At 46.7% G+C, this 288,358-nt stretch overlaps 1 protein-coding gene across 2 annotated transcripts; it reads left to right on the top strand.

Annotated features, from left to right (window-relative positions):
* Positions 1 to 51,327: 51,327 nt before the first annotated feature.
* Positions 51,328 to 275,192, top strand: PTP4A2 (protein tyrosine phosphatase 4A2). Of its 2 annotated transcripts, XM_069223319.1 has the most exons (7): positions 51,367 to 51,773; positions 102,853 to 103,097; positions 121,817 to 122,423; positions 168,771 to 168,863; positions 199,292 to 199,422; positions 252,510 to 252,584; positions 271,949 to 275,192. In XM_069223319.1, exons 3-7 carry the CDS (start codon positions 122,328 to 122,330, stop codon positions 272,055 to 272,057), a joined length of 504 nt encoding a protein of 167 aa, XP_069079420.1. In that variant the 5' UTR covers positions 51,367 to 51,773; positions 102,853 to 103,097; positions 121,817 to 122,327; the 3' UTR covers positions 272,058 to 275,192. The 2 variants fall into 2 exon arrangements, with proteins under 2 accessions (XP_069079418.1, XP_069079420.1); XM_069223317.1 differs by lacking the exon at positions 102,853 to 103,097 and having other exon boundaries at positions 51,328 to 51,773.
* The last annotated feature ends 13,166 nt before the right edge of the window (positions 275,193 to 288,358 follow it).

The following is a 288,358-nucleotide window of genomic DNA, read 5'->3' as shown; positions in this document are numbered from 1 at the left end:
TTGTTGTTGGGGTGGTGGGTTACCCTGGGTGTCCTGTAGTGGTGGACACAGCGCTGATTGACCTGTCCTGGGTAGGGAGGTTTGGGCCCGCTGGGTGGGTGCTGTGCTGGTGTTACCAGAGGGTGGCATCTCAGTGTTGGGCTGTGGCTGGGCAAGGGGAACCGACTGTCCTGAGGCCCACGATGGTCCGGGCTGGTCATCAAGATCCAGTGGGGCAGAGCTGCTGTCGTCACTGTGGGCCTCTTTTGGGAGTGGAGTGGTGTTGTCTGGACCCTCTGGTGTGGTGACATTCCTTCGGGTGCCTGCAGGGGTATAAGAACATGATTATTGCAGGTGTGTGTTTCATGGTGTGCAATGGTTGGGTGTGCGTGAACCCCAGTGCAGGCATTCCTGTGTGGGGGCTTGTGTGATGATGGTTTGGGGGGTGTTCTGGGTATGTGCAGTGAGCATGCTTTGGTGAGGGGTGACCATGCTTAGTTGTGTCATGCAGGGCTTGGTGTTGGGATGGGTGGTTGGTGTCATGGGTAGATTAGTGAGGATTTGGGGTGATAGGGGAGAGTGTGATGGTGGGGGTGTGTGATAGCATGCAGGTAGGGTGGGGGATGTGATAGTTAAGATTTGACTTACCAGTGTCCCATCCTCCACCGACTCCTCCAAGGCCCTCAGGATGCATAATGGTCAAGACTTGGTCCTCCCATGTTGTTAGTTGTGGGGGAGGAGGTGGGGGTCCGCTGCCAGTCCGTTGCACCGCGATGTTGTGCCTGGAGACCGTGGAACGCACCTTCCCTCATAGGTCGTTCCACCTCTTCCAGATGTCCTCCCTATTTCTTGGGTGCTGTCCCACGGCGTTCACCCTGTCGACTATTCTGCGCCATAACTCCATCTTCCTGGCTATTGATGTGTGCTGTACCTGTGAGCCAGATAGCTGTGGCTCTACCCGTAGGATTTCCTCCACCATGAACCTGAGCTCCTCCTCGGAGAAGCGGGGGTGTCTTTGGTGTGACATGGGGTGGTGTCTATGTTGTGTGGGGTGGTGTATGTGTGGATGAGTGTGGTGAGTGTAGTGGTGTGTGGTGTTTTGTGCGTGGATGTTGTGTGGGTGATGGTGTTGTGTGCCTCTGTGTGATGGGGTTGTCAATAGCTGTGCTCTCTCTCTCGCCTTCTCTCAGAATTTGTGGTTGTAGGGGTTTGTGGGTGCTGTGGGTGTGTATTTTATATTGTGTTGGGTGTGTGGGAGTGGTGTGTGTATCAGGTGTGTGTAATTCGAATTGTCCAATGTGGCGGTGTTTTGGAGATGTGTGTGTATTTTGAGCGCGGCGGTGTGTACCGCCAATGGAATACCGCGGTTGAAAGACCGCGGCATGGATTTGTGGGTCGTAATAGCTTGGGCGTGTTTCTGTTGGCGTGGAGGTGGAGGATTTGTTTCCGAATGTTTATCGCTGACCTTTGTTGTGGCGGAGTTGTGTGGGTGTCTGAATATCGGCGGATTCCGTGATGTGTGTCATAATAGCTGTGGCGGTCTACCGCGGCCGCGGCAGTGTATTGGCGGTCTTCTGCACGGCGGTAAGCGCCTTATACCGCCAATGTTGTAATGACCCCCATTGACTGGAGTGGAAGCTGCAACAATATTCTTACCTGACAAGCCGGATGATGAGGACATTGCAGGACAAACCAATCAACGACATGTAAATGGATTAATGGTAGAATTTATAGATTTGAAGTTTTAGTTTTCTTGGACAAAGTGTGAACATGTGATTAACTGACCAATAGGGATTTGGCATGTAGTTTAAGTAGTTTTGATTTAACAACACTGCACTGAGAGAAGACAGATTCATTGCCCATTTCTTGCTGGCCGACAGGTCAATATTTCCTTATGCATCTGGACAAGAGACGTGCTTAACTTTAATGCTTAAAGACTTTGCATTTGCTGAACTTTGATGCTGAATCCTGATGCCTTGCTGACCGACTGATGTCCTGAGGACGAAGACTGATTCTGCTTGCTGATCCACAGTGAGGATAGGTATTATGAATTAGACTGTTGACTATGATGCATATTTGCTTTGCTTTTCTAGGTACCAACTGCACTGTTAGATGTTAGATGTTTTTCCAAATTCCTGTTACTAAATTGTTTTGCATGAAGCCCAACATGCTGATGCTAATCTGATGATAAGGATCCTCTCGAATGAAATTAGGCTAAGAGGGAGTACTGCCTGATGAATTTTTTTCTGAACTTAAATGTATGTAATTACTTTGACGCAGTTGACTTTGTTATTAATGTGCACTGTAACCTTAGAATGTGTTGTAGTTCAAGCTTTGGTTAGATTACGTATAGTCCGCCGCTTTGGGCAGCCAGTATTGTTTCTGTATGTGTTTCATTTGATTTTTAGATTAATCTACATGACCTTAGCATTGTTAATATAGGGAAATACATATTCAAATGTTTACTAAATGGTGTGGTTATTCATGACTGAAAGGTTATGGTGCTTGGTAATTACTGACTCTATTGATTATTACTGGTATTGATTGTTGTTGATTATTGATATTGTGTATTGGTTATTGGTTATGTACTGAAGCTATAGTAAGAACATCTTAATTGCGAGTCAAAAGGTTCATAGACCTATTTGCGTCCCCTTGTAAGTTCACTTATTAAGGTCAGACGCGCTAGCAGATGCATGAGCGCATGCACCCAAGATGGTAGGTGAGTAGTGAACTCCATCTTTACCTGCTCATACACTGATTTTTAGATGCCGAATTAAGAAATTTTGGCCATTTCAGAGCAGGATTCTTTAAAGGCAAAGATCCCCACTGCAGTCTGTTGTTTCCTTCGGTTTCCTTGGCTGAGAAGGGAGTTTCCTCTAGACTGCACATTCTGTCAGATGGCAGTACTGTTGCAGGGATAGCTTGAAGAGAGGAGGCAGGCTTTATAACATTTTGCTTTTTTTTAAGATGTTGCTTTTCATACACTTTGCAGTTCTTAAAGGCATACTGTGTCTTTTATTACACTGCAGATAATGTAATATATGTTTTCTCCATTAAAGGCTCAGTCAGTTGAATATTGTTCTAATAAGTACTACCACTGCTGTATTTTACATCCAATTTAGCAATTGACTTTCCTGACACTGTTTAAATATTTCCAATTCAGACATGAAAGGCAAATTGTATATTTCTCACAAAAGGAAGCAAGCTACTTCACCACCCCCTGCTAAATCTAAACAAATTGAGTCACAAGAGGAGTCAATAGCAAAAATTATGGAAGGAGTTCAGGTGATTCATATTAACAGTGACATTATTTGCTCTAATATTAAACACATTCAAAGAGACTTGTAAGGCCTTTCAGTGCAAGTTTCTGATAATGAGATTAAAATATGTGATAAGCTACAATTGCTCATTTGCACCTCAAGTTATGCACACTACATTTATGAAAAAGATGCCGGTGGATTTGGAAAAAAGAACTGCGGTATATCTTGTTAATCTTTAATTCACCTGAGAATACTAAGGGTCAGCATTGCAGAGCCTTTTGGAAAATTTATTACCAATCCGAATGAAATTAAAACTATCAGAGAAGTTCGAAATAGTTAAAGGATAAAGCTCATTGCATACCCTCCCATCGTAAACCTAACCTAGCTAAACCACAGCAAGTCATTTTTAAAGTGTTACGTCATTATTACCTCACAATCATATGTAAAGCTGTCTGGGACATTCCAGCCTTAATGGTGGGAGGCAATAATAATCAGATTATAGTGAAGTTACCCATAATAACGTTACATATATATATATGTATATATATATATAAAGACTTTGCTATGCATTACATAAGCAATTTTCTAATCTATGCCCTCAGCTTCATGAAGCAGGTTATAAATATGGGCTGTTTGAACCATCAGTCATGACAATATGGAAAAACAATGGCCCTCATTACAACCCTGGCGGACGGAGTTAAAGCGGCGGTAAGACCGCCAACAGGCCGGCGGTAAAAAATTAGCAATTATGACCGTGGCGGAAACCGCCAACAAAGACAGCCACTTTAACACTCAGACCGCCACAGCGGTACAAACAAACAGCACTGCGGTCACCGCCAACAGACAGGCGGGAGACAATGTACAACCCACACTATTATGACAGGCCAATGCGCCACCTTTTCCGGGGCGGATTCACTGCGGATAAAAACACGGCAGAAACAGGAATTTAGAAGGGAAAACGCTCACCTCATCACACTCCACGAAGAACGAGGACACCATGGACCCGGAACTCCAAATTCTACCTGCGATAGTCTTCCTGCTCCTGTACCAGGAGCACGAATGCCGGTTTCGAAGACCACAGTGAGTACTGCACCTACGACACAGGGGAGGGAAAAAACAGGGACACACAAACGCAACACCCCCACCCTCACCCACTACAACGCATACACTAATACATGTTGATACATAACAGTTACACCCCTCAAGCCCCCCGGAAGAATGCAAAGACAAAAGGAAATGATTGTAACCATTGTAATCTATTAAAATACAGTACTCCAAAATATATATACACTATAAACAAATATATACACCAATAATACAAGTCCAGGTAATGCACCATTTATAGTCCGTGGACCACTGGGCCCAAAATTCATGGGCGAGTGGGTGGTTTGCCTACTGTTCAATCCTGGGGAGTGCAAAGCCACAGTCTCTCAAGTCTCTACAGTGGGTGGGTTGCCCACTGTTCAATCCTGGGGAGTGCAAAGCCACAGTCTCTCAAGTCTCTACAGTGGGTGGGTTGCCCACTGTTCAAACCTGGGGAGTGCAAAGCCACAGTCTCTCAGGTCTCTACAGTGGGTGGGTTGCCCACTGTTCAATCCTGGGGAGTGCAAAGCCACAGTCTCTCAAGTCTCTCCAGTGGGTGGTTTGCCCACTGTTCAATCCTGGGGAGTGCAAAGCCACAGTCTCTCAAGTGGATAACAGTCTCCACTGGTTCTGGAGGGGGACTGGTGCCCAGAGTGCTTCATCCTGTGAAGGACAGAGGTAGTGGATGGATCTCTCACTGGTTCCGGAGGGGAACTGGTGCCCAGAGTGCTTCATCCTGTGAAGGACAGAGGTAGTGGATGGATCTCTCCACTGGTTCTGGAGGGGGACTGGTGCCCAGAGTGCATCATTCACCCTGTGACGGACCCAGTTACGTCAGTGCCCCTGCCGCTCATGGGCTAGCGGTGCTTGAGTTGGCGGTGCCCTATTCAGCGGTGCTTGATTTGGTGGTGCCCTGTTCAGCGGTGCTTGATTTGGCGGTGCCCTGTTCAGCGGTGCTTGGGTTGGCACTGCCCTGTTTAGCGGTGCTTGTGCTGGCGGTCCTTCATGGCCCAGCGGGGCTTGAGTTGGCAGTGCCCTGTTCAGCGGTGCTTGATTTGGCAATGCCCTGTTCAGCGGGGCTTGTGCTGGCGGTCCTTCATGGCCCAGCTGGGCTTGTGCTGGCGGGGCCCTCCTGGGCAGCTGTGCTGGGGCTGGCGGGGCCCTCCTGGGCAGCTGGGCTGGGGCTGGCGGGGACCTCCTGGGCAGCTGGGCTTGTGCTGGTGGGGCCCTCTTTGGCAGCTGGGCTTGTGCTGGCGGGCCCTCCTGGCCAGCTGGGCTGGGGCTGACGGGGCCCTCCTGGGCAGCTGGGCTGGGGCTGGCGGGGCCCTCCTGGCAGCAGGGCTGGGGCTGGCGGGGCCCTCCTGGGCAGCTGGGCTGGGGCTGGCGGATGATGGCGGTCTTCTCCGCCGTGCTGCTCTTCCCAGACTTGCCGGGTTTCTTGTGGCCCTTCCCCACCTTAGGAGGTGTAACAGCAGACTACACACTCCCAACGGGACCCCTGGGAGCGGCTTTGGTGGCTGGAGTCTTCCCCCTCTCCCGCCGGGCACTGGCCAACTTCTGATGCTTCACAGGGGGGGGAAAGGCTGTGCTGTGGCTCCGTGCCACACTGGCTGTCCTGGTGGCTGGTGCACTCCACATACCTATGACTACAGGCACCACTGGTCCCGGAGATGTTGTGGCTGAGGTGCTACTTCGGGACCTATGAGATGGACGGGGTGGGGGTGGTGGGGGAAAAAGGTCTAGGCTGGACAGGAAAATTCTTTTGGAGACACTGGGACGGGTAGCTGGAGGGGGTTTGGGAGTGGAGGAAGAGGTGGTGGTAGTAGGAGGTGTACGTTTGGTGACTTTGGGTGCAGGTGCATGCGCTGGAGGCTGTCGTGAGGTGGATGGCTGTTGGGTGGGTGTGTGCCTACGTTTGTGTATCTTCAGGGGGGGCGTCACAGACACACTGGGAGAGGACACAGGGGACGTGTGAATGGTAGTGGGGTGGTGACTGCATGTGAGCAGGGTGTGCTGGTGGGTGTGCTGGTGAGGGACATAGTGGCTGTAGAGGTAGTGCATGCAGGTGTGTGTGTAGACGAGACTGGGAGGGAGGAGGGAGATGAGGAAGGGGACACAGTGGAGGCAGTGGATGTTGGTGTGTCTGCTTGTGTGTGATGCTTGCGTGAGTGCCTGTGGGATGTGTGGTGCTTATGTTTGCCTGAGCTTCCCTTGTGTGGTGAGGTGTGTGCAGGCTGGTCTGATGGTGTGCTTGGGATAGGCAGAGGTACAGGGGATTGGGTCTGGGTGGAGGAAGTTGGAGGGGGGAGGCTAGACACAGGGACTATGGCTGCCATCAGTGCTGAGGCCAGAGTTTGAAAAGCTTGGTGAAGGGCCGCCTCACCAGAATGAATGCCCTCCAGGAATGCATTAGTTTGTTGCAACTGCCTTTCTACACCCTGGATGGCATTCAAAATGGTAGACTGCCCAACAGTGAGTGACCTGAGGAGGTCAATGGCCTCCTCACTGAGGGCAGCAGGGGTGACTGGGGCAGGGCCTGAGGTGCCTGGGGCGAAGGTGATGGCCACCCTCCTGGGTGAGCGGGCACGGGGATAAGGCTGAGGGGCTGCTGGGAGGGTGGTGCTGGTGGGGGGGTGGCGGCTGTACCTGTAGATGCGGGGGGCACAGATGTTGTCACTACCACAAGGGAGCTCCCATCAGAGGACGAGTCTGTGTCGCTGGTCTCAGCTCCTGTCTCCACCGTGGACCTCCCCTCGCCCTCCGCCCCACTGGTGAATTCAGAGTCCGTAGTGTGGCCCTCCATGGCCATGTGGGATGCAGTTCCCTCGTGCTCCGGTGCCACTGCTCCTCCGCCTGATGATGCTTATGCACACAAGAACAGGTAGACCACAAAAGGGGGGGGGGAGACAGAATAAAGACATGTTGAGTGCATGGATTACCGCTACCGTTGGCGGACAAGACAGACACAGAAGCCCCCTGCACTACGCCGCGCTCTTGAGCTCTACAGTGCAATTCCTGGGAAATGGCCCACAAGGCTATGTACGACATCTGCACACATAGATGACACAGGGGCATGAATAGCTGTACTCCGGCCTCCTGAAGGCCAGGTTCAGGTGCCTGCATATGACAGATGGATCCCTATTCTACTCACCAAAGAAGGTGTGCCAGATCATTGTGGCCTGCTGTATGCTTCACAACTTGGCTTTGCGACGACAGGTGCCTTTTCTGCAGGAGGATGGTCCATATGGCGGTGTTGTGGCAGCTGTGGAGGCTGTGGACAGTGATGAGGATGAAGCAGAGGAAGAAGGCATGCAGAACAGGGACTCAGTGATCCAGCAATATTTCCAGTGAAACACAGGTGAGAATACATTCCTGCCTACTACATGTACTTTTACACTACTACCTCTATCCTGTCTGCCGTTTTCACCCAGTGTATGGTCACTGAGTTGTCACTTTCCCTTACGGTTTCACAGATGTGGGTCCCAACGTGTGTCATCTGCTAACATTCCTCATGGACTAGAGCTGTGTGACATAGGTATGTTGACATTACTATTTCAAGAACATTTTATCACTGTAATTGCAAATACACTATTTCGAAATCACAGACAGACTCCAGATAATTTTGTGCTTTAGGTGTGTTTATTTAAATGCAAATTATTGGAGGGGGAAGTTAAATGGTGAGGGGTGATGGCGGAGGAGTGTCCATGGCAGAGTCCAGTCTATTAGTCTCACAGGTGCATTGCCCATCTGGACATAGGAAGTGGAGCTGGGGCAGTTTAATTATGGACAGGGTGACATAGTGGGACAGTGGGATGACAATCAGGGTGGTCTCATTTCTTGGTGGGGGTTGTGGCATCGTGCTCTGTCTTGTTCCTGGATCTCAGGGACCGTTTGTGGGGTGGTTCTCCCTCTGCAGGGTGTGGGGTGCTGGTGTGGTGGTCCTGTGGCGGGGCGTCCTGTCCCCTAGCGGAGGTGGTGGGCAGTTCATCGTCCATGCTAATGTCAGGGGCCCCTTGTAGAGCCACAGTGTCCCTCCTGGTGGTGAGTACTTCCTTCAGCACCCCTACGATGGTGCCCAGGGTGGAGCTGATGGTTCTGAATTCCTCCCTGAAGCCCATATACTGTTCCTCCTGCATGCGCTGGGTCTCCTGAAACTTGGCCAGTACCGTTGCCATTGTCTCCTGGGAGTGGTGGTATGCTCCCATGATGGAGGAGAGGGCCTCGTGGAGAGTGGGTTCCCTTGGCTTGTCTGCCCCCTGTCGCACGACAGCCCTCCCAGTTCCCCTGTGTTCCTGGGCCTCTGTCCCCTGGACCGTGTGCCCACTGCCACTGCCCCCGGGTCCCTGTTGTTGTTGGGGTGGTAGGTTATCCTGGGTTCCCTGTAGTGGTGGACACACAGCTGATTGACGTGTCCTGGGGACGGAGGTATGGGCCTGCTGGGTGGGTGCTGTGCTGGTGTTTCCAGAGGGGGGAAGGTCTGTGGTGGCCTGTGCCTGTGTGAGGGGAACCGACTGTCCCGAGACCCCCGATGGGACGGGCTGGTCATCTAGATCCAGTTGGACAGAGGTGCCGTCATCACTGTGGGCCTCTTCTGTGGGTGGAGTGGACATGTCTGGACCCTCCTGTCTGGTGACATTGGGTAGGGGACCTGCAGGGGTGGAAAGGCATGATTATTGCATCTGTGTGTGCCATAGTGTGCAATGGGTGGGTGAACGTGTACCCCAGTGCTGGCATTCCTGTGTGGGACCTTGTGTGATGATGGTTTAGGGGGGTGTATGGCTATGTGCAGTGTGCATGCTTTGGTGATGGGTGTCCATGCTTTGTTGTTGCATGCAGGGCTTGGTGTTGGGATGGCTGGTTTGTGATATTGGTACATTTGTGAGGAGTTGGAGTGATAGGGGTGAAGGCGAGGGTGGGGGTATGTGATAGCGTGCAGGTAGGGTGGGGGATGTAATAGTTAAGATTTGACTTACCAGAGTCCATTCCTCCACCTACTCCTGCGAGGCCCTCAGGATGCAGAATCGCCAAGACCTGCTCCTCCCATGTTGTTAGTTGTGGGTGAGGAGGTGGGGGTCCGCCGCAGGTCCACTGAACCGACAGGTGGTGTCTTGAGACCACGGAACGCACCTTCCCCCGTAGGTCGTTCCACCTTTTTCTGATGTCCACCCGATTTCTTGGGTGCTGTCCCACTGCGTTGACCCTGTCCACTATTCTTCACCATAGCTCCATCTTCCTTGCAATTGAGGTGTGCTGCACCTGTGATCCAAATAGCTGTGGCTCTACCCGGACGATTTCCTCCACCATGACCCTGAGCTCCTCCTCCGAGAACCTGGGGTGTCTTTGCCGTGCCATGGGGTGGTGTAGGTGATGTGTGGGGTGGTGTGTGTGGTGATAAGTGCGGTGATATGTAGTGGTGTGGTGTGTGAGGTGCGTGGAAGTTGTGTGGGTGATGGTGTTATGTGCCTGTGGATGCTGTTGTACTTGCTGGTGGTGTCTCTCTCTGTGCTTCGTTCTCAATTTTTGTCGTAGGGGTTTGTGGGTGATGTGAGTGTGTGTTTTATATTGTATTGGGTGTGTGGGAGTGGTGTGTGTATGTGTCTCAGGTGTATGTATTTCGAATTGTCCAATGTGGTTGTGTTTTGTAAATGTGTGTGTATTTTGAGCGCGGCGGTGTGTACCACCAATGGAATACCGCGGTTGAAAGACTGCCGCGTGGATTCGTGTGTCGTGATAGTGTGGGCGTATTTCTGTTGCTGTGGCGGTGGAGGTTTTGTTTTCGCCAGTTTATCACTGACCTTTGGTGTGGTGGACTTGTGTGGGTGTCTGAATTTTGGCGGGTTCCGAGATGTGGGTCATAATAGCTGTGGTGGAATTCCGCAGCCGCGGCGGTGTGTTGGCGGTCTTCTGCACGGCGGTAAGCGGCTTTTACCGCCAATGTTGTAATGACCCCCAATATGTCTTAGGGCCTCATTACGAGTCTGGTGGTTAACAGACCACCAGACTTGCAGTGGCAGTCATGTCCGCTGCTTGTTTGGCGGTCCAACTGCCAAATTAAGAGACTGGCAGTCATAGCGCCAAATGACCGCAATCTCTGCCGGGAACAATGTTCCTGACAAGCTGACATTGGTGCAGATTGTAATCAGCCAGGACGGAGCTGAAGTCAGTGCCGCCCTGCTGATAACGACCTGGTTCTCCGCCAGCCCTTTCATGGCGGTTTCACCACCAAGGGGTCACAGGGGGCCCATGGCGTGGGCAGTGCAGGGGTCCCTCTGCCCAGCACCCTCGTAATGCGCACTGTCTGCTGAGCAGGTAGTGCACATTACAAGGGTACTGGTGCCCCCTGCGGGCAGCAGCATTGCCGCTGACTCAATTGTAATGTATTGTATTGTAGAAGGGATTTATCGAGCGTCTTTCGACCAGTGGTATCAAATCGCTAATGTGGTAATCATGAACTGCTGCTCCACCTGCCGATTAAAGTGAGAATAACCAAGTTTTGACTTGCTTGCGAAAAGGCAGTATTAGAGGAATATCTCTGATTTTAAATGGGAGAGAATTCTATAATCTTGAGGCGGCTGTAGAAAAGGCTCTATCCCCCCACTTCGCTTTTTTTATCCTGTAGGGACGTGCCAGCTTAAGGTCAGCTGATCTTACACGCCGACTTGGAGTATACTACTTAATTGCTGATTGTAAGTATCAAGAGCCTTGTAAGTGGAAGGCCTTATGAGCCATACATAGCGTCTTGAAAATGATACGCTTCCTAATCGGTAACTAGTGTAACTCCTTCAAGCACTCTTTGGCCGAAGAAAACTTGGCTAGCCCAAGTACCAACTAAGCGCTCTGATTCTGAGTGAGTTGTAACTTATCCAGAGATGCTTACTTAATATTGGGGTAGAGGGCGTTACAATAGACCAACCTGCACCCAGTCAGGGCTAATACTACTGCTACTCTGAGTTCCTGCGGGTATGAAGGGGAAAACTTTCTTTAGCGTCTTAATAATCCAGACACACGTATTGGTGACTTTACTAACCTGGCTGTTGAAAGTTAAGGAGGAATCGCAGGCAATCCTGAGGTTTATTACCACTGATGAGGGAGCTGTTAGGGTCCCACATGACTCAGGCCACCAGTTTGTGAATTCCAGATGGAGGGGTTCGCAACGAAGATAATGACCTCGGTTTTGTCCCTGTTAATTTTTTGCCAGTTTTGGTCCATCCAGATTTTGACTTCTCTCATGCAAGATTGGAATCTATTAGCTGTGATAGGAATCTTATCCTGGAAGGAAACTATAATTTGGGTGTTGTCGGCATAGGAGGACACCCAGAATTTAAAAGAATGGACCAAATCTGCCAGAGACGTGACATACAGATTGAAAAGGGTCAGGCTTAACGAAGACCCCTAGGCAAGCTGGAGACAATGCAGCCGCCACTTTCCTGCCGGGCTGACGGCGGAACCCCTGGCGGGAGGTAGCCAGTAAGGCAGCAACCACCCCGCTCAAAGTTCGGTGAACGGGTCATCCTGTACATTAAACACATATTCAGGCCCCAGCAGGAAAGTGGCGGCAGCATTGCTACCCGCTCGTAATCGAGCGGGGGCAATGCTGCTGCCTGCAGGGGGCACCTGCACCCTCATAATGCTCACTGTCTGCACAGCAGACATTGCGCATTATGAAGGTGCTGGGCAAGGGGACCCCCTGCACTGCCCATGCCATGTGCAAGGACAGTGCCGGGCACCCCTGTGGCCCCCTGCACCTGTTCTCTGCCAGCCTTTTTTATGGCAGTAAAATCACCATAAAAAGACTGGCACAGAACCAAGTCGTAATCTGCAGGGGGGTGCTGACTTCAGCACCGCTCGGGCTAATTATGATATGCACCACCGTCAGCCCGTCAGGAACATTGTTCCCTGTGGAGACGGTGGTCGTTTTGCACTCTGACCACCAAACTCTTAATTTGATGGTCTCTTGACCACCAGACTCGTATTGAGGCCCTACGTCTTTTTCTTCACCTGCAGATTTGATTGCCTATTTGGTTCTTCATGCTCTAGTCACGATGGATTCTTAAACTTCTACACTTGGCACATTATATTCAGACATTTCTCTTTTGTAATAATCTTCTTTTCTTTAGAAGGTACCATGACCCTCGCTCTCCAACTTGGATTGTACCTTTGGTGTCTCAATGATTAATTTCTTACCTTGGGATTATAATTCTCATGCCTGTCTTGTTTTGGTTGTCATTTCAATTGGCTACTTTAGCTATGTACTCAGTATAATTAGTTCCAGTCTTCTATTTCCTTTCATTTTCTTTCGTATTTCTTTTTCATGGCTAATAGGTACATGTTGAAAATTGCCTCTTTAAATGCTAATGGTCTCCACCATCCAATAAAGAGGAGGAAAATACTAGATTATTTACTAAAATGTAAAGTGGATATATGTTTTCTATTTCTTTCTCTCATAAGCTACCAGGTACCATTTTAAATTGTAAACATGATTCTGATGGTCAATATGTCTATGCTCAAACACAAACTCACAAAAACTCTATTCATTTTTTTTAAACGTATCTGCTCCTACACAGGATGACCCTAATTTTTGTAAATCCATTTCTTTAGAAATTTTAACTGTAAAATGTACCTCTTATTTTAGGAGGAGACTTTAAGATAATTTTGAATCTACTTTTAGATAGAATTTCAACAGTTAAGTGTTGTCCTCCATGGTCTTATGCCATGTTTAAGGCATTCCTGGCTAATACTAAGTTAATTGATCATTGGAGACTCACTTATGCCCCTGATAAGGATTTTGCATTCTACTCAAATGTTCATTCTACATATTCTCGTATTGACTACCTACTCTCCTCCACAAATTTATGCTATGCAATTCCCAGTCCTAAAATAAAACCTATAACTATTTCAGCCCAGGCTTTAATTTCATTCTCATTAACGCTTGAGGATATTCCCAAACATAAGCCTAGATGGAGAATAAATATTGATATTGTACTGTCCTATGTAAACCAAAACAAAGCATTATCTGCTATTTCTGAATACTTATGCAATAATTATTCAGAGGATACTTCAAACAAATTGTTATTGGGATGCTTTTAAGGGTTTTGGGGCCACATGTAGCTTTTTTGTTGTCACAAACGGCCGGATTCATAGAATCGGTCCATTTGCAACAATAAAAAAGCATTTTGGTACGTACAAACCCTATTTTGCGATACGGTAATCTATTAAACAAATCACAAAATAGGTTTGTGAGTCGCAATTAGGAAGAGGCGTTCCCTTCTGAATTGCGAGTCTCAATGCAATGTATGAATGTTTTGTGACTGTGAATGCGGTCACAAAACAATCGAGGTTAGCACCAATTTCAAATTGGAGCTAACCCATTTGCAAACGGGAAGGTTTCCCCTTGGGATCCCTTTCCCTTTGTGAATGTAGTGAAAATATTTTTCGGCGCAAGCAGTGGTCCCATGGAACTTTTCATTTTTGTTTTTGAAATGCATTTTAAAAAACTGCTTTATTTAAAAGCAGTCACAGACATGGTATTCTGCTGTCCCCAGCAGGTCACCATCCCTGTGAGTGCAGCCATTCCAATGGGGTCGCAAACTGTGACCTACATCATGAATTTTAATGAGGTAGGCCATTTGCGACCCCATTCGGAATCACAAACAGTGTGAAGTACACTGTTGTACATATGGTTTTGCGACTTGCAAATGAGTCGCAAATTAAGAGTCGCATAACTCTGGGTCGTACATCTGGCCCATAATTTCCTACTCAACTGCAATTCACTGTCCTTATCCCACTCTGACAAATGTATTCTTGACGCTCCATCTACGATGGAAGAGTTTTATAATGCAATCAGAGCTTTAAACACAAAAAAATCTCCATGTCATGATGGTAGCAGAATTTGATAAAATGTTTACAAAGCAACTTTCTCCTCTTCTGCTATCTTTGTTTCAGGTGCCCGCAACTAAAGCTTCTGCGGAAGGATCTTTTAAAGAAGCTATGATTATTGTTATTCTTAAACCAGATGAAGAGCCTACCTTTATCACTAATTAGGAATCACCAAAGGATTTGTTTCTTGAAAGCACAGTAAGTCAGCGTCCGTTATAAGCTGGCTGACTTAAGCAGCTATAGAAGCCTAGACAGCCCAGCGTAGATCCATGACAATATTTTTAGTTGTTGATTCCTTTTCTGGTACTCGATTACTGATGCGAGGAGCAATTCTGCAAATTGCTGGATAAGGTAGGTGGTAGCCATGCCTAGTCTATTCCGCTATTTGCCTAGGTTTTAAAGCGACAGTCCTGATTGGGGCCTTGGCGCTTAAATACATTTGAGAAATAAGCATTTTACTGTGAGAAAGATTTAATTGAGAGTACAGTGCCCCCGTGAGGGTGGTGTGAGTGCAAGCTTGGTGGATTGAGGATTCACTTTGTACTTTTAATGGAAAAGGGAATTTGGGAGTCCTTATTTTTGAGATCTCAATGCCCCATTCCTCAAGAACCGGCTTGCTAGCAAAGATTTGTTCAGCCAGTGTGTGGTTTTTTAATGTCAATACTGTTGATTCTCTGCTTGTGTTCTGTTTTGGTAGTGTTTTAAATGCTAGTAATTAGTTGCTGCCTGGTTTTTGCTGGAATATGGAGATCTAGTTTCCATTTTGAGATCATTGAAATCAATACGTCTGGCGAGGTGGAAAGTTTATCAACAATTGGATGGCGAGCGCATGCTATGCTGGCGCTGTGCCCTTTGTTACAGAGCAATGAGTTTGGTCTCCACCTTAGTAATGAATGTAGCTAAGGATTGTATCAAGTCCAATTGTACCTCTAACTTGTCCGACTGCCAGGTAAGAGTGTTTATCGTGGCAAACAAGATTGCGTTGGTCAAAGCCAATAAATTGCCCTGGTCGTGGTCAGGTTGGGGGAAGGGCAAGACTGTCCTCTGTTGGTTACTTGAGCAGCCCATGTGGCTAAGGTCCTGGGGTGAGTTCAGCTGGGCATGTTCATGGTGTTTATGTCACTAGAGTCAGCCTTGCTGCAATAAGCAGCAGTGTGTTTGGCCTGAGTGAAAGCTTGAGGTCTGTCTTGGTCACCCACGGACGCAAATGGTTCAACTGGTTCCATCGGTGCTAGATTTCCTGCATTAGGGCCTTCCAAAAGGGTGCTGCGCCCTTGTTCTCCCAGTTTGTAAAACTGAGCGAGTGAAGCAATTTAGGTGATTGGGGCAGCAACAGGTGCCCATTTCTCCTGTAACTGGAAGTCAGCATGAGAAGAGAAAAAATTAGGAGTGCCAGTTATACTGGTAATACCCATGCCCTTTTGTTTCTGTTCCTCTGCATTTGGTACAGTGTTGAATGCTAGCTCTGCTGCCATGCTGTCTGTGAAGCTTTCTGATGCTATTTTGATAATTGTGTTGTTCCCTGCCGTATGGCACCATTGTATTGGAGAGGCTCACAGCGGTGAATGGAATTCATTTTATTTTTTCCTGAAAAAGTCTAATATTGATGCTGGCTGTAGGAGGCTGGCCTGGTTTGTAGTGTGTACCTTGGGTACTTACACCTTACACCAGGTCCAGTTATCCCTTATTAGAGAAGTAGAAGTGTTCTAGCAGCTTAGACTGATAGAGGTTGCTATAGCAGAGCAGCTTAGCTGAACTAGGAGACATGCAAGGCTCATGCAATACCACTTATAGTTACACAGTACTTATACACAAGTAAAGACAATACTCGGTGTTACCAAAAATAAAGTTATTTATTTGTGTGACACAGTACCAAAAATATCTTAGAGACAATACTCCTTCTGGGGGTAAGTGTTATACACAATATATACACTAGACACCAAAATTAGACAAGTAAATAGTCATAGGATAGTTCAAACAATAGGAAATGCTATAGAATGCAATGGGAGAAAATAGGTCTAGGTACAACACAAACCATATACTAGGAAAGTGGAATGCGAATTACGAATTTCCCCCTAGACAAGTGTAGTGTGTACAGAATCGCTAGGAGAGTAAGGATACAGTGAAGGTAAGTAAATTACCCCACCCTAGAGCCCAGAAAAGCAGGAATAAAGTACTGCAAGTTTCCTTATGACACACTACACCTTGTGATATGGATTATTGCAGCAACCAACCAAGTCTGCAAACAACTACTGCTGCATTCCTGGGCCTGAAGACCTGCAAAAGAAGGGGACCAAGTCCAGAAGTCGAAAGAAGTTCCAGGAAGGACAGGAGCCCCAGCCAACCCAGAAGAGGGTGCATAAGAAGAGTACCTGGTTAGTTGAAGACTGCAGGAATGCACCCTAGGAAGATGCCAATGAGTTCCTGCATGATGCAAAAGATGTCCCATGACGTGAAGATGGATGTACGCCAAATATGTGTTTTGTGACAAAATGGTGCTGGCTGGTCCCAGGAGGGACCTGGGAACCTCAACTCTGTGTGAGGAGGAAGAGGGGGCACTCAGCACTTTAGAGAGCCCTCAAGATGGCAGATAACACCCACAGGAGTCCCAGGCCACGGGTACAAACGAGGTGCAAAATGCAGTTGGTGCAGCACAACAAAGGAAGGTCCCACTCCGCCGGAGAACAACTCAGCAAGTTGAGCTTCACAGGATGGAGTGCTGGGGACCTGGGCCAGGCTGTGCAGGAAGGAATTTTGCAAATAGTGCACAGAGACCTCATGAGGTGAAGAAATCACAGTACACAGGGGTACCGTCGCTCTCAGAGAAGGCAAGGTCTTACCTCCTCCAAATTGCGTCAGCAGGACCTCAGGACAGTCTATATAAGTGGGGTCCACCTTCTGTGTCCTTAGGAGCACGCTCGTCGCTGTGAGAGGAGTCCAAGGGTACCGGTCGTCGTCTTAGAAGGAGCCTGCATAAGCAGGGGAGTGACTCCGTCACCCCATGGGAAATTTCTTCGGTCCTTCTGGTGCAGGATGAAGAAAGGGAGTCCTCAGCGCGTGCACACCGTGAAAACTGTTGCAGTTGCTGGCTGGAGCTGAAGTTGCAGAGGGAAAGTATCCCTTGTGGATACTTTGTTGCAGTTACAGCGGTTCCTGGAGCAGGCTGCGGTTGATCCGAGGTCAGAGGATAAAGTAGTAGATGCAGAGGATTCCTGAAGCAAACTTGCAAGCAGAATCTGAAGAGAACCCACAGGAAAGACCCTAAATAGCCCTGAGAGGGGGATTGGCTACCTTATCAGGTATGGACCTATCAGGAGGGGCCTCTAACGTCAACTGCTGGCACTGGCCACTCAAAGCCCTCCAGAGTGCCCCCACACCTTGCAAAGCAAGATGGCTGAAGTCTGAAGTCTGGGACACACTGGAGGAGCTCTGGGCACCACCCCTAGGGTGGTGATGGACAGGGGAGTAGTCACACCCCTTTCCTTCGTCCAGTTTCGCACCAGAGCAGGGGACAAGGGGTCCCTGAACCGGTGTAGACTGGCTTATGCAAGAAGGGCACCATCTATGCCCTTCAAAGCATTTCCAGAGGCTGGGGGAGGCTACCCCTCCCCAGCCTGTAACACCTATTTCCAAAGGGAGATGGTGTAACACCCTGCTCTCAGAGGAAATGCTTTGTTCTGCCTTCCCAGGACTGCGCTGCTCAGACCCCAGGAGGGCAGAACCCTATTTGTGAGGTGGCAGCAGCTGTAGCTGCAGTGCAAGCCTCAGAGGGCTGGTTTGGCAGACATGTTACATGCCAATATTCGGAGTTACCATTGTGAAGCTACATATAGGTATTGACCTATATGTAGTGCACACGTGTAATGGCGTCCCCGCACTCACAATGTCCTGGGAAATGGCCCTGAACTATGTGGGGGCACCTTTGCTAGTGCAAGGGTGCCCTCATACTTAGTAACTTTGCACCTAACCTTCAGCAAGTGAAGGTAAGACATATAGGTGACTTATAAGTTACTTAAGTGCAGTGAAAATGGCTATGAAATAGTGTGTGCACTATTTCACGCAGGCTACAGTGGCAGTCCTGTGAAAGGGTTTGTCTGAGCTCCTTATGGATGGCAAAAGAAATGCTGCAACCCATAAAGATCTCCTGGAACCCCAAAGCCCTGGGTACCTAGGTACCATATACTAGGGACATATAAGGGGGTCCAACATGCCAAATGACATTGGTAAATGAAGTCGCAAGCCTAAAGTGACAAATTTAAAAGCAGAGAGAGCATAAGCACTGAAGTTCTGATTAGCAGAGCCTCAGTGACACAGTCAAGCATTACTGACAACACACACATTAGGCCACAAACTATGAGCACTGGGGTCCTGGCTAGCAGGCTCCCAGGGAGACAGGCACAACACACTGACATATAGGTTTTTATCTATGAACACTGGGGTCCTGGCTAGCGGGATCACAGTGACACAGTAAGAACACACTGACACACACTCACAAACAGGCCAAAAGTGGGGGTAACCATGCTAGAAAGAGGCTACTTTCTCACACTTGCGAGGGATTTGTTGATTTGCCATGCCTTCAGATATCGCTGATCTTGCCATGCCAGATTGTCCTCAGCTGCGCAAATGGTACCATTAGGCTGCCCGTGGACCTTACGTGCCGCCATCGGAGTGCTTGCAGTAGTTGCAGCCCTCAAACTTTGAGCAGGTTGAGGCATTAAGGACTCGGCTGGTGTGCCACCCTGATTTGCCTTTGTGGTGTTCATGAGCCGCATATTAGTGTGGGGTCCCCTCCTTCTCACCATTGTGCTGAATCACCAGTAGCACTATATATGTTTTCATTTTTTATAATTTATGGTTTTAATATAAAACTGATTTAGATAATCACCTTTTCTTCCTATTGTATTATCTGTTCTTGGTTAGATTACACATTTTTGCTGTTATTTTTGCCTGCATACGTTGCTATTATATTATTATGAAAATCAATAAAATATTTGTGAACTTGAGAACTCCATTCTGCCTCCAACTGTAATTATCTCTCAGCTTCCACATGGCATGTTTATGCCAACATTCCTTATATCATTCACTCTTAGAATTCCAGACACCACTTCAGACATACCGGACTGAAGGCACACAGAATACTATAAACGCCATACTTTACTATTGAGTAGGCTTGATGAATGAGTTGGAGTGGCTGGAATTATGTTTCATTTTTAGGTAGCGCAACTTACCAGACAGCTCAGCAGTCTGGTTTGCTAAAGACATCTTGGGGACTTTCAGGAAGTTGACCAGCCAGTTGATTACCATTGGCTTTGAGGTTTGTAACTCACCTTTTTTGGCTTTCTATTTGCTGGCTTTATTTGCTTTAGGCTCTCCAGGTTCAGGTTGTCCCTCCCGTTGCCTAAACTGCATTTAATGTACTCTTCCACTAACTCTCTTTTTGTAAACAAGCCTTTAAATCTCTTTAAGTAGCACTTTGGGCCACTCCACTCTATGGTACTGCACACCACTCTTAACCACTGCACTCTACACCAGTGCACTCCACACAACTGCACTCTATGTCACTTCAAACTATGCCACTGCACTCCACCCTGCTTGACTGTACTCTACGCCCCTATTCTCTATGGTACTCTACTCCACTCTACACCACCACATTCTACTCTGCAACACTGCACTTTCTGCCTCTGACCTCAACGCCACTCTACTTTGCACTGCTCCACTCTACGCTACTGCACTCTCTGCTACTGCACTCTACACCACTTTACTCCACTCTATACCGCTGTACTCTACTCTGCATCACTGTACTCTACGCCCCAGCTCTCTACGCCACTCTATGCCACTGCACTCTGTCACTCTCCTCTGCAAAACACTGCACTCTTGTTCATTGAACTTTATGCCACTCTACTCTGCCCTATTCAACTCTATGCCACTGCGCTCTATGGTGCTATACTCTACTCAATGCCACTCTATACTACTCTGCACCTCTCTAAATCACTGCATTCTATGCCACTCGACTCTACTCTGCAGTCTATGTCACTCAATTCTACTCTGCGCCACACTACTCTATGCCACTGCACTCTTTGCCACTCTACTCTGCGTCAGTGTACGCTGCACCACTCCACTCTGCACCATCGTAATCTATGCCTCTGCATTCTACAATGCTGCATTTTGTGCAGCTGAATTCCATGCCACTGCACTTTATGCCACTATACTCTGCAACACTCTATGCCAATGCACTTTACACCAGTCCACTCTACTCTATGCCACTCCAGTGTATGCCAGCCTATGCAACTCTACCCTATGCCACTACAATACACAAATCTCTCTTCAATTCCACTCTACAACACACTACTCCACTCCTCACCATTCCACTTTACAATACTCCCCACGACTCTCCTCTGCGCCACTTTTAGCCATGCTGAACAGCAGCCACACTAGTATACAACATGGCTAAAACTCATTGGCAAAGACAACAGCTCTTAAACAGGCAAGACCTATTTGCTTTGCCAATGCTTGTTTTACTTTCTCACCTCTCACTTACACTTCCAGATTGAGACCGACCCCAACTCCTCCCTCTGTGGCACACTCATCTACAGGCTGCCCAAATCCCGACCTCAATTCTGCAAAGATATCGCCGCCCTCGCGCCCCCCCAAGCGCTCACCTCCTCCGACTACATCCTACTTGGCAACCTCAACTTCCACCTTGATATTCATGATGACCCCAACACCACAAACGTCTTGGACAACCTCAAAACATTCGACCTCAGACAACTTGTCAACGTCCCCACCCACAGAGCCAGACACATCCTCGACCCCGTCTTCTCAGCAGGGAACATCACCACCATCTCTCACACCTCTGAACACCATTGCACTGACCACAAGTGTGTCCACTTTACCTTCTGCATGCCACTATGCCCTCCCCTGGCAGATGCTGGAGCAAAGTTACAGAAGCACAACTCACCAATGCTCTCAGACACTCCCCCCACTGAATGTAGCGGATGCTAATGAAGCCACATGCATTCTACACCGCTGGGTATCATAATGCGCCAACAACGTAGCCCCCTTCAGGAAACCAGCAGGAAACAGACATAGCAAAACACCTAAATTGTTTGCGGCAGCCATACAAGACTCCAAACACTCCCGTAGATGACTGGAATGAAAAGGGAGGAACAGCAAATCAACTGAAGACCTCATAGCCTACAAGAACACAGTCACCACGCACCACCAGAACATCAGAGCTGCCAAAAAGCTGCAATTCAAGAACGTCTCAGCACCAGTGCTCACAACAGCCAAGAGCTCTTTGCCATCGTCAAAGAGTTCACGAACACCGGGACAGACACCTCATACATCCCTTCCTCCCAAGACCTCTGCGACGACCTTGCCACCATTTTCCACCAAAACATCCAGGACATTTACGAAGGCTTCAAGAACAAAAACCCACTTGCACCGCCCACAAATACCACCATGGATCCAGCACCTTACCAGATCCTGAACTCCTGGACCCCAATCACCAAAGAGGACACCCAAAGACTCATGAACTCCATCCATCCGTGAGCACCATTGGATCAGTGCCCTAATTACATCTTCAACCTGGCCAGCTTCACCATAGCACCTGAGCTCTGCCAAACTATCAACCGATCCTTTGAGACTCCCACCTGCTGCTCAAGAGACCCACCGCCGACCGAAGGAAGCAGAAGAACTCAAGACCCATCTGCACCGGAAGAACACAGAGTGTCAGACTACCGACGGTCACCTCAGAACCCAAAGATACATGCTGCAGAGTGCCCCAGAGATCATCACTCAGCCCGATGGTTTTCAACATCTACATGGCCTTGCTAGCCAAGATCATCAAACAGCACAGGCTAAACATAGTCTCCTACGCCGACGATACCCAACTGACCCTCTCCCTGCCCGACGACCCTGTAAAGGCCAATAGAAATGTCCACAATGGGATGAGAGCAGTCGCAGCCTGGATGGAAGCCATCTACCTCAAACTCAACTTGGACAAGACAGAGAGCCTCGTAATCGGCTCCACCCCTTCCAGCTGGAATGACTCCAGGTTGCCAACCGCACTGGGAAACACCCTCCCTCTCACAAACCACGCATGCAATCTGGGCATCATCCTGGACTCCTCTCGATCTATGTCCCGCCAAGTCAACGACGTCTCGTTGTTATGCTTCTACACCCTCCGACTCTGTCAAAAGATCTTCAAGTGGATCACCTCCAACATGAGGAAGACAGTAACCCACACACTCGTCACTAGCAAAATGGACTACGGCAACGCACTGGATGCCAGCATCCACAAGAAACTACAATCAAGACTAAAAAGAATCCATAATGCAGCAGCCAGAATCATCGTGGACATCCCCCGACATAGCCACATCTCCAACCACCTCAGAGACCTACTCTGGTTCCCAGTCAACAAGCACATCACATACAAACTCCTGATCCACACCTACAAAGCACTACACATCACAAGACTGGCATGCCTCAACCACCGCCTCGCCATCTACGAACCCAAAAGACAACTCCGTTCTTCACAGCTCTCCCTCGCAGCTGTTCCCACGATCTGGAAAAGCACAGCAGGAGGAAGATCCTTCGTCTACCTCGCAGCCCGGACATGGAACTCTCTACCTCTCAAACTCAGGGAGACTGCATCACTGAAGCAGTTCAGGAAGGACCTCAAGACCTGGCTCTTTAACTGAACAGCACACCTACAAACAGTGCCTTGAGACCCTACTGGTGATTAGCCGCACTTCAGAAATCACTGATTGATTGATTGGTTCTCACAATGACACATACCCTCACACCAATGCAAGAAAACCAGCAAACACAATGCGCCACATTTTTGGTCCCTGTGAAAATTCAGTGCTATATATGTAAGACCCCGATCAAGCCAATATTTTACTTACAAGATTGATTTGTCAATATTCTAACGTAACAGTCAAAAAGATTAAATATAAACTTAAAAAAGAAAATACATTAAGGGATAAGTTAAAATGTACTCGTCCACTATCAGAATACATCTATAATTCTATGTCAGGACCAGAGGCGAGGATTATGCATTTCTTTCTTCACTTTATTAAAACAGCATTTTCAAAGAATGTATAAAAATAATAAATATACAACATAACAACTACATATCCCATGAAGCCTTGGGAGTTAGAGTCCATAGTAAGCACAGTCTGTTGTATATATGTGTGTGACATTCCTTCCTGTTCCTCTTTCATCACTGCTCGTCAGTTAAGTCATTGTGTTTCTTAACTTCTCCTCACTTCAATGTTACTTCTTATTGCTCTTGTTTAAATATATAAAATTGTGGTATTTATACCCTTGTTTTCACACATGCGGTAGGCGTTCTGCCTGAACGCGTTTTCTCTTTATTCCTCACGATTCCTGAGGGGGAGCTGATGGGCACCAACAACGGCCTGTCAGGTGCGTCACTACCTCGTAGAGCAGCTTCTCTTTAGCTCTCTAACAAGGCTTGCACGTGTTAGGGTTTTTTTGTAGAGGAATTCCTTTGGTTTTTCTAAAAAAGTTTATCCAAGGCCAACCCTTGCTTAGACACTGTTACAATGGTTGTATTTCCCCCCATATAGTTTTTCTCATTGAATAAGCTTATAACTCTACCTATTGGCAACATTTATTTTTTATCAACTATTTACTCATTTGTAAGCACGTGTACGTTTTGGGCGTGTTGTTATTAATATTTTGCTGCATTCACCCTCATTATAATGGATCACTTTAGTGATCATGAATATTCATCCCTCCAAGATGCAGAAGAAGAGTGGCCTGCCCAAGGGTTCCCTGCTGGGGTGGAACAAGTGCTTTCCTTAGCTATTTCTAAAGCGTCGGCCTCCCTTCAACAACAAGTGGATAAATTAGCCAAAAGCATTCCGGGAGTTTTTAATGACCCTTCATCTCAAGAACCAGTCCCTATTACTAGTAGTAAAGGGGGGAAAAGGCCTCTATGCGTGCCGCTTGGCACCTGGAGGTTTTCGATAATTATAAACATTCACCCTACTGGGAGGGACATCAATCCAGAGAAATTTGTGACACAGTCGCCCATAATTCAGCCACCGAATGTGGTTTTCCCTTTAGAGGGGAAGGTGACTCATATGGTGACATTTCATCAGAGGATAAACAAGGATCAAGCAGAACATGGTGTCCGGGGTCTCATATTTCTGATTCTCCTACTGGAGACACAAACCAATCTGACATGTTCAATCCCTCTGATATATACCACCCCTGTTTGTCCGAATAGACACCTGACGCACAAGTAACTGACTATGTGGCTAATAAGATTTGCCAGACTCTAGAAAATGAGGTCAGAGAGAGACTAAAGGCACAATGTCCCAGACCCTCTTTGCAAGGAAAAGTAGTGGCCACTCCGAATATTGATGCAAAGCTATGTACATTCTTCAGTAAATATATGAAGGGCCCTAAAAGGGGCATTTATAGATCCAAGAGGAATTGCCAGGATAAACTCCTGGACATGGTAGGCCTTCTCACCCAGATTTTCTAGGTGGCGGAACAGGCAAAGCAATCTGGTGTTCCTATGTCCACCAAATTGTAGCTGGTTGGGCGCAGAAAGCTTTATGTTTACTGGGAAATGCCAGCTGTGCACTTGCTGCAGAATGCAGGAGATCCCTTCTAATTAAAATCGACCTCAAGCTCGGGGAATTAGCAACCTCTCAGGCAGGGGTGACTGTTCAGGGTAATCTCTTTGGGAAGCCTTTTGTTAAATAGCTAGGAAAATGTGCTGCAACCTTTTCTTCCCTTGACAAAGCACAATCTTCAGTTAAAAAGATCTTGCCAAGGAAGGTTTTTTCAGGGGCCGGATGAAGCAGCAGCCGCTCCTCTGGCTGCTCTTTCCAACAAGGTCGCTTTAGAACCCAGCTCAAAGGGAACAACGGTTGGAATGGTAGAAGACAGGGAACTTTCTATCCCAGCAGAGGTTCAGGCAGAGGAAGAAACCATTCAACCGGCAGAGGAGGTGCTAACGCACCAGGTGGAAGCACTGGTAAGCAGTATTTTTTCTTCCCCTCAAAACCTAGGGGGAGGCTCCTAAAGTATGCTCACAATTGGGGGAAGATTACAGCAGACCCTTGGGTCTTTCAAACTGTCAGAGTTTTTCACATCGAATTTCACGGATCCTTAATTCAAAGGAATCAATAGAGACCTCTGTTTTTTGTAACCGAAGTGATGATTCTCATTGATTCTGAGATGACTGAATTGCTTTACAAGGGTGCTATTTACAGGTCAGTATTTCATCCTCAGGGGGTTTTAAGCAACTTATTTTTGGTCCAAAAGAAGGACTAAGGATTCAGACCAGTAATAACTCTGAGAGAATTCAATGTGTGGTTGGATTACTGCCACTTCAGGGTATTTTCTAAAAGACACCCTTTTAATGAACGATTGGACGGTCAGGTTGGATCTCCAGGATGCCTAGGGGCATGATCCCCATTTTCCCTCCTCATTGGAGATTTCTCCACTTTTTTTTAAGGGATCAAGTGCACAAGTTCCGCGCTCTCACCTTCGGTCTACCCTCGGCCCCATGGTGCTTCACAAAGCTCTTACAGCCAGGAGTGGAGATCCTTCACATGAAAGGAGTACGAATGATCATCCATTTGGACAACATCTTGCTGATGGACCAATCTCAAACACAACTCAAATTCAATTTGAACATGACTCTTGCTCTCCTCCAGGATCTGAGGCTCATCAAATGGAAATTGGAATTGATCCCATCCCAACAGATAACATTCTTAGAATTCCTCCTCAACTCAGTGACTGCTTCATTGAGTCTCCCCTCTTCAAAGATCAAAAAAATATGGAAGGAACTCCATACTGTCTAGAATATCTCTGTGCCAACTGGCCAGAATAGTGGGACTTCTCTCATCATCCATCCAGTCCATATTTCTGAGACCTCTGCATTATCGAGCCCTCCAGAGACTGGAGGCTACCTTTGAAAGGGGCTAACATACTCAAAACTAATTGCCTTGTCTCAAGAAGCCAGGATGGAACTACAGTGGTGGATAAACCACATGGAAGCCTGTAATGGAAAGGGGATATTTATGACTACACCGACATGATTATAGAGTCAGATGCCAGCTCTCTGAGTTGGGGAGTCAGATGCGGAAGCATATTGATGGGGGTAGATAGTCAAAGGAGGAATTGTAATTACACATAAATTGCCTGGAACGTCTGGCGGGATCCTTTGCGAAAAAATCTCTCATAAGGAACAGGCTTTCCTGCTGTATTATTCTACGGCTGGACAACATCCCAAAGGTCCAATATATCAACAGCCTGGGAGGAACACGGTCAAGGATGATGTTGGACTTGGCAGAGGATTTCTTGCATTACTGCATACAGAAACAAATCTCAGTGACAGCGGAATACCTGCCGGGCATTCAGAACACAATGGCAGACTGGAACTCCAAGAACTTCAGGGACAGCAGTGATTTGAATTGGAGCGAAGTCTTTTTAGCCCTGATGGACAGATGGGATCCATGCAATCTTGAACGTTTTGCTTTTCGATTGAACCGTCAATTAGCCTGATATATGAGTTAGAGACCGGATCCAGAGGTAGTAGCAGTGGATGCTTTCCTGAAGGACTGGTCAAAGGATCAACCGCATGCATTTGCACCTTTTCTCATGATTCCCTGGGTGACAGCTCAAGTCAGATGGAAAAAAGCATCGCTGATGCAAGTAAAGCGATTTCGAAATCACAAGCTTGGTTTCCACCGCTGATGGAACTCTCCTGGCATAAAACTGCCCTTGTTCCTTTCGATCCTAAAGGACTATCAGAGTTGCTTGCATTGGTGGGTCATCTATACTTTTGGTATGAAGATGATGGAAAGCTGCAAACTTCATCCAACAAGCATGGGCTTCGGGCACCAGCAAGAGATATCCCTTGGCTTGGAGACTATGGCATCATTGGTGTGTGGAGAAACATCTGGATCCCTTGGGTGCAGCAATGACTCATATAATATTTTTTTGGGCAGAACTAGCCTAATCAGGTCTAGCATACAGTACAATCAACAGGTCAGCTATATCTTCAGGTCATAAAACCATTGATAATAAACTCATTGGTGAACATTCATTGATGTGCAACTTGATGAGAGGTATTCACCTCTCTAGACCTCTGGAACCCAGATATATATATCTCTGGGACGTTAATGTCGTTTTGAGTTTTTTTCTGGTTTGATAACACAATCAATATTTGTCTAGAAAGAAGCTTTCAGACAAATTAGCCATCCTACGTTGTCTCATAGCATGCAAAAGGGTCTTGAACGTCCAAGCTTTGAATATTTCAGCCTGAGTTTCCACCCCAGAAGGGGTCGTATTTACTATATCCAGGACAACCAGGACTAATACAAGTTGATTATCCTATCCTGCTTTTTATGAACAACCTACATTATGTGTGGTTAGATGCATTAAAGCATATGAGAACATGACAGCTGAGGTCAGACCACCAGAGAAAAGACAGCTTCTCATTTGCTGTGTGTAGGAGGCTGGCCTGGCTTGTAGTGGGTACCAGAGGTACTTACACCTTGTGCCAGGTCCAGTTATCCCTTATTAGTGTAGAAGAGGTGTTTTTGGCAGCTTAGGCTGATAGAAGGTAGCTATGGCAAAGCAGCTTAGGCTGAACTAGGAGACATGTAAAGCTCCTACTATACCACTGGTGTCATATGCACAATATCATAAGAAAACACAATACACAGAGTTACTAAAAATAAAGGTACTTTATTTTTATGACAATATGCCAAAAGTATCTCAGTGAGTACCCTCAATATGATGATAAGTTATATACACAAGATATATGTACTCAAACCAAAATTAGGTAAGTAATAGCAAGAAAAGTAATGCAAACAGTGTAGAATTACAATAGATTGCAATAGGAGCACATAGGTGTAGGGGCAACACAAACCATATACTCCAAAAGTAGAATGCGAACCACGAATGGACCCCAAACCTATGTGAGCTTGTAGAGGGTCGCTGGGACTGTAAGAAAACAGTGAGGGTTAGAAAAATAGCCCACCCCAAGACCCTGAAAGGTAGGTGTAAAGTGCACCTACTACCCCCAGAGAGCACAGAAGTCGTGATAGGGGGATTCTGCAGGAAGAACAAACACCAGCAATGCAACAACCGTGGATTTCCGGACCTGAGTACCTGTAAGACAAGGGGACCAAGTGCAATAGTCGCGACAGTGTCGAGAGTGGGCAGGAGCCCAGGAAATGCCAGCTGAGGGTGCAAGGAAGCTGCCACCGGTTGGAAGAAGCTTGGAGTTCTGCAAGAAAGAAGATGACTAGGAACTTCTCCTTTGGAGGATGGATGTCCCACGTCGCGATGAAGCTTGCAGAGGTGTTCCCACGCAGAAAGACCGCAAACAAGCCTTGCTAGCTGCAAGGGTCACAGTAGAGGTTTTTGGGTGCTGCTGTGGCCCAGCAGGGACCAGGATGTCGCCACTTGGAGGAGGAGACAGAGGGAGCACCCAGCAACTCAGGGAGCCCTCACAGAAGCAGGCAGCACCCGCAAAAGTACCTGAACAGGCCCTTGGAAGGAAAGTGAACCGGAGTCCACGTGAAGTCACAAAAGGGAGTTCCACAACGCGAGAAGACAACTCAGAAGGTTGTGCAGTGCAGGAAGGAGTGCCGGGGACCCAGGCTTGGCTGTGCATGAAGGAAATCCTGGAAGAGTGCACAGGAGCCAGAGAAGCTGCAAATCATGCGGTACCCAGCAACGCAGTCTAGCGTGGGGAGGCAAGGACTTACCTCCACCAAACTTGGACTGAAGAGTCACTGGACTGTGGGAGTCACTTGGTCAGAGTTGCTGAGTTCCAGGGACCACGCTCGTCAGGATGATAGGGGACCCAGAGGACCAGTGATGCAGTCTTTTGGTGCCTGCGTTAGCAGGGGGAAGATTCAGTCAACCCACAGGAGATTTCTTCTGAGCTTCTGGTGCAGGGTGAAAGGCAGGCTACCCCCGGAGCATGCACCACCTGGAAACAGTCAAGAAAGCCGGCAGGATGAGGCGCTACAATGTTGCTAGTAGTCATCTGGCTACTTTGTGCCGGTTTTGCAGGCGTCCTGAGCAGTCAGCGGTCGATCCTTTGGTAGAAGGTGAAGAGGGAGATGCAGAGGAACTCTGATGAGCTCTTGCATTCGTTATCTGAAGAATTCCCCAAAGCAGAGACCCTAAATAGCCAGAAAAGGAGGTATGGCTACCAGGTTAGGATGATTGGCTACCAAGAGAGGTAAGAGCCTATCAGAGGGGGTCTCTGACGTCACCTGCTGGCACTGGCCACTCAGAGCAGTCCAGTGTGCCCCCAACACCTCTGTTTCCAAGATGGCAGAGGTTTGGGACACACTGGAGGAGCTCTGGGCACCTCCCCTTGGAGGTGCAGGTCAAGGGAGTGGTCACTCCCCTTTCCTTTGTTCAGTGTCGCGCCAGAGCAGGGCTGGGGATCCCTGAACCGGTGTAGACTGGCTTATGCAGAGATGGGCACCATCTGTGCCCATCAAAGCATTTCCAGAGGTTGGGGGAGGCTACTCCTCCCCAGCCTTCACACCTATTTCCAAAGGGAGAGGGTGTAACACCCTTTCTCAGACGAAATCCTTTGTTCTGCCTTCCTCGGCCAGGGCTGCCTGGACCCCAGGAGGGCAGAAACCTGTCTGAGGGGTTGGCAGCAGCAGTAGCTGCAGTGGAGACCCCGGAAAGGCAGTTTGGCAGTACCCAGGTACTGTATTAGAGACCCGGGGGATCATGGAATTGTCACCCCCAATACCAGAATGGTATTGGGGGTGACAATTCCATGATCTTAGACATGTTACATGGCCATGTTCGGAGTTACCATTGTGACGCTATACATAGGTAGTGGCCTATGTATAGTGCACACGTGTAATGGTGTCCCCGCTCTCACAAAGTCTGGGGAATTTGCCCTGAACGATGTGGGGGCACCTTGGCTAGTGCCCGGGTGCCCACACACTAAGTAACTTTGCACCCAACCATCACCAGGTGAAGGTTAGACATATAGGTGACTTATAAGTTACTTAAGTGCAGTGGTAAATGGCTGTGAAATAACGTGGACGTTATTTCACGCAGGCTCCACTGGCAGGCCTGTGTAAGAATTGTCAGAGCTCCCTATGGGTGGCAAAAGAAATGCTGCAGCCCATAGGGATCTCCTGGAACCCCAATACCCTGGGTACCCTTAGTACCATATACTAGGGAATTATATGGGTGTACCAGTAGGCCAATGTGAATTGGTAAATTTAGTCACTAGCCTGTTAGTGACAAATTTGGAAAGCAGAGAGAGCATAACCACTGAGGTTCTGGTTAGCAGTGCCTCAGTGAGACATTTATGCATCACACAGGGAACACATACAGGGCACACACCTATGAGCAGGGGGGCCTGCCTGGCAGGGTCCCAGTGACACATAGACTAAAACAACATATGTACAGTGAAATATGGGGGTAACATGCCAGGCAAGACAGTACTTTCCTACACTGTGCAGAAACCTTTCAAAGCAGTATCTTCTCTACCAATTTCCAGGTGGGTATGATGGATCAACGGGGAATCGTGAGTGGATATAGGTACGTTTGGTGCTCACTCAACAAGGGGAGTCATGGCATCTAAAGGAGTTGAAGTGGGAGGCAGACTTGAAGACATGAACGCAGCGAATTGGTCATCGACTCAACTTTTAAAAAGTTCTATTTTGAACTAATCTCACAGGCTGCATCACTGGTGGTAGGTAACCTTTGCAACATGCAGAATCCTTGCCTCCGGTCCGGACATAGAATCAAAAATTTCCTAGCTAACAAAAAGGAAAGTTTTAATTCTATTAAGGACAAGGAGGGGAGGATTATCCCACCCAGAGACATCAAACAATGATCTTCTAACCCTCCCTATATAACTTTGTTCTCAGTAAGTAGAGTCAATCATTGATATTAACATATAAAGTATATCTTTCTAACATGGGTTCTGTTATATTTTTGCAACTGAACGAATAATGTGACACCTTCGTTGGTATGACAATATTTGGTATTTTTATGTTATGAGTTTGTGACATGTTATTTTTCATTGCTTAGGTAACCGGCAAAAGTTCCAATAGGATAATAACTAAAGGTTAACTTCCTCCATTGAAGAAGACGAACAGGAATAGAGGTCACTCATACATATATAAAAAGGACTGTGTTATGATTGGACTGTGGTTATGTGAGAGTGTGAATTTTCTAATATGTTTTATTAATAATTTTAATGTATTAACATTATAGCAAATTAACATGCAAAAACGGGTGACTTTTGAAAATGGTTGCCATAATTAATTTCTGTTCTTTGACTGAGCAAAACTCTAACTAAAGTTGTGGTTATTCTTTGAGGTTCAATGCTTACATAAAAGTGTGTTAAATGGCTTAAAAGATGTGTACACAGCTACCTCTAGTGGGTTGCTGCATTATGTCTTACAAGGTCAAGTTTGATTATGTTCTTGCATAAGTTGAATGTTCTATTGTTTGAAATTGTCACTAATACGTGGTTTCTTCCTCGAGGATGGAAGTAGATGTTGCATTGCGAGAAGTTTCTTCCTGAGAAGGGAAGTTTAGACGAGATGGAACAATGGAGTCACAGACGAGATGGAAGAGGAAAAGTTACTGTTCTGAATGTGCTCTGGGTATTGTTGACGTCATAACAATTTAGGTTATCAATTAAAGCTACCATTGGTTGAATCATAACCACCTCTTGTACTGACCAATCATAAACTTTTTGAAGATTGGTATAACAACCGTAGTAGGATTTTCTTTAGGTAGATTCCATGATCGAGAGTTCCTGCTAATGGTTCGAGTCATGCTAGCAGTGCGGGTTTAGCTGTCAATAGGCCCGATTTTCCAAAGACTTACCTGATGGTGTCCCTTTGCTGAAGTAGACTGCATGTTGTTGTTTTATGGGTAATGTATGAAATTGCATTGTTATATGTGTCTCTTTTGCTTTGCAGGTACCAGCTGCAACATATAGTTTATGCTTCAAATTAATAATAATGTTTTTTTATAATAACCCGAACTAGGATGTTTTCCTAAATTTGTGTTTCTAAATACTTTTACATGAGTCCAACATGTTAATGCTACTTTGTGGTTAGTGAGGGTATTAAGTTCCAAATGCTCAAGATTCATATTGACACTCTTTGATTGCTTGTAGTAATGTATACATTACCACTATTACCCATTTTTGTGTTATTAATCAGCGGTATGATTTTTGAGATTATTTGCTTGATTGTTTTGATTAAACTCAGATATATATGACGTTCTAATCAGCCACTTTTGATTCTATATGCTTATTACTTATGTTTGAGAGTTCTTTTCGAGACATTAGCATTGTTAATCTAGGGAAATAAATTAATAATTATTCTCAATAAACTGGTGTGGTTATTGTTTGAGGTTCAGAATTCTAAATATATTGTTTACTGTTGTTAATCACATTGCCCATTGATAACATCCCCTCATTCCTTTGTCGCTTCGATCCATTGACCTTTTGCGTAAAATTCACTATTTAGTTTAAGGTAATAGCTAGGATTTTGTGCCGCTACAGCAGTTTTTGGTTGCAGATTATGGTTAGGCCATTGAATGATGATGGGACTCATGTAATTTGCGGAGATTTTTTTGTTTTCAAGAAAATAGATATACTGTTTTTTCTGAAATGTTATACGGATTTGACAAGATGAGTAGCTAGTTGCCTTAAGTGACTTTCCCCAGTTCTTGGAGACCCTCTAGCTTGAAGGGTGTGTTTCTAGTGGTGTTTGGTTGAATTGACTGAGATGATTTGCGCTTGTTCAGCTTAAGCTAATTCGCAGATGATTGAGGTGTATACGAGTTTAAAGGAGTGGAGGTACTTGTGACGGGCTGGACTCTGCTCGCCCACACTCCGTTACTGCTTGTGCTGACTCTGCCCCTGGTGCTCTGAGGCTCCTTGATCGTGATTGGTGTAAGGATCGGCAGTGGTGATGTGCTGACACTTCAAAACAGCCGTGGCAAACTTTCATGGCGTTCAAAGCCTTGGAGGAACTCCCAGGAGATGAGGGGAGCGCTGTGAACCCTTTCGTGGAAGAAGAAAACCCAGCAACCGAGACGAGAAAGTGAAGGACCAGGAGCGGACGTCGCCAAAGAGTAGGAGACGGCGGTCTCCTACAAGCACTGAAGCTTCAGACGGAAGACGAGTTTCCGGAGAACCTGATCCAGGCAACCAGGGAGACGAGTGGCTGCATCCCGCCACGCTTCAGGAGAAGCGTGGCCGTTCAGTTGCGTGGGACTACGTCCTTGAACGAGTGTGCGAGTGAGAGATAGAGGGTATAAGGAGGGAGGTCGGAAAGTGTGAAACGGCGGGAGGGGAAGGAAAACAAAACGAGGAATCGTAACAAATACGAAAACGGAGGAAAGAAGGGAGGGCTGGAACAGAGTAAACAGACAAATAACAGAGGCAAGGTGAGGAAGGAACCAATCATAATACGTACCGAGTCCGGGTAGCAATTTCCGAAACGAAGGCCAGCAAATCCATGTGTGGGTCCGCAAACTAGGAAAATAGAAAGGATAGAAGTAAAGACACTGAAGAAAGACAACATCTATCATCTGATACCAAACGAATGTAATAAGAAGAATAGAGAGTCAAGGGGGGGGGAAGAAAAGGATATAAAGACTAAACCGAGTTGGGTGGCATGTACACTTACCGCTATCTCCTCTTCTCTCCACATGCACTTCCCGGGAATGACCTGTGAACCAAGGAGACAGAAACGAAGAGTGAAGATAGAATCTCAAGACGATCCAAATACTCTCCTGGTTTCTCCTACATCTTCAACTTTCAATAAACATAAACCTTTCTTCAGATTACTGCGGTCTAGAGTGCTTTATACCCTACCACCCGCTCACAAGTGGTGTTAGAAGTGGGATTTCCAAACATAGAAAAGAATCCACAATTATGGAAGAGAAGGCAACTATGGCAGATGTCATAGCCCAATTGGCTGAGGGGCAAAGACATCTTCAGTTGATATGGGAGCAGCAAATGAAAGAAGCCAAAGAGGAACGGGAGGCATTGCAAACAGCGCTAAAAAGCCAGCCGACGATTATGGCTAATAACCAACTGGTTCATGAAGCAGCATTGGGTAAACTTACCAACACCATCGCCCATACAAACGTACACCCCACAGTTCCAAGTAGTGTGTTACAATGGTACCAGGACTCGGAAGACCCCGAATCTTTCTTCACGAACTTTGAAAGAGTGGCCAGAACTGCTAATTGGCCTGAGGACAAATGGGGTCAATATATCGCTCCCCTACTCACTGGCCACTTGCAAACAACGTATCAGGCTATCAATCCGAGTGGGAACTTGCCATATAAAGACATAAAGAAAACTATCCTAGAAAGAGTGGGTTTGGACAGTGAGAGTTATCGCACGAAGTTTAGGCAACTAAAATGGCAACACCAGGAAAATCCCTGTACCTTGTACTATAGAGTCCAACATTCAGCCGGTAGATGGTTGCAACCTACAGAGAGGACCAGAGAGGAAATGTTTGATATAATAGTATTAGAACAGTACTTGGATGCTTTACCTCCTACCACTCGGAACTGGGTACACCAACATCCTGGACTCACAAATGAAACAGCAGTAGATCTTGCCTGTGCTTACCATAGAGGTTCTGACTTCTGGGCTACAGTGAGCCGGGCTCCTCCTCCTACGATCCGACCAGTCCTTCCTAGACTACAACAACCTTGGCCAGCCGGAGCCCATGGACCGGAAAGAACACAACCAGGGGGCCCGGGACCCTCTGGATATACAGGCTCTGGTCCTCAATGCTACCATTGCTCAGAATGGGGACATATAGCCCGATATTGCCCACATAAAAAAGATGTTGAGGAACCCATGGAGATAGGGCTGACAAAGGGGAGAGTATTCTGGACTGGAGGAGAAAAACCAAAATATACCCTCCCTATCTTTGTCAATGACATAGAAAGATGGGCCCTCATTGACTCCGGATGTAGTCAGAGCGTGATCCGTAAGTATTTAGTGTTGCCAGGGCAGGAAGAACCCGAGTCCCAGGTTCTCATCACCTGTGTACATGGGGACCAACTGTATTATCCCCTTGCCACGGTAAAGATAAAATGGAGAGACCAAATCGAGACTCTTCGGGTCGGGGTACTCTCCACCCTAGACGAAGACATAATCATCAGGACTGATTATGAGGATTTCCCTTCATTGTTAGAGAAAGCCGGGCAAGAACACCTTCTGAGGGGTTGGTGGGCGAAGGAGCCTAGCGATATCATAACTGAAGAAGCCACACGGGAAAGGAATATCCTCAGCAGGAGACAAAAAAGAGAGCAACTGCGGGCGTATATACAGCACTATACATCACTAGACGACTGTGTTAAAAGGGGAAAGATTTACACGATCACTGGGGATTTTCAACAGAATCAGAATGAGGACCCCACTTTAAAACATGCGGAGGCTGGGGCAGCAACAGGGGTAGGTCCCAGGTTTTTGATTCGTAATAACCTGTTATATAGAAATCCTACACCCACTAGAGGGAACGCCCTGCAGTTAGTAGTGCCTAAAAGTCACCGCCAACAAGTCTTACAATTAGCCCATGGGGATAACGGAGAAGGGCATTTAGGGAGAGAGAAAACTGAGGAAGCAATCCTTAGATGATTTTATTGGCCAGGGGTTTATGGTGAAATAAGGAAGCATTGTTCGGAGTGTCCCAAATGCCAGTTATATAACCCCTCTCCACAAAAACCTGCACCCCTACAACCTCTTCCGATTATTGACATTCCCTTTACCAGGGTTGGAATGGACCTTATCGGGCCCCTCACCCCTTCCACTCGAGGTAGACAATATGTTCTAGTCCTAGTAGACTATGCCACCATACCCCGAGGCCATACCCCTTTCCAGTATACACACTAAAGCTATCTCCCAGGCAATGATAGAGTTCTTTTCACGGGTGGGTTTTCCAAAAGAAATATTGACGGACCAAGGGACTCCTTTTATGTCTAGGCTAATGGCTGAAGTATGTTGTTTGCTCGGAGTAAAACAAATCCGTACGTCAGTGTATCATCCTCAGACAGATGGGTTAGTGGAACGATTCAACAAAACCATTAAATCCTTGCTACGAAAGAGTATATCTGAGGCTGGTAAGGATTGGGAAAAAAAACTACCTCTGGTTCTGTATGCTATCCGTACCCATGTACAAGCCTCTTTAGGTCATAGCCCTTTTGAAATGCTGTTCGGTCACCAACCACGCACGCTGTTAGATATGTTAGCCGAACAGTGGGAGGACACGGAGGAAGAGGTAAAAGACCTCTTGACCTATACACGGGAATTAAGAGAGAACCTTCATACAGTATGGGAGGAGGCTCATGTTACCTTACAGGAAGCTAAAAAAAAACAGAAGCAAAGCTATGATACCCGAAGCGCAGTGCGCACCTTAGCCGTAGGAGACAAAGCTGTAGTCCTACTCCCTAGCACTGAGAATAAATTACTGGCCAAATGGCAAGGACCATTTGAAGTAATAGCACAGATCAATCCCACCACCTATAAGTTGGCCATTCCCCAAGGAAATGGAAGGGAACAGATCTATCACATAAATCTACTAAAAAAATGGTTAGAACCCACAGGAGGCACTTCCATTCACTTTATTAATGCGGAGATTACTGAGGACATCCCCTATCCCATGTTACCTCACCGGGGCCTGTCTGGTCAGGCACAACCATGGATCAATTCCACTCTTGAAAGAGGGTATCACAAACAACTAGGCCGCATAGTACAGCACAACCAAGATGTCTTCTCTAAATATCCAGGCAGAACCACCCTAGTCCAACATCCCATTCGTCTGAAAATGAATACTGTCTCACGACAGCGTCCCTACCATATTCCTGAAGCCAAACAAAAGGTCATTGAAGAGGAAGTCCACGCCATGTTGGCAGCCGGAATAATAGAACCATCCGCCAGCCCATGGTGCTCGCCAGTCGTATTGGTACCCAAGCCAGACGGTAGCACACGATTTTGTGTAGATTACAGGGCAGTTAACAACTTGACCTATTTCGATGCCTATCCTATGCCTAGGATAGACGAGCTTATTGAGAGATTAGGACAGGCCAAATTCCTCTCCACTCTGGATCTCACCAAAGGGTATTGGCAAATACCCTTGAGAAGGGACGATAAAGAAAAAACAGCATTTGCCACCCCCTCGGGCTTATATCAGTTTACTGTACTCCCTTTTGGACTACATGGGGCCCCTGCCACCTTCCAAAGACTCATGGACGAAATCCTACGGCCCTTTCAGCAGTATGCTGCTGCTTACCTCAATGACATTGTTATTTATAGTAACACTTGGGAGGAACACTTGACACACCTAGACACTATATTACAAGCACTTCATAAAGCCCAGTTAACCGCCAATCCTGAGAAATGTAGGCTTGGACTGACTAGTATCAAATACTTGGGGTATATTGTGGGGAATGGTCGACTTAGACCTCAAGTGGAAAAAATGGAAGCCATCTCAAGAATGTCCTTCCCCAAGAGAAAGAAAGATATCAGAGCATTCCTGGGTTTGATTGGGTATTATAGACGTTTTATTCCCCATTTCTCTACAGTAGCGGAACCCCTTACTGAGCTGCTCAAAAACTCATATCCCAATACCGTTGGTCCTCCCTCGGCATCTGCCTTGCAGAGCTTTGATAAGCTGAAAACAGCCCTCATATCTGAACCTGTCCTTTGCTGTCCTGATTTCTGTAAACCCTTTGTTTTAATGACTGATGCCTCTGATGTGGGTTTTGGAGCTGTGTTGACCCAACCTCAGGATGATGATACCCTCCACCCCATTTTGTTTATCAGCAGGAAACTTCTACCGCGGGAAGTGCATTATCCGACTATAGAGAAGGAATGTTTGGCGATTAAGTGGGCCATTGAATCCCTCCGCTATTATCTGTCGGGCAGGACATTTACTTTGATTACTGATCACGCTCCTCTGACTTGGCTTGCCCATCATAAGGACTCTAATTCTCGTGTTCTCCGCTGGTTCCTTTCCCTACAGCCTTTTTCCTTTCGGATACAGCATCTTCCGGGGAAACAGATGGTGGCCGCTGATTTTCTTTCCCGATATCCGGTCTCTGAGCGTCTCGACAGGCCGCTCTCTAGGGGGAGTGTATGTGACGGGCTGGACTCTGCTCGCCCACACTCCGCTCCTGCTTGTGCTGACTCTGCCCCTGGTGCTCTGAGGCTCCTTGATCGTGATTGGTGGAAGGATCGGCAGTGGCGATGCGCTGACACTTCAAAACAGCCGCGGCAAACTTTCATGGCGTTCAAAGCCTTGGAGGAACTCCCAGGAGATGAGGGGAGCGCTGTGAACCCTTTCGTGGAAGAAGAAAACCCCAGCAACCGAGACGTGAAGGTGAAGGACCAGGAGCGGACGTCGCCAAAGAGTAGGAGACGGCGGTCTCCTACAAGCACTGAAGCTGCAGACGGAAGACGAGCGTCCGGAGAACCTGATCCAGGCAACCGGGGAGACGAGTGGCTGCATCCCGCCACGCTTCAGGAGAAGCGTGGCCTTTCAGGTGTGTGGGACTACGTCCCTGAACGAGTGTGCGAGTGAGAGATAGAGGGTATAAGGAGGGAGGTCGGAAAGTGTGGAACGGCGGGAGGGGAAGGAAAACAAAACGAGGAATCGTAACAAATATGAAAACGGAGGAAAGAAGGGAGGGCTGGAACAGAGTAAACAGACAAATAACAGAGGCAAGGTGAGGAAGGAACCAATCATAATACGTACCGAGTCCGGGTAGCAATTCCCGAAACGAAGGCCAGCAAATCCATGTGTGGGTCCGCAAACTAGGAAAATAGAAAGGATAGAAGTAAAGACACTGAAGAAAGACAACATCTATTATCTGATACCAAACGAATGTAATAAGAAGAATAGAGAGTCAGGGGGGGGGGAAGAAAAGGATATAAAGACTAAACCGAGTTGGGTGGCATGTACACTTACCGCTATCTCCTCTTCTCTCCACATGCACTTCCCGGGAATGACCTGTGAACAAAGGAGACAGAAACGAAGAGTGAAGATAGAATCTCAAGACGATCCTCATCCTCAACTCATACAACCAAATACTCACCTGGTTTTTCCTACATCTTCAACTTTCAATAAACATAAACCTTTCTTCAGATTACTGCGGTCTAGAGTGCTTTATACCCTACCACCCGCTCACAGTACTCCAGTAGATTTTTGAAGGAGTGGGCATACTCCAATAGGTATGAGAGCAGGGAAGCGGCGCTCTTCATTTGAGTGTGGCGCTTAATGCAGGAAAAATTATCCACGTGGCTGTTGATGGCAAACCTAAGGAGAGAGGTCTGGGACTCCGGAGTATATTGACAGGTGTAGTGAGACACATGCTATATGTTGTAATTTATCCATTTAGTAGACCGATCCGGCATGATTGCTAAATAGAGTTTGTGAGATAAACGGTGTGATTGGAATTATACTGAGATTTGGTGAGTACTAAGTGCACTAGAACGACAGTCCAATGATCAGTTGAGATGTGAAATTTGCAGGTCTAATTTTACTTGCGAATGAGGGGAATGGTGAAAAAGAGTAGGTGAAAGCTGAAGGTTACTTTGGAAAGTTCCTGAAGCGATTGTATTCCCCACATGTAGTAAATGGGCACATGTTTTTGCTTATTTTGGTTTTAAGTTTGCTCGCGAATTAATATTTCATTGATTTAATGTGTGAGTTGTAAAAGAAATCGGAACAATAGACTTTGTCAGCGTCTCAGCGATTGCGCTGAGAAGGGGTGTGTGTGTAAGTGTGAAGTAAGTGGTGCCGTGCTGGGATTGGTTGATTAGTGAGAAGGGTCGTGCACAGATTTGTCAATCAGTCTGATAATAAAGTAACGTGACTGGAAGGTGAGAGGGTCGAAGAGAATTGTGGAATTGTAGTCACTTTTCCTGATTGGTTGTTTTTCAACAGATTTCATTATTTGTTTTGCTTAGTTTAACTTAGTTCGTAATTAATAATTTTTGTTGTGGACATCAGGTTTGAATAAAAATCAGTTTGAAAATGAAGTTTTTCAAGGCTTTGAGAAGTGCATTGAGAGATGATGAATATATTCCGGCTCTCGAAGGTGACATTTGCCCACCAGAAAATACTCTGGCATATATTGTATTTGAGGAGAAAGGTGCAGGAGAGTGTCTTTAGTTGAAACATTGGGTTAAGATTACAAGGAACGAAGGTTGCTTGGCTTTTCCAGCAAATGGAATGAGGATTTTGGAGAATCTGAGACTGAAAATGTACAGTTTAAAACCTCCCCAGAGGCCAGCACAGTACGATTCCTTAGCGATTTGGGAGCTAGTAGCTAGACAGCAACAAGCATTGAAATTTTAAAAGAAAATGAGGAGAGTAGAAAAAACGCTAGCAGAGGCTAGATGGGATGAAGAGCAGAAAAGGTCGAGAGTAGAAACACTACAGGGAATCAGATTATTTCCTGCAAGAACAAAGGGGGATGAGGATCAATCAAAAGATGGAAAGAAAAAGGAAAAGAGTTCTTCAGTGACTAAAGAGCCAAAATTGAAAGACTTAAAAAGGGTCATGTTTAATGATTATAATGAGATAAGTGAAAATGAAATCATTTCTGAGATTTTAGAGACTTATCCTCCACCAAACACGAGTCAGAGAGATCAGAGGTCAAGAGAGAGTGGATCAAATGGGAGTGGAATTAATAAAACAATTCCTACTGCACCATCCACATCAGAGATATCACGGGATACCCTGAACAATAAAAGAGTTCAGATGATGAGTAGTTTCAATGATACACTGAACAATACACAGCAGTTGGAAATAAATATTCCTGAAACATAGCCAGTCATCAGGACTACTACTAATTTAGTGTTGTTGCCTGGTCAACAAGGGTTGGCTATGATTCAAAGAGAGCCAGTTCAAATACAGATTCCACAAATCCAGAGCATAGGCGCAGGACAGATACAGAGGGTTAGATCTTTAGCTAGCCCAGATGCAATTTCTGTACCTAATACGATTGGTCCGGTAACTCCATTATATGTACGCATAAACAATAGTGGAATTAATTCTCTGATCCAAGTTCAGAATGGGGTTTTGAAAGAATCAACGCCTAGACAAGAACAAACACTGAATGAGACTAATTCTTTTATAGATTTGTCTCCTGTTGAACATATTGTGATCAGAGGGGAGAAATTAATGATTCCATAACAATGTGCGAGCACAGCACAAGAGTGAGATTTGGGTGCACAATCTAATGAAGTTTCTTTGAAAGGTTTATCTGCACAAGAAATAATTAAGTGGTTGGAAATTTTAAGTAATTCAAAGGCACAAGAAAAGAAAGACAGGGAAGAAGACATGATAAACAGAGTGAGGTTATCAATGGAAGGAAATTAACTTCTGGAAGGGACTATCGGTGTGAACAGACTTGAATCCTAAACTTAAGCCTACTTGAGATATCTGTGTAAAATAATTACCAGAGGAGCAGATAAGGTACACCAGCAGTTAGAAAAAATAGCAGATGTGTATGATATTGATTTATCAAAGATGAAAGTCTGAAAAGAAGCTACAGTTTGAACATGGAGGAGGAAGATTTTATATACATGCGATCTGCAGGGATGAAAACACATCTTAGAGAATTACTTGAGAGAGTGCAGGTTTGGAGAGCATTAGATCAGTGGGAAGGCAGATGGGTCCAGAAAACAGAAAGAAGGATGATGCAATACAGGCATGAGATTTGGTGAAAATGTTACCAGTGAGGGAAACGCCTGGAGGGAACTTTGTACATGTACCTTGGAGTAGGGGTGATATCTTGAGCTTTACAAATGATTACCCCAAGGTTGAGAGAAAAAACAAAAACCAGTGGAATGGTAACAGCAGACAGATAGGTTTGAGAAACTAGCAATATGTCTGTGGGAAGACCTGAATACACTTTTTGATATTGTTGTTCCGGCAGATTTGTGGATTGAATGCAAAAGGAGTGTGGATTTGCCAACAAGTGAGCCACAAAGGGATTTGAAAACAGGTGTACCGTCTCCAGAAGTAATGAAATATTACTATAAAGTGATTGAGTTTCTGAAAACGAGAGTTTTGCTGAAAAATGTTGATTGGCAGCACATAGACAGGTCAGCACAGGAAGGGAAGGGATCGGTTCATGCATATTATGAAAGGTTGTCGAAGGCGTTCAAACAATTTAGTGGTATGGAGACAATTGAAAAGGAGAGCATGAATCATTTGGCTTTTAGGTTTGTTGAGGGGTTAAAACCAGAAATAAGTCAGATGATTAAGAATCATCTAATCTGCTGGTAAGCAAAACCGATTGATGAAGTATTGCAGTATGCCAAATACTGTAGTGATGAGATTGAGTTGAAGCAAAAAAGGTTGAAAGAAAAAGCAATGGTGATACAGATTAAGGCTTCACAGACCGGATTACAGGGACATTTTCAGAAACTGCCACAAGGGAATGGTTTGTTTCAGAATCAAGGTAGAGGCAGAGGTCAAGGTGGAATGATTCTTCCAGTGGTCAATAGAAATGTGGATTTGAGTTCAGTGGTGATGCAAGATGAGCAACAAAGGCGAAAGGTGTTACTTTGTCATAATTGTGGAATAATTGGACATTGGAAAAGACAGTGCCCGATGTTAAATCAAGGTGGTGTTGTACAACAGGCAAACTGTGTCAATTCATATCAGAGCATGAGAGGACCTAGCATGGGGGGGGTCAAAATCAGAATTTCCAGAATAATATGAATAATATGCAAGGTTATCAGCCTTTACAACCAATACAACAGGTACAGAATACACAACAACAGGTACATCAAATACAAATGCCACAAATACAACAAATGCAGCCATAGGTGCAGATGGTGCCTGTACAGCAAATACACATGCCGAGACAGGTTCAAATGATACAGAATCCCATGGATCAACAACAGATAATGCTTTCGCAAGTGGTCACGAATCAGAAAAAAAACAAAACTGGAAAAACAGTTGAACGGTTTCTTTTACACAGTGAGGATGAAATAAAAGATGAATGGCCGTTGGATAGTTCAGATGAAGAGTAGTATGTGATGGCAGCATCATTAGAAGTGGATCAGAGGGGTCCTTATGTGAAGGGTGAAGTACATGGTCATGAAGTAAATTTTTGGGTTGATACGGGAGCAACGCGTTCAACAGTGAGAACTGTAGAAGTTCCAGACATACCGATTTCAGAAAGGACAGTTCAGATAGGAGGAGTTGCGAACAAACATGTGACTAACACTTACAGAACCAGTTCTTGTGAAGGTTGGCAATTTTTGAGATTTTCACAGTTTTGTCATTTGTGATTCTAGTCCGGTGCTGTTACTGAGCAGACAAACGAAGACAACAATTCAGTAGACTTGATTAATTTCTTTCCAGTTTTTGAAATAAAAGATCTCCCAGTTGACTTACAAGAGAGAGTCAAGTCAAAGGTTTGGGATTTATCAGGAAAGGACATTGGTTTGATTAAAGGAGTTAGCAGTGGCAGTGAAAGACAATGCAGTGTTTCCACAAACTGCACAATATCCAATGACAAATGAGGCAATTGAAAGGATAAGACCTTTAATAGAACAATTTTTGGAGCAGGGAGTTTTGAAGGAAGTGATAAGTAGCCCGTGCAACTCACCAAAAATGGGTTTGAAAAAGCCAAGCAGGAAAATTCATCTTGTATAGGATTTGAGGAAAATAAATGATATTGTGGTGAAATGTTGTCCAGTTGTGCCAAATCCAGCCGTGATAATGTTTCAAATTCCATGTGATGCAGAATGGTTCACAGTGATTGATTTGTGTCAAGCATTCTTTTCTGTGCCGCTACATGAGGACAGTAGATATCTCTTTGGTTTCAAATTCCTGACCAGAGTTTATTGTTGGTGTAGAATTCATCAAGGGTTTTCGGAGTCACCATCAATTTTCAATCAGATTCTGAAAAAGAACCTGGAGTCATTGGTAATGCCTTACCAATCAACATTGGTGCAATACATTGATGATTTGTTAATTGCATCGAAGACAAAGGAAGGTTGTAAGGAGGATACAATTGCATTGTTAAACTTTTTGGGAGACAATGGACATAAGGTATCTCCTACAACCTTGCAGTATTGTCAGAGAGAAGTGAAATACTTGGGTCATTTGATTGAAAAAGGATCTAGGAGAATTTCAAGAGAAAGAGTAGCGACAATCATGAAAATTAAAATACCAAGTTCGAGAAAGAGTTGAGAATGTTTCTGGGAATGGTAGGATATTGTCGTCTGTGGATTCCAAATTTTTCAGCCATTTCTAAACCTTTGCAGAGACTAACGCAAAAGGATCTTTTAGATCCCATAATGATGGATGAAGAATGCATGGGAGCATTTACTGAGTTGAGGGAAAATTTGTGCCAAGCTCCAGCTTTAGGTATGCCTGATTACACAAAACCTTTTCTGTTGTTTTGTCATGAGCGTGATGGATGTTCTTTGTCCGTCTTGACACAGACACATGGTGGTGTCAATCGTCCAGTAGCATATTTTTCACCTACTTTGGATCACGTTGCAGCAGCCTGACCAGGCTGCTTACGAGCAGTTGCAGCAGTTGAGCAGAGTATAACTCAAAGTGAACATGTTGTGATGGGTTATCCTCTTACAGTAATGGTGCCTCACTGAATAGAAATTCTACTGACCAGATCAAAGACACACTATCTAACCCATGCAAGATTGACATGTTATGAGACAGTATTCTTGTAGCACCAAATGTGGCAATAAAAAGGTGTACAGTACTTAACCCTGCAACATTGTTACCGGATGAGAGAGATGATCCAGACGAAATAGATGATATTGAGCATGATTGTCTAGAAGTAACAGAATTATGCACAAAACCAAGAGAGGATATTAAAGACACATGTCTGGAAGACAATGATCAAATTATCTTTGTTGATGGTTCCTGTCTGAGAGGTGCATTTAGAGCAGGCTACGTGGTATGCACAGTTACTGGCATATTAGAACCTTTGTGGCTTAAAGGAGTGATTTCTGCTCAAGTTGCAGAATTGGTGGCTTTTATTAGAGCATGCCAACTATCAGGCCAGATGAAAGTAACAATCTACACAGATAGCCAGTATGGATTTGGTATCTTACACGATTTTGGGCAAATTTGGTCACAGAGGGGTTTTCTTACATCATCGGGCTCACCTGTAAGGACTAGTGAAAGGATACACGATTTACTACAGGCTGTACCGTAACATGAGAAAACTGCTGTGGTTAAATGCAGTGCACACCAGAGAGGACAAGATTATGTAACTTTGGAAAATGCTTTTGCAGACCAAGTTGCAGAATTTTGTGCCTTGAATGGTATTTAATTCAAAGGAAATTGGGAATTAATGTCTGAAAATGATGAAATGTATACAAATTTCACGATGCTAATTGTTGAGACCTTAGAAGAGTTGAAAGCTAAACTGAACAATGTTCCAGAAGAAGAGCGTAGGGGTTGGCTAAAACATCATTGCATTCAAAGAAAAGATTAGATTTGGGTGACAATAGAAGGGAAAGTGGTTTTACCAAACAGTCTGTTGACACAAATGGCTAGATATTATCATGGCCACACACACATGGGGAGAGATGTGATGATCAGGTGTTTTAAACAGTTTTGATATAATCCAAAATTTAGACAAGTTGCTGAACTGGTTTGCCATAGGTGAATAGTCTGCCAACGGATGAATGTATGCAAAGGAACAGTCGTCAACATGGGACACATAGGCATGGCAGACGGTCCATTCAGCAGAATTCAAATGGATTTTATTGAAATGCCTGCGTGTGCTGGTTTGAAATATATGCTGGTGATTGTGAGCAAATTTAATCACTGGATTGAGGCATATCCAACAAGGAGAAATGATAGTCTTACAGAAGCTAAATTACTTCTAAGAGAGCTAATTCCACGTTTTGGTTTCCCGGTCTCTTTAGAATCAGATAGAGGAAGCCACTTCAATAACAAAGTGATAAAATTGCTTTTTTTTAGCATTAAACATTCAGCAGAAACTACATTGTAGTTATCGCCCAGAAGCCTCAGGACTTGTAGAGCAGATGAATGGAACTTTAAAGTCATGATTGGCAAAAGTGTGGGCATCAACGCATTTTAAGTGGCCAGATGCTTTACCATGTCAATGTGAAGCACTCCTGATAAGAAGATTGGGTTGTCTCCTCATGAGATATTGATGGGGAGAGCAATGAGATTGCCAGTGATACCTGCAAATGTACTTGTGAATATTACAGATGACATGGTGCTAGATTATTGTGAATGCGTGGCTGATGTGGTTTGGTCTTTTTCTCATCAGGTGGAAGCAACAACAGTACAACAAATGCAAGGTCATGGCCACAACTTGAGAGCTGGGGATTGGGTGATTATATGGAAGCATGTGAGAAAGTCTTCTCTGGAGCCATGGTGGAAGGCGCCTTACCAGGTCATTCCCACAACAACGACAGCTGTGAAGTGTGCAGGTTTGCCAAACTGGGTGCACGCCAGCCACATGAGAAAAGTGAATAACCCAACAGAACAAGAAGAGGAGCTGTTGAGGTTACCAACAGCTGACAATATTACGAGTAAAGAGCAGGAAAGTGAAGAGCCTAACAATTAGAATGATCGAGGTGTACCTACTCCTATAACAGGTGAGAAAGAACAAGGCCCAGAAGAGACTGAAGAACCTACAGATGGAATAGAAGATGAGTCTGTTCATGAAGAAAGAGAAATATCGGTTGAAAGAAATTCTGATCAGAGGAGGGTGTCCTCAGATGAGAGTGATCTGTAACAGTTGGCTGAAAGAAGATCTGCTCAGAGGAGGGTGTCCTCAGAAACAGGTGGTTTGACGTACCGAACTGAACAAAGGACTGACCCCATTGGGAGAGGAATTGAGGGCGGTCACGCCCAAGTGGATTATACTCTTCCTGAACCAGTTGCAGGAACGTCAGAAGAAAAAGGTGCAAAGTCAAGTGAAGACTCAATCCTGAGAAAGTTGTCAACAAAAAAGATATTGAAAGGAGTCAATTGGCAAGAAAGAAATTCAAAAAGTTGAAGAATTATTGTAGTACCACCAATTCAGGAGGAAAAAGAGTTGAATGAAGGAGAAAACAGGAGTGGAGAGGAAGACAAAAGCAGCAAAAGACCAAAAAGGAAAAGAGTTGCAAGCAAACGATATTCTGGTCCAGAATGGGCATACATAACTGCAAATGAATGGCAAGAAGAATGTTTGAGTTATTGTTTTGATAGAGACACTGAAAATGTTTATTCTGGCACGTGAAGATTATGAGAAAGATCTTGAGGGAAAAGTTGAAAATGATCTGAAAGTCGTACTTAAAAGAGACATTAATAACTGAACTTGACAAAAATAACAGAACTTGACAAGCTGCTATACTGAAATTGAAAAAAGAGACTGTCCTGACTGAATGAATCATTGAGAAACAAAAATGTAGGAGGAATTTTGATTTTGAATTTTTTTTACTGTGTTTACTTAATTTTAAAAAAAATTCAATTTTTGTTTTTTTCAAATTTTTTGAGACTATGGAGACCATGAGAAACTTTTATAACCAAAACAGTAAAATTAGTTGTGGTAAAATTTTAGGTATTGAATTGGCAGTAGTGAGTGTGTTAATGTGTTTATTGTTATTTGTAGGAGTGAATGTTTATGAGACGAATGGAGCCAACCATACTGCAAAGATTGATAATTCTTTGGATGCATCACTAACTAAACAGAAGTTTAGTATAGATGTTAAATACTTACATGAAGAGAAAGAGCTTTCCTGCAATGTCCAATGCTTATTGCGTGAGTATGTTGAGGTAATGGACACAAAAGATTGGTATGCATGTACACAGATTCCGACTTCAGTGGAAGAAGGAACTACGTACCATAGTTTGCCTGTCACCATAAGCTGTAGTCTTTTACTAATGCGCTTCTATAACCAAGAATATATACAGTATTTCTATTGAAATAATGACATGGTATTTTCCTTTGTACCTGTCATTGGTTATTTGAATAGAATAGCCAAAGATAATAACATAGGGCCAGATGTAGCAAAGGTTTTCACCCATTCTGTGTCTATGGGAAAAAAAATTCGTACATATGGCCCATAGTTATTATGAGAGATTTCTTTGAGCCTGCTTTAACTTTTGGCACTGCATTCGCACACCGGAATAATTTAACCTGCTTACTAACACCTGTAGAGAAGAAATTTTTGGATAACACAGAAATTAGAAGGAGAGAAATAAAGGCAAGGATTGATAAGGGAATGATTAGTTGGAGGCCTGGGATTGTTTATGCTTATACTGACATTACTAAACAGGGAAATCTAACATTGGATGCTGAACATGTGGGAAAACTTTGTGTATATATAGGCCATGGAGTAAGAATGATAGAGTGTTTGTGGGAACGAGCGAGTGTAGGGAACGAGCAAGTGTAGACATGTGTTTATGTTCCAGAGTAAATGGGATTTTATGATGAATGGACAGGATCCACCAGTGCCTGGTGTTTACTATATTTGTGGAAGAAATGCATATTACCATCTTCCTAGAGAACGGTATGGAACATGTTATTTGGGAATAGTCTTTCTAAAAATCTATCAGTTGAAAGACTTGAGTAAATTTCCTGAAACGATGAAAATTCAAACGAGACACAAGCGAGAATCAATATCTAGCATTCTGGGAGACATTTTTGGAGCTATAATTCCTTTAGTGGGAGTAGTTCTGAATTCTATCAAGATACAGAAGTTGTCTACAACAGAGGATAACATGTTGGTGAGTTATTCTGGAGCTATAATTCTTCTACATACTGAGTTGGCTGCTACAATAGCTATGGCACTTCAGAACCGCCTTGCGTTAGATATTCTCTTGGCAAACGAGGGCTGATTTTGCAAATTACTTGATTTAAGTCATTGTTGTGCCTATATTCCTGATAAATCAGGAGAAGTTAGAGAGTTGATTAAAAATGTAACAACTAACAAAGAAGATTTAAAAGAACTAACTGAAACTACAGTTTGGGAGAAAGCAGGCAAGGGAATTGCAGCCGTGGGAAATTGGTTTGGCAATGAGGGAAAAAGTATTATCTTAACAATAACAAAAGGGGTGTTAATAATTGTGTTTTGCTTAATTGGAATGTGGGGAATCTATAAATTGATGAAATGTTTGAAAAGGAGAAAACTAGAAAAGAATCGGAGAAGATTTGATATATAAATGACTAAATTATATAGGGAAAATAAAGGGAAAAAGAAAAATAATGTGTAAGTAAATGAGACCAGATTTTTAAATATTGGATGATAATAAATACATTTACTGTGGATTGATGTGATTACATAAATAGTCATCAGGGGAGGGATTGTGAGGGTGTGAATTTTCTAATATGTTTTATTAATAATTTTAATGTATTAACTGTATAGCGAATTAACATGCAAAAACGGGTGACTTTTGAAAATGGTTGCCATAATTCATTTCTGTTCTTTGACTGAGCAAAACTCTAATTAAAGTTGCGGTTATTCTTTGTGGTTCAATGCTTGAATAAAAGTGTGTTACATGGCTTAATAGATGTGTATACAGCTACCCCTAGTGGGTTGCTGCATTATGTCTTACAAGGTCAAGTTTGATAAAGTTCTTGCATAAGTTGAATGTTCTATTGTTTGAAATTGTCACTAATGCGTGGTTTCTTCCTCGAAGATGGAAGTAGATGCTACATTGAGAGAAGTTTTTTCCTGAGAAGAGAAGTTTAGACGAAATGGAACAATAGAGTCACAGATAAGACAGAAGAGGAAAGGTTACTGTCCTGAATGTGCCCTGGTTATTGTTGACATCATAACAATTTAGGTTATCAATTAAAGCTACCATTGGTTGAATCGTAACCACCTTATGTACTGACCAATCATAAACTTTTTGAAGATTAGTAGAGCAACCGGAGTAGGATTTTCTTTAGGTAGACTCCACATTAGATTCTGTGTTTGAGAGTTCCTGCTAATGGTTCAAGTCATACTAGCAGTGTGGGTTTAGCTGTCGATAGACCCGATTTTCCGAAGTCTTACGTGATGGTGTCCCTTTGCTGAAGTAGACTGCATGTTGTTGTTTTATGGGTAATGTATGAAATTGCAAAGTTACATGTGTCTCTTTTGCTTTGTTTAAATGCTGCATATTAATAATAATGTTCTTTATAATAACCCGACCTAGTATGTTTTCCTAAATTTGTGTTTCTAAATTATTTTTTCATGAAGTCCAACAAGTTAATGCTAATTTGTGGTTAGTGAGGGTATTAACTTCCAAACGCTCAAGATTCATATTGACACTCTTTGACTGCTTGTACTAATGTATACATTACCATTATTACCGATTTTGGTGTTATTAATAAGTGTTATGATTTTGGAGACTATTTACTTGATTGTTTTGATTAAACTCAGATACATAAGACGTTCTAATTAGCCACTATTGATTCTATATGCTTAGAACTTATGTTTGAGAGTTATTTTCGTGACAGCATTGCTACTCTAGGGAAATAAATTCATAATTCTTCTTAATAAACTGGTGTGGTTATTGTTTGAGATTCAGAATTCTAAATATATTGTTTACTATAATCACATTGCCCATTGATGACATCCCCTCATTCCTTTGTCGCTTTGATCCATTGACCTCTTGCGCAAAATCCACTATTCAGTATAAAGTAATAGCTAGGATTTCGTGGATAGGTCGTTGTTAGGTTTATATTTTGGCTTTTTATACTTCTTTAAAAAAGCTGTTTTAATAAAGTGAAGAAACAATTGCATAATACTCGCCTCATTGTCCTTAATGGAATTGAAACGTTCCTTCGCGTTAGCTAGGACATTTTTTATTTATTAAGAGGCATCAGGTTCGGAATTGCTAAATTTTAAAATTAAACTTGTACACAATTTGGTATTATAGTACCGGCTCAGAAACAATTACCTACTTAAGCCCACGAACGATATCATTTAATGGTTTACAACTCCAACTACAATTCTGGACACTTGGAGGCATAAGCGCTGCCGATTGGTCGATAGTGGGATGGGCCTCTCGTTGATTGGCTGGGATCAGCTGCCTGGTTGGCTCGTGCAGACACTCGTGACGCAGTCCCAAGGCGCAAACGTGCTTCTCCACATAGCCTGTAACCTGTGCCAACCAGTCAGACAAGGCAAAAGGGCACGCCCGGGCCTCGCGCTTGGCGGCTTTTGTGTCGTCAGCAAGCGCGCGCGGCCCTGGCAAAGTGGAACAGATAGCACTGCGTGAAGTGCGCGCTCGCAAAGACGTGTGACGTCAGATGGGTGGGAAGGAGTCGTGTCTGGACTCTGCGCTGGAGGTTGACGGGGACGAGCTTGCGGGCTGATGCACAGGGGGAGCGCTCGTGGCCCAGGCGGGAAATATATCAACCGTCAGCTGTGTTTGAGAGCGCGAGGGATCGAACCCCAGTGAAACCACAGACCCTGGTCGACCAGTGTTCACGCGGTGTCGTCGCCCCTGTCGCAGTCCCTATTTTTAGGGCCCGGCCCCTTACCAGCACTGGAAGTCAATGAACAGCCCGCTTTGCACGGTGAGCACACACCCGGTGGAAGGAGGTGGTGTCCCTGTGTGGACCCCTGGGAGTTTGGTTGGGGCAGTGTGACTTATTTGTGAGGGTGGTGCTTTTCTGGATATCTGTGGGGCGAAAAGTATAAGTCCTCGTGGCGTGGGGAAATGTAAGCACCCGTGGACGTGGTCAGTGTGACGTTCTTTAGGGAATGACTGTGTCCGCTCTGCGGAGAGATTTCGTTTATTGACACGTGTAGAATGCTGAAATGACCTTAGTGGCACCAGTGCTGTAATAGGGCGAGCGACCGTGGTTGGAAGGACTTATGATGACTGGGGGTGATTTAAGTACCTTGCTTCTCGTCAGGACAGTTTGATGGCCCATTGAGATCTATGGTGATACAGTGAGTGAGGGTGTGCGGCCTCTTGCGTGGGAAGCGCAGTGGTGAAGGTTTGTTGGCCAAGTGCGGTGTGCTTTCCTCATAAGAACATTAAAATGAAGGACAGCTTTGGGAGTTGTGCGTGCAAATGCAGGGATAGAACATGTGTGGACAGTGCTTCGAGAGAGACTATAATGGTAGATGAGAATATGTTGTGGTGGGCTTACTGTGGCTTACCACCGAGAAAAGTCAGCATGAATTTCTGTGATTGGGTAGTGTGGACTGTGGGAAAGTCAGAATGGTGTGTGGGAGTAGTGTTTTCATGGTGTTGAGGTCAGTGCAGGATGGGGCCCTATGAGGGTTCGGTTCTGCGTAACCACCTGTGATCGTGAGGGTTCGGTTCTGCGTAACCACCTGTGATCTTGATGGGCTGTGCAATGTTCAGTGTTCCGGAGTGAATCATAGCTTGACCTGAGTTGGAGTCGGGTTCAGCCTGAGGCCGTCTGGATAGATGAGGACGTGTGGGGTTTTCGAGAAGTCCAGGGTGGGAGTCATTATCCTGGCTTGTGGGGTAGTATAGTGGCCCCTCGGCGCGCAATTCACAAACGTCACATTCTTCTCTGTAGTTATATTTGTTCCAGATAATTATAAATTTAGTCATAGCATTTGAGATTTTCGGGAACTGCCCATTCGAAAGAAACATTTAAAATGTCAGTTTCTAAACATGTTTTCTAAAATGAGGACTAAACCTGTCATGTTATTTTTCTGAACACAAGATATTTTGACAAAGTGTTAATGTTACTTAAAATAAAAAGCATTCCCTTCGGTCTTGTATATGGGAAGGCATGGTCGACTTGTAGATTTCTGGTTGCAACTTCCTCTTAATCGCGGTACCGCCTCCGTCCGGTTCTTGGCCCTTGGTGATCTGAGCTGTGTATCTTATTGGTCCTTTCTGCCATTTTGCTGACCCACGTGCGTCCCTTCATGCTCGTGGGCGTATGTGTTCTTTTGGGACCTTTGCCTTGTTTGCTGCTGGCTCTAGTCGTGTCGTTGACCTGAAAGAGAACGTACGAGTCACCGTCATAGTTTGCGAATAGATCACCTGCCATTTTACCGCATATGTGTGACGTCCAGCAAGTATTTACCCACTGCCCCATATTCTCTCAGGTAGATCATAGATTCAATAGTTTCATTTAGACCGACTCTGTTGTTCCTTGTAGGGCTTCTGGCCTATAAAGTCCCACCTTCGGCTCTTTTCAAGGAAATTATGCGTGTTCCCACGTTGTAGACGGCCGGCTCTACATATTGGGCACATTGTGATTATTAAAGTTATAATTTTTTCTGCCATGCTTTTCTTTCGGTGTGCATAAATGGACGTTATGGAATTCGCTACTCGTGGTTCCTAACTGGAATTCGCTTCCAGTGGTGGTGTGTGTGTTTATTTTTTTATTTTTTATAGCTCTCTTTAGTCGTGACCATGTAAAATCATCAACAACTTGTCTAGCAGCTCTAGACCTTGCTTGGATCTTACTTCCTAACGTTAGTAAACTACGCCGCGGTAAAATGTCAACGAGTGATACCATCCCGTATGTGTCCTTGTACGTTTAAACACCTTACTTGCTTAACTTCTTTTTGGTTTATCTTCTGACGACACGCTGTCGTTGACACAACTGCGACGAACGGTGTATTTTGTTTATCTTTTGTAACATGATTTGTCACCTTGTTCCTGGGGTCTTCACCTGGTGGCTGCTGTATGCACGAAGATCTTGGCAGCGGAAGTGCAACCCACTGATGCATATTAACCGCTCTTACTAACGTGTAGCCCTTCTATGCCACCACTCGTTAGTCCAGTTTTAAGCCCTTACCAGTAACTTGATCAACACGTTCCATGTGTACAAATTCCAGTGGTTTCTAGTGTCAGACACACGTGGCGTTAGTCCCGAAAGAAGGAAGTTTCTCCTGGCGGCGGTACTTTAAATAGGTGAACAGCTGCTTCTTTGCTGGGTTCTTCCTGTTTTTTTTATTTTACAGTTATTGTTCATTTACATGGTTTGTTTTAGGCCTAAATATTGAAAACGAATGAAGGCGGCTACGTACTGCACACGCGCACTTTAATTTGAGGTGTTGTTAATTGTTTCTAGCGCAGCCGTATCACAGAAGCGAGGAAGGCACTAATCCGTAGTTTTAAGGGAATTTGCCTAGGTCTAATGCGCCTTTGAGTGAGGTGCTGCTCGAGCTCAACCGCTTGATTTTTTTTTTTTTTTTTTTTTTTAAGAGAGTTGGATGGGACTATTGATAGGCATAACCTAAGGATCCAACCCAATTACCAGACATGGTGTTTTCTAGTGATCAAACACAAGATGTGCTTGAGTAGAGGCCCGGTTAGTTGGAGGACGTGAGCAACACAAAAGGATAATGTGCGGAGTTCTGAACAATGCAAACACTCACCCCCAATCACTGATCTGGGTTTAATCCATTGTTCTTTTGCTCACCATGACACCCCAGTTTGGACCCAGCCATATACAAATCGGTCCTGACCCTGTTCCTCATGGGAACATTCCAGCCCGAGCTGCCAAGCCAGGTCCTCCCTGGACCGGAAACAAGAATCCTGGGACCGGTTTCAGGGTACCACCCTTCATCAGCCAGGCTAGCTTGAATCCAGTGGCACAGTAAGCAAGGGACCCACGTCTGGGCATACCCTTCCCACTTAGGGCAATTTAGCAACACAAAAGGATGTCCAAAATAGAAAGGCATGGGTGGCATAAAAACAATGGATTTAGGCCCAGATCTCTGTACTGGGGGTGAATGTTTGACATTGTTCAGCATTCCGTCCATCACTTGTTCTTTTTGCATTTGCTGCCCCAAGTGGGAAGGGTATGCACAGGTGTGGGCCCCTTGCTCCCCATGCCACTGGAGTCAAGCTAGCCTGGCTGATGAAGGGTGATACCCTGAAACCGGTCCTAGGATGCTTGTTTCCAGTCTAGGGAGGACCTGGCTTGGCAGTTCGGGCTGGACTGTACCCATGGGGAACAGGGTCAAGACTGATTCCCATATGGCTGGGTCCAAACTGGAAAGGCATGGGTGGCATAAAAACAATGGATTTAGGCCCAGATCTCTGTACTGGGGGTGAATGTTTGACATTGTTCAGCATTCCGTCCATCACTTGTTCTTTTTGCAGTTGGAGGACGTGAGTCTGCACTGCAGATTGAATGCAGATGACTATATAGGACAGTGTAATAGCTTATAGTGACATACTCACTTCAACAGAATTGCAGTGCTTAAGACCGGGTACTGTTCTTGGGGAGCACCACTGGTTAATCTATTTCCCACCCTACCTCCCACAATGTGCACAGCAGTGCACTCGTGTGTTCCTTTTGCAGTCTCTCCACATATCTGTAATTGAATCAAATCTTTTATTTACTATGTAACAAAGCAAGCATCTCACAAAAAGTCACTTGTTCACATTTGTGTTCTTGGCCACGCTTTCGCCATTTTTCACTCCGCATCTCTTTAAAATAAAATTATGTAACTGCCTTTTAGGTTATAACACAGTAAAACATGTATTAAAGCATAGGTCTTCTGGAATGTGATGTTCTTATTGCTACAGATTCTTTCAGAGCCATTTCTGCTTCCTTTGCTAGTAACTCTTTTCTTGTATCTCCACTATGTGAGATGAATGTCAGTCACATTGAATTTGTGGTGAGTTTTGTTGAATCTACGACTAATCTATTAGATTTGACATACTTTATCATTTAATTCTTCCAGCAAACCATTTTGAGTGTAATTTTCAATAATGGCACCACAGTATCTTTCACTTTGGGCATAAATAACATTTTCTGGCATTCACCGGGGAAGGGTTTGCTTAAAATGTTTGCATTATTACAAGGAGCGACTATTGAATTGTCTTGGGCAATAAGTACTCCTTTTACCTTTTTGCTAAAAAAATGTAAATTCAGTGTTCCCTTGGAAGAAATTTTAGTTGGGAGGGACTAGTGTTATTTTCACCTACTTTGATGAACCCAGAGTGTGGTATATCCATAACTGTCAGTGTAGAAATTTTGTACTGTTGTGTTAAATCATGTTGTCTTGGGTATATGCACATGCGTCTCCAATGATACATTTTCGCTACTTGATTTTTTTCAAGTGTGCATACCTAGTACCTATACATAAGTCAATTTACACCGCTTATGAAAAATGGTTGCATGCGTTAGCAGTAGTCAGACCTTGTAAATGTTATTATAATCCATATAATCTGATGCAATACTATCTCAACAATTTTTAGGGCAGCATTGGCATTTGAAAGTTAAAAAAATAGATCTGTAAATTGATTATTAATGCATACTTGGTTCCCTGCAAACGTTTTGCCACGCCAACTTGCACGTTGGTGCTACTGCCAGCCATCACGCAGTTAACCTGCTTCATATACTCCTTGATGACCTTATAACCGGCGTGCTACGGATCCTGTGGCCACAGTGGCTTTAGTTATTTTTTGCCACCTCCATATCGGTTTGTTTATTTAAGAATTGCATGCAGGGAACTTTGTTGTTGAGGACCTGTTTCGGACAATCTGAATAATGAAAGGATTTGGGCCAGTTCATTGATTGACTTTCTTGTCAGTCTAGTGTGCTTCTTATTTAATGCCTTTCCTTTCACTTGTGTTGGCCCCTTCCCTGGACCACAACTTCTTTACTGCCTTTTTGCAGGGATAACTTGTATCTTTCCACTGCCCACATTCGGTGAAGTACTTTTTAGGTCTCCCTTGTTAGCACAAGCGCAGTCACTTGCAATATGTTTTGTTAGCTTAGCCTACAGGGTGCTTAGGTCCACTACTTACCCTTCGTTTCATTTCCTTGCTTCTCTTGGAGTGCATGGCGACTTCACTCCCTCTTCATCTGTTTGCCTCCCCTTGAGCTTGCCCCATGTAATGCTTCCTTTCAATGCCCAGTGTTCTTCCACTGCTTGCACACTTTTGAAGGTGCACTTTTTAGGTCCAGAGTGCAAACTCTTTGACTTATTTTAAGTATTGTGGGCTTTTAACCACACCCATCATTTTCATTCATTCCTGGGCTTGCCTTTCAAAAATCACAATGTTGGTAAATGCTTTACGTTTGTCCTGCGTTGAGGTTGTTCTTGTCACGCCTTGTAGACTGCGCCTGTTACATGGATTATTGCATAGTTTTTTTCGATTATACTTCAGCGTGGGCAAACTACCACACATTTGTGAGCTTGCCCATCATAAATTCTTTGACCTTTGTAAATGGTTTACGTTTGTCCCTCGTTGGGGAGGTTTCGTTACCGCCTTGGCCATCACCCCTGTTACATTGCTGTTTGCACTTTTGCCGATAAGTTTGACTGCGAGCAAACTTAATTTTCCTTTTGTGTGTCTCTTCACGCTAGTGCTAATAGTGACCGTAGTGCTGTGAATCGGCGTGCTTATGTGAAACATTTTTACTTTTATTTTTCAATTTGTGTGGCAAAAAATAGTCCAGTTGGGAATTACAAAACTACCAGCTGTAACACAAGCAAATGCAAGACCGATTGCATTGCAAATGCTTGTTTTCTTTTATCTCTCCCCTTTGGGCTGTATGATGGCCATGGTGCTCACAGAGCACGAACAGACACAGCAACGTGAACTCAATCGGCGGTATTGGGAAGCTGGTGACATTGTTCAGTTACCTAATCGGTCATTTCTTGGGATCTCCCCTTAAAATACTTGAGCATGGTAAATGTTTTATGTAAAACAGAAATGCTCAAAGCGAAACGGATCTTCCGCCAGAGCGGGAGAGCCGATACTACAATATTCACTGCACATGGGAAACTTGCCTCCTAATACTCTGCAGAGCATTACTTTTACAAAACATTTTTGCTCATAACTCAGCCTGTGGTGGTCCCCACATTACGTTAAAAGGGGGAACCTCAAAATAATAACCCTTTCCCACCATCCAGTGTGTTTTTAAGCACTCATGTTTGGAACTTTTGTTTTACAGCTGGAATAGCTTGTGTTTTAAGGCCCTTGTTTGCAATATCATTGCTATAGGCCTGCTATCCCTGAAAATGGGTGATGTACTACACCCTTAAGGGACTAAATATATGGTTGCACTATATTATTTATTGCCATTTTCTTTGTGTGGTTATGCCTTCCAGGGCCTAACTATAAAGTTACATGACCATGTTGTGTTGTTTTTTTATTTATTTTTTACACAAATGCTATTTCCATTGTGGTGTGTCCTAGGGGCATTAGTCATATCAACACACTAAAATATTAGTGGCATGGAAAGTTGCCCCATAATGCTTTGCAGGGCATTACTTTTAAAAATATTTTTTGGCATAACTCAGCCAGTGGTGGCCCTATGACAATGGGACCACCCTTAAAACATTCTCCTCAACGTGCTCTTTCTGTCTACATCATCTCTGGGTCCCCACTCTTAGTGGGCACTCCAAAATAATAACCTGTACCAACATTCATTATCTTTATGTAAGCTCTCTCGTGGCAGGAACTTTTGTTTTACAGCTGAGCGAAGTTATGTTTTATTATCCTTGTTGGTAATATAATTGCAATAGGCCTGCTATCCTTGAAAGCATGTAATGCACTGTCCCCTGTAGGGGCGACATTTATGGTTACGCTGCATTACTTTTCCCTATTATTTTTTTTCTTGTGGTTTTGCTCTCCAAGGGCTGACTATATGGTTACATGCTCAACAATAAAGTACACTGTTCCAAGTGAAAACAGCAGGGTAATTTGTAGGAACACTGCCGCAGGGTAGTTCTCAAATTAGGGACCTGGCTGCTTGCTTTTTTTGCACCAGTCTCCTGGCTTGTGTTTACCTAAGGAGCCGTTTCCAAAATTTGAGATGGGCGACCTTTTTCTAAACTGATGCACAGATTATTTAAGTAAGTGACTGATTTTTAGTTGACTGACAATTTAGACCTAGTATCATCCTAGTGTTTAACAAAGGAGGAGTTTTGGTCCTGATGAAGCGTTGTTGGATCCTTGGGGACCGCGGAGAAGCGAAACATGTTGATCCACAACTAGAGGGTATATGATATTTTCTTGTCCTCTATCTATCTGGTTTTTGTTGTGAGAGTGAATGACCATGGTTACTCATTAAGCACTCCCCACTTGTGTTTTTTTAATCTTGCCCAAAATCTTGTGCGGATAATATATTTAGAATCATAGTCCTAGGTTTTTGAGCCAATTTTTTATTTCTTTAATTTTTTTTTCTCTCCTGCTTATATGGTGTTATATGGCAGTCACAGTATAAGATCTTCGCAAAGAGCCCCCATTTTTGGGCAGCCCGCCAGACATTGCAGTGCCAGTCTGACGGGGAGCATCCCCCATGATGCGTGACATCCAAATGGGATGTGTGAGGGCTCTTGCTCCTATTGTTTAGGTTTCCCTGCTGTTTTCACTTGGAACAGTGTACTTTATTGTTTCGATTGATAACTTGGGAGGCTGTACACTGCACCATTAATCTCTCTGTCCCTCCCCTTGTAGTCTATATGGTTACATGACCATGTTTCTTACAAATTATATTTTTGAAATGGTGCCCTCTAAGTGCTGTTTTGAGCATTGCAGTCTAATGTAAAAAGTTTATTTCTAACAAAGGTATATGATAATTGTATATGTTTTAATAATATCTCCTTATTACAATTATGATGACCATGATTCGGACAAAATTAACTTCCTTATTACACTATGACTGTTTGAGTACTCTTTATATTTTTGGGTGACCCTTCTAGTTTATTTCTTCTCTGTGGCAGTCATGTCCCCCTTTTTTTTTTTTAAAGGGAATTTGTTAGCCAGCCAGCAATTCTGATGGTGGGGTGGTTAGAATTAGCATGACCAATTTAAAATTAGGATGCATTTTCATTTTTTGCTGCAGATAGGAGAAGAAGATAAATGGAAGTGCTTTAGTTATATTTTGGGCCACTGGAATTAAATAGCAGGAAAAGACGGACTATGAGGCAGGGTTTGCCAATTTGTGTCGAGAAAAGTCCTGTTATGAATGTACGATGCCAGTAGCTTTAACTTGCGCAAATGCGAGAGCTATTGCATTGCAAATGCTTGTTTTATGTTGTTGCACTCCCTAAGAGTGTATATTATGTTTGCCTCTGTTTGTTGTTGCTTGCCCTTTCGTTGTTGCTTGTCATGTCTCCTCCTCACGTTGTTACATGCACTGTTGTGTTTGCACCACCCTGTGTTCTTGCTTGCTGCACCCCATACAGCTTTGTTGCTTACAACATCCCCTCCTGCCAGCAGAAACGAGCATAGTCGAGCTATTTGGCTATTTCAGTTTTTTTTTCTCTTGCGAAATGATTGGGGGGGGGGGGGGAAAGCCCTACGACGCAGCTAGTGTTGACGGCGCCTTAACACTGTTTTCATACTTTCCTGCATGATTCAGTAGCTGAGTTGCTGTAGAACATGGCTAAAAAACACTGCCTGAGCCAGCAGATCTTGTATGGGCGAGACCTGTTGGCTTTGTTGATACTTAATTTTTTTTTTCTTTCTTTCAGCACTCCATAGGAGTATCTATTTTCCTGCTTGCTTACTTCTTCTAATATAGTCTATTGTCCATCTTGTCCTTTGCTTTTCCAGTCCCTTTCTGCTTCTTTTCATGTGCTGCAACCCCATAATCCCCTGCTTCTCTAGATATTTTTTGATAACTATTTGCTGTTGATCCACTTTTTTTTTTTAAATAAAATGCGCTTTTGCACATGTTTTATTTTTGAAAACTGTCCAACATTGGCATCTGCCATCTTGGAACAGTATTTAAAGAAAATACTGGCCATAACATACTTGCTGCACATGTGTGATGACTGATACGTGTATGCATGTCAGCACACTTTCTTTTATGCTGCACAACAGTGACAAAATATTTTATTTTCTGGTGATGGTGAAAAGCAATAACAAAAATTAGCATCAAAGGCAGTAGGTCTGCATTGTCAGCCAAAATATGAGACTTATCGGCTTTGCCACTTGCTAATTTTAGGTCGAGTGTGCAATCGCTCTGGTCTGTTGTAATCCGTCTACGGGCTTTTAACCACACCCACCATAAGCCCATCTCTATTACTCGTTCGTGCGCTTGTCTTTCAAAAATCCTTTATCATCATTGGTAAGTGCTTTACGTTTTTCCCTCCCTGGGACAGTTTTGTTAGCGCCTTGGCATCGACCCTGTTACATGGATAATTGCACAGTTGCAGATATGTTTGACTGCAAGTGAATTTCCTTTGGTGTTTCTCCTTTGCGCTCATAACAGCCGGGGGGCTTTGAATCGGCTCGCTTATATCAACTGTTTTACTTTCCATTTTCAATTTATGTGGCAAGAAAGTCCAGCTAGGAAGTTACAAAGCTAATAGCTTTAACTCGCGCAGACATGAGACCTATTGATTTGCAAATGCTTGTTTTTTCCTGCGGACGCCATGTAGTCTGCGATTGCGGGCTATTCTTTTGTGCTTTTCTGCCTTTCTTTAGCTTTTGTGTACCACAAAGCATAGGTTGCTCTGCCACTTAAAACGTTAGCCACAGTGTTGTCATGGGTAGGTTTTCCCTCTCTGCGCCCTTCTATGACGACTCCTCCAACCCACACCCTCAGCCTACCGAGTCTTTATACTTTCATTCTCACTACAACTGCCATGCTATCAGCAATTGCATATTTTTAATTTCTTCCTTCTGATTCTCCATGTGTTTTCCTCTGCCAGTCCAAAGCCCTTATATAGGTTTCTACTTCCTCTTACAGCACTGTTGGACCTTGGGTTTGGGGACAGAGGCTCCTTTTTGTTCTCAACTCCCCTTGTTGTTACCTACTGCCACTTCTTAGTCTGCCATTTCTGTGGTGACAAGGACTTTTCACCATTGTGCTGGGAACTTGCAAAATAAATTACTTTTGCAAGAAAACACATTTCTGAGTGTATTGCTTCAAATAGGAGCGTCTTTTGATATTCAAATGTACATACAAATATTTAAAGTCAATGGAGTCCAGTGGTGTCCAAGATTACTGTTCTAATTTAAATTTAGGCATGTTCATAACAGTGGTCCAGTTTTACATAACTGTATCTTGTTTTCCTGTACTCTTTTTACTGATTATGAACGGAAATGTAGCTTTGTCTAAAATATTTCACTAATGTAGCCTATAGTGCACACGACTTATTAGTATTTGCTTGTGTTATATATATTTTTTTCTTCTTTTATGTAATTCTGTGAATAATCCCCTCTCAGGGCATCAAGAATGAGATTGGAACACGATCAGGGAGACTGTAGTCTGTGGTGTAGCACTAACAGCTAGCGACGTGGACCAATGTATACAATTCACTCCCAATGAGAGATGCTATGTTTAAAGTTGTAAAACTAGCACTAATGAGGTCCAAATGTTTGACAGCTCTCAAGGAGTGAGACTGCGTTTAGTCCCCCTTTGCTGTCTCTTACCCCAGTACATCATCCACTTCCCCGCCCCTCCCTAGCAGCCTTGCTCTGGTAGACCTCTGTTTCTGAGAAAGGCCTCAGAAGACCAGTAACAGGACACTGTCAAACAATAGGATTATATAGATTTAAAGTTCTAATTTTGTATGCACAAGTGTGCCCTTCCTTCATTTAGATAGTCTGTCTTTTCCATAAATTGTTACGTCCTGTATAGCAACATTATTTTATTTACTACTTGCCTTTCATCTGCTTGAGCTGTGTGTCCTTCGTACCTTCCAGGGTCTGGTCTTAGTTTGCACTGCTTTTGAAAACACCCCAATGATGGTGTTCTTTGGCACCTCAGTGGCATTTTCATTTCCCATGCTCGCCCAGTATTTTTTGTCATGGGGCAGTTTTTGCATGCCCCATGTTAGTTGGTTTGGAACACAAGTGCCCCAGGACCAGTTTCACCCGAGTTGGGGTTCATTAGCCAGATATAACCTGGTTCCAGTGATGGTGTGCAAAACTAGGTCGAAACCAGTTCTGGGTTGCTACTGTTCCCCTTCTAGGAGTGGATAGACTGTTCATATTAGAACATGGTCAAGACTGATTTGCATATGTGTGGGCCCAAACTGAGGTGGACTGAAAAGTGGCCCTGAATTATTAAAAGTGGCTCAGATTAATACAAGCATTCCAGCAATCACTTTTTGTATACTTTAGGCTGTCCTATCCTGACTTTTTTTAGTCTTATTTTGATAATTCTCAAGACTTCACTTTAAGTCATGAACTTGTTTTGATTTCCTTACTCCCCATTGCTTTTACAGGCACAGCAATGTTTTGCATTATGATAAAAAAATAATTTGAAGAATTTTATAATTTCTTCTGTGCACTTGTAACCGTTTTTTTCCCTTTTGTGCTCTTGTCTATCATAAAATCTGTATTGTCTGTCTGAATGATTTGTGCTTTCAGTCTTTTGGTTTGTTGCGACGTTTTACCCTGGAAAAGTAAACTCTGGTAAGACCCTGCTTTATACTTTTGGGTGTTTATGTAATTATTTTCAGATGGTACTATTCTTTTATTGTGGACACGTGCTTAGTTGCTATCCTGTTTTCCACCGACTTCAAATTTATGTTTTAGAGGCTTGTCCACCTGCATGAAATTAGCTAGAAATGCCTTCTAGTACATAGTCCTTAAGAAAAATCCACCTATCTACCTCTGGCATCTTTTGTTTACCAGCATTTGTTTTAAACAGCTGATTGAATCTGTCTGGTGTGTCCATGAGGACTATTTTTAGAAGCCATATATCCTGGCCTACTGCCTTGTATAGTTACATATACCAAACTGAATCTTTGACTCTTGTGTAGTCTGAAATGACAGACTTGCGTTAAAATCTATTTCCATGTGAAATATGGTCATGTTATTGATGCCTGGTATCAAAGTGGCCCCTGCACTTAAGATCATTTGTAGTTTAACAAAAGAGAGTTTGCCTAAAAGGCTTACAGTTAACTATTGCTCCAGCCACATTATGACAGTGATGGCCCAAAGGAAAGTGATTCATCTTCCACCGTATACTAATCTTGAGGAATATAGTGCATTCCACAAAGAAACCAAAACAGGACTGTGATCAAGGAAAGGCAGGCTTTGCTATCGAATCTTTCATGCACGTGTCTGACTATAACATGCTAACAGTCTTTCCCCGAGCTAGAACATTAAATGTAGGCTGGTTGGCTTTCCCAGTGCTTATCTTTTTGTAGTGGCGCTTTCCTGATAATGGTAATTTGAACTAGACTATTATACTAACTACATGGTGAGATTGTGCCACATAATTTAATTTTAGTTGCATATGCCTCATGATTGGCTTTAGTTTGCTGCATAATTAAGTCAAATATGGATGCTCCTGCCTACTTCCAGTGGGAACAAACCGCCCCTAGCAGCTTTAAACTTTTATGTTTCCTGTACAGATCAGCACAAACGTTTGCATGCCAAAACGGTATGCAACTGCCATGTTTTCTGAGGGATCCATCAATGAGGGGCAAAGTAATAGGCAAAACAAAGTCTTTAAAATTGTATTGTATTCCGACCATAACTAGAGCCTCCGTTATCAATTGCATTTAATATATATTGCACTTGTTCTGTCATTTGCACATGCTTGCAAATCTTTCTCAATGTACTTCAGGGGCACAGAAGTAGTTTCTGCATAACAGTTTCGGGACATCTGTTTGCGGAGATGCTAGTGAAGGAGCTTGGTGTGCACTCTACATTCTATATTTGTAAGTCTAATGACCGTGGTAGGGCATTGAGCTCGGAGCAGCACTTGTTTCACAATTAGTCTTAAAAGGGCGGCAGTGTAATTGTTAAGGAAAATGCTTAAGCCCATGAATAATGAGCAGGCACTGGAAATGCCAATATTTATGACTTTAGAGTAAAGTTTTATGATAATGTGAAGCATTACAGGTTGATAGCATGGGAATGTATATGCAAAGAACTGTGGAACAATAATGGTTTGAGTTAAAATTTGAGGCGACAAGTGCACTATCTGCTAGACTTCTAGCTGCAGATTCCTTACCTTAGAATTTCCTGGTGTCAGCGTGGGATCCGGAATTGTTTGCTGAGCAGTACCCTGCACACGCCATTGGGTGGCATCGTTTGGATCCACGTGGTGTTTTGGAGCTGTGTGTGACATCACTGTCTATAAAGATGCCACCCCTGTGAGTGTACGTCATTTATTTTTCCTTCACGCCGGTTAAGCGCAGGTCTGGATTCAAGCAACCCCCTGCCTTTTAAATGTTTTTTTTTTTTACCTTTTTGAAGTCTCTGCGAGGATGACATCGAGGAAGACAGGGTTCAAGCCGTGTGGTACGTGCCATGTCAGTGACGGACCCCCATCAGGTCTGTCTCTGGTGCCTCGACAGAGACCAAGATTTGAAGCCATGTTCCGACTGGCCCGAAAGCTTTGAGAGAGCGGCTCTGAAGCTCATGGCAGCCCAGCGGTCAACTTCAGTTGACGCGACGCCAAGGATGTCACGATCAAGGAGGAGGGTGCTGGACCTCTCCAGGACCCCTAAGTCATCTGGGCACTCGGGGAAGAGGCACAAAAAGAATAAGTCCAATCAGACTTTGACTTTGCCATGCCCGTTGATTTCAACCTAGGAGCCCTCCAATGGCAGTTATATATCTCAGAATAGTTTGTAGATCGTGGATGCTACATAGCCACCCGATCAGATACTGTAGGAAAATGGCTCCCTGTTGCAGTTACCCCCCACTTTTTGCCTGATACTGACTTGACTGAGGAGTGTGCTGGGACCCTGCTAACCAGGCCACAGCACCAGTGTTTTTTCACTAAAAATGTACCATTGTTTCCACAACTGGCACACAGATAAGTCCCTTGTAAAAGGTACCAGTGGCACCAAGGGCCCTGTGACCAGGGAAGGTCCCTAAGGGCTGCAGCCTATATTGTGCCACCCTAAGGGACCCCTCACCTAACACATGCACACTGCCATTGTAGATTGTGTGTTGGTGGGGAGAAAAAGGCAAAGTCAACATGGCATCCCCCTCAGGATGCCATGCCTACAAAATACTGCCTGTGGCATAGGTAAGTCATCGCTCTAGCAGGCCTTACAGCCTTAAGGCAGGGTGCACTATACCACAGGTGAGGGCATAGCTGCATGAGCAATATGCCCCTACAGTGTCTAAGTCTAATCTTAGACATTGTAAGTACAGTGTGGCCATATTAAGGATATGGTCTGGGAGTTTGTCAAAAACAAACTCCACAGCTCCATAATGGCTACACTGAATACTGGGAAGTTTGGTATCAAACTTCTCAGAATAATAAACCCACACTGATGCCAGTATTGGATTTATTAAAAAATGCACACAGAGGGCATTTTAGAGATGCCCCCTGTATTTTACCCAATCCTTCAGTGCAGGACTGACTGGTCTGTGCCAGCCTGCTGCTGAGAGACGAGTTTCTGACCCCCTGGGGTGAGAGCCTTTGTGCTCTCTGAGGCCAGAAACAAAGCCTGCACTGGGTGGAGATGCTTAACACCTCCCCCATGCAGGAACTGTAACACCTAGCAGTGAGCCTCAAAGGCTCAAGCTTTGTGTTACAATGCCCCAGGGCACTCCAGCTAATGGAGATGCCCGCCCCCTGGACACAGCCCCCACTTTTGGTGGCAAGTCCAGGGGAGACAATGAGAAAAACAAGGAGGAGTCACCCACCAGTCAGTACAGCCCCTAAAGTGTCCTGAGTGAGGTGACCCCTGCCTTTAGAAATCCTCCATCTTGAGTTTGGAGGATTCCCCCAATAGGATTAGGGATGTGTCCCCTCCCCACAGGGAGGAGGCACAAAGAGGGTGTAGCCACCCTCACGGACAGTAGCCATTGGCTACTGCCCCCCCAGACCTAAACACACTCCTAAATTCAGTATTTAGGGGCGACCCTGAACTCAGGAAATCAGATTCTTGCAACCTGAAGAAACAAGGACTGCTGACCTACAAGCCTGCAGAGAAGGAGGAAGACGACAACTGCTTTGGCCCCAGCTTTATCGGCCTGTCTCCAACGTCAAAAACCTGCCCCAGCGACGCATCCGACAGGGACCACCGACCTCTGAAGCGTCGGAGGACTGCCCTGGACTACAGGACCAAGAAACTCCTGTGAACAGCAGGCCTGTTCAAAACCAGCGACTTCTTTGCAACAAAGAAGCAACTTCCAAAGACTTCACGTTTCCCACCGGATGCGTGGGACTCTACACTCTGCACCCGACGCCCCTGGTTCGACCTGCAAAAAACCAACAGCTCAGGGAGGACTCCCTGGCAACTGTGAGCCCGTGAGTAACCAGAGATGACCCCCCACCCCCGAGCCCCCACAGCGACGCCTGCAGAGAGAATCCAGAAGCTCCCCCTGACAGCGACTGCCTGTAACAAGTGACCCGACGCCTGGAACCAACACTGCACCCGCAGCCCCCAGGACCTGAAGGAACCGAACTTCAACGCAGGAGTGACCCCCATGCGACCCTCTGCCTTGCCCGGGTGGTGGCAGTCCCGAGAAGCCCCCCTGTGCCTGCCTGCATCGCTAGAGTGACCCCCGGGTCCCGCCAGTGAAACTTATAGAAAACCCGACGCCTGTTTTGCACACTGCACTCGGCCGCCCGGTGCCGCTGAGGGTGTGTTTTGTGTGCCTACTTGTGTCTCCCCCAGTGCTCTATAAAACCCCCCGGTCTGCCCCCCAAGGACGCAGGTACTTACCTGCTGGCAGACTGGAACCGGAGCACACCTGTTCTCCATAGGCGCCTATGTGTTTTGGGCACCTCTTTGACCTCTGCACCTGACTGGCCCTGAGCTGCTGGTGTGGTAACTTTGGGGTTGCCTAGAACCCCCAATGGTGGGCTGCCTATGCCCTAGGACTGAGACTTTTAAGTGTTTTACTTACCTCCTGATCTAACCTTTACTTACCTCCCCCAGGAACTGTTTATTTTTGCAGTGTCCATTTTGACAATAGCTAATTGCCTTTTTTACAAAGACTATACATGATATTGTTTTTATTCAAAGTTCCTAAAGTATCTAAGTGAAGCACCTTACATTTAAAGTGTTTAATGTAAATCTTGAACCAGTGGTCCTTAAAATAAACTAAGAAAAAATATATTTTTCAGTATAAAAACCTATTGGCCTGGAGTAAGTCTTTGAGTGTGTGTTCCTCATTTATTGCCTATGTATGTACAACAAGTGCTTAACACTACCCTCTGATAAGCCTACTGCTCGACCACACTACCACAAAATAGAGCATTAGAATTATCTATTTTTGCCGCTATCTTACCTCTAAGGGGAACCCTTGGACTCTGTGCATACTATTTCTTACTTTGAAATAGTATACACAGAGCCAACTTCCAACAGATACGTTTCAGGAAAGAGAAAAAAGTTGTATGTGCTAGAGGGCTTAGTTTAGAGAGCCTCATTTTTATTTTTGAGAAGCCATAGAACTCTTAAGTTGGAAAAGGTATTCTTTTCTGGGAGTGACACAGCTGATAAGGTTTCTTTACCTGCAAACAGATTTGAGAGTTTTGTAATACCTTTACAGGCCACATTTGGCCTCCTTATAGGGGATATAGGAGATTGAAGTTTGTTTCATAGAGGGATGGAGTAGGATTTATTGATGTTGGAGGCTACATATTTGTCCACTAGAAGCAGAGGACTTAATGGTATCAGTGAAAATAGTATTGGAATGGGTAAAAGTATGATGAGGCATAGTTTTTTATTTTTTTTTATTTTTTTATTTTTAAATTATATTTTTATTAACATTTTACATTTGCATGTCTCTTCAAGGTTAACTCTTGCATCTGTTATACATGGTCATTAAACAAACCGCTTTTGTGGTATACAATATTTGTGCTTCATTATGTTTCGTTGATGAACCTATTAATATTTATGCTTTCGTCAAATCCTGACTTACATAATCTAATCTTAATGACATCCAGTGCAGCGTTCACCACTGTTCCATAGTACTGTTTTGTGTCATTCCTATAAATAACAAGCTTAAATCCATTCCATGCTATAATTTGGAGGAGAAGTCATGAGGTAAAGAACAGAAGGAGAAAAAAGGAGGAGTAGGAGAAAGAAGGAAAGGGGGGGAAAAAAAAGAAAAAGAGGGGGTAGGGGTGAATGGGTGTATAAACTAACCAAAAGGTCAACATTACAGCATTGTGTGGGTAGGACTTGAGGTTGATGACATTTAAGGAACTAAGTCATAACAACATAAATGTAAAGGCTGTACCCGGGGCGCACCAGTGTATGGAGGGGGCAGCTGTCCACTCGCTCCGCCCCCATCTCCTATGGGGTTGTGACAGATGGCGACCCTTTCGTCTCTTTGTAGTGTTCCATTATGCAGACCATGTGTCATTTCGGACAGCTTACTGCACCGGCTGGGGAGCTTCCTCCTCAGTACCCCCTCCTAGAGTGTGCCTACTCTCTCCCACTCCTACTACGTTGATTGCTGCTCTCTTGGATAGCCCATCCCAATTCGACACTAGGTCTTCCCAGGCCGGGGCAATAGGAACCTGTCGAATGCCCTTGGCTTCCTCAGCCTTCAGAACCTGCAGTTCAGTCCTAGACCATTTCCTAACATCCCTTTTCCAGTCAGCCAGCGAGGGTTGGGCTGAGGCCCCCCAGCCCCTTGAGATCAGTCTTTTATAAAGGCCCAGAGTTAAGTCCAGGAAACGCCCTCTAACTTTCCCCTTTAACACATGCGGCCTGAGGCCCAACAAGCACAGGTCAGGGGTGGGCTGCAACTCCACTCCGAGTAACTGAGATAGGGCGGCCAGTGCCTCCCTCCAACCAACCTGGAGCACTGGGCACCCCCACACCATATGATCAAAGTCCGCATCTCCCCCGTCATCTTGGGCTTGTCCTGGGGGCCCCGTATATTCGGAAGAGTCAGTGTGGAGTGAGGTACGTCCTGTGTAAGTAATTATATTGGATGTATCTTAACCGCGTGTTACGAGATATCACCCGGGGGTAAGCCAGTGCCTTGTTCCATTCGGAGTCTGACAGTTCCCGCCCGACCGTGCCTCCCCACCGCTCTCTCAAGGATTGCAAAGGGTCTAATACGGCTTGGACCTGGGCCTGGTAAATTTGGGCTATCAGGTGAGGTTCCTCCCCCAATGTCAGTAGGAGGTGCAGTACCCCGTGGACTGTGGGCTCCGCATTTATCGTGCTCCAGTGGTCCTTCAGAGTGTGAACCAGCTTCCCGAATAGCAGGAACTGACCCGAGGTACACCCACTTCCAAGAGGTCTGAGGATCCCTTCAGTACTCCCCCTTCAAACAGCCCACCCACCGTCTCAATCCCTGCTCTTGTCCATGAGCCAAGCCCCAGATTCCCCAGTCCGCCCCCGCCCCCAGATTCCAGAGCCAGTGCCGAAAGCGGTAATGCCGGAGAATATGGGGGGCCCACTCCTACTCTTTCCGTACACCTCTTCCAGCATGCTAATGCGACACTCCTCATTATGTTGTTTCCAGGTAGTGCAATCTTCCTGCCTGTCATACGTGCCACAATCCATGCCACTTCCATTAATCCCTCATCTGTACAAAGGTCCAGGAGTCCGCTGCCCGTCAGCCAGCTGGGCACCCACTGCAATTGGGATGCCAATTAATAAGCCTCAAAATCGGGGGCACCCAGTCCTCCCATATGGGTCGGTCTGCAGAGGGTCGCAAGTGCAGTACGCCTATGACCATCATCCCAAATTAGTTCTCTTAGCAGCATGTTCAGTTCACGAAACCATGCTGGGGGGATCAGCAGTGGTAAGTTGACAAAATAGTAGAGGAGTCTGGGAAGCATTATCATTTTGGACAGCGCCACTCTGGCCATCACTGATAACTTCAGAGAGCGCCAGAACCCAACCGAGGACCTCTGGGATCGAAGCGCCCTGCCCAGATTGCCCTTCCTGAGATCTCCCAACTCGTGGAATATCTGAATCCCCAGGTACTTGAAGGTCCATGGAGCCCAGTTCACGTCTAGTGGGCATGTCGCTGGGTGCGCGCAGCCAGGGGTCAAGGGAAACACATACGTTTTGCCACGGTTTAGGTGCAGTCCGGAGACTTCACCGAAGTCCTCCAAGACCTTTAGGGCCAAGGGGAGGCCACTAGTACCGTCTTTAAGGTAAATTAGTATGTCAGCGCACAGGGAGACAATGTGCTCAGTTTGGTCCCCACACCACCCCCCCTACCCGCCCCCTCCTCCCGCAACCGGGCCTCAATGGGCTCAATCGCCAGGGCAAACAGCAGCAGGGAGAGGGGGCACCTCTGTCTAGTTCAGCGGAACAGCGGGTACGCACTGGAAACTGTTCTGCCCGTCTTCACTCTTGCCAGTGGGGACGAGTATAGTAGGTCCACCCATCTAACCCAGTTCTCCCCCAGGCCCATTTTTAACATCACCGACCTCAGGTAGTCCCACCTAATCGGGTCAAATGCCTTCTCAAAGTCCACCGCCAGCAGGAGCCCCGTCGGAGGTATCAACTCTTTGGGCATGTGCAAGATGGAGAAGATACGTCTAAGATTCAAGGAGGTGCTGCGACCAGGAATTAAGCCATTTTGGTCATCATGTATCAGCGTGGGCATATGGGGAAGCAGTCGGATGGCTAGGATCCTGCTGAGGATCTTAGTCGCTGTTCCGCATTGAGAGCGGGTGGAAGTCAGCCACTGAGACTTCCTTGTTGGTAGTCTTAGGGAGTGGCACTACAAGTGCCTGGCAGCACTCCACACTGTACTGCTTCCGTGTACATCCCCGCCAAGCCGGGAACCAGCAATGATTTGTATTTTTTGTAAAAATCCATAGGGAAGACCGTCTGTACCAGGGGTCTTCCCTGGGGCCAGCTGCGCTATGGCATCATTGATCTCTTCCGCAGTCACCCACCCCCCGCCCCCTAGGCTGTCCCTGTCCTCCAGACTCCGCCCCCAGAGCGGGGTCTGCCGCAAATAATTGTCAAATGTTGCCGGATCTAGGTTGCTAGGTCTCCTATATAGGTGCGTATAATAATCTCTGAATGCGTCATTAATGAGGCCTGGGTTATGTCTGCAATTTCCCTCTCTGTCTAATACGCTTGTGATGGGTTTGCTGTCCCCACCCGGGCGCACCAGCCATGCCAGGAGTTTACCCGATCTCCCCTCCTCTGATTGTAGGGATGCCAGGTATTTTTGCGTATTATGACATCTGAGCTTTTCTTCTGTCTGGGAGAACGGCTGCGGGTGCGGCTATATTCTTCGTCCCCTTGTGCTGCAAGGCCCTGTCTTAGCTCCCCCTCGTGTATGACCTTCTCTAGGGCAGTAAGCTCCCTTTCTAGCGTTTTCCTCACCCCCGCTGACTGCCCGAGGCAGAAGCCCCTCGTTACCACCTTGAGTGTCTCCCACTCCACTGCTCTAGAGGGGGTGGACCCCTTGTTAATTTCGATGTGTTCTAACAGGTGGCTACGCAGCGCCTCTCTGTACGCCTGATCCTCAAGCGCTGCGGGGGCCATCCTCCCTCTGGTATGGGGGGGGTCTGTCCTGTGTCACCCTCAGGGTCAACAGCAGTGGGTTGTGATCTGAAATTGTACGGGCAAGGTATTCAGAGTGTGTGACACCCCGAGCCAGACCCGGGGTGCAGGCCACCCTGTCAATTCTGGTGTGCACCTGGTGGAGGCCCGAGTAATATGAGTAGTCCTGGCGGTCGGGTGCTGTACCCGTCAAACATCCACTAATCCCCATGCGTTCAGCCACTCGGCCAGGCTCAGTGCTATCTTTTTTAAATTTTTTTTAATTGAATTTTGCACTTAGTAACATACAATAACATAAACATAGACGGGTCCCCTTGTCTTAACAATAACAGGATAACATAATGATCCTTCTCATCTCGTCTCTGCCCCAAGTAGCAAGAAATAAATTGCAGTAACATATCCCACAGTAAGCGTCAATATCTGGGGGCACACCTACTATTCTGCCCATCAGTCACCAGATAACAAGGTCATCAACGTCAGCCTTAAAAAGGTTCATAAGCGAAGGAGAATCTGAGCGTAATATAGCAGAGGGGGGAAAACAACAAGGAAAACACTACTCTAATAGGCAGGTGGAGCACAAATCAGATCACTCAGATCTGTCTCAACAACACAAGAGCATACCTAATCCATGGGAAGGCTCTGTGCTATCTTAATTGATATTGCTCCCAGTAGTGGCGGGGTGGACCTATCCATGTCTATATCTAGTACTGCATTAAAATCCCCTCCTAATAGAACCTCCCCCGTGTGTTGGCGAGTAAGGAGTCGTGATAGGCCCGTCATAAATGAAACCTGGTCTTGATTAGGGGCATAGATGCAACTCATGACTAATGGAGTCCCGTGTAGTTTCCCTTAAAGTATCACAAACCCGCCCTCCTTATCTATGCTCGAGGTTTCTATAGTCAGGGGGACTCCCGCTCTAATCCATATCAGTGCGCCCCTTGCGTAAGCTGAATACTCCGTAGCAAACACTTGCCCCCTCCACCTCCGCCTTAGTTTCTCTCCTTCCCCCGGAGCCAGGTGGGTTTCCTGTTGCATTGCTATTTGCACCCCCCTTCTCTTTAGGAATGATAGTGTTCTGTGTCTTTTGGCCGGAGTGCCCATCCCCCTGACATTCCAGGTTATGAAATTGTAGTTCCGCCATCCTGTTCTTAGAGACTGAGAATTGGGGGCCTGGTGCGCCCGGGACACTAATTGACCCCCTCCTGTGCTCGTTCCTGTATTGTGATCTGTGCTCGCTACCCCTGCTGCTGATTTAACTCGTAACTGCAAACCCCAGCCCCAGGGCACCTCCGGAACTATAGGAAGCCTAAGAAACTATGCAATATTGCAACTTTTCCAAACACATAACTGCAGTGCTCGCCAGCCTAGCCAGATTTGCGAGAGATAGTCAGGGGGAAGCGGCCAGGTCTGGAGGGGCCTCTTGTTCGTTCGGTGTGCCAAGTCTCGGCGACGCTGCGTGGCGGAGCTATCCGAGCTCGTCAGCTGTTTGTAGGGTCACCTTCGGTGCACCAGACGGGCTTCCCGAGTCCCCGGCAGAAGACACCATCGTGTCGTCGGATTCAGCTTCAGAGCCCCCGCGAGGGGACACCTCACCCCCCACTCGGGCCGCCGCCTCCAGGGCCGCCCTTCTGCTCGTTTCTCTCTGCGTTTTCGTTGGTGCCAACCGTGTACGATCTCTGGACCCCTTTCCCCTCGCGACGCGGCGGGACCCACCCGCTCCAGGGCTCCCCTGCACAGGTCGCACCGTTTGGGTTCCGCGCCTCTCGAGCCAATCCCAAGCCTTATCCGGGGACTGGAACAATGTGGTCTTTCCCTCCACAATCACTCTCAGCCTTGCAGGGTATAGGAGTGAGTACTGGATCCCCTCATCTCATAATGCTCTTTTAACCTCTAGGAATGAGGCTCGCCTGTTCTGGACCTCCAGGGTGAAGTCCGGGAATAGTGTCACTTCCCCATTTCCTACTTTAAACAGGCCCATCTCTCTGGCTTTCTGTAGGAGAATATCTCTGTCCTTGTAGTGCAAGAGTTTAGCGATCACAGCACGGGGAGGTCTGCCAGTAACAAGAGGTCTCGACGGTATGCGGTGGGCTCGTTCCAGCGTGAAGTAGGGAGTCAGGCATCCAGGTGCGACCACCGTGCTCATCCAGTTCTCCAGGAATTCCACCATGTTCGCCCCTTCGGTCCCCTTGGGGAGGCCCACTATGCGTACATTGCTCCTCCTATTTCTCCCCTCCGCGTCTTCGGCACGCTGTTCAAGTCTTGCAACTCTGCCAGTCAGGGAGGTTACTTCCGCCGCCATGTCCTTCTGCCTCGGTGCAATGTCCGCCAGCGTGGTTTCCGTTTCCTTGACTCTGTCAGCCAGTTTATGGTGTTAAGCTCTCAAGAGTCCCACCTCAATCGCGACTTGGTTGATGTCTCTTTGCAATGTTGATTTTGTGTCCTCTATGGCCCCCAGTATCTTGTCTAGAGTGTCTTGAACTTTGGTCTGTGATTGGTGCATTGAGTCCGCTTCGCCATCCCCGGGCAGGGTCAGGGGGTCCATGGCTCTGCTCTTGTGTCGGCCTTTGGGGGGCATCAGTCCAACAAGGGGGCGTACCCCGGGGGCTAGACAATCGGACCGTGTGGTACCGTATAATTCTCAGTTGAAAATGCTCCCTCGTTTCGTTTTCCACAGCTTTGACTTCCGTTCAGAATCTGCAAGCCAAGCTCCAGGCGCTCCACCGACCGCGCCCGGCGTTCAGATCCAGGGGGAGGGGGCTCCACTGTGGCCGGTCGCTGCCAATCTCCGCCTGCGGTCGTACCGGCACCTCCATCAACTCCCGCTAACGGTGCTTGCCCCACCAGCCGGATTCAAGCACACGCCTCAGCCAGGGCCCAGCCGCCCCCTCGCACGGGGCACCCACCTCCTCGCCAAGGGTTCCTCCGCACCCGTGGTCGCTCTTGCGCGCTTGCACGATGTCCACATTTGATGGCTGGTGGTGCCCCAGGATGATCGGGAGGTCCGTGGTCCCCCCGTTGTCCAACTGTTAGGGACTCCGAAGTGGCTGCGCCTCTCCTGAGGCGTGGACTAGGGGGTCTCGTACCCCCCCCCCCCCCCATGGCTCCCCAGGTGGTCCCTTCCGGAGGGCACGCCGGCCGCTCCACCACCGCAGTACTCTGAAGGCTCTCCTGAGCCCAAGTTGATGTCCTCGGGCAGCCCCCTGTGAAGAGAGGGCCGCGCCCGATGCTCCAATTTTAATTGATGGCGACGCCCGCCGGGGAGAGGTCCCAGCAGGACTCCCAGTGCCCCACCGGCACACTGGGTCCCGCAGTCTACTCGTCGGGGTCGGCCGCCAGTGCCGCCCATCCCGTTCCAGCTGCGGCCTTGAGAGAGAGGAGGGGCCGCAGGCCTCCTCTCAGTCCGGGCAGCACCAGGTGGCTCTCGCACTTGAGGGGCCCGCCGCGGGGGCTCAGTCGCACCGGTTAGCCGAACGGCACTCGAGCTCCGCTCTCGGGTAGCCCGGGCTGGCGCTCTTACGAGGAGTTTTGTTGCCGGCCCCTCCGGAGCTGAAACATTAGGCCGCCGCCATGTTCCAGATCTCGGCCACGCCCCCTGATGAGGCATAGTTGAGTTAATCACTGGGGGAATGGATTGGTAACATGATGTTCAATCGCTAGCCATGCTGTCCTATCTGTAGGGGTTGCGTCTATCCACAGGGAACCCTGTGCCACCAAAAACAGTGTTTGGTAGTTGAACCAGTTTGACAGGTTACATCCGCCTTCTCCTATCGGTGACTTAAACTTTTGAAAACTACTCCTGAGGAAATCTGATGCCATCTTATCTAATGTTAACAAGAAATGTGGATGAGTATGGAGCATGCTTGGTAGGAAATGGACCATGGGAGTCCCCATTCTATTTAAAGTTTCTAGTCTGCCCCACTATTAAATATATTTGGGAGACCAGGCTGTTAAGTCTTTATCAAGTGTTTTGTGTTTATTCTGGGATAATAGATTCTGCCAAGTTATTACAGAACCAAATTCCTAAGAATTTGATGAATTTAGCTTGCAAGTGGAAAATTGAGTTCCCTACACAGGAAGGGTTACAAATGTACATTGAGAGTTAGCACTTATCTTTTATCCTTGTTCAGGTGCTAGCCAGAAAAGGATGAGAATGTATTCATAATGTTTACAATTGCATGTTTAGCTACTTCAGGGTTTTCTTTTAACATTGGGCTATAGTCTGCGTAAACTGTTGTTTTTAAAAATCAAATGCCCAAATTTCCGATTGTCATTAGAATAATTTTATCAATAGTAATAAGGGATCGATGGGCAGAAGAAAGAGAAGCTGTGAGAGTGAACAGCCATGATGAGTCCCTTGTAGTATAACTGAAGCCAATAACTCGCCTTTGACTGATTTTTCGCCAAAGGTTTAGCATAAGGTACATGACCATTGTTATATAAGGCTCACCCAGATTGTAGCTACATAATGCAGGTTCCCAATATGGCCAGGATACTTTGTCGAAGGCTCATTCCACATTCAATGCTATTGTTCTGGTGGTGGAATGTAGGAGACATGCCTTTTTGATGATACAACACAACATTCAAATATTATTTGCAACCTTGCCCTTGAGGAAATCTCTTTGCGTTGAGATGGACTCATTGGGGCCAGGTGAATGGCAATAATGTTAGCATAGATTTTTGTTTCCATGCTCATTAAGGAGATTGGCCTGAAATTCTTAGGAACAGTGTTAGTCGTCCCCTTTTTTGATATGACCTCAATCGTGGCTTCCTCATCTGCAGCCGAAACCTCCCCAGTGGAGGCAAAGTGGTTTAGAACAGCTTCAGAGGGGTCCGTTACCACGGAATGGAAGGTCTTAAGCAGGCCATCTAGGACTGGGGCTTTACCTGCTGGTATGCGCTTAAATACATTTGGAATCTCCCTACATTCAGTGGGCTTGTTTAGCTTCAGAGAATCCAAAACTGAAACTGTCTTAATTGGCTGGAGAAAATCTAGACAACTTTTTATTTCGGATTAGAAACCGAAAAAGTATATAACTCTGAAGAATTTGTGGAAGGCTTTGAGGATGTCTGTTTTAGTTTTAATTGTACCTTGATGGTCTTTAATATGGGGGATAACAGAAGATTTGTTTTTCTTCTTTTAAAAAAAAAAAAAATTAAGCTAGGCTGCTAATAATTTATCCACTTGATTTAGTAAAATAGTTTTTTACTCTTCTGTGCCTGGAGCAATAGGTGGGCACGTTTACAATAAAATAATCAGTAATCTTATCTGAGCTTTTTAAGTGTTGAGGATGAAACATCTTTGGAGTGCCTGAATGTCTGTTCTAGCTGTTTTATTTCAGCAGCTAACTTATCTAGAGAAGATTTGATCCTTTTTATTTTTATTTAGCTGTTCTCGTAATCTGCTGGCCTCTATAGAAGCATTTCAGAGTGTCTCAAAGTTACTGGAGCAAAGACAGATTAGCTGTTATCTTGTAGAAACCAGGTTAGTTCCTTACGTAGTTCTTGCATGTCTGTCTCATTCTCTAGTATCTCCATTTTCTTGCGCCTCATGATTTTTGGGTTGAGGAGGAAGACTGTAGAGAAATGGAGATGGAAGCATGGTCTGAGATTGTGATGGGCTCAGTGGACCAGGATGGTGTCCTGTAGGAGCGATTGCCTACTAGAAGGCACTCAATAAGTGTTTTGAGGGGAGAGAAAAGAAAGTAAAGTTGTTACCCATGGGGTTATGAAATTTCCAGACAGCGGGGCCATGGGAGGTGCAAAGCAAACACATTACTTTTATGTGCATTAGGGACTCTGTACTTTAAGGCAGAATTCCTGTCTAGGATAATATCAGTTAAGTTAAACTCCCCTTCTAATAAGAGGCGAGCTCTTGGTCGGTGTAGGGGCAATTTGGCAGATAGAGTAGACCAAAACAAGGTGTCAATGGCATTGGGAGCATAGATGTTAACTGAAAGCAACTCTATATTGTTTGAATGAACTTGAGTGATGAACAATCTGCCAGCATCATCCTGCTCCGAGGCAATGATCAATAATCCAGAATTCCTTGAAATTAAAATAATCACCCAATTTTTCATTGAGGTAGCAGCGGAGTATGCAGGATCCTTCACCCAGCCTTTGCGCATAGATACAGCTTCTTTGTAAGTATCCTAGTTTTTTGGAGGGACACATGATCCCCCTCTGTCAAAGTGGCAGTAATCTTTCCACACTTTACAGGAAAGTTGAGCCTTTTAGTATTAAGGAAAATTACTTTCAATGTGGACATATGACTGTTGCGAAGAGTTGTGAGGGACTATTTAAAGAAGGATGTAGTCTGCACCTAGGTGAGTGGAAACATTGTGCCAGCTATTACACTAAGAAAATGAAAAGGTGGGGGGGGGGGGCTAAGAAGCAAAGAATGTGCGTTGAAATGGGTATGAAAACAACACAGAATAACCAATACATATTCTTCCTTCAAGTATGGGTCCATGCCATGGAAGTGCAAGGCCTTCATACCTAGCCAAAGCAAATATCCTTAAGAAAATGGCTCTGCAACTATAGGAAACAAGTGTTTGGATGAACATCGTTTGGACTGTCATTTGGTAAATGAGTGCGCCCAAGGGTAAAAAACTGTGATGTTAAAGTGAACCACGCTCAGGCCTGTTGATCAGGACAGCAAGAGAACATACAACATAAACAGCATATATCCTGTATTGAGCATGCGAAGCCTCTTTCACTTAAATTGTCTTACCATAACCTGAGGTAAGGTGCAAAAGTTGTAGGACTTTATCAGCGCAAGTTTACTTAAGCGACTGTCAAAAACCACACAGGGTGAGTGGGTTGAGATTATCTGGGAATCAGCAGGGAGGGTGTACTGGAGGGAGGAAGAGGCATAGCTGAGCGAGATAGTATGAACAGAGACGTGATTCCCCAATAATAATGATGATGATCCTAATACTACCAGAGAGTCAACAATGTCGGATGCAGCAATCTTCCGCCACGCAATAAACACTAACATAAGGGTCAACAAGTGTTTATACAAGATGGCCTCCCCCAGTTAAAGGACTACACCTGCTCCGATCACATGAACCTGCAAGGCATGAGAAACAGATTAGTAACTATGGTATATGTAGAGCAGTCTTGTCTTTCAGTTATTTTCCTTGTGTTGACCCATCAACAAATTGGGCCTCTAGATCTTAGGTGTTGACGGACAGCCACAGACTAACTTCTTGGATGAGAGATTCCACAAAGCTAATTGTCAAAAATCAACCAGAGTTCTTGTTGCGATCCTCCATGTGTGATTCAAAACTGTTGTCCAGAAAAGTCTCTCAGCAGTTTGAGAAGACGTGGGATTGACCTTTTTGTATACAACCTTAAATTTTGAGGGTCCAATGACGGAGGGCTTTTCTTAAGCACCTGGAAGCTTTTCCCCAGTATCTCTGCCAAAACCTTTGGAGATATAAACCATGGATCCAAGCCATAAGAATGACTTTTCTCGTGGGCTAGGATGAATTCTGTATGTTGACGTTGAAGTGGTTTGAAGGTCCGTACATGAGATTTCAAATTTTTTTTGGTTTATAGGCAGTAATCTGATACAATTGTTTAAAATCTTTAAGTGAGATTGCCATGCCTGTTATCTTCCAACTCAATAATTTCACATTTGATCAAGGATACTACAGTATCTGTTTTAGTTTGATGTTTAGACTGCAGTACGGCACTATCTTCCACAGGATGAATTTTGCCTTCAATGTTTGACATCCTAAGGTTGAGATATTTCAGGTCCTCCCTGATACCCAAAACCTCCACTTGCAATGGGTTAGTATTTGTTTTCGCAACCTGAGCGATATTGTGCACATTGTCCTTCTTTTTTTTTTTTTTTTTTTTTTTTTTTAAAGCATAGTTTTCAAGGGTGGTGGAGTTGGCCTTCTTTTCTTTTACATGGGTCTCCGGAGTCAGGAATGGTGAACAGACACACTTTTTGCCTGATATTGGGGCTGAATTGACTGAAAGTGTGCTAGGATCCTGGCAACCAGGCCCCAGCACCAGTGTTTTCCCTAACCTGTATAATTTTTTCCACAGTTGCACACCCTTGCCAAAAAGCTAAGTCCCTTGTAAAAAGGTACCAGTGGTACCAAGGGCTCTGTGGTCAGGGAGGGTCCCTAAGTACTGCAGCATGTACTGTGCCACCCTAAGGGAAGTCCTCACCAAACACATGCACCACTGCCATTGCAGATTGTGTGTGTTGGTGGGGAGAGAAAGATAGTCACATGGCATCCCTCACAGGGTGCCATGACCATAAACTATTGTGTGTGGCATAGGTAGGCTACCCTTCTAGCTGTCCTTAGAGCCCTAAGGCAGGGTGCACTATATCCAATATTTCATGGCGACAGTTTGGTCAGGGGGCTGGGTTGGATTAGTTATTTAAAATTCATGTTCTAATAGGCAATTATTAATGCTGGAGGCACTCTAACCCATAACTAGTTAAATTGGCATAACCTAAAGCAGTCCTACTCTGCTTCAGTTTTAACAAATGGATAATGTCATGGGTGTTAATTGCATTTCAAATCTGCACCACGACTGTAACATTAAGCATTTTATACAGTTAGATTATAGTAAAAAAAGTACTCCTGCACTGTTCTTGGATCTCTCCTACTAGCTTTCCTTCCACTTCTTTCTTTGTCCCACCATGGAACATTTCATCTACGCTCTGCTCTGTTTGGATGACGTGTGTCCTTCTACTGCTTGCATTTCCTTGTTTGTAGCACTCAATGGTATTGCATATTTTCATTCTCTTTCACTGTTGTGCTGTTTCACCCTCCCACAGCGATTCTGTTATTTCATAAACTGTGCCTCCTCAATTGTATTCAGTGTCTTTTTGCAAGTATACTATGCAGTGCTAAGAAATTACTTTTTCTCTTCGAACTTAGAATGGCATTTGAGTCATCGTATAGAGCATGTGCTTACATGTTGCTGCTCTTTAAATGGAGACTTAAGGTTGCCAATGATTTCCAGGTGTAATATTTGAAGTATATAGCTGACAAAATAGTTTATGAATGTTTGTCTTTTTGTAATAATACAAGTGGTCTTTTTATTGAGGTATTTCACCAGTATGATGGGATAATGACAACATAACATGTTTATCAAAATTATCGTACGGTAGCATGAACACTTTAGTCTGAAGGTAAGTGCTGTGTAGCTCGGGGTGGAGATGAATTGGGTGCTAGAACGTATGAGGGCTACTACTGGAAAACGAAAGAGCATGGGCAGTGTGGTCCGAGCCAAACGTTGGAGGGGTTGAGTTGGTCCATGTGGGAAAACAGGGCTGATTGCAGAGGCCCCCTAACTTTTTGCCCCCATTTTCCACTTTATGCTGGTGTTTTCCTGACTCTGATGGTGCCCTGGGTACTGCTAACCAGTCCCAGGGCCTGTGCTCTGTATAAAATGGATATGCAAATTAGGCTAATTATAATTGGCTAAGTTAACCTACCTATAATTCCCTAGTATATGGTAGGGGATGTAGGTTTAGGGACCACAGCATAGGTGGTGCACACATAGGTGCACTGCTGAGGTGCCCAGTGTCATTTTAAAGGCAGGCCTGCCTTGCTGGCTGCTTGTAAATTAAAGTTTTTTATGCAAATTCGACTTTGGAATTAAAAGTAGTTCCAAAGTCTTAAACTACCTTATTTTTACATATAAGTCACCCCTAAGGTGTGCCCTATGTGCCCCTAGGGCTGGGTGCCATGTAACTATAAGCAGGGACTTTATAAAAATAGTTTTATAAGCCCTGGTGAGGTAAAAACAGCCAAATTCGTTTTTCCCTCATTGTAGTAAATGGCCTTCATAGGCTACAATGGGGAGACTTTATTTTAATTTTTAAAGTCTCCTTAAATGATGCATACCAAGAGTTTGGTATTCAATTAATCGTTGTAATAAATCCCACAACTTCCAGTTGTTGGATTTAATATAACTTGTTCAGGTAAAGAGTTTTAAACTTTACCTGAAAAGTTGCCCATTTCAGCCCTGTATTGTTTTTGCTGCTGTGCTCTGATTGGCCAGCTCTAGTAGCTTGGCCAAGCTGCCTTGATGAGGTGTGAAGTGGCCTGGCTTCACACAAAGGAATGTGCCTGTGGGAGGGAATCTCCCCTCAGCAGATGGTGAGGCAGGAAGGGGGAGGGCTGCCAAACTGGTCTTCAAAGGCAGAGAAGGACATTTGGAGCAACCAGCAACACCCCCACATCCTGCAACCCCAGACAAATAGGTGCCCCCTTGATTAGATTAGGAGAGGGCAGGAGAGGGGTGTGTTTATGATTTTTAGACCCACCAGTGGGTGGGCTCAGCCAGATGTAACCTCCAAAAATCAGATTCAGCCATGATGGATTTTTAGCGAATGTTTCCTCCTGGGATTGATTTATGCCACACTTCCCAGGAAGTGGTCATCACAGGGGGAAGGACCCTGCACCTGATTGGAGAACCAGGAACCCCCTGCTTTTCACCCAGGAGCAAGGATAAAACTGGCAGGCCTGCACCCACACCTCAGTTCCCTACCACATCCAATAAGGAAGAACAACAGAAGAAGGACTGCCCTGCTGGACCCCTGGCCTGCACCTGGAACCTGCACTCAGAAGGACTGCACCAGCTGCACACTTGGGCTTCACCACAAGAAGGACTTTGTCTGGCTTCAACTGGTTCAAGGAGGCACTCCCTGTTTGCTACAGGTGAAAAATTGCTATCCGGAGTCCCCTGCACCAACTCCTGAAGAAAGCGACCAGCTGACCACTGTCCAGTGGCCAAAAAGGAGTTTGCGTCAGGTGCATTCTGGGAGTTGTAGCCCGCACCCCCCCAAGGACCATCTCAGAACTTCTGGACCCTTGGGGTGAGCTGTGGACCCCAAAAGAACCTTAAAAGGACATCTGGGAGAAGCCCCAGAAGTTTGGGCAACTTTTGTAAAAAAAAAAAAAAAAAAAAAAAGCTCCATAGAGGGACCGACCCGCCGCGGTAACTCTAGCCGGCTTGCCTCAACCGCGACCCGGCCTGATTTTGCTGGTTCGTCCCGGTAAAGAAAATCTCAGAAAAAGAGACTAAGTCCGAAGGTAAAAAGTTGATCGGGACTTACCAGGCAGCGTATCCGAGAAGGGCTCCATGGATGTCGGATCAAGATCCAGGTTTACCCCGGTCAAAGGATTTTCACCTCGAAAAAACGACTAAATCCGAAGGTAAAAATCTCCACTGAGGATTCCAGCATCGCGTATCCGGAGAAGGGCTCCAGGAGGTCGGATTGGACTGGCAGGTTCGTCCCACTGAAGAAAATCTTCTAAAAAAAAAAGACTAAGTGTGAAGGTAAACTTTTAACCGAGGCCTCCCGCGGCCTGTAGCCGAGCAGGGCTCCATCGCGGTCGGCCTGAAACTTTGACTTTGCCCCGGTCGAGGTGCAACCAGATGACCCGATTGGCGCTTTTTGTTTCTAGGCGCTAAAAAATATGAATTCTTTAAAAATTCATATCTCCGGTTCCCCTTATCCGATTTTATTAGTTTTGGTGTCATTTTAAAGATAAAAATATAATCTATTTTTATAAATTGGTTTTGGATTTTTAAACTGTTTCCTGTGTTTTATTTAATTACTGTTTTGTGATATTTGAATGCTTTACACTCTGTCTCCTAAGTTAAGCCTTGACACTCGTTGCCAAGCTACCAAGGGTTGAGCTGGGTTTAATTTACTGAGACCTAACTGGACCTTAGTGGAGGTTAGTGGCCTATTGCTAAGTGTAGGTACCTACCTGCCCTTACCAATAACCCATTTTCCAACAGTCCATTATGTCTTTAAGTACAGGCACCTCTGTAATTAGTTAACTTGAAATGGGTATGAAGTTTTATGGCAGCGCTAGACTAATATTATAATATCTGTTGGGTGGGGATTATGACATGACAGTTTTCTAAAGGGTGTGTTATAGCAGGGAAACAGGACTTGCGATGAAGTGGGGTGTAAGGTGGCAACTGGGCCTTTGTGCTTGCTGTCCTGAGGGGGTCTTTACTAGGCATATTGTGAAGGTCTTTAAGCATATGTAATGTGTAGGTTATGGTGTGGAGTTTGGGAGACAGTTACAGGAAGCGGGTAGGGAATCTGTGGTTTGATTGCTCAGTGATCTTGGTGGTTCACGCTATTGGCTTCTCATCTCCTCAGAAAATAGATTACGGACATGCAGGTCTCCTTGTAATACAGATTTGTGCTTGCATCATCTCCCCACCGAAGAAGGGCATTTTCCATTTAGTTGGGAGTGGTGGCTGGGGCAGACTCTAGTGTAGGGTGATAACTCTCTAGGCAAGCAGTAGCATTACCTTAGTAAACCACAATATGTTTTGGCTCCCTCTTATAGACCTCTAGAGCCATTGATGTTTACATATTGGGGTAAGCAAGTTCCGTAACAGATGGCAGCATGTTGTGGTCAGTCCACCAATAGGTGGTGAGCGTGGGGGCACTCCCACAGCATATTACGGAGGTCTGTGCTATGAGTGAGATCTGGGGCAGTAGGAAATATGCAGTTGGGATTTGCCCGGGTTAGATGGGTGTGGAGTAAAGTGATGGACTGGATGCACTTAAATTGGACGTTTCTGGAGATACGTTGAGTATTTGTGCCCATTCTGAATAAGGTCACTATCATATACATTGCTGTTTGATTTTCTTTTTGGATTTGCCCTTCATAATCAAACTGGCTATCCTCTGGTGTACCAAAATGTTCAGGTCCTAAAGTGTGACCATTTCATAATTGCTATTTAATGAGTTTTACTATCTGATAGACTTCTCGTTGCAGGTTCTTTACCTAAGAATTTATCTCAGGTGTTATACTAGATCCAGCGATTTTTCTTCAAGCAGTACTCTAGCGCACTGTTGGGTGGTGTCTGTCGACTTGGTTTCCATTGTTGGAGTCATGGTTACCGCAATGATGTGGTCATATGTAGGTAGCACCCCAGTGGCAATTCTGTTTTTTCTTTTCACACGAGCCTACTCGCAGATCTGGAGAACAACATGTCGTCCTAGGAGGCCAGATTCAAACCATGTGAAGCCTGTCAGCACATGATGTCTGACAGATCCGCACATCCTGTGCTTGTGGTGTCTGGAATGCGGCCATGACCCCGTGCCAGGCTCTGTCTAGCTCCTGGCCTTGCTCAAGAGGAAGGTCACAAGACAGCTTGCAGAGCCATCACCACTTATCCTAGTTCCACTCCAAGTCCTTTGCACATTCAGGTCACAAGAAAAAAGTAAAAGAACAAACATTCTTTGACTTGACCCTGTTGCTCGGACCACATGACACAGGAGGAGCCACCTCTACCCAACTGCCCCCCCCCCCCCCCCCCCCCCTCCAACTCCAAAAAAGATTCCTGACTCTGACACAGAGCCGGAACAAAGTTGCCTGACGCCAATTTTTGACGGAGATCTCATTTCCCCAGGTTGAATCCTGACCCTTATGCCTATGGGTACAGTGAGAGTATGAAGGGTCGCTGAACCCTTTAAAATGCCCGTTAGAAGACCCTGATGTAGACTGGGACCAGTGGTCTAGACACCTCCCCTGACTCTGGCATGGTTTTTTCCACCTACCGTGGCTACGGATGAGGCAGCCTCAAATTCAGTGGTGGTGAAAAGAGCGGCTGAGGTCCTCCGCCTCGAGTTGCCTTCCGTGGCTGTTGGGAGTAACCTTCTGACTGAGGTGCTTCAGCCTGGGGCTTCTACGTTTGAACCCCTTTTGCCCTTCAGTGAAGCCCTCACTGATGTTGTGCTGGTGACGTTTTATAAACCCAGTACAGGGGCTTTTGTCAACGGTGCAATCAACTGCCGCTATAGGCCTGGGCCCGACGACCCTACATCCTACGCCTGAGAGTTTGGTTATTCAGGCTTCTTCCTCTTCTAGCGCATTCCCTTCTGCCTCCCCAGACAGGGAATCAAAAAGGCTGGACAATCATGAGGAGAAAATGTTCTCTGCCTCAAGTATGGCGTTGCTGTCCATGAACACTGCATGCCTTCTGTGCTGTTACTCCCATTTGTTATGGGATACAGTTGTGCAGGTGCTGACAGGAGGGATGCAGGCAAGTTCATGATTCGTTGTCGGCTTAACACAACTGACTCACTAGGCAGATCAGTTGCGTTGACAATGGAGGCGCTATAGTGCCACACTTGGTTGAGGATGTCTGGCTTTTCAGGTGTTGTCCAACAATCCCTTATAGACATGCCCTTCGATGGCAGCTGTAGGAGACTAGCTCAGTTTATGGTGTGCTACCCTACAGGGAGTGCAGAATTATTAGGCAAATGAGTGTTTTGACCACATCATCCTCTTTATGCATGTTGTCTTACTCCAAGCTGTATAGGCTCGAAAGCCTACTACCAATTAAGCATATTAGGTGATGTGCATCTCTGTAATGAGAAGGGGTGTGGTCTAATGACATCAACACCCTATATCAGGTGTGCATAATTATTAGGCAACTTCCTTTCCTTTGGCAAAATGGGTCAAAAGAACGACTTGACAGGCTCAGAAAAGTCAAAAATAGTGAGATATCTTGCAGAGGGATGCAGCACTCTTAAAATTGCAAAGCTTCTGAAGCGTGATCATCGAACAATCAAGCGTTTCATTCAAAATAGTCAACAGGGTCGCAAGAAGCGTGTGGAAAAACCAAGGCGCAAAATAACTGCCCATGAACTGAGAAAAGTCAAGCGTGCAGCTGCCACGATGCCACTTGCCACCAGTTTGGCCATATTTCAGAGCTGCAACATCACTGGAGTGCCCAAAAGCACAAGGTGTGCAATACTCAGAGACATGGCCAAGGTAAGAAAGGCTGAAAGACGACCACCACTGAACAAGACACACAAGCTGAAACGTCAAGACTGGGCCAAGAAATATCTCAAGACTGATTTTTCTAAGGTTTTATGGACTGATGAAATGAGAGTGAGTCTTGATGGGCCAGGTGGATGGGCCCGTGGCTGGATTGGTAAAGGGCAGAGAGCTCCAGTCCGACTCAGACGCCAGCAAGGTGGAGGTGGAGTACTGGTTTGGGCTGGTATCATCAAAGATGAGCTTGTGGGGCCTTTTCGGGTTGAGGATGGAGTCAAGCTCAACTCCCAGTCCTACTGCCAGTTCCTGGAAGACACCTTCTTCAAGCAGTGGTACAGGAAGAAGTCTGCATCCTTCAAGAAAAACATGATTTTCATGCAGGACAATGCTCCATCACACGCGTCCAAGTACTCCACAGCGTGGCTGGCAAGAAAGGGTATAAAAGAAGGAAGTCTAATGACATGGCCTCCTTGTTCACCTGATCTGAACCCCATTGAGAACCTGTGGTCCCTCATCAAATGTGAGATTTACAAGGAGGGAAAACAGTACACCTCTCTGAACAGTGTCTGGGAGGCTGTGGTTGCTGCTGCACGCAATGTTGATGGTGAACAGATCAAAACACTGACAGAATCCATGGATGGCAGGCTTTTGAGTGTCCTTGCAAAGAAAGGTGGCTATATTGGTCACTGATTTGTTTTTGTTTTGTTTTTGAATGTCAGAAATGTATATTTGTGAATGTTGAGATGTTATATTGGTTTCACTGGTAATAATAAATAATTGAAATGGGTATATATTTTTTTTTGTTAAGTTGCCTAATAATTATGCACAGTAATAGTCACCTGCACACACAGATATCCCCCTAACATAGCTAAAACTAAAAACAAACTAAAAACTACTTCCAAAAATATTCAGCTTTGATATTAATGAGTTTTTTGGGTTCATTGAGAACATGGTGGTTGTTCAATAATAAAATTAATCCTCAAAAATACAACTTGCCTAATAATTCTGCACTCCCTGTATAGTTAGTCCAGGCAACCCTTAGTGATAGTGTTTAGGTATCCAGATAGCCAGAGCTCTCTAGTAACCTCTCACAAGAAATAACCACACTAGGTGTTGCAAAAATAAAGGTTTCTTTATTACAACACTAAGTTACTCTGACGTTGGTAGATCTCCACCTAGAGAAATCAACAAACAAAAATATACACTTAGTGTAGGAAGTTGGCTCTGTATGCACTATTTCAAAGTAAGGAATAGTATGCACAGAGTCCAAGGGTTCCCCTTAGAGGTAAGATAGTGGCAAAAAGAGATAATTCTAATGCTCTATTTTGTGGTAGTGTGGTCGAGCAGTAGGCTTATCAGAGGAGTAGTGTTAAGCATTTGTTGTACACACAAAGGCAATAAATGAGGAACACACACTCAGAGACAATTCCAGGCCAATAGGTTTTTGTATAGAAAAAATATATTTTCTTAGTTTATTTTAAGAACCACAGGTTCAAATTTTACATGTAATACTTCAAATGAAAGGTATTGCAGGTAAGTACTTTAGGAACTTTGAATAATCACAATAGCATGTATACTTTTCAAATAAATCACATATAGCTATTTTAAAACTAGACACCGTGCAATTTTCACAGTTCCTAGGGGGAGTAAGGGTTTGTTAGTTCTTGCAGGTAAGTAAACCACCTACAGGGTTCAAAGTTGGGTCCAAAGTAGCCCACCGTTGGGGGTTCAGAGCAACCACAAAGTTACCACACCAGCAGCTCCGGGCCGGTCAGGTGCAGAGGTCAAAGTGGTGCCCAAAACGCATAGGCTTCAATGGAGAAGGGGGTGCCCTGGTTCCAGTCTGCCAGCAGGTAAGTACCCGCGTCTTCGGAGGGCAGACCAGGGGGGTTTTGTAGGGCACCGGGGGGGGACACAAGTTAGCACAGGAAGTACACCCTCAGCAGCACGGGGCGGCCGGGTGCAGTGTGCAAACACGTCGGGTTTCCAATGTAAATCAATGGGAGACCAAGGTGTCTCTTCAGCGATGGAGGCAAGGGGGGGGGGGGGGCTCCTCGGGGTAGCCACCACCTGGGCAAGGGAGAGGGCCTCCAGGGGGTCACTCCTGCACTGGAGTTCCGATCTTTAAGGTCCTGGGGGCTGCGGGTGCAGAGTCTTTACCAGGCGTCGGGATCTGGGAGTCAGGCAGACGTGGTCAGGGGGAGCCTCGGGATTCCCTCTGCAGGTGTCGCTGTGGGGGCTCAGGGGGGGGCAACTCTGGCTACTCACGGTCTCGCAGTCGCCGGGGAGTCCTCCCTGAAGTGTTTGTTCTCCACAAGTCAAGCCGGGGGCATCGGGTGCAGAGTAGCAAGTCTCACGCTTCCGGCGGGAAACGCAGTTGTTTTAAAGTTGCTCCTTTGGAAACAAAGTTGCAGTCTTGGGTGAACAGAGCCGCTGTCCTCGGGAGTTCTTGGTCCTTCTAGAGCAGGGCAGTCCTCTGAGGATTCAGAGGTCGCTGGTCCCTGGGGAAAGCGTCGCTGGAGCAGTGTCTTTAGAAGGGAGGGAGACAGGCCGGTAGAGCTGGGGCCAAAGCAGTTGGTGTCTCCGTCTTCTCTGCAGGATTTTTCAGCTTAGCAGTCCTCTTCTTAGGTTGCAGGAATCTATCTTGCTGTGTTCAGGGAGCGCCTAACTACTCAATTTGGTGGGTTTAGGTCTGGGAGGGCAGTAGCCAATGGCTACTAGCCCAGAGGGTGGCTGCACCCTCTTTGTGCCTCCTCCCTGAGGGGAGGAGGCACAAAGAGGGTGCAGCCACCTATTGGGCGAATCCTCCATCTGCAAGATGGAGGATTTCTAAAAGTCAGAGTCAGCTCAGGGCTCCTTAGGGGCTGTCCTGACTGGCCAGTGACTCCTCCTTGTTTTTCTCATTATCTCCTCTGGACTTGCCACCAAAAGTGGGGGCTGTGTCCAGGGGGGGCGGGCATCTCCACTAGCTGGAGTGCCCTGGGGCATTGTAACACGAAGCCTGAGCCTTTGAAGCTCACTGCTAGGTGTTACAGTTCCTGCAGGGGGGAGGTGTGAAGCACCTCCACCCAGAGCAGGCTTTTGTTTCTGTCCTCAGAGAGCACAAAGGCCCTCACCACATGGGGTCAGAAACTAGTCTGTCAGCAGCAGGCTGGCACAGACCAGTCAGTCCTGCACTGAACAATTGGGTAAGATACAGGGGGCATCTAAGATGCCATCTGTGTGCATGTTTTTAATAAATCCAACACTGGAATCAGTGTGGGTTTATTATTCTGAGAAGTTTGATACTAAACTTCCCAGTATTCAGTGTAGCCATTATGGAGCTGTGGAGTTCGTTTTTGACAGACTCCCAGACCATATACTCTTATGGCTACCCTGCACTTACAATGTCTAAGGTTTTGCTTAGACACTGTAGGGGCATAGTGCTCATGCACCTATGCCCTCACCTGTGGTATAGTGCACCCTGCCTTAGGGCTGTAAGGCCTGCCAGAGGGGTGACTTACCTATGCCACAGGCAGTGTGAGGTTGGCATGGCACCCTGAGGGGAGTGCCATGTCGACTTAGTCATTTTCTCCCCACCAGCACACACAAGCTGACAAGCAGTGTGTCTGTGCTGAGTGAGGAGTCCCTAGGGTGGCATAAGACATGCTGCAGCCCTAAGAGACCTTCCCTGGGATCAGGGCCCTTGGTACCAGGGGTACCAGTTACAAGGGACTTACCTGGGTGCCAGGGTTGTGCCATTTGTGGAGACAATGGTACATTTTAGGTGAAAGAACACTGGTGCTGGGGCCTGGTTAGCAGGGTCCCAGCACACTTCTCAGTCAAGTCAGCATCAGTATCAGGCAAAAAGTGGGGGGTAACTGCAACAGGGAGCCATTTCTTTACACTTAGCAATAATCGCGAAAAGCATAATAATACGTGGGATCTTATGGGGGGCAAACCATACACTAAGAGTGGTACAAGAATGGAATTGCCCAATAAATATAAAAGTGTTAGGATCCCAGCGGCTGGGCAAGTAGGAACTTACCAAAGGTAAGTACTAGAAATCTGACAGGCTTGAGTGCAGAGTTGTTACAGAGCTGGCTGTCCCATAGGCTGATACAGGACCATCACGGTTGGATTTTTATGGATACAGGACCCCCCAGTGGACCCATAGGAAACCAGTTGGCACAAAGTAGGTTGGAGACTGCCCCCCACCTGTGGATACCCATAAGACCATAGTACCTACATCAGGGAGCCCATTTGCAAAAGGGTGAAGTGGCATTATAAACCCTCGTTGGAGTCAATGGAAACCAAATTGGTGGAACCCAAAGGTGGATTCCAGCGGAGAGGAACCTGAAAAAGGGGGCAGTGTCCAGGCCACTAGGAGATGTCCAGGTGGTGCAGGTAGGCAATGCCCACCATCTTGGAGGTGATGTTCCTGCAGGACAGTGAAAGAAGTTCAGCTGCAGAGTCCAGGGGAGTGCAGGAGAACCTTGGAGTCGCCCACAAGCTGTCCAGCGTCAGTTGCCGGGTTGCAGGGGGGTCCGTGGCCAGCAGAACCACCAACAAGCCTTAGCAAATGCAAATCACGGTTGAAAGGAAGTTTACAGATTTTAGAGGACCAGCACTGTCCCAGTGACTCAACCCTTAATAGGGAGTCAGGGTAGGCCTTTAGCAGTAAGGAAAGTCAGCTGGAGTTGGATGAGTGACCCACTGACAGCAGACACAAGGAGGCCTCAGTAGCACAACAAACGGGAGACCCACGTCACAGGAGCTGCGGAGGGAGGAGCTGAATCTGGGGTTGCAAAGTGCTGGAGTCTGGGGCAAGAGCAACAGTTGCCACGCACAGGGGTTCCATTCCAGTGGCTGCAGCAAGGGTCCACCTTCTCCCAAATTGGACCTGGCGACGACCACAGAACACCACCTGTGAGCAGAGCATTTACGCTGTCTGTGTAATATCAGGATCCACCAGCCTGTCGTCGTTGTCTTGAGGTGCTTGAAAATGCAGAGGCGTGACTTCTTCACTCCAATGGAGATACCTTCTTGCTTCCTTGATGCAGTCAGAGTCCTTGTAACCCTGGAGTATCCACAGCTGTGGATGTTGCAGAAATCTTGCAGTATCTGGCGAAACAATGTTGCAGTGGTTGCCCTCCCAACTGGATAAGGTCTTGTTTAAGTTCCAAAAGACCACCAGCCAAGTTCCTTGAAGAGTCTTGTGCGATGAATCTGAGGACCCACTCTCAGGGTAGCTGTTAAGTAACCTATAAAGTTCATGAGTAGGAGGGCAGAACAGTGTCTGGGGGTCGGCAGCAGCGAGGGCTGGCAGCTAGACCTGGTAACGCTACAGAAGCAGAACTGGGGGAATTCTTTAAGCACCCCCCCATATGGTGATCATGCAACTAGCACTGGAATCTGTGTAGTTTCATGATTCCAATATGTTTGATACCAAACATGCCTAGGTCTGGGGAAACCACTATGTAGTTGGACCACTTTTGTTGACCAGTGTCCACTAAGTGCCTTAAGATGGCTTTCCCGCACTTACAAAGCCCAGATAATGGAGACTGGGGTTTGTAGAGGCAATCTGCTCATGCAGGAGTACCCTCAAACTTGGGTACATGCACCCTGCCCTTGGCTGTGAAGGACCTACCAAAAGGGTGACTTGAAGTGCTTAAGTGAGTGACTGGAATATCCTGGCGATTGGATGGTAGCTCTGGACTTGCAGGGTGCCCACTTTCATATTCCCGTCCTGCCTGCCCACATGCGTTACTTGTGGTTGGTGTTAGGTCCTGAGCACTTTCAGTTCACAATAATCTCCTTTGACCTTACCAGCGCACCTCAGGTGTTCACAAAGGGATGGCTGTGGGTTCTGCTCATCTGCACTGGTTAGGGGTTTCAGTCTTCCCCTACATCGACAACTGGCTGTTAAAGGCGGGCTCGCTCCATGCCATTGTCTACTGCCTCCAGACTATGGCGAACCTTTGCATTGGCTATGCCTCACTATAAATGTGCTGAAGTCACAACCAACGCCCTCTGACACCCCCTTTATATGAGCCATTCTGGACACAGTGCAGTTTTGACCTGTTTACATTCCCCCCCCCCCCCCCCCGACCACAAGCGACAAGTCAAGGATATTCAGGCTATGATAATGATGTTTCAGCCTCTGTCTTGGGTTTCTCGGAGAATGCCTCAGACTGCTGGACCTCATGGCCTCCTGCTGGTTGCAGATGGTGCATGCGGGCTCTGCAGTGGGACCTGAAGTTCCAGTGGTCAGCATCAGGGGGAATCTCTCAGACATAGTCCAGATCTCGGAGGGAATGGCGCAAGTGCTGCAATGGTGGGTAACGAACCACAGTTGAGTCGGAGGCAGATCCCTCTCCCTTCCCCAACCAGATCTGACAGTAGTGACGGATGCGTCACTCCTGGAATGGGGCGGCCACAAGGGGAGAAGGAGATCAAAGGCATCTGGTCTCTGGCGGAGTCCAGCCTCCACACCAGCCTTCTGGTCTCAGGGCGATCAGGCTTGCATTGAAAGCATTTCTTTCCTATCAAAGTAAAAGTGGTGCAGGTGTTCACAGGCAACACCACTGCCATGTGGGATTGCAACAAGCGGGGTGGGGTCATGGACCATTTATCAAGAGGCCCGTGCCTCTGTACGTGGCTGGAAAGTCTGGGCATATCCCTGGTGGTTCAACATCTGGCGGGCTCTCTGAACGTCAGATCAAACTAACTTAGCAGTCAGTGTAGGATCGATCATGAATGGCATCTCTGTCTGTAGGTGGCACAAGGTCTCCTTCAGCAGTGGGGAGAGCCTTGGTTGGATCTGTTAGTCTCCACAGAAAATGGGGAACGCCAGCTGTTTTGTGGTGTTGGAGTTTCCAGGGCGGCACTCTCACTGTGCTGCTTTTTGCTCGAGTGGGACTCTGGCCTTCCATACTCCTTCACTCCAATACCACTCCTACCCAGAGTTCTCAAGAAGATAAAGAATAACTGGGCCCAAGTCATTCTTGTGGCTCCGGACTGGGCACGAAGAGTATGGTATTCCAAGCTTCAGAGCATGGCCATCGATCCTCCACTCAGACTACCTCTTTGGGATGAGACGGTTCTCCACCCGAACCTGTCCATTCCCCGCCTTCTCGCATGGAGGTTGAGCGACTAGTTCACAGCTTTCGACCTTCTGCCTGAAGTATGTAATGCTATCTTGGCAGCCAGGTGTTCCTCCACCGAAACGGTATGTGTCTGTCGTTGAATAAATCTGTAGCATGCTGTACCAACAAGTCTGATTCCCCTGTCTGCACTTCTGTCTGAGGTTCTTTTGTTTACCCTCTCTCTTGCCCAGCAGAGCTCTGCTTTGGGCACTCTTAAAGATTATCTCTGCCATCTCTGCTTTCGTCAGGCAACCTGATCAACCCTCCTTGTTTAAATCTCCCATTGTTGGGGAGATTCCTCAAAGGTCTTACTCCCATGTTTCCACCTATCTCCGCTCATAATGCCCCAGTAGGATTTGAACTTGGTGCTCTCTTTCCTCATGTGTGCTCTTTTTGAGCCTCTTTATAATTATCCTCTTTGGCTTCCCACTTTGAAAACAGCCTTCCTTGTAGCCATCACCTCCATGTGTATGTAGAGTGAATTAGCTGCAAGCTTTCTTCAAAGCCACCCTTCCTCTCTGTCCATCCTGACAAAGTTGTGTTTCGTACTAGGGCCAATTTCCTACCTAAAGTAGTCATACCCCAACATGTAGGTGAATCCATCACCTTTCCTACTTTTTACGCACCCCCACATCCTTCTCGTAAAGAGGAGAGACTCCACCGCCTGGATGCAAAGCTAAAAATAAATACCTTGATCGTACCAAAGACGTCTGGTGGATGATTAACTCTTTGTTGGTTATGTTGGTGCAAAGAAAGGACAGAAGATGGAGAAAAGGACCACCTCTAGATGGGTTGTTCTCTGCTTCTTAGCCAAAGCGTAGCACGTTTTGATGCAACCACCTGGTTTGCGTGCTCATTCTAGAAGGGCAACTGATTCATCTGCCAGACCGCACCGTGGGTGTCCCTTCATATGTTCCCTAAACACTACTGCTGTGACAGTCCGGTCCGCAGGGATGGCTACTTTGGTCATTTGTCCTGCAGAACGTTCAAATATGTTATTTTGTTGACCCTCCTGTAGTGGTATTGCTTGGGTATCTATTCTAAGGAATCTGTAACTAGAATTCTCTACCAGATGAATAAGTTACTTACCTTCGTAACAAATTATCTGGTAGAGACCTATTCTAGTTGCAGATTCCTTACCGACCGATCCATCCTTCCTTCTCTGCAAACTAATTTCTAGGGACCAGGGCTCCTTCTTTTTTTTAAGGTCCTAGTTCGGGCGCACCAGGATCAGTCTTCATTGGTCAGTCCTTCTGGTAAGGAAAGGTGTGAAAAGAAACTGACATAAGCATGCCGGGGTGGTGCCTTTATATGATGGGGACATCATGGCGACCATGGCTGCGGAGTCAATGCCACCTGACAGCGCGCAAGGGAACTGCTAGAAGAAAAATCCGGTTCCAGTCTGACCTGGGGTAAATTCTGAGGTAAAGAATCTGCAACTAGAATATGTCTTTAGCAGATAATTTGTTACCAAAGGTAACTTGTTTGTTAAGTTGCTAACTGCAGCTCTGAGGAGTTTCCTCTTTAGGATGCACAGACCATCATCCACCGTGGTAGCATAACTCATTGTCTTACTACACGTTGAATGGCGTGTGGCATACCCGATTGTGCCCTCTTGTGGATTTTATTACAGGAATCTTTACCAGAGAACTTTAAAGTTAAGGTACCTGCACACCATTTTTCTTTCTTTTAGTTTTTCCCTATTATGTAATTCACAGTAACGTTAACATTTACAGAAATTAGTAATCTCAAAAGTCAACAAATTGAAGTTGGACAACCTGTTTCTGCCTTCATGGTCAATTGCTTCCTTCAAGCCCTATGGGCATTGTAACAACTGTGTATGTGCCTGTAAATGCATGTGTGTGTTCTATCACAGAAAAACAAAAATGGCTGCCAGAGCAAACATCTGGATTCAGAAGGATACTGTGACTTTTGCAGAAACAAAATACCCAAGAAAAAACTGATCCAAACAGATGGACTCGCTAAAGAACAAACAACATATTTCCACTACAGTGCTTTGACTTCTTCTTTCCTCAGGTAGTACAAGATTGTTGCATCCCATATTCAAAGAACACTGCTGGTCCTCAATATTGTCCATATCCTCCCCCCATATCTTATTGATATATGGTTCTAAGGTCTCCAGTATTCCCAATAGAGAGGTCTTAGAAATGTTAGCGGTGTGCGCTGTGTCCACAATTTCTTCCTCCAAAACATTATGTAATTTTGCCTAATTTCAGTTTATGGGTAAAGAGCAAAGAGGCAATCCTTTTTAAAAAAAAAAAAAAAAAAAAAAAAAAAAAAAGCTTAGTTTGGGCAGGTGACAGGACAAAAAGTCGGACCTTGTTCCAATACAGATTACTCAGTGTCTGTTAACATACGGTCTGATAAATTAATGACAGTGGTATTGCTCTCACCGTTCATGCTATTCGTGTCCTTCCTCCGCTCCATCATGTTCCCATGTGGCATAGTGTCCCTGCAGCCGACGTACACCACCCCCACGCCTCACCCTTTTCTTCCTTTTCCTCTTGGTCTTCTATGGCCTCTTCTCGCCCCCAACACATTGTCCTGTTTTAGGAGGTAACATTTTACCAAAAAAGTTCCAGTTCAGTGAAGGAGCCAGTGTAGCGGGAAAAACTTGGAGTCTGAATGTGAACTGACTTCAGTGCTAGATTATGTGGTCAAGCTCTTCCTATATCTGGATCGTAGTAACCCTTGCTTCCTTCCTAACCTTATTGCAAAAGTGAGCATATGTTCCAGAGCGTAATCCCTTCCCTTTTATCGTGGTCAAGCTTTACTTTTTTTTATTTTATTTTATTTGTAAACACCTCATTCTGTTCTCGTACTTTTACAAAGTGGTCTTCAGGTCACCTAAGGCTTTACACACCACTTCCTTATATTTGATCCTCTGTTTTTTTTCTTCAATGCCTCGGTGTCCTTGCTTATTTGTTCCAACATCAATTCTGCATATGTATTCAGTAATTCCTTTCTTTTTTGTTTTTTTGTTTTTTTGTTGTTGTTGTTGTTGTTGTTACTTGTGGTCACAGTGAGATAGACCACTTCTCAAATTATTTAGGATTTGGGCTTTGAATAGTGGGTACCAAAACGTCGTTAGGCCTCTAGGGAAATGTTCTACCTGCATATAGTTCTTCAGTGAGGAGATTTCCCACCACTTACTTCTGCATGGGTTTTTCCAGTTTCAAACGTTGTCTAAATAAATGTTTGAGCTTTCCAAAACCATTCCATTCACATCTTGGAGTAGTCTTCCCCCGCACTCCCTAAATATCATCATTTAATAGTTGCTTAACTTATTGCTTCCGTCAAGTTATACGATGTCGTACAGCCATATTTTAGTCATCTTGTGACATAAAAAAACACAAGTCCCAAATAGACACAAGAACCTTCCTCTGACACTCACCCCACTGTGTTGTAATGATGTACGCAAAGCACTAGTCCTGTTTGCTATGAGGTGATGTACTCTCATATACGGGCTGGAGCCAGGGTCTTCATGCATATATATATATATATATATATATATATATATATATATATATATATATAGTAGATTTAGATATAGATGTAGAGATAAGTATGGTTGCACTGTACTAGATACTTGGGATTCTTCTTTGGACCGTTAAAATATAAATTGTGATCATAGTTAAAATGTCTCAGGCATTGACCCCAGCCAGGATGCTTTTGTAGTTGTGTTCCCACCCCCTCAAGTGGGCATAGCAAATTTATGCTTGAGTACACTTATGAAAATTAGTCAGGTTTTGTGAACAGACAAACATAAAGGAATAATAGAACATAAAGGTATCAATCTTCTAAGAATATACTGCAGTGTATAATCGCTCCTTCTGTCAGTCTCGCACTGATACTCACTGTATTAAATTGATGCTGTTTGCTCTTGTCGCTGAACTTGCTTGTGTCAGTGTTTCCTTCTCTTCAAAAGGGGTAAGCCTGCTACTAACTAGAACGATCTGGGTGTATTCATCTATTCTCCTTTCAATGCAACGCACAGCATGCGTGTGACCTCGTGACGCACTGCCCAGTGTATGTGACTGCACTTCATAGTGCAGTATGAATGTCTTAAGCCAGTTATCTGTAAATCGGGGAGCCATGTTGGGTGTGTCTCACAACTCTAATGCAACACAGTCAACCAACATTAAGCTGAATTGTCATTTCAAGAATTGCTACACCTTGTCGTTCGAAAAAATATAAACCAATTCAGTCAATTGAAGATGTTGCAATTTGCATTTGTTTTTTCAAATTCTTTTGCAGCCCTAGATCCAATTGTCTAATTGGGACATTTAAGATGCACACATTGCATTGCCAATGTAGAAAATGGCCAACAACTGGCCTTGTTATTAATTCTCTCTAATTGAAGTATTTTTAGAGCGAGTGAGGACCAAAATAACGTAGATTGAGACCTATTCTTGAATAGTGGAGTGTAATAGGAAACCTCTAGTATTTTTTAGTATATATTGGTTCTTTCTAATCTATTTTTACACCATTCAAAATGTGAATAGGATGTGCTTATACAAGCAATTCTCTCGATTCTAGGTTTAGCATTGATCTCTAGTAATGCCTCACTGGTTGTTTTCTAGTGCATTTTTACCTCTATTGATTTATGTTGGGTAATTTTTATTTTTTGTCTTTTAATTCTATGGGAGTTCCGTTTGAAGATCATAATCTGCTCTGAAGCCTGGAAATCTCATACTTTCGTGGAATCATTCTTCCCTTCTGATGGATACACCTACCTGTAGATTCCTCACCCAAAGAATTCTCCCCTCGCGCCAGCTTCAACGGAAATTTCTTCTAGCTCTGCATGTCGACGATGACGTCACAATAGCCCGACTCAACGCGACGCCGTATGATGTCATCTTAGGCAATAAGAAGCCCTTGTCGACGTGCAGACGTCAGTTCCCTTTCTTCTGTGCCTTCTAAGAACGTTTTTTCTTTGAGGCTAACGGGTAGCTACAGTTGCGCATCTGTAGTTACAAGTCGCAGCCAAGAAAATCTGGTTTTAAGCCTTGTAACCAGTGTGGGGGTCGGATGTCGGTCACTGATCCCCCCCACCCCCCCATGAAAATTTGTATCTGGTGCCTTAGTTCCGACCATGAGGTCGAGTCATGCGGTTCTTGCCAGCGCATGAACCCTAAGGCGCTTAAGGAAAGAGAGGCTAAATTGTTCCTGGCCCAGTCCAAGAAGAGGAAGGAAAGGCTGCATCGGAGAGAGTCCTCTTCAAAATCTTCGATGACTCATCGTCGTCATGGAGACTCTCCGCGTCGTCACAACTCCCGACGTGTGAGATTAGCCCGACTGTCACTCCTCTGCCTCCTACGACTCCGACTTCACCTTTGTCGGTGTTTGTAGTCGAGCCTATTCAAGAGCTGGTGGCTTCTCCGGAGCAGGAGTTGCCTGGCCTATCATCGGCTTCTATGCCGGTGCCGGGTACGGATCCTGCAGCATTTTTAAATGCCATGTTCAATATCTTTTCCACCATGGCGCCTGGTGGAGGGCATGCGGGTCCGTCGGGCCCTTTAGCTTTTTAATTTGGGTGCTCCGGCTCCTTACAAGCTGACGCCCTTCATGCCATTTTTGCCGTCTGGAGCCGCTGCGGCACCGATGCCCTTGGCGTCGCCAAGGAGACCAGTGACGCCTACAACATCTGCGGCGCCAGTGGATTCGCCACGGATCCAGTCTACTGTCAAGGTGCCTGTGGCGCCGGAGGGTCCGGCGTCTGATGGATCAGAAGAACGGCGCTGGCGAAGATCTTCGGAGTCTGCCGACGCCCTATCGACGCCGGGTCTCGAGTCCAGACGTCTAGCTTTGCACCTCCTGGAGGAAGAGGAATATAGCAGGCAACGTCTGGAGGAAGGCGAAATCTTTGAGCCTTCGGGTGATTTTCAGGGTCTGGACACTGCAAGCGTTATTGATACTTCCCCTGAATGGGATTTGACTTCCCCTGGCGATTATATCCCGAAGAGGCAGCACCTTTTCATGCAGTAATAAGGAAGGCTGCAGACTTTTTAGATCTTCCTCTTCCGGCTGCTGAGGTGAAGAGGAACCTTTTGACGGAAGTGCTGCATCCGGCCTCGGTGGTGGCGGAGCCTCTCTTGCCCTTCAATGAGGCTCTCCTGGACCCCATCAAGGACATTTGGAGGAAACCTGTGACTTCTACAGCTGTCAACAGGGCGGTAGCAAGGCGACCCGCACTTCCTCTCCAAACATCCAACTCCGGAGAGTTTGGATGTTCAGGCTTCCTGCTCTTCCCGATCATCCCCTGGTTCGTTCCCCGGGACCCCTGCGGACAGGAAGTCAAAGAAAATGGACCACGCTGCAAAGAAGGCCTTTTCGTCATGCAGTATGGCCTTGAAGTCGACCAATGCAACCTGCATTTTATGACGTTATATTCATGCCCTTATGGAGGAAGCAAAAGGTCACCCAAGCTTGCCACAAGAGGTGTTGCATTTGCTAGCGGACGCTCAGGCGGCAGCAACCCAGGTGATCCAGTCTGGGTTGGACACCTCTGACTCTGTGGCAAGGGCTATGGGCACATCCATAGTATTGAGGCTTCTGGCTTGGCTGCGCTCATCAGGCTTTTCTACGGATGTGTAGGCGACTCTCCTGGATCTGCCTTTTGGTTGGGAAAAACTCATTGGGACAAAGGCAGATTCTGCTCTTGAACGTTTCAAAGAGAGCAGAGCCACAGCGAGGTCGTTCGGACTTCAGGCAGCTACTTTCTCTTCCTTTAGGTCGTATAGGAAGTTTAGGGGTTTTGGACGTGGCTCCTCCTTTCGTGGCAGATTCCAGGCACCACACCAATCTGCAAGCTCCCTGCCTTTCAGATCCTTTAGAGGCAGGGGCAGAGTATGTACAAGAGGAGCAACCCAGCAGCACTCTGCCTCTTCCTCGGGAGGGGTGCAGCAGGGAAAGCAGCCTTAGTCCTCCACCACTCCCTGTTCACTTGTCTCCGGTAGGGGGAGACTTGCCCAATTTCTTCCAATGTGGGAGTTTATAACATCAGACTCTTGGGTCATCGACATTGTGAAGAGAGGGTATGCTCTTCCCTTTCGGGAGTCCCCTCCTCTCTTCCTTCCCCGCCCATCCTTCTGTTCGGAAGACCATCTTCTGTTACTACAACAGGAGGCGTTATCCCTATTGGCAAAAGGCGCAGTAGAGTTGGTTCCCGAGCAGCAGAGAGGTCAGGGCTGTTTTTCAAGATACTTCCTGATCCCCAAAAAGGATGGTCTGTTGAGACCAATTCTGGACTTGAGGATTTTGAATTGGTTCCTCTGGCAGGAAAAGTTCAAAATGATGACCCTTTCACAGGTCCTTTTGGCGTTGAACGAAGGGGATTGGATGGTGTCTGTCGATTTGCAGGATGGGTACTTCCATATTCCGATCCTCAAATCGCACAGGAAGTATTTCCGGTTTGTGGTGGGATCGCAGCATTATCAGTTTGCGGTCCTCGAGTCTTCACAAAGGTGATGGCGGTGGTAGCGGCGGAGCTCAGAAGAAGAGGGATAGCGGTGTTTCCCTGCCTGGACGATTGGTTGATCAAAGCCAAGACTCCGGAGCTTGTGCGGCGTCACCTGCAGTCGACAACTCAGTTGTTGTACGACCTGGGTTTTTCAATCAATGTGCCCAAATCTCACCTGGAGCCCTCTCACTGCCTCCTGTTCATAGGGGCAGTACTGGACACGACATTGAATCAGGCCTTTCCTCCACCCCAGCGGGTTCAGGACATTCAGGCGTTGATTCCGATGTTTCGAAATGGAGCAGTAGTTCCGGTCCTCAAGGTCCTTCGTCTGCTCGGTCTGTTTGCTTCTTGCATACTGCTGGTCACTCATGCACGCTGGCACATGAGGGCTCTTCAGTGGTGCGTCCGCAGGCAGTGGTTTCAGCACAAAGGGGATCTCGAAGATTCGATCACCAGAGACACTGCGGTGGATCTTCAGTGGTGGGCAGCGATCAGCAGCCTGTCGCAAGGAAGGCCGTTCTCGCTGCCTCCGCCGGTGGCCACAGTTGTAACGGATGCTTCCACTCTAGGGTGGGAAGCTCATCTGGGGGACCTGTAGGTCAAACATTGTTTGGATTCTGAAGTTAGGAGGGATGGCCATTTTGCTCGCTCGGTGCTGCAGGATTTCTTGGTTTGACCATTCGGGCATCCACCTCCGGAGGTAGTACTGCTTTGGGACTCTATTCTTTAGGTGAGGAATCCACAGGTAGGTGTATCCATCAGAAGGATAAGTTACTTACCTTTCTGGTCTTGATAATGCAAGTACTCATGATTGATTTTGACTGGCATATTTAATTTCTTGTTATTTTTAGTGTAATAAATGTTGCGTTTTCACTTCTTTGGATGTGATTATGTTCGCTTCAAGGTCTTTTCACCTGTTTGCCTCTAAGGCAAGACAAAAAAATGGTGGTAACTGACGTCTGCACATGGAGGGCTTCTTATTGCCTAAGATGACATCATACGGCGTCTCGTGGAGTCGGGCTATTGTGACGTCATCGTCGACGTGCAGAGCTAGAAGAAATGTCCGTCGAAGCTGGTGTGAGGGGAGAATTCTTTAGGTGAGGAATCCACAGGTAGTTAATATATCCACCAGAAAAAGCGCTACCAAAGGTAAGTAACTTTTATTCTTCGCTGCTTTGCTGATTTGGTTATGTAGGCTTAATGACTTTGGCTCAGTCTGTTTGTTTTTTTTTTCTTTTTTTCTCTCACCTATGGCTTGTTTCCCATATGCAAGACGAATTCAAAATGTTCTGCGCTATTACTATGTATTTCAGAATGATATTGTAATAGGTACAGCTTCCCCGTGTGAACATCCCAGCACCTATGGTAGATCTGGATTATTTTTTTTTATATCTACAATACTTTCCAGTTGGCGCCATGTGGTTTGTGATTGCTTTGTGTAGCCGCAAGCCTCCATGTTTGACATCTTAGATAGTAAGTGATGAGCTGTAGGGAGGCAATCGCATTTTTTTTTCTGTGCCTCATCTGACACGGTCAATGTTACTTGTGCCCAAGTGCTTTTTAAAAAAAAAAAAAATTGTTGTCAATTTTCAAGCCTCTACCATTCTCCACCCACAGTGTTTTAGGTATTAGTTTTTGTGCTGTGCATTGTCTTCAGTTCCGGAGAAGTTCCAGCTGACTAGGTGAGCTTTCCTTTATGCTAGTGACTATTTGGAGCAGGTTGTGAAACATGTTTAATTCATGGAAACTATTATGGTAATGTAATGCTGTGTGATGGCGCAACATGTACATGGTAGTATTTAACCTCTGACAGTCTCCGTTTTACCCACTATTTTCAAAGTTCCTGATGCAGGTTGATGGGTTCTGCAGTTTTAAGACTAGTGTTAAGTTCCAGACAGCTTTCACCAGATTGCTATCCCAGTTGATGGTCATTCATTTTGGTGGTGGTCATTTCATTTGGAAAAAGGCTGACCAGTCGCTGGAGAGATTCAGACTGAGCTTGACTACTGCTAGGGCACTAGGATAGAGTTCCTAACCCAGGGTTTCCACAACAATACAAAAGGCTCTGAGGCTGAAAGCATCTGTTTAAGTGTATCCTAAAGCCTTAGCAGGTGACTCTACCAATTTTCCAGTAAAGTGGTTGTTTCTCTGGTAGAGGCAAGCAGCATACCTCATCTTCCGCCTCAGCTACACCAACAACTTCAAAATGTTTATATGGTCTTGGTGGTGGTTTAGCACCATCGGTCTCCATTTGCTGATAAGTTACACAGTGCTACTTTTTTTTTATTTTTACATTTGTTTTTTAGGAGCTCACCTCAGACTAATGGCCCTAAAGAGGGATTTTCCTGTCCTGTTTCTGACAAAGTGCCCGTTGCTTCGGCCTTCTTTTTCTCCCTCACTTATCTGCATCTTCTACCCTTTATCTCCTCCATTTGATGGAATAAATTCAAGCTGTTCTGCATTTTGCTGTTCTGTCCCTTTTCAGCAAATGTTTCTCGAACAGTTAGGAGACCTCTTGCTGATTTTCATTTTCCTGTGAGATAAAGTAAAATGTTAATTGAGTTTGTTGGTTTGCTGTTAATTCTTTTGGCCTTAGTTCAGCTCCTTGAATGTGGCTCACGGTGTTGGCAGGAGTGGTAGCACATCTATTTCAAGATGGTATTCACCTGTATGCTTATCTGGATAGATGACTGGTGAAAGTGAAATCTCACTCTCCGTTACTGATTAGCTTTGAAAAGTGTTACGCTTCTGCAGGTTTAGAGTTTTTTGGGAAAAGAAAAAAAATGGGTCCTGATCACTACTTTTGTGATGATTTATGTGCTCTCCGCAACCTCACTTTATATGCCAAGGAACAGAGTGCAAAGCATAGGGAGATTCGGTTCTGAATGTGTCAATAACAAGTTTAGGCACTGAGGTCAGTTCTCTGTCTGTCTGAATCTGTCTTTCTGTACACCTCTGGTTCTGTACACTTAATCTGGGGATGCGTTTTCTGCAATATGCCTTAATGTTTAATTTAATCTGTTGGATGGTCATCTAAAGCATATGGTTTCTGTACATCAGTCGTTGAAGAGCAGCCTAGATTGGAGGTTTTGCACCTGCCCTCAGTGGATGGGAGTGAAAGCTGTCACAAATGCATCCAAGTTAAGTTAGTAAGCTCAACTAGAAGATGTACACAAGTAAGAAATGGTCGAGTCAAGAAGCTAGTTGTCACAACAACTTGAGTTGAGCAGTAAGGTTGACACGGTTTGCTTTTCTACTGAGGATTTAGGAGAAGCAAGTTCTAGTATCAACTTTTATACCCACAAAGAAGACAAGTAGGTTTTTATCTGGTCTACAAGGAAGGGATAGGCTTTCGGTTTTCGGCTGTTGATGACAAAACTACTTTAACGTTACTTCATCTTCAGAAGTACCTAAAGACGAGGGAAGCAGGGTGTTCTCAGTAGGCTGTTTTTTGTTTAGTATGAATGGGAGACTCAGATGGAAATACGTACTGTTTCCCCTGCCCCCCCGAATGATGGTCACTGGTATAACACCTTGCTGATAAGGAATGGCTACTGTCTCCATTTGTTTCGTAGATCATCCATGATCAAAGGATTCTCTGGAGGGAGTGCTGCAGTGGTTTCTTGGGTTTGCAAGTGCTCTTATGTATTTCCTTAGGCTCCTTTCATGTAGAGAGCAATAAAGGTTTGTCCGCACAAGGTTAGTCTGATTTTTGACTGTGCTCAGTTGGATACTTTGTGTGCAATAGTTGAATCTGTTGAATTTACGTTACAGAGAGCAATTACCTCTTCCATTGAGAAAACATTTGGTATCCCAAAAGGAATGCTAGGTTAGTTGTGGTTGGTTGCAAAGTATTAATTCCTGGAACTTCGTCCTCTTGTGTTGCATTTTCTGATGTGACAGTGAAAATGTTCTTGCCGTTGAGTAGGCCATCCACTCGAGTGATGTATTCCGCTGTTTGTTGTCTGTTTGCTGAGTGCCTTTCTTCAACTACCAAGAAGCAGTTATTATTGGCCAAAAAAGGCCTTAGTTTACTTACTGATAAGACTTCTTTGCCAGCAGTTTGTGCTTGTTTTTATCCCTATCGGGGATCTTTGTTCAAGTTACCGCTAGCAGTCCCAGTCCCAGTACCTTTTGTGGTCCCTGAATAAAATTTGGTTCTTATTTTCCAGATGAGGCAGCCATTTGAGCCCCTCATTCCTGTGATTTTAAGTTTCTAGTAAAGGCTGTGATTCGTTTTGCTTTGATGTCAGCTGAAAAGGTTAGTGCTGTTCATATGTTGTCTTTATTGGCTTTGTTTTACAGTATTTTGTAAGAACAAGGTGACTCTTGTGTGTTAAGCTAGTTCTTCTAAATGTTTTATAATTTCACCTGGTCCAGGTTGTATCTTTACTTTCTTTTTCATCGGTCTATTTTGTCAAAGGAGAAAGGCTTCATAGACTGAATCTGAAGAGAGCAGTAAGTCCTATTTCTGAATCCCTAAAGACAGAGTGAAAAATAAGAATTATGTAGGTTTTGTTTTTGAAGGGAGTGGCACTATATGATAATCCTACAAAACAGACTATTTTGAGGTAGATTTCATCTGTAGTGAAAAACTGTCTAAAGAACCCTATTATAGTGTGAACTCCTTTTGCCTAAAGGAAAGGCAATACTATCTGCACTGGAGACTAAGGCTGCCACCTAGTTCTCCTTGCATTGTTTCATCAAGCATTATTGCTTGTATGCTCACTTGAAAGAGCTTACCAATTCAGAACGACAGTGCTCCAAAATCTCTTGGTGTACATGTGCCTCTGATGGCCATAGTCATGCTTTTTTTAAATGTGTTTTTAATATGCTTAGTGCACATTAAAAAAAAAAAAAAAAAAAAAAAAGTTGGATCAGTTCGCCAATTGCCTTCTAATTTTCAGGTGAGTGCAGTGTGTGCTCTTGTGAAGTTTTGTTTAACGGTGGCGATGCAGTTTTTTGTTTTGGTCCATGATGACCAGTTAGGTGGAAACGCATTGCTGAATTAAAGTTTTGCTTTGAGACCCATCCTGGAGAACTAGCTTGTGTTGCAGAGGGCACAATAGTTTCCTTTTGCTGTTAAGCGTGATCTGCACATGCTGCTCTGCATTGACCCCCAATTGGTGTATGACACTGGAATTTGCGGCTTTGGCGTTTTGTTTGGCGTAATCGGGTTCCTGACGCTATCGCTGTTAAACACCAAAGACTGAGTCAGTTGCTGGGTGAGTGAGTGGCTGGTTGTGCACCAGCTTCTGCGTACTGCGAGGAGCTTGGAGGCCGACTAACTCCCGTCCTAGTGTGACTTTTTCTGGCATCTAATAGAGCGCATTGAAAGTGGCAGGGGTTCTGCTGTGGATTTATTTACAGCCAGGCAGCAGGGTATTTGTATAGGATGTCCTTGTGAGACTCGCCACAAAGGATAACCTGAATGAAGCAATTCGAAAGAGACTGGAAGTGGCATGAAATCTGTTTGCTGAAAATGAGGAAGGTGTACAATGTAGCTTGGGCAATACCTCTTGTTGATAACATGGAAACAGCAAAGTAATTGAAACAGAATTTCCTGCAGTGTGGGAAGCTATGTAAGAAGGAAATCAATTGGTGTTAGGAAGTTATTTCTCTAAATAATTACATAGAAGCAGGCAAGTTACCATGAGGCTTACGAATTCTGATTACACCAACTTATCACATCCTCACTCCAAACTTTAGGAAGAATGGTCTCGATGGCGGCGCCATATAAGACCATGATGGGGTTGTTATCTTAGTATGCTTACCTGGAATTGGATCAGATGGTGAAGAAATAAAAAAGCTCATAGATTTCCTCGATAATCACTTATCACAGGAGGAAATTAAATCATTTTTTCAATAAATGGAACAGATTAGTCAAAAATGAAGTAGAAATTAAACTTAAAGAGCATACATTTCTACAGGATGAGTTGGATTATGTGAAAGGCTGAATTCTGACTTTTGGGGAAAAAAGTATGTCGCCGCATGCAAGTAATATAGGCAACTGGTGACAGTGGGGCAGCAGGAGTTGGCAACGTTCCCCAGAGGAAGAAAAAAATCCAGAGGGTCAGATATAGCAAGAAAATACTTTGCCACAGGGGATAAACACACAGCAAACCAGGAGAAACAAGTTATTGGTTAGAACAGTGTTATAGTTATTAACTTATCCCATGAATTGAACCCTGTTGAACAGCCTTTTTTGGAACTTGGCATAGCCTTCTGCTCGGTTGTCTATTTTGACTATTCAAAAACACGGACTGACTTGTTTCTATTTATTTGAAAATTGAAAGTATTCACACAAGAAAACAAGCGTAAAGTCATAGTAAAACCAGCAGACGTTATTATACATGATCACACCTTTGATATTTGATTATGCTATCAACTTAACCAGTGGGCAGAGGTAGGCACTGGATTCCATATGTAGGAACCCATCTTTTGTTATCAAGCCTGCTGATAAGGGGAGGCATGTAGTACTGTGGGATGTTAATAAATGCATACTGAAATGAAATAGACAACTTGAGTTATCTGGGAGTTTTGAGAGATCCACCCTAGACACATACAGACAGACCATCAGAAGGTATCATACCTTGTTGAGTGAGTGGCATGAAAAAGAGGCTTGTTGAGTTGAAAAAATATCAATTCATTCACGGTGATAAACCTACGGCACCATGTGTTTACGTGCTGCTGAAAATTCACAAGAATTGAGAGCATCTCCCTGGAAGGCCTATTAATTTGGCAAACAACCTTTTAGAAAATACATCCATAAATCTACATTACTACCTGTTACCATATATACTCAATTTCCCATCATACTGCAGGGGTAGTACAGCCTTCATTACAAAAATAGAACGTATTCCATGGAGGCCTAGTTACATTTTGACAACAATACATATGTAGTATCTTTGTACACTTCTTTTTATTGATCATGATTTAGGTATTCAAGCATGTAGATACTTTTTGTATTTTTGTTTTTAGGGATAAACCATTCTATATGTATAATCACTCCACGATGTTACTGGGAATTCTACTCTCTTGTCTTAATAACAGTATTTTTCTTTTGAAGAACCATTGGTATAAGCAGCTCACTGGGACAGCGATGAGCAGTTGCTTTGCGTCCAGCTACCCTGTTATTTTTATGGGTTGGTGGGAGGCGAAACGTCTGGACGGAAATTAACATGGATTGGATGAAACACTTAGTGTGTTAGAACAGATTTATAGATCTTTTTGTCATCTGGGGTGGCCTGCAAAGAAAGTTAATAGATTTCCTTGCATACATTTCAGAGAATGATCGTTAACCTCAAGTTTACATATAAAATGCATAAAACTGAATTGTTTTTTTTTTCCCAATGTTCTCAGTCACCACCACCCAAATAATCTTAAATGGAATATTCCGATTAGAGAGATGTTGCAGGCCAAACGGAACTACAGCACCCCACAGACCTTTGTAAAAGAACAAAATAGGAAAATCAGCAGATTCAAGGCCAAGGGCTACCTTGCTAAAGTTGTTAGGCCTGGCAGCTTTTTGGCATGTCTCCCCTGTCTTTTTGCCTTGTGCCCCCCCCTGGTTTTGGATTCTTTTTTTTGCTGGTTTATTGTCTACTGCTAATCAGTGCTAAAGTGCAAGTGCTCCCCATATAAATTGTACTGTGAATTGGTTTATCCATAATTGGCATATTAGTAAATCAAATAAGTCCCTAGTAACATGCTGTAAAGAAATGGCTCCCTGTTGCAGTTACCCCCCCACTTTTTGCCTGATACTGACTTGACTGAGAAGTGTGCTGGGACCCTGCTAACCAGGCCCCAGCACCAGTGTTCTTTCACCTAAAATGTACCTTTGTTTCCCCAATTGGCACACCCTGGCATCCAGATAAGTCCCTTGTAACTGGTACCTCTGGTACCAAGGGCCCTGATGCCAGGGAAGGTCTCTAAGGGCTGCAGAATGTCTTATGCCACCCTAGAGACCCCTCACTCAGCACAGACACACTGCTTACAAGCCTGTGTGTGCTAGTGAGAACAAAATGAGTAAGTCGACATGGCACTCCCCTCAGGGTGCCATGCCAGCCTCTCACTGCCTATGCAGTATAGGTAAGACACCCCTCTAGCAGGCCTTACAGCCCCAAGGCAGGGTGCACTATACCATAGGTGAGGGTACCAGTGCATGAGCACTGTACCCCTACAGTGTCTAAGCAAAACCTTAGACATTGTAAGTGCAGGGTAGCCATAAGAGTATATGGTCTGGGAGTCTGTTTTACACGAACTCCACAGCACCATAATGGCTACACTGAAAACTGGGAAGTTTGGTATCAAACTTCTCAGCACAATAAATGCACACTGATGCCAGTGTACATTTTATTGCAAAATACACCCCAGAGGGCACCTTAGAGGTGCCCCCTGAAACTTAACCGACTGTCTGTGTAGGCTGACTAGTTCCAGCAGCCTGCCACACTAGAGACATGTTGCTGGCCCCATGGGGAAGAGTGCCTTTGTCACTCTGAGGCCAGTAACAAAGCCTGCACTGGGTGGAGATGCTAACACCTCCCCCAGGCAGGAGCTGTAACACCTGGCGGTGAGCCTCAAAGGCTCACCCCTTTGTCACAGCCCAGCAGGGCACTCCAGCTTAGTGGAGTTGCCCGCCCCCTCCGGCCACGGCCCCCACTTTTGGCGGCAAGGCTGGTGGGAACAAAGAAAGCAACAAGGAGGAGTCACTGGCCAGTCAGGACAGCCCCTAAGGCGTCCTGAGCTGAGGTGACTCTAACTTTTAGAAATCCTCCATCTTGCAGATGGAGGATTCCCCCAATAGGGTTAGGATTGTGACCCCCTCCCCTTGGGAGGAGGCACAAAGAGGGTGTACCCACCCTCAGGGCTAGTAGCCATTGGCTACTAACCCCCCAGACCTAAACACGCCCTTAAATTTAGTATTTAAGGGCTACCCTGAACCCTAGAAAATTAGATTCCTGCAACTACAAGAAGGACTGCCTAGCTGAAAACCCCTGCAGAGGAAGACCAGAAGACAACAACTGCCTTGGCTCCAGAAACTCACCGGCCTGTCTCCTGCCTTCCATAGAACTCTGCTCCAGCGACGCCTTCCAAAGGGACCAGCGACCTCTGAATCCTCTGAGGACTGCCCTGCTTCGACGACGACAAGAAACTCCAGAGGACAGCGGACCTGCTCCAAAAAGACTGCAACTTTGTTTCAAGAAGCAGCTTTAAAGAACCCTGCAACTCCCCGCAAGAAGCGTGAGACTTGCAACACTGCACCCGGCGACCCCGACTCGGCTGGTGGAGAACCAACACCTCAGGGAGGACCCCCCGACTACTCTACGACTGTGAGTACCAAAACCTGTCCCCCCTGAGCCCCCACAGCGCCGCCTGCAGAGGGAATCCCGAGGCTTCCCCTGACCGCGACTCTCTGAAACCTAAGTCCCGACGCCTGGAAAAGACCCTGCACCCGCAGCCCCCAGGACCTGAAGGACCGGACTTTCACTGCAGAAGTGACCCCCAGGAGTCCCTCTCCCTTGCCCAAGTGGAGGTTTCCCCGAGGAAGCCCCCCCTTGCCTGCCTGCAGCGCTGAAGAGATCCCTTGATCTCTCTGACTAACATTGCGAACCCGACGCTTGTTCTAACACTGCACCCGGCCGCCCCCGCGCCGCTGAGGGTGAAATTTCTGTGTGGGCTTGTGTCCCCCCCGGTGCCCTACAAAACCCCCCTGGTCTGCCCTCCGAAGACGCGGGTACTTACCTGCAAGCAGACCGGAACCGGGGCACCCCCTTCTCTCCATTCTAGCCTATGCGTTTTGGGCACCACTTTGAACTCTGCACCTGACCGGCCCTGAGCTGCTGGTGTGGTGACTTTGGGGTTGCTCTGAACCCCCAACGGTGGGCTACCTTGGACCAAGAACTGAACCCTGTAAGTGTCTTACTTACCTGGTAAAACTAACAAAAACTTACCTCCCCCCAGGAACTGTGAAAATTGCACTAAGTGTCCACTTTTGAAATAGCTATTTGTGAATAACTTGAAAAGTATACATGCAATTGAAATGATTCAAAGTTCCTAATGTACTTACCTGCAATACCTTTCAAACAAGATATTACATGTTAAATTTGAACCTGTGGTTCTTAAAATAAACTAAGAAAAGATATTTTTCTATAACAAAACCTATTGGCTGGATTTGTCTCTGAGTGTGTGTACCTCATTTATTGTCTGTGTATGTACAACAAATGCTTAACACTACTCCTTGGATAAGCCTACTGCTCGACCACACTACCACAAAATAGAGCATTAGTATTATCTATTTTTACCACTATTTTACCTCTAAGGGGAACCCTTGGACTCTGTGCATGCTATTCCTTACTTTGAAATAGCACATACAGAGCCAACTTCCTACACATGCCTTAGAGGTGCCCAGGGCCTGTGAATCAAATGCTACTAGTGGGCCTGCAGCACTGGTTGTGCCACCCACATTAGTAGCCCTGTAAACATGACTCAGACCTGCCATTGCAGTGTCTGTGTGTGCAGTTTTAAACTGTTAATTGGACTTGGCAAGTGTACCCTCTTGCCAGGCCTCAACCTTTCCTTTTACAATATGTAAGGCACCCCTAAGTTTGGCCCCAGGTAGCCCCAGGGACAGGGTGCAATGTATATTTAAGGTAGGACATATACTAGTGTGTTTTATATTTCCGAACAGTGAAATACTGCCAAATTCGGTTTTCACTTTGCAAGGCCTATCTCTCTCATAGGTAAACATGGGGGCTGCCTTTAAATATCCTTAAAGCGTAGATTCCCTTTGAGAGTAGATACAAGTTTGGAGTTCAGGGTCTCCGAACTCACAATTTAAATATACATCTTTTACTGAAGTTGGTTTTTTAATTGTCTGTTTGAAAATACCACTTTTAGAAAGTAGGCATTTCCTTGCTTATACCATTCTGTGACTCTGCCTGTTTGTGGATTGTCTGTCTGGGTCAGTTTGACAGTTGGGCTGAAAAGACCGTGCCTGCCCTCACACAATGCAGTCTCCGACCCCCTGGTTTGCATCTGGGGCCTGGCCTGGACAAGGAAGGATCTTGCAAGCACTTGAGTCTTTGCTTTGAAGTTTGCCAACTTCAAAGGTAGAACTGAGTGTAAGAAGAAGACCCAAAACCCCAGACTTTTAGAATCTCTCTGGAATCAAAAGGAACCTCTGCCCAGAAGAGCTGAAGGAGGAGTACTGTCCCTTTGCTGTGTTGCTTTGCTGGACTGGCCTGCAGTTGCTGCTTCTGCCTGAAAAGAGTGCAAAGGGTGAACATTGCTGTGTGTCCTGCTGGAGAAAATTCTTCAAGGGCTTGGAGTAGAGCTTGTCTCCTTTTGGAAGTCTCAGGGACATCAAAGACTTCAGTTTCCTCGACCTGCAGCCCTAGGAACTGTGTGTTTTTGTGCTGTTCAAGAGGGGAACCCACCGCGACGACGCTGATGGCCTGCACCGTGACCTGCAGACACCGCAAGGAGTCGCATTGCCCCACTTCGCACTGTGACCCTGGTCTCACCGACGCAGTCATCGGACGACTTCACAGAGCCACTGCTCGCACCGCAACCTGTGGGCCCGCACTCCGGCATCGCCTGCTCACACCGTAGCCTGGGCATCCACCGATGACTCTTCTCCTGCTGACTCCGGCGCTGCTGCCTGCACCGTGGCCTGTGGACACCGTTCGTGGGGTATACGAAGCACCGTCTCATCCCGCACTGCAGCCCCGGTCCACTGACGCCAGCACCATCGACTCCTGTGTAGTCACCAGGCATCCTGTCTGCACCGTGGCTTGTGGACACTGCTCGTGAGGGTCATGAAGCACCATCCCGTCCTGCACCGCTAGCTTGGGCCTACCAACGACAGCGCTTCAGCAATGACGACGCTGGTGCCTGCACCGTGACCTGTGGACACCGCACTGCCCCGCTTCACACCACAGCCCTGGTCTTACCGACGCCACTGGACGCTGTCACCGAGCCGTTGTGCACCGCGACCTGTGGATACCGCACGTCGCCTTGAGCCGCTTCGCACCGCAGCCCCAACGCCATCCATGCCAGTGCACCTGACGTCATCAGACTGGAGTTTGATCTGCAACGCGTGTGACATCAAGGGCCCGACGACTCCTGCACCGACTCTGGAACCAACACTGCAACATCAGTGACGTCGCTCTCTGGAGCTCACCGCGAGGATCATGACGCCCTGCAAATCCAAGGTATTGTTTGTGGGTCTTCCTGGCACCATAGCTGGCCCGCAATGCCACGACCGGCCTGAACTGTTGGTTTTGTTGATCACGACGCCGTCATAGCCCCGGGTAGAGCTATCGACTTCAAGGAACTTTGAGTAAATCTTGCAGAATTCATATTTTTCTTATTGTATGTTGGATTTTTATTATATTTGGTCTTGTTTTATATAGATAAATATTGGCTATTTTTCTAAAACTGGTGTGGTGTCCTTTTGTAGTGTTTGCACTTATTACTGTGTGTTATCTGCAAATGCTTTACACATTGCTTCTGAGATAAGCCTAACTGCTCGTGCCAAGCTACCAAGGGGTGAGAAGGGGTTATCTGAGCAAGTATCTCCCTTATCCTGACTAGAGTGAGGGTCCCTACTTGGATAGGTTGCAAACCGACTGCCAATGAGACCCTAGTTCTCTCAAAAGGCATGAGAACTGCTAGTGAGAAGGCAAATAACCAATCCAGGGAAAGCTTACTAGAGAAATGAAGAAAAATGAAAAATTCCAGTGTAGTGAGGCTAATCTCCACTTAACACTTAGGCCCTCATTACTATCCTGGTGGTCCTGTGACCACCAGGGTCGCAGTGGCTGTCCATCTGCCACATTACGAGCACGGTGGTAGCACTGCGGTCAAACCGCCAGCTTACGACTGAACATTGGTCTGGCGGTCCTAATCCGCCAGGACAGCACTGCCCTGGGGAGTAAGACTCCCTTCTCTCCAGCGGTTTCATGGTGGTAACACCACCATGAAACGCCTGGAGGAGACGGTGTGACCCATGGTGGTCCCTGCACTGTACATGCTCATGGCATGGGCAGTGCAGGGGCCCCCTTGGCTAGCTCCATCGCAATGTTGACTATCTGCTTTGCAGACAGTGAACATTGTGATGGGTGCTGCTGCACCCTACGCACTGCAGCATTGCTACCTGCTCTATTATGAGCAGAAGACAATGCTGTAGGCAGTAGGCTGTTTCCCGCTTGGTCAGCGGGTGGAAACTGTGACCCAGCAGGAAACTCTTATTGGGCCCAGTTGGAAAGCTGCCACATTGGCGATAACCTACCCGTCTAGACTTAAGTGGATGGTCTTTTCCATCTGCTGAAGTCCTAATTAGCCCCTTAGTCACTGAGGATCAAAAAATTACTGGCGAAACATTGGCACTTGGTTAAGTCCGGTAATAGGCAAGTTAGTGTCCCTGCATCATATGGTCACTTACAAGAGGAGTAAGCCAGTAAAAGACTGAATTATGCATGGTTCACTTGCTGACCGAGATGACAGAATCCTGGCATATGGAACAACGGGGCTTTTACAATTGTGGAAGATGTAAAGCTTGTAAGAGTAGTATAAACAAAAAAATACATTTTACCAGGAGTCAAAACTGCTAAAATAAAGAGATTCATCACATGCAGCAGTGTTTACATGTTGTGTATATGTTTAACAACGTCTCTTTGGTCCCCAATAGAACATTGTTTTGGGTCAAGAGCAACAAGTATTCATGTTTATTTTGTCCTTGAGAACACAAAAGTATGATGGACGGAGTGCTAACAATGCAGACACTCACCCCAGTCACAGATCTGGGTTTAATCCATCGTTCTTTTGCTCACCATGCCACCCCAGTTTGGACCCAGCCATATGCAAATCAGTGTTGACCCTGGTCCTCATGGGAACAGTCCAGCCCAAACTGCCAAGCCAGGTCCTCCCTGGACCGGAAACAAGCATCCTGGGACCGGTTCCAGGGTATCTCCCTTCATCAGCCAGGCTAGCTTGAATCCAGTGGCACAGTGAGCATGGGACCCACGTCTGGGCATAGCCATTCCCACTTAGGGCAACTTCAGCAACACAAAAGGATGATGGACGGAGTGCTCAACAATGCAGACACTCACCCCCACAGGTAGGCCCAACCCCCTGCAGCACAAACCCTCTGCCTGCCTGTAAGGAAATGCCTCCTTGGCATGGTTACCCCCTGACTTTTTGCCTTTGCTGATGCCAAGTTATGATTTGAAAGTGTGCTGAGGCCTGCTAACCAGGCCCCAGCACCAGTGTTCTTTCCCTAACCTGTACCTTTGTTTCCACAATTGGCACACCCTGGCATCCAGGTAAGTCCCTTGTAACTGGTACCCCTGGTACCAAGGGCCCTGATGCCAGGGAAGGTCTCTAAGGGCTGCAGCATGTCTTATGCCACCCTGGAGACCCCTCACTCAGTACAGACACACTGCTTACCAGCTTGTGTGCGCTAGTGGGGATAAAATGACTAAGTCGACATGGCACTCCCCTCAGGTTGCCATGCCAACCTCACACTGCCTATATGTATAGATAAGTCACCCCTCTAGCAGGCCTTACAGCCCTAAGGCAGGGTGCACTATACCATAGGTGAGGGCATAGGTGCATGAGCACTATGCCCCTACAGTGTCTAAGCAAAACCTTAGACATTGTAAGTGCAGGGTAGCCATAAGAGTATATGGTCTGGGAGTCTGTCATGCACGAACTCCACAGCACCATAATGGCTACACTGAAAACTGGGAAGTTTGGTATCAAACTTCTCAGCACAATAAATGCACACTGATGCCAGTGTACATTTTATTGTGAAATACACCCCAGGGGGCATCTTGAGATGCCCCCTGAAACCATACCTGACTTCCAGTGTGGGCTGACTAGTTTTAGCAGCCTGCCACGCACCAGACATGTTGCTGGCTACTAACCCCCCAGACCTAAACACACCCCTAAATCGAGTATTTAAGGGCTCCCAGAACCTAGGTAACTAGATTCCTGCAACCTAAGAGTAAGAAGGACTGCTGACCTGAAAGCCCTGCAGAGAAGACTGAGACACCAATTGCTTTGGCCCCACCTCTACCGGCCTGTCTCCCCACTTCAAGAAAAACTGCAACAGCGTTGCGTTCCACAGGGTCCAGTGACCTCTGAAGCCTCAGAGGACTACCCTGCATCTAAAAGGACCAAGAACTCCCAAGGACAGCGGCTTTGCTCCAAAGAAGAAACATCTTTGCAACAAAGAAGAAACTTTTAAAGAACACACGTTTCCCTCCGGAAGCGTGAGACTTTGCGCTCTGCAACAGACGCCCCCGGCTCGACTTGTGGAGAACCAACACTACAGGGAGGACTCCCCGTGAGTAGCCAGAGTTGACCCCCCTGACCCCTCACAGCGACGCCTGCAGAGGGAATCCAGAGGCTCCCCCTGACCGCGACTGCCTGCTTCTAAGAACCCGACGCCTGGTAAGGACACTGCATCCGCAGCCCCCAGGACCTGAAGGATCCGACCTCCAGTGCAGAAGCGACCCCCAGGTGGCCCTCTCCCTTGCCCAGGTGGTGGCTTCACCGAGGAGACCCCCACCCCCTTGCCTGCCTGCTTCGCTGAAGAGACCTCTGGGTCTCCCATTGAACTCCATTGCAAACCTGATGCCTGTTTGCACACTGCACCCGGCCGCCCCCGTGCCGCTGAGGGTATACTTTTTGTGCTGACTTGTGTCCCCCCCCGGTGCCCTACAAAACCCAACTGGTCTGCCCTCCGATGACGCGGGTACTTACCTGCTGGCAGACTGGAACCGGGGCACCCCCTTCTCCATTGAAGCCTATGTGTTTTGGGCACCACTTTGACCTCTGCACCTGACCGGCCCTGAGCTGCTGGTGTGGTAACTTTGGGGTTGCTCTGAACCCCCCAACGGTGGGCTACCTTGGACCCAACTTTGAACCCTGTAGGTGGTTTACTTACCTGCAAAACTATCAAACACTCACCTCCCTCAGGAACTGTTGAAAATTGCACTGTCTAGTTTTAAAATAGTTTATTGCCATTTGTGTGAAAACTGTATATGCTATTTTGCTAATTCAAAGTTCCTAAGTGAAGTACCTTTCATTTAAAGTATTGTTTGTAAATCTTGAACCTGTGGTTCTTAAAATAAACTAAGAAAATATATTTTTCTATATAAAAACCTATTGGCCTGGAATTGTCTTGAGTGTGTGTTCCTCATTTATTGCCTGTGTGTGTACAACAAATGCTTAACACTACCCTCTGATCAGCCTACTGCTCGACCACACTACCATAAAATAGAGCATTAGAATTATCTCTCTTTGCCACTATCTTACCTCTAAGGGGAACCCTTGGACTCTGTGCATGCTATTTCTTACTTTGAAATAGTGCATACATAGCCAACTTCCTACACTGCCCATTTACAAGGAAGGGAACTGTCTGCAGTTGAGGTAATATTTGTGTTTCTATGTTAATACTGTTCAAAGTTGTATTTATGATTCATTAATGCACAGCCTTTATTATTAGGGTGAGCGCTCTAAATAAACGTTGTAAGGTCACTCTGTACTACTGACAGTGGTTCCAGTTTGCACACTTTTGAAAAATTTAATATGAGGCTATGTATAACTCCCAGAATGCTCTTATTAGATGCAAATATTGCCGAAGCTTGTAAGCAAGAATCATGATTCTTAGCGTTAAAAATTTCAATGTGCACTGAACAAAACTATTTTGTGGCCAATATTCTCCTTGTGTGAGAGCAGCATGCTATCACTCACAGTAAAACAAGCCAATAGATAGAAAAATGTAACTTTAATAAAAACAAAATATCTTGGTTAATGCAAGACCTAATTAGGAGCCCAATTCTTATAGAAAGTCACAAATGTGCACATATGGTATATCTTTAAATTAGTGGCTTTCATGAATTCACAAAACTTTACAGAAGTAGACCAGGACATCGTACTACTAGAACACATTTGTCAACTGTATTTTGCACAGGCAAAGATGCATGTGTAGATTTGCTCATACGAATTTTTATTGAGCGTTTGCAAGGACATTTTCTTTCCAACCACTTTTTTCTCCCATCCCCGGAAAAACGTCTAGTTCTGCTCTTGTCAGCACTAAATTTTCAACCTTTTTCAGTATGGGAAAAGATTAGAGAAGAGCTGGTAAAAATCCTTTAAAACATGCTAGTTAGTAGGTTTGCACAGATTCAAAGGCATTGGCCTGGAACTACTGCTTACTGCTTCCTCCAGCCCCAACATGTAGACCTTACCGAAAGGTGGTAAAATAAGGAAATTGCTATAGTAGAGCTTAAAATTTCTAGTATTCAAGGCCTACTATAGTATTAGCCCTGGCATAATCAGGGAGGCTAATATCGTAGCTCTTACATAATGAGATTGCAGCCATAATTTGTCTCCGCTTTACGTGGAATCAAAGGGGCAAGTAGATTGTGTTCTTTTTATTTTATTTTATTTTTTATAATTATAACTGGACAAATAGATTTAAGAAGCAACCTGTCCCTTGGACAAGTAGATGTTTCATTAAATTCCACACTCCTATGTAGGTATCTCCATCTTCCCTGTGGGGGTAAAAAAAAAATTTGGAGCACTTACGTGCTATAAAAAACTGATCAAAACTATTCTGTAGCACGACATTGCCCTCAAATACACAGAGATATGATACTCTTTCATTGACAAGATTCCAGTGAGCACAAGAGGTGGGGATAGAGAGAAGAGTTTGAGGAAATGAGTCAAAATTAATCATTATTCTCTCAACAGCTAATTTCGTTGCAGCTTGAACCAAGATGAAGAGCTTTTGGTGCATATTGTTTAGACCTTTATAGTGTTAGGTTATTAGTGTTATTTTCTACACACCTCCAAGAACTCTTGAAAGCGTTTTTTCCAACAAGATTTCCCAAGGAAAACGGAGATAAATCTTTGTGCGCATAGTATAAAATTGGTATTTATTTTGATTACATGTATTGCATTGAACATTTGTGTTTTTTTTAAGAACCCATGAACATTGATTGGGCTACTTGGGTGGTAGAATTGTATGTAGGACACAATATATTGTAATAACTTCTGGCTGATTTGTTTGCATTCATGGGCCACTTGGCATATTAAGTGTATTTTGCATAAGAACAAATATGATGATATGCAAATTGATTTATTTCGCAACATGCACAAGCGCAATGCCTAATATTTTTCTTTTGTTTGGACACAATCAAATCAGTTAGTTTCCTTGACCCTTTTAGCAACATTGTATGGAAAAGAAGACCTAACTAGGATGTTTGCTATCTCTATGCTCTGTTATTGAAATTTGGCTGATTTGCATGCAGTCATGGGCCACTTGGTGTAGTGTTTCGTGTATGAAGTATGATTGTATGCAAATGAATTTATTCTGTTAAGTGCATAACTTAGTATTTACTTTATGGACATTTTCAAATTAATTACAATGTTCTCTGCCTGGTTACAACTTAGCAACATTGTATCCAGAAAAGCCAACGTATTGTGTGTTTGCTATGTCTGTTCTCTGGTGAAGGTTTTTTTAATGGTGATAGTGCAGTGTTTTGTTTTGGGCCATGATGAAGACTAGTTAGATCATGCTCTGATATACATCCTGGAGTGCGACCTTCTGTGTTGCAGAGGGATCTATCTATATCTATCTATATCTCTCTCTCGATCTCTCTCTCGATCTCTCTCTCGATCTCTCTCTCGATCTCTCTCTCGATCTCTCTCTCTCGATCTCTCTCTCTCGATCTCTCTCTCTCGATCTCTCTCTCTCGATCTCTCTCTCGATTTCTCTTTTTCTTTCTCTCTTTCTTTCTCTCTTTCTCTCTCTCTCTTTCTCTCTCTCTCTTTCTCTCTCTCTTTCTCTCTCTTTCTTCTCTTTTTTCTCTTTTTTTCTTTCTTTCTTTCTCTCTTTCTTTCTCTCTCTTTCTCTCTCTCTCTCTTTCTCTCTCTTTCTCTCTCTTTCTCTCTCTTTCTCTCTCTTTCTCTCTCTTTCTCTCTTTCTCTCTCTTTCTCTCTCTTTCTCTCTCTTTCTCTCTCTTTCTCTCTCTCTCTTTCTCTCTCTCTCTTTCTCTCTCTCTCTTTCTCTCTCTCCTCTTTCTCTCTCTCTCTCTTTCTCTCTCTCTCTCTTTCTCTCTCTCTTTCTCTCTCTCTTTCTCTCTCTCTTTCTCTCTCTTTCTCTCTCTTTCTCTCTCTTTCTCTCTCTTTCTCTCTCTTTCTCTCTCTTTCTCTCTCTTTCTCTCTCTTTTTCTCTCTTTCTCTCTCTCTCTCTTTTTTTAAATATTTTTTTTATAGCAAGACTAGTTGTCTTAGCAATCGCCTTAAAACTCCACCCTACTCCGACTAGTTTTACGATTTTGAAACTGGGAATATACAAGGGGAAATGCGCTGATAGCAGTGTTTGAAAGATAGGATTTGTAGTGCTGTGGGAATGGTTTTGGATTGTAAGAGTAGTGTAGGTTTGAAAGGTGTGGTTCTAAAGCGGACTCGTGCAGATGAGCAAGCATGTGGGGCATACGAGCACGTGTGATGGTGTGGTATCTGGCTTTAGAGGGGTAAGTTATCCAGTGGATCATGACAGTTGACAAGGTGTGCAAGAGAATGTTGTCTGAGAGTTGGCATTCAACACTTGGGCGTGTGTGGAGAAAACTACGTAGCATGTGGCAAAGGATGAGTGTATATTTTTTTTGTAGTTAAGAAATGCAAGCAGTATTTGATTGTTTTGATCCCTTTTCCATCACTTGTTAGTGACAACTGCCTTAGTGAGTAACTAGTCAAATTAGGTTGAATGTATATCATGACTACAATGTCTAACATTTGCTTGTTCTAATTATATATATTTATATATATTTTTCTTTCCCCCACTTTAGGATTCCTTTTGGAACATACGTCTCACATTTATGGCGATAGTCGGTGTTAGGGCAGATTTCTGCCAAGCGCAGCACTGCGCTTGTGCTGGCAAATAAGCTTTGGGATTGAACGTGACAGACATACTCTTTGCCTTGAAGCCTCCCAGAACATCGTAACCAGCATCAAATTGTTAGGGGTGATTTATTTATTTTTGTGTTATTTTTCGGGGGCATTGGGTTGCATACTTAAAACAGTTTGGCAAATATAAAGATCAAGAACAGCGGAGAGAGATCATCGCTATTTGTAATTTGCCTGACCAGTGCCTACCTGCAGTACGTGCTGCTGCCCAGCTTGGAATACAGTGGATATCTCGTTTGGAGCTATGCTATTACCTGCTTCCACATGCCAGAGAAGTTGCTGAAAGAGAACCAAGAAGTCGTCCTTCGAAAGTTCTTTTGAATGTTTTCTGCCACTCCTTTTTCCAGGGACATTTTTCCCCACCCTCCCTTCTACTTTTTTTAATTTGCCATCATGAACCGTCCGGCACCAGTGGAGATCACCTACGAGTGTATGCGCTTTCTAATAACCCACAACCCAACGAACGCAACTCTCAACAAGTTCACAGAGGTAATTCATGCTAAACTTATCTGAGTGTTAGAATAGAAACAGCAACATTCTATGTATTTTCACTTTTAAATGAGTTCTAAACTTTGAGTATACCCAATTAACCTACCTCAAGGGATCATTAATAATTGTACAACTGGGCTATTTTTGTAGGTTAAAGCATGTGGGGGGGACTGGTTGTACTTTTGTATGTCAATGTGAAATCAATTTAATTTCCTCAAACTACCAACACAGTTGTTACTAACTTCTGTTGCCTGGGTTAGTATGATACATATGTTCATTGTATATTTGCATTGTCTATGCATAGCTGTATAAACGTGTTGGACAAAACCTATGATGTATTAAGTCTCTCACAAAATGGCCAGGAAACCCCCATCTGAAAGTGCATTGCACATTAAGCAGTAGTTCACAGTTTCACACAGTGATCAAAAGAGCAGCTAATAATTGGTCCTGGCCATGATGACAGAGCAACGTGCAAAAACCTGAGAGTCCATCAAATCCAACCCAATTCTTGATTGTCTGGCATTAATGACTTGAACTGATACAAAAAAAATGCCTGACTTTGTATTAGCTAAATGACTGTCCTTTCGACTCTGCCATCCCTATCGCAGGTCACCCAAGCTCAGATTCAGTCATTGTTGTGGCAGCTCAACGATAAATGCACAATCCAGTCACACCTACCTCTACTCCATCTTATCAGTGGAAAACGTATGGATGCTTTGACCAAAAGAATGAGTTCCCTGGCAGCGAGGTCTACTAAAGTAGCAAATGCTCTAGTCACTCTAGGCTGATATGATAGGCTAATGTAGAGCGTCATTGACCATTGCCTGGAATCCGTACGAGGAGGCAGCAAAGTAGATCATGTGAGGGAACCAACGCATCAGATGCTGTGACCAGTGCAACTGTGCATCCCTTTATTGTGGACTTTCACCATTTAGCAGCAGTGGCCCTCCATTGCATAATGGAATGGCAGCTAAAGAGCACATCCTTTCAGACCAAGCTACAAGGAAAAGTGTATGATACGCCTTTTGGCGACCAGATACAGTTTAAGCAATCATGTGGAGAAGGCTCTTACAAGGCATAAAAATGGAAACTGACATAGCACTGTCTTGGAGCACTGCAATTTCGAAAGTCCTCTATATTTTGTAGACTTTGGTACTTAAAACTCTCTGTTGTAGCCATATGCTGGAATTTATTAAAACCACCTTGCCACATAACAATTAGAATATGGTCATAATTTGTAAAAGCTACAACACAAAATATTAGTTTTTACTGAGAAAGTACTAAATAATTTACAGATTGTGGGGTTTTACTCCAGGTTATTCTCAGTCAAGATGATCGGTTATTCTCAGTCAAGATGACAGGAGGCTGGAGAGATCCTCGACTTCTGGTATTTCAACAAGTTCAGGGAGAAACAGTCCTTCAAAATGGTCCTGTTTTAGTGCTTCAGGAATGGGGATTCCTAGTCTTCAAGACTCATCCTTCGATGTTCCCATTCTTCAAAATCATATGATTTATCTTAGATTTTCCACGGGCAGAGAGCATTCTCAATTCAGAGCCCTCCCCTTTATGCTCCTGCCAGTCCCATGATTCTTTGCAAATTGCGTATCACCTGTGACGGCACATCTGAAGAAGGAAAATTGCCAGGTGTTTTTGTACTTTGACTGGGTACAACAATATTCCAGAGTGAAGAAAACTGAAAACCTAACATGTCTGGGTCTCATCCATTGAGTTCCGCTCTGAGCCTGCCTCTCCTATAAGTCACCAGGTTTTACCCTAACTTTCTTCTGGCCTTACCTCAACAACGCTTAGAGAAAAACATACCCTTCACCCAGGAGAGCTGTGAAAATTAATGACTAAAGCCACAGCAGTTTACAGTGGCAATTCAGTTTCAGCCTGGCAATGCAGATAGTTCCTAGGTCAAATGTCATAATGCATTCAGTCGATCCCTCCTTGCAGGCTTTGCGTGCGGTTCACAAAGTAAATCTTGCTGACCACTTGAACCTGGCATGGTTTTGGTGGGGAATTAAACAGAAACCTTAGTAGGACCATCCCAAAATGCACAACATATGAAGATAATAACAACCGTTGTCTAAATGGATGGATGAGCACCCCACCTTTATGACCTGATGGAGAAAGGCAAGCAATCTGAAACAGACGAGGGTCTCCAATGTCCTGCAGCTCTGTGCCATCAATGTGGGCCTACAAGCTTTCCTTCCATGCAAAATGCACCTGTCCTGATTGACCAATAATAGAACATCAATACATTTAATCAACAAACATATTGGAACAAGATCACTAATTCTGTGAGTAGAAACTCTGCAACTGTGGGGCTAACTAATTCCATTGATTTGACAGCAAAGAATTGACTGGGTCTTTACAACACCCCCCCGCCTGTATGTGAAGTCTTGCAGAATACCATAAGTGAGAACTTTATAACAAAGTTCAGCAGCTCTTTCGGAGGTGGGTTCAGCCTCTTCTCAATCTGTTCGTTACTTGGGAAAGCAGAAAGTATAATATCTTTGCCAGTTGGCATTACCAGCAAGAACCTCAGGAGAATCACATTTACGTACTCTTTTGCTCCATTTACCCGGGTCTTGAGAATCACCCAGAAGACTAAATAAGCATGCAACTGCTACAGCTGGTGAGTGCTTCAGCATTCTCCCTCTAGTCCTGAACCTCTGCCTATGTGGAAAAGGCACCCATGTAACTGTGAGCCACGAGTCGTGAACTGCATGGCGTGGCTCTTGATTACTTCGAATTTGGACATCCGGATTTTCCAGAAGACCTTAGGGATTTAATGGAGCAGGCACTTGCACTCTTGTTGCAGAACATTCAAGGCTAACTGAAAACAATTCTGTGTTTGGTATAGGACCAAGGCCTTGCATCTTCTGTGTGTATGGCCTCATCAGATCTCGCCATACCTTCTAGGAATGGCCTCTAACACCTTTCCTTAAAAGTGCCTTTGGTTGTCATTTCAAGAAAAAAACTCATCTCAAGAACAGACCTTCTCACAGCGAGTGGTCAAGCAGTTTTTCCGTCCTTTTCCTCCAGTGAGTCGACTGCCTGTTTCTTGAACTAAACAGTCCTCACCAGTCTTATGGCTCCTTCATTTGAGCCTATTCACAGAGCTGAGTTTCAAATTGTCTACTGGAAAACTGCTTTGCTTCAAGCATTGACATCTTCCAGATAAATAGATTAATTGAAAGCATTGTTAAAAAAAACAATTTCACATGTCTGAGCCCAACACTAGATGATAGGAGTATATGCACAGCATGTGAATCTCCAACTCTACATTGCACATAGATATTTACAGGGTAAGTAACATTTTCCGTTCGGTGGCATGTGTAGCTGCAGATACACATGCTGTGCATAGTCCGCCATCTGGTGTTGGGTCGGAGTGTTACAAGTTGTTTTTCTTCGAAGAAGTCTTTTCGAGTCACGAGACCGAGGGACTCCTCCCACTTCGGTTCCATTGCGCATGGGCGTCGACTCCATCTTAGATTGTTTTTTTTTTCCGCCATCGGGTTCGGAAGTGTTCCTTTTTGCTCCGTGTTTCGGGTCGGAAAGTTAGTCAGAATCAACGGAAAATTCGTCGGTATTGTTTCGTTCGGTATCGGGATAGTTAGGGCAAATCGACACCGAGCCTTAAAGAGCTCCGGTAACCCTTCGGGGTATTTTCGATCCCCCGTCGGGGCCTGGTCGGCCCGACCGCGTGCAACATCGAGACTGCAAAAGCGGATCTTTATCCAAAGGGGTACAGGGAAAATCAGCACTCTTCCCCCAATCAGAAGGAAAAGGAAACTTGACTTCCAACAACAAGACAAGCCACCACAAGCAAAGGTGGTAAAGAGGGTAACTCCACCACCCTCTCCACCACTGTCAACTCATGTATCACCGGCACAGACTCCACCACAATCACCAGCTCATACCACCATGAGCCAGGAGGATCAGGAAGCATGGGACCTCTATGATGCTCCAGTATCGGACAATAGTCCAGAGTCGTACCCAACTAAACCCTCACCACCTGAGGACAGTACAGCATATGCACAGGTGGTAGCTAGGGCAGCCGAATTTCATAATGTATCTCTACATTCGGAGCCCTATTGAGGATGACTTCCTCTTTAACACCCTGTCCTCCACCCACAGCCATTATCAAAGCCTTCCCATGCTCCCGGGAATGCTAAGGCACGCTAAACAGATTTTCAAGGAGCCTGTTAAAAGCAGAGCAATAACTCAAAGGGTGGAGAAAAAATACAAGGCACCGCCCACAGACCCTGCTTTTATTACATCACAACTGACACCAGATTCAGTAGTCGTAGGAGCAGCTCGTAAAAGAGCCAACTCGCATACATCAGGCGACGCACCACCTCCGGACAAGGAGAGCCGCAAGTTTGATGCAGCTGGGAAAAGGGTTGCAGCACAAGCTATCTGTGGCGCATCGCCAATTCGCAATCACTCCTAGCGCGATACGACAGGGCCCATTGGGACGAGATGCAGCATCTCATCGAGCACCTCCCCAAAGAATTCCAGAAACGAGCGTAACAAGTGGTTGAAGAGGGGCAAAATATCGCCAACAACCAAATACGTTCTTCTATGGATGCAGCAGATACAGCTGCAAGAACAATAAATACTGCTGTAACAATAAGAAGGCACGCATGGCTGCGCACATCTGGCTTCAAACCTGAGATACAACAGGCAGTGCTCAATATGCCGTTCAATGAACAGCAATTGTTTGGCTCAGAAGTGGACACTGCAATTGAAAAATTAAAGAAGGACACTGACACAGCCAAAGCCATGGGCGCACTCTATTCCCCGCAGGGCAGAGGCACATTTGGCACATTTTGCAAAACAACTTTCAGAGGAGGGTTTCGAGGTCAAGCCACAGAAGCCAGCACCTCACAAACAAGACCACCTACCTACCAGGGACAATATCAAAGGGGTGGCTTTCGAGGCCAATACAGAGGGGGCCAATTCCCAAGAAACCAGGGAAAGTTTCAAGGTCCCAAAACCCCTCAAAATAAACAGTGACTCACAGGTCACACAACCCCTTCACACAACACCAGTGGGGGGGAAGACTAAGCCAGTTCCACAGATCATGGGAAGAAATAACAACAGACACTTGGTTCTTAGCAATTATCCAACATGGTTATTGCATAGAATTTCTCCAACTCCCTCCAAACGTCCCACCGAAAACACACAATATGTCAAAACAGCATATAGACCTTCTAGGACTAGAAGTTCAAGCATTACTGCAAAAAGACGCAATAGAATTAGTACCAAAAACACAAAAGAACACAGGAGTTTACTCACTGTACTTTCTAATACCGAAAAAGGACAAAAGTCTGAGACCAATATTAGATCTCAGAACACTAAACACCTACATCAAATCAGACCACTTTCACATGGTCACGTTACAAGACGTAATACCACTACTGAAACAGCAAGACTACATGACAACGTTAGATCTAAAAGACGCGTATTTCCATATACCGATACATCCCTCGCACAGGAAATACCTAAGGTTCGTATTCAAAGGAATACATTACCAATTCAAAGTGTTGCCATTCGGAATAACAACAGCACTAAGAGTCTTTACAAATTGTCTAGCAGTAGTAGCTGCACATATCAGGAGGCAGCAAATACACGTGTTCCCGTACCTAGACGATTGGTTAATCAAAACCAACTCGCTAACAAAGTGTTCACACCACACAGATTGTTATACAAACCCTTTACAAACTGGGTTTCTCCATCAACTATGCAAAGTCACACCTTTTGCCGTGTCAAACACAGCAATACTTAGGAGCGACAATCAACACAACAAAAGGGATAGCCACTCCAAGTCCACAAAGGGTTCAAAATTTTCACAAGGTGATACAAGCTATGTATCCAACACAAAAGATACACGCAAAGATGGTCTTAAAACTCCTAGGCATGATGTCCTCATGCATAGCCATTGTCCCAAACGCAAGATTGCACATGCAGCCCTTACAACAGTACCTAGCATCACAATGGTCACATGCACAGGGTCAACTTCTAGATCTGGTGTTGATAGACCGCCAAACATACATCTCGCTTCTATGGTGGAACAGTACAAATTTAAACAAAGGGCGGCCTTTCCAAGACCCAGTGCCACAATACGTGATAACAACAGATGCTTCCATGACAGGGTGGGGAGCACACCTCAATCAACACAGCATCCAAGGACAATGGGACGTACATCAAAGAAAGTTTCATATAAATCACCTAGAATTGTTAGCAGTATTTCTAGCGTTGAAAGCATTCCAACCAATGATAACCCACAAATACATTCTTGTCAAAACAGACAACATGACGACAGTGTATTATTTAAACAAACCGGGGGGAACACACTCGACACAGTTGTGTCTCCTAACACAAAAAATATGGCATTGGGCAATTCACAACCACATTCGCCTAATAGCGCAGTTTATTCCAGGGATCCAGAACCAGCTAGCAGACAATCTCTCTCGGGATCACCAACAGGTCCACGAGTGGGAAATTCACCCCCAAATCCTGAACACTTACTTCCAAATTTGGGGAACACCTCAAATAGATCTATTTGCAACAAAAAACGCAAAATGCCAAATCTTCGCATCCAGGTACCCACACCGGCAATCTCAAGGCAATGCTCTATGGATTAATTGGTTAGGGATATTTGCGTACGCTTTTCCCCCTCTCCCTCTCCTTCCATATCTAGTAAACAAATTGAGTCAAAACAAACTCAAACTCATACTAATAGCACCAACATGGGCAAGACAACCTTGGTATACCACACTACCAGACCTGTCAGTAGTACCTCATGTCAAACTACTCAACAGGCCAGATCTGTTAACACAACACAAACAACAGATCAGGCATCCAAACCCAGCATCGCTGAATCTAGCAATTTGGCTCCTGAAATCCTAGAATTTGGACACTTAAACCTCACACAAGAGTGTATGGAGGTCATAAAACAAGCTAGAAGACCATCCACTAGACACTGCTATGCAAGTAAATGGAAAAGATTTGTTTGTTACTGCCATAATAATCAAGTCCAACCATTGCATGCATCTCCAAAAGATGTAGTAGGATATTTACTACATTTACAAAAATCAAATCTAGCTTTCTCTTCCATAAAAATACATCTCGCTGCAATATCTGCTTACCTGCAGATTACTCATTCAACTTCCCTATTTAGAATTCCTGTCATTAAAGCGTTTATGGAGGGCCTAAAGAGAATTATACCACCAAGGACACCACCTGTTCCTTCATGGAACCTCAACATTGTCTTGACAAGGCTCATGGGTCCACCTTTCGAACCCATGCATTCTTGTGAAATGCAATACTTAACGTGGAAAGTTGCATTTCTCATTGCCATCCCATCTCTAAGAAGAGTAAGTGAAATACAGGCGTTTACCATACAAGAACCATTTATTCAAATACACAAAAATAAGGTCGTTCTAAGAACAAATCCGAAATTCTTACCAAAGGTTATTTCACCGTTCCACTTAAACCAAATAGTGGAATTACTAGTGTTCTTCACACAGCCAGATTCAATAGCTGAAAGAGCACTACATACATTAGACATCAAAAGAGCACTAATGTACTACATTGACAGGACAAAAGACATTAGGAAGACAAAACAACTATTTATTGCCTTCCAAAAACCTCATACAGGAAATCCAATTTCAAAACAAGGTATCGCCAGATGGATAGTACAGTGCATCCAAACCTGCTATCTTAAAGCAAAGAGAGTACTGCCTATTACACCAAAGGCACACTCAACCAGAAAGAAAGGTGCTACTATGGCCTTTCTAGGAAATATTCCAGTGACCGAAATATGTAAGGCAGCAACATGGTCTACGCCTCATACATTTACTAGACACTACTGTGTAGATGTGTTATCTGCACAACAGGCCACAGTAGGTCAAGCCGTACTAAGAACTTTATTTCAAACTACTTCCACTCCTACAGGCTGAACCACCGCTTTTGGGGAGATAACTGCTTACTAGTCTATGCACAGCATGTGTATCTGCAGCTACACATGCCACCGAACGGAAAATGTCACTTACCCAGTGTACATCTGTTCGTGGCATTAGTCGCTGTAGATTCACATGCGCCCAACCTCCTCCCCGGGAGCCTGTAGCCGTTTAGAAGTAGATCTTGAACATTTGTACATTTGTAAATATATTACATTAAACATTCATTTTGTACATACGTATTTATTCCATTGCATGGGCACTATTATTAGCATACACAACTCCTACCTCACCCTCTGCGGGGAAAACAATCTAAGATGGAGTCGACGCCCATGCGCAATGGAACCGAAGTGGGAGGAGTCCCTCGGTCTCGTGACTCAAAGACTTCTTCGAAGAAAAACAACTTGTAACACTCCGACCCAACACCAGACGGTGGACTATGCACAGCATGTGAATCTGCAGCGACTAATGCCACGAACAGATGTACACTGGGTAAGTGACATTTTCCTTCTCCAGCATTAGCAGCTTTTATAGATTCACATGCGATCGGAGGCTCGCTGATTTTTCCCTTCCACTCACGTGGTACTCTAGAGATCAACATTGCTCACATTTTTGTGACAGTGGGTGCATTCACCTGATTAGCTGAAGTTTGGATACTTTTCAATTAAATTAATGTTACTGAAATGCAGTTTAGGCCTATGGCCTTTTTAACATTGTTTATTCCCAGCATGACTGGGGCTAACTCAAGCATGTTTATATATGAAAGATGGCACTGTTTGAGGACTTCAATTACGGATATGGATCTTGTTTCTTCTGTGCCATGGATTTGTGCAGTTGCAGTTTCTTTTTAATTTGTTTTTAATAGTTCTCATGTCATGACTGGCATGGTGAGACACAAATGTCTGAAGTGTCTCACTGTGATGTTGCATTCTCTAAGCCATCCTAGGGTTGCTGGAGTCTGCACCGGGTGTAGTAACTATACTATCTCCCTCATAAGTTATCTCAAGCCCACTTAATGAATTTCCTCCTGGCTCCTCTATATCTCACTATCCTCCCCAACCACATTTGTTTTCCTCCTGCTGAACCCCCTCCCAATCCCCCAAGCCTCATTTAAATTCCATTGTTCCAATTAACAATACGAGGCAGGTATGCATATCGTGTTGGGGATGGGTTCCCAGCCAAATGTGATCTACTACTACTCCCCTCCCCCCCACACGCCTACACATAAACAAAGTCAGGCCATTAAGTAACTGTTTTAAATGCATTTATTAAGGACACTTGTGAAGGACGTTTTTTAGGGTTGAGCGCAAAGCGTTCTGTCCCTATTGTTCTCTCTACGGGCTTGTAACCACACCCATGTCAAGCCCATGAGTGTGGTTGGTTTGTGGGCTTCCTTTTACAATTCGCTTAATTTCATTAGTAGAAGGTATGCATACATCATGCCTTTTCTGATGGATACAAAGTGGATTCCTCACCTTATGAATTCACCCTTGCGCCAGCATCCGACGGAAAATCTTCTTCAGCTCTCCACGTCGATAAGGACGTCACAATTGCACAGCTCCACGCGACTCCGTCTGACGTCATAGTGCCAAAAAAGGGTCCTGGCGTCAGTTCCCTTTTTTCTGTCCCTTCGACGCTAATGGTTTTCTCCTAGCTCTGGCTTCTGTTGGAGGTTTCATCTTGTTGCTCTTTGTAGTTACAATGTCTCCCCCTAGGAAGTCCGGTTTCAAGCCATGCAGAGAGTGTGGGGGTCACATGTCGGTCACTGACCCTCATGATGATTGTCTTTGGTGTCTTAGCTATGAGCATGACGTTGAGGAGTGTGCGTCTAGCCAGGGCATGAATCCTAGGGCTTTAAAGGAAAGGGAGGCTGTAAGGAAATGCCTCCTTGGCATGGTTACCCCCTGACTTTTTGCCTTTGCTGATGCTAAGTTATGATTTGAAAGTGTGCTGAGGCCTGCTAACCAGGCCCCAGCATAGTGTTCTTTCCCTAACCTGTACCTTTGTTTCCACAATTGGCACACCCTGGCATCCAGGTAAGTCCCTTGTAACTGGTACCAAGGGCCCTGATGCCAGGGAAAGACTCTAAGGGCTGCAGCATATCTTATGCTACCCTGGGGACCCCTCACTCAGCACAGACGCACTGCTTGCCAGCTTGTGTGTGCTAGTGGGGATAAAAAGACTAAGTCGACATGGCACTCCCCTCAGGGTGCCATGCCAACCTCGCACTGCCTACAGGTATAGATAAGTCACCCCTCTAGCAGGCCTTACAGCCCTAAGGCAGGGTGCACTATACCATAGGTGAGGGCATAGGTGCATGAGCACTATGCCCCTACAGTGTCTAAGCAAAACCTTAGACATTGTAAGTGCAGGGTAGCCATAAGAGTATATGGTCTGGGAGTCTCATACACAAACTCCACAGCACCATAATGGCTACACTGAAAACTGAAGTTTGGTATCCAACTTCTCAGCACAATAAATGCACACTGATGCCAGTGTACAATTTATTGTAACATACACCCCTGAGGGCACCTTAGAGGTGCCCCCTGAAACCTTAACCGACAACCTGTGTAGGCTGACTGGTTTTAGCAGCCTGCCACACTCCAGACATGTTGCTGGCCACATGGGGAGAGTGCCTTTGTCACTCTGTGGCTAGTAACAAAGCCTGTACTGGGTGAAGGTGCTTCTCACCTCCCTCTGCAGGCACTGTAACACCTGGCGGTGAGCCTCAAAGGCTCACCCCCTTAGTTACAGCACCCCAGGTCACCCCAGCTAGTGGAGTTGCCCGCCCCCCTCCTGCCACGGCCCCACTTTTGGCGGCAAGGCCGGGGGAGATAATGAGAAAAACAAGGAGGAGTTACTGGCCAGTCAGGACCGCCCCTAAGGCGTCCTGAGCTGACTCTGACTTTTAGAAATCCTCCATCTTGCAGATGGAGGATTCCCCCAATAGGGATAGGAATGTGCCCCCTCTCCTCAGGGAGGAGGCACAAAGAGGGTGTAGCCACCCTCAGGGCTAGTAGCCATTGGCTACTAACCCCCCAGACCTAAACACACCCCTAAATTCAGTATTTAGGGGCTCCCAGAACACAGCAAGAGAGATTCCTGCAACCTAAGAAGAGGACTGCTGAACTGAAAAACCTGCAGAGAAGACGGAGACACCAACTGCTTTGGCCCCAGCTCTACCGGCCTGTCTCCCCACTTCTAAAGACACTGCTCCAGCGACGCATCCCCAGGGTCAAGCAACCTCTGAAGCCTCAGAGGACTACCCTGCATCTAGAAGGACCAAGAACTCCTGAGGACAGCGGCTCTGTTCCACAAAGACTGGAACTTTGCAACAAAGAAGCAACTTTGAAACAACACACGTTTCCTGCCGGAAGCGCGAGACTTTGCACTCTGCACCCGATGCCCCCGGCTCGACTTGTGGAGAACAAACACCACAGGGAGGACTCCCCAGCGACTAAGAGACCGTGAGTAGCCAGAGTTGATCCCCCCCCCCCCCCTGAGCCCCCACAGCGACGCCTGCAGAGGGAATGCCGAGGCTCCCCCTGACCTGCTTCAAAGACCCGACGCCTGGTAAAGACACTGCACCCGCAGCCCCCAGGAACTTAAGGATCCGACCTCCAGTGCAGGAGCGACCCCCAGGTGGCCCTCTCCCTTGCCCAGGTGGTGGCTACCCTGAGGAGCCCCCCCACCCCCCTTGCCTGCCTGCATCGCTGAAGAGACCCCTTGGTCTCCCATTGATTTCTATTGCAAACCCGACGCTTGTTTGCACACTACACCCGGCTGCCCCTGTGCCGCTGAGGGTGTACTTTCTGTGCTGACTTGTGTCCCCCCCCCCCCCCCCCTACCAGTGCCATACAAAACCCCCCTGGTCTGTCCTCCGAAGACGCGGGTACTTACCTGCTGGCAGACTGGAACCAGGGCACCCCCTTCTCCATTGAAGCCTATATGGTTTGGGCACCACTTTGACCTCTGCACCTGAGCTGCTGGTGTGGTAACTTTTGGGGTTGCTCTGAACCCCCAACTGTGGGCTACCTTGGACCCAAACTTGAACCCCGTAGGTGGTTTACATACCTGCAAAAACAAACGCTTACCTCCTCCAGTAACTGTTGAAAATTGCACGGTGTCCAGTTTTAAAATAGCTATTTGCCATTTGTGTGAAAACTGTATATGATATTTTGCTAATTCAAAGTTCCTAAAGTTCCTACATGAAATACCTTTCATTTGAAGTATTACTTGTAAATCTTGAACCTGTGGTTCTTAAAATAAACTAAGAAAATATATTTTTCTATACAAAAACCTATTGGCCTGGAATTGTCGGAGTGTGTGTTCCTCATTTATTGCCTGTGTGTGTACAACAAATGCTTCACACTACTCCTGATAAGCCTACTGCTCGACCACACTACCACAAAATAGAGCATTAGAATTATCTCTTTTTGCCACTATCTTACCTCTACGGGGAACCCTTGGACTCTGCGCATACTATTTCTTACTTTGAAATAGTACATACAGAGCCAACTTCGTACAGAGGCCAAATAATTTTTGGCCAAGGCGAAGAAGGGTCATAGGAGCCATCGAAGATCCTCTTCCAATGCTTCTTCAAAGAAGCATAAGAAACGGCTCCGTCATGACTCTCGGCGCCGTTTGGCTTGGAGCCAATCAAGATTGAGGTCTCCATCTCGTCGGCGACGTGGGAGGTGAGTCCGGTGACTCCTCAACCCCAGAATCCTGAGGCTTTTCTGGCGCTGTGTGTCTGTGGTTGTGGCACCTCAGGACAGTCCTCAATTTTTTCACCTGCTGCTCAGGAGTCCGATGTTCAGCAAAGCACAGGTGCAACAGGGAGACCAGCGGTATCCTGCCTTCTCAGGTCCGGGAGCGGATCCGGCGGCATTTTTGAATGCCATGTTTTCTAAGTTCAGTTCCATGGCACCTGCTGGTGCTCTGGCTGGTCCCACGGGTCTATTGGCATTTTCGTTGGGCTCCCCGGCGCCATACAAGACGGCACAGTTTATGCCATTCTATCCGGCTGAGGGTACCGGACCTGCGTCAATGACATAGCCTTCAGGTCCTGTGAATCCCATGACGTCGCCTTCTAGATCTATGGTGCCGATATCATCACCCCGTCAGCCCGTGCCGATGGTGGAGCCACAAGAATCTTCGGCCTCATTAGGATCTGTGCCAGCACCGGATCCGAGTGATGGATTCAAATGGAGTCAACCTTCCTCTCCTGTCCCACGTCAGGTGTTGAAGTCATTCTTTGGCAAATTTCATGTCCACGCCGATGTTGGAGGCTCGATTGAGGTCATGCAGGAAGGCCTTGCGTCTCTTGGAGGCGGAAGAGTATCAAAGGCAGTTGTGGGAGGAAGGAGAGATTGTCGAGCCTTTGGGAGAGTATCAGGGCCTGGAGTCGGCCAGTGGGCTGGCTACTTCCCCAGAATGGGACCTGTCTTCACCGGGGTAATTTACGGAGGAGGTAGCTTCTTTTCACACCGTGATCAGGAAGGCAGTGGACTTTTTAGAACTTCCATTGCCTGCTGCAGAAGTTGAGACTAACATTTTAACAGAGGTGTTGCATCCTTCTTCGGCTTCTGCAGACCCCTTGCTTCCTTTCAACGAGGCTCTTACGGAACCCATATTAGAACTTTGGAGGAAGCCTGTATCATCGCCTGCGGTGAATAGAGCTGTGGGAAGGAGATTGTGGCGCCTGTTAATCTGGGGGTTTTAACATGACATCCTACCCCAGAGAGTTTGGTGGCCCAGGCCTCTTGCTCTACACAGTCTACGCCGGGCTCCTTCCCTGTGATTACATCTGACAGGGAATCCAAGCGGATGGAGCAATCTGCAAAGATGACTTTTTCGTCATGCTCTCAAGGCTGCAAACGCTACCTGTGTGCTGGGTAGATATGTCCACGCCCTCATGGACTCCGCGAAGGCCATGGTTCCTGATCTGCTGCAAGATGTATAGAGACCATTTGGGGAACTCCTGTCTGATGCGCAGGCTGCTGCGAAACAAATATTTCAGTCTGGCCTGGACTCTATAGACTCGGTGGTCAGGGCAATGGGTACGTCTATTGCTACCAGGAGACACGCTTGGTTGAGGTCCTCTGGGTTTTCTTCAGATGTACAGACCACCTTGTTGGATTTGCCATTTGATGGGGAAAAATTGTTTGGAGATAAAGCGGACTCTGCCCAAGAGCGCTTTAAAGATAGCTGGGCCTTGGCGAAGTCTTTAGGATTGCAAGCCTCCTCTGCTACCCCTTTTAGGTCCTTTCGTTGGTTCAGGGGGTTTGGACGTGGGGCAGTTGGAGGGAGACCCCAGTCCTCGGTCCAGCAACCTACCAGCCTCCCATATCCATCCTTTAGTGGGCAGGGGAAGGTTAGAACAAGAGGGGCCACCCAGCAGCACCCTACGTCATTCTCTTCCTCTGGAGGAAAACAGCTAGGGAAGCAGCCCTAGTTTTCTCCCCTTTACCAACCATACTTATGTAGGGGTAAGATTACGTCTTTTTCTCCACGAGTGGGAATTGGTTACATCGGACTCATGGGTTCTAAATATTGTGAGAAAAGGATATGTTTTCCCTTTTCAGGAGTTTCACAGCGTGAAGTTCAGACCCTATTGTCAAAAGGTGTGGTGGAGTTGGTTCCAGAGTAGGAAAGGGGTCAGGGTTATTATTGAAGATTCTTCCTGGTCCCCAAGAAGGACGGTAGTTTGAGACCGATCCTAGACCTGAGGATTTTTAATTGGTTCCTCCAACAGGAGAAATTCAAAATGCGGACTCTATGGCAGGTACTTCTGGCGTTGAACGGAGAGGATTGAATGGTGTCTTTGGACTTGCAGGATGTGTATTTTAATATCCCTATACTCCAGTCGCACAGGAATTATCTCCGGTTTGTGGTGGGGTCGCAACACTACCAGTTTGCGGTCCTTCCATTTGGTCTTAACTTCAGCACCTCAAGTCTTCACAAAGGTGATGGCAGTGGTGGCAGCAAGTCTCGGAAGGGATATCGGTATTCCCTTACCTGGACGATTGGTTGATCAAAGCCAAGTCTCCAGAGCTTGTGTTGCGTCACTTGCGGATGACAACTCAACTCAGTTGTTCAGGCTGGGTTTTTTCGATCAGTGTACCCAAATCTCACCTGGAGCCCTCAACGCCTCTTGTTCATAGGGGAAGTACTGGACACAACATTGAATCAGGCCTATCCTTCGCCTCAGATGATCCAGGATATTCAGGCGTTGATTCCATTGTTTCAAAATGGAGCGGTTGTTCTAGTCCTCAAGGTCTTATGCCTGCTCGGTCTGTTCGCTTCTTCCATTCTGTTTGCACGTTGGCACATTAGGGCTCTCCAATGGTGCCTCCGCAGGCAGTGGCTTCAACACAAAGGGTATCTCGGAGTCGCCCACGATCTCCAGAGATGCTGCAGTAGATTTACAATGGTGGGCTGTGAATGGCAACCTTTCGCAAGGAAGGCCGTTTTCACTGCTGCCGCCGGTGACCACAGTCATGAGGGATGCTTCCACTCTAGGGTGGGGCGCTCATCTGGGGGACCTGGAGATCAAGGGTCGTTGGTCTCCAGTGGAACAGACTTTTCAGTCTGTTGGAATTGCGGGCGATACGCTTGGCTCTCGAGGCCTTCCTCGCAGTCAGTCAGTTCAGGTCCTGACACAGAACACTACCGCGATGTTGTATATAAACAAGCAGGGAGGAGTAGGGTCATATCTTCTCTGCTTCTCTGGTCCTGGCTTCAGGATCATCGGATTTGCTTGATAGTAAATCATCTGGCTGGGGTGCTCAACGTGCGTGCGGACTCTGTCGGCTTCCTTCGGTCGATCACAAGTGGTGTCTCCATCCAGATCGGGTCCTGCACATCTTTCAGATGTGGGGTTTTCCGGTGATAGATCTGTTTGCCACTCGGGAGAACGTGCACTGCCCGCCATTCTGCAGCCTCCAGTATCCGGTGCAAGGAGCTTTGGGGGGCGCTTTCAGATCTTTTGGGGCAACTAGTCCCTTAATGCGTTTCACCCCTATACACTTGATTCCTCGGGTTCCCGAGGAAGATTCGCCAAGATCGGGCTCAGGTTATTTGAATAGCCCCGGATTGGTCAAGAAGGGTGTGGTACACGGACCTTCTCCAACTATCGCTGTGCCCTCCACTCAGTCTGCCTCTCAGGGCAGACCTCCTCTTGCAGTCGCATGGGCAGAATCTACACCCCCACCTCCAGAGCCTGCACCTTCATGCCTGGTGATTGAATGGGGCAACCTCAGTTTCTTTTCCCTCCCACCAGATGTAGTGGATGTTATTTTATCGGCCAGAGAGAAAGGCAAATTGACCCTTTGAAGGCCCACCTTTCTGATATTTTATTATTTGCTTTGGACTTAGCGAAGAAGGGTTGTGCAGTGGCTACGGTAAAGGGCTAGTTAGCTGCTCAGTCAGCCTTTCTTTGCCCCCGGATCAGCCCTCCTTGTTTAAATCACCTATTGTAGTTAAGTTTCTTAAGGGTTTACTTAATAAGTTTCCTCTCGCTACTTTTTCATGTGCCTCAGTGGGACCTAAATCTTGTTTTAACCTTTTTAATGGGGTCACCTTTTGAGCCCATGCACTCTTGCCCATTAAGGTTTTAAGTGCTTAAGACAGTTTATCCTGTTGCCATAACCTCGGCTAGGCGGGTTAGTGAGCGCCAAGCTCTTTCCTGCCAAAAGTTGTCACTCCTTTTCATATAGGGCCGACCATTACCCTTCCATCTTTCTATCCTCCTCCTCACCCTTCGAAGGAGGAAGAGGAGAGGCTTCACCGCTTGGACCCTAAAAGGGCGAAGGACTTTCACCTGGAAGATCAGCTGTTCGTGGGGTACGTTGAATAGAGTAAGGGCAGAGCAGTCCATAAAAGAACTATCTCCAGGTGGGTTATCCTTTGTATCAAGATCTGCTACTCGTTGATGAAAAAGGTTCCCCCTGAGGGTATCGGAGCCCACTCCACCAGGGCTAAGTCTGCTAATTCAGCCCTGGCAAGGTGGGTTCTGGTGGTCGATATTTGCAAGGCAGCAACTTCGGCGTCCCTCCATACCTTTGCAAAGCATTACTGCTTGGACTCTGAGGTTCGGCCATTTTGCACAATCTGTTTTGCAGGATTTCTTGGTGTAATCAGACAGACACCCAACTCCGAGTGCAGTACTGCTTTGGGACTCTACTCATAAGGTGAGGAATCCACAGGTAGTTGTATCCATCAGAAGAACAAGTTACTTACCTTCGGTAACGCTTTTTCTGGTGGATACAGTAGCTACCTGTGGATACCTCACAGTCCCACCTGCCTCCCCGTTGCCAGTCTGATTGCACTAGGATATGTGGTTGCATAGATGTATGTATATTTTGATATTTTTCCTGTATATATAAATGATGGTTTTGATTATGTTGCATCATTGTGGTTTTATGTATATATGTATTCATTGGAGTTATTGTTCGCCTCAAAGGCACGTAAAAAATGGGTGAAACTGACGTCAGCATGCCGGCGAGGACCTCTTATTGGCACGGTGACGTCAGGCGGAGTCTCGTGGAGCCGTGCAATTGTGACGTCCTCGTCGACGTGGAGAGCTGGGAAGAAGATTTTCTGTTGGATGCTGGAGCAAGGGTGAATTCGTAAGGTGAGGAATTCACAGGTAGCTATTGTATCCACCAGAAAAAGCGTTACCGAAGGTAAGTAACTTGTTCTTCTGGTGTTTAGCCCTCCTCGAGCACCGGGCAACTACTGAAAACATACGAGGTTCCATGTTTTCCGTATGGTGTCTGGACTACTTTTTCTCTTTATTTCGCAGGCAGCACGATCTCGATGGGCAATAGTAAAGTGCTTTGCATCACATCGACCCTATTATATGGCTCATTGCACTTCTGTCAGTAACCTGGATAATTGCACTTTTGCCCATTTGTTTCACTGCGAGCAAACTTCTGTTCCCTTTTTGTTTTACTTTTCAGTTCGTGACAAAAGTCTGGTTAAAAGTTTAAAACGCGAATAGCTCTAACTCGAACAAACGCAAGACCCATTACATTGCAAATGCTTGTTTCCTTTTACATCTAGTTAGCCAAAATGTACAAAATGCTACACTTCATTTAAGATGCAGCTCATTATGTTTTTGTGTTTTTGGTTTGTTTATTTAAACTGGGTTATCAAAGAAATTTAAGACCTAGACTGTGATACAAATAACCTTTCTTGCCACTATAACAACCTTGAAAGCTATCCTAGCCCATCTGGTAAACTTTGGGGATGTTTGTGTTTTTCTGTTCATTGAGTAAGCATTCCGAATTCTACCCAAATTTGCAGTTCTTTCATTATTCGAGTTTACAATGCATCTGAAAGAAGTCTGTTAGATTTTTCAACTTGTGTTTTACAGTTGTTAGTGGTAGGCACGTACTTATCCTTTAGTTCTACAGAGTATGATTGTTTTTTTTTTTTGTACCAGTGGTTATCCAGTACTAACAGTGTCTTGCAGTGGGACCCACGGTGTAGGTCTGCCTTCTTGTGCCACATGACTAAGAGCATATGTCTTGTAAGAGGCAGAGGACTGAGTAACGAGTTTGCCTTGAAGCAAAAATAGTTTGATCTTCCCAAGTAATTCCTACTGCTTCCTTTTCAACTACACTGTCAAAACACCAGTTTCCTCCTCCAAACAAGTGACCCATGCTGTACTCTCTGGAGATGAACTCTCAATCTCAGTTGCTGCTGCTCTGATTGGCACTAGTCATACTATTCCCATGATTGTGTAGAGAGGGTCAGCAAACCGAGGTGGAGGACTTGTTTCATGTCCGGTTTCAGATTTACTTAGTATCTCCTCTTTGCTAAAGTTTTAAGGTCACGCTGCTCACTGTTATTAAACTGCATGTCCTGGGCGAGAACAAGGATCCTATCTATCTCCTGAACCTCCTAAGGCTTCCTTCATGAAGGAGAAGATTCCAGAGTGCCTACCCACCACCAGATGCCACTCCAGAGACAGCATGTTATCTAGATCTGTGGCTTGGATCATAATCCGCTGCAACCAGGGAATAGATTGCTGTGACCCTGAAGTGTTCTAACAAGCCCTTTGAAGTATTCTTGCTAAAGGTAGGATTATGCAGTGGCAGAGTATCACCCTCACAAAGAGTTGCCTTTGGGATCATGGAACTTCCTCTGCCCACCTCCCCCCAGGGTCATTGTGAAGAGACGCAAGAGTGTAGCAGCATCCAATTTTAAATTCATGAAGAAAAACCCACCTCTAAAAACCCACCTCTAAATTCCTTGATGGTGACTGCAACAAAATCATGCTTTTTGCTTAAAATGTTTCATCGTCTTCAGAAAGAGAAGAATGCCAAATATCCGCTACCATTCTGAGGGCCTGCAGCAGTTCTTCACACTGCATTGTTTCACGGTTAAGTGACTAAAATCTTGCAAAAACAACACGTTTAAGAAGTTATGAAGTAAGATCATTGATACTGAAATACACCACTGTTTTAGCTTCATTAGACTATTGACATTAACTTTACAATAAGGCTTCTTTGCTTTTTCTCATCACCTCTATACTTTCAGCAAAAGAACCAGCACTGTTCTTTCTCTGCTGCTTCCGTTTTTGCTCCACATGTGGGACAGTGACATTCAGAAAATCTGCAGCTTAATCCAAGTTTGCAGCCATGAACAAATGATTTGCTCCAGGCTATGTTCTGGCAAACAGTTGCTCTTCCATCCTGTCTACATGTCCATCACTCTGGTTATTAGGACTCTTTAACAATTTGACATGGTACATGAATACAAATAACCAATGCATGGCTAGATCTTGTGCATAATGAATTTTTAAAAAATCACTTGGAAGAAATATTACTTCCTCCTACGTTAGAGTATAAAAAAAAAAACACAAAGAAGGGCTATTATCCTAGACTTTAAGAAAGCAGGAAAAATAGTTTCTAACATGCATGATTAAATCATTCAGAGTCTGAAAACTTGACAGGCACTCTAGGTCAGTTGGATGTATACTTTTATATGGCAACCTTCCTCAAAGACCGAAGTTTGACCATATGGGTGCACATTATCAAAAAAGCAAAAACTGCACAATTTCAGCTTTCTCTAAAAGGTTTATTCATAGCAGTTCAGTCATTGCACCTGCTCTGTGTACCTGGTTAAAACAGCCTGGCTGACCAGGCTTCCCAAATGTGATTTGCTTCCACGAGCTCTGCTGCTGTGCAATTCAGGGGAATCAGTACAATCATACAACATCCTCCCTAGGATAGTATTGGCTGCCAACGGAGGCTTACATCCAACAGCAGCACCCCAGCTTCCCCCCTTCCCCATGTTTTGCCATTTATTTCTAGCTTTCCTTGTTGTACTTCTCTATAGTACATTTAAATTCACCTTCTTCTGTGGCTTCTAAAAATATATTTTCATAATTTGACATTACTCTTTTATTTGACTTCCATAGTGAGTTTTGTTCAACACTCACTCTGCCATTGGCAAGGTTTGCAATGTTAAACAAAACAAACAGTCCCAGCATTTTCTCACTCTGAAGATGACCAATCTTCCACAAATGGATGTTCATGCTTCCTAATTCCCGAGAACTTAGGTCACTGGGATTTGTGTTTTTACTAACTGGCTGAAAACCTTTTAACGCTTTTCTTTTGAATACATAACCTCTGATCTCCATGCTCCTGAACAATAAGGCAAAGAAGATAATTACTCTACGGTGGTCATGTCAATGGTGGTACCCATATTGTTTGCAATTGTCCATCTGTAAACCTTGCTTCTGTGCCAACCCAAACTTCTCCTTAGGATATTGAGCAAGATTATCTACCTTGGCTTCTCATTATTCAGCTGAACAGCCTGATTTATGAATTTGGGGAAATGATAACATGGCCTTCTTGAGAGGAGCATGGTGCCCTTTCATAAGATTTTCTTTGGCTTCAAGTGGAAGAAGTCCTGTGTTTGGTGTCTGTAGGAAGATGGCTCTGTATGTACTATTTCAAAGTAAGAAATAGCATGCACAGAGTCCAAGGGTTCCCCTTAGAGGTAAGATAGTGGAAAAAAGAGAGAATTCGAATGCTCTATTTTGTGGTAGTGTGGTCGAGCAGTAGGCTTATCAGAGGGTAGTGTTAAGCATTTGTTGTACACACACAGGCAATAAATGAGGAACACATGCTCAAAGACAATTCCAGGCCAATAGGTTTTTGTATAGAAAAATATATTTTCTTACTTTATTTTAAGAACCACAGGTTCAAGATTTACAAACAATACTTTAAATGAAAGGTACTTCACTTAGGAACTTTAGGAACGTTGAATTAGCAAAATAGCATATACAGTTTTCACACAAATGACATATAGCTATTTTAAAACTAGACACTTAGTGCAAATTTCAACAGTTCCTGGGGGAGGTGAGTGTTTGTTAGATTTGCAGGTAAGTAAACCACCTGCGGGGTTCAAAGTTGGGTCCAAGGTAGCCCACGTTGGGGGTTCAGAGCAACGCCAAAGTTACCACACCAGCACCTCAGGGCCGGTCAGGTGCAGAGGTCAAAGTGGTGCCCAAAACGCATAGGCTTCAATGGAGAAGGGGGTGCCCCGGTTCCAGTCTGCCAGCAGGTAAGTACCCGCATCTTCGGAGGGCAGACCAGGGGGGTTTTGTAGGGCACCGGGGGGGGGACACAGGTCAGCACAAAAAGTAAACCCTCAGCGGCACGGGGGTTGCCGGGTGCAGTGTGCAAACAGGCGTCTGGTTTGGAATAGGTTTCAATGGGAGACCAAGGGGTTTCTTCTGTGATGCAGGCAAGGGGGGGGCTCCTCGGGGTAGCCACCACCTGGGCAAGGGAGAGGGCCACCTGGTGGGGGTCGCTCCTGCACTGGAGGTCGGATCCTTCAGGTCCTGGGGGCTGCGGGTGCAGTGTCTTTACCAGGTGTCGGGTCTTTGAAGCTGGCAGTCGCGGTCAGGGGGAGCCTCTGGATTCCCTCTGCAGGAGTCGCTGTGGGGGCCCAGGGGGGTCAACTCTGGCTACTCACGGTCTCGTAGTCGCCGGGGAATCCTCCCTGCGGTGTGTGTTCTCAACAAGTCGAGCCGGGGGCGTCGGGTGCAGAGTGCAAAGTCTCACGCTTCCGGCAGGAAACGTGTGTTGTTTCAAAGTTGCTTCTTTGTTGCAAAGTTGCAGTCTTTGTGGAACAGAGCCGCTGTCCTCTGGAGTTCTTGGTCCTTCTAGATGCAGGGTAGTCCTCTGAAGCTTCAGAGGTCGCTGGACCCTGTGGAACACGTCGCTGGAGCAGTGTCTTTAGAAGTGGGGAGACAGGCCGGTAGAGCTGGGGCCAAAGCATTCAGTGTCTCCGTCTTCTCTGCAGGTTTTTCAGCTCAGCAGTCCTTCTTCGTCTTAGATTACGGGAATCTATTTTGCTGTGTTCTGGGAGCCCCTAAATACTCGATTTAGGGGTGTGTTTAGGTTGGGGGGGGGGGGTTAGTAGCCAATGGCTACTAGCCCTGAGGGTGGCTACACCCTCTTTGTGCCTCCTCCCTGAAGGGAGGGGGGCACATCCCTAAACCTATTGGGGGAATCCTCCATCTGCAAGATAGAGGATTTCTAAAAGTCAGTCACCTCAGCTCAGGACACCTTAGGGGCTGTGCTGTCTGGCCAGTGACTCCTTTTTTTTCTCATTATCTCCTCCGGCCTTGCCGCCAAAAGTGGGGCCATGGCCGGAGGGGGCGGGCAACTGCACTAGCTGGAGTGCCCTGGGGTGCTGTAACAAAGGGGGTGAGCCTTTAAGGCTCACTGCCAGATGTTACAGTTCCTGCAGGGGGATGTGAGAAGCACCTCCACCCAGTACAGGCTTTGTTACTAGCCACAGAGTGACAAAGGCACTCTCCCCATGTGGTGAGCGACATGTCTGGTGTGTGGCAGGCTGCTAAAACTAGTCGGCCTACATGGGTAGTAGGTTAAGGTTTCAGGGGGCACCTCTAAGGTGCCTTCTGGGGTGTATGTTTCAACAAAATGTACACTGGCATCAGTGTGCATTTATTGTGCTGAGAAGTTTGATACCAAACTTCACAGTTTGTAGCCATTATGGTGCTGTGGAGTTCGTGCATGACAGACTCCCAGACCATATACTCTTATGGCTACCCTGCACTTACAATGTCTAAGGTTTTGCTTAGACACTGTAGGGGCATAGTGCTCATGCACTTATGCCCTCACCTATGGTATAGTGCACCCTGCCTTAGGGCTGTAAGGCCTGCTAGAGGGGTGACATATCTATACCTATAGGCAGAGTGAGGTTGGCATGGCACCCTGAGGGGAGTGCCATGTCGACTTAGCTTGTGTGTGCTAGTGGGGATAAAAAGACTATCAAGCAGTGTGTCTGTGCTGAGTGAGGGGTCCCCAGGGTGGCTTAAGACATGCTGCAGCCCTTAGAGACCTTCCCTGGCATCAGGGCTCTTGGTACCAGAGGTACCAGTTACAAGGGACTTACCTGGATGCCGGGGTGTGGCAATTGTGGAAACAAAGGTACAGGTTAGGGAAAGAACACTGGTGCTGGGGCCTGGTTAGCAGGCCTCAGCACACTTTCAAATCATAACTTGGCATAAGCAAAGGCAAAAAGTCAGGGGGTAACCATGCCAAGGAGGCATTTCCTTACAGTGTCTGAGAAGCAGATGTTCCTCAAAATGTGGCAGGTACAACAGTATTGCTCTGACATTGTTATCCATGTACACATGGCATGCAGTTTTGAGAAGTTAATGTTCGGTTTGACTGCTTTTACACACACACACTCACTCTCTCGTCGTTCCCTGGATCTGTACCCGCCCCCTAGCACATCTTGAGTTTGTGTATTTTGTGGGATTGGTGAGGACCTGATTGATTTTATTCAGCCTCTGGTAGGTGTTGGCCTCATGCTGGCATTTCAAGAGCCATGTGACCAGGCAGTCAGTATGTCTGATCACACAGCTCTGTATTGGTTTAGCAGACAGTCTTTAATTTTGACAGTGGGAAATCCCATTTTTCACTAGAAAAATGAACCCAAAAAGGTTCCCTGCTGATGCATGCCAAAATATCTCCAGGATCTGTAAATAAGAACTCAAACTTGGTATGTGCTGTTTCTTGAATATATGTAGCATGCTGTATCATGGCTATACGCATTTCCAGAAATCTTCAGTTTGCACCCCAGTCCTTGAAGGGGAGCATGTGAACATGCCCAAGAAGTCTACAGATAGCCGTGTTCCAAATGGCTTACGTCCTTGTTCTTGCAGTTTAGACTAGGCCAGAAGTTCACAAGTTATTATTCAGCCATAGACTGAAAATATTTGAGAGACCTCTGTATTAGCTTCCTCCAAAAAAATACCTTTCTACAGTTCTTTGATGAAAGAGAGTGTTGGGTTGGGCGTGTTGGAAAGTTTTTCTTGCTTGACTACGTATGCTGTTGATTGGTTTCAAAGTCATCTTCATAGATTTGGGTCCCCTCACTGATGCACAAGAGAGCTACTCCAGTCTGTGTGCTCAGGGGTTCAGCCCCATATTAACGATTTTAAGGCCACAATTTAACACTTTTACATCATTGTGTGCAGTATCATATTTGCCTAGTCATAAAGTCGGTCATCAGTGATGATTTATTTTTGAAAATCTTATTCATAGGCATCAGCGGTGGTTCAATACATAGTAGATAGTTTGATAGGCCCCACAACTGTGTTTAATTGACATTGTAGCCATTAGGAAAACATGCAAGGGCTTCAAGAAGTTGATACCCGTTTCATTCTCCCATCAAAGTTTGCTGCCTTCATTCATGTGGTTTCTGTCAAAGATGTCCATCATCGGGGCCCCTATGTGTCTTGTAAACGCAGACAAGCTGTATATTAATCTCTAGAATTTGTAGCAGCTTTATATTCAATGGAATGTGTGGCTGTAGATACACGCTGTGCATAAGCTCGCCATCTACTGTTGGGTTCGGAGTGGTACAACTTTTGTTTCCCTTTTAAACCCAGCACCCCCACCCCCCTGAGGAATGTTTTTGATTCACAGGAGCGAGTGAGTCCTCTCAGGGGTGGTGCACATGGGCATGGAGTCCTTTGTTAGGTTGTTTTCTCTCAGTCTAGTTTGGACGTGAGTGCCTCTTGCGCCAAGTTCTCGGCTCAATACACTCCCAAACAAGTTTCTCTTAGTCTTCCTTTTAATGACTGTTTTGTTTCAATTGCGTTTTCTTTTCTTTAGTCCTGCCTTGGTTGGCATTCTAATCCCAAAATAGACTCCCCTGCCCTTTGGGCCATCCACGCCCCTGTTCGGGCCTACATCCTCCATGTGCTATACGGCGATGCAGACCTGGTGGACCAGACTCCATTTTGTTATTGTCCTCTTCCATTCCAAATTTCCCCACACCGATCAACTCCAGGTGTGTTTTTTGTCTCTCTCTCCCAACCACAACGAACAAACTTGTGATTTGTATCGATCCTTTTTGTCAAAAACTCTTAGACTGAGGTGCTCGTCGACTGGATATGGCATTTCAGACTCCACATGACACACCAGACATCTTTGGGGAGGAGCACGCACAAGAGGAGCTGGAGCAAGAAGATGCCTTCTCGATCTAAGACTCAGACTCTGATGTGCAGTCAGGTATCGAGAGCCAGCCATTGCAGTCTTCGCAGAACGTGAGTACAAACACCCCGGTAGCCCCGACAAAGACTGTTAAAACAACATCCAAAGAGATCACCGGTCCCCCACTACCTTCTGCCCATGGTCTGAGCAGAGAAACCATTTCAGATGACCCGCCCTTAGGCTCGGCACCGAACAAAAGCAAAAGTATAGACTTCTGCATTGACCTTGGGCTCTAGTAGCTCCATCTCAGCATCAACTCTACCTAGTGCACAGGATGCTTCTGTACAAACCAAAAGACTGCCATTCTCTGTTTCAGTGCCGACACCACCACGCTGATTTAAAAACTTCGGAGCCTACAACTTCAAAAAAGACTTCTTCAACTCCTGTGGATTCAAGACAGTCTTCAACCACCCCATCACCGGTGGAACCAATTTTTAATCATGGGCGCCCACAGTGCCAACTTAATATTCAAGAGGGAACAGACTGTATTACAACAACATCCCCAGTTACTTTAAAGAAGCCCACAAAAGATAAGGTTTCATCATTTACACAGCCTTCTCCTCAATCCTCTCTACCTTCTTCTCCAACTTCTCCCCCCCTCGGGATTTACACCAGCAAACTCAACCGCACACTGGGCTCATATTTTAGGAAACACATTAGATGACCCAGATCCTTGGGACGTATATGATTTGGATTCTATTACATCCAATGATCTGGATCTCTACCCAGCTACACCATCACCGCCGGAGGACCCCCACTCATATCACCAAGTCATAGCTAGGACAGCAACCTTTCATAATGTACAGATGCACAGTGACCCTACTGAGGAAGACTTACTATTTGACACCGTTGCCGCAACACTTAAAGATTCAATTCCTTCCCATGCTCCTAGGCATGCTCCAGCATGCTGATGAGATCTTTAAGGAGCCAGTAAGAGCAAGCTTTTACTGCCCGAGTGAATAAAAGAATATAAGGCTGCGCCCGCAGACCTTCTGTTTGTAAAGGCTCAGGTTCCTCACAACTCTATTACATCAGCTACACACAAAAGGGCCAATAGTCAAACCAAAGGAGGCACTTCCCTACCTGAGAAGGAAAGCAAACATTAGATGCAGTAGGTAAAAGGATTACAGCTCAGGTAGCACAGGCTTTGCTAGGACGATATGACAGGGCGCATTGGGATGCAATGGAGAAGCTCCTTCAGTATCTCTCTGAGGAGCATCACAAAAGGGGTTGCGAAATTATGGCACAAGGACAGACTATCACAAACAATCTGATTTGTTGTGCGCTCGTTGCTGCTGATACGGATGCACATAGCATTAATACCTGCGTCATTATAAGACAACATGCTTGGCTGCAGTGCCCTGATTTCCCAAGACGCTTTAGGTCATCCTATACAGACCAGTGTTCCACACAAACCAAGGCTGCCTCTCAGTCATATCCAAGGGGTTTTTATAGAGGAAACAGAGGCCGGGGTAAGTCATTCACTTCTAGAGGCTCCACCGCCAAACAATAACTGCCTTAATCTTTCACCGCCTGCACACAACTCCTGTAGGGGAAGACTTCAAAATTTTTACCCACAGTGGTCAGATGCCACCATCGACCAGTGGTTTCTTTCAATTATCCAAAATAGTTACTGTCTGGAACTCATTTCCACTCCACCAAACATACCCCCTCACACTCAGACTTCCACAAGAACATCTCACCCTTCTCAAGGAGGAAGTGCAATCTCTTCTCCTCAAAGGAGCCATAGAGCTACTTCCATTAAAACATCTAGGTTCAGGAGTGTACTTTCTTATACCCAAAAAAGATGGTTCTCTCTGAGCCTATTCTAGATCTCAGACCATTAAACTACTACAGTCTGTCGGAGCATTTCCATATGGTCACTCTACAGGATGTCATTCCTCTTCTCCAAACTTTTCTCTAATGGATTTCTCGGTTGACAGAAAACCGTTCGTACACAGTGAGGACTTTAATGCGCCTACTTGGGATTATTGTGTCCTGTATTGCCATCGTACCTCATGCCAGACGTCACATGTGTCCCCTTCAACAATGTGTTTCTTGTTAATGGTCTCAGGCACAGGGTCATCTGGAAGATCTAGTGCTGTTGGACCGCCAAGCTCATCACTCTCTGCAATGGTGGCATACCACAAACCTTATGAAAGTGCGGCCCTTTTTGGACCCTGTGCCTTAGATCACTCTCACTACAGACCCTTCACAGACCGGTTGGGGAGCTCATCTCCACACCCTTACAGTGCAAGGCCTATGGAACATCATTCAACCGTCCTTACCCATCAACTACCTGAATTGCATGCAGACTGCCTAGCAATGGAGGCGCACCTTCCACACTTGCCACACAAAGTAGTGCTAGTATGCATATACAACATGACTGCCATGTACTATCTTCAAAAACGGGGGTGGGAGATATGTTCATCTCAGCTGTCCCATCTTGCAGAAATAATATTGAAATGGGCAATTCATCACCACATTCACATAGTGGCACAGGATCTTCCAGGAATGGACAATCAGTTTGCAGACCTACTCGGCAGGATGTAACAACAAGTCCACTCTGCCTGCAAGTCCTCCAACAGTACTTTCTAAAGTGGGGAACACCTCAGATAGATCTATTCACCACTGTGAAACCTTCGAATTCCAAAACGTTGCATCCAGGTAGCCTCACCCTGAGTCCAACGACAATGCTCTGAGTGAGTTGGTTAGGGATATTTGCTTGCGTCTTGCTGCCTCTCCCACTCATTCCTTTTCTAGTTCAAGAATTCAGACAATCTTCCCTCACCATGATACTCTTAACTCCCACATGGGCATGTAAGCCATGGATTATAACACTTCTGGATTTCTCATTAATTCCGTCCTCCCCCATCCACACACAACACACACACACAACACAACACACACACACCACACACAACACAACACACACACACACACACACACCACGCACAACCCACACACCACGCACAACCCACACACACGCACAACACACACACACGCACAACACACACACGCACCACACGCACCACACACACACGCACCACACGCACAACACACAACACACACACGCACAACACACACACGCACAACACACACACGCACAACACACACACGCACAACACACACACGCACAACACACACACGCACAACACACACACGCACAACACACACACGCACAACACACACACGCACAACACACACACGCACAACACACACACGCACAACACACACACGCACAACACACACACGCACAACACACACACGCACAACACACACACGCACAACACACACACGCACAGCACACACACGCACAGCACACACACGCACAGCACACACACGCACAGCACACACACGCACAGCACACACACGCACAGCACACACACGCACAGCACACACACGCACGCACAACACGCGAACACGCACGCGCGCACACACGCACGCGCGCGCACACACGCACGCGCGCACACACGCACGCGCGCACGCGCGCACACACGCGCGCACACGCGCACGCACACGCACACGCACACGCACACGCACACACACACCAACCCCACACACCAACCCCACACACCAACCCCACACACCAACCCCACACACCAACCCCACACACCAACCCCACACACCAACCCCACACACCAACCCCACACACCAACCCCACACACACACACCACACCAACCCCACACACACACACCACACCAACCCCACACACACACACCACACCAACCCCACACACACACCACACCAACCCCCCACACACACACCACACCAACCCCACACACACACACACCACACCAACCCCACACACACACACACCACACCAACCCCACACACACACACACCACACCAACCCCACACACACACACACCACACCAACCCCACACACACACACACCACACCAACCCCACACACACACACACCACACCAACCCCACACACACACACACCACACCAACCCCACACACACACACACCACACCAACCCCACACACACACACACCACACCAACCCCACACACACACACACCACACCAACCCCACACACACACACACCACACCAACCCCACACACACACACCACACCAACCCCACACACACACCCCACACCAACCCCACACACACCACACACCCCACACACACACCCCACACACACACACCCCACACACACACCCCACACACACACCCCACACACACACCCCACACACACACCCCACACACACACACCCCACACACACACACACCCCACACACACACCCCACACACACACCCCCCACACACACCCCCCACACACACCCCCCACACACACCCCCCACACACACCCCCCACACACACCCCCCACACACACCCCCCACACACACACCCCCCACACACACCCCCCACACACACACCCCCCACACACACCCCCCACACACACCCCCCACACACAACACACACCACACACACAACACACACGTCACTCAACCTAGCAATATTGTTCCTGAGGTCATAGATTTTGGATATTCACAACTACTGCAAGAATGTAAGAAATTTTTAAAGTGCGTAGACCCACAACTGGACAATGGTATGCAGCAGCTTCTGAAAAACATTGACATCCACCCCCACCCCAAAAGCCAACTGTTAAAGAGATTGTTACTTACTGCATTTATTAAAAGCTGATTTAGCTTACACATCCATTCGACTTCATTCGGCAGCTATAGCTGCATATCTTCAAAACCGACAGCATGCTTCTTTTATTTAGGATCCCAATCTTTAAAGCATTTATGGAAGGTCTGAAGTCATTCCACCAAGTGTTCCCTCTGGCACCATCCTGGAACCATAATACTGTTATCACGAGGCTTATGGGTCCCCCTTTTGAGCCACTACATTTGTTTCCCATGTAATTCCTATCATTGAAGGTAGCTTTTCTAGTGGCTATCACTTCCCGTAGATGTGAGTGAGCTCCAGGCTTTAACCCTGAAAGAACTATTCTTCCAGATTCACAAATCTAAAGTAGTTCTCCGAACTAATCCTAAATTCCTACCAAAGGTAGTTTCCCAATTCCAATATCAGTCAATAAAACTACCTGTGGCGGAAAGGGCTGTACACACTCTTGATGTTTATATAAAAATTAAAAAAATCTCATGTTTTTATATAGATAGAACCAAAGAGTTCAGGAAAACAACTTTTTAGGACCTTTTCAATGCCACACAGAGAAAACCCTATTTCAAAAACTGGTATATCTAGGTGGATAGTCTAGTGTAATCAAACTTGCGATGCTAAAGCAACACAAAACGTACCTCACATGTAGAGCACACTCTACTAGGAAAAAGGGTGCTTCAGTGGCTTTCATAGGGAACAGACCTATAGCCGATACTTGTAAAGCAGCTGCATGGTCTACACCACATACCTTTTATAAAACACTGTTGTGTGGATGTACTAGCAAGGCAACAAGCTAATACTGGCCAAGCAGTACTTAACAAAACTTTTCCAAATTATTGCAGCTCCCACACGCTAGCCACCGCTTTATGGAAGGACTGCTTGTCAGTCTATGCACAGCATGCGTTCCTACAGCCACACATGCCTTTGAACGGTAAATGTTACTTACTAGCAGACATCTGTGGGTGGCATGTAGTGCTGTAGATTCACATGCGCCCTCTTTCCTCCCCGAACGCCTGAGGCTGTTACATTAATGTTACTATGTAAATATTGTGTATACGTAGATAAAACGCATGGACATTTTCTCGTTTACTCTTCCCACACTACTTCACTCTCCTACCTGCAGAGAAAACAATCTAACAAAGGACTCTATGTCCATGTGTACTGTCAGTGAGAGGAAGAGTCACTCGATCATGTGACTTAACATTCTTTAAAGAAAAACAAGCTGTACCACTCCGAACCCAACACTAGATGTTGAGCTTATGCACAGCATGTGAATCTTCAGCACTACATGCCACAAACAGATGTCTGCTGGTAAGTAACGTTTTTCTTTTGGGGCACAGACTAAGAACAGTGCTCTATGCATAGCGCAAGTGTTTTATTTTTTCAAGTGATCGGTGCTACTGTTTCAACATTGCAGCGAGGAGCAAAGCTAAACACCTAGTGTCAGACGTCGAGCATCTAATCTAGCACAACTGCACACTTCTACTTTCTACACAACTGTTTACATATCATTCCTTCTACCACTTAAGGTTTTTTGCTGGCTTGCTTCCTTATAGATTTGTTCTAAGGCCACATCTTTTCTCTCCTTCTGGAGGTATTTTAGCACCATTGCTTGGTAATACGAGTTACATGCTAATCATTGTCAGAGTAAAACTGTGTAGTGGGTCATTGGTGTAACTTTTTGACCTAGTGACATCAAAAAGTAGCTATATATTTTTTCACTGTCCAGTAGAAAGATGTTCATAGCTGCAAATTTGGCACTGGCTCTTTTGTTCCTGAACATTCCAAAAGAGGAGCCTTGCTCACCTCCCCCTGCAGGAACTGTAACCCCTGGCGGTGAGCCTCATAGATTCACCCCTTTGTTACAGCACCCCAGGGCACTCCAGCTAGTGGAGTTGGCCGCCGCCCCCTCCGGCCACGGCCCCACTTTTGGCAGCAAGGCCGGATGAGATAATGAGAAAAACAAGGAGGAGTCACTGGCCAGTCAGGACAGCCCCTAAGGTGTCCTGAGCGGAGGTGACTCTGACTTTTAGAAATCCTCCATCTTGAAGATGGAGGATTTCCCCAATAGGATGAGGGGAGGAGGCACAAAGAGGGTTTAGCCACCCTCCGGGCTAGTAGCCATTGGCTATTAACCCCACAGACCTAAACACACCCCTAAATCGAGTTTTTAGGGCCCCCCAGAACCTAGCAAGACAGACTCCTGAAGACGAAGAAGGACTGCTGAGCTGAAAACCCTGCAGAGAAGATGGAGACACCAACTGCTTTGGCCCCAGCTCTACCGGCCTGTCTCCCCACTTCAAAAGAACTGCTACAGCGACACGTTCCACAGGGTCCAGCGACCTCTGAAGCCTCAGAGGACTACCCTGCATCTAAAAGGACCAAGAACTCCCGAGGACAGCGGCTCTGCTCCAAGAAAGAAGCATCTTTGCAACAAAGAAGCAACTTTGAAAGAACACACGTTTCCCGCCGGAAGCGTGAGACTTTGCACTCTGCAACCAACGCCCCGGCTCGACTTGTGGAGAACCAACACTACAGGGAGGACTCCCCGGCAACTGCGAGCCCGTGAGTAGCCAGAGTTGACCCCTCCCTCAGCCCCCACAGCGACGCCTGCAGAGGGAATCCAGAGGCTCCCCCTGACCGCGACTGCCTGCTTCAAAGACCCGACGCCTTGTAAGGACACTGCACCCGCAGCCCCCAGGACCTGAAGGATCCGACCTCCAGTGCAGGAGCAACCCCCAGGTGGCCCTCTCCCTTGCCCAGGTGGTGGCTACCCCAAGGAGCACCCCCTTGCCTGCCTGCATCGCTGAAGAGACCCCTTGGTCTCCCATTGAACTCCATTGCAAACCTGACGCCTGTTGGCACACTGCACCCGGCCGCCCCCGTGCCACTGAGGGTGTACTTTTTGTGCTGACTTGTGTCCCCCCCTCCACCCCCCCCCCCCCGGTGCCCTACAAAACCCCCCTGGTCTGCCCTCCGATGACGCGGGTACTTACCTGCTGGCAGACTGGAACCGAGGCACCCCCTTCTCCATTGAAGCTTATGTGTTTTGGGCACCACTTTGACCTCTGCACCTGACCGGCCCTGAGCTGCTGGTGTGGTAACTTTGGGTTTGCCCTGAACCCCCAACGGTGGGCTACCTTGGACCCAACTTTGAACCCGGTAGGTGGTTTACTTACCTGCAAAAATAACATACACTTAGCTTCCCCAGGAACTGTTGAAAATTGCACTGTGTCCAGTTTTAAAATAGCTTATTGCCATTTGTGTGAAAACTGTATATGCTATTTTGCTCATTCAAAGTTCCTGAGTGAAATACCTTTCATTTAAAGTATTGTTTGTAAATCTTGAATCTGTGGTTCTTAAAATAAACTAAGAAAATATTTTTCTATACAAAAACCTATTGGCCTGGAATTGTCTGAGTGTGTGTTCCTCATTTATTGCCTGTGTGTGTACAACAATTGCTTAACACTACCCTCTGATAAGCCTACTGCTCGACCACACTACCACAAACTAGAGCATTAGAATTATCTCTTTTTGCCACTATCTTACCTCTAAGGGGAACCCTTGGACTCTGTGCATGCTATTTCTTACTTTGAAATAGTACATACAGAGCCAACTTCCTACACAGCTTCTCTAATCTTTTGCATGATGGTATCTCCAAGGCTATAGCAAAGAACATGCACTGAGGTTGGCATTGGTGATCTCTCTGGGTCTGGCTGGGGTTGAAATAATTTGCGTGCTTCTGCGGTTTTCAGAGGCTTGCTACTGTTGATCTGACGTTTTTCCCAGAAGAAAATATCTGAAATTAATTAATTTTTTGTTCCTGTCTCTCCTGCACAGCTGGAAGTTTTATCGCTTGATTCATAATCGTCAAGTTGGCAACCATTGCAAATACTTTTTTAAGCTGATGGGTAGAGAGGTGGATATTCTCAATTATCTTCCTATTTGGAGAATTGCTACTTTGCTGTAGCTAGACTTTATGGTTCTTGTCTTATTTGACCTTCTGCACATCTGACTAAATAAGGGAAGATGTCTGCTGCATCCTCTGCATAAGATCTAACATTTTATGGGGTGGGGAGGTGGGGGTTTACAGCCTTGTCTGTCTTAACTGTATTCCCAAGTGTGTTTGGAAATCTGTCAGCCCTTTCTATGGCTCGTGAGTTAATAACGATTGTTCTTGGGTCTTACCTCCAATTGAAACACTTACCAGAATTTATCATTAAGGCTCCATTTGGCCCAAAGGGGAAAATGCACAAAGTGGATGGAGTCCCAGTCAAGCATTGTCAGTACCACACCTCAGCCCACTCCATCATGGCTGCAGCAGTACTCCAATGGGTTTTTGATTTCCTCTCACATATGCCAAAAGCAGCAGCTCTTTTTTTTTTCTCCATTTTATTTGCATTCCAGAAATAGTATGGTTGTGTCCAGTGCAGAAATTAAGTGCACACCAAACCAATCCGTCAATCAGTGTTGGTACAGAGCAGCAGTCTAGTGCATCATTATATAGTCCTAAATATGGATTTTGGGCAGCTTTCAGCAATATGACCTGCCCTTTTTTCTCTTAATGAGTGTTTTTTAGGAAAGTGCCACTGTTAACATGCCGCCCCCACACACACACACACACACACACACACACACACACACACTTTTTGCCTTTTGTTGATGCGAACTTTGATTTTAAAGTGTGCTGGGATCCTGCTAACCAGGCCCCAGCACTTGTGTTCTTTCCCAAAATCTGTACCTTTATTCTCACAATTGGCACACAGTTAAGTCCCTTGTGAAAGGCACCCATGGTACCAAGGGCCATGTGGCCCTGAGAAGGTCCCCAAGGGTTGCAGCATGTATTATGGCACCCTGGGGGTCCCCTCACCAAGTAAATGCACACTTCCTTTGCAGCTTGGGTGTGGTGTTGGGGAGAAAAAGGCAAAGTCGATATAGCACCCCTTTCAGGGTGCCATTCCCACAAACCACTGCCTGTGGCATAGGTAATTCACCCCTCTAGCAGGCCTTACAGCCCTAAGGCAGGGGGCACTATACCACAGATGAGGGCATAGCTGCATGAGCAATATGCCCCTACAGGGTCTAAGTCCATTCTTAGACATTCTAATTGCAGTGTAGCAATATTGAGGATATGGTCTGGGAGTTTATGGTTAGAAACTCCACCGCTCCGTAATGGCTTCACTGAATACTGGAAAGTTTTGTATCAAACTTCTCAGCACAATAAACCCACACTGATGCCAGTGTGGGATTTATTGAAAATGCACCCATAGGTCATCTTAGAGATGCCCCCTGTTAGCCAAGCTGCAGTGCAAGACTGACCAGTCTGTGCCAGCCTGCCACTTTAAGACAAGTTTCTGACCACATGGGGAGAGAGCCTTTGGGCTCTCTGTGGTAAAAAAAACAAGGGCTGTCCTCGGAGGCGCTTCACACCTTCCCCCCTACGGGAACTGTAACACCTGGTGGTGAGCCTCAAAGGTCCAAGCCTCTGGTTACAGTGCCCCAGGGTCCTCCAGCTAGTGGAGTTGCCCACCCTTCTGGATGAAGCCCCACTTTTGGCGACAAGTCCGAGGGGAAAATTTATGGAAAACAGAGGAGTGACCGCCCCAGCGAGGACCACCCTTAAGGTATCCAGAGCTGAGGTGGCCGCCTCCCTGCAGAATCTTCCATCTTGGTTTGGAGGACAGGGACCAGTAGGGTTAGGTTTGTGTCCCCCTCACCAAAGGGAGTGGACACAAGGGTGTAGTCTCCCTCAAGGACAGTAGCCATTTGCTACACCCCTCTAGCCACTGAAATGCCCCAAAATCCAGGATTTAAGGGCCTCTCTTAACCCAGCTCATCAGATTCCTGTCGACCTGACAAGGAGGACTGCATAGCTGAAAACCCCCAGCAGAGAAGAAAGAAGACAACTGACTTGGCCCCAATCCTACCGGCCAGTCTCCTGCATCAAAGAACCTGCACAAGAACAGCAACTCATCCAGCGGGACCACCGACCTCTGCCAAGCTCCAGAGAACTCTGGAAAGTAGCCCTGTCTAAGAAGAAACCGCAACAAAGGACTCCAGCCTGACTCCAAATGCATGAGTCCTGACCACTCTGCACCCTACGCCAACCAGCTAGAGCGGATCACCAGGCGATTCTGAGCAAGTGCCCATCCTGGGTTGACCTCTCCACCCTTTCACGACAATGCCTGCAGAGGGAATCCTGGGGACCCAAACCACCCCTCCCCCTACTGTTAAAGCCCTGGACGAAGATATGACACCTAAAGACACACTGCACCCGCAGTCCCCAGGCATTGGAGAACCCGACCTGCGGTGCAGCTTTGTTCAGCAGGCAGCCTTCCTCCCTGTCCAGCCTGTGTTGTACCCAAGTAGACCCCCTGGACCTCGCCTGCAACATCTGAATAACCCCCGGGGTCCCCCCATACAGAATCATTGGAAACCCAGCACCTTGTTTGCACCCTGCATCCAGCTGCCCAAGTGCTGCTGAGGGTGTATGTTTGGAGCCTACAATATGGCTTCCTGTAGTCACACTGCTGATCAGGGCAGTGGAAATTGAGACTTGGGAGGCTCGAAGCTGGCATATTGGTCCTTTACATTTACAACCAAAGGAGCGTGGTTCCTGCAATTATTGCCGCAAGTCTGCTGCAAGCTGTCACTTATCTCTGCATAGAGGAATACACAACGCGAGACCCCCTCGCTGCACCTCTGAAGATTCCACAATGTAGAAGATCTCTTTAGAACCATTCACACCCAAATTGGGGATGAAAAAGGGCTTCACTTCAGTAAGCTGCTCTTGCTCATCGTTATATGGGCAGGCTTTTTTTTTTTTTTTTTTTTTTTTCACGTTTCCAATAATTCAACATTTTCTGTTTCCTCTGGTTAGAAAATCTTCCCGGTGGCACTGTTTCAGAAGATAACTGGTCCTCCTGTTGAGCCTCTATATAAGACAGATGCGCAATACCTAACCTGGAAACTTGTTTTTTTTCTGGCCTTAACTTCTGTCAGGAAAGGGACTGGGCTTCAAGCTCTTTTTTGAAGAATCTTGCAGTCTTCGTCTTCCTATAGTCGAACAGTTGCAGTGTAACATGGATAGCCTTTCGCGTCATAAAGTCCCTCCAGTAGCTTATGAGTTCTATCGGGTAGACACCTAGACAACTCATGGTGAAAAAGCAGCAGCTGCTGCCGCCGCTACTGCTGCTCTAAATACATGTTCGATGGCATCTGTCGCTGTAGATACGCATGTTCTGCAATAGCTCGCCATCTGGTGTTGGGCCGGAGTGTTACAAGTTGTTTTTCTTCGAAGAAGTCTTTCGAGTCACGGGACCGAGTGACTCCTCCTTTTGTCTCCATTGCGCATGGGCGTCGACTCCATCTTCGATTGTTTTTTTTCCGCCATCGGGTTCGGACGTGTTCCTGTCGCTCCGAGTTTCGGAACAGAAAAAATAGTTAATTTCGGAAGATTTTCGTCGGTATTGTTGCGTTCGGGATCGGCGTACTTAGATTCAACACCGCATCGAAGATCGAAGAGCTCCGGTGCCCTTCGGGGTAGTTTTTCGATCCTCCGTCGGGGCCTGGTCGGCCCGACCGCGTGCTGAGGAACGCCGATGGAACCGACCCCGTTCCGTTTCTGCCCCAAATGCCACAATAAATACCCCTACACAGACCAACACTTGGTCTGCAACCTGTGCCTGTCACCTGAGCACAGCGAAGACACCTGCGAGGCCTGTCGTGCGTTCCGGTCCCGAAAAACACTCCGAGACCGTCGAGCCAGAAGACTTCAAATGGCGTCCGCACCGACAGCCCGACGGGAGTTCGAGGAACAGGAAGAGGAAGGTACCTTCTCGATCCAAGACTCAGACTCCGAAGGATTCGACGATACACAAACCGTGAGTAAGACGTCGAAAACCACACAAAGAAACATTTACAAGGCCCAGGGGACGCCACTGCCCCCAGGCCATGGCTCAACCCATAAAATCGGTGACCGAACGTCGGCACCGAAAAAGGCCCAAACAGTGCCGAGATCGTCCGACTCCGGTCGAGACACCGGCACGCAGCCTTCTCGGGACCGAGAAAGTGCTGGAGACAAGCCTCGACACCGAGATGCTGGTGTGGACACGGCTCGACGCCGAGACAGCGGCACCGAAACAGATCGACGCCGAGAGGTTTCGGCCCCGAAAAGGAAAAAAGTCACCTCGGAGCCGAAAAAACACGCAGACAAAGTTTCGATGCCGAAACAAACTGCAAGCAACCCAGCTTCAGGCTCTTATACAGAAGAGCACTCGCTAACCTCCCAAATGCAGAAGCATAGGTTTGAGGAAGAGCTACAAGCAACTGATGCGGACCATACGCAAAAGCGTATCTTCATTCAGCAGGGGACAGGAAAAATAAGCACCCTTCCCCCCATTAGGAGAAAGAGAAGGTTGGAGTTCCAGACGGAACAAGCACCACAACCAAAAGTGGTGAAAAGAGTTACACCACCACCCTCTCCTCCGCCCGTGATTAACGTTTCACCAGCACAAACGCCATCACACTCCCCAGCTCACACCACCATGAGCCAGGGTGACCAAGACCAGGACGCATGGGACCTATACGACGCCCCAGTGTCAGATAACAGCCCAGAGGCATACCCTACAAAACCATCTCCACCAGAAGACAGCACCGCGTACTCTCAGGTGGTGGCTAGAGCAGCACAATTTCACAACGTAAGCCTCCACTCAGAACAGGTCGAGGATGATTTCTTGTTCAACACACTCTCCTCCACCCACAGCTCCTACCAAAGCCTGCCTATGCTCCCTGGTATGCTCCGGCACGCAAAAGACATATTTAAGGACCCGGTCAAAAGTAGGGCAATCACACCAAGGGTGGAAAAAAAGTATAAGCCGCCTCCTACGGACCCGGCTTTCATCACAACACAGCTGCCACCAGACTCTGTTGTTGTAGGAGCAGCTAGGAAAAGGGCCAACTCTCACACATCTGGAGATGCACCACCCCCAGATAAAGAAAGCCGCAAGTTTGATGCAGCTGGTAAGAGAGTCGCAGCACAAGCTGCAAACCAGTGGCGCATCGCGAACTCCCAGGCACTACTTGCGCGCTATGACAGAGCCCACTGGGACGAGATGCAACATCTCATTGAACATCTGCCCAAAGACTTCCAAAATAGGGCAAAACAAGTGGTTGAGGAGGGACAGGCCATCTCCAACAACCAGATCCGCTCCTCCATGGACGCTGCAGATACAGCTGCACGGACAATTAATACATCTGTAACTATCAGAAGGCATGCATGGCTCCGAACGTCTGGATTTAAACCAGAGATTCAACAAGCAGTTCTCAATATGCCTTTTAATGAAAAAGAACTGTTCGGTCCAGAAGTGGACACAGCGATTGAGAAACTCAAAAAAGATACGGACACTGCCAAAGCCATGGGCGCACTCTACTCCCCGCAGAGCAGAGGGAATTACAGCTCATTCCGTAAAACGCCCTTTCGAGGGGGGTTTCGGGGTCAAAGCACACAAGCCAGCACCTCACAAGCCACACCGTCCAGTTACCAAGGACAGTATAGAGGAGGTTTTCGGGGACAATATAGAGGAGGGCAATTCCCTAGAAATAGAGGAAGATTCCAAAGCCCCAAAACCCCTACTACTAAACAGTGACTCACATGTCACTCACCCCCTTCACACAACACCAGTGGGGGGACGAATAGGTCATTATTACAGAGCATGGGAGAAAATCACTACAGACACTTGGGTTCTAGCAATTATCCAACATGGTTACTGCATAGAATTTCTACAGTTCCCTCCAAACATACCACCAAAAGCACAAAATTTAACAACACACCATTCCAATCTCCTAGAGATAGAAGTGCAGGCACTATTGCAAAAGAATGCAATCGAATTAGTGCCAAACACACAAACACAGGAGTTTACTCACTGTACTTTCTGATACCAAAGAAGGACAAAACACTGAGACCAATCCTAGACCTCAGAGTAGTCAACACTTTCATCAAATCAGACCACTTCCACATGGTCACACTACAAGAAGTATTGCCATTGCTAAAGCTGCACGACTACATGGCAACTTTAGACCTCAAGGATGCTTATTTCCATATACCAATACACCCATCGCACAGGAAATACCTAAGGTTTGTATTCAAAGGAATACATTACCAATTCAAGGTACTGCCTTTCGGATTAACAACCGCACCAAGAGTCTTTACCAAATGTCTAGCGGTAGTCGCTGCACACATCAGAAGGCAGCAAATACATGTGTTCCCATATCTAGACGACTGGCTAATCAAGGCCCATTCGTTAATAGAGTGCTCAAATCACACAAATCATATCATACAAACCCTCTTCAAACTAGGGTTCACCGTCAATTTCACAAAATCCAAAATTCTGCCACGCAAGGTACAACAATACCTGGGAGCCATAATAGACACATCAAAAGGAGTAGCCACTCCAAGTCCACAAAGAATTCAAAATTTCAACACCATCATACAACGCATGTATCCAACACAAAAGATACAAGCAAAGATGGTATTACAACTCCTAGGCATGATGTCATCATGCATAGCCATTGTCCCAAACGCAAGACTGCACATGAGGCCCTTACAACAATGCCTAGCATCACAGTGGTCTCAAGCACAGGGTCACCTTCTAGATCTGGTGTTAATAGACCGCCAAACTTACCTCTCGCTTCTGTGGTGGAACAACATAAATTTAAACAAGGGGCGGCCTTTCCAAGACCCAGTGCCACAATACGTAATAACAACAGATGCTTCCATGACAGGGTGGGGAGCACACCTCGATCAACACAGCATACAAGGACAATGGAACGTACATCAAACAAAACTGCATATCAATCACCTAGAACTTCTTGCAGTTTTTCAAGCACTAAAAGCTTTCCAACCAATAATAGTTCACAAATACATTCTCGTCAAAACAGACAACATGACAACAATGTATTATCTAAACAAGCAGGGAGGGACGCACTCCACGCAGTTAAGCCTGTTAGCACAAAAAATTTGGCATTGGGCAATTCACAACCAAATTCGCCTAATTGCACAGTTTATACCAGGGATACAAAATCAACTCGCAGACAATCTCTCTCGAGATCACCAACAGGTCCACGAATGGGAAATTCACCCCCAAATACTGAACACTTATTTCAAACTCTGGGGAACACCTCAGATAGACTTGTTTGCGACAAGGGAGAACGCAAAATGCCAAAACTTCGCATCCAGATACCCACACAAACAATCCCAAGGCAATGCCCTATGGATGAACTGGTCAGGGATATTTGCTTACGCTTTTCCTCCTCTCCCTCTCCTTCCTTACCTGGTAAACAAACTCAGTCAAAGCAAACTCAAACTCATATTGATAGCACCAACTTGGGCAAGGCAACCCTGGTACACAACGCTGCTAGACCTATCAGTGGTACCCTGCATCAAATTGCCCAACAGGCCAGATCTGTTGACACAGCACAACCAAAAGATCAGACACCCAGATCCAGCATCGCTGAATCTAGCAATCTGGCTCCTGAAATCCTAGAATTCGGGCACTTACAACTTACCCAAGAATGTATGGAAGTCATAAAACAAGCAAGAAGGCCATCCACCAGGCACTGCTATGCAAGTAAATGGAAGAGGTTCGTTTGCTACTGCCATATTAATCAAATACAACCATTACACACAACTCCAGAACATATAGTGGGTTACTTGCTTCACTTACAAAAATCTAACCTAGCTTTCTCTTCCATTAAGATTCACCTTGCAGCAATATCTGCATACCTGCAGACTACCTATTCAACTTCCCTATATAAAATACCAGTCATTAAAGCATTCATGGAGGGCCTTAGGAGAATTATACCACCAAGAACACTACCTGTTCCTTCATGGAACCTAAATGTTGTCCTAACTAGACTTATGGGTCCACCTTTTGAACCCATGCACTCCTGCGACATACAGTTCCTAACCTGGAAGGTGGCATTTCTCATCGCCATTACTTCCCTGAGAAGAGTAAGCGAGATTCAGGCGTTTACTATACAGGAACCTTTTATACAACTACACAAAAATAAAGTCGTCCTAAGGACCAATCCTAAATTTTTGCCAAAGGTTATTTCACCGTTCCATCTAAATCAAACAGTGGAACTTCCGGTGTTCTTTCCACAGCCAGATACCGTGGCTGAAAGGGCACTACATACATTAGATGTCAAAAGAGCATTAATGTATTACATTGACAGAACAAAGAACATCAGAAAGACTAAACAACTCTTTATTGCATTTCAAAAACCTCATGCAGGAAACCCAATTTCAAAACAAGGTATAGCCAGATGGATAGTTAAATGCATCCAAATCTGCTACCTTAAAGCTAAACAACAGCTGCCCATTACACCAAGGGCACACTCAACCAGAAAGAAAGGTGCTACCATGGCCTTTCTAGGAAACATCCCAATGCAAGAAATATGTAAGGCAGCCACATGGTCTACGCCTCACACATTCACCAAGCACTACTGTGTAGACGTGTTATCCGCACAACAAGCCACAGTAGGTCAAGCTGTATTAAGGACATTATTTCAGACTACTTCCACTCCTACAGGCTGATCCACCGCTTTTGGGGAAATAACTGCTTACTAGTCTATTGCAGAACATGCGTATCTACAGCGACAGATGCCATCGAACTGAAAATGTCACTTACCCAGTGTACATCTGTTCGTGGCATCAGTCGCAGTAGATTCGCATGTGCCCACCCGCCTCCCCGGGAGCCTGTAGCAGTTTGGAAGTTACCTTCAATTATTTATATATGTATCATCTCAACCTTAAATAAGTGCATACTTAGTCACTCCATTGCATGGGCACTATTACTACAATTCAACTCCTACCTCACCCTCTGCGGGGAAAAACAATCGAAGATGGAGTCGACGCCCATGCGCAATGGAGACAAAAGGAGGAGTCACTCGGTCCCGTGACTCGAAAGACTTCTTCGAAGAAAAACAACTTGTAACACTCCGGCCCAACACCAGATGGCGAGCTATTGCAGAACATGCGAATCTACTGCGACTGATGCCACGAACAGATGTACACTGGGTAAGTGACATTTTCATTCTGTGGGACGCTTGAAGGGCCCACTGTCTGTGGATTAGCCCACACTTTTAATAAGGGTAGAGTCAGTCATCTTGAGTAACTAATTTTCATAGTGTGCCTTTCAAAGCCTCTGGTTCTGTGCTTCTGCAGCAGGGTTAAGATCTCTTATCTTTAATGAATATCGGTAATTCACACGAGGGATGAAACAAAGAAATGTATCTTATTCTTTATGATGGTCTTCTCTCTGACTTCATGAATTCCACTCACCTTTGTAGCCCATGATCAGGAATATTTAAAATAGGTTTTCTAGGTGTTTTAAAAACAGTCCTTTTTTGGGATGGTGGATAGAGCTGCATAATTTTGCAAAGCTTCACTATTTGCAAATCCATGTATTTGTTGTTTTTCCATTTTTGTGCAGCGTCAAGTTAAACTATGTAGTACATAAGATGGGATCTTGCGCTGTAGTGGTGAAAATGCCATGCAGACTCACATTTGCACTGCCTTACAGCTGCAGTCTCGCTTTAACAAGCTTCATCATTCCCATTCTCAACCTAGTGCTCCTCCCACCCCTAGGTGTCATAATTTCCATGATAGGGTGTAAGGAAATGCCTCCTTGGCATCGTTACCCCTTGACTTTTTGCCTTTGCTGATGCTAAGTTATGATGTGAAAGTGTGCTGGGACCCTGCTAATCAGGCCCCAGCACCAGTGTTCTTTCCCTAAACTGTCTCCACAATTGGCACAACCCTGGCACCCAGGTAAGTCCCTTGTAGCTGGTACCCCTTGTACCAAGGGCCCTGATGCCAGGGAAGGTTTCTAAGGGCTGCAGCATGTCTTATGCCACCCTAGGGACCCCTCACTCAGCACATGCACACTGCCGCTCAGCTTGTGTGTGCTGGTGGGGAGAAAATTACTAAGTCGACATGGCACTCCCCTCAGAGTGCCATGACAACCTCACACTGCCTGTGGCATAGGTACGTCACCCCTCTAGCAGGCCTTACAGCCCTAAGGCAGGGTGCACTATACCACAGGTGAGGGAATATGTGCATGAGCACTATGCCCCTACAGTATCTAAGCAAAACCTTAGATATTGTAAGTGCAGGGTAGCCATAAGAGTATATGGTCTGGGAGTTTGTCAAACATGAACTCCACAGTACCATAATGGCTACACTGAAAACTGGGAAGTTTGGTATCAAACTTCCCAGCACAATAAATGCACACTGATGCCAGTGTGCAATTTATTGTAAAAAATACACTCATAGGGCATCTTAGGGATGCCCCCTAAAAACATAACTGACTTGCAGTGTAGGCAGACCAGTTCCTGCCAGCCTGCCACACACCAGACATGTTGCTGGCCACATGGTGAGACTGCCTTTGTCACTCTGGTCAAGAACAAAGCCTATACTGGGTGGAGGTGCTTCTCCCCTCCCCCTGCAGGAACTGTAACACCTGGCGGTGAGCCTCAATGGTTCACCCCTTTTTGTTACAGCGCCCCAGGTCATCCCAGCTAGTGGAGATGCCTGCCCCTCCGGCCACTGCCCCCACTTTTGGCAGCAAGGCTGAAGGAGATAATGAGAAAAACAGAGGAGTCACCCCCTAGTCAGGACAGCCCCTAGTCAGGACAGCCCCTATGGTATCCAGAGCTGAGGTTACCCCTGCCTTGAGAAATCCTCCATCTTGAGTTTGGAGGATTCCCCCAATAGGATTAGGGATGTGCCCCCCTCCCCACAGGGAGGAGGCACAAAGAGGGTGTAGCCACCTTCAAGGACAGTAGCTATTGGCTACTGCCCTCCTAGACCTAAACACACCCCTAAATTCAGTATTTAGGGGCTCACCAGAACCTAGGAAACTAGATTCCTGCAACCTTAACCAGGACTGCTGACCTGAAGCCCTGCAGAGAAGACTGAGACAACAACTGCTTTGGCCCCAGCCCTACCGGCCTGTCTCCCAACTTCGAAGAAAACAGCGACGCATCCAACAGGGACCAGCGACCTCTGAAGCCTCAGAGGACTGCCCTGCACCCAAGGACCAAGAAACTACAGTGAACAGCGGCTCTGTTCAAAAACCTGCAACTTCTTTGCAACAAAGAAGCAACTTTAAAGACTTCACGTTTCCCGTGTCTGTCTTACCTTCAAACCTAACCTTTACTTAACTCCCCCAGGAACTGTTGATTTTTGCACTATGTCCACTTTGAAAATAGCTTATTGCCATTTTTACAAAGACTGTATATTATATTGCTTTTATTCAAAGTTCCTAAAGTATCTAAGTGAAGTACCTTACATTTAAAGTATTACTTGTAAAACATGAACCTGTAGTTCTCAAAATAAACTAAGAAAATATATTTTTCAATATAAAAACCTATTGTCCTGGACTAAGTCTTTGAGTGTGTGTTCCTCATTTATTGCCTGGGTGTGTACAACAAATGCTTAACACTACCCTCTGATAAGCCTACTGCTCGACCGCACTACCACAAAATAGAGCATAAGAATTATCTATTTTTCCACTATCTTACCTCTAAGGGGAACCCTTGGACTCTGTGCACACTATTTCTTACTTTGAAATATATACAGAGCCAACTTCCTACATAGGGCTACTGGCAGCAGGGATGGATCCTACTTATCGGGGAGCTACAGTAGTTTTGTCCTTCTGTCAAAGACTAGAGGCCCTATGAAAAAGATGGATAACCTACTGGATGTTTTGGCTGAAAAGTACTCTTGAAAAATCCGAAACGTAGCCACCGGACCATTCTATGTGTTTTTGTGGGTTTTTTGTCCCCCACCACCAGACTAAGCTGTTAACATCAGGCAAAGGTCTAATAAGGACATAATGTGGCTTCCAGAATTCTAGGTCACTGAAATTTTATCCTCTTTGCATGGTCTACTCCTTACAATGTTTTCATTTGCATAGACCGTGACTAAAGGGGTTATGTGTATTATCAAAAATGTGTATGTATGTTTTTTTCTTGGTTGACTTTGCTCTCAGTTTGAAAACGTGGCCATTTGTTTGCTCAGGTATCCCACACATGCAACAGTATTCTGCCTCTTGTTATTTCTTTCTTTTTTTAATAATTGTACATTATCATTTTTTTTTTCCTTTGTCAAGGAGCTGAAAAAGTATGGTGTGACAACTTTGGTCCGGGTATGTGACTCCACCTATGATAAAGCACCTGTTGAAAAGGAAGGCATTCAGGTTCTTGTAAGTTGATTTTTAAATTTCTAAATCTGATTGCCTGCTTTCCTGCTTTTTCAGAATGGGGCAAGTGAAACTGACGAAAGATGCATCACCAGAACTTCAACTGATGATGCAAAAAAAGGTCAGGTTAAAGATACAGGACTTTGGTGGTGAGGCTGTTTCCTCCAACTAGCAAGTGAAATTGAATGTTGGCAAAGAGTACCATTTGTGCAATGTTGGTCTTCAAGGAAGAGAAGATGCATCCAGTGGGTATGCCTTTACGGTTGGCTTGATTTATCTGATATAGACTTTTAGTTGCAGATTCCTTACCATAGAATTTTCCCCCAGGCGTCAGACTGGATCCGGAGACTTTTTCTTCGAGTAATACCCTTGCGCGTCAGTAGGTGGCATCGGTCGACTCCGCAGGTGTCGTGGTTGCCGTGATGACATCAGGAGTAGTACATAGACGCCGCCCTCGCACAGTGACGTCGGTTCTTTTTTTTTCTGCGCCACCGATGATCCAAAAGAGAGCTACCCTTTGCTATTTTTTGGGCCAAATTCGACCGTTTTGTCGACTTGGTGCGTCAAGGATGTCCCTGAAGACTGGGTTCAAGCCCTGCAAGGACTGTCACCACATGATGTCGGTGACGGACCCTCATCATGTCTGTGGTGCCTCGAGCGTGACCACGACCCGAAGTCGTGCTCAGAGTGCCGGGTCATGCATCCGAAGGCTTTGAGGGAGCGGTCACTAAAGCTGATGGCAGCCCGGCACTCGACTCCTCGTAAGTCCCGATCTCGCTCGAGAGGAAGGCCTAGAGATCGGTCGCAGAGCCACCACCACTCATCGTCATCGAAATCGTCTCCAACTTTACCCCGTTGCTTGGCAGACGCGACGCAGAAAGAGCATCAACGAAGTAAGCCTCTGTCCTCGGAGCCTATGCCTGGGTCTGCTCAGCGCTTCCCCGCGTATCCCAGAGCCTTTCCTGGCCACGTAAGGGGCGCCCTGTCGCGTCCTCAACCCAGCCACCGGGCCATGCATGCTGGACAGCCTGTGTGTGGCCGGGGGCGTGGAATCCCACGAGGTCGTGGGACAGGGAACCAGAGGTCTGTCCAGTCCGCCCCTGCAGCAGCCTCCAAACCTTCCTAGTCCGTCCCCTCACTCCCGCCCAGTAGGAGGCAGAATCCGCCATCATCTGCCCCACTGGGAACATTGACGGGTGGGTTTTGCAAATAATTCGGAAGGGCTACTCCCTCCCTCCCTTTCGAATCCGCATCACCACACATGCCACCATCCTTCCATCCCCTTACGGAGGATCATTTGGTGCTTCTCCGCCAGATCTCGAAGGGGACTGCGAAGGACCTGCATTGGTGGCTTTCGAATCCCAATTGGGTCAATGGCAGATCGCTCTCCCTTCCCCAACCAGATCTCTCAATATTGATAGATGTCACTTCTGGGTTGGGGCGGCCACATGGAGAGGCTGAGATCAGAGGCCTCTCGTCTCCGGCGGAGTCGGGACTCCACATAAACATGCTGGCGCTCCGAGCGATCAGACTTGCGTTGAAAGCATTCCTTCCCTCTCTCAAATGGAAAGTGTTGCAGGTGTTCACGGACAACACTACCGCCATGTGGTACTCGAACAAACAAGGCGGGGTAGGGTCCTGGACCCTATGTCAGGAGGCACTACACCTCTGGACATGGCTGGAACATCAGGGCATTAACCTGATGGTTCAACATCTGGCAGGCTCAACGCCAGAGCAGACGAATTCAGCCGCCGACGCACTGTCGATCACGAATGGAGTCTCCAGGTCTCTTTCTCATGTGGGGAGAGCCTTGGTTAGATCTGTTCGCCTCCGCAGAGAACGCGAAATGTCCGCTATTTTGCGCGTTGTAGTTTCCAAGAGTGACCGGGCCCAAGTTATCTTGGTGGCTCCGGACTGGGCTCGAAGAGTGTGGTATCCCGAGCTACTGAGTATGTCCATCGATCTTCTACTCAGACTGCCTCTTCGGGCGGATCTTCTGTCGCAGCAGCAGGGGACGGTCCTGCACCTGAACCTCTCCAACCTCGGCCTTCATGCGTGGAGATTGAGCGGCACCAGTTGACTGCATTTTCCCTACCACCTGAAGTCTGCAATGTTATCTTGGCAGCCAGGCGTCCCTCGACTAAAACATTTGTGGCATGGTGCACCAACAAATCTTTTGACCCCCTATCTGCCCCTCTTTCAGAGGTTCTTCTAATCATTCTTTCCTTAGCCCAGCAGGGCTCTGCATTGGGCACCCTTAAGGGGTATCTGTCTGCCATTTCCGCCTTTTTTAGGCTTCCTGATCAGCCCTCACTCTATAAATCTCCTCTTGTGAGTAGGTTCTTAAAGGGGCTCACCCACTTATTTCCTCCCACTCCCTTCATCATGCCTCATTTGGATCTTAATCTTGTGCTTACTTTCTTGATGTGTACTCCCTTTGAGCCTATGCATAATTGTCCCTTACGGCTTCTCACATTCAAAACTGTCTTTCTTATCGCCATCACCTCTGCTCGCAGGGTGAGTGAGCTTCAGGCCCTTTCTTCAAAGCCTCTGTACTTGTCCGTACACCCGACAAAGTGGTGTTAGGCACTAGAGCTTCCTTCCTTCCTAAGGTGGTTACACAGTTTCACGTAGGCCAGTCCATCACTTTGCCTACCTTCTACGCACCCCCACATACTTCCCATGAGGAGGAGACTCCACCGTCTGGACCCAAAAAGAGCTTTGGGGTTCGGTCTCAATCGTACTAAAGACTTCCGGGTGGGCGATCAACTGTTTGTTGGCTATGTGGGTGCGAAGAAAGGGAAGGCGGTGCAGAAACGTACCATCTCTCGATGGGTGCTTCTTTGCATCAAAATGTGCTACGCTGTGGTGGAAAAGCAACCTCCTGAAGGCTTGCGGGCTCATTCTTCCAGCCCACTGATGCATCCTCTGTGTTCGCACGTGCAGTTCCTGTCCTGGATATCTGTCAGGCAGTTACGTGGACATCCCTGCACACGTTTGCTAAACATTACTACCTGGACAGTCAGGTGCGTTGAGATGGCTACTTTGGTCGTGTGGTCCTGCAGGACTTTCTAGTATGATCTTAGTTGGCAGCCCACCACCGAGGATGGCATTGCTTGGGTATCTATTCTAAGATGAGGAATCTGCAACTAGAAGTCTCTATCAGATGTACAAATTACTTACCTTCGGTAACAAAATATCTGGTAGAGATATATTCTAGTTGCAGATTCCTTATCGCCCACCCATCCTCTCCGCTTGCGAACTGATTTCTAGGGACAGGGATCCCCCCTTTCAGGTCCTTAGCTTTGGCTTACCGATATCAGTGTACTTAGCGGCTCTGGCGTGGAAAGTCGTTAAAAGGAACTGACGTCACTGTGCGAGGGCGGCATCTATGTACTACTTCCGATGTTATCGCGGAGTCGGCCAACGCCACCTACTGATGCGCAAGGGTATTGCTCGAAGAAAAAATCTCCTGATTCAGTCTGACGCCTGGGGGAAAATTCTAAGGTAAGGAATCTGGAACTAGAATATGTCTCTACCAGATATTTTGTTACCAAAGGTAAGTAACTTGTACTACAGGGCTCTAAAAGCTTGAAGCAGTGTTCTCACTAAACATGTTTACGGTGAGTTGTGATGAAAGTAAGGTACAAAAAGCGGAGGGAATGCGGATTTGAGCAACTAATGTTTGTACAGGTATTCATGTCAACACTGTAAATATAACTAAAGTGCACTGTGGCTAGAACATCTTTGGCTTGCCATCGTCTCCGATATGCTAGAAAGGAAATGCTCTAATTGCAATTACCAGTATGTTCCTGAGGTTTAAAGAACTGATTAAATGTTTAATAAACAAAAAAATCCAAATGTTATAAGGAGTGTGCTTCTGACTGAACAGTAGGGAAGTGTTGTGTACCAGAGTGCCTCTTCTAGTGAGTTTAAGTGAAAAGAAATGTACTATTAGTTTGTAGCATTGTGGCTGTAAATACACATGCTCTGCATAATCCTGCCATCTAGTGTTTTGCTCAGATGTTGTAAGTGGTTTTTGTTCAAAGACTTCAAGTCATGAGGTAAGGTACCCTGAAAACACTCCCTTAGTTGGAAATACATATGGGCACAGACTCTTTTTTTAGATTGCATTTCCCTGACATTTGGTTCAGATGTGTTCTTGCTGGACCTCCGGATCAGATACTCGTGCCTGATTTGGTGCATATTCCTCATCTTTTGAAATCCCAGGTGCCAGGCTGCATCCAGAGACTCCAGTGGCTCTTCCTTGCCAGTAAGAGATGCTGCTTTCATATTTGTTCCAGAACCAAATGCCATTGTGACATCACCGTAGCCATAAATTAGACTTTTTCACCTCAGTACGAAGTAATAGTGTGAAGACCTCAGACGCTTTGAGGATGACAGTATGGAAGGAAATCACTTCAGGAAGAGGGGTGTGTGAGGGGGGAGGGGATCTCTTGGGTCAGACCCAAAGGGATAATCTATGGTATTCCAGTATTCCTTCTGTCTTTACTCCAGTAAACGTTGGGTCTCCCTCCTGGATCTTGGAATTCATTCCTGGGGCTTAGAATTAAGTTAATGCCCGATGATCCAAGTAGAGCGGAGTGTGATGCCGGGCAGCGATTGTCAGAGGCCTTTGAGGTGGTTTGTTGTAGTGATAGTTGTGGTGCTGTATATGGTTGAGCTAGTGAAATGCCAGGCGTCTGCACAGTCCCTGGTGCAATATGTATGTGGCTGAAGGGCACCGTACATGACTCCACCTGCATTATCCCATATGACATCCTAAAGGGTCTTATGACCCAGAGAGCTCCAGAGGGGACTGCCACCAGCAACTTTGTTTGACCTGCAACGCAGGTTGAAAAATCTCGGTAGGCTGACTTAGTGAATTGTGGTGAAGCCTCAGTGGCATTGGGGTACCAGTCAGAGCAAGGCTGGAGTCAGTTCCAACTGCAGCGGCATAGCCTTCAACGACTTGACTACCAACTCCAAGGAAGGTTGCCCCTGAAAGGAGGTGACTGTTTGTCGAGTTCTGTGCTCATAGTCTCTGATAGAGACTTTTATCTGCAGATTCTTTACCTTTGAATTTCCCTGGTGTCAGTCATGATCTAGAAACTTCTGCTTGAGCATTATTCCTGTATGGTGGTGTAGGAAGTTGGCTCTGTATGTACCATTTCAAAGTAAGAAATAGCATGCACAAAGTCCAAGGGTTCCCCTTAGAGGTAAGATAGTGGCAAAAAGAGATAATTGTAATGCTCTATTTTGTGGTAGTGTGGTCGAGCAGTAGGCTTATCAGAGGGTAGTGTTAAGCATTTGTTGTACACACAGGCAATAAATGAGGAACACACACTCAGAGACAATTCCAGGCCAATAGGTTTTTGTATAGAAAAATATATTTTCTTTATTTTAAGAGCCACAGGTTCAAGACTTACAAACAATACTTTAAATGAAAGGTATTTCACTTAGGAACTTTAGAAACTTTGAATTGGCAAAATAGCATATACAGTTTTCACACAAATGGCAATAAGCTATTTTAAAACTAGACAGAGCAATTTTCAACAGTTCCTGGGGGAGGTAAGTGTTTGTTAGTTTTGCAGGTAAGTAAACCACCTACAGGGTTCAAAGTTGGGTCCAAGGTAGCCCACCGTTAGGTGTTCAGAGCAACCCCAAAGTTACCACACCAGCAGCTCAGGGACGGTCAGGTGCAGAGGTCAAAGTGGTGCCCAAAACGCATAGGCTTCAATGGAGAAGGGGGTGCCCCAGTTCCAGTCTGCCAGCAGATAAGTACCCGTGTCTTCGGAGGGCAGACCAGAGGGGTTTTGTAGGGCACTGGTGGGGGGGGGGGGGGGGGGGAGGGGGGGAAGGGGGGGGGGGGGAAGAGACACAAGTCAGCACAAAAAGTACACCCTAAGCAGCTCGGGGGGCGGCCGGGTGCAGTGTGCAAACAGGCATCGGGTTTGCAATGGAGTTCAATGGGAGACCAAGGGGTCTGTTCCGCGATGCAGGGGGGTGTGGGGAGGGGCTCCTCGGGGTAGCCACCACCTGGGCAAGGGAGAGCACTGGAGGTCGCATCCTTCAGGTCCTGGGGGCTGCAGGTGAAGTGTCTTTACCAGCCGTCGGGTCTTTGAAGCAGGCAGTCGCGGTCAGGGGGAGCCTCGGGATTCCCTCTGCAGGCGTCGCTGTGGGGGCTCAGGGGGGTCAACTCTGGCTACTCATGGGCTCGCAGTCGCCGGGGAGTCCTCCCTGTAGTGTTTGTTCTCCACAACTCGAGCCGGGGGCATCGGGTGCAGAGTGCAAAGTCTCACGCTTCCGGCGGGAAACGTGTGTTTTCAAAGTTGCTTCTTTGTGGAGCAGAGCTGCTGTCCTCAGGAGTTCTTGGTCCTTCTAGATGCAGGGTAGTCCTCTGAGGCTTCAGAGGTCGCTGGACCCTGTGGAACGCGACGCTGGAGCAGTGTCTTTAGAAGTGGGGAGACAGGCCGGTAGAGCTGGGGCCAAAGCAGTTGGTGTCTCCGTCTTCTCTGCAGATTTTTCAGCTCAGCAGTCCTTCTTCGTCTTAGGTTGCAAGAATCTCTCTTGCTGTGTTCTGGGAGCCCCTAAATACTCGAGTTAGGGGTGTGTTTAGGTCTGGGGGGTTAGTAGCCACCTCTGGTGTGTGGCAGGATGCTAAAACTAGTCAGCCTACATGGGTAGTCTGTTAAGGTTTCAGGGGGCATCTCTAAGATGCTCTCTGGGGTGTATGTTACGATAAAATGTACACTGGCATCAGTGTGCATTTATTGTGCTGAGAAGTTTGATACCAAATTTCACAGTTTTCAGTGTAGCCATTCTGGTGCTGTGGAGTTAGTTTTTCACAGACTCCCAGACCATATACTCTTGTGGCTACCCTGCACTTACAATGTCTAAGGTTTTGCTTAGACACTGTAGGGGCATAGTGCTCATGCACTTATGCCCCCACCTATGGTGTAGTGCACCCTGCCTTAGGGCCGTAAGGCCTGCTAGAGGGGTGACTTATCTATACCTATAGGCAGTGTGAGGTTGGCATGGCACCCTGAGGGGAGTAGCATGTCGACTTAGTCATTTTCCCCCCACCAGCACACACAAGCTGGCAAGCAGTGTGTCTGTGCTGAGTGAGGGGTCCCCAGAGTGGCATAAGACATGCTGCAGCCCTTAGAGACCTTCCCTGGCATCAGTGCCCTTGGTACCAGGGGTACCAGTTACAAGGGACTTACCTGGATGCCAGGGTGTGCCAAATGTGGGAACAACGGTACAGGTTAGGGAAAGAACACTGGTGCTGGGGCCTGGTTAGCAGGCCTCAGCACACTTCTCAGTCAAGTCAGCATCAGTATCGGGCAAGAAGTGGGGGGGTATTGCAACAGGGAGCCATTTCCTTACAAATATGGTAGGGCTTACTGGGATGAAATGTAAGACCTCCTCCAGTATATCCCAGAGGCGCATTACAATAGGGAACAAATAGTTTCTGAGGGCCAAACTATTTCAAATAATGCCATTAGATGTGCCACTGATGCAGCTGATACTGCTGCATGTGGTATTAATACCAGCATCATTATTAGAAGACTTGCTTGGCTCAGATGTTCTGGATTTAAACCCGAAATCCAGCAGGCAGTTCTAAACATGCCTTTTGACAAATAACATCTGTTTGGTAAGAAGGTGGATATCCCTATAGGAAAAACTTAAAAAAAAAAAAAAAAAAAAAAATCAGAAACTGCAAAGGCTATGAGGGCCTTACTCACTACACAAGAAAGGGGTATTCTTCACATCAACAATTCAGGGGACGTTTCAAATCCTAATCTAATGACCCTTCCACCTCACACGCTAAACAAGGCACCAATTTCTGCCATAGTTTCCGTTAGAGGTTCATAAAGAGGTGGGAGCAATAAAGGCAGAGGCAAGGCATCCACCTCCGGAGGATCCGACTGAAATACACGCCAGTAACTACCTACAGCTTTCACAAACTTACACCTCTCCAGTAAGGGGAAGCTTAATGCAGTTTTTCTAACAATGGTCTGATATCACCACAGACTAGTGGGTTTATAAATTATCCAACATGGTTACTGCTTAGCACTCATGTCTGCCTCGCCCCCCTTTGCATTCAGACTCTCACAATACCATCTTGCTCTTGTAAAAGAAGAGGTTCAATGTCTTCTCAAAGGGGCTATAGAACCAGTTCCCCTCTCACAACAAGGTCTAAAAGTATATTCCTTATACCAAAGAAGGATGGGACACTAAGGCCAGTTCTAGATCTCAGACCACTCAATATATACATTCTCTCAGAGCACTTCCATATGGTCACCTCTCCAAGATGTCAGATTCCCCCATTACAACAAGGCAACTTCATGACTGCTCTATATTTAAAGGACGCATACTATCACATTCCCACTCACCCACCACACCACAAATATCTAAGATTTGTCATTGCGGGAAAACATTATCAATTCAAAGTCCTACCATTTGGGGTCACAACTGCTTCCAGGGTCTTCACAAAATGTCTTGCAGTGGTTGCCCCATTTCTCAGAAGGCAACACATAAATGTATTCCCTTACTTGGACTATTGGCTCATCAAAGTCAGTACCATCCAGCACCGTCAGTCATACTCCGGCCACAGTAGACCTTCTCCATACTCTAGGGTTCACTGTCTATTTTCTCAAATCCCACCTACAACCCTTACAGATACAGACGTATTTGCTAGCAGTCAATGTTCGGGCTGCTTTGGCATATCCAAACCCTGCTCCAATTCAAGCTTCTCAGTCTTTCCTTTCATATTACAACAAAAATAATCTTACACAGTAAGAACAGTGATGCGGTTATTAGGGATGATGGTGTCATGTATTGCCATCGGTCCCCATGCCAGACTACACATGTGCCCCTTACAGCAGTGTCTATCTCGCCAGTGGTCTGTCAGAAGGTCATCTTCAGGTGGAATTCCTCCAACCTTTCAAAAAGGTGGCCCTTTTAAGGCCCTATACCTCTAATCACTCGGACTACGGATGCATCACAGACAGGTTGGGGAGCACATCTCAACAACCTCACAATACAGGGGTTATGGGATCCAGTTAAACAAATTTCTCACATCAGCTATTTGGAGTTACAGGCAGTCTTTATAGCACTCAAAGCTTTTCTACCTCAACTCTCCCACAAAGCGGTTCTAGTCTGCACAGACAACATGACAGACAGGTATTATCTGCAGAAAAGGGGAGGGGGCGGGGGCACAGTTTTCTCAGTTTTCTCAGCTGTCTCTGCTTGCTCAGACAACTTGGAAATGGACAATTCACCACCGCATTCACATAGTGGCAGAATATCTCCCAGGGCTGGACAACCAATTTGCAGACCTCAGCAGGATGCAGCAACAGGTTCATGAATCGGAGCTTCATCCCCATGTACTTCAGTATTTTCAAAGATGGGGGACACCAGAAATAGATCTCTTTGCCACTGCAGAACATTCAAAATGCCAAAACTTTGTTTCCAGTTCACAAAATAAGCCAAACATCACTCACCATGATCCTTGTAGCTCCCACATGGGCACGCCAACCTTGGTTCACAACCCTGCTGGATTGGTCAGTGGTTCCCCACGAGAAACACCCCAACAAGCCGGATCTTCTCACTCAGTCAGTCAAATCAGACATCCAGATCCCAAGACACTCAATCTTGCGATATGGCTCCTGAGGTCATAGAATGTGGCTATTTAAATCTGCCCCCTCAATGTAGGAAAATTCTTAAGGAAGCACATAGACCTACAACTACACAGTGTTATGCTGTAAAATGGAAGCATTCTGTTTGTTGTCAACCTAAACACATTAAGCCATTAAAATCCTCAGTTCAGGACATTGTTACTTGATATATTTGCAAAAAGCAAACCGCATATTCATCCATTAGTCTCCATTTGGCAGCTATAGCTGCTTACCTTAAAAACAAACCTCTTTATTCAGGAGTCCTATCATTAAATCCTTCATGGAAGGGCTCAAAAGTCATCCCTCCCAGGACTCCCCCAGTCCGAACATGCAACCTAAATGTGGTTGTCACTAGGCTCATGGAACAACCTTTGAGCCTATGCATTATTGTTCTTTGCAGTTCCTTTCCTGGAATGTATCCTTCTTGGTAGCTATCACTTTAAAGCGCACAAGTGAAATGCAGGCTCTAAGTTTAGAAGAGCCATTTTTTTCCAATTACATAAAGATAAAATAGTTCTTAGGACAAATCTTAAATTCCTTCTCAAGTGGTTTCACCATTTCATAATAGTCAATTGAGTTACCTCACCCCCCCCCCCCAACCCCCCCAACCAGACTCCAGTGCAGAGAGAGCTGTTCACACACTTTATGTTAAGCGAGCTCTTATGTATTATATCACCAAAACTAAACCGTTTGGGAACTACAAACAGCTTTTTGTTATTGGTCTCCATGTCTCACAAAGGCAATCTCATTTCAAAAAGCGGTATGCCAGATAGATAGTCAAGTGTATTTAAACCTGTTATCTCAAAGCTAAAGGACAGTTGCGTGTTAATCCTAGGGCTCATTCCACTAGAATGAAGGGTGCCTCTAGGGCTTTTTTAGGTAACATTCCACTAGCTGACATTTGTAACGCTGCTACTTTGTCTATACTATATACATTTACTAAACACTACCTTGTAGATGTTTTAGCATGCCAACAAGCTAATGTTGGTCAAGCTGTGCTTAGGACACTGTTTCAAACCACTCCATATAGGCTAGCCACGGCTTTACAGTCTATGCAAAGCATGTGTATCTACAGCCACACATGCCATTGAGTGGAAATATGTTACTTCCCCAGAAGACATCTGGGCATTTCACGTTGTGCTGTAGATTCACATGCGTCCTCCCTGAAAGCCTGTAGTTGTTGTAGTGGCATTCATATATAACTTTAGTGCATATGTAAATACATTGCATGGACATCTTTATATATTCCTTACCTCAACTGCCTGCGCGAGAATAATCTAACAAATGGCTGGATGCCCATTTGCACTATCACCAAGAGGAGTAGTCACTCGAGCTTGTGACTTTAGAAGGTTCTTCGAACAAAAACAACTTTCAATACTCTGTACCCAACAGTAGATGGGGAACTTATGTAAAGCATGTGAGTCTACAGCGCCACATGCCACAAGCAGATGTCTACTGGGTAAGTAACATTTTCCTTTTGGCAAACCTATAGTACTTGTACACAAGAGAAAGCAGCTATTTAAGCATGATTAAGGAACCCTCTGTTAGCAGTGATATTTCAGTTAGTCATGCCTTCACTAAGCATTATTGTGTAGGTGAAAATGCCAGAGCAGACACTTTAATCAGCAAGCAGTGTTATAATAACCGACTTGGCCGAAGCTGGTTATTTCTCGTTTTCTGTTGATTATGGACTGCCATGTTTTGAGGCAAGAACTTGCTGCTCTAACCTGTTTGACTATCAGTGAGGATCCTACATTTCCAAAGGAAATGCTACAAGCTTGTAGTCCTAGTTCATTGAACAAATTCTCCCCCCCACCCCCCCTTATCTATTTTAACAGACTACTCCAGGTTTCTTATTGTCTTCCATAAGAACTTAAACTGTGAGGCAAATTGCCAGTACAGTGCATGCTGGAAGATTAAACCTGCTTGCTCCTTAAGGAAATAGTGTTTCTTTTTTTTTTTTTTTTTCCTTGTGAAATTTTTCCATTTTTTTTTTTTGTTTCTCTGTAACGTTTAACAATTCTGTTTAGTTTAAAATTAAAATGGGTGATTTTTAGGAAGGGGAACAAAAATCGGAAACTTTTTTTTTTTTGGGTCGAGTATGCATAGCGCTCTGGCCCCTGTTATGTCTCTGTGGGCTCTTAACCACACCCACCGCATGCCCATCAGTTTGGTTGGTTCGTGTGCTTTTCTTTATTAATTTGCTCGATTTTCATTAGTGAAAGCCATGCATAGGTCATGCCTTTTCTGGTGTTTATCCCTCCTCCACAGCACTAGTAAACTACTGAAAACATAAGAGGCTCCATGTTTTCTGCATGGTTTCTGAACGCAACTTTTTATTTCGTACGCAGCGTGATCTCGCTGGGCAATAAAGTGCTTTTCATGTCCACCAGTTTAATTCTATTTTTTATCCTAGTGCTTGTGAATTCAAGGTTTTACACAGCTCAATCGCGTTTGTTTTTTAAAATGTATTTTAATTTTTTTTGGGTAATTTTCCCTGTCCCCATCTCCACCCTCACCCGCTCCTGCCCTTGTTCATTTCAATCACCCCATACTCGCTCCTGTACAACCTTTCCCCCTTCGTTTCTTTGCTGCTTTTTCACTCACAGCCTAAAACTAATTTAGCACAGGCGGTCAGTGGAACTGTCTCCAGTGGCGTTGCCCGAAGGCAGCCTGATTGCTGTGTTAAGACAGGATTTTTACTTGTTAGTTGGCTTCCCAAGCATACCAAAGTCAGCCACAATCCTTGAAAGTTTGTGCCTTCAGAGGCAATGCAGTGTTTGGAGGCTGGAACACACCCTGGAGGGGTCAGCGTGAACGCCAGCCCCTTCAGTTTAGGGGGAGAGCATGATTTTGCGATCGTCGCATGAAATTCATGCCAACTACTTTTACTGGGGGAAAGGAGACAAGGCCCAGAAGAATTTTTACACATTGTAAGTTCATAGCAATATAGGGTCCGCCATTTTACACGGCATGCTAGCTTTAATTGGGCGCTTCTAAAATTCTCTCTTCCTCATCTGCAAAAGCCGAAGAACTGCTAGAATTGATTGCCTCCAATTTAGCGACATAACCAGTGTGCCATTCCACAAAATAATAAGTAGACTGTTCCCCGCTGGTGAAATAGCAGTTTTAGCACCTGCAAATCTGCTTCCTATATAATGTAAGCCCTTACCCAGTGCTGATAAAAGGATCAGAGAATGGGCTTTGACAGCATGTTGCGATTTGTAATGTAAGCTGGGGTAGAGCCTTAACGAGTTACCTGCACATGACGTTCAGCCATCATTCCTTTCCGTTGTACCCCATAAATATCTCTAAATGAAATGCCAACCTATATATCTGCACTATTTGCAGATAATTAGGGAATTAATTGTGTATGAGCGATTAACGCAAGCCAGTGGCTCACTTTTGATATAAATGCCAGACAAAGAAAGTGCAGTAACCCAACACCTCCCCACAGTCGATCGCTTCCCAGGAGATGTTGGGCTGTGCAGCTGCTAGAACCCATGTGCAGGATTCACAGACAAAGGGACAAACGCACGTAAGAAATGTCAGTTTTAGAGGGTATGGTTGGGAACACTCTTCACTTCCTTGCCACGTTTACCACATGACTTAATGCCACAGAAAAGCCATTTCCAGTCATAGGCTTTCCATTTATAAACATTGTTATAGGATTGGCTAGACAATTTGTTCACTGAACAAACATTAAATCTTCCAGAATGCATAATTTGTGAAATAAAGGCCAGGAAGAGGAGAGGCCTGTTTCCATGGCTTTATGCAATTGTTTTTGCTGCAAAACCACTCCTGTGGATGAAAGCCTTTTCTGAGAATTGTATCATTCTGCTATTAATGGGTCAAGCACATAGACACCCAAACACTGTCTTGCACAAGAATTAGTGCCCAAGTGATATTGGACAATAGTAGGGGTCCAATAGGTATTTTGTTTCTTTGAAAAATCAGTTGTATTTTGCCCTCTGTAATACACATCATGAGAGTGTAAGTAGAGCAAATGGGACGTCTTCTTGTTCTTGACACGTCTTGCGTCTGCAAACTCCTATAATCTGTATAGATAAGTTTTAATATCTGGAACAATAAGAGGAATTTCACAAACATTTCTTTAAAAATCGTGTTCTTTTCCCCCACTTTATTCATTTTTAGGTTGAAAGCGGGAGCGTTTTGACCTGTAGTAAGCATTGTGGACTTTTAACCATGCCCACCGCACGCCCACTACTTTCATTTGTTCGTGGGCTTGCCTTTCAGAAATCCTTTATCATTGGTAAATGCTTTACGTTTGTCCCTCCTTGGGGCAGTTATGTTACCACCTTGCAGACTGCCCCTGCTACATGGATAATTGCACGATTGCCAATATGTTTGACTGTGAATTAACTTTTTTCTTTTGTCTCTCCTTTGTGCTCATGACAGCCGCAGCGCTTTGAATCAGCTTGCTTATGTCAACTGTTTTACTTTTCACTTTCAATTTATATGGCAAACGTCCAGTTAGGAATTTACATCGTTAATAGCTCTGACTCGAGCAAATGCGAGACCAATTGCATTGCAAATGCTTGTTTCTTTCTGTGATGGGGGCATCTTTTTACTGACTTGAAGTGTGGCCCTCCAATTCAAGGTTTTATTTATACACCATTGGTGAAAAGAAGTGTTATGGGGTTCTCGCATGCTGGTGAGAATATTCTGCACTTATGAAATCATGAGGAATGTCCTGGATGCAGAACTAGGATTAGAAGTAACGTTCCCTTCACAATAGTTCAGTTAAAATCTCTGTTCTAAGTATCCCAGTCTTGAGAAACGGCCATCCTTAAATTCTCCATGCCAATAAAGACAGACACCGGGCAGAACTAGATGTGAATCAAGTCAAACTGCAGATAGGTTACGGTAATTAAATGTAGCCAAACCTCCCCCTACTTTGGACTGGACAGCTACTGGACTGGAAAGTACTCGGTGAAATTCCCTTTTCAGGTGCCAACTCCAACAGTTCTGAACCTCTGACCTAGAAAAGCCACAGGTACCTAACCTATATAGATCATAACAAGAATTTCTAACACCTCTCGATATGGGCTGTATAGTAAAAATGGGATGTAGGACAAGGGATATAGGACCAAACTTCTGTGAAGAAGCACCAGGCACCCAGAGTTTCAAAGATGGAAGTGGCTGTCAATTACAGATGGATATCTAAACACTAGATACCTGTAATTAGGGTACATATCCTGTGGCTTTAACAGTTAGTGCAAACACCACACAGAGTCATTAGAATAATAAAGCAATCAAGAGGTTTCTCATTGCACACAGTTGCATAAGATAACTGACATGGTTAGGTGAATAGCTGTAAGGGTTGATCCCCACCCATGGCCCCCCTCTGCAGCTTACACGCAGAGACAACCTGCTACTCGTTCCACATTCAGAGGTTAAGGTGGATGGTTTCATGGCGTAAGTTGTTTGTGGAACTACTCAACCACCCACACCACATGTGTTTTGGCTAGGAAGCGAGCAGCTAGTATCTGGCCGTTGGTGAAGGTAGATGCCTTCTTTATTGGTTGGGCTGTGCATATGGGCTTTTGCCAGGTCCAAGGCATATGGTCTCCTAAAGAGGTGACATATTACACCTACCTTCAGGAGCACTGGAAATTGCTTGCATTGTTTTGACAGTTGGATTCTGGTACACATGACCATTTATTACGTGCACAATTCAAGGCTATAATCTAGGGAAAAAGATGTGATATTAACATGTTAGCCAAGAACCTGACTGTAGGAAAGTGTCATCTTTCTGGCCTAGTTACCCCCACTTTTTGTGCTGGGATTGCAGTTCTCTGGTGTAAGGAAATGGCTCCCTGTTGACGCCCCCCCCCCCCCCCCCCTCCCCCAACCAACATTACACCCCCCCACCCCCCCAACACCCCACCCACACACACACACACACACACACACACTTTGCCTGATACTGACTTGACTGAGAAGTGTGCTGAGACCCTGCTAACCAGGCCCCAGCACCAGTGTTCTTTCACCTAAAATGTACCATTGTTTCCACAATTGGCACACCCCTGGCACACAGATAAGTCCCTTGTAAAAGGTACCAAGGGCCCTGTGACCAGGGAAGGTCTTTAAGGGCTGCAGCATGTGTTGTGCCACCCTTAAGGACCCCTCACCTAACAGATGCACACTGCCATTGCAGATTGTGTGTGTTGGAGTGGAGAAAAGGGCAAAGTCGACTTGGCATCCCCCTCAGGGTGCCATGCACACAAAATACTGCCTGTGGCATAGGTAAGTCACCCCTCTAGCAGGCCTTATAGCACTATAGGGTGCACTATACCACAGGTGAGGGCATAGATGCATGAACAATATGCCCCTACAATGTCTAAGTACATTCTTAGACATTGTAAGTACAGTGTGGCCATATTAAGTACAGGTCTGGGAGTCTGTCAAAAACAAACTCCACAGCTCCATAATGGTTACACTGAATACTGGGAAGTTTGGTATCAAACTTCTCAGAATAATAAACCCACACTGATGCCAGTGTTGAATTTATTAAAGAATGCACACAGAGGGCATCTTAGAGATGCCCCCTGTATTTTACCCAATCCTTCAGTGCAGGACTGACTGGTCTGTGCCAGCCTGCTGCTGAGAGACTAGTTTCTGACCCCCTGGGGTGAGAGCCTTTGTGCTCTCTGAGGACAGAAACAAAAGCCTGCTCTGGGTGGAGGTGCTTCACACCTCCTCCCTGCTGGAACCGTAACACCTAGCAAAGGCTCAGGCTTCGTGTTACAATGCCCCAGGGCACTCCAGCTAGTGGAGATGCCCTCCCCCTGGACACAGCCCCCACTTTTGGCGGCAAGTCCAGAGGAGATAATGAGAAAAACAAGGTGTCCTGAGCTGAGGTGACCCCTTGCCTTTAGAAATCTTCCATCTTGATTTTGGAGATTCCCCCCAATAGGTATAGGGATGTGCCCCCTTCCCCTCAGGGAGGAGGCTCAAAGAGGGTGTAGCCACCCTCAAGGATAGTAGCCATTGGCTACTGCCCTCACAGACCTAAACACACCCCTAAATTCAGTATTTAGGGGCACCCCAGAACCTAGGAAATGAGATTCCTGCAACCTTAACAAGAAGGACTGCTGACCTGAAGCCCTGCAGAGAAGACTGAGATGACAACTGCTTTGGCACCAGCCCTACCGGCCTGCCTCCCAACTTCGAAGAAAACTGCAACAGTGACTCATCAAACAGGGACCTACGACCTCTGAAGCCTCAGAGGACTGCCCTGCGACCAAGAAACTCCTGTGAACAGCGTCTCTGTTCAAAATCCTGCAACTTCTTTGCAACAAAGAAGCAACTTTAAAGACTTCACGTTTCCCGCCGGAAGTGTGAGACTTTGCACTCTGCACCCGACGCCCCCGGCTCAACCTGCAGAAAACAAACACCTCAGGGAGGACTCCCTGGCGATTGCGAGCCCGTGAGTAACCATAGACGACCCCCCTGAACCCCAACAGTGACGCCTGCAGAGAGAATCCAGAGGCTCCCCCTGACCGCAACTGCCTGTAAGAAGGGACCCGACGCCTGGAACAAACACTGCACCCGCAGCCCCCACGACCTGAAGGATCCGAACTCCAGTGCTTGGTGTGCCGGCTTGTGGTTCCCCCCCCCCCCCCCCCATGCCCTACAGAACCCCCCTGGTCTGCCCCTCGAAGATGCGGGTACTTACCTGCTGGCAGACTGGAACCGGGGCACCACTGTTCCCCATAGGCACCTATGTGTTTTGGGCACCTCTTTGACCGCTGCACCTGACTGTCCCTGAGCTGCTGGTGTGGTAACTTTGGGGTTGCCTTGAACCCCCCAACGGTGGGCTACCTTGGCCCCAAATTTGAGACTTGTAAGTGTTTTACTTACTTGCAAACCTAACCTTTACTTACCTCCCCCAGGAACTGTTGATTTTTGCACTGTGTCCACTTTGTAAAAATGGCAATAAGCTATTTTCAAAGACTATATATGATATTGCTTTTATTCAAAGTTCCTAAAGTATCTAAGTGAAGTACCTTACATTTAAAGTATTACTTGTATATCTTGAACCTGTGGTTCTTAAAATAAACTAAGAAAATATATTTTTCTATATAAAAACCTATTGGCCTGGAATTGTCTGAGTGTGTGTTCCTCATTTATTGCCTGTGTGTGTACAACAAATGCTTAACACTACCCTCTGATAAGCCTACTGCTCGACCACACTACCACAAAATAGAGCATTAGAATTAACTACTTTTGCCACTATCTTACCTCTAAGGGGAACCCTTGGACTCTGTGCACACTATTTCTTACTTTGAAATAGTATATACAGAGCCAGCTTCCTACACCTGGGATCCTGCTTTGTTAGCTACCTCTCACACCCACAATTGGCACACTGGTGCATCAAATCGAGTCCCTAATGTGGGGTACCTTTGTACCCAGGGCATTGGTACACCAGGGGCCTCCTATGAGCTGCAGCATGTATTATGCCACCATAGGAGCCCATGCGAACTGTGACTACAAGCCTGCTATTGCAACCTGCGTAAAAGGGTGCATGCACTTTTTCACTGCCAAACTTAACCACTGCACTTAGACGCGATAAGTCACCCCTGTGGTCAGCACTTCGGCCCCAGGGCAGGGTGCATGTTGCCGTGTGTGAGGGTTCCCCTGAATTAGCAGGGTACCCCTACAGACCTCAGGACAATTCCTGGACTCTGTGCTGGGAAGCCATCTTAAGGTATGTAGGGGACACTGGTCAACACGAGTGGTCCAACTACATAATGGCTACTCTGAAGCTAGGCATGTTTGGTATCAAATATGTTGGAATCATGTAACTACACCGATTCCAGTGTTAGTTACATGATAATATGTACTATAGGGGATCCCCCAGTTCTGCCTGTGCAGCCTTATGGGGTCCAGCTGCCAGCCCGCCCTAGTGCTAACCCCAGACACTGGTCTGCTCCTCCGGCCTGAGCCATCCACAGGAGGGCAAAACAAAGGATTTCCTGCAAGGGAGAGGTGTGACCACCTCCCCTGTGTATTGGGTGTATACAGGCAATGGTATGGTGGCCTCTGAGCGCCACCAGAATACTTTGAATGTTACATTTGGTACCTGCTTTCTATAATCCGGTTTGCACCAGTTCAGGAACCCCCGGTTCCCACTCTGGCACGAAACTACACAAAGGTCAGGGGAGTGACTATCCTCCTGTCCAGCTTCTCTTCTAGGGAGGTGCTCAGTGCTCTGCCAGGTGGCCACTTGATTCTACCATCTTGAAAATAAGATATGCAGAGGCCACTGGTAGGTTAGACCAGGCATGTGACATCCCTGATACCATCTGGATAGGTAGGTAACTCCAGAGAGTGACCAACCCCCTTTTAAGGGCTCCTTCGTGGGTGGTTCCTCAGATTTGACCAGCAAGACTCCAGAGGGGAACATCTTCTGCCTCTGGAACTGCTGCTGGTCTTCACCTGGAACCGAACAAGTCTGCGCTGGTGGGAAGCCTCCAACTGTAACATTGTTTCTCCGGATCCTGCAAGAATTCACGACATCCAAGGCTGTGCATCCTCCTGTGTCACAAGGACTGTTTGCATCAGGAAGCAAGAAGGAATCTCCCTTGGATTGAAGGAGTGATTCGCCTGCTACCGCAGGCACCTCAAGGCATCGGCAACTGGTTGGTGGGGGTCTGCTTTCTCTGGACAATCAAGATCCTGCTTTACAGGTGGTGAGGCCTTGGCCTCCTCTGGGTCCTGATTGCCTTATATCCAAGTTGGGAGACTGTATGTCCTTATTCCTGCCACTGGGCTGGCACCCCTGTGCACTGCAACTGGTGCATGTGCCAAGGCTTGTTGACACTTCCTCCGGGAGATCTTCTGCATCCAAGAAGCCCCAGCACTTTGCAAACCGGAGATCAGCTCCCGTCTTGTGATGTGGTATTTCTGTTTGCTGTGCTGGTGAGGCCCAGTGTGTCCAGTACATGTGGGTCCCACCCCATGTAGAGTCCCCTAGACCTTGCTGGTCCCCACAACTTTGCAAACTACTCATCTGCTTCTATTTGCGCTTGCCGGTTCTTGTTGGTGACCTGGTGAGTCACTGACCCTCCTGCAATCCGGCGAGGGACAGCTCGTAGGGGAGTTCTGGGATCTTCATTGACTCCTGGACCCCCCAGCCGGATTACTTCTTTCACCGGCTTGCAGAAACTTCATCTTCAGGAGGGGCGGGCATTGCTTTCTCCGCCATCTGGACATGTCCTATGGTGCTGGACTCTGTCCCCTTTCTTAGCAGGTCCTCCACATCTGGAATCCATTCCGGGTTCCACCAGCCTTGTCCACGGGTCGTGACAGCACCTGGACAATGTGAGACATCCATAGTCCTCTGAGAGTCCCTTCTCCCCTCTGCATCTGGGAACCTGGTGTAGGTACGCCTGTCTCTTGGGTATCCTGGGGTAGGGCACTCTCCATCCTCTTACCTGCTGGTTTCCTCATTGCCCACTGGGAAGGGTCCTGAAATCCATACACTCTAACCACTACTTCCTAGGTTAGCCTATGGGACAACTAGGTGGGTAACCTACTGTACTTATTTCTGGTGTTTCTAACTGGCACCAGCCCCTAGCTAACCGCCAAACCTGCCTTGGTTGGAGTCCCACTTTGACATTTCCTTTTTTAGTGTATGATTTGGCCCTCCCCTAGGGCCCTCTATATTTCTGTGCTATTTTTGCTGTTTTTTTAGGTGTATAATTGTATGTAGCTTCTCCAAAGGGAGGTACACCAATGGTATTTTGGTAGTATTGCTTTAATAAAATATGCTTTATTTATGCATCACTTGTGTGGTTCATTCTTGTGACTAAGTTATCGTCTGACTACCGTGGTATTGCATTTGCTTTACATTCCTCTTGGATAAGCTTTAGCTGCTTGCCTCTGCTACCCGTAGAGAGCTTATGCTCTCTGGACACCTATTCACTATCACTAAGGGTTGCCTGGACTCAGTATAGGATGCCCCACCTTGCCTTGCTTCAGATTCCAGACCAGATGCCCAACTGGGGTAAGCCTTTTATTTACAGTGTTTTTTTTTTTTTTTTTATTAGTGCAATTATGTATTTTGTTCTTTCTCCACCCTTTATAGGAATGGGCTTGGATCTCAGTTCTGTGTTAATGCCTATTCACTGAGATCCCGCAATACTGTTGCAAGTATTGGTTGTATGCGTCCATGGACTCTGGGGGCTCCTTAGAGGACCGCCAGCTTTGCTCCTGCCAGTTTGCAGAGTTTTCCTGGACAGCCCGTGCTGATGCCATCATACAGACTGGTTTCTGCCCTCCTGCAGCTTAATTAGCTCAAGCCCAAGAAGGCAGAACAAATGATTTCCTTTGGGAGAGGGAGGCAACACCCTTTGTTTGGAAATATGTTTTACGTGGCCAAGCCACTGGTATGCTTTGAAGGGCACATTCTGGGCCCTCCTTACACAAACCAGTTTGCACCAGTCCAGGGACCCCTGGTTCCTGCTCTGGAACAAAACTGGGCAATGGAAAGGGGAGTAACCACTTCCCTTCACATCACCACCCTAGGGGTGATGCGCAGAGCTGCTCCAGGTGGCCACTTGATTCTGCCATCTTGAATCCAAGATGGGCAAAGGCCTCTGGAAGCATCTGAGTGGCCAGGACAGGCAGGTGACATCGCAGCCCCTCCTGATAGGTGGTCACCCTGCTAGGTTTCCAATCTCCCTTCCTGGGCTACGTAGTGTCTCCCTCTTGGGTGGGGTCCTGAGATTCAACGTGCAGGATTCTAGCAGGACTCATCTGCATCGTTTACTTCACGTTCTAGCCACTGGAACTGCAACTGGACCCTCCAGGAACTGACAATCTGCAACTACAGCGACGACTTTGCTCTGCAACATTGCTTCTCCGGCTCCTTCCTGTAACTGCAACATTTTCCAGGTCTGTGCATTTACTGAGGGCAACGAGTCTTCAGTCTGCACAAGAAGCATGAAGGAATCTCCTTTGGAGTGAAAGAGTTGCTCCCCTGCATCAAAAGGCACCGACGAGTGGCTACTTGGATCTCCTCTCCTCTTCTCCAGAGCCTCGTGGAGCCTGCTTCACGGGTGGTGGTCTGGAGTTGTCCTCTCTACCAGCTGTCCAACATTGGGAGATAAACCCTTGCCTCTCCGCGCAGGACAGTGCCACCGTGCACAGTCTATCTTGCAGCTACAAAAGCTTGTTGGCACCTCCAAGAGATTATCAGGCTCAGTGTAGCCCCAGCCCTCTTCCCTGCAGTGCACAGCCCTCTACATGCTTCTCCAGTGACGTGGGACTCTTTTCTAGGTGTGCTGCGTGGGTCTCATCATGATTCCTGTGCTTGCTGCCTTCTTTTCCTGCAAGACTCCTCACTGCTGAGGGTCACCCGGGACTCCCCTTCTTGGTTTGAGTCCACCTGGACCTTGCTGGTCCCCGGCAGCTCTGCATTTCTTCAACGACATTTGCCTTTGCCAAGGCTGAGTGGTGGTTTTTCCACACCACTGACTGACTGCAATCCTTTTTTCGGTGTTGGACATCGACTGTATCACTTCAGGAACTCTTCAACTGCTCCAGTGCTGCTCTGCTGACTGTCTTCGTTCACCGTAGACCTGGCACTGCATCCACAGATAGGAGGGTAATGGCTCCTGCCACAACAGGACACTCCAACGTGAACTGGACTTGGCCCCCTTCCTTTACAGCTCTTCTTCCAGGATCCACCTTTGATTTCTTGCAGTTTTTTTATCGGTCTTGCAAAATCCTCTTCTGAAGTCCTTTTGGTGGGTTTGGGGAGAACCAGGTACTTACTACTTTTCTCCTGGTCACTGGGGGGCACTCTGGTACTTACTTTTGGGGTTCTTAGTTCCTCCAGCTCCCTCGACCTATTCCTATTCCACTTCCTTGTGTGGGGCCTGACTTCCGCATTCCATTTTCTTAGTGTATGGTTTGCCCCCCCCCCCCCCAAGAGCCTTCAGTACTTACTATTGTTTTCAATGTTTCCTATTGCCTTTTATGCTAATCACGGACTACTAATGTGTACATAAGTGCGTTTACCTACCTCCACTTGAGTTAGTGTCTGTACAGTGTTTGGGTATTTGTGTTACCATAATAAAGTCCCTTTATTTTTGTAACACTGTATGGTTCTTTCATGTGTGTAAGTGCTGTGTGACTACAGTGGTATTGCATGAGCTTTGCATGTCTCCTAGATGAGACACTGACTACACATCACTAATAGGAAATAACTGCACCTGGTGTAGGGTGATAATACCACAGGTGCTCACCACACACCAGGCCAGCTTCCTATAACCCGTGCCTGGGCAGAACAATTCAGTGTCTGTGACTGTCTTGAATATCAAACACACAAGTTGATGCAAGGAATGCTTGCAATTTGTCTAACCACTGGCATTGCTTGGGGTAGCATCCCAACCCATCATTCTTTTGCCCATCATGCCTCCTCAGATTGGATCCAGCCATATGCAAATCAGCCTTGTCCCTGTCCCACTGGCAACAGGATTTCACCTTGTTTTTGATGTATGCACGGTCCTGCTTTCTTGGCCCCCACTTGATGAATCACCCCTGTATCTTTAATATACAAAATCAGTGACGAATTCTGTGAATTTTATCCCCAAGGAAGACACAAGGAAAGTAAAGGAATTGTGAACATTTTCAAGAAACACTGGTAGATACTGAGGAGTGACTAAGACATCATGCAAAAAGTAGAGATCAGACCTTAAATCAATTATAGGAAATTACGCTTAATCCAAGATCTTTTGGTGAAAAGCCATTATACTCCACATAAACCTGGTTGAATAAGGATTCAACCGGTCTCTCCAAATGTAACAATTGTAAGGCATGTGAAGTGGCCAAAAATATGAAAATCTTTACAGACTACAGGGGAAGAGAAGTTAAGATCTCAAAAAGAATAACATTCGACAGTCAATACATGGTTTATTTAATCAAGTGTGAATGTGGGTTGCAGAACGTGGGAAGCACAATCTGCCCACTGAAAAAAAGGATATTGAAACACACTAGAGCAAGACAGAATCATGATCAGTTATGCTTTGGCCAAACAAGAGACATCTTACTGCCGATTGGAGAAGCATTAAGATCTTTGGTCTGGCCATGGTCAACAGAAATGAATGGGGGGCAATAGAATGTTGAAATTGCGCCAACTTGAGAGTAAATTTATCATCTGACTCCGAACCAAGATCCCTTATGTGCTCAATGTCGATGAGGAGCTTTTTGTGCATTTATAGGAGGTAACATTGAATAGTGAGGTGTTAGCTGAGAATATTTGAACATTATTTGAGACTTAAGATCTACGATGTAAAAGCATTATGTGGGAGACTTTAAATAGAGGGTGGCATGTGTAGTGTTTTATGGATCGGTTCAGTTTGAGCGACACAGGTGGATACTAAACAAGTAATAGGCACTTAGCTGTTATTACATTACTAAGTAAGTCGAGTTGATGGGTCTCGCTTGGTTGTGTTGAGCCTATTTTTATTTTTTACTTTTTTTCACCTATTTACGAGCATAGGCCCTTTACCCTTGTATAGTGGAAAGTAACATATCATGCCAATAATGAGGCGCACATATCCTGCTATATTCAAAATGATGAAACTGATACAAGTCTCTCGAAAAATTTGAATTTATACTTATGTCTGAGTGACCTTCATAACTGATACCAATATGCATAATGTTACATTTTGTAATGTTTTGTGGACTTTTGGCTGTAATTTTCGTATTGGCAACTTAAATATCCAGAATTCATCATGTTTAGCAGGACCGAATTCTACTATTTAATATATATATGTTCGATGGCATGTGTAGCTGAAGATACACATGCTGTGCACATCCCGCCATCTAGTGTTGGGCTCGGAGTGTTACAAGTTGTTTTTCTTCGAAGAAGTCTTTTCGAGTCACGAGATCGAGGGACTCCTCCCCTTTCAGCTCCATTGCACATGGGCGTCGACTCCATCTTAGATTGTTTTCTTTCCGCCATCTGGCTCGGACGTGTTCCTCTTCGCTCCGTGTTTCGGTTCGTAAAGTTAGTTAAATCTCAGAAAATTTGACGGTATTGTTTGCGTTCGGTTTGGGTTAGTTACAACAGATCAACACCGATTTCGGAAGAGCTCCGGTAGCCCTTCCGGGTTTTCGATTCCCCGACGGGGCCTGGTCGGCCCGACCTCATGCGTCTTCAAGGCTAATGGAACGGACCCCATTCCGCTTCTGCCCCGAATGCCACAAGTATCCTTACACAGATCAGCATCTGGTCTGTAATTTGTGTTTGTCTCCCGAACACAGAGAATACCTGCAAAGCCTGTCGAGCGTTTCGTCGAGGAAAACGCTAAGAGACCGAAGAGCAAGAAGACTACATATGGCGCCGGCAGGACAACAGCACGTGGAAGAAGAGGAAACCTTCTCCATTGCGGATTCGGACGAGGTTGATCCCGAACAGACGCCAAGAACCGTGAGTAAGATGTCTGAGCAAAACTCATGGAAAAATCACTAAAGCCCAGGGGACGCCACCGCCAACAGGCCATGGCTTAACCCGAAATTTAGGTGACCGACCATCGGCACCGAAAAAGGGCACGCATGTGTCAGTCATCCAACTCCGGTTGAAATACCGGCACAGAACAGACTCGACACCGGGTCAGAGCGCACTCGACACCGAGAGAGCGGCACCGAAATGAGTCGGCACCGAGAGATCGGCACACCGAAAGGCAAGAAAGTGTTTTCGGAGCCGAAAAAGATGGTCAAAGGTTTCGATACCGAAACATCCGGCCTCGGTGACAAAACCAAGTTCCTACACCGAGGAACAGGGCCTATCCTCACAGATTCGGACAGGAGCTAGAGGCAGGGGAGCCAGATTACACTCAAAGGAGGCTCCACATTCAAAAGGACACAGGGAAAATCAGTACTCTCCCTCCAATCCGAATTAAAAGGAAACTTGCCTTCCAAGAGAAAGACAAGCAACCACAAGCAAAGGTGGCAAGACAAATAACTCCGCCACCATCCCCACAACGCTCACCACAACCATCACCGGTAGCCTGTGCACCAATGATGCAGTCTCCAACTCATACGGGAATGAGTCAAGATGACCCGGACGCATGGGATCTTTATGATGCGCCAGTTTCAGATAACAGTCCCGACTGTTATCCAGCGAGACCGTCACCACCTGAGGACAGTACTGCCTACACACAGGTGGTGTCAAGAGCAGCTGTGTTTCACAATGTCACCCTGCACGCAGAACCAATAGAAGATGACTTTTTATTTAATACACTGTCCTCCACACATAGCCAGTACCAGAGTCTCCCTATGTTACCGGGAATGCTGAAACATTCAAAGCAAGTGTTTCAAGAGCCTGTGAAAGGCAGGGCCATTACTCCATGGGTGTAGAAAAAGTACAAACCTCCACCAACAGACCCCGTGTACATAACGCAGCAATTAACACCGGACTCAGTGGTAGTAGGGACAGCTCGCAAAAGGGCGAACTCACACACCTCGGGAGATGCACCACCACCCGACAAGGAAAGTCGCAAGTTCGACGCAGCGGGGAAAAGGGTCGCGGCACAAGCAGCCAACCAATGGCACATCACCAATTCACAGGCCTTGCTGGCTAGATACGATAGGGCTCATTGGGATGAAATGCAACATTTCATAGAACACCTACCCAAAGAGTTCCAAAAGAGGGCCCAACAAGTGGTGGAAGAAGGCCAGAGTATCTCGAACAATCAGATACGGTCAGCAATGGATGCAGCTGACACAGCTGCTAGGACTGTAAATACAGCGGTCACCATACCGAGACACTCACCTCAGGATTCAAGCCGGAAATTCAACAAGCGGTGCTGAATATGCCATTTAACGGACAGCAGTTGTTTGGGCCGGAGGTGGACACTGCTATCGAAAAACTTAAAGGACACAGATACGGCCAAAGCCATGGGCGCACTCTACTCCCCACAGAGCAGAGGCACATTTCGTAAATCAGTTTAGAGGGGGGTTTCGAGGACAGAGCACAGAACCCTCAACCTCACAAACAAGACCCACATACCAGAGTCAATATCAGAGGGGAAGTTTTCAGGGACAATACAGAGAGGGACAATTCCCTAAAATAGAGGGAAGTTTCCAAAGTCCCAAGACACCGCAAAATAAACAGTGACTTAAGCTTCACAAATCCCCAACACATAACACCAATGGGGGGAAGATTAACACATTTTTATAAAAACTGGGAGGAAATAACAGACTTGTGGGTCCTAGCCATTATCCAACATGGTTATTGCATAGAATTTCTACAATTCCCTCCAAATGTCCATCCGAAAACACACATGTCCAAACCACACATGGATCTATTACAACCGGAAGTCCAAGCGTTGTTGCAGAAAGATGCAATAGAATTAGTACCAATTCATCAGAAAGGAACAGGAGTTTACTCCCTGTACTTTCTCATACCCAAAAAAGACAAGACTCTAAGACCTATCCTAGATCTCAGAACATTAAATATTTACATCAAATCAGATCACTTTCACATGGTGACACTGCAAGACATGATCCCATTGCTCAAACAACAAGACTACATGACAACATTAGACCTCAAGGATGCGTATTTCCATATACCTATACAGCCTTCCCACAGAAACTACCTAAGGTTTGTAATCCAAGGGGTACATTACCAGTTCAAAGTGTTGCCATTGGGAATAACAACAGCGCCAAGAGTTTTTACAAAATGCCTGGCCGTAGTGGCAGCCCATATCAGAAGGCAGCAAATTCATGTGTTCCCGTACCTAGACGATTGGTTAATCAAATCCAATACGCAAGAACGGTGCTCACAACACAAAAAGTATGTCATAGAAACCCTTCACAAGCTAGGTTTCTCACTCATCTACAACAAATCACACCTACAGCTGTGTCAAATACAACAGTACTTAGGAGCGACAATCAACACAACAAAAGGGATTCCCACTCCAAGTCCACAAAGGGTACAGGCATTCCAAAACGTAATACAGGCCATGCACCCAAAACAAAGGTACCAGGTAAAATTTGTGATGAAGCTACTAGGCATGATGTCCTCATGCATAGCCATTGTCCCAAACGCAAGATTACACATGCGGCCCTTACACCAGTGCCTAGCATCACAATGGTCACAAGCACAGGGTCAACTTCAAGATCTAGTGTTGATAGACCGCCAAACATACACCTCGCTACAATGGTGGAACGCTATAAACTTAAACAAAGGGTGGCCTTTTCAGGACCCAGTGCCTCAAAACTTGATCACAACGGATGCTTTCATGATAGGGTGGGGAGCACACCTCAACCAGCACAGCATCCAGGGACAATAGAACACTCAGCAGAGACAGCCTCATATAAATCACTTAGAACTACTAGCAGTATTTCTAGCGTTGAAAGCATTTTAACCTATAACAACCCACAAACACATTCTTGTCAAAACAGACAACATGACAACAATGTATTATCTGAACAAACCGGGAGGGACACACTCGACACAGTTGTCTCTTAGCACAAAAGATATGGCATTGTGTGATTCACAACAACATTCGCCTAATAGTGCAGTTCATACCAGAAATTCAAAACCAGTTAGCAGACAATCTCTCTCGGGATCACCAACAGATCCACGAATGGGAAATTAATCCCCAAATACTAAAAACTTACTTCCTAAGATGGGGGACACCGCAAAAAGTCCTATTTGCAACAAAACGCAAAATGCCAAAACTTCGCATCCAGGTACCCACAGGCTCACACTCAAGGCAATGCGTTAGGGATGAGTTGGTCAGGGATATTTGCATACGCTTTTCCCCCTCTCCCACTCCTTCCGTATCTAGTAAACAAATTGAGTCAAAACAAACTCAAACTCATACTAATCGCACCAACTTGGGCACGACAACCTTGGTACACAACACTACTAGACCTCTCAGTAGTGCCTCATATCAAACTGCCAAACAGACCAGATCTGTTAACTCAACACAAACAACAGATCAGACACCCGAATCCAGCATCGCTGAATCTGGCAATTTGGCTCCTGAAGTCTTAGAATTCGGACACCTAGACCTTACCCAAGAATGTATGGAGGTCATAAAACAAGCTAGGAAACCAACCACAAGACATTGCTACGCAAATAAGTGGAAAAGATTTGTTTATTACTGCCATAATAATCAAATTCAACCATTACACGTATCTGCTAAAAACATCGTAAGCTACCTACTACACTTACAAAAGTCCAAGTTAGCTTTCTCAGCCATTAAAATACATCTCACTGCAATTTCAGCTTATCTGCAAATTACGCACTCAACTTCTTTATTCAGAATCCCAGTCATAAAAGAATTTATGGAAGGTCTGAAAAGGATTATCCCACCAAGAAGACCACCAGTTCCTTCATGGAACCTCAACATCATATTAACACGACTCATGGGTCCACCTTTTGAACCCATGCATTCATGTGAGATACAGTACTTAACATGGAAAGTAGCATTTCTAATAGCTATCACATATCTCAGAAGAGTAAGTGAAATACAAGCCTTTACTATACAAGAACCCTTTTTTCAGATACACAGTCGTTCTACCAACAAATGCTAAATTCTTACCTAAGGTCATATCACCGTTTCACTTAAATCAAACAGTGGAACTCCCAGTATTCTTTCCAGAACCAGATTCTGTAGCTGAAAGAGCATTACATACATTAGACATCAAAAGGGCACTAATGTACTACATAGAACAAAACAAATTCGCAAAACAATTGTTTGTTGCTTTCCAAAAACCTCATACAGGGAATCCAATATCCAAACAAGGCATTGCCAGATGGATAGTTAAATGTATTCAAACCTGTTTTATAAAAGCAAAAAGAGAACTGCCTATTACACCAAAGGCACACTCAACTAGAAAGAAAGGTGCTACCATGGCCTTTCTAGGAAACATTCCAATGACTGAAATCTGTAAGGCAGCCTCATGGTCGCCGCCTCATACATTTACCAAGCATTACTGCGTGGATGTGTTAACATCCCAGCATGCCACAGTAGGACAAGCAGTACTACAGACTTTATTTCAAACAACTTAAACTCCTACAGGCTGAACCACCGCTTTTGGGGAGATAACTGCTTACTAGTCTATGCACAGCATGTGTATCTGCAGCTACACATGCCATCGAACGGAAAATGTCACTTACCCAGTGTACATCTGTTCGTGGCATGAGACGCTGCAGATTCACATGCGCCCTCGCACCTCCCCGGGAGCCTGTAGCCTTTAAGTTAAGGAAAAATTAGACTTGTACATTTGTAAATTTGTAAATATATCACTTTTAACCACATTATGTACATACATATTTACTCCATTGCATGGGCACTATTACTATATACACAACTCCTACCTAACCCTCTGCGGGGAAAACAATCTAAGATGGAGTCGACGCCCATGCGCAATGGAGCCGAAAGGGGAGGAGTCCCTCGTGACTCGAAAAGACTTCTTCGAAGAAAAACAACTTGTAACACTCCGAGCCCAACACTAGATGGCGGGATGTGCACAGCATGTGAATCTGCAGCGTCTCATGCCACGAACAGATGTACACTGGGTAAGTGACATTTTCCATGGCACCTTTGTGATGAAAATCTATGGTTATGGGAAGTGTTTCTTTGTCAAAGAGGTCAAATGTGTTAAACTATACTTAGTGGTTTATTATTTTCTGATGTTAGTTGTTAACACAATGTTCTTTACTCCCTCCGTCTCTCCCTTTCAACATACAAGGACTGGCCATTTGATGATGGCGCCCCACCTCCAACTCAAATTGTTGATGATTGGTTAAACCTCTTGAAAACAAAATTTCGTGAAGAGCCAGGATGCTGCATTGCCGTGCATTGCGTAGCAGGTCTTGGAAGGTGAGTACACATGCAGAAGATAAAGACGTGTGTTTGATACTTGAAGTGTTATTGAGTCTTTGAAAAAAGTGCTGTATGTGGGCAAGTTCAACTAGTAGATGGGGCAAAAACTACATTTTGATGACCAGTGCTACAAATCTGACAGCCTCTTTTCAAAAGGTTACAAAGTATTCAGTATTCAAATTATCAAAAAAATATATATATACTTGGGACACCTATTATGTGAAAGGTTGTCTTTGAATATTTATACGTCCCTATCTTTCAAAACCTCTGTCATTGTTGGAACGTTCCAACCTATAGTTGGTTCAAGACCAGCTGTCTTTAGTCTCCTTGACAAAGCAATGGTACATTTGGAACACTTACGACAAGGCAGTGTATAGAAATGTTAATCTGCTTCCCTTAGATGCTCGTCTATGCTTCGTCTAATCAACCTTAAACACAGCAAACTCTTGAATATCCCATTGTCACTTTTTTTTCCATAGCAGAGTTCTCGAAAGTAGTAGGTCTAGAGGCAAAGAAAGTCTCTTGACAGGATGTCAACACTAGTATCAGAGATTTCATAATCCTCCTTGGCAGTATCAGCAATATTTGCAGTGACAGTTCAGGAAGCATCGAAGACAGACAATAGTGGAGACTAACAACAATCAGGTGCTGGAGGGAACGTAACAAGGGTTGACTTCCTCACTTATTTGCCTTTGTGTGCCATTTACAGTGGAGGAGTGTAAAACTGAATTCTCCAGTGTAGGAAGTTTGCTCTGTATGTACTATTTCAAAGTAAGAAAAAGCATGCACAGAGTCCAAGGGTTCCCCTTAGAGGTAAGATAGTGGCAAAAAGAGATAATTCTAATGCTCTATTTTGTGGTAGTGTGGTCAAGCAGTAGGCTTATCAGAGGGTAGTGTTAAGCATTTGTTGTACACACACAGGCAATAAATGGGGAACACACACTCAAAGACAATTCCAGGCCAATAGGTTTTTGTATAGAAAAATATATTTTCTTAGTTTATTTTAAGAACCACAGGTTCAAGACTTACAAACAATACTTTAAATGAAAGGTATTTCAATTAGGAACTTTGAATTAGCAAAATAGCATATACAGTTTTCACACAAATGGCAATAAACTATTTTAAAACTGGACACTTAGTGCAATTTTCAACAGTTCCTGGGGAGGTAAGTGTTTGTTAGTTTTGCAGGTAAGTAAACCACCTACAGGGTTCAAAGTCGGGTCCAAGGTAGCCCACCGTTGGGGGTTCAGAGCAACCCCAAAGTTACCACACCAGCAGCTCAGGGCCGGTCAGGTGCAGAGGTCAAAGTGGTGCCCATAGCGCATAGGCTTCAATGGAGGAGGGGGTGCCACGGTTCCAGTCTGCCAGCAGGTAAGTACCCGCGTTTTCGGAGGGCAGACCAGGGGGGTTTTGTAGGGCACCAGGGGGGACACAGGTCAGCACAAAAAGTACACCCTCAGCGGCACGGGGCGGCTGGGTGCAGTGTGCAAACAGGCGTCGGGTTTGCAATGTAGTCCAATGGGAGACCTAGGGGTCTCTTCTGTGATGCAGGCCAGCAAGGGGGGGGGGGGGGGCCTCCTCTGGGTAGCCACCACCTGGGCAAGGGAGAGGGCCACCTGGGGGTCACTCCTGCACTGGAGGTCGGATCCTTCAGGTCCTGGGGGCTGAGGGTGCAGTATCCTTACGAGGCATCGCGTTCTTAGAATCAGGCAGTCGTGGTCAGGGGGAGCCTCTGGATTCCCTCTGCAGGCGTCGCTGTGGGGGGTCAACTCTGGCTACTCACGGGATCTCAGTCGCCGGGGAGTCCTCCCTGTAGTGTTGGTTCTCCACAAGTCGAGCCGGGGGCGTCTGGTGTAGAGTGCAAAGTCTCACCCTTCCGGCAGGAAACAAGTGTTCTTTCAAAGTTGCTTCTTTGTTGTAAAGATGGTTCTTCCTTGGAGCAGAGCCGCTGTCCTCGGGAGTTCTTGGTCCTTTTAGATGCACGGTAGTCCTCTGAGGCTTCAGAGGTCACTGGACCCTGTGGAACGCGTCGCTGGAGCAGTTTTTTGAAGTGGGGAGACAGGCCGGTAGAGCTGGGGCCAAAGCAGTTGGTGTCTCCGTCTTCTCTGCAGATTTTTCAGCCCTGCAGTCCTCCTTTGTCTTAGGTTGCAGGAATCTAGTTACCTAGGTTCTGAGAGCCTCTAAATACTCGATTTAGGGGTGTGTTTAGGTCTGGGGGGTTAGCCAATGGCTAGTGTCCTCGAGGGTGGCTACACCCTCTTTGTGCCTCCTCCCTGAGGGGAGGGGGGCACATCCCTAATCCTATTGGGGGAATCCTCCAAAACCAAGTTGGAGGATTTCTAAAGGCTGGGGATCACCTCGGCTCAGGGCACCTTAGGGGGTGTCCTGACTGGTGGGTGACTCCTTGTTTTTCTCATTACCTCCTCTGGACTTGCCGCCAAAAGTGGGGGCTGTGTCCAGGGGGCGGGCATCTTCACTAGCTGGAGTGCCCTGGGGCATTGTAACAAACATGAAGCCTGAGCCTTTGAGGCTCACTGCTAGGTGTTACAGTTCCTGCAGGGGAGAGGTGTGAAGCACCTCCACCCAGAGCAGGCTTTTGTTTCTGTCCTCAGAGAGCACAAATGCCCTCACCACATGGGGTCAGAAAGTAGTCTCTCAGCAGCAGGCTGGCACAGACCAGTCAGTCCTGCACTGAACAATTGGGTAAAATACAGGGGGCATCTCTAAGATGCACTCTGTGTGCATTTTTTAATAAATCCAACACTGGCATCAGTGTAGGTTTATTATTCTGAGAAGTTTGATACCAAACTTCCCAGTATTCAGTGTGGCCATTATGGTGCCGTGGAGTTCGTATATGACAGACTTCCAGACCATATACTCTTATGGCTACCCCGCACTTACAATGTCTAAGGTTTTGCTTAGACACTGTAGGGGCATAGTGCTCATGCACCTATGCCCTGACCTGTGGTATAGTGCACCCTGCCTTAGGGCTGTAAGGCCTGCTAGAGGGGTGACTTACCTATGCCACAGGCAGTGTGAGGTTGGCATGGCACCCTGAGGGGAGTGCCATGTCGACTTAGTCATTTTCTCCCCACCAGCACACACAAGCTGGCAAGCAGCGTGTGTCTGTGCTGAGTGAGGGGTCCCTAAGGTGGCATAAGACATGCTGCAGCCCTTAGAGACCTTCCCTGGCATCAGGGCCCTTGGTACCAGGGGTACCAGTTACCAGGGACTTACCTGGGTGCCAGGGTTGTGCCAATTGTGGAGACAATGGTACATTTTAGGTGAAAGAACACTGGTGCAAAACCTTACACATTGTAAGTGCAGGGTAGCCATAAGAGTATATGGTCTGGGAGTCTGTCAAACACGAACTCCACAGCACCATAATGGCTACACTGAGAACTGGGAAGATTGGTATCAAACTTCTCAGCACAATAAATGCACATTGATGCCAGTGTACAATTTATTGTAAAATACGCCCAGTGGGCATCTAAGAGATGCCCCCTGAAAACATACCCGACTTCCAGTGTGGGCCGACTAGTTTTTGCCAGCCTGCCACACACCAGACATGTTGCTGGCCACATGGGGAGAGTGCCTTTGTCACTCTGTGGCTAGTAACAAAGCCTGTACTGGGGGGGAGGTGCTTCTCACCTCCCCCTGCAGGAACTGTAACACCTGGCAGTGAGCCTCAAAGGCTCACCCCTTTTGTTACAGCACCCCAGGGCATCTCACTTTTGGCAGCAAGGCTGGAGGAGATAACGAGAAAAACAAGGAGGAGTCACCCCCCCCAGTCAGGACAGCCTCTAAGGTGTCCTGAGCTGAGGTGACTCTTACTTTTAGAAATCCTCAATCTTGTGGATGGAGGATTCCCCCAATAGGATTAGGGATGTTCCCCCTCCCCACAGGGAGGAGGCACAAAGAGGGTGTAGCCACCTTCAAGGACAGTAACCATTGGCTACTGCCCTCCCAGACCTAAACACACCCCTAAATTCAGTATTTAGGGGCTCCCCCGAACCTAGGAAACGAGATTCCTGCAACCTAAAGGACTGCTGACCTGAAGCCCTGCAATGAAGACGGAGACAACTGCTTTGGCCCCAGCCCTACTGGCCTGTCTCCCAACTTCGAAGAAAACTGCAGCAGTGACGCATCCAACAGGGACCAGCGACCTCTGAAGCCTCAGAGGACTTCCCTGCACCCAAGGACCAAGAAACTCCAGTGAACAGCGGCTCTGTTCAACCATCTGCAACTTTCTTGCAACAAAGAAACAACTTCAAGGACTTCGTTACCCGCCGGAAGCGTGAGACTTTCTACTCTGCACCCGATGCCCCCGGCTCGACCTGTGGAAAACCAACACTACAGGGAGGACTCCCCGGCGACTGTGAGCCCGTGAGTAGCCAGTGTTGACCCCTCCTCAGCCCAACAGACACCTGCAGACGAAATCCATAGGCTCCTCCTGACCGCGACTGCCTATAACAAGGAACCAGACACCTTGAACCAACACTGCACCCGCAGCCCCCAGGACCTGAAGGAACCCAACTCCAGTGCAGGAGGAACCCCCAGGCGACCTTCTGCCTAGTCCAGGTGGTGGCTACTCTGAGGAGCCCCCTTCCCTGTGCCTGCATCGTTGAAGAGACCCCCGGGTCTCCCCATTGCTTTCAATTCAAAACCCGATGCCTGTTTGCACTCGCCACCCGTGTGCCGCTGAAGGTGTACTTTCTGTGCCTGCTTGTGTCCCCCCGGTGCCCTACAAAACCCCCCTGGTCTACCCCCCAAGGACGCGGGTACTTGCTGGCAGACTGGAACTGGGGCACCCCTGTTCTCCATCGAAGCCTGTGTTTTGGGCACCTCTTTGAGCTCTGCACCTGACCTGCCCTGAGCTTCTGGTGTGGTAACTTTGGGGTTGCCTTGAACCCCCAAAGGTGGGCTACCTATGCCCCAACTTTGAGACCTGTAAGTGTCTTACTTACCTTCAAACCTAACATTTACTTACCTCCCCCAGGGACTGTCGATTTTTGCACTGTCCACTTTTGAAATAGCTTATTGCCATTTTTGTCAAAACTGTACGTGCTATTGTGTTTATTCAAAGTTCCTAGAACACCTGAGTGAAATACATTTCATTTGAAGTATTACTTGTAAATCTTGAACCTGTGGTTCTTAAAATAAACTAAAAATATATTTTTCTATATAAAAACCTATTGGCCTGGAGTAAGTCTTTGTGTGTGTTCCTCATTTATTGACTGTGTGTACAACAAATGCTTAACACTACCCTCTGATAAGCCTACTGCTCGACCACACTACCACAAAATAAAGCATTAGAATTATCTCTTTATGCCACTGTCTTACCTCTAAGGGGAACCCTTGGACTCTGTGCACACTATTTCTCACTTTGAAATAGTATATTCAGAGCCAACTTCCTACACCAGGTATACCGAAAAAAAGCTGGGTGGTGAAACAGGCAAAACCCTGTATGGGGAAAGAAACCCTGAAGCTGTAAGAGGAGTAGCAAACAATGACAAAGAAACTACCATCAGTGACACAAGACGTCAGAAAGGGATTGGAGGTAGAGAAGAAAAGGCGCCGACTAGTCTGAAATGGCAGCGCTTTTGCAGCGAAAAAAGGAGCATAAGGATGCATTAAAACAATTCAGAATCCCACTAAAACCCTCGGCAACCACAGACATCGAAGAGGGAGAGACTGCGCTCGAGGCACTGGCGACCCCCAAGTCTCATGAAGAGGAGGCGTGGGAGGAAGCAACAGGGAGGTTAGAGGACAACTGGAATGATCTTGAAACGGAGAGCCCAGAAGAGGTCTATAACTACCCCTCAAAGTGTTCTCCCCATGAGGACATCACATGCTACTTCAACCTAATCAAGAGGGCAGCAGACACATATGGGAGTACCTTTATAAGAAAAGGGAGACTAATGCTTCCTATTGGAAACCCTCATGCCATCAAGCAAGGAAAACCTTTATCGCTCCATAACCCATGCAAGACTACACATGCGACCATTGCAGGAATGGCTAGGCAAGAACTGGTGCCAAACACACCGGCCGTTGGGAGGATCTAATGGTTGTAACAGGCTACAGAAAGAGACAGTGGTGGATGCCCAAAGACATAACCAGGGGAAGACCTTTCAAGACAGCAGCTCCCTCTGTCACTATCACAACAGAAGTGCCTCACAAGGGATGGAGAGCACACAGACAACTTAAGAATTCGAGGTCAATGGAACAAAACTGATGCGATAAAGCACATCAGTTTCCTTAGAGATGAAGACTGTTACTGGCCCTGAAAGCCTTTCAAACTCATATCCGGGAACACGGTACTAATCAAACAGATAATACATCAATGATTTATCTGAACAAGCAAGGGGGCTCAAAATCCTCTACCTTAAGCAAACTAGCCCAATAAATATGGAAGTGGGCAATACCACAAGGGATCACTTTACAAACAGTCCACCTACCAGGGAAAGACAACATAGAGGCAGACAAATGAAGCAGACAGGAAAGCAGCATGCACGAATGGGAGATAAAACAAAAGAGCCTAGAAAAAATCTTCAGGGCTTGGGGCACCCCAACAATTGAGTTGCTGGCATTTTTTTGTTGTCTGCTGATGGAAACTCTTCGCCTCCATGTTTCCACACCACCAGTCATTGGTTAATGCCCTGTCATTAAACTGGTCAGGAAGATTTGCTTATGCCTTTCTGCCGATTCCTCTAATACTGAAGATACTGGAAAAAGCTAGGGAACCAGGGATGAACCTCGTACTAATAGCCCTCAGTGGGCCATACAAGCATGGTATTCAAACCTACCCGAACTGTCCAAGGATCAGATAATGAAGATCAATGTCAAATGGGACGTACTCCCAATGCAAAACTGGAGTGTTCCACCCGGAACAAACAATGCTCAATCTAGCAGCATGGCACCTGAATACATAGAATTCGAGCACCTAAACCTACCACATAGGACCATGGGGATACTAACAGTGGCTAGGAAACCAACAAGAAGAAAATGCTGTGCATCAAAATGGAAAAGATACCTCTTATGGTGCACAGAGAATAATAAACTAGAAGCAACATCTAGGCAAAAAACGGTAATAACCTATATGATGCACTTGCTGGACAGCAGAATCAACTACTCTTCTCTCAAGGTACGCTGGGCAGCAGTTGTGGCCTATATTATGGGAGCGTTGTGTAAGAGTTTTTTCACAGCACCTGTTACAAAGAGGGATCCAAAAAAAAATCCCCCCAAAAATTATCCCTCCAAGATGGTCACCAGCCCCAACATGGAGATTCAACACAGTTTTGACTTGGCTGATAACAAAACCATTTGAACCCATGCACATAGCTGAACTTCAGTTTACCACGTTAAAAACTGCCTTTCTAATAGCTATTACATCGCTACAAAGAGTAAATGAGATTCAAGCGCTAACAGTACAGGAACCATACAAACAAATTCACAAAGACAAGGTAGTTCTCAGAACAAACCCCCAATTCCTACCTAAAGTGGTGAGCAAATTCCACATCAACCAGACCATCCAGTTGCCAGTATTCTTTAAGAACCCACAAACACAGTTGGAAAGAAAAGTGCATACCCTGGATGTAAGAAGGGCACTAATAGTACTTGGAGGAGACCAAGCAGTTCCGTAAAGGGACCAAACCATTGGTTTCATATGCCAAATCCAGTAAGGGATCCCCGTCACAAAGGGGACTATCGCATGATGGATCGTGGAGACAATCCAAACCTGCGACGCATTGGCTGGCAAATAATTCTCACTGACCAAAGCACACAACAAGGAAAAAGGGCGCAACACTAGCATTCATGGCAAATGTGTCTATAGATCCTTTCTGCGCAGCAGCAACATGGGCATCCCCACACACATTCACAAAACATTGTGTGGACATTCAAATGCATACAGAAGCCCAAGTGAGACAAAAGGTGCTACCGCACCTTTTTTATAAGCTCATCATTTCACCCCAACCAACCCAAATAATGGGAAAACCGCTACACAATCTAATGCACAGGATGTGATTTCAGAAAAGGATTCATGCTGTAAAACAAAATGGTTAATTACCAGTAAGAGTAGTTTTGCAGCCTGAAGTTTTCTGGATTCACATGGGGACCGACCCACCCACCCTCCCAGAAATGAGAACTGGACAAACAGGTGGGGAAAGAGGGCCTATGTACATCAAAGCAAGGAAAAGAATGGGGGGGGGGGAAAGCAAAAAGAGAAAAGGACACAACAAAAACAAAAAAATAATCTGAAGATGGCTACTACGCACAGGGAATTCTCGGGCACCTTCTAACGTCATGAAGAGGACGGAACAAATAAATGGTGGTTGACAAAGCCAAAGGAAAACAAGCACTTGCAATGCAATGGGTATCGCATTTCCTAAAGTTAGAACTATTAACGTTGTTAGCACCTAACTGGACTTTTCCTGCCACATAAATTGAAAATGAAAAGTAAAACACTTGACATAAGCCAGCCGATTCAGAGCACCACGGCCGCCATGAACGTGAAGGAGAGACAAAAGCAAAAAAGTTTGCTTGCAGTCAAACATATCGACAAAAGTGCAGTTAGTCATGTAACAGGGTCAGCCTCAAAGGCGATAACAAAACCGCCCCAAGGAAGTACAAACGTAAAGCATTTACCAATGCAAACAAAGGATTTTTGGAAGGCAAGCCCATGAACGAGTGATGGTGATGGGCATGTGATGGGCATGTGGTGGGCGTGGTTAAAAGCCCAGATATATACATGAGAAAAGCGGCGCTTGTGCGCGGCTATGCTGGACCTAAAAAAAAAAAAATGAAAAAAAAGAGCGAGAGAAAAAAGACCATTCCGGACCCAACGACTAGATGGCAGAGTAATGCATTTGAATCTGAAAAACTCTTCAGGCTGCAAAACTACTACTTGTAAGTAACCATTTTGTTACTAGTTAAAGCTCAAATATTGCCAACTTTCTCCCTTATCATTGTAGCCCTCCCACCATAAAATCAAACCACAGATGAACATCGTAGTAATAGCCCCTCCATTATAAAACACAATTCTCTTCCCTATGCTCTGAATAAGTACCACTACCTTATTCTGATTTATTGACCTCTTGTGTACATTGGGTCCCATAATTACATAAATCACTGTACAGTTTAACTCCATAAAAAAGTACTACTATTTTAAGTTAATATTGTCAGTCCAGTACCCCTTTCTAATTAAGATCTCTTTTCAAAATCATAATTAAGCATTACAATTAATCTAATTGATTAGCCTTTTAACCTCCTCTGGGTAGCCACCACCTGGGCAAGGGAGAGGGCCACCTGGGAGGGTCAATTCTGCACTGGAGGTCGGATCTTCAGGTCCTGAGGGCTGCGGGTGCAGGGTCTTTACCAGGCGTCTGGTCCTTTGAAGCAGGCAGTCGTGATCAGGGGGAGCCTCTGGATTCCCTCTGCAGGCATCGCTAGGGGGCTCAGGGGGGGGTCAACTCTGGCTACTCACAGGGTCGCAGTCGCTGGGGAGTCCTCCCTGTAGTGTTGTCTGTAGTGTTGGTTCTCCGCAGGTCGATCCGGGGGCATCGGGTGCAGAGTGGAAAGTCTCACGCTTCCGGCAGGAAACGTGTGGTCTTTAAAAGTTGCTTCTTTGTTGCAAGTTTCAGTCTTTGTGGAACAGGGCCGCTGTCCTCTGGAGTTCTTGGTCCTTTTAGATGCAGGGTAGTCCTCTGAGGCTCCAGAGGTCGCTGGACCCTGGGGGACGTGTAGCTGTTGCAGTTTCTCTTGAAGTGGGGAGACCGGCCGATAGGGCTGGGGCCAAAGCAGTTGGTGTCTCCGTCTTCTCTGCAGGGCTTCAGGTCAGTAGTCCTTCTTAGTCTTAAGGTTGCAGGAATCTATCTTGCTTGGTTCTGGGGGGCCATAAATACTCAATTTAGGGGTGTTTAGGTCTGGGTGGTTAGTAGCCAATGGCTACTAGCCCTGAGGGTGGCTACACCCTCTTTGTGCCTCCTCCCTGAGGGGAGGGGGGGTACCTCCCTAATCCTATTGGGGGAATCCTCCATCTGCAAGATGGAGGATTTCTATAAGTCAGTCACCTCAGCTCAGGACACCTTAGGGGCTGTCCTGACTGGGGGGTGACTCCTTGTTTTTCTCATTATCTCCTCCAGCCTTGCCGCCAAAAGTGGGGGCAGTGGCGGGCATCTCCACTAGCTGGGATGCCCTGTGGCGCTGTAACAAAGGGAGTGAGCCTTTGAGGCTCACCGCCGTGTGTTACAGTTCCTGCAGGGAGAGGTGAGAAGCACCTCCACCCAGTACAGGTTTTGTTCCTGGACACAGAGTGACCAAGGCACTCTCCCCATGTGGCCAGCAACATGTCTGGTGTGTGGCAGGCTGGCAAAACTAGTCAGCCCACGCTGGGAGTCGGGTATGTTTTCAGGGGGCATCTCTAAGATGCCCTCTGGATGTAATTCACAATACTGATGTACACTGGCATCAGTGTGCATTTATTGTGCTGAGAAGTTTGATACCAAACTTCACAGTTTTCATTGTAGCCATTATGGTGCTGTGGAGTTCGTGCATGTCAGACTCCCAGACCATATACTCTTATGGCTACCCTGCACTTACAATGTCTAAGGTTTTGCTTAAACACTGTAGGGGCATAGTGCTCATGCACCTATGCCCTCACCTATGGTATAGTGCACCCTGCCTTAGGGCTGTAAGGCCTGCTAGAGGGGTGACTTATCTATGCCATGGGCAGTCTGAGGTTGGCATGGCACCCTGAGGGGAGTGCCATGTCGACTTAGTCATTTTCTCCCCACCAGCACACACGCTGGCAAGCAGTGTGTCTGTGCTGAGTGAGGGGTCCCCAGGGTGGCATAAGACATGCTGCAACCCTTAGAGACCTTCCCTGGCATCGGGGCCCTTGGTACCAGTTACAAGGGACTGACCTGGATGTGCTAATTGTGGAGACAAAGGTACAGGTTAGGGAAAGAACACTGGTGCTGGGGCCTGGTTAGCAGGCCTCAGCACACTTTCAAATCATAACTTGGGCATCAGCAAAAGCAAAAAGTCAGGGGGTAACCATGCCAAGGAGGCATTTCCTTACAAGAGGGAAGTGCACAGCATTTGTTGTACACACACAGGTAATAAATTAAGTCCAGGCCAATGGTTTTTATACAGCAAAAATATATTCTGTGACTTTATTTCTAGATCCACAAGATTCAGTTTGCAGGTACTTACATTTGTAAGTGTCGGACATATGTATCAACACCACTTTGTTTCAATTTGGCAGTGCAAATTTCAGAAACCGTTCTGGGTGGAAAAAAAGTTAGCACAGTTTCAAGGTGTAAGGAAATGCCTCCTTGGCATGGTTGCCCCCTGACTTTTTGCCTTTGCTGATGCTATGTTTACAATTGAAAGTGTGCTGAGGCCTGCTAACCAGGCCCCAGCACCAGTGTTCTTTCCCTAACCTGTACTTTTGTATCCACAATTGGCAGACCCTGGCATCCAGATAAGTCCCTTGTAACTGGTACTTCTAGTACCAAGGGCCCTGATGCCAAGGAAGGTCTCTAAGGGCTGCAGCATGTCTTATGCCACCCTGGAGACCTCTCACTCAGCACAGACACACTGCTTACCAGCTTGTGTGTGCTAGTGAGGACAAAACGAGTAAGTCGACATGGCACTCCCCTCAGGGTGCCATGCCAGCCTCTCACTGCCTATGCAGTATAGGTAAGACACCCCTCTAGCAGGCCTTACAGCCCTAAGGCAGGGTGCACTATACCATAGGTGAGGGTACCAGTGCATGAGCATGGTACCCCTACAGTGTCTAAACAAAACCTTAGACATTGTAAGTGCAGGGTAGCCATAAGAGTATATGGTCTGGGAGTCTGTCAAACACGAACTCCACAGCACCATAATGGCTACACTGAAAACTGGGAAGTTTGGTATCAAACTTCTCAGCACAATAAATGCACACTGATGCCAGTGTACATTTTATTGTAAAATACACCACAGAGGGCACCTTAGAGGTGCCCCCTGAAACTTAACCGACTGTCTGTGTAGGCTGACTAGTTCCAGCAGCCTGCCACACCAGAGACATGTTGCTGGCCCCATGGGGAGAGTGCCTTTGTCACTCTGAGGCCAGTAACAAAGCCTGCACTGGGTGGAGATGCTAACACCTCCCCCAGGCAGGAGCTGTAACACCTGGCGGTGAGCCTCAAAGGCTCACTCCTTTGTCACAGCCCAGCAGGGCACTCCAGCTTAGTGGAGTTGCCCGCCCCCTCCGGCCACGGCCCCCACTTTTGGCGGCAAGGCTGGAAGGAACAAAGAAAGCAACAAGGAGGAGTCACTGGCCAGTCAGGACAGCCCCTAAGGTGTCCTGAGCTGAGGTGACTCTGACTTTTAGAAATCCTCCATCTTGCAGATGGAGGATTCCCCCAATAGGGTTAGGATTGTGACCCCCTCCCCTTGGGAGGAGGCACAAAGAGGGTGTACCCACCCTCAGGGCTAGTAGCCATTGGCTATTAACCCCCCAGACCTAAACACGCCCTTAAATTTAGTATTTAAGGGCTACCCTGAACCCTAGAAAATTAGATTCCTGCAACTACAAGAAGGACTGCCTAGCTGAAAACCCCTGCTGAGGAAGACCAGAAGACGACAACTGCCTTGGCTCCAGAAACTCACCGGCCTGTCTCCTGCCTTCCAAAGATCCTGCTCCAGCGACGCCTTCCAAAGGGACCAGCGACCTCGACATCCTCTGAGGACTGCCCCTGCTTCGAAAAGACAAGAAACTCCCGAGGACAGCGGACCTGCTCCAAGAAAAGCTGCAACTTTGTTTCCAGCAGCTTTAAAGAACCCTGCAAGCTCCCCGCAAGAAGCGTGAGACTTGCAACACTGCACCCGGCGACCCCGACTCGGCTGGTGGCGATCCAACATCTCAGGAGGGACCCCAGGACTACTCTAAGACTGTGAGTACAAAAACCTGTCCCCCCTGAGCCCCCACAGCGCCGCCTGCAGAGGGAATCCCGAGGCTTCCCCTGACCGCGACTCTTTGAATCCAAAGTCCCGACGCCTGGGAGAGACCCTGCACCCGCAGCCCCCAGGACCTGAAGGACCGGACTTTCACTGGAGAAGTGACCCCCAGGAGTCCCTCTCCCTTGCCCAAGTGGAGGTTTCCCCGAGGAACCCCCCCCTTGCCTGCCTGCAGCGCTGAAGAGATCCCTAGATCTCCCATTGACTTCCATTACAAACCCGACGCTTGTTTCTACACTGCACCCGGCCGCCCCCGCGCTGCTGAGGGTGAAATTTCTGTGTGGGCTTGTGTCCCCCCCCGGTGCCCTACAAAACCCCCCTGGTCTGCCCTCCGAAGACGCGGGTACTTACCTGCAAACAGACCGGAACCGGGGCACCCCCTTCTCTCCATTCTAGCCTATGTGTTTTGGGCACCACTTTGAACTCTGCACCTGACCGGCCCTGAGCTGCTGGTGTGGTGACTTTGGGGTTGCTCTGAACCCCCAACGGTGGGCTACCTTGGACCAAGAACTGAACCCTGTAAGTGTCTTACTTACCTGGTAAAACTAACCAAAACTTACCTCCCCTAGGAACTGTGAAAATTGCACTAAGTGTCCACTTTTAAAACAGCTATTTGTCAATAACTTGAAAAGTATACATGCAATTTTTATGATTTAAAGTTCCTAAAGTACTTACCTGCAATACCTTTCAAATGAGATATTACATGTAGAATTTGAACCTGTGGTTCTTAAAATAAACTAAGAAAAGATATTTTTCTATAACAAAACCTATTGGCTGGATTTGTCTCTGAGTGTGTGTACCTCATTTATTGTCTATGTGTATGTACAACAAATGCTTAACACTACTCCTTGGATAAGCCTACTGCTCGACCACACTACCACAAAATAGAGCATTAGTATTATCTATTTTTACCACTATTTTACCTCTAAGGGGAACCCTTGGACTCTGTGCATGCTATTCCTTACTTTGAAATAGCACATACAGAGCCAACTTCCTACACAAGGTAAGTAAAAGACCTACAGTTTCAGTCTCCGGGTGTTATGGTGTCCACTGATTGGGGTTCAAGTTAACCCCAAACACCTACCACCAGCAACACAGGCCCGGCCAGGTGCAAGGGACCCTGCCCGCACTTCATCTTTAACAAAGCCGACGACATCATCGCCCCGCACCTCCAGACCGTCATCAACTCTTCTTTTTCTTCTGCTACCTTCCCCGAATGCTGGAAGCACGCTGAAGTCAACGCCCTACTAAAGAAACCTACGGCTGACCCAAGCGACCTGAAAAACTTCCGCCCCATCTCTCTTCTACCTTTCCCAGCCAAGGTAATAGAAAAGACCGTCAACAAACAGCTGACCACCTTCCTGGAAGACAACAACCTGCTCGACCCTTCACAAACCGGATTCCGAACCAACCACAGCACGGAAACCGCCCTCATCTCAGTCACAGACGACATCAGAACCCTGATGGACAACGGTGAAACAGTCGCCCTCATTCTCCTCGACCTCTCGGCTGCCTTTGACACCGTCTGTCACCGCACCCTAATCACCCGCCTACGCTCCACCGGGATCCAAGGCCAGGCCCTGGACTGGATCGCCTCCTTCCTCGCTAACCGCTCCCAAAGAGTTTACCTCCCTCCGTTTCGCTCAGAACCCACCAAGATCATCTGCGGCGTACCTCAAGGCTCATCGCTCAGCCCGACACTCTTCAATGTCTACATGAGCCCCCTCGCCGACATCGTACGCAAGCACGACATCATCATCACCTCCTACGCCGACGACACCCAACTTGTACTCTCCCTCACCAAGGACCCCGCCAGCGCCAAGACCAACCTACAAGAGGGTATGAAGGACGTCGCAGATTGGATGAGGCTCAGCCGCCTAAAGCTGAACTCCGAAAAAACGGAAGTCCTCATCCTCGGCAACACCCCGTCCGCCTGGGACGACTCCTGGTGGCCCACGGCCCTCGGCACCGCACCGACCCCCGCAGACCACGCCCGCAACCTCGGCTTCATCTTGGACCCTCTTCTCACCATGACCAAGCAAGTCAACGCCGTGTCCTCCGCCTGCTTCCTCACTCTCCGCATGCTCCGTAAGATCTTCCGCTGGATCCCCGCCGACACCAGAAAAACCGTGACCCACGCCCTCGTCACGAGACGCCTGGACTACGGCAACACCCTCTACGCCGGGACCACAGCCAAACTCCAAAACTGCCTGCAACGCATTTTCCAAAACGCCTCGGCCCGCCTCATCCTCGACGTACCCCGCAACAGCCACATCTCCGCACACCTGAGACACCTGCATTGGCTCCCAGTCAGCAAAAGGATCACCTTCCGTCTTCTCACCCACGCACACAAAGCCCTCCACAACAAGGGACCGGAATACCTCAACAGACGCCTCAGCTTCTACGTCCCCACCCGCCCCCTCCGCTCCGCTGGCCTCGCACTTGCTGCCGTCCCTCGCACCCGCCGCTCCACGGCGGGTGGGAGATCTTTCTCCTTCCTGGCGGCCAAGACCTGGAACTCCCTCCCCACCAGCCTCAGGATCACCCAGGACCACTCCGCTTTCCGGAGACTCCTAAAGACTTGGCTGTTCGAGCAGCGATAACCCCCCCCTTTCCCCCCTAGCGCCTTGAGACCCGCACGGGTGAGTAGCGCGCTTTATAAATGTTAATGATTTGATTTTGATTTGAAGGGTCAAAGTTTAGGTATGTTTAACATGGGCTCCTATGGAGACTATGGGCACTAGAAATCAGGCCTGCAGGTAAGTACCTGTGTTTTTGGAGGGCATATCAGGGGGTTTAGAGGAGCACCCGGGAGGCCACAGGTCAGCACCAGACCCCCTCAGCGGTGCCTGGGCAGCCGATGGAGGGTACAAACTCAGCATTGGGCTCCCAATGCTTTGCAATAGGTGTGTGGGGGGGGGTCACAAAAATGCTGCAGGCTCGGTGGGGGGGAAGAGGGGAGGGGGCAGTTCTGGAAAACCACAGGCCGGACAAGAAGGAAGGCCACCTGCTAGACGTTGCTGGACCAGTGGTCGAATTACCCAAGGCCATGGGGCTGTGGGTGCAGTGGTACCTTTAGGCGTCGGGAAGCTTCGTCCGGTTCTCTCGCAGTCACAGATTTAGGCAGCATTGTGTTGGGCAGGAGGAGTCAACCCCTGGTGGACACAAGGTCAGAATCACATGGGGTTCAGCTGTAATCTGTTTGGCCACGCGGGTGTCTGGTGCAGAGTGGGCAGGGCCTAATGATCCGGGGTGGTTCTGGGGTCCTTTAGAGTTTCTTTTTGGACCGGTCTGCAGGCCACAGGAGATCTTGGTCCTCTGGGGTGCAGCCAGTTCTCTTGAGGCTTTTAAGAGGTCGCTGGTCCTGCAGGATGTGACGCTTTCTTGTAGCAGTGCTTCAGAAGCTGGAGACGGGCCTGCATGGCTTGAGCCAAGTCAGTTGGTGTCTTCACTCTTCGCTGCTGGGGATCAGCTTAGCAGTCCTCTATTCTGGTCTTTTTTAGGTCACTAGGAATCTGACGATTTAAGTTCAGAGGGGGGGGCCTTAAATCTTGGATTTAGGGGCGTTAAAGGGGTCAGAAGGCAGTAGCCAATGGGATACTGTCCCGGAGGGTAACTACACCCTTTCTGACATCCACTCCCTTTAGGGGTAAGGTGGGCACAGACTTAACCATATTGGTCCCTGTCCTCCAAACCAAGATGGAGGATTTTGCAGGGGGAGAGGAGGGGGTGAGTCCTTTAAGCTCTGGACACCTTAGGAGTGGACCCAGTTGAAGTGGTCATTTCTCCTTGTTTTTCCTAATTTTCCTGCCGGACTTGCCGCCAAAAGATGGGTTTAGTCTAAGGGGTGTGCATCTGCACCAGCTGGAGTGCCCTGGGGCACGCTAACTGGAGGTCCGAGCCTTTGAGGCTCACCGCCAGGTGTTACAGTTCCTGCAGGGGCGAGGTGTGAGGCACTTCAAGCCAGTGCAGGCATTGTTTCTGGCCAAATAGAGCACAAACGCTCTCACCCCATGTGGTCAGAAACTAGTCGGGAGGTGGCAGGCTGGCACAGACCGGTCAGTCCTGCACTAGAAGCTTGGCTAAAATATAGGGGGCATCTCTAAGACTGCCTCAGTGCTTTGTATAATAAATCCAACACTGGCATCGGTGTGGGTTTATTGTACTGAGAAGTTTGATACCAAACTTCCCAGACTTCATTGGAGCCATCATGGAGCTGTGATGACATACTCCCAGCCCATATACTCAGTTTGGCCTCACTGCACCTACAATGTCTAAGAATGGACTTCGATACTGTAGGGGCATATTGCTGATGCAGCTATGCCCTCACTTGTGGTATTGTGCACCGTGCCTTAGGACTGTAAGGCCTGCTAGAGGGGTGACTTACCTACGCCACAGGAAATGGTTTGTGGGCATGGCACCCTGAGAGTTATGCCATGTTGACTGTCGTTTTTGTTTCTCCCCACCAGCACACACAACCTGCAATGGCAGTGTGCATAGGCTTGCTAAAGGGTCCCCCAGGGTGGCCTAGTACATGCTGCAGCCCTGGGGGACCTTCCCTGGTCACTGGCCCCTTGGTACCATGGGTATCTTTTACAACACACTTAACTGTGTGCCAAGGGTGTGCCACTTGTGGGAACAATGGTACAGTTTGGGGCCTGGTTAGCAGTCAATATCAAACAAAGTGTGTGTGTGGTGGGGGGGGGGGGGTAACCCTTCCAAAAGGGGCACTTTCCTACAAAACCTCCTCCCAAATGAAAGAGGATGAGACCAACCTTTCCCAAGACACTCTTCATTGTCTAAGTGGAAGAACCTGGAAAGGCCATTTGCATTGGCATGGGCGGTCGCAGGTTTGTGTTCCACTGAAAAGTCCATTCCATATAGGGAGATGGACCACCTCAAAAGTTTAGGGTTTTCGCCTTTCATTTCCATCAGCCATCTGAGAGGTCTGTGGTCAGCTTGAACAATAAAATGAGTACCAATAAAGTATGGTCTCAGCTTTTTCAGTGACAAAATCACAGCAAAGGCTCCCTCTCAGTGGCACTCCAGCGCTGCTCTCTGGGGAGTAACCTTCTGGTAACGAAACCAACAAGCTGGTCATGGCCATCATTATTGGTTTGGAACAGGACTGCTCCTATCCCATGTTCAGAGTCATCTGTCTGCACAGTGAACTGCTTAGAATAATCAGGAGCTTTGAGAACGGGTGCTGAGCACATTGCCTCCTTCTGGGTGTCAAAGGTCCTTTGACAGGCAAGAGTCCAGTTTACTGTTCTGGGCGTTTACTTTGCGGTCAGTTCTGTGAGGGGAGACACAATGGATCCATACCCCTTCACAAACCTCCTATAGTAACCAGTCAACCCAAAGAATGCCCTGACTTGAGCCTGGGTTGTTGGAGCCTCCCAGGCCAGAATTTTATGGATTTTGGGCTGTAAAGGTTGCACTTGGCTTCCACCTACAAGTTGACCCAAGTATACAACAGTGTCATGCCCTATCTGTCACTTTGATGCCTTAATAGTAAGGCCTGCTGATTGCAAGGCCTGCAAAACCCTCCCTAGGTGGATCATGTGATCCTGCCAGGCATAACTGAAGACTGCAATATCATCTAGCTATGCTGCACTAAAGGACTCCAAGCCAGTAAGGATTTCATTCACCAACCTCTGGAAGGTGACAGCTGTATCCTTTAAACCAAAGGGCATAACTATAAACTGATGATGCCCATCAGGTGTAGTTAATGCTGTCTTGTCTTTTGCACCAGGTGATGTCTTAATTTGCCAGTACCCTGTAGTTAAGTCAAAGGTACTAAGGAATTTGGCTGCACCTAACTTGTCAATTAGTTCATCTGCTCTTGGTATAGGGGGAGCATCTTTCTTGGGGACAGAGTTGAGACCCTTGTGGTCCACACAAAACCTCCTCTCTTGCCATCTTTAGAATTAGGTTTGGGGACTAAGACAACTGGGCTAGCCCATTGACTGTCAGAGAGCTCAATGACTCCTAAATCTAGCATCTTGTGGACTTCCACTTTGATGTTTTCTTTGACTTGGTCGGACTGCCTGTAGATTTTTGTTTTCACAGGTAAACTGTCTCCGTGTCCACATCATGGGGATACAGGTGGGTCTGTCCAGGGGCTCAAAGAGCCCAGCAAACTGCTGTAGGACTTGCCTGCAGTCAGCTTGCTGTTGAGCAGTGAGGGTGTCTGAGTAGACAACTCAATCAAGTGACCCAAACTTAGGATCATGTGAGAGGAGGTCAGGGAGAGATACATTCTGTGTTTCCTGCTCCTCATCAGTAACCATCAGCATGGTTACATCTTCCCGGTCACAATAGAGCTTTAGGCGGTTTACATGGATCACCCTTCTGGGTGTCATGCTGGTGCCCAGGTCTACTAAGTAGGTGACCTCACTCTTCTTTTCTAGGATAGGTTAAGGGCCAGTGCATCTGTCCTGAAGTGCCCTGGGAGCCACAGGCTCCAGAACCCATATCTTCTGCCCCAGTGTGAAATCTACCAGTGCAGCCTTTTGGTCATAGCATACAAATCAGGGCTTTCGCTATTGCAGGAGCTGTAGTAGACCTAAGGGGAATTGATTCAGGATATCTGGTAGCATGATCCACTATTATCAGTATGTACTGATTTTCCGAGGCAGTGGGTGGCTCAAGTGGACCCACAATGTTATCACCACATAGGTGTTATAAGTTGTTTTTCTTCAGAGAAGCTTTTTTTTGAGCCACAGGATCGAGTGACTCCTCCTCTTGGTGATATGTTTCTCTTCCAGGGGATCCTCATCAATAGTCATAAACATTGAATATTCCCGCCCTTGTGTGGGGACCCCGGAGCATATATAAAATATATACATATTATACATGTGTAACAGTCAGTCATGCAGGCTATCATGTTAAAAACAGGCTAAAATGCTTTATTTCTATGAAGTTTTTTTTTTAATTTTGTTTTTTATATTAAATACTACAATAGAGCATAAATATGTACCCAAGCTCCTAAAACTAGGCTTAGGGAAGTAAGCAGTAGCAAACTCTAGAGAAAAAATAGAAAAAACTGCATTGAAAAACAATGAAGCATTCTTAGCCAATAGGCTGCATGCAGGTTAACACAGGAGAACCATAAAAACTTTGGCACCGTGCCTTTAAGACCCTGAGCACCTCCAGTATCCCACCATGCCTCAGGGGTGAAGGAAAGGTGACAGTGGTTCACAGTTAGGTCAGTTTTTTTTTCCGGCTTCTTCTGAGAGGATCCTGGAGCATTGAGCTCTCAGTTTTTCTGAGTTTTTTTCTCCGAAAAATTATTTGAGGAAGCGTTTTTTCACTTTTCACTCGACAAATAACACCTTTGTCTGAGCTAGGAAGGTTTTTTCTGACAGAAAAATGCCTTCACTTTTTGTCAAATGCCCTGCTTGTGGGAAGAAGAAGGCCCAGTCAGATCCCCACTCTCTGTGCATAGTGTGCCTGCCTCAGTCACTGCCCGGACACTTGTAAGTACTGCAAGAACATGTCTAGGAGGACTCTGAAAGTCAGGACACACAACGTCAAACACCACGACGGCACGAGAGACATCCGCCGTCGACCTCCCATCGCTCCACGTCGAGGCACACGACGGCGAGCAGGTCGAGGTCCAAGGATCGCCGTTCGACATCAAGGCACTCAACGTCGAGGCATTCGATGTCGAGGCAGGAGCAACCGGCTGGGCGCCCTTCGACGTCGAAACAGCCATCGACGTCGACTCAGGTTTTACCTGTACCACAGGGAGCAGAACATCGCCCCAAGCCAGACAAGGCGCCATCTCCAGTGGTCTCCATACCGAACGACTCTTCTCGGTCAAGAGCGGCATCATCTGGGCATGTCTCGCCCATCAATCTATCTCCGAGATGGCTGGAGAGCCTCAACAGACCAGCGGCCTCCCCAGATTCGCAATATTCGCGAATGTATTCACCTACTGCCTCCCTGCTAAGAACGCCATCACCGACAGCCAGGGCAGAACGGGCTCGTTCACCTCCTCGCCAACCGACCGCGAGGCCTAGACGCTCCGCTACAGCGTCTCGCAGCAGGTCTCGCTCTCAACGAAGATCCAGGTCGCGGTCAAGAAGATGATCACCCTCTTGGTCTTCATCAGGTTCATCTGTCGGGCGTTACTCACCCACCCTAACAGATTCCCCACCTGCTAGAGTCTCACCGGTGGATGACATCACCACATTCAACGAGGTGTTGCTAAGAGGAGCGCAGAAACTCAACATAGAGGTTCCAGAACCATCTACCTCCTCATCGGTCATCTTTGAGACTCTACAACAGAGATCAGCGTCGAAAAAGTTGCTGCCTCTAGTGCCTGGCTTGTTGCAGCCAACCATGGACACTTTTCTGGCCCCAGCCTCGCTTAAGTCTGCCCCGGCTAGAATTCTCAAGAAATACAAGGCTCCAGAACAAGACCCTTTATTCCTTAGAAAGGATCCGCCACCGGACTCGGTTATCATAGCTGCCGCCCGAAAGACCCACTCGGTGGCATCTTCATCCACGGTGCCCCCGGATAAAGAGAGCAGGCATCTAGACTCTCTAGGGAGAAAGATATGTGGGACGGCGGCTTCAGCAATGAAGGTCTCCAGTGCGTCTGCGCTCCTGGGCAGGTATGATCGTTCTCTGTGGGACTCCCTCAGTAGATTTACAGAAAAAATGCCCAGAGAAGACAGACAAGATTTCCAGGAGATACTACAAGAAGGATGCCTGGTATCCAACCAGGTTATCAGCGCGGCAGCAGATGGGGCGGATTTGGCTGCTCATGGGTACGCACATGGTATCTGTGCGAGGAGATCTTCCTGGCTGAAGCTCACTGGCTTGAAACAGGAAGCACAACAACGCATCCTGAATCTCCCATTTGCCGGGAACTCTCTATTCGGTGCCCATGCAGACGAGGAGATGGCCCGCATGAAGACAGAGGTGGATACCATGAAGGCGGTGGGCCTCGAAAGAAAGATTTCAGGCGGAGGTACAGGCCGTATGACAGACGCCCTTTCCAGCAGAGGGTTCAAACCCCTCATTGGTCGCAAAGGTCACAGCAACGACAGGGACGCCCTCTTTTTCAACGGAGAAACACAAGGGAGCGAGGGTCAAGTAGACCTCAACAGTCCACTCCGAAAGCACCAACCAATCAATGAAATCTCGCTTCCCTCGACACTGTACACCACTCCGGTGGGAAGTATTACGGCTTATCTTCACGAGTGGCACTCTATCACAAGAGACAAATGGGTGCTCAATATTGTCAAACATGGCTATTCTCTTCTTTTCAAACAACCTCCACCACGCTTGCCACCAACCAAAGACAATCCATCTCATCTCAGCTTGCTACGCAAGGAGGCTCTCGCCCTCCTAAAAAAGAATGCCATAGAAAAGGTTCCACCTGCACACAGAGGACAGGGGGTCTACTCCCGTTACTTTCTAGTGGCAAAGAAGGGTCGAGAGGGCGTTTTCAGGCCAATTCTGGACCTACGGCTGCTGAACAAATTCATAAGGAAGCAGAAGTTCAGAATGCTAGCGCTTCACCAGATTTTCCCTCAACTGCATCAGGGAGACTGGATGTGCTCCATCGACCTGCAGGATGCGTACTTTCACATCCCAATAGCTCCCAAACATCAAATTCCTGTGCTTCCGAGTAGCGTTACAGCATTACCAGTTCAGAGTTCTACCCTTTGGCCTGAAATCTGCCCCAAGAGTTTTCTCGAAATGTATGGCAGTGGTGGCGGCACATCTCCGAAGACAAAGGATATACATATATCCATACCTAGACGACTGGCTACTAAAGGCTTCTTCTCCGGAGCAGGCGAGAAGCCATCGGGACATTGTACTAGGAGTTTGTGAAGCTCTAGGTCTTCAGGTCAATTACCAGAAGTCAACCTTGATTCCAACGCAGAATCTTCACTACCTAGGAGCTATCATAAACACAGAACTCCAAAAAGTGTATCCTTCGGAGGAACGACTATCCTCAATAGACAGGAAGTGCCAGGACCTGTTGAGAGCCAGCGCACCTACGGCACGTCAGGTGACATCACTGCTGGGCTCCATGGCATCGTGCATTTTTATTGTCCCAAATGTCAGACTCCACATGAGACCCCTCCAAGAGGCATTGGAGACCAACTGGAGCCAAAGAACAGGTCGCTGGGAGGACACAGTGCGGCTACCGGCGGTAGCACTTCAGTCATTGAAATGGTGGATGCACAGACCTCACCTGTCAGTGGGTGCTCCGTTTCACCAGGTGCTTCCATCCGACACCCTAGTAACAGATGCATCTGTTCAGGGATGGGGGGCTCATCTGGGTCCTTTTCAAGCGCAGTGTAAGGAAATGCCTCCTTGGCATGGTTGCCCCCTGACTTTTTGCCTTTGCTGATGCTATGTTTACAATTGAAAGTGTGCTGAGGCCTGCTAACCAGGCCCCAGCACCAGTGTTCTTTCCCTAACCTGTACTTTTGTATCCACAATTGGCAGACCCTGGCATCCAGATAAGTCCCTTGTAACTGGTACTTCTAGTACCAAGGGCCCTGATGCCAAGGAAGGTCTCTAAGGGCTGCAGCATGTCTTATGCCACCCTGGAGACCTCTCACTCAGCACAGACACACTGCTTGCCAGCTTGTGTGTGCTAGTGAGGACAAAACGAGTAAGTCGACATGGCACTCCCCTCAGGGTGCCATGCCAGCCTCTCACTGCCTATGCAGTATAGGTAAGACACCCCTCTAGCAGGCCTTACAGCCCTAAGGCAGGGTGCACTATACCATAGGTGAGGGTACCAGTGCATGAGCATGGTACCCCTACAGTGTCTAAACAAAACCTTAGACATTGTAAGTGCAGGGTAGCCATAAGAGTATATGGTCTGGGAGTCTGTCAAACACGAACTCCACAGCACCATAATGGCTACACTGAAAGCTGGGAAGTTTGGTATCAAACTTCTCAGCACAATAAATGCACACTGATGCCAGTGTACATTTTATTGTAAAACACACCACAGAGGGCACCTTAGAGGTGCCCCCTGAAACCTAACCGACTATCTGTGTAGGCTGACTAGTTTTAGCAGCCTGCCACAAACCGAGACATGTTGCTGGCCCCATGGGGAGAGTGCCTTTGTCACTCTGAGGCCAGTAACAAAGCCTGCACTGGGTGGAGATGCTAACACCTCTCCCAGGCAGGAATTGTCACACCTGGCGGTGAGCCTCAAAGGCTCACCTCCTTTGTGCCAACCCAGCAGGACACTCCAGCTAGTGGAGTTGCCCGCCCCCTCCGGCCCGGCCCCCACTTTTGGCGGCAAGGCCGGAGAAAATAATGAGAATAACAAGGAGGAGTCACTGGCCAGTCAGGACAGCCCCTAAGGTGTCCTGAGCTGAGGTGACTCTAACTTTTAGAAATCCTCCATCTTGCAGATGGAGGATTCCCCCAATAGGGTTAGGATTGTGACCCCCTCCCCTTGGGAGGAGGCACAAAGAGGGTGTACCCACCCTCAGGGCTAGTAGCCATTGGCTACTAACCCCCCAGACCTAAACACGCCCTTAAATTTAGTATTTAAGGGCTACCCTGAACCCTAGAAAATTAGATTCCTGCAACAACAAGAAGAAGGACTGCCCAGCTGAAAACCCCTGCAGAGGAAGACCAGAAGACGACAACTGCCTTGGCTCCAGAAACTCACCGGCCTGTCTCCTGCCTTCCAAAGATCCTGCTCCAGCGACGCCTTCCAAAGGGACCAGCGACCTCGACATCCTCTGAGGACTGCCCCTGCTTCGAAAAGACAAGAAACTCCCGAGGACAGCGGACCTGCTCCAAGAAAGGCTGCAACTTTGTTTCCAGCAGCCTTGAAAGAACCCTGCAAGCTCCCCGCAAGAAGCGTGAGACTTGCAACACTGCACCCGGCGACCCCGACTCGGCTGGTGGAGATCCGACGCCTCAGGAGGGACCCCAGGACTACTCTGATACTGTGAGTACCAAAACCTGTCCCCCCTGAGCCCCCACAGCGCCGCCTGCAGAGGGAATCCCGAGGCTTCCCCTGACCGCGACTCTTTGAACCTAAAGTCCCGACGCCTGGGAGAGACCCTGCACCCGCAGCCCCCAGGACCTGAAGGACCGGACTTTCACTGGAGAAGCGACCCCCAGGAGTCCCTCTCCCTTGCCCAAGTGGAGGTTTCCCCGAGGAATCCCCCCCTTGCCTGCCTGCAGCGCTGAAGAGATCCCGAGATCTCTCATAGACTAACATTGCGAACCCGACGCCTGTTCCTACACTGCACCCGGCCGCCCCCGCGCTGCTGAGGGTGAAATTTCTGTGTGGACTTGTGTCCCCCCCGGTGCCCTACAAAACCCCCCTGGTCTGCCCTCCGAAGACGTGGGTGCTTACCTGCAAGCAGACCGGAACCGGGGCACCCCCTTCTCTCCATTCTAGCCTATGTGTTTTGGGCACCACTTTGAACTCTGCACCTGACCGGCCCTGAGCCGCTGGTGTGGTGACTTTGGGGTTGCTCTGAACCCCCAACGGTGGGCTACCTTGGACCAAGAACTAAGCCCTGTAAGTGTCTTACTTACCTGGTTAACCTAACAAATACTTACCTCCCCTAGGAACTGTGAAAATTGCACTAAGTGTCCACTTTTAAAACAGCTATTTGTGAATAACTTGAAAAGTATACATGCAATTTTGATGATTTGAAGTTCCTAAAGTACTTACCTGCAATACCTTTCGAATGAGATATTACATGTAGAATTTGAACCTGTGGTTCTTAAAATAAACTAAGAAAAGATATTTTTCTATATAAAAACCTATTGGCTGGATTTGTCTCTGAGTGTGTGTACCTCATTTATTGTCTATGTGTATGTACAACAAATGCTTAACACTACTCCTTGGATAAGCCTACTGCTCGACCACACTACCACAAAATAGAGCATTAGTATTATCTATTTTTACCACTATTTTACCTCTAAGGGGAACCCTTGGACTCTGTGCATGCTATTCCTTACTTTGAAATAGCACATACAGAGCCAACTTCCTACACGCAGGGTCTGTGGTCAGACAAGGAAAAGCAGTACCACATCAATCTGCTAGAACTCAGAGCGGTCCATCTGGCTCAAGTCTTTCATACCGCTAATTCAGGGGAAAACTCTCTTGATACAGACGGACAATACAACCACGATGTATTACTTGAACAAACAAAGGGGGAACGAGGTCCCTACCCCTATCGCGAGAGTCCCAAGCGATATGGCATTGGCTCCTGGCCAGAGGAATGTCAATTACAGCAGTTCACCTGCCAGGTCAGCAGAACGTGGAAGCAGACTTTCTAAGCAGACACCTGGAGGACGTTCACGATTGGGTCCTACACGGCGAAGTCGCAGAATACATCTTCGCGCAATGGGGTCGGCCTCAACTGGATCTCTTTGCAGACGAAGTAAACAAGAAATGCCCAGACTTCGCATCCAGGTTCTACCGTCTGGGATCTCGAGGGAATGCCCTGTTGATCGACTGGTCAGGGATATTTCTTTACGCTTTTCCGCCGATTCCCCTCATTCCGGCAGTGATCAGCAAACTTTACAGATCCAGGACCAGAATGATTCTTATAGCGCCACAATGGCCCCGTCAATTCTGGTACACGGATCTCCTCAACCTGTCGGAAAAACCTCACAGGAGGCTGCCGTGCAGACCGGATCTTCTGAGCAGAATGGAGGGCAGGATTCTACATCCCAACCTACCCTCTCTGAGCTTAACAGCATGGCTCCTGAATTCCTGCAGTATGGGCACCTAGGGCTCTCGCAGGAGTGCATGAACATCTTGAAAGAGTCCAAACGGCCTTCCACGCGGCGTTCTTACGCTTTTAAGTGGAAGAGATTCTACATATGGTGCTGTCAGCAAGGTCATAATCCCATACGGGCGCAGGAGGATGTCATACTGTCCTATTTGCTTCATCTAGCGAAGTCCGGTCTGCAGGTATCATCGATTAAGGTACATTTGTCTGCTATTATAGCCTATCGCAAGTCACCTTCTCAGGAATCCTTCTTTACAAAACCTGTAGTCAAGGATTTCTTAGAAGGTTTGAAGAAAGTTTTTCCGCCAATTCGGAGGCCTTCTCCTCCATGGGAACTGAACTTAGTCCTGGCAAAACTTATGGGCCTTCCTTTCGAGCCTATACATTAAGGCCTCTTTACAACACCTTACGTGGAAGACGGCTTTTCTAGTGGCCATTACTTCAGCGAGGAGGGTCAGTGAGATCCAGGCCTTGTCTTCAAAAGAACCGTACACGGTTTTTCATGACCATAGAGTGGTTCTACGAACTCACCCATCTTTCCTTCCGAAGGTGGTGTCCGAATTCCATATTAATCAGACCATATCTTTACCGACGTTCTTTCCCAATCCGGAGACTCCGGCAGAGAAAGCATTGCACTCATTAGACTTGAAAAGAGTGCTGAAATTTTATCTGGACAAGACAAAATCGATTAGACACTCTAACCGCTTGTTTGCAAACTATGGTCATTTAAGGACAGGAGAGGCAGCATCTAAGCGAACAATATCAAGATGGATAGTTTCTTGTATTGTTAATACTTACCAGCTAGCTAATAAACAATTACTAGCGCGGCCTAGAGCGCATTCCACAAGGGGTAAAGCAGCTACCGCTGCTCTCCTTAACAATGTTCCGATATCTGAGATTTGTAAGGCTGCTACATGGAAGTCTGTCCATACGTTTACAAGACATTATTGTTTAGACTCAGATGCAAGAGCGGATGCCCAAGTGGGGCAGGCCTCTCTAAGAAATCTATTTGCGTAAGACATATCTATTCCTGCACTTCTATCGGACAGTCCGCTAGGTTTAGGGATGGGCTTGCTAATCTATTCAATGTTTGACTATTGATGAGGATCCCCTGGAAGAGAAGGATAAGTTACTTACCTGTAAATCCTAGTTCTCTTCCAGGGGTATCCTCATCAAAGTCCTAAACAACCCACCCTCCTCCCCGGACGCACGTCTCCTAGAAGTGCAGGACAGTCTGTGTTTTGAATCGGTTATACAAATTGTCACCGTAAAAAGAACTGACCTAACTGTGAACCAACTGTCACCTTTCCTTCACCCCTGAGGCATGGTGGGATACTGGAGGTGCTCAGGGTCTTAAAGGCACGGTGCCAAAGTTTTTATGGTTCTCCTGTGTTAACCTGCATGCAGCCTATTGGCTAAGAATGCTTCATTGTTTTTCAATGCAGTTTTTTCTATTTTTTTCTCTAGAGTTTGCTACTGCTTACTTCCCTAAGCCTAGTTTTAGGAGCTTGGGTACATATTTATGCTCTATTGTAGTATTTAATATAAAAAAATAAATTAAAAAAAACTTCATAGAAATAAAGCATTTTAGCCTGTTTTTAACATGATAGCCTGCATGACTGTTTGTTATACATGTATAATATGTATATATTTTATATATGCTCCGGGGTCCCCGCACAAGGGCGGGAATATTTAATGTTTATGACTTTGATGAGGATACCCCTGGAAGAGAACTAGGATTTACAGGTAAGTAACTTATCCATATACACTGCATGGACATCTTCTTTTCTTACTATATATTCAAATACATTTCTTCACTCCTTACTTCACCCTTCTGTGGGAAAACAATCTAACAAAGGACTAGATTGCCATGCGCACTATCACCGTGGAGGAGTCACTCGATGTCGTGACTCGAAAAAGCTTCTGCAAAGAAAAACAACTTGTAACACTCCAAGTCCAATATTAGAATGTGGACCATACAAAGCATGTGAATCTGCAGCACTACATGCTATATACTCGGAGTGTTACAAGTTGTTTTTCTTCAAAGAAGTGTTTTCGAGTCACGGGATTGAGTGACTCCTCTTCGGCTCCATTGCGCATGGGCATCGACTCCATCTTAGATTGTTTTCTTTCCGCCATCGGATTCGGACGTGTTTTCTTTTCGCTCCGGTAGTTCAAGTTGGAAAAGTACTACAAACTCTAATTCGTCGGTGTTGTTTCGATCGTGTACCAACTATCATCAACACTTCCATACCGGCGGATCCAACTCCTTTACTTGCCCTTCGGGGCACCCGGGCCCAACTCTGGCCTGGTCAGGCCGACCAAAGCCTCATCGAAGCCTCATGGACCGGACCCCGTTTCGCTTCCGCCCTCAGTGCCACGCCAAGTTTCCATATACGGACCAACATCTTGTCTGTAACCTTTGTCTATCTCCAGACCATTGAGAGGATACTTGTGAGGCCTGCAGATCCTTCCGCTCGAAGAACTCTACGAGACAGAAGAGCGCGAAGGTTGGAAATGGCGCTGAGAAGCACCGAACGTCTCGACTGAAAGAAGAGGAGATTATGCACAACGCAGTCTCTGTTCGGGGGTCCGACTCCGAGCAAGAGTCTGAGGAGGACAGACCAGTCACGGCAGGACAGCACATGAGTACACCTGCCTCTGTCCAATCCAAGCCCAAGGCCTCGGGAACACCACTGCCGGAAGGCCATGGCTCTACCCGCAAAAAGACTTCCGGTGACCAAGCAACAATTTTGGCACCAAGAAAGGCCACGCCAACTAAGCCTTCAGACTTGAGCCAAAGCACAGGCTCCGAAATAGGCAAACACTGACCATTGAGTCGAAGCCTCGAAAATCCCTCTCGGAGCCGAAGCCAACATCTACTCCAGGCCTTTCGATCCCGAGGAAACCAGCTTCGGAGCCGAAAAGACCCACACACACAGAGGAGCATGGACTTACCAAACAACTTAAAGAAAGCCATAGATTTTGAGGAACTCACGCAAACTGAGGAATTTGATGAAAGGCAGGCCAGAATTCAGATCCATAAAGACACTGGCAAGATCCTAACTGCACCTCCTCTTAAAAACAAAGAGGAAGCTAGCCTTTCAAGGACAATTGGACACTGATCAGCCACCACCTAAAGTGCCAAAACCCAAACAAAAAAACTCCACCACCTCAATTCTCACCTCCTCAGTCTCCTCCTCATTCTCCTCACCTGACTGTCTCTGCACCTACTACCCCCACTGCATAGTCTCCAGTGCGCTCTGCAGATACACACCAAGATAATGTCGACCCATGGGACCTCTACGATGATGCCATTTCTGATAACAGTCCAGACTGCTATCCTTCAAAACCATCGCCCCCCAGAAGATAGCACCTCATACACTCAGGTTCTAGCTAGGGCCGCGTCATACCATAACGTAGCCATGCACACAGAATGTCTTAAGGATGATTTTCTCTTTAATACGTTATCCTCCGCTCACTACGTACCAGTCCCTTCCCATGCTTCCAGGCGTGTTAAAACATGCACATCAGATTTTTCAAGAACCAGTTAAGGCAAGAGTCATTACTCCTAAGGTAGAAAAGAAATATAAGCCACCACCTTCTGATACAGCTTTCATTACCCAGCAGTTACCTCCCGATTCCGTAGTTGTCAGTGCAGCAAGAAAAAGGGCTAACTCCCAGTCGTCTGGTGATGCACCGACACCAGACAAACAAAGCAGAGAATTCGATGCTGCTGGTAAGAGTGGCATCGCAAGCGGCTAATCAATGGAGAATAGCCAACTCCCAAGCACTACTGGCTAGGTACCATAGGGCCCACTAGGACGAGACGAGATATCATCCAGCATCTCCCCAAAATCAATAAAAAAAAAGAGCCCAGCAAATAGTCGAGGAAGGGCAGGCTGTTACAAATAACCAAATTAGGTCAGCTCTAGACTCCGCAGACACAGCAGCAAGAACAATCAATACTGTTGTCACCATTCAGAGACATGCATGGCTTTGGTCGTCAGGTTTTAAACCGGAAATCCAGCAGGCTGTCCTAAACATGTAATATAATGAAAAAACGCTTTTTGGCACACAGGTTGATACAGCCATTGAAAAAAATGAAAAAAAGACTGACACTGCTAAAGCCATTAGTGCTCTTTACTCTACACAGTACAGAGGTTCATTACAGGGGTGTAAGGAAATGGCTCCTTGGCATGGTTACCCCCTGACTTTTTGCCTTTGCTGATGCCAAGTTATGATTTGAAAGTGTGCTGGGACCCTGCTAACCAGGCCCCAGCACCAGTGTTATTTCCCTAAACTGTACCTTTGTCTCCACAATTGGCACAACCCTGGCACCCAGGTAAGTCCTTGTAACTGGTACCCCTGGTACGAAGGGCCCTGATGCCAGGGAAGGTCTCTAAGGGCTGCAGCATGTCTTCTGCCACCCTGGGGACCCCTCACTCAGCACATACACACTGCTTGCCAGCTTGTGTGTGCTGGTGAGATGAACATGACTAAGTCGACATGGCACTCCCCTCAGGGTGACATGCCAACCTCACACTGCCTGTGGCATAGGTAAGTCACCCCTCTAGCAGACCTTGCCATAAGGCAGGGTGCACTATACCATGGGTGAGGGCATATGTGCATGAGCACTATGCCCCTACAGTGTCTAAGCAAAACCTTAGACATTGTAAGTGCAGGGTAGCCATAAGAGTATATAGTCCGGGAGTCTGTCAAACACGAACTCCACAGCACCATAATGGCTACACTGGAAACTGGGAAGTTTGGTATCAAACTTCTCAGCACAATAAATGCACACTGATGCCAGCGTGCACTTTATTGTAAAAATACACCCAGAGGGCATCTTAGAGATGGCCCCTGAAAACATACCCGACTTCCAGTGTGGGCTGACTAGTTTTGCCAGCCTGCCACACACCAGACATGTTGCTGACCACATGGGGAGAGTGCCTTTGTCACTCTGTGTCCAGGAACAAAGCCTGTACTGGGTGGAGGTGTTTCTCACCTCCCCCTGCAGGAACTGTAACACCAGACGGTGAGCCTCAAAGGCTCACCCCCTTTGTTACAGCGCCACAGGGCATCCCAGCTAGTGGAGATGCCCGCCCCTGCCCCCACTTTTGGCGGCAAGGCTGGAGGAGATAATGAGAAAAACAAGGAGTCACCCCCCCAGTGAGGACAGCCCCTAAGGTGTCCTGAGCTGAGGTGACTCTTACTTTTCGAAATCCTCCCATCTTGTAGAAGGAGGATTCCCCCAATAGGATTAGGGATGTGCCCCCTTCCCCACAGGAAGGAGGCACAGAGGGTGTAGCCACCCTCAAGGACAGTAGCCATTGGCTACTGCCCTCCCAGACCTAAACACACCCCTAAATTCAGCATTTGGGGCTCCCAGAACCGAGGAAGATGGATTCCTGCAACCTAAAGGATGACTGCTGACCTGAAACCCTGTAGTGAAGACGGAGACTACAACTGATTTGGCCCCAGCCCCACCGGCATGTCTCCCTACTTCGAAGAAAACTGCAACAGCGATGCATCCAACAGGGTCCAGCGACCTCTGGAGCCTCAGAGGATTACCCTGCATCTAAAGGACCAAGAAGCTCCCGAGAACAGAACCCTGTTCAAGAAACTGCAGCTTTCTGCAACAGAGAAGTAACTTTTAAAGACCACACGTTTCCTGCTGGAAGCGTGAGACTTTCCACTCTGCACCCGATGCCCCCGGCTCGACCTGCGGAAAACCAACACTACAGGGAGGACTCCCCGGCAACTGCGAGCCCGTGAGTAGCCAGAGTTGATCCCCCTGAGCCCCCACGGGGACGCCTGCAGAGGAAATCCAGAGGCTCCCCCTGACCGCGACTGCCTGCCTCAAGGAACCCGACGCCTGGAACCAGCACTGCACCCGCAGCCCCCAGGACCTGAAGGAACCGGACTCCAGTGCAGGAGCGACTCCCAGGCGACCCTCTACCTAGCCCAGGTGGTGGCTACCCCGAGGAGCCCTCCCTGTGCCTGCCTGCATCGTTGAAGAGGCCCCCGGGTCTCCCCATTGATTCCTATTAGAAACCTGATGCCGGTTTGCACTCTGCACCGGGCCGCCTCTGAGGGTACCCCCCTGGTCTGCCCTCCGAAGATGTGGGTACTTACCTGCTGGCAGACTTGAACCGGGGCGCCCCTATTTCCATTGAAGCCTATGTGTTTTGGGCACCACTTTGACCTCTGCACCTGACCGTCCCTGAGCTGCTGGTGTGGTAACTTTGGGGTTGCCTTGAACCCCCAACAGTGGGCTACATTGGACCCAACTTTGAACCCTGTAAGTGTTTTACTTACCTGTGAACTTAACATTTACTTACTTGTACAACAAATGCTTAACACTACCCTCTGATAAGCCTACTGTTCGACCACACTACCACAAAATAGAGCATTAGAATTATCTCTTTTTGCCACTATCTTACCTCTAAGGGGAACCCTTGGACTCTGTGCACACTGTTTCCTACTTTGAAATAGTACATACAGAGCTAACTTCCTGCATCGCTTCAGTGGTTGAATTCTACAAATTGAAACAAAAGGCAGCCATTTCAAGACCCTGTGCCTCAAGCCGCACTTACAACAGATGCATCATATATATATATATATATATGTTCGATGGCATCTGTCGCTGTAGATACGCATGTTTTGCAATAGCTCGCCATCTGGTGTTGGGCCGGAGTGTTACAAGTTGTTTTTCTTCGAAGAAGTCTTTCGAGTCACGGGACCGAGTGACTCCTCCTTTTGTCTCCATTGCGCATGGGCGTCGACTCCATCTTCGATTGTTTTTTTTCCGCCATCGGGTTCGGACGTGTTCCTGTCGCTCAGAGTTTCGGAACGGAAAGATAGCTAATTTCGGAAGATTTTCGTCGGTATTGTTGCGTTCGGGATCGGCGTAGTTAGATTCAACACCGCGTCGAAGGATCGAAGAGCTCCGGTGCCCTTCGGGGTAGTTTTTCGATCCCCCGTCGGGGCCTGGTCGGCCCGACCGCGTGCTGAAGAACGCCGATGGAACGGACCCCGTTCCGTTTCTGCCCCAAATGCCACAATAAATACCCCTATACAGACCAACACTTGGTCTGCAACCTGTGCCTGTCACCTGAGCACAGTGAAGACACCTGCGAGGCCTGTCGTGCGTTCCGGTCCCGAAAAACACTCCGAGACCGTCGAGCCAGAAGACTTCAGATGGCGTCCGCGCCAACAGCCCACCGAGAGTTCGAGGAACAAGAAGAGGAAGGTACCTTCTCGATCCAAGACTCAGACTCAGAAGGATTCGACGATACACAAACCGTGAGTAAGACGTCGAAGACCACTCAGAGGAAGATTTACAAGGCCCAGGGGACGCCACTGCCACCAGGCCATGGCTCCACCCATAAATTCGGTGACCGACCGTCGGCACCGAAAAAGGCCCAAACAGTGCCGAGATCGTCCGACTCCGGTCGAGACACCGGCACGCAGCCTTCTCGGGACCGAGAAAGTGCTGGAGACAAGCATCGACACCGAGATGCCGGTGTAGACACGGCTCGACGCCGAGACAGCGGCCCTGAAGAAGATCGGCGCCGACCGGTTTCGGCCCTGAAAAATAAAAAAGTCACCTCGGAGCCGAAAAAGGACGCAGACAAAGTTTTGGGCCCGAAACAAACTGCAACCGACCCAGCCTCAGGCTCTTATACAGAAGAGCACTCGCTAACCTCCCAAATGCAACAGCATAGGTTTGAGGAAGAGCTACAATCAACTGATGTGGACCATACGCAAAAGCGTATTTTCATACAGCAGGGGACAGGAAAAATAAGCACCCTTCCCCCTATTAGAAGAAAGAGAAGGTTGGAGTTCCAAACTGAACAGACACCACAACCGAAAGTGGTGAAAAGAGTTACCCCACCACCCTCTCCTCCGCCCGTGATTAACGTCTCACCAGCACAAACTCCATCACACTCCCCAGCTCACACCACCATGAGCCAGGGTGACCAAGATCAAGACGCATGGGACCTATACGACGCCCCAGTGTCCGATAACAGTCCGGAGGCATACCCTACGAAGCCATCTCCACCAGAGGACAGCACCGCGTATTCTCAAGTGGTGGCTAGAGCAGCACAATTTCACAATGTAAGCCTCCACTCAGAACAGGTCGAGGATGATTTTTTATTCAACACACTCTCCTCCACCCACAGCTCCTACCAAAGCCTGCCTATGCTCCCTGGTATGCTCCGGCACGCAAAAGAAATCTTTAAGGAGCCGGTCAAAAGTAGGGCAATCACACCAAGGGTGGAAAAAAAGTATAAGGCGCCTCCTACAGACCTGGTTTTCATCACTACACAGCTGCCACCAGACTCTGTCGTTGTAGGAGCAGCTAGGAAAAGGGCCAACTCCCACACATCTGGAGATGCACCACCCCCAGATAAAGAAAGCCACAAGTTCGATGCAGCTGGTAAGAGTCGCAGCACAAGCTGCAAACCAGTGGCGCATCGCGAACTCCCAGGCACTACTTGCGCGCTATGACAGGGCCCATTGGGATGAGATGCAAGATCTCATTGAACATCTGCCCAAGGACCTACAAAATAGGGCAAAACAAGTGGTTGAGGAGGGACAGACCATTTCCAACAACCAGATCCGCTCCTCCATGGACGCTGCAGATACAGCTGCACGGACAATTAATACATCTGTAACTATCAGAAGGCATGCATGGCTCCGAACGTCTGGATTTAAACCAGAGATTCAGCAAGCAGTTCTCAATATGCCTTTTAACGAAAAAGAACTGTTCGGTCCAGAATTGGACACAGCGATTGAGAAACTCAAAAAAGACACGGACACTGCCAAAGCCATGGGCGCACTCTACTCCCCGCAGAGCAGAGGGAATTACAGCACATTCCGTAAAACACCCTTTAGAGGGGGGTTTCGGGGTCAGAGCACACAAGCCAGCACCTCACAAGCAACACCGTCCAGTTACCAGGGACAGTATAGAGGAGGTTTTCGGGGACAATATAGAGGAGGGCAATTCCCTAGGAATAGAGGAAGATTTCAGAGCCCCAAAACCCCTACTACTAAACAGTGACTCACATGTCACTCACCCCCTCCACACAACACCAGTGGGGGGAAGAATAAGTCATTATTTCAAAGCATGGGAGGAAATCACTACAGACACTTGGGTTCTAGCAATTATCCAACATGGTTATTGCATAGAATTTCTACAATTCCCTCCAAACATACCACCAAAAGCACAAAATTTGACAAAACATCATTCCAATCTCCTGGAGATAGAAGTGCAGGCACTATTGCAAAAGAATGCAATCGAATTAGTGCCAAACACACAAATAAACACAGGAGTTTACTCACTGTACTTTCTGATACCAAAGAAAGACAAAACGCTGAGACCAATCCTAGACCTCAGAGTAGTGAACACTTTCATCAAATCAGACCACTTTCACATGGTCACACTACAAGAAGTATTACCATTGCTAAAACTACACGACTACATGGCAACTTTAGACCTCAAGGATGCTTATTTCCATATACCAATACACCCATCGCACAGGAAATACCTAAGGTTTGTATTCAAAGGAATACATTACCAATTCAAGGTACTGCCTTTCGGATTAACAACCGCACCAAGAGTCTTTACCAAATGTCTAGCGGTAGTCGCTGCACACATAAGAAGGCAGCAAATACATGTGTTCCCATATCTAGACGACTGGCTAATCAAGGCCCATTCGTTAATAGAGTGCTCAAATCACACAAATCATATCATACAAACCCTCTTCAAACTAGGGTTCACCGTCAACTTCACAAAATCCAAAATTCTGCCGCGCAAGGTACAACAATACCTAGGAGCCATAATAGACACATCAAAAGGAGTAGCCACTCCAAGTCCCCAAAGAATTCAAAATTTCAACACCATCATACAACGCATGTATCCAACACAAGGGATACAAGCAAAGATGGTATTACAACTCCTAGGCATGATGTCTTCATGCATAGCCATTGTCCAAAACGCAAGACTGCACATGAGGCCCTTACAACAGTGCCTAGCATCACAGTGGTCTCAAGCACAGGGTCATCTTCTAGATCTGGTGTTAATAGACCGCCAAACTTACCTCTCGCTTCTGTGGTGGAACAACATAAATTTAAACAAAGGGCGGCCTTTCCAAGACCCAGTGCCACAATACGTAATAACAGATGCTTCCATGACAGGGTGGGGAGCACACCTCGATCAACACAGCATACAAGGACAATGGAACATACATCAAACAAAACTGCATTTAAATCACCTAGAACTTCTAGCAGTTTTTCAAGCACTAAAAGCTTTCCAACCAATAATAGTTCACAAATACATTCTCGTCAAAACAGACAACATGACAACAATGTATTATCTAAACAAGCAAGGGGGGACGCACTCTACGCAGTTAAGCCTGCTAGCACAAAAGATTTGGCGTTGGGCAATTCACAACCAAATTCGCCTAATAGCACAATTTATACCAGGGATCCAAAATCAACTCGCAGACAATCTCTCTCGAAATCACCAACAGGTCCACGAATGGGAAATTCACCCCCAAATTCTGAACACTTATTTCAAACTCTGGGGAACACCTCAGATAGACTTGTTTGCGACAAAGGAGAACGCAAAATGCCAAAACTTCGCATCCAGATACCCACACACAGTCCCAAGGCAATGCCCTATGGATGAACTGGTCAGGGATATTTGCTTACGCTTTTCCTCCTCTCCCTCTCCTTCCTTACCTGGTAAACAAACTCAGTCAAAACAAACTCAAACTCATATTAATAGCACCAACTTGGGCAAGGCAACCCTGGTACACAACGCTGCTAGACCTATCAGTAGTACCCTGCATCAAATTGCCCAACAGGCCAGATCTGTTGACACAACACAACCAAAAGATCAGACACCCAGATCCAGCATCGCTGAATCTAGCAATCTGGCTCCTGAAATCCTAGAATTCGGGCACTTACAACTTACCCAAGAATGTATGGAAGTCATAAAGCAAGCCAGAAGGCCATCCACCAGGCACTGCTATGCAAGTAAATGGAAGAGGTTTGTCTGCTACTGCCATATTAATCAAATACAACCATTACACACAACTCCAGAACATGTAGTGGGTTACTTGCTTCACTTACAAAAATCTAACCTGGCTTTCTCTTCCATTAAAATACACCTTGCAGCAATATCTGCATACCTGCAGACTACCTATTCAACTTCCCTATATAAGATACCAGTCATTAAAGCATTCATGGAGGGCCTTAGGAGAATTATACCACCAAGAACACCTCCTGTTCCTTCATGGAACCTAAATGTTGTCCTAACTAGACTTATGGGTCCACCTTTTGAACCCATGCACTCCTGCGAAATACAGTTCCTAACCTGGAAGGTGGCATTTCTCATCGCCATTACTTCCCTAAGAAGAGTAAGCGAGATTCAGGCGTTTACAATACAGGAACCTTTTATACAACTACACAAGAATAAGGTCGTCCTAAGGACCAATCCTAAAGTTTTGCCAAAGGTTATTTCACCGTTCCATCTAAATCAAACAGTGGAACTTCCAGTGTTCTTTCCACAGCCAGATACCGTAGCTGAAAGGGCACTACATACATTAGATGTCAAAAGAGCATTGATGTATTACATTGACAGAACAAAGAACATCAGAAAGACTAAACAACTATTTATTGCATTTCAAAAACCTCATGCAGGAAACCCAATATCAAAGCAAGGTATAGCCAGATGGATAGTTAAATGCATCCAAATCTGCTACCTTAAAGCTAAACGACAGCTGCCCATTACACCAAGGGCACACTCAACCAGAAAGAAAGGTGCTACCATGGCCTTTCTAGGAAACATCCCAATGCAAGAAATATGTAAGGCAGCCACATGGTCTATGCCTCACACATTCACCAAGCACTACTGTATAGACGTGTTATCTGCACAACAAGCCACAGTAGGTCAAGCCGTATTAAGAACATTATTTCAAACTACTTCCACTCCTACAGGCTGATCCACCGCTTTTGGGGAAATAACTGCTTACTAGTCTATGCAAAACATGCGTATCTACAGCGACAGATGCCATCGAACGGAAAATGTCACTTACCCAGTGTACATCTGTTCGTGGCATCAGTCGCAGTAGATTCGCATGTGCCCACCCGCCTCCCCGGGAGCCTGTAGCAGTTTGGAAGTTACCTTCAACTATTTGTATATGTATCATCTCAACCTTAAATAGGTACATACTTAGTCACTCCATTGCATGGGCACTATTACTACAATTCAACTCCTACCTCACCCTCTGCGGGGAAAAACAATTGAAGATGGAGTCGACGCCCATGCGCAATGGAGACAAAAGGAGGAGTCACTCGGTCCCGTGACTCGAAAGACTTCTTCGAAGAAAAACAACTTGTAACACTCCGGCCCAACACCAGATGGCGAGCTATTGCAAAACATGCGAATCTACTGCGACTGATGCCACGAACAGATGTACACTGGGTAAGTGACATTTTCAATATGTTCGATGGCATGTGTAGCTGCAGATACACATGCTTTGCACATCCCGCCATCTAGTGTTGGGCTCGGAGTGTTACAAGTTGTTTTTCTTCGAAGAAGTCTTTCGAGTCACGAGATCGAGGGACTCCTCCCCTTTCGGCTCCATTGCACATGGGCGTCGACTCCATCTTAGATTGTTTTTTTTCCATCATCTGGTTCGGACGTGTTCCTTTTCGCGCCGTGTTTCGGTTCGGAAAGTTAGTTAGAATCTCGGAAAATTTGACGGTATTGTTTGCGTTCGGTATCTGGTTAGTTATTACAGATCGACACCGACTTTTGAAGAGCTCCGGTGGCCCTTTGGTTTTTTTTCGATTCCCCCGTCGGGGCCTGGTCGGCCCGGCCACGTGTCTCTTCAAGGCTGATGGAACGGACCCCATTCTGCTTCTGCCCAAAATGTCACAACAAGTATCCGTATACAGATTAGCACCTGGTCTGTAACTTGTGTTTGTCTCCAGAACACAAAGAAGATACTTGTGAAGCCTGTCGAGCGTTTCGGTCGAGGAAGACATTAAGAGACCGAAGAGCGAGAAGACTGCAAATGGCGTCGGTGCCGACAGGACAAAGGCATTTGGAGGAGGAAGAGGAAAGCTTCTCCATCCAGGAGTCTGACTCAGACGAGCTCGATCCCGAAGAAACGCCTAAAACCGTGAGTAAGACGTCGAAACATAAAACTCACGAGAAGACCACAAAAGCCCAGGGGACGCCACCGCCAACAGGCCATGGCTTAACCGGTAAAATAGGTGACCAATCACCGGCACCGAAAAAGGGCACCCTTGTGTCGAAGTCATCCGACTCCGGTCGAGATACTGGCACACAGCAATATCGAGCCCGAGACAGCGGCTCTGAGCAAGTTCGGCACCGAGACAGCGACAACAAAATGGTTCGGCACCGAGAGACCACGGCGCCGAAAATAAAGAAAGTGTTGTCGGAGCCGAAAAAGGCTACAGAAAAGGTTTCCATTCCGAAACATCCAGCCTCTGAACCGAAATCAGGTTCCAACACAGAGGAACAGGGATTGTCCTCCCAAATGCAAGGACATAAGTTCGGACAAGAACTAGAATCAATGGAGCCAGACTACACTCAAAGGAGGCTCCACATTCAAAAGCACACAGGGAAGATAAGCACTCTTCCCCCAGTTAAAATGAAAAGGAGACTTTCCTTTCAAGAAAAGGACAAGCAGCCACAGGCAAAGGTGTCAAGACAGACAACTCCGCCACCATCTCCACCACCATCAATGCACCCATCACCGGTAGTCACTCCACCACTGATGCAATCCCCAACGCATACTGCAATGAGCTGGGACGATCCCGACGCATGGGACCTTTATGATGCGCCAGTATCGGATAACAGCCCAGACTGTTACCCAGCGAGACCGTCCCCACCTGAGGACAGTACATCCTACACGCAGGTGGTCTCAAGGGCAGCGGCATTTCATAATGTCACCCTGCATGCAGAACCAATTGAGGATGACTTTTTGTTTAACACACTATCCTCCACTCCTAGTCAATACCAGAGCTTACCTATGCTACCTGGAATGCTAAAACACTCCAAACAGGTGTTTCAGGAGCCTGTGAAGGACAGGGCCATAACTCCAAGGGTGGAGAAAAAGTACAAGCCACCGCCTACAGACCCTGTGTATATCACGCAGCAATTAACACCAGACTGTGTGGTTGTAAGGAAATGCCTCCTTGGCATGGTTGCCCCCTGACTTTTTGCCTTTGCTGATGCTATGTTTACGATTGAAAGTGTGCTGAGGCCTGCTAACCAGGCCCCAGCACCAGTGTTCTTTCCCTAACCTGTACTTTTGTATCCACAATTGGCAGACCCTGGCATCCAGATAAGTCCCTTGTAACTGGTACTTCTAGTACCAAGGGCCCTGATGCCAAGGAAGGTCTCTAAGGGCTGCAGCATGTCTTATGCCACCCTGGAGACCTCTCACTCAGCACAGACACACTGCTTGCCAGCTTGTGTGTGCTAGTGAGGACAAAACAAGTAAGTCGACATGGCACTCCCCTCAGGGTGCCATGCCAGCCTCTCACTGCCTATGCAGTATAGGTAAGACACCCCTCTAGCAGGCCTTACAGCCCTAAGGCAGGGTGCACTATACCATAGGTGAGGGTACCAGTGCATGAGCATGGTACCCCTACAGTGTCTAAACAAAACCTTAGACATTGTAAGTGCAGGGTAGCCATAAGAGTATATGGTCTGGGAGTCTGTCAAACACGAACTCCACAGCACCATAATGGCTACACTGAAAACTGGGAAGTTTGGTATCAAACTTCTCAGCACAATAAATGCACACTGATGCCAGTGTACATTTTATTGTAAAATACACCACAGAGGGCACCTTAGAGGTGCCCCCTGAAACTTAACCGACTGTCTGTGTAGGCTGACTAGTTCCAGCAGCCTGCCACACCAGAGACATGTTGCTGGCCCCATGGGGAGAGTGCCTTTGTCACTCTGAGGCCAGTAACAAAGCCTGCACTGGGTGGAGATGCTAACACCTCCCCCAGGCAGGAGCTGTGACACCTGGCGGTGAGCCTCAAAGGCTCACCCCTTTGTCACAGCCCAGCAGGGCACTCCAGCTTAGTGGAGTTGCCCGCCCCCTCCGGCCACGGCCCCCACTTTTGGCGGCAAGGCTGGAGGGAACAAAGAAAGCAACAAGGAGGAGTCACTGGCCAGTCAGGACAGCCCCTAAGGTGTCCTGAGCTGAAGTGACTCTAACTTTTAGAAATCCTCCATCTTGCAGATGGAGGATTCCCCCAATAGGGTTAGGATTGTGACCCCCTCCCCTTGGGAGGAGGCACAAAGAGGGTGTACCCACCCTCAGGGCTAGTAGCCATTGGCTACTAACCCCCCCAGACCTAAACACGCCCTTAAATTTAGTATTTAAGGGCTACCCTGAACCCTAGAAAATTAGATTCCTGCAACTACAAGAAGAAGGACTGCCTAGCTGAAAACCCCTGCAGAGGAAGACCAGAAGACGACAACTGCCTTGGCTCCAGAAACTCACCGGCCTGTCTCCTGCCTTCCAAAGATCCTGCTCCAGCGACGCCTTCCAAAGGGACCAGCGACCTCGACATCCTCTGAGGACTGCCCCTGCTTCGAAAAGACAAGAAACTCCCGAGGACAGCGGACCTGCTCCAAGAAAAGCTGCAACTTTGTTTCCAGCAGCTTTAAAGAACCCTGCAAGCTCCCCGCAAGAAGCGTGAGACTTGCAACACTGCACCCGGCGACCCCGACTCGGCTGGTGGCGATCCAACACCTCAGGAGGGACCCCAGGACTACTCTAAGACTGAGTACAAAAACCTGTCCCCCCTGAGCCCCCACAGCGCCGCCTGCAGAGGGAATCCCGAGGCTTCCCCTGACCGCGACTCTTTGAATCCTAAGTCCCGACACCTGGGAGAGACCCTGCACCCGCAGCCCCCAGGACCTGAAGGACCGGACTTTCACTAGAGGAGTGACCCCCAGGAGTCCCTCTCCCTTGACCAAGTGGAGGTTTCCCCGAGGAACCCTCCCCTTGCCTGCCTGCAGCGCTGAAGAGATCCCTAGATCTCCCATTGACTTCCATTACAAACCCGACGCTGGTTTCTACACTGCACCCGGCCGCCCCCGCGCTGCTGAGGGTGAAATTTCTGTGTGGGCTTGCGTCCCCCCCCCGGTGCCCTACAAAACCCCCCTGGTCTGCCCTCCGAAGACGCGGGTACTTACCTGCAAGCAGACCGGAACCGGGGCACCCCCTTCTCTCCATTCTAGCCTATGTGTTTTGGGCACCACTTTGAACTCTGCACCTGACCGGCCCTGAGCTGCTGGTGTGGTGACTCTGGGGTTGCTCTGAACCCCCAACGGTGGGCTACCTTGGACCAAGAACTAAGCCCTGTAAGTGTCTTACTTACCTGGTTAACCTAACAAATACTTACCTCCACTAGGAACTGTGAAAATTGCACTAAGTGTCCACTTTTAAAACAGCTATTTGTGAATAACTTGAAAAGTATACATGCAATTTTGATGATTTGAAGTTCCTAAAGTACTTACCTGCAATACCTTTCGAATGAGATATTACATGTAGAATTTGAACCTGTGGTTCTTAAAATAAACTAAGAAAAGATATTTTTCTATACAAAAACCTATTGGCTGGATTTGTCTCTGAGTGTGTGTACCTCATTTATTGTCTATGTGTATGTACAACAGATGCTTTACACTACTCCTTGGATAAGCCTACTGCTCGACCACACTACCACAAAATAGAGCATTAGTATTATCTCTTTTTACCACTATTTTACCTCTAAGGGGAACCCTTGGACTCTGTGCATGCTATTCCTTACTTTGAAATAGCACATACAGAGCCAACTTCCTACAGTGGTAGTAGAGGCAGCTCGCAAGAGAGCAAACTCTCACACCTCGGGAGACTCACCACCTCCAGACAAGGAGAGTCGCAAATTTGACGCTGCGGGGAAAAGGGTTGCAGCACAAGCAGCAAACCAATGGCGCATTGCCAACTCACAAGCACTTCTGGCAAGATATGATAGGGCTCATTGGGACGAAATGCAGCATTTCATATAACACTTACCCAAAGAGTTCCAGAAAAGGGCACAACAAGTGGTGGAGGAAGGACAAAGTATCTCAAATAATCAGATACGGTCAGCAATGGATGCAGCAGATACAGCTGCAAGGACAGTAAATACTGCAGTAACAATAAGGAGACACGCGTGGTTGCGTACGTCAGGATTCAAGCCGGAAATACAACAAACCGTGCTGAATATGCCTTTTAATGGACAGCAGTTGTTTGGGCCGGAGGTGGACACTGCTATAGAAAAACTTAAAAAAGACACTGATACGGCCAAAGCCATGGGCGCACTCTACTCCCCACAGAGCAGAGGCACATTTCACAAAACACAGTTTAGAGGGGGGTTTCGAGGACAAGCAACAGAACCCACAACCTCACAAACAAGGCCCACTTATCAAAGCTAATATCAGCGGGGAAGTTTTCGGGGGCAATATAGAGGGGGACAATTCCAAAAGAATAGAGGAAAGTTCCAAAGCCCTAAAACTCCTCAAAACAAACAGTGACTTCCAAGTCACAAATCCCCAACACAACACCTGTGGGGGGGAGACTAAGCTATTTTTACAAACATTGGAAGGAGATAACAGACACTTGGGTACTGGCAATTATCCAGCATGGTTATTGCATAGAATTTCTCAGATTCACTCCAAACGTTCCACCGAAAACACACTATGTCAAAACACATGGATCTTCTACGACTAGAGGTCCAGGCATTGCTACAAAAAGGTGCAATAGAATTAGTACCAATTCAACAGAAAGGAACAGGAGTTTACTCTGTACTTTTTCATACCCAAGAAGGACAAAACACTGAGACCTATATTAGATCTCAGAACATTAAATACCTACATCAAATCAGACCACTTTCACATGGTAACATTACAAGATGTAATCCCACTACTCAAACAACAAGACTACATGACAACACTAGACCTAAAGGATGCATATTTCCATATACCAATACATCCTTCACACAGAAAGTACCTAAGATTTGTATTCCAAGGGGTACATTACCAATTCAAGGTGTTGCCATTCGGAATAACAACTGCGCCAAGAGTTTTTACAAAATGCCTGGCAGTAGTAGCTGCGCATATCAGAAGGCCGCACATACATGTGTTCCCGTACCTAGACGATTGGTTAATCAAAACCAACACACTAGTACTTTGTGTGTTGTAAACCGCGTTCGTCATAGAAACCCTACACAAACTAGGTTTCTCAATCAACTACACAAAGTCACACCTTCAGCCGTGTCAGACACAGCAATACTTAGGGGCAACAATCGACACAGCAAAAGCGATTGCCACTCCAAGTCCACAAAGAGTACAAGCATTTCACATTGTAATACAGGTCATGTATCCAAACCAAAGAATACAAGTCAAAATAGTAATGAAAGTCCTAGGCATGATGTCCTCATGCATAGCCATTGTCCCAAACGCAAGATTGCACACGCAGCCCTTACAACAGTGCCTAGCATCACAATGGTCACAGGCACAGGGTCAACTTCTAGATCTAGTGTTGATAGACCACCAAACATACACCTCGCTTCAATGGTGGAACAATATAAATTTAAACCAAGGGCGGCCTTTTCAAGACCCAGTGCCTCAATATGTAATAACTACAGATGCCTCCATGATAGGGTGGGGAGCACACCTCAATCAACACAGCATTCAGGGACAATGGGACTCTCGGCAAAAACAGTTTCACATAAATTACTTAGAACTATTGGCAGTATTTCTAGCGTTAAAAGCATTTCAACCAATAATAAGCCACAAACACATTCTTGTCAAAACAGACAACATGACAACAATGTATTACCTAAACAAACAGGGAGGAACACACTCAACACAGTTGTGTCTCCTGACACAGAAAATATGGCATTGGGCGATTCACAACCACATTCGCCTAATAGCACAGTTCATTCCAGGGATTCAGAATCAATTAGCAGACAATCTCTCTCGGGATCACCAACAGATCCACGAATGGGAGATTCACCCCCAAGTACTACACACTTGCTTCCAAAATTGGGGAACACCACAATAGACCTGTTTGCAACAAAAGAAAACGCAAATTGCCGAAACTTCGGATCCAGGTACCCACAAGATCAGTCTCTGGGCAATGCGTTATGGATGAGTTGGTCAGGGATATTTGCATACGCTTTTCCCCCCTCTCCTTCCATATCTAGTAAAACAAGTTGAGTCAAAACAAACTCAAACTCATAGCACCAACTTGGGCAAGACAACCTTGGTACACAACACTACTAGACCTCTCAGTAGTGCCTCATATCAAACTACCGACCAGATCTGTTAACTCAACACAATCAACAGATCAGACATCCCAATCCAGCATCGCTGAATCTAGCAATTTGGCTCCTGAAGTCTTAGAATTTGGACACTTAGACCTTACACAGGAATGTATGGAAGTCATAAAACAAGCTAGAAAACCAACCACTAGACATTGCTATGCAAATAAGTGGAAAAGGTTTGTTTATTATTGCCATAATAATCAAATACAACCCTTACACACATCTGCTAAAGACATCGTAAGCTACTTGCTACATTTGCAAAAGTCAAAACTAGCTTTTTCATCCATTAAAATACATCTTACCGCAATTTCAGCTTATCTGCAAATTACCCACTCAACTTCACTGTCATTAAAGCCTTTATGGAAGGCCTAAAAAGAATTATACCACCAAGAACACCACCAGTTCCTTCATGGAACCTCAACATTGTCTTAACACGACTCATGGGGCCACCTTTTGAGCCCATGCACTCATGTGAAATGCAATATTTAACATGGAAAGTTGCGTTTCTAATTGCCATCACATCTCTTAGAAGAGTTAGTGAAATCCAATCATTTACCATACAAGAACCATTTATTCAAATACACAAGCATAAAGTAGTTCTACGGATAAATCCAAACTTTTTACCAAAAGTCATATCACCGTTCCACTTGAATCAAACAGTAGAACTACCAGTGTTCTTCCCACAGCCAGATTCTGTAGCTGAGAGAACACTACATACATTAGACATCAAAAGAGCATTAATGTACTACATCGACAGAACAAAACAAATTCGGAAAACAAAACAATTATTTGTTGCTTTCCAAAAACCTCATACAGGAAATCCAATTTCCAAACAAGGCATTGCTAGATGGATAGTTAAATGCATTCAAACCTGTTATCTCAAAGCCAAAAGAGAACTGCCTATTACACCAAGGGCACACTCAACTAGAAAGAAAGGTGCTACCATGGCCTTTCTAGGAAACATTCCAATAACTGAAATATGTAAGGCAGCCACATGGTCTACGCCTCATACGTTTACCAAGCACTACTGCGTGGATGTGTTAACAGCGCAACAAGCCACAGTAGGACAAGCAGTACTACGAACTTTGTTTCAAACAACTTCAACTCCTACAGGCTGAACCACCGCTTTTGGGGAGATAACTGCTTACTAGTCTATGCAAAGCATGTGTATCTGCAGCTACACATGCCATCGAACGGAAAATGTCACTTACCCAGTGTACATCTGTTCGTGGCATGAGACGCTGCAGATTCACATGCGCCTACCCGCCTCCCCGGGAGCCTGTAGCCGTTTCGAAGTTGATCTTGAACATTTGTAAATTTGTAAATATATCACCTTAAACTACATTATGTACATACATGTTTACTCCATTGCATGGGCACTATTACTATAATACACAACTCCTACCTCCCCCTCTGCGGGGAAAACAATCTAAGATGGAGTTGACGCCCATGCGCAATGGAGCCGAAAGGGGAGGAGTTCCTCGATCTCGTGACTCGAAAGACTTCTTCGAAGAAAAACAACTTGTAACACTCCGAGCCCAACACTAGATGGCGGGATGTGCAAAGCATGTGAATCTGCAGCGTCTCATGCCACGAACAGATGTACACTGGGTAAGTGACATTTAAAAAAAAATCAATTTTGTACTTGCCTCCAGTTGGACTACCTATAAGTAATCTACGTGTGTGTATATATGTGTGTTTGTGTATATATATACACACACACACACACACACAGTCAGGAATTAGCTTAAGAATCAACATGCATTGGCAAGAAATAGCTAGTGTTCTAGGGGAGGACCAAATCCTATACTAAAATAGTGGAATGTTAAGTGAGGTTCTCCACCCAAGGATGTAGAGTACCTAGAGGGAAGCTGGGAGAACTCTGGACCCCAAGAGGTGAGTACCTAGGTGACCCCCAGCAGGAGAGCAGAGGTTAGTTACCTGGCCTTCCCAAAGACTAACAAGAGGACTTGGAAACGGAAGACTGCAAGACCAGGACCAGGTGGAACCCAATGGTGGATTCTGGAAGAGGAGGAACTGCAAAAGAAGGGAACAGAGTCCTGTCCACGCTGGAGTGTTCAGGTGGGGCAGGAGCCACTACCCACCCTTCTGTGGATGAAGACTTGAGTTGACGAGGGAAGAGGAAGGTCATCCATGGAGCCGAGGAGCTGCAGGGAGGTCCTTGGAGTCATGCAGATGTCAATCGGTCGCCGGGTTGCAGATGATTTGTGCTCAGCACGACCACTAAGAAACCTTGCCAAATGCAAGTTGGGCAAAAGAAGATTTGCAGTGTAGAAGAGGACCAGCATGGTCCAGGGGACTTGAACCTTGGAGGGGAGTCCGGGCTGACCCTAAGCAGTCGGGAGAGCCAGCAGAAGCCGTTGCAGCCCCCACTGGCAGCAGGCACAGTAAGTTGCAGTGGGGCTCAATCAGCACACCTGGAGAGAAGTTCCACGTTGCTGGAGCAGCAGAGGAGACTGTCCTTGCAAGGATGAAGTGCTGGAGGCCGGGGCTACTTGGAGCCTGAAGATCCCTTGGAGCAGGAATCATCAAGCCTTGGTTGTTGCAAGAGTCTCAATGCACAGGGATACTGTCCTGCAAGGAGAGGCAAGGGCTCATCTCCCAAGTTGAACAGCAGGTAGAGAGGACCTAGGGGACCACTCGGGCCACCAACAGTGTTGGCAATTCTTCCTGGAGCCGGGTGGCAGAAGATCTCAGCAGCCGGTCGTCATTGTCTTTGGTGCCTGCGGTTGCAGGGGAGTGACCCCAAGGGAGATTCCTTCTTGCTTCTTTGGTGCAGCTGAAGTCTTGCCGACCCCAGAGGATGCACAGCTGTGGAAATGTTGCAAATGCTGGAAGAAGCGCGTGAAACAACGTTGCAAGGTGAGGTAGTCTCTGGAGTTGCAGGCTTTTTTGGTTCCTGTGAAGTCCAGCAGCAGTTCCGGTGGCCAGGTGCAGAAGAGGTTACAGAGGAGTACTTTTGGGTTTTGCCCTCCGAATCTGGGGACCCACCCACAAGAGAGTCCCTAAATAGCCCTAACAGGGGCTTGGTCACTCTGCAGGGTGACCACCTATCGGGGGGGGGGGGGGGGGTCACTGACATCAGTCACCTGGTCTGATCAACCAGATGCTTCCTGGGGCCTCTGCACATCTTGTTTTCAAGATGTCAAAATCAAGCGGCTAACTGGAGAAGTTGGGCACCACCACTAGGGTGATAAACAGGAGTGGTCACTCCCTTTCCTTTGTGTGCTTTCGTGCCAGAGCAGGTACCAGGGGTCTTTGGACTGGTGCAAACTGGATTATGCAAGGGCCCCAAATTCGCCTTTCAAGGCAAGCCGGTGGCATGGGGAACCTTCCTCTCTCCAGCCTTGTGACACCTATTTCCAAGGGAGAGAGTGTTGCCTCCTGCTCCCACAGGAAATCCTTTGTCCTGCCTTCCCCTGCTTGAACTGATTAAGCAGCTTTAGGGCAGAAACCTCTCTGAAGGTCTGCAGCAGCGTGGCTGCCCGCAAACCCTGAAAATCTGGTAGGAGCAATACTGGGAGGGAGGTCTCTGAGGAGCCCTCAGAGTGCATGAAATCATGCCACCAATACTGGCATTAGTATTGGGGTATTTTATGATTCCGACATGTTTGACACCAAACATGCCTATGTTCAGAGTTACCATTATGTAGCTGGACATTGGCCAGTACAGGGGAAAAATGGCTTCCCCGCACTTATGAAGTCCAGTGCTTTGGAACTGGAGTTTGTAGGGGCACCTCTGCTCATGCAGGGGTGACCTCACACACAGGGCCCTGCACCCCACCCTCTGGGCTAGGAGGGCCTACCATAGGGGTGGCTTACAGTGAGCTGGTGCAGTGGCCAGCAGTGAAAGGGTGCATGCACCTTTTCACACAGGCTGCCATGACAGGCCTGCAAATAAAGTTTGCATTTGCTCTCATGGGTGGCATAATATGTGCTGCAGCCCATGAGGACCCATGGTGTACCAATGCTCCGAGTACCAAAGTACAATATACTAGGGGCTTACAGAGGTACACCAGTGTGCCAGTTGTGTGGTGTAAAGGGTACCAAAGCAACCACATATAGACGAGAGAGCACAATTAATAGGGTCTTGGCTAGCAGGATCCCAGTGAAAACAGTCTAAACACACTGAAACAGGCAAAAAGTGGGGGTAACCATGCCAAAAAGAGTGACTTTCCTAGGCTCCCCATTACTAAAAGGGGCAAGATCTGACAGTAAGAACGTTGGGAAAACCAGTAGGATACATGGCATCATGCATTTCCTTAATCCAACAAGTGAGACTTCACATGAAACCAATCAAGGAATGGTTTAAAAATCAGTGGTCACAAGCAAAAGTGAGGTGGGAAGATCTAGTGGTTGTCACACAAGGTACAAGAGGAAATTGCATGGTGGAAGAGGGAACACACTACAAATGGTAGGATCAGGATGCAGTACAACATCCTAGAACTAAAGGCGCTCTTTCTAGACATGTTTTAAATCAACAAATTGGGAGGGACTCAATGCCCGCCTGTAGGAAAGTGCCTCTTTTGACATGGTCAGTACTGCCTGCCACCCCACCACACTTGTTTTGCCTGGTGTCTGGTGTAATTTCAACTGAAAGTTCACTGGGTTCCTGCTAACCAGTGCCAGATCTCTTCCCCCCCAAAACTGCAGTCGTTTTCCCAATTGGCAAAGCCTTTAGCACCCGCTTAGTCCAAAGTAAATGGTACCTCTGGTACCTAGGGCCTGGGGTACTAAGAAGGGTCCCTAGGGGCTGCAGCATGAATTCTGCTATCCTAAGGACCCCTCACCAAGCACAATAAATATCTCACTGGCCTGTGCTAATGACTGCACCCAGAGGGCACCTTAGAGGTGCCCCCCTGCAATCCTGCCAGCTATTAGTGAATTGACTGACTGGACCTGACCAGTTCAGCCAACATAGATGAATTTCTGGCCACCAAGGGGAGAGCCAGCACTCTCGTGCCAAAGACAAAAGCCTGCACTGGGCGGGGGTGTTATTACCTACCCAGGCAGGATAGACATTCCAGGGTGTGGAGCTTTAAATGCCTTGCTGGCTTTGTAAAGCTACCCAGGTCTCTACAGATGGTGGTGATGACTGACAACCACCCACCTGTCCTGACCCCACTTTTGGCGGAAGCATAGGCAGGAAAATTAGGCAGATTAGGAGGTGTGCCCACTTCATGCCAGTCCCACCCCTAAGATGGACGAGCTGAAGTGGACTTCACGTTTCAAATTCTTCCATCTTGTTTGGAAGGAATAAGGCTACTAGGGTTAAGGCTATACCCAGTTCCCATCGGAAGTGGTCATAGAAAGGGTGCAGTTAACCTAAAGGTGGACTGCCCATTGGCTACCACCTAGCACTCCCCGTAACGCCCCTAAATTGAGTATTTAACTAGCTCCCCTGAATCCTTGAACTCTGATCCTGACGACCTAAGAAGCAGAGGACAAAGAAAAGTTGCACACGTAGAAGAGAAAAAGAAGCTGCTGACTTAGAACCAGCCATACCGGCCTGCCTGCCTGCTAACCTCGACGTACTTCGCCCAAAAAGACAACTCGTCCTGCAGCTGAACCTCCAAGAAACCCAAAAGGACTACCTGCCTTCTATAAACACAAGATTTGCGTGAGCAGCTGCTCTTCTTTGCAGTAAAATCAAGAGTGCAGCCTCCAGAACCGCAAAGACCTGATAACCGAAGTGACCTCGCCACCTGGTGTCCACAACCACCCAGCTGTCTGGAGTCCAAGTCCAGTGTGGTCCCATCTTGAACTCCAAGTCACCTGCAGTCCCTGTTCTCAAACTCCCTCTCCGGCAGCCTTGTAGTAGGGGAAAACCAGACACCTCCAGCAACCACTGCACCAGTCGCTGTTGACCCCATCGGAGATGGGTCACTGGTGCCAACAACATCCTCCAGCTCCCCTGAGCTATAGTACACCCTGGGCCCCTCCCGCTGGAGTCCCTAGCGACACCTTCAGTTTCAGCACTCAGGACCCGCTTACTGCAAGTGCTCCTGGACAAAGAAACCCAACGCCTAAGGACACCCCTACATCAGTCGGCCCTGGGGTAAAGGACCAAAGGTGCACCTATGTCCCTGAGCACCCCAGGTCTACAAACCTTTTTAGTGCACCATATGGAGAGCCAGCTTCCTGTACAGCCCTTAGAGATCCAAGTGATACATCTACCAGGGAAGGACAATGTTAAAGCAGACAGGTGTCATGCTCGGACGAATGGGAGCTAGACTAGAGAGTAGTAGGAGTGATCTTTCGGAAATTGGGTACACCAACATTAGATTTGTTTGCAACACCACTCAACGCGAAATGCCAAAACTTTGCCTCCAGGCAGCCACACCACCTGTTCCTGGGAATTGCACTTTCGATAAATTGGTCAGCGACATTTACATACTCTTTCCCCCAATTCCACTGTTTAACAAAGTGATCAACAATTGCAAGAGGAGCCCCATGACTAATTTAAATTGCGTCGCAGTGGGAAAGACAAACTTGGTTCTCAAAGGTAATGGATAATGCAGCTAGCTCAAGGAAACTTACAAAGGCTACCGAAACAAGATCTGTTGTCAATGGAAAGGGAATTGTATTGCACCCAGAGCCAGAATATTCAAATCTAACTTCATGGCTCCTGAAGACTTATAATTCAGACATTTGAATTTACCAGAAGAGACCATGACTGTATCAAGAGAAATAAAAAGCCAATACCAAGAAAAGGTTATCTGGCAAAATGGAAGAGATATTCACTGTGGTGTGTTCATAGACATTTTTCCAAAAAGAGATTATTAAATGTTTCTTGAATTATTTTGCTGACCGCTATTTAGCCATTTGTCTAGTAATATTATTTGTTAATGTCTTGTCCTTTTTTTCCTGTCCCCTTTTTAGGGCACCAGTGCTGGTGGCTCTAGCTCTCATTGAGTGTGGAATGAAGTATGAGGACGCAGTTCAGTTTATACGACAGTAAGTGTGCATTGTGTTTTGGATTCCCGTTTTTCTCTCTGTACAGTGCTGTCAAATTGTGCAGATTCACAAGGTAAATGCTCCCTTTGTGACCTCTTGTAGCATATGTTCGGTTCCATCTGTTAGCTTTAATTGTTTTGTCAATTTACGAAGCTGGCTTGGTGTGTGGTGAGTATCTATGGTATTATCACCCTTTTCCAGGTATCCCCTATTAGTGAGGTGTAGTCAGTGTCTAGGAAGCCAGACTCTGTAGATGTAGCTGTGGATGAGCTGCCAAGGTTTATCTAGGAGACATGCAAAGCGTATGCAATACCACTGTAGTCAGACAGCACTTACACACATGAAAGAACCTCACAGTGTTACAAAAATAAAGGTACTTTATTTTAGTGACAAAAATACTATATAGGCAGTACTCTACTAGCAGGGGAGTAAACATATTATAAATACATTAGTAAAGGCATGGGCATAGAAAGCAATAGAAAACAGTGCACTAACAATAGACAATAGTGACCCAAGGGGAGCCCAAACCATATATTACAAAATTGGAATGCAAATGCTAGCCCCTACCCAGGTAAGTTGAATCTATAGAGGGGATCTGTGGGAAATAGGAAACCCAAAAGGTAAGTACCAGAGTGGCCCCCAGCGACCAGGAGAGAAGAGGTAAGTACCTGTTTTTCCGAAACCCACAGAGAAACGTTTTGGACTGTGCAAGACCCAAACAAGACTGCAAGAAACAGAAGATGGATCAAGACAGAAGGTGACCTGCAAATAGAGGGGACCAAGTTCAGTTCCAGTTGGAGTGTCCAGTTGGGGCAGGAGCCACTACCCACCCTTCTGGAGATGCAGGCCCTGGTTGACGGTGAAGAACAAGAGTGCTATGCAGCACAGGTCCAGAGGAAGAGTTCCAGAAGTGATGCCTTTGTTGTCATACGTTGCGAGAAGAGTTGCAGTCTTTTAGTGGTGTGGAAAACCACCAACAAGCTTTGGCCAAGGCAAGAGTTGCGGAGCTGCTGGGGACCAGGAACATCCAAGTGGACTCTACCCTAGGAAGGGAGTCCCAGGCGATCCCTAGCAGTCAGGAGAGCAAGAAGTTGTGCATGCAGCCTCCACAGACAACTCACAGGCAGCAGGCACTCATAACACCTGGTAAGGAGCCCCAAGTCGCTGGAGCAGCAGGCGGGAGACTATGCGTTGCAGGGAAGAGTTCTGGAGGCCGGGGCTACACAGAGCCTGATGATACCTTTGAAGGAGAGCCAACAAGCCTTGGTATGTGCAAGAGTCTTGGTGCACAGGGATACCATCCTGCAAGGAGAGGCAAAAACTCACCACCTCCCAAGTTGTATACCTGGTAGAGGTTACCACTCAAGACCACAACTTGTTGCAGGATCCACGGAGAGTTGCAGGAGAGCTCACCCATGTGATCAGTTGGTGCCTGTGGGTGCAGGGGAGTGAATCCTTCACTCCAAGGGAGATTCCTTCTTGCTTATTGGTGCTGACTGAAGTCTTGCCGCCCTCAGAGGATGCACAGTTGCTGGAAGGAGCCAGAGAAACAATGTTGCAGAGCAAAGTTGTCTCTAGAGCTGCAGATTGTAGATTCCTGTGAAGTCCATTTGCGGTTCCAATGGCCAGAAGTTGAAGTAAACCTTGCCGAGGAGTCCTGCTGGAATCTATCTTGCACATCGAATCTGAGAACCCACTTGAGAGGGAGACCCCAAATAGCTCTACAAGGGGGGAAGGAGGACAGGGGGAGGATTGGTCACCTAGCAGGGTGACCACATATCCGGAGGGTACTGTGACGTCACCTGCCTGACCCGGCCACTCAGATGCTCCCAGAGGCCTCTTCCCACCCTTTTTTTCAAGATGGCAGAATCGAGTGGCCACCTGGAGGAGCTCTGGGCACCACCCCTGGGATGGTGATGGACAGGGGACTGGTTACTCCCCCTTCCATTGTCCAGTTTCACTCCCTGTAACAGTGCAGACTGGTTTATTCAAGGAGGGCACCAAATGTGCCCTTCAAAGCACACCAGTGGCTTGGGAAGGCTACCCCTCCCAAGCCATGTAACACCTGCTTCCAAAGGGAGAGGAAATCCTTTTTTCTGTCTTCCTGGGGTTTAGCTGTTCAAGCAGCAGGAGGCAGAAACCCATCTGTAGGATGGCAGCAGCGCAGGGCTGCCCGGAAAAACCCTGCAAACTTGTAAGAGCAAAGTTGGGGGTCCTTCTAAGGAGCCCTCAGTGCATGGAATCATACAACCAGTACTGGCAACAGTATTGAAGTATGATTCAGACATGTTTAATACCAAACATGCCTAGGTTCGGAGTTACCATTTTGTAGTTGGCCATAGGTAATGTTATGTCCAGTTCACAGCTAAAATGGCTTCCCCGAACTCTCAAAGTCCGGGAAAATGGAGATGGAGTTTGTGGGGGCACCTCTGCTCACGCTGTGGTGCCCTCACACACAGGTACTTGCACCCTGTCCTCTGGGTTAGAAGGGCCTGGCATGGGGTGACTTACCGTGACTTGGTGCAGTGACCTTTAGTAAAAGGGTACAAGCACCTTCTCACACAGACTGCAAGGGCAGGCCTGCAGACACACTTTGCATGGGCTCCAATGGGTGACATAATACATGCTGCAGCCTATGGCAAACCCCTGGTGTCCCAATGCCTTGGGTACCTAGGTACCTTATACTAGGGACTTGTATCGGGGCACCAGTATGCTAATTGTGGGGTGTAAAAGGTTAGGAACAGCAAAATCCGGAGGGAATAGAGCAGAGTCACTGGGGTCCTGGTTAGCCGGATCCCCAGGGCACACACTGACTAAAGGCAAAAGGTGAGGGGTAACCATGCCAAAAAGAGGGTACTTTCTTAAGTCCATACGTCTATGAATGGGGTGCTTATTCATTTGGTAAACTTTGAGAACATGTGCAGCATGTACTAAATTAAAAATAAAAATATAGGACTTCACCCTTGCATGTTCAGATAGCTTGTTTGCCTTCTCACAAGGCCCTTGCAGGAATGTAATTTGCTGTTGCTTCAAGCAGTGGGAGGATATGATAATGATGTCCCAGGCAATTACCCACTTCGTAGGTTGGCTGCACGATAGAGATCTTATGCTGTGTATTTATCCACATTGACTGAACTTGTTTCACCTCTGAGAGAAATTGAGTCTTGACCCATTAATTATGGTTTTAAAAGAATTTGGGGTTTACAACCAAGCCACCCTTTTTTTCTATTGTTTTCTAATGGAAAGACATCAAGCAGCATATGATTGAACAGTTCATAACAACCTTTTGAATTTACATAGTTCTTTTTCAATATCCAAGATTGAGCATTACACTACAAAAGGAGAACACACAATTGATACTGGTGGCACACTGATCGTATTATACATTACCATATCACCAGTGCCTCCCTCTCATTTGCTTCATATTTAACATTCTAGATGGTTTTCACTCCTTTCAGGTTTTCTTGACATATGTCCCCTATATCCTGAACCTCAGTTCGTCTTAACAGATATTACCCAAGGGGGCCCCAGTTATCTTTTGGCTGTGAAATAAGTGACAGGAGAATAACAGTAATGCTGTTACAAATTATGAGAACTCTCAGCTGGTTCTTTGCGGTTGGGTGTTTTCTACAGTTCATAGACTCTGAGTTTAGCCCCGCAAAAAAAGCTTATGCTGTTAATCATCTTGTGCCTGTGGGCAGGCCTCCACATAGCCCACGAGTGCCACCAGTGTTTGAAGTTTGGTTTGTTGTTTAGTGGTATCAGCCATCATATCTATTACTATTTGCCATAATTGGTAGCTATGCTGGCACTCCCACACTAGGGAATATCACCCAGCATAGTTCTTCCCGCTCCATGGGCATGTATGTGGCTTAGTTTGACTAAAAACAAGGGCTCCCCAACTGAACAATCTGAAGTGGGACAGGGGAGATAAAGCAACACGCTGAAATGAACCCACCTTCAGGCCATTGTTCCTGTGATACAGAATCCCAAACTACAAAAGAAAAAATACATCAAGCCAATAATATACAGTACATATACAAATCTCTGGTGTGCAAAGCAATATTTCGAGTAAAATTTATTCAACAATTGCTATGTGCATTTGTTTAATTATTAAAATGTATAATACAAAAAATCCTAAGTCCCCTGTGTAGTAAGTTGGCTCTGTATGTACTATTTCAAAGTAAGAAATAGCATGCACGGAGTCCAAGGGTTCCCCTGAGAGGTAAAATAGTGGTAAAAAGAGATCATTCTAATGCTCTATTTTGTGGTAGTGTGGTCGAGCAGTAAGCTTATCATAGGGTAGTGTTAAGCATTTGTTGTACACACACAGGCAATAAATGAGGAACACACACTCAGACTTACTCCAGGCCAACAGGTTTTTATATAGAAAAATATCTTTCTTTAGTTTATTTTAAGAACCACAGGCTCAAGATTTACAAACGATACTTTAAATGAAAGGTATTTCACTTAGGAACTTTAGGAACTTTGAATTAGCAAAATAGCATATACAGTTTTCACACAAATGCAATAAGTTATTTTAAAACTAGACAGTGCAATTTTCAACAGTTCCTGGGGGAGGTAAGTGTTTGTTAGTTTTGCAGGTAAGTAAACCACCTACAGGTTCAAAGTTGGGTCCAAGGTAGCCCACCGTTGGGGGTTCGGGCAACCCTAAAGTTATCACACCAGAAGCTCAGGGCCGGTCTGGTGCAGAGGTCAAAGTGGTGCCCAAAATGCATAGGCTTCAATGGAGAAGGGAGTGCCCCGGTTCCAGTCTGCCAGCAGGTAAGTACCCGCGTCTTCGGAGGGCAGACCAGGGGGTTTTGTAGGGCACCGGGGGGACACAAGTCAGCGCAAAAAGTAGACCCTCAGTGGCACGGGGGCGGCCGGGTGTAGTGTGCAAACAGACGTCGGGTTTGCAATAAGTTTCAATGGGAGACCAAGGGGTCTCTTCAGCAATGCAGGCAAGCAAGGGGGGGTGGCTCCTTGGGGTAGCCACCACCTGGGCAAGGGAGAGGGCCACCTGGGGGCTGCGGGTGCAGTGTCTTTACCAGGTGTCGGGTCTTTGAATCATAGTAGTCGCGGTCACGGGGGAGCCTCGGGATTCCCTCTGCAGGCGTCGCTGTGGGGGCTCAGGGGGGGTCAACTCTGTCTACTCACGGTCTCGCAGTCGCTGGGGAGTCCTCGCTGTAGTGTTTGTTCTCCACAAGTCGAGCCAGGGGCATCGGGTGCAGAGTGCAAAGTCTCACGCTTCAGGCGGGAAACGTGTGTTCTTTCAAAGTTGCTTCTTTGTTGCAAAGTTGCAGTCTTTGTGGAGCAGAGCCGCTGTCCTCAGGAGTTCTTGGTCCTTTTAGGTGCAGGGTAGTCCTCTGAGGCTTAAGAGGTCGCTGGACCCTGTGGAACGCGTCGCTGGAGCAGTTCTTTAGAAGTGGGGAGCAGGCCGGTAGAGCTGGGGCCAAAGCAGTTGGTGTCTCCGTCTTCTCTGCAGGTTTTTCAACTCAGCAGTCCTTATTCGTCTTAGGTTGCAGGAATCTATCTTGCTGTGTTCTGGGAGCCCCTAAATACTCGAGGGGAGGGGGGCACATTCCCATCCCTATTATTGGGGGAATTCTCCATCTGCAAGATGGAGGATTTCTAAAAGTCAGCGTCAACTCAGCTCAGGACACCTTAGGGGCCGTCCTAACTGGCCAGTGACTCCTCCTGGTTTATCTCACTATCTCCTCCGGCCTTGCCGCCAAAAGTGGGGCCGTGGCCAGAGGGGGCTGGCAACTCCACTAGCTGGAGTGCCCTGGGGTGCTGTCACAAAGGGGGTGAGCCTTTGAGGCTCGCCGCCAGGTGTTACAGTTCCTGCAGGGGGAGGTGAGAAGCACCTCCACCCAGTACAGGCTTTGTTACTAGCCACAGAGTGACAAAGGCACTCTCCCCATGTGGCCAGCAACATGTCTGGTGTGTGGCAGGCTGCTAAAACTAGTCAGCCTACACTGGTAGTCGGTTAAGGTTTCGGGGGGCATCTGTAAGATGCCCTCTGGGGTTTATGTTACAATAAAATGTACACTGGCATCAGTGTGCATTTGTTGTGCTGAGAAGTTTGATACCAAACTTCACAGTTTTCAGTGTAGCCATTATGGTGCTGTGGAGTTCGTGCATGACAGACTCCCAGACCATATACTCTTATGGCTACCCTGCACTTACAATGTCTAAGGTTTTGCTTAGACACTGTAGGGGCATAGTAATCAGGCAGTTATGCCCTCACCTATGGTATAGTGCACCCTGCTTTAGGGCTGTAAGGCCTGCTAGAGGGGTGACTTATCTATACCTATAGGCAGTGTGAGCTTGGCATGGCTTCTTCTCAGAATAATAAACCTACACTGATGCCAGTGTTGGATTTATTAAAAAATGCACACAAAGGGCATCTTAGAGATGCCCCCTGTATTTTACCCAATTGTTCAGTGCAGGACTGACTGGTCTGTGCCAGCCTGCTGCTGAGAGACGAGTGTCTGACCTCATGCGGTGAGAGCCTTTGTGCTCTCTGAGGACAGAAACAAAGCCTGCTCTGGGTGGAGGTGCTTCACACCTCCCCCCTGCAGGAACTGTAACACCTAGCAGTGAGCTTCAAAGGCTCAAGCTTCGTGTTACAATGCCCCAGGGCACTCCAGCTAGTGGAGATGCCCGCCCCCTGGACACAGCCCCCACTTTTGGCGGCAAGTCCAGGAGAGATAATGAGAAAAACAAGGAGGAGTCACTGGCCAGTCAGGACAGCCCCTAAGGTGTCCTGAGCTGAGGTGACCCTGACTTTTAGAAATCCTCCATCTTGCAGATGGAGGATTCCCCCAATAGGATTAGGGATGTGACCCCCTCCCCTTGGGAGGAGGCACAAAGAGGGTGTACTCACCCTCAGGGCTAGTAGCCATTGGCTACTAACCCCCCAGACCTAAACACGCCCTTAAATTTAGTATTTAAGGGCTCCCCTGAACCTAAGAATTTAGATTCCTGCAACTACAAGAAGGACTGCCGAGCTGACAAACTCCTGCAGAGGAAGACCAGAAGACACCAACTGCCTTGGCCCCAGACTTACTGGCCTGTCTCCTGCCTTCCAAAGAACCTGCTCCAGCGACGCTTTCCAAGGGACCAGCGACCTCTGAATCCTCTGAGGACTGCCCTGCTTCGAAAAAGACAAGAAACTCCCGAGGACAGCGGCACTGCTCCAAAAGAACTGCAACTTTGTTACAAGGAGCAGATTTAAAGACCCCTGCAATTCCCCGTAACCAAAGTTGTCCCCCCTGAGCCCCCACAGCGACGCCTGCAGAGGGAATCCCCACGCTCCCCCTGACCGCGACTGTCTGAACTCCATTTCCCGACGGCTGGAAAAGACCCTGCACCCGCAGCCCCCAGCCCCTAAAGAAACGGAACTTCTGTGCAGGAGTGACCCCCAGGAGGCCCTCTCCCTTGCCCAGGTGGTGGCTACCCCGAGGAGCCCCCCCCCCCCCCCCCCCCCCCCCCCTTGCCTGCCTGCATCGCTGAAGAGACCGCTTGGTCTCCCATTGAAAACTGAAGGAAACCCGACGCATGTTTGCACACTGCACCCGGCCGCCCCCGCGCTGCTGAGGGTGTACTTTCTGTGCTACTTGGTGTCCCCCCCCCCGGTGCCCTACAAAACCCCCCTGGTCTGCCCTCCGAAGACGCGGGTACTTACCTGCTGGCAGACTGGAACCGGGGCACCCCCTTCTCTCCATTATAGCCTATGTGTTTTGGGCACCTCTTTGACCTTTGCACCTGACCGGCCCTGAGCTGCTGGTGTGATAACTTTGGGGTTGCTCTGAACCCCCAACGGTGGGCTACCTTGGACCAAAAACTGAAACCTGTAAGTGCCTTACTTACCTGTTGAAACTAACAATAACTTACCTCCCCCAGGAACTGTGAAAATTGCACTAAGTGTCCTCTTTTAAAACAGCTTATTGTGTTTTATGTGAAAAGTATACATGCTAAAGTAATGATTCAAAGTTCCTAGAGTACTTACCTGCAATACCTTTCAAAAGAGCTATTACATGTAAAATTTGAACCTGTGGTTCTTAAAATAAACTAAAAAGATATTTTTCTATAACAAAACCTATTGGCTGGATTTGTCTCTGAGTGTGTGTACCTCATTTATTGTCTATGTGTATGTACAACAAATGCTTAACACTACTCCTTGGATAAGCCTACTGCTCGACCACACTACCACAAAATAGAGCATTAGTATTATCTCTTTTTACCACTATTTTACCTCTAAGGGGAACCCTTGGACTCTGTGCATGCTATTCCTTACTTTGAAATAGCACATACAGAGCCAACTTCCTACAGTTACATACTGTGAATATCCATGGTCTTGTCCTGGTTGTATTTTATTTTGTATGATTGAGATGAGGTGATTGTGACAGTGTTGAGATTAATAGTTAATAACCTATGTGGAACAAATCTAGACACTTAAAAAAAAGACAGTATTATTCATAGTTCTGACGGATACATCTACCTGTGGATTCCACACCTTTTGAATATACCAGTGCCTGCATTCTATGGAAACTTTCTTCATAGCTCGCCACATCGAGGACACTCAGTGCCAAGGCTCCCCATGCGACTGTGTGATGTCATTGGAGCCATAAGAATTCCTCGTTGGCGAGCTGACGTTAGTTCCCTTTTTTCTGCGCCTTCACGTAATGGGTTTTCTCATTTCTCCCTTAGGTTATTGTTGGCAACAGTTTTTCAGGTTTGAGAAACCGTGGCTACTGTTTTTCTGCTACTATGTCTCCACTAAAAGTCCAGTTTCGAGTCCTGTCGGGAGTGTGAGGGTCAAATGTCAATCACTGATCCTCACGATGGCTGTCTTCTGTGCTTTGTGCCAGAAGATGGACCTGAAGGCTTTGAGATAAAGGCGAAGCTGTTCATGGCCAAGGCCAGGAAGGAGAAAAGACGTCATCAGAACTCTCAACCTTGTTTGGAGTCCATCTCCTCACTCCTTAAAGTCGTCCAAGAGGAAGCACAAGAAGCGGCTTCATAGTGCCTGCCGTCGACCTTTGAGAGATGTTTCTCAGGCGGCGATGTATTTGAGTTTGAGGAAAGACTTTCCAGCTCAATCTCCTGTAGCCTGTCCAGTGTTCCCTTCGATTCCAGAAAGACCTCCAACCTTGCCTGGGCGCCCTGATCCTGAGCCAGAGGTGGTTTCTGCAATTAATCCTCCACAGGAGCAAAGATGCCCAGCTTTTCCAGCTCCAGGGAGCGGATGCTTCCAACTTCCTGAAAGCCCTGTATAGTGTTTTTAGCTAGGTCCTGACTCTATCTGGTGCTCCTGCAGGCCCCATGGGTCCTGGGTCTTATTCGCTAGGAGCCTGGGTCTTATTCGCTAGGAGCCTGGGTCCTATTCGCTAGGAGCCTGGGTCCTTCCCAACTTCTCCAGCAGAGAGGGAGTCTAAGAAAATGGAGTGAAATGTGAAGAAGGTATTTTCTTCAGAAAGTATGGCTCTGAAATCTGCCAGTGCTTTGGCTGCTATATTAAAGCCTTGATGGATTCTGCCACTGCAGTGGTGCTAAAGCTGCTGGAAGATGTTTAGGGGCACATTGTAGAACTGTTAAATGACAGCCAGGCGGCAGCAAGACAAATTCAGTCCGGTTTGGACATGGCTGATTTGGTTGCTAGAACACTCGGGATCTCTTGCTACACAGCAGTGCGCTTGCCTGACAGGGTCTGGATTCTCACCTGATTTGCTGCAAACTCTGGATTTGCTTTTCAATGGTGTTTGACTGTTTGGCACCAAAGCGGGTTCTGCCTTGGAGAGATTGAAGGACAGCAAAGCGACAGCAGTCTCTTTAGGTCTAGAAACTAAGCCCAGAGATTACAGGACATTTTGCAAGTTCCCAGGGGTTTGGCCAGAACAGTTCCTTTTGTGGCAGGTATCTGTTTCAATGTCTGCAGCAATCTGCTAATCCACATTACAATTCCTACATAGGGTGTGGCAAAGGCAGATGGCAAGGAGCCACCCATCAGCCTCTCCTTCTCTTTTTCGGCCAACATCACAGGAAAGCAACCCTAGTTCCACCTTCTTGGTGCATGCATTGCCAGTAGGAGGAAGGTTGCCCCATTTTCTACCACAGTGGAGGTCCCCAAGATTGGACCTCCGCTGAGGGTGTTAAGTATTGTACAAAATGTATATGCCCTACCCTTCCAGGAATTCCCCACTCCCCCAACAAGATTTTTGTTCAGAAGAACATCTTCTACTCTCAACAGGAAAATCAAATCCTACTTCAAAAGGGCGCAGTGGAGTTGGTTCCAGCGCAGGGTCAAGAATGCTATTCTCAGTACTTCCGTATTACCAAAAAGGACAGTTGTTTACGTCTGATCCTAGACCTTTGAATTTGTTTCCTCAAACAGGAAGACTTCACAGTGCTTACCCTAGCACAGGTGCTTCTTGCGTTTGACAAGGTTGACTGGATGGTTTCAGTTGATTTGCAGAAAGTGTATGTTCGATGGCATCTGTCGCTGTAGATGCACATGTTGTGCATAGCCCGCCATCTGGTGTTGGGTCGGAGTGTTACAAGTTGTTTTTCTTCGAAGAAGTCTTTCGAGTCATGGGACCGAGGGACGACTCCTCTTTGTCTCCATTGCGCATGGGCGTCGACTCCATCTTCGATTGTTTTCTTTCCGCCATCGGGTTGGGACGTGTTCCTTTCGCTCCGGGTTTCGGAACAGAAAGTTAGCTCAAAATCGGAAAATTATGTCGGTATTGTTGCGTTCGGGATCGGGTTAGATAGCATCGACATCGAATTGATACGATAACATCTCCGTTGCCCTTCGGGGTAGTTTTCGATCCCCCGTCGGGGCCTGGTCGGCCCGACCGCGTGTGACATCGACGCTGATGGAACGGACCCCGTTCCGATTCTGTCCTAAATGCCACAACAAATACCCATATACAGACCAACATTCGGTCTGTAACCTGTGCCTGTCGCCCGAGCACAGGGAAGAAACTTGTGAGGCCTGTCGTGCGTTCCGGTCCCGAAAAACGCTCCGTGACCGCCGAGCCAGAAGACTGCAAATGGCATCCACGCCGACAGGACACCGAGATTTCGAGGAACAAGAAGAAGTAGAAGCCTTCTCGATCCATGAATCTGACTCGGACGAATTTGACGACCATGAAACAGTGAGTAAGACGTCGAAGATAGCACATAAGAAAACTGACAAGGCCCAGGGGACGCCACTGCCATCAGGCCATGGCTCAACCCATAAAATCGGTGACCGACCATCGGCACCGAAAAAGGCCGAAATAGTGCCGAGATCGTCCGACTCGGGTCGAGACACAGGCACCCAGCCATCTCGGGACCGAGATAGTGCTGCCGACAAAGATCGACGCCGAGATAGCGGAGCCGAAGCTGCTCGACGCAGAGACAGCGGCACCGAGGAGGATCGACGCCGAGAGGGTTCGACTCCGAAAAAGAGGAAAGTCGCCTCGGAGCCGAAAAAGAGCGTGGACATAGTTTCGGTGCCAAAACGACCCGCAACCGAGCCAACTACCGGTTCCTATTCAGAGGAACAATCACTGTCCTCTCAAATGCGAAAGCATAGATTCGAGGAGGAATTACAATCCACTGAGGTGGACCACACTCAAAAACTGATTTTTATACAGAGTGGAACAGGGAAAATAAGCACCCTTCCCCCTATTAGGAGGAAGAGAAGACTTGAATTCCAACAAGAACAAGCACCACAAACAAAACTGGTGAAGAAGGTAACTCCGCCACCCTCTCCTCCACCTGTGGCTCACATTTCACCTGCACAGACTCCGTCACATTCACCGGCTCACACCACCTTAAGCCAAGGTGACCAAGATGCTTGGGACTTATACGACGCCCCAGTGTCGGACAACAGTCCAGAGGCGTATCCTACAAAGCCCTCACCACCAGAAGACAGCACAGCATATTCACAAGTGGTGGCTAGAGCAGCAGAGTTCCCCAACGTGTCTCTACACTCGGAGCCTGTCGAGGATGACTTCCTCTTCAACACCCTCTCTTCCACACATAGCACCTACCAAAGCCTGCCTATGCTCCCAGGAATGCTAAGGCACGCAAAGGACATATTCAAAGAGCCTGTCAAGAGTAGGGCAATAACACCGAGGGTGGAAAAGAAATATAAAGCACCTCCCACAGACCCAGCTTTCATCACCTCACAACTGCCACCAGATTCTGTTGTGGTAGGGGCAGCTCGCAAGAGAGCAAACTCTCACACATCGGGCGATGCACCACCCCCAGATAAGGAGAGCCGCAAGTTCGATGCAGCCGCTAAAAGGGTCGCAGTACAGGCTGCAAACCAGTGGCGCATCGCTAACTCTCAAGCGCTCCTAGCGCGATATGACAGAGCCCACTGGGACGAGATGCAACACCTCATTGAGCATCTACCCACAGAACTACAAAAGAGGGCGAAACAAGTGGTTGAGGAGGGCCAAAACATCTCCAATAACCAGATACGCTCCTCTATGGACGCTGCGGACACAGCGGCAAGAACAATTAACACAGCAGTAACCATACGAAGGCACGCGTGGCTACGAACATCTGGTTTTAAACCAGAGATACAGCAGGCGGTGCTCTTTATGCCATTCAATGAGCAACAATTGTTCGGACCTGAAGTGGACACGGCAATTGAGAAGCTAAAAAAGGACACTGACACTGCAAAAGCCATGGGCGCGCTCTACTCCCCGCAGAGCAGAGGCACTTTCAACACCTTCCGCAAGACAACCTTTAGAGGGGGGTTTCGAGGTCAAGCCACACAAGCCAGTACCTCACATTCAACACCGTCCACCTACCAGGGACAGTACCAAAGGGGAGGCTTTCGGGCCAATACAGAGGAGGACAATTCCCTAGAAGCAGGGGAAAATTTCAAAGCCCCAAAACACCTACAACCAAACAGTGACTCACACGTCACTCATCCCCTCCACACAACACCAGTGGGGGGAAGAATAAGTCAGTATTACCAAACGTGGGAGAAAATAACAACAGACACTTGGGTCTTAGCAATTATCCAACATGGTTATTGCATAGAATTTCTACAAATCCCTCCAAACATACCACCAAAATCACAGAATATATCAAAACAACATTCGGACCTCCTAGAAATAGAAGTTCAAGCATTACTGCAAAAGAACGCAATAGAACTGGTACCAGATACACAAACAAATACAGGGGTTTACTCACTGTACTTTCTAATACCAAAGAAGGACAAAACACTGAGACCAATCCTAGACCTCAGAACACTAAACACATACATCAAATCAGAACACTTTCACATGGTCACGCTACAGGAAGTGTTACCATTGCCAAAGCAACAAGATTACATGACAACCTTAGATCTCAAAGACGCGTATTTCCACATACCAATACATCCGTCGCACAGAAAATACCTAAGGTTCGTATTCAAAGGAATACATTACCAATTCAAAGTATTGCCTTTCGGTTTAACAACTGCACCAAGAGTCTTCACAAAATGCCTAGCAGTAGTGGCTGCACACATCAGAAGGCAGCAAATACACGTATTCCCGTATCTAGACGACTGGCTAATCAAGACCGACTCACTGACAAGGTGCTCACACCACACAGATCAGGTCATACAAACCCTCTACAAACTCTGTTTCACCATCAACTATGCGAAATCACACATTCTGCCGTGCAAAGTACAACAATATCTAGGAGCGACAATAGACACAACGAGGGGAATAGCCACTCCAAGTCCACAAAGGGTTCAAAATTTCCAAAAGATTATACAACGTATGTATCCAACACAAAAAATACAGGCGAAGATGATATTACAACTCCTCGGCATGATGTCATCATGCATAGCCATTGTCCCGAACGCAAGACTACACATGAGTCCCTTACAACAGTGCCTAGCATCACAATGGTCACAAGCACAGGGTCGCCTTCTAGATCTGGTGTTAATAGACCGCCTAACATACCTCTCGCTTCTATGGTGGAACAATGTAAATTTAAACAAAGGGCGGCCTTTCCAAGACCCAGTGCCACAATACGTGATAACAACAGATGCTTCCATGACAGGGTGGGGAGCACACCTCAATCAACACAGCATACAAGGACAATGGGATGTACATCAAAGAAAGCTGCATATAAATCACCTCGAACTACTAGCAGTTTTCCAAGCATTAAAAGCATTTCAACCAATCATAACTCACAAATACATTCTTGTCAAAACGGACAACATGACAACAATGTATTATCTAAACAAACAGGGGGGGACACACTCGACACAGCTGTGCCTTCTGGCACAAAAAATATGGCAATGGGCAATTCACAACCACATTCGCCTAATAGCACAGTTTATTCCAGGGATCCAGAATCAACTTGCAGACAATCTCTCTCGAGATCACCAACAGGTCCACAAATGGGAAATTCACCTCCAAATTCTAAACACTTACTTCAAACGTTGGGGAACACCTCAAATAGACTTATTTGCAGCAAAGGAGAACGCAAAATGCCAAAACTTCGCATCCAGATACCCACACAGGCAGTCTCAAGGCAATGCCCTATGGATGAACTGGTCAGGGATATTTGCGTACGCTTTTCCCCCTCTCCCTCTCCTTCCATATCTAGTAAACAAATTGAGTCAAAACAAACTCAAACTCATACTGATAGCACCAACATGGGCAAGGCAACCATGGTACACAACACTGCTAGACCTATCAGTAGTACCCCACGTCAAGTTGCCCAACAGGCCAGATCTGTTAACACAACACAAACAACAGATCAGGCATCCAAACCCAGCATCGCTGAATCTAGCAATCTGGCTCCTGAAATCCTAGAATTCAGACACTTAAACCTCACACAAGAATGTATGGAAGTCATAAAGCAAGCTAGAAGACCATCTACTAGACACTGCTATGCAAGCAAATGGAAAAGGTTTGTTTGCTACTGCCATCATAATCAAATTCAACCATTACACGCATCTCCAAAGGATGTAGTGGGTTACTTACTACACTTACAAAAATCGAACCTGGCCTTCTCTTCCATTAAAATACACCTCGCAGCAATATCTGCATACCTGCAGATTACCCATTCAACCTCACTATTTAGGATACCTGTCATTAAAGCATTTATGGAAGGCCTCAAAAGAATTATACCACCAAGGACACCACCCGTTCCTTCATGGAACCTCAACATCGTCTTAACAAGACTCATGGGTCCACCCTTTGAACCTATGCATTCTTGCGAAATACAATTCCTAACCTGGAAAGTTGCATTTCTCATCGCCATCACATCTCTAAGAAGAGTAAGTGAAATTCAGACGTTTACAATACAAGAACCTTTTATCCAACTACACAAAAATAAAGTAGTCCTAAGGACCAATCCTAAATTTTTGCCAAAGGTTATTTCACCGTTCCACCTAAATCAAACGGTAGAGCTACCAGTGTTCTTCCCACAGCCAGATTCCATAGCTGAAAGGGCACTACATACATTAGACGTCAAAAGAGCACTAATGTACTACATCGACAGAACTAAAAACATCAGAAAAACAAAACAACTGTTTATTGCATTTCAAAAACCTCACGCAGGAAACCCAATATCGAAACAGGGTATAGCCAGATGGATAGTTAAGTGCATCCAAATCTGCTACCTTAAAGCAAAAAGACAACTGCCCATTACACCAAGGGCACACTCAACCAGAAAGAAAGGCGCTACCATGGCCTTCCTAGGGAATATTCCAATGCACGAAATATGTAAGGCTGCCACATGGTCTACGCCTCACACATTTACCAAGCACTTCTGTGTAGACGTGCTATCCGCACAACAAGCCACAGTGGGTCAAGCCGTACTAAGAACCTTATTTCAGACTACTTCCACTCCTACAGGCTGAGCCACCGCTTTTGGGGAGATAACTGCTTACTAGTCTATGCACAACATGTGTATCTACAGCGACAGATGCCATCGAACTGAAAATGTCACTTACCCAGTGTACATCTGTTCGTGGCATCAGTCGCTGAAGATTCACATGTGCCCACCCACCTCCCCGGGAGCCTGTAGCCGTTTGGAAGTTAGCTTCAACTTTGTACATTTGTAAATATATTAAATCTTAAATAGGTACATACCTATTCACTCCATTGCATGGGCACTATTACTAACAAACAACTCCTACCTCACCCTCTGCGGGGAAAACAATCGAAGATGGAGTCGACGCCCATGCGCAATGGAGACAAAGAGGAGGAGTCCCTCGGTCCTGTGACTCGAAAGACTTCTTCGAAGAAAAACAACTTGTAACACTCCGACCCAACACCAGATGGCGGGCTATGCACAACATGTGAATCTTCAGCGACTGATGCCACGAACAGATGTACACTGGGTAAGTGACATTTTCATTTCACATTCACATTCTGCAGCCGCACAGGAAGTATCTCCGCTTTGCGTGGGGTCTAAACATTATCAGTTTGCGGTCCTTTCATTTATGCTTACTTCTGCACCTCAAGTCTTCAAGAAGGTGATGGCAGTGGTCGAAGCACATCTCAGAAGGCGGGGAATACCGGCACTCCCTTACCTGGACAATTGGCTGATCAGAGCCAAGTCTCCTGAGATGGTGATGGTTCACTTGTAGTTGACAACTAAGTTGTACTACCTGGGCTTTTCCATCAACATGCCCAAATCTCACATAGCGCTCTCAGCACGCCCTGTTCATAGGGGCACTACTGTACACAACAGTGAATCAGGCCTACCCTCAGCATAGAATTGTGAACATTCAGGCTATGATTCTGATGTTTTAGAATGGAGCAATGGTTCCAGTCCTGAAGGTCGTGAGTCTGCTCGGTCTGATAGCCTCCTGCATTCTGTTTAGTCACCCATGCAAAATGGTACATGAAGGCCCTCCAGTGGTACCTCCACAGGCAGTAGTTTAAACACAGCAGATCTCTGAGACTGTCAAAATCTCCAGAGACTGCAGTGGCTCTTCCATGGTGGGGTGTGGACAGCAATCTCTTTCAAGGGAAGCAGTTTTCTCCTCCACCTCCAGTGGCCACAGTGATCATGAATACTTCCACTCAAAGGTGGGGAGCACATCTGGGGGATCTGGAGATCAAAAGACTTTAGTCTCTGGAAGACCAATTGTTTCATATCAATCTATTGAAGTTACAGGCGATATTTCTGGCTCCTAAGGCCTTCCTACTTTCCATTTATGGTCACTCACTGCAGGTCTTGACAGACAGTAGTACCGCAGTGTAGTATGTCAACAAATAGAGGTGTAGGGTTGTATATTCTCTGCAGAGAAGCTTTGTCTCAATGTACATGCGTACAGTCTGTTGGCATTTTTCGGCCAGTCATGAGTGGTGTCTTCATCCGGAGGTGGTGCTTCACATCTTCTGTCTATGGGGTACTCCTCAGATAGACCTGTTTGATACTTAAGAGAAAAATTACTGCCCGTTGTTCTGCAGCCACCAGTTCTGATGCAGGGGGCATTGGGGGATGCGTTTACATTGGACTGGGGTTCCCATCTGTTTTGTTCGTCCAAACACCAACCCCCCAAATCTTTGGTTCCTCGAATTCTGAAGAAGATTCTCCAAGACCGGGCCCAAGAAATACTAAACACCCCACATTGGCTGAGAAGGATATGGTACACAGGTCTTCACCTCTCATTGTGTCCTCTGCTTCATTTCCTTCACAGGGCAGACTGCCTCTCGCTGTTGCAGGGGTGGGAATTATTTTAGCAGCCGGGCGGCACTCCACCAAGACAGTTTGTGCTGGCAGATAAGCTAGGTTTGTAAAGTAGTGTGAGGAAAATTCAATTGACCTCTTACAAGTCCATTTTTGTGATACTTCTTATTTTGTGCATTCCCTAGAGCAACAAGGTTGTGCAGTTGCGACAGTGAAGGGGTATTTTGTCTGCCCTTTCGGCATTCCTTTGTTTACCTGATCAACCTTCTTTGTTTAAGTCCAGTGTAACGCTAAGATTTATTAAGGTGTCTTGCTAATAGATATCCTCCCACTCCCTTTTCAGGCCTCAGTGGGATCCTAATTTGGTACTAACTTACTGTATGGGTGTTAAGTTTGAACCCTTACATTGTTGTGCTTTAAGATTACTTACATTCAAAACTGGTTTTCTGACTGCCATAACGTCAGCTAGATGTGTTTAATTGCAGGCCTTTCACGACTTTCTAATCTGATAAGTTGATGTTGAGAACCAGGGCTGCTTTCCTGCCAAAGGTGGTTACTCCTTTCTGCTTGGGCTAGTCTATCACCCTTCCTACTCTCAATCCTCCTCCACATTCATCTAAAGAAGAGCTTCATCGTTTGGATCCTAAAAAGGCAGTGAGCTTTTATGTGGACAGAACTAGCTATTTCTGATTAGCTGTTTATTGGCTTGTGGGCAAGATGAAAGGAAAAGCACTGCATAAGAGGACATTGTCCAGATGGGTCATCCTTTGCAAAAATCTGCAATGGCATGGCTAATAGAGAAACACAAGAAGGTATTAGAGCTCATTCTGCAAGAGGTGTCCCAGTAGTCGACATCTGTAAAGCAGCTACCATGGGTGTGTGACTGGTTTTATGGTTGTGTGTATGAGTGGGTTTATAAGTGCATGTGAGTGGCTGCGTAGATCTGTAAGTGGGTGTGTGGGTGCTGTGCGTTAGAGGGAGTGGTCTTGCAGCTTGTGGGTGGGTGTGTGAGTTGGTGTTTGGTTTTGTGGTTAAGAGTGGCTGTAACACACCAAAAAAATGTTTTGGGGTAATTTCTTGCCTATGACTGGTCTCTCAGACGCCTCCATCAGACGTATGGTCTTATGATACCGCTACCCTGACCCAGTGTAACGTTTGTAACTTTTATTTCAACCCTCTTCTATTCTGGACTGATACACAAAATGGTGTCTGGTACTTTTCTGTCAGGTTGAGGCAGTGGATCTTCGTCTCTAGATATATAAATGTTTTTTTCTGTAATAACACCAAAACTACTGAACAGTTGCACCAAATTGCGAAAAGATACATAAGTTCTGCCCCCACTTTTTTGCAAAAAATGAGCTCACAAATTCTGATGTAGATGAATTTAAAAGATGAGGCATTGTCTGATTGGGAGGGGGGTTGTGTAACTCTATTGTGAACTTTTGTGTACATAAAGTGGATAGTACTGAATGAGGTACAGAAATATGCTGGTGCAGTCTTAGGAAAATCTGCTCGAAAACACTACATTTCATAGGCTTATAAACAACAAAGAGCCTCAATCCCTAAATGTTTAATATAGAAGGTTTTTCAATTCTTGCCTTGCTCTGGCACACCTTTGTGAATGACTTAAACTGATATTAAATATATTTATGATTAATCAAGACGATGATGAGCATTTAAAAAAGCTTTTACTTTGTTTTTAGAAAACGAAGGGGAGCCTTCAACTCCAAACAACTGCTGTATCTTGAAAAGTACCGACCGAAGATGCGGCTGCGCTTTAAGGATACCAACGGACACTGCTGCCTTCAGTAGCTGTTAGAACTGCGGTGGGGCTGGATTTAGCTTTTTGATGCTGAGCCTGTAAATGTGAATTTGGAGTCCTGCGACATAGAGATTGGAAGAGATTGTGCTGCTCATGAAAGATCAGTGATGCCTTCGTAAAAGGAAACCTCTTAAAAATAAAGTTATTAAAATCACACTTTATTGAAAGTTTTTCTCCTCGTGGAGAAAAAAGGTCTCTAGACCATTATGTTGTAAACGTCTTGTCAAGACTGATCTGCTTTTCAACTTCTGCAAGGAGATTCTTGCAGATATCAAGCTGTGGAAAGGTTTTCAGGCTCTGCTGAGACCAGTAGGTGGGCACGTGGATTTCCTGTTGAGACTACTTTTATTCCCTATTCTCACGTTCAGTGGTCGCTTTTGGTAAAAGTGGGCATATAGAAGTGAAAGTGCAGTACCTGCTGTATATGTGCAGTGTGGCAGCCTTAAGCCTAATTAACGAGGCATCTTCCGAAGAATTGTAGTACCGTTTGTCTTATGTCTGTCTTCAGAGACGTTTGGACTGTGCTAAAGGCAAGATGTTCTCGGCAGTGTTACTTAACGTCTGCTTTCTTGCAAATTTGTGAAACTAGGCATTTTTATTTCACCTTATTGTATGCTCACTGTCAGCCAAGGTAAAACAGTTATACACCACATTCATTACAAATTATTGCCTGCCCTTTTGCGCAGGATTTCTAGGCCGATACTTGCTTATATGCTGGTCACTTTGAAGAGCACTGTGAGATAAAGGTTCACTTGATTAAGTATAGTTTGCTCGCAGAATGCCAGACATGAGGATAAAGCCAAACACTTTCATGGCGACTTACTTATCTCTAGAGCACAAAGATTGATAGATTCAACTTCACTTTCAGGATCGAAAATTGAGTGGAAATAGTGCCAAACACCTTTGTGTTGGTCCTATAATTTGCTCCCAGCTCTTGCGTGTTTAAGATGTTAAAAAGAGATGACTTACTTTAAAACTGGATGCCAGCAGAAATGTTAATGCTTCAGGCCAAGGATCGTAATTGAGCCACCCCAAATCTGAAAGCTGTGTGTTTGTATTTCCTAGATATTTGTCTGAGGGACTTTCCATGGCTAGGTCAGTAAAATACTGACACCATCCCATTCCCCTAGTTACTAGGTTGGTTTTGGGGACGTAACGTTCCACTTAGCCATTCATTTGAGTCATTCACACCTCATTTTCTTACTTGCTTTCGATAGGAGGCCTAATGCCTGCTTATGAACAGGACTGATGCAGCACATATTGCCTAGTAGACAGATGTGCAGATATTTATTTCGTACTTTAGAGCAGCTATCTGTGCACTGAATGAAATCTCTGCTACTTTGGCTCTTCGCCATTGGTGATTGCATCACTTTACTTCCCTTTGGCACAAGATGTTACCTTTTGGATACACCCTTCCATGCAGAAACCTATGTTCTCTGATCTGTGGAAAACCATTATGCCAACTTCCATCCCCGTTTCTCGTCATACCTCAGACACTGCTGATATCATGTACTTGATGATAAAATATTACATTTTCAGAGAAGTAATCATGGATTTCACAGTAGTTGTATCGGCTGTGTTTTTTAAAATTAAAATGCATTATTGATGATGGTACTCCCTTAAACAGCGCCATGAATACACCTCAGTGGACAAAGATTTCCACTACCTAAAATGGTGATGCAAAACTGAGGCCTTTTACCAGAATGTTGGCTGAAGTCTTCGATTTCAGGGCTACAGTTTTAAAGACATGTAGTCTGATTTTATGCCTGCATTTAGTACCAGCATTTTGGTATCTTTCCAACAGAAATGGTGTCTTTTGAGCAGGTTGCATTATATCAATACTTTTGTATGGATGTCCATGTTGCATATGAAAGATGTCCCTCACTCAGAAAACTATCTCAACATGGAGATTGCCATATTAGACAGCCAAGACTTGCCAGGCCACTTGACCCCTTTGCTCTTGATTGCTTCAGCTGTAAAGCATACTGGCATTCCAAATCATCTTGAACCAGTTATTGAATGGTGTGTTATCTGCATTCCCAGAATCTAGCAGGTTCCCTTCACCTGCTGGTGGTAACCCAGTGCTTAATTTGTGCTGGTGGTTTCTGGTGCTTAGCACCAGCACTTAATTAGGAGGGCTGGGGCTCTTGAATTGTTCTCCCCTTTACGATGGGCCCAGTCAATATTTAAACTATATGTACCTACCTACCTGTCCTCCTTCCGTGTATACACCTGTTCTGCAACCCACAGGCATTGTCTGCATTTCATGGTGCTTTCTGAACACTTTCAGTTTTCTGTGTCCCCCTTTGGCGGTGTATTAAAGTGTCCTGAGGTGGATTTAAGACCAAGCAGCGCAATACTCAGCACGCCGGTGGCACCGCCAGTTTCTGAGCAGCGCTTTGAGCACCGGCACTTAATTATTCTACAAATTAAGCACTGTGGTAATGGGTGCTAAATATCTTTTAATAGCAGAGAAGAGTAGTCTCCATTTTTTTTTAATCCATGTGGAGGCACTTCTTAGTTGGACCAGGTAAAAGCAAGCCAATCACATCTGAGGGTGTGTTTGGGTGGGTATGTGGTGCTGAGAGGTAACATCCCTTACAAGAGGAGCGTTCAGATTGTAATTAGTCTTCTCTGGCAATGGCTGTTTTTTGTTGTTGTCATTTTTAAATAACACTGGTTCTGTATCCGTATACATGTAACACCTAGCCATTTTGGAGGCTGGTTTTGCCAGTTTATTTAAGTTATTAATTTTGCTACTTTTAACTGAATAGAAACTGAGTCCATGTTAATGTTTGCAAAAACCTAGGTACATCCAATGCCTTTTTGACTTCAGGCCTCATGTAAAATGGCAAGTGGCTGTCTAATTATGTCTATCTATAACTGGGATATTTTTCACTCACAAACTAACATTAATAAAACTGTTTCTGAGAACTGGACTTTTGTTGCTTTTTGCAAAATTCAAATATATATTTTTTTAATGGGATTAAAAAGTAGACCTCAAAACCTGAAGCCATTGGGGGTAGAATGACCTGAATGAGCAGTGCTGCTTGAAATTCACAAACGAAATAGCAAACACTCCCCATGGCAGTTTAAATAATGCAAATAAAGTATTTTACACATTCTAGTGTCTCTGTAGTTATTCTGTCTTTACGTTGTTTGTGACAAAGGTCGGTGATGAACTTGAGCATTCAGATTCTGTAGGTGCAAAGAATAATTGTTCTAGTTGTGTTGCTGCATATTTCCGTCCCTAGCCGAAGAACTCTGGAGATGATTGACTGAGTACCTTGCATACCAGAGTAAAGCTGTGTGCAGTAGCTTGCCCTTATCTTTGCTCAGAATTGAGATTCGTGGTCCCGACTGTCAGATGTGGGTTGAAAGTTTAATTTGAGGAGTCAGTTGTTACTTTGCCAGTAACCATTTAAAGTTATTGGAATTTAACTGGGTAAAGGTATGTGTGAGCCATTGTACAAATACTTAGTATTCTTACAGTGCGAGAGGCAAATGCTGCTAAAACGCTTACCATAGTAACATCTACATTATATTAGTCTATTAGACTTCTATGTGGTGGCCTGTTTTTTTTTCAGTCTAAAAAGGTCCTAAATTGGGAACTTGCACACTGGTACTTGGTGTCATGCTGCGCATCTTACGCCGTTGAGTCAAGCAAGAAACTGATCTCCGCAAACAAGGAAGCACTTACATGTGGCTCCATGCTATCATTTTTGGGGTGGTACAGAGCCAGCGCGAAGCCAAACAGCCTCACCTTGTGGCTCAAAGAGCATTGTTGAATTTCCAAATTCAGTCTGACACTTGGTGAATATTCTAAATGGGAGGAATCTGGAGCTAGAAGTAGCCATCCAAAAGGGTTTGTTATTTTTGGATACTAGAAGGCAGTTTTGGCACTTTCTAGTGAAATACAGTCATGGGCATTTACCTAGAAAATAATCCAAAAGACCAAGGAAGAAGACCTCTGGAGAGAAGCCTTTCACACAGAGGTTAGCAACCTATAATTGAGATTTCTTGAATAAGTTAATAAAGCATCCTTCTCCAGTATTGGATCTTTGATAGATTCACATGCTAGAATCATGCCTAGTCATCAAAGTGGGAGTCCCATCCTACAACTACAAGGGCAGTGTAATGTTAAACATAGCTTGGAAAGGCTACAAAACTTTCACTTAAGTAGCATATCCTTAGTCTTTCAAAGAAACTAAGCGCCAAATGATGTCACAGCACTCAGTCTAGAGGCTTCTGTCGCTCAGATCTTTGCATTTCATGTGAGATCTATTGCATTTCATGTGAGTGAGTCTCCCCTGAGCTCTGCTTAGTTCAACTTATTTCTGAATTGGAAAAAGATTGCTACTTCATATATTCACTCTGCTAGAAAGTCAAAAGTTGAGGCTGAGCTTGACTGAGCCGTGCTCTGATACACTGAGCTGAAGGTCAAAGTTTTACCTTCACACTTAAAAAGTTTTCTGCAGTTTTTTTCTCTCATCATCGGATGCGACTCCTCTTCAGGTCGGCTAGCGAATCAACTTTGTTGGCTTGGCACGAGGTCCCGGTCAATTTCTAGAAGTCTTTTCAAAAGGGAAAAGCTCGGAAACTTCAGCGGGACAAACCTGAAATTCAGACCGGTTTGCCGTACAATGTCTCCGGCTTGACTCTTGTCGACAGATTGGTCACCTTATGGAGCCTTTTTACAAAGTGCTCCCAACTTCTGTATCATCTTCCAGAGGTCTTTGAAGTGTCCACAAACATGAGCCAATGTTCCAGAAGTTCTGAGTTGGTCCTTGAAAGTTGGGACTACAGTTCCCAGGATGCACCTGATAAGCCTCAGATGGCCACTGGATGCTGGTCAGCTGGGCTCTTCTTGCAGGACTTGATACAGGGACTGTGGTCACCTCCTTTGTACCTGTTGGCTAGCCTGGTGCAGATCAGGGGTTCAGCGGGGCAGTACTTCTGTATCATCTTCCAGCAGGGATCTGAATTGTTGTACAGCTCTGCCATATTTATCCTTGCTCCTGGGTTGGCGGGGGCTGAAGAGCGTGCCTGTGGCCAATAGGGCGCAGGGTGCCACCCTCTGGGGTAACCACTTCTTGCGAAGTGTGGCAAAAATCAATCCCAGAAAAATCTAACCTGGTGAAAATATCTCCTTAAAGGTTACAGCTGGCTTAACCCCACCCACGGGTGTGGCTCCGTTTCTGTAACACACCCCTTCCAGACACTCTCCAAATCTAATTAATCGGGGCTTCCGTCTGGCTGGGGGGAATAGGAAATGGGGGAGGTCCAGTTTCTGTCCCAGGTGGCTTCCCCTTCTTTGAAAACCAGTTTGGCCACTCTTCCCCATCCTGCTGGGCAGTTCTCCTCCCACCAGATGCTTCCTTTTTTTCAGCTCAGGCCACTCACCAAATCAGACAGCCTGGCTCAGGCTTTCTTGAGACTGACCAATCAGGAAAGGGCACTACAGGGCTTATTTTGGTAATTTTCAGAAAGGCTTCTAAAACACTCATTACTAGTTATAATATATGTATGTATGTATGTTAAATGGCATGTGTAGCTGCAGATACACATTCTTTGCATAAGTCCGCCATCTAGTGTTGGGCTCGGAGTGTTCAAAGTTGTTTTTCCTCAGAGGGGCTTTTTCGAGTCACAAGATCGAGTGATTCCTCCTCACAGTGATAGTGCGCATGGGCATCGAGTCCTTTGTTAGATTGTTTTCTTTCCGCTGTTGTCTTCGGGTGTGTTCCCTCTCGCTTTGGTAGATCTCAGTTCGGTACTATCTGAACATCTTTCTTTTAAAAAAAATGTTGGTATAGTTTTCTGACTACACTTGATCCACTTGTATCGTTGGGATCGATTAAACACCCTTTTGGGCAACTGCCCCCTTCCTGGGCCTACTGCGACACAGGCTCATGGATTGGACTCTGTAGGAAGTTGGCTCTGTATGTACTATTTCAAAGTAAGAAACCGCATGCACAGAGTCCAAGGGTTCCCCTTAGAGGTAAGATAGTGGCAAAAAGAGATAATTATAATGCTTTATTTTGTGGTAGTGTGGTCGAGCAGTAGGCTTATCAGAGGGTAGTGTTAAGCATTTGTTGTACACACACAGGCAATAAATGAGGATCACACACTCAGACAATTCCAGGCCAATAGGTTTTTATATAGAAAAATATATTTTCTTAGTTTATTTTAAGAACCACAGGTTCAAGATTTACAATAAGTACTTCAATGAAAGGTATTTCACTTATGTAACTTAGGAACTTTGAATCAGCAAAATAGCATGTACAGTTTTCACAAAAATGGCAATAAGCGGTTTTAAAACAAGACACAGTGCAAATTTCAACAGTTCCTGGGGGAGGTAAGTGTTTGTTAGTTTTGCAGGTAAGTAAACCACCTACAGGATTCAAAGTTGGGTCCAAGGTAGCCCACCATTGGGGGTTCAGGGCAACCCCAAAGTTACCACACCAGCAGCTCAGGGCCGGTCAGGTGCAGAGGTCAAAGTGATGCCCAAAACACATAGGCTTAAATGGAGAAGGGGGTGCCCCGGTTCCAGTCTTCCAGCAGGTAGGTACCCGCGACTTTGGAGGGCAGACCAGGGGGGTTTTGTAGGGCACCGGGGGGGACACAAGTCAGCGCAAAAAGTACACCCTCAGCAGCATGGGGGCGGCCGGGTGCAGAGTGCAAACAGGTGTCTGGTTCGCAATTGGTTTCAATGGGAGACCAGGGGTCTCTTCAGCGAAGCAGGCAAGGGGGGGCTCCTCAGGGTAGCCACCACCTGGGCAAGGGAGAGGGTCACCTGGGGGTCGCTTCTGCACTGGAGGTCGGATCCTTCAGGTCCTGGGGGCTGCAGGTGCAGTGTCTTTACCAGGCGTCGGGTTCTTAGAAGCAGGCAGTCGCGGTCAGGGGGAGCCTCTGGATTCCCTCTGCAGGCATCGCTGGTGGGGGCTCAGGGGGGCTTCTCACAGGGTCGTAGTCGCCGGGGAGTCCTCCCAGTCATCTTGTTTCTCCGCAGGTCGAGCCGGGGGCGTCTGGTGCAGAGTGCAAAGTCTCACGCTTCCGGCGGGAAACGTGGAGTCCTTTTTAAAGTCGTTTCTTTGTTGCAAAGTTGTTTCTTCTTTGGAGCAGAGCAGCTGTCCTCTGGAGTTCTTGGTCCTTTTAGATGCAGGGTAGTCCTCTGAGGCTTCAGAGGCCGCTGGACCCTTTGGAACACGTCACTGTTGCAGTTTTTCTTGAAGTGGGGAGACAGGCCGGTAGGGCTGGGGCCAAAGCAGTTGGTGTCTCCGTCTTCTCTGCAGGGCTTCAGGTCAGCAGTCCTTCTTCGTCTTCAGGTTGCAGGAATCTGATTTCCTACGTTCTGGGGCACCCCTAAATACTGAATGTGTCCGTGAGGGTGGCTACACCCTCTTTGAGCCTCCTCCCTGAGGGGAGGGGGGCACATCCCTATACCTATTGGGGGAATCTTCCAAAATCAAGATGGAGGATTTCTAAAGGCAGGGGTCAACTCAGCTCAGGACAGCTTAGGGGCTGTCCTGACTGGTGGGTGACTCCTCCTTGTTTTTCTCATTATCTCCCATGGACTTGCCGCCAAAAGTGGGGGCTGGGTCCAGGGGGCGGGCATCTCCACTAGCTGGAGTGCCCTGGGGCATTGTAACACGAAGCCTGAGCCTTTGAGGCTCACTGCTAGGTGTTACAGTTCCTGCAGGGGGGAGGTGTGAAGCACCTCCACCCAGAGCAGGCTTTTGTTTCTGTCCTCAGAGAGCACAAAGGCCCTCACCACATGGGGTCAGAAACTCGTCTCTCAGCAGCAGGCTGGCACAGACCAGTCAGTCCTGCACTGAACAATTCGGTAAAATACAGGGGGCATCTCTAAGATGCCATCTGTGTGCATTTTTTTTATAAATCCAACACTGGCATCAGTGTGGGTTTATTATTCTGAGAAGTTTGATACCAAACTTCCCAGTATTCAGTGTAGCCATTATGGAGCTGTGGAGTTCGATTTGACAGACTCCCAGACCATATACTTAATATGGCCACACTGTACTTATAATGTCTAAGAATAGACTTTGACACTGTAGGGGCATATTGCTCATGCAGCTATGCCCTCACCTATGGTATAGTGCACCCTGCCTTAGGGCTGTAATGCTGGCTAGAGGGGTGACTTACCTATGCCACAGGCAGCATTTTGTGTGCATGGCATCCTGAGGGGGATGCCATGTCGACTTTGCCTTTTTCTCCCTACCAACACAATCTGCAATGGCAGTGTGCATATGTTAGGTGAGGGGTCCCTTAGGGTGGCACAATATATACTGCAGCCCTTAGGGACCTTCCCTGGTCACAGGGCCCTTGGTACCACTGGTACCTTTTACAAGGGACTTACCTGTGTGCCAGGGGTGTGCCAATTGTGGAAACAATGGTACATTTTAGGTGAAAGAACACTGGTGCTGGGGCCTGGTTAGCAGGGTCCCAGCACACTTCTCAGTCAAGTCAGCATCAGGCAAAAAGTGGGGGGTAACTGCAACAGGGAGCCATTTCCTTACAGACTCTGTTTTGATTCTGCTGTCGGCACACTAAGGTCCCCTACACCGACCAACACTTGGTGTGCAACCTCTGCCTCGCTCCTGATCACAAAGTAAAAACCTATGGGGCGTGTCGATCCTTCCGCTCCAAAAAGACACTGCAGGATCAAAGAGCACGTCGGCTAGAGATGGCCTCCAAGTTGACCGAACAAACACCTGACATTTTTGGTGAGGAACAGGTGCAGACTGCAGTTTCCATCGCAGACTCTGATTCAGAGCATAACTTTGTTGGGGACAGGCAAGTGATTCCAGCGGTGCAGTATGTGAGTACGCCAGCCCCTTCCCATCACCAAACAACATCCAGAAAATGAACACAACTGGTCTTGGGTCCACCTCTGCTTGCCGGCCATTGTCGAACCTGAAAGTTGCATCTCGATGACTGGCCCTCTGGTTCGGCGTCAAAAAGACCAAAATGCATTCAACATCAACCGAACAGACTGCCATGCCTGTTTCGGGATAGGCTTGAAAAGTGGAGGCTTCCACTTCGGAACTGAACCATTTGTCTTCCACCTCGGAGCCGAAACACCCAAGCTCTTCTTCGGAGCCGAGAAAACTTCCATCTGCTTCAGAGTTGACATTTTCTGCCCGATTAAAACAGTTGGTCACCAAGCTTGCTGATCACCAAAATGGGGGAAAGCAATATGCGCCCCATCTGTAGAAAAATCACAGGTATATTAGACCCATACTTGAAGTGATGGACCATAAGCAGCGGAAAATACAATTCCATAAGGATACTGGAAAGATTATTGCCTCTTCCTTCTATAACCAAAAGGAAACTATCTTTCCAAGAGACTGGAAGCTGGGTCTTAACCTGCCAAAATCTTAACACAAGGAGAAACTAAGGCAGTTCATCGGCCTTCGCCACCGCATTCTCCTTTGCTTCCCACTTCACCACCTTATACTCCACCTTCACTGTTTTCTGCGCAATTCCGTCTCCTCACATGGGGATGACCTTATTGACAATACTTGTGGTGTAGAACCATTGGATTTGTATGACCCACACCCTATCCCATCCAACAATCCTGATGTATATCCCAGTAGGCCATCTCTACCTGAAGACACCACAGCCTATAATCCATGTAATTGCTAGAGCAGTGACATACCACAATGTGCAGCTTCACACACCCCCATATAGGATACTTTTTTATTTTTTATTTAACACGCTATCCTTTACACACAGAGTACCAAGGCTTCTAAGCATGCTAAAACATGCTGATGACATTTTTAAAGGCGAGTGTACTAAGTCGACAAAAAAATATAAAACTGCAGACCCACTCTTCATCACTCAACAATTTCCACCTGATTCTATTGTTGAGTGCAGCAAGAAAGAGGGCAAATAGTCAGTCCACCGAGATGCTCCTCCCCGCTAAGGAAAGTCAAACATGTTATGCAGCAGGCACGAGAGTGACAACTGAAGCTGCAAATCTGTGGAGAATTTCCAACTTCAGGCTCTTTTAGCCAGGTATGATAGGGCGCATTGAGACGAGATGCAGGAGTTCCTGCAATATCTCTCACTGGAACACCAAAAAAGGGCACAGCAAGTAGTTGCAGAGGGGCAGGCTATCTTCAACAACCATATTAGATCTGCACTAGATGCAGCAGACACCGCAGCTAGGAGTATAAACACTAGTGTCATAATCAGGAGGCATGCTTGGTTGTGATCTTCAGGATTCAAACATGAAATACAGCAAGTGGTTTTTAAACTGCTGTTTAACAAACAGCAGTTATTTAGACCAGAGGTGAATACCACCATAGAAATGTTTTTAAAAGGACTCTGACACAGCAAAGTCCATGTGTGCCCTTTACGCAACACCTGTTTGTGGTGCTTTTTGCAGGCCGCACTTCAGATGGGGTTTTAAACACTCCACATCAGAGGCCTCTACGTCTCAACAAAAGTAGGGACAACAATATTACTCGGGTCTTTCAAAGCATCTTATAGAGGAAATAACTTTAGAGGCAGGGGGACATTCACTGCCATAAGAGGTGCTTCCACCTCAGCAAAGCAGTGACTTTCTCGGCATCCCCACACAGTACACATCTCCTGTGGGAGGAAGACTGCAACATTTCTACCATCAATGGCACAACATTACATCAGATCAATGGGTATTGTCAATTATCCACAGTGGTTATTGCCTAGAACTCATCTCCACTCAAAATATTCCCCCACGCTCACACAGGCTTTCTCCAGAACACCTTGTTTTGCTAAAATAAGAGGTACAATCACTTCTACTCAAAGGAGCAATAGAGGTAGTACATATATCTCAACAAGGGACAGTAGTATATTCTCTATACTGCCTCATACCAAAAATGGATGGCACTCTCAGACCAATCCTCAGACTCCTCAGTCAATACATTCTCTCAGAGCATACCACATGGTCACTCCTCACGGATTCCTTTGCTACAAAAACAGGACTACATGACCGCATTAGATCTAAAAGATGCTTGCTTCCATATTCCCATACATCCAGCACATTGCAAATATTTAAGGTTTGTGATAGCAGACCAGCACTACCAATTGGAAGTGCTACCCTTTGGAGTAACCACAGCACCAAGGGTATTTACCAAATGCCTAGCAGTAGTGGCACCATACCTCAGAAGACAATATTTACATGTCTTTCCCTATCTGGACGTCTAGCTCATAAAAGCCAGCACCGTTCAAACCTGTCAACCACACACACAATCAATACTCTACACAGTCTAGGGTTCACAATCAATTACTAGAAATCTCACCAGCCAGCGCAAATACGAACATATCTGGGAGAAATTCTGAACACTCAGTCAGTATTCGCTTACCCAAACCCAGAAAGAATTCAAGCGTTTCACACACTCATAGCTCAGATACAATACAAACAAACTTACACAGTAAAGATTATTATGAAACTATTGGGAATGATGGCATTGTGCGTAGCAATAGTTCCCAATGCACGTCTAAACAGGAGACCCCTGCAACAATGTCTTTCGCAACAATGGTCTCTGGCGCCAAAGTCAACTTCACAGTCTAGTGTTGTTGGACCGCCAGACTTGCAACTCTGCAATGATGAAATCGCACCACAAAAGGGCAGCCATTTCAGGACCCTGTGCCACAGACCATTATCACTACTGATGAATCAATGACAGGCTGGGGAGCCCATCTCAACAATCTTACTATGCAGGAGAATGGGACTCAATCCAGCAAACTTACCACATAAACCACTTGGAATTTCTAGCAGTGTTCTTGGCACTCAAAGCATTCCAACCACAGATCACACACAAGACAGTGTTAAGGACAGACAGCATGACAACAATGTATTGTCTGCAAAAACGGGGGGGGCACATTCATCCCAATCGTCCCTTCTAGCACAGACATTTGGAAATGGGCAATTCACAATCACATTCAGCTACTAGCAGAGAATATCCCAGGGATACACAACCAACTAGAGGACCTTTTAAGCAGGACACAGCAATAAATACACCAATGGGAGAGTCACCCACAAGTATTTCAACAGTACTTTCACATGTGGGAAACACCAGACATAGACCTTTTCACAACAAGCGAAAATGCAAAATGCCCAACCTTCGCATCCAGGTACCCACACCCTTGATCCAAGGGCAGTGCTCTATGGATAAGGAATATTTGCTTATGCTTTTCCCCCCTGCCCACTAATTCCATTTCTAGTCAACAAGATCCGTCACACCTCTCACTATGTTCTCTTCCAGGGGATCCTCATGAATAGTCGTAAACATTGAATATTCCCGCCCTTTTGCGGGGACCCCGGAGCATGTATAAAATACACACATATAAAGTATGAAATATGCACGAAAAAATATATATATAGCATTTTTAGTAGACATATCTTTCATACTAAATTCATATATACATGTGTAAAACAGCAATGCAGACTATAATCATAAACAAGCTAAAATGCTTTATTTCTTTGGATTTTTTTTTTTTTTTTTTAATAAACATTATAAATTTACAAAAGAGAATAAATATCCACCCAAGCCCCCAAAACTGGGCTTAGGGAAATAAGCAGCAGCAATATCTAGAGAAAAAAGAGAAAAACTAAATTGAAAAACAATGGAGCATTCTTAGCCAATAGGCTGCATGCAGGTTAACACAGGAGAACCATAAAAACTTTGGCACCGTGCCTTTAAGACCCTGAGCACCTCCAGTATCCCACCATGCCTCAGGGGTGAAGGAAAGGTGACAGTTGGTTCACAGTTAGGTCAGTTCTTTTTTCCGGCTTCTTCTGAGAGGATCCTGGAGCATTGAGCTCTCTGTTTTTCTGAGTTTTTCTCAGAAAAATCCTTTAAAACAGCGTTTTTCCTGTTTCACTCGACAGATAACATCTTTGTCTGAGTTTGGCAGTTTTTTTCTGACCGAAAAATGCCTTAACTTTTTGTCAAATGCCCTTCTTGTGGGAAGAAGAAAGCCCAGTCAGACCCACACTCTTTGTATTGTGTGCCTGCCTCAGAGTCACTGCCCTGACACTTGCAAGCACTGCAAGAATATGTCAGAGGACTCTGAAGGACAGAGAGAAGATCAGGCTACATGGGCTTCATGAGAGGCAAAAGACATCGTCCTCTTCACTTCCCAGGCAACCAGCAGGCCATTCTCAGGAGAGAATGGCCAGGTCGAGGTCAACAGGTAGGAAAGTACCTGTTTGTTCACCGTCGACGTCGTCGCTGCCACCGTCTCACCGGCATAGATCGCCGGCGACCCGCCCGACGTCGAAAGATACGGCGTCGAAGGAACATGGTCATCGCAGGGGCATATCTCCGTCGACGGCAGCCCGCTGATCAACGTCGAGCCATCACCGGCGCGCCCGTTCGCCTCCGAAGACTTCAAGCCCCTTGACGTCAAGAGACACGACGTCAATCGCCACGACGGCATGAGTGACATCCGCCGTCGGCCACTCGCCGCTCCACGTCGAGGCATACAACGGCGAGTAGGTCAAGGTCCAGAGATCGCCGCTCGACGTCGAGGCATTCAGCGTCGAGGCCAGACCAACCAGTGTGCCCTTCGACGTCGGCACAGCCGTCGACGTCGACACAGGTTTTACCTGTCTCGCAGGGAGTAGAGCATCGTCCTCCAGCAGATAAGGCACCATCTCTAGTGGTCTCCATACAGAGCGACTCATCTCATTCGAGAGCGGCATCATCGGGGCATGTTTTTTCCATCAATTTATCTCCTAGATGGTTGTAGAGCCTGAATAGACCAGCGGCCTCCCTGGATTCACAATACTCTCGAATGTACTCTCCTACTGCCTCTCTCCCGAGAACACCATCGCCGACAGCGCGGGCAGGACGGGCTCATTCTGCTCCTCGTCAGCCGACCGCGAGGCCTGGGCGCTCTTACAGCCTCTCGCAGCAGGTCTCGTTCCCAAAGGAGATCCAGGTCACGATCACAACACAGAAGATCACCCGCTTGGTCGTCGTCAGGATCATCTGTTGGGCGTTACTCCCCCACCCTAACAGATTCTCCACCTGCTAGGATCTCACCGGTGGATGACATTACCACGTTTAACGAGGTGCTGTTAAGGGGATAGCAGAAATTGAGTATAGAGGTTCCGGAGCCAACTACCTCCTCGTCAGTCATCTTTGAGACTCTGCAGCACAGATCAGTGTTGAAAAAGCTACTACCACTAGTACCTGGCTTATTGCAGCCAACCATGGACACTTTTCTGACCCCAGCCACACTCAAGTCTGCCCCGGCTAGGATTCAAAAGAAATACAAGGCTCCAGAACAGAATCCTTTATTCCTAAGAAAGGATCCCCCACCGGATTCTGTTATATTAGCCGTAGCCCGAAAACCCCACTCGGTGGCATCATCCTCCACGGTCCCCCCGGATAAAGAGAGCAGGCATCTAGACTCTGGGGAGAAAGATGTGCGGTACGGCGGCATCTGCAATGAAAGTCTCAAGCGCTTCTGCACTTCTGGGCAGGTATGACCGTTCTCTGTGGGACTCCCTCCACAAATTCACAGAAAAATTGCCCAGAGAAGACAGACAGGACTTTCAAGAAATCCTGCAAGAAGGATGCCTGGTATCCAACCAGATCATCAGCGCGGCAGCGGATGGGGCGGACTTAGCTGTGCATGGAATATGTGCTAGAAGGTCTTCCTGGCTGAGACTGACTGGTTTAAAGCAGGAAGCACAGCAGCGCATCCTAAACCTCCCATTCAGCGGGAACTCGCTGTTCGGTACCCATGCAGATGAAGAGATGGCCCGCATGAAGACAGAGGTGGACACCATGAGGGCAGTAGGCCTGGAAAGAAAGAAAGATTTCAGGCGGAGGTACAGGCCTTATGACAGGCGCCCGTTCCAGCAGAGGGTTCAAACCCCTCACTGGTCCCAAAGGCCACAACGGCAAGGATGCCCCCTTTTTCAGGCTCGTAAGCCCACAAGGGAGTGAGGGTCAAGTAGACCTCAACAGTCCACACCGAAAGCACCGGCCAAACAATGAGATCTCGCTTCCCTCGACACTGTACACCACTCCGGTGGGGGGAAGTATCACAGGTTATCTTCACGAGTGGCACTCTATCACAAAAGACGAATGGGTGCTCAACATTGTCGAAAATGGCTACTCTCTTCTTTTCAGACAGCCTCCACCACACTTGCCACCAGCCAGATGCATTCCATCTCATCTCAGCCTGCTGCGCAAAGAGGCTCTCGCCCTCTTACAAAAGAAAGCAATAGAAAAGGTTCCACTTGCGCACAGAGGAAAGGGGGTTTACTCCCGTTATTTTCTGGTGGCAAAGAAGGGTCGAGAGTGCGTTTTCAGACCAATTCTGGGCTTACCGCTGCTGAACAAGTACATAAGAAAACAGAAGTTCAGGATGCTAGCCCTTCACCAGATTTTCCCGCAACTACATCAGGGAGACTGGATGTGCTCCATCGACCTGCAGGATGCATATTTTCACATCCCAATAGCTCCCAAGCATCGGAAATTCTTGCGTTTCCAAATAGTGTTGTGAAGCTATCAGTTCAGAGTTCTACCATTCGGCCTGAAATCTGCCCCCGCGTCTTCTCGAAATGTGTGGCAGTGGTAGCGGCACATCTTCGAAAACAAAAGATCTTCGTTTACCCATACCTAGATGACTGGTTACTGAAGGCTTCCTCTCCGGATCAGGCGAGAAGCCATCGGGACATTGTGCTCAGGGTTTTCGAGTCTCTACGTCTTCAAATCAATTACCAAAAGTCAACCTTGATTCCAACACAGAACCTTCACTACCTGGGAGCTATACTAAACACAGAGCTCCAAAGAGTGTATCCTTCGGAGGAACGACTTTTATCGATACACAGGAAGTGTCAAGACCTGTTAAAAGCCGACGCACCTACTGCCCGTCAGGTGACATCGCTACTGGGCTCCATGGCTTCATGCATTTTCATTGTCCCAAATGCCAGGTTGCACATGAGGCCCCTTCAAGAGGCTTTGGAGAACTGGAGTCAAAGGACAGGTCGCTGGGAGGACCGAGTGCGGCTACCAACAGCGGCACTTCAGTCATTGCAATGGTGGATGCACAGACCTCACCTGTCAGTAGGTTCTCCGTTTCACCAGGTAGTTCCATCCGACACTCTGGTAATGGATGCGTCTCTTCAGGGATGGGGGGGCTCATCTGAGTCCCCTCCAAGCTCCGGGCCTGTGGTCAGACAAGGAAAGGAACTACCACATCAATCTTCTGGAACTCAGAGCGGTCCATCTGGCTCTCAAGTCTTTCTCTCCATTGGTTCAGGGGA

The sequence above is a fragment of the Pleurodeles waltl genome, chromosome 3_1 (assembly GCF_031143425.1).
Source record: "Pleurodeles waltl isolate 20211129_DDA chromosome 3_1, aPleWal1.hap1.20221129, whole genome shotgun sequence".
NCBI classification, from domain to species: domain Eukaryota; kingdom Metazoa; phylum Chordata; class Amphibia; order Caudata; family Salamandridae; genus Pleurodeles; species Pleurodeles waltl.
Note: the sequence above shows the minus strand (reverse complement) of the source record. Positions and strands in the feature narration are given on the sequence as shown.

Coding starts and splice junctions, on each gene's coding strand:
- PTP4A2 (XM_069223317.1), top strand. CDS start 122,328: ATGAACCGTCCGGCACCAGTGGAGATCACCTACGAGTGTATGCGCTTT. Junction 122,424..168,770: donor CTCTCAACAAGTTCACAGAG/GTAATTCATGCT, acceptor TCCTTTGTCAAG/GAGCTGAAAAAGTATGGTGT. Junction 168,864..199,291: donor AGGAAGGCATTCAGGTTCTT/GTAAGTTGATTT, acceptor TCAACATACAAG/GACTGGCCATTTGATGATGG.